This window comes from Chiloscyllium punctatum, chromosome 36 (genome assembly GCF_047496795.1).
Source record: "Chiloscyllium punctatum isolate Juve2018m chromosome 36, sChiPun1.3, whole genome shotgun sequence".
NCBI classification, from domain to species: Eukaryota; Metazoa; Chordata; class Chondrichthyes; order Orectolobiformes; family Hemiscylliidae; genus Chiloscyllium; species Chiloscyllium punctatum.
Window position 1 is genome coordinate 14713403 of NC_092774.1, and position 271409 is coordinate 14984811.

Genomic DNA, 271409 nt, shown 5'->3' on the forward strand with positions numbered 1-271409 from the left:
TGAATGGAATGAGCAGACCTGGTGGTCTAATTTCTGCTCCTGTGTCTTGTGGTCTCTTGCTGTCCTAGACACCGTGAGAGAGAATTGGGACCAGCATTGAACCGATCATGACTGGATATGGATCTACCTGCATCTCGGTGGATGGGCTGGGACTTTCACTGGAGCAGAGGAGGAGATGTGACCTTATCAAGGTTTATAAAATCATGAGGAGAGAGATGAGGTGAATGACGGGTGTCCTTCCTCTAGGGTTGGGGTTTCAAGATTAGGGAGCAAATTTTGATGGTGACAGGAGAAAGAGATTTTAAAAAGACTTGAAGGGCACAATTTTTTTTATAGAGTGGTTCACGTGTGGACTAAATGTCTAGAGGAAGTGGTGGATGCAGATACAGTAACGATGTTTAAAAGACATTTGGATAAGTTCATGAATAGGAAAGGTTTGGAGAGATATGAGCCAAAACACTGGCAGGTGGGACTGGTTTAGTTTGAGAACATAGTCAGCATGGACTAGTTGGACTGAAGGATCTGTTTCTGTGCGGTATGGCTCTGTAACTTGGTTCTATACTGGTCTTAAAACCATTTTCTTGCCTTCCCCATAAACATCCACATAAGAATCAGATGAACTCAGCCTTGAATATATTCAATGACCCCCTAACTGCAGGAAGACATCCCCACTTCTGAACTCAATTCCTCTTGTTAATACACCACTTGCCTTGCTCATTGCCTGCTGCACCTGTCTGACAACTGGCACAGAAGGACACTGATGCCCCTCTAAACATCCACACATCATTCCTGATGAAGAGCTCGTGCCCCAAACTACGACTGTCCTACTGCTCAGATGCTGCTTGACCTGCTGTGCTTTGTCAATTGTAGTCTTCTCTACATCGGGGAAACCGAGCGTAAACTTGGGGAACGGTTTGCTGAGCATCACAGCCGGGTCCGCAGAGGCTGAGCGGACTTCCCAGTCTCCACCCATTTTAATGCCCCTTCCCACTCCCCTTCTGACATGACTATCTTTGGCTTCCTCCATTACCACAACAAACCAAACCACAAATTGGAGAAACAAAACCTCATCTTGTCTGAGCAGTGCACAGCCCAGAGGACTCAACACAGAGTTCTCCAATTTCAAATAATCTCCCATCCCATCCCCCAACTCACTTCCCAGCCCCTTCCACTCTTCCCTGCCAACTAGATTCCTTCCTCCCATTCACCAACTAGGTCGTACCAGGTTATGATGATAAGGCAGGAACAGGATACTGATTGAGGATGATCAGCCATTATCACAATGAATGGTGGTGCTGGCTCGAAGGGCAGAAGAGCCTACTCCTGCACCTATTGTCTATTGTACCCTCTACCTGTCTCCACCTATCCCCACTTCAATACCCTGCCCCCAGCACACGCTTGTTCCACAGTTCTCCCTATACCCACCCCCAGTCCTGAACAAGGGTTATACCAGATACCTCGACTTCTCCACCTCCTGATACTGCCTGGCTTGCTCTTCCAGTCTCCTGTCTGTCTATTTTGCCAATTGAGACACAGGCCTGGACTAACTTTTCCAGAGTCTGTCCCCTCACCGGATTCACTCCCATTCCTTTCAGTTGCTCCAAGTCAACACTTGAACCCCAGAATGAAACGTAAATGGAAAAGGGGGTGAGAAAAGAGAGTGCTGTACTCACATGTTGGACGGAGGAAAGAAGTTGCAGTCTGAGGTGAAGCTCAATCTTCCTTCAGAGAGAGGAGGAGCAGGACCTTAAGAAGCTCATGGTCCAACTTCCACATTCACCAATAGGGGAGCTCCGAATGGCAGAAGGACAAGTCTCCCCCTGGTCCTCCAGTGCTCCTTATTCGTCCATCAAAAGTAGGTTTCGCAACGTTTCTGCCGACAGTGAGGAACATGCCCAATGTTTTGGTGACATTGGCAAACACGTGCCCTGCTTGTTGACACTGAGGAGTGTACACAACGTGCTCTGGAGCAATGCTGATGTTATTGACAGATTTTAAGTTTCCAAATACCTATCGGAGAACAAAAAGGGCAGAGCCATAATTCCCCCCCCAATGTGGCTCGATATTTGGCAATGTTTTTAAGTCTTTTCCTCAGTGTTGGGGTGAGACTCACAACTAGAGGGAATAGGTTTAGGGTGAGGCCACAAAGATATAAAAGGTTCCTGAAGGGGCAACGTTTCCATGTGGAGGGTGGTGCAGGTATGGAATGAGCTGCCAGAGGAAGTGGAGGAGGCTGGTATAATTACAGCCTTTAAAAGGTATCTGGATGGGTATATGAATAGGAAGGGTTTAGAGGGATATAGCGCTGGCAAAGGGGACTAGATTAATTCAGGATATCTGGATTTTCCTAACGGCCGCCCTCCCGCCGCTTCCTCGCTCGAGCGACTTCTCCTCCCAACCGCCTTCACCCCCGCGTGACGTCTGCACGTGGGAGATGGGCGGGGGCCGGGGGAGGGATGGGCGGGGCCGGGGGAGGGATGGGCGGGGCCGGGGGTGGGGAGATGGGCGGGGCCGGGGGTGGGGAGATGGGCGGGGCCGGGGGATGGGCGATGGGTGGGGCCGGGGGATGGGCGGGGCCCGGGAGCCTCACCGTCACCAAGTCACAGCCACCTCGCGCTACAACTGTTCATTCACAAAAACAAACTCTCCTGTCTCACTCTGCAGCTGCGGGGGGCGGGGACACTGCCACGTTTCGAGGAGCCCTGTCTACATTGGGAAAGCTCACGGCTCAAGTTAAACAGATATTCCGACATCGAACGGAACGGCGTCATATCTAAAGGGGGAAATCTGCATTTTAAAGGGACGTGCACATTTTAACGGGTATTTCTGCAAATAAAGAGGTTTAAATGGACAAGATTATATTTCAAAGGGATGTGGGCACATTCAAAGGGATATCTTCATATGTAAAGTGACGCAGTTATATCTAAATGAATCTACATTTCAAAGGGACGTTGCCCTATTTATAAGTAGAGACAATCTGTGTCCCAATGTTGAGTCTTAGAAAAGCTCTGCATTTAAATTACATTCTTGAGAAGGTAATTTATAGATTAGGGTGTAGAGGTTAGGGAGAATTGGCCGTGCTAAATTACCCAAAGTGACCAGGGATGTACAGGTTAAGGTGGCTTGGCCCTGGGAAATACAAAGTAAGGGGTTGGGTTATGGGTGGGATACTGTTCAGAGGGCCAGAGGGAAATAGATGGGCTGAATGGCCCGCTTCCACCTTGTCGGAATTCGATGACCCTCCCCACAAAGGAGCATTTTATCTGCATCTATCCTGTCAAGCCCCTTTCAGAAATCTACTGGTTTCAGTAAAGGTATACAGCACAGAAACAGACACTTCGGTCCAATTCGTCCATGTTGACCAGGATTCCCAATCTAAACCAGTCCCACTTGCCTGCATTTGGCCCATATCCCTCTAAACCTTTCTACTCATGTATCCATCCGAATGCTGTTTCAATGTTGTAACCGTACCTGCATCTACCACATCCTCAGCAAGTTCATTCCACATGCAAATCACCCTCTTTCAAAATGTTGCCCCTCCGGTTCCTTTTAAATCTCTCTCCTCACATTAAAAAAAGCCCCCTAGTTTTGATTTCCCCTACGCTAAGCAAGAGCCATTTGCTATTCACCTTCCCTCCACTCCTCAGGATTTTATCAATCTCAATGAGGTCACCCCCAACTTCCTGTGCTCCAGTGAATAAAGTCCCAGCCTCTCCTTATAACTCAAACCCTCCAGTCCTTCCAACATCCTGGTAAATCTTTACCGAACCCTCTCTGATTGTAATTGGAAGAATACTGGGCCATCAGAACTGTACTCAGTCCTCTGCAAGTGGCCTCACCAACATCCTGTACAACCTCAACATGATGTCCCAACCCCTGTACTCAATGGTGTGAACAATGAATGCTATGCTGCTAAATGCCTTCTTAACTGCCCTGGCTACCTGTGATGCAACTTCCAAAGAACCATGTACCTGAACACCACCCCCCCCCCCCATGTCTGTCTGTTCTATAACATGACCCAGGGCCCTATCATTATCTGGACAAGTGCTGCCCTTCCTTGTTTTAGCAAAATGCAACCCCTTGCTTGTATTAATACCTCTCACACATATGCTCCCCCTCAGACTCAGACACACACATACACACGTTCCTCCTCCCCCCAATACTCTCACAGGCTTATACACCATCACACTCACACTTTACCAAGCATGTACACACTCTCACGCACAAACTCACATGCACGCGCACACAATTCTTTGGGGTGAATTTGTATTGGCAGAATTATATTTGCAGATACATTCAATTTTGGTCAAAAAGCACACAATGTCCAGGCAGTCAATCCATGTAATATTTTATGAATTCCTCCTTTGGAAATAGAACCAGTCTGATTCAAGATTGGAATACTGACAGACTCTGACCTCACACCTTTAATGCATGGTCTGAGCTGAGATGTTATCTTTTTTATAAAACCTTAAGTCATCTCAAGAATGTGACTTAAAAGATGTTCTGGCAGTTACACATTAATGAACCAAAACCTGCACCCATTCTAAGAGATGAAAGGCTTAACAGCAATCTAGGCTTGTTCAATATATTCTATCAGTTGCATGATCTTTTGATATACGTTCTGTGTCTTACGATGCTGCTCCACAGCTACCCGATAAAGGAGCAGCACTCAGAAAGCTAGTGCTTCCAAATAAACCTGTTGAACAATAACCTGGTATTGTGATTTTTTAAACTTTATCACCCCAGTCTAATACCAACCCCTCCATATCATTTCGACTGAACACAGCCCCCACCTCCTGGTGCTGCCAGGAAACTTGACAATGCTGATGAAACAACGCAGTACCTGAAAGATGTACAATTTCTAATGATACAAGCTACTCATTCACTGCTCCATCTGATACACGACATTGGAAACTCTGCAGAGGCTGAAAGACAGGAGCAGCTTTAAAACAAAAAACCTCTCGGAGCTCAAAGCTTTCAATGAGAGTCTGAGCCCGGCGGTAAGTTCAGGTAACCTTGATTGTGACCCGACTTTGTTACAGCTTCAGATTCCCCCAGCAAAAAGGCATAGACAAAGTAGCAGCTTTTTAAACAGTTCAAGATCAAAGCCCACACACACCCCACTGTCTTTACTATTGGTCAGCAGCAAGTTGTCCCTTTGTAATTGGATCCTTGGTACAGCCGTAATCCGGAGGAAGTATTGCCTCACTCAGCAATTTTAACCCATACCCTGTCTCCAAGTAAGTGTCTCCCTGCTCATTTGCCAGGAAGGGGCAGTGTAGAGTCAACCAGAGTGCTGTGGGTCTGGAGTCAGGTGTAGGCCAGACCGGGTAAAGGATGCAGCTGGAACGACTGAGTGAATCCTTTCCCACAATGGTGGTTCCCTTCCCTAACAAGGGAGAGAGGGAATCAGATGGGGGCTTTCTCCCCCGCACCACCCCCTCCCTGAAACGGTCTCATGGTTAGATTCCGAACTCCACATTTCTGACCAAATACCAATTCCACCATCTGCCACAGTGGGATTCAAACCCAGGAGTCCCCGGAACCGGGTTGATAGTCCAATCGATAATGGCACTTGGCCGTCACTCCTTCAATCCCCCTGCGATGGCACGTGAACTCGCTGGTGCTTCCGCAGGTGGGAGGAGTAGGTGAAGGCCTTCCCGCACTGAGAGCAGGTGAATGGCCTCTCCCCGGTGTGGATCCGTTGGTGCCTCAGCAGGGAGGAGGATGTGCTGAAGGCCTTCCCACACTCGGGGCAGCTGAAGGGCCTCTCCCCCGTGTGGACACGCTGGTGGCTCCGCAGGTTGGAGGAGCACGTGAAGCCCTTCCCGCACTGAGAGCAGGTGAATGGCCTCTCCCCCGTGTGGACCCGCTGGTGGGTCAGCAGGGTGGAGGAACTGCTGAAGGCCTTCCCGCACTTGGGGCAGCTGAAGGGCCTCTCCCCCGTGTGGACCCGCTGGTGGGTCAGCAGGGTGGTGGCCTGGGTAAAGGCCTTCCCACACTCGGGGCAGCTGAAGGGCCTCTCCCCCGTGTGGATCTGCTGGTGCCTCATCAGGGAGGAGACGTGGGTAAAGGCCTTCCCGCACTCGGGGCAGCTGAAGGGCCTCTGCCCCGTGTGGACACGACGGTGACTTCGCAGGGTGGAGGAATCGCTGAAGGCCTTCCCACACTCGGGGCAGCTGAAGGGCCTTTCCCCCGTGTGGACCCGCCGGTGGCTCAACAGGGTGGAGGAATACCTGAAGGCCTTCCCGCACTCGGGGCAGCTGAAGGGCCTCTCTCCTGTGTGGACCCGCTGGTGGGCCAACAGGGCAGAGAAAAACACGAAGGCCTTCCCACAATCTGGACAGCTGAAGGGCCTCTCCCCCGTGTGGTCCTGCTGGTGGGCCAGCAGGTGGGAGGAATGTCTGAAGGCCTTCCCGCAGTCGGTGCAGGGGAATGGCCTCTCCCCGGTGTGACTGCGCCGATGAGTCTCCAGGGCAGACGGGAAACGGAAGCCTTTCCCACAGTCACCACACTTCCACGGTTTCTCCACAGGGCGGGATTCCTCTGATTTCTCCATGGCCACAGCTTCGGCTGCACACAACCACGTGTAGATCCTCTCCCTGCCGTGAAGTCCCCTTCCCAGGCCGTATAACTGTTTCAGTCTCCACGCACAGTTCGCTGTAACAGTGGGGTCTCTCGTCCAGTCCCACTGATGTTGAAAACATACTCAGACAGGAACCAAAAAGCTTTGATCCCTCTCCCAGAAATCACGGTCGAAAATGTTTGCTGGCCCCAGTGGATTGAGTGACTGTCAGACATTAACATCAAAGTGAGGGTCGGAGATGCTGGAGAGTCAGTGGAAAAATGTGGCACTGGAAAAGCACAGGGGAGTCAGGCAGCATCCAAGGAGCAGGAGGGTCAATGTTTCGGGCATAAGCCCTTCATCCGTTGATTTTGAAACTTCCCTCTTCAAATCTTCAAAAACTCTGTCAGAATAGATTACAAAGCTCATCACTGCCAGTGCAGGGTAGAAATTTTGAACAAGCATTTCTACTGTCTGTGGAATATTCTTTTCTTTTGGTATTCCACAAAATTGAAAGCACCATCCCACTCTCCCTTCCCTTCTGTTCTCACTCCGCTCTAACTAATTCCCCTGAAGATGCTGATTCAGGATCTTACAGGGGCAGAAAAGCAAAAATGTCAAGACATGATATGATATCTCTCTGAATTTTGGATACCTCCACCTGAAAAGCTAATATCTTTCACAACACTGGGATCCTGCTGAGAGTGAGCAGGTCTGATTTTGGGAAGCAAAAAGAAAGTGTCAATTCAGGGTTAACCTGCAATGCAGCTTCTTGAGGAACAACCAGACACAAAATGGTTAACGTCCCCAGGAAGGTGGGAGCAAAATGAGACATCAAGACATTAACACCGACATTAGAGAGAAAGTGGACATATTGATGTGGCAAAAGTTAGTAGAAAGCCAGAGTCATGGAGATATATAGCACAGCAACAGACCCTTCTGTCCAACACGACTGTACTGACCAGATATCCTAAATCAATCTAGTCCCATTTGCTGGTATGTGGCCCATAGCTGGGGTCATCCCCATCCCCTGTCCTGAGACCTTGATGCCTCCAAGCTGACCCTCAAAGGTTCGGTTTGTCCCTCCATTCTTTCCCGGTTGTCTTTTGTAGGTTTTGAAAACATTCCCGACCTCCTCCCTGCCACCAACCAGATTCATTCCTCCCACTGACCAAGCAGGTCGTACCCTCTAACTGTCTCGACCTATCCCCACTTCTCCACCACCCCCTTTTATCTGCAGTTTCTGCACCCAGCCCCAGCCCTGAAGAAGGGTTACACCTGATATATCGACTTCTCCACCATCTGATGACTCCTGCCTAACTATTTTGCCAATTGAGACACAGACCTGGATCAACGTTTCCGGAGTCTGTCCCCGCCGAATTCACTCTCTTTCCTTTCAGTTGCTGAAAGTCAACAATTGAATCACAGAATGGTTAAAAAAAAGTGGAAAAGGGGGCGAGATAAGAGAGTGCCGTCCTCACAGACCTGAGACAGAGGAAGGAATTTGCAGTCTGGGTAAAGCTCAATCTTTATTCAGAGAGAGAGAGAGGATCAGGACTCGCAGCTTGAGAAGTTCATGGTCCAACTTCCGCATTCAGACAATGGGCTGGCTCTGTTTGGCAGGAGGACCAGTCTCCTTCCAGTCCTCCAATGCTGCCTATTGGTCAATCAAAAGAAGGCCTCGCGCCGTTTTTTTCGCGTACAGCGATGAGCATGCCCAGTGTTTTGCCCAGTCTGCTCTCCGGGGATGTTGGTGTTACTGACAGATTGTAAGGGTCCAAATACCAATGAGGGAAAACAGATAGAGACACAATATTTTTCCCTTATGGCTCGATATTTTATTCCTTTTGCATTTTGTCTGGCTGCTCAATTTTTGTATGTTTTTTTTCCCTTATTGTGGGGGCAAGACCCCCAAGACCAGAACTGGAGGGCATAGGTTTAGGGTGAGAGGGGAAAGATTTCTGGGGGTCCTTAGGGGCGATCTTTTCGCACAGAGGATGAGGTATGTACATGGAATGAGCTGCCAGAGGAAGTGGTGGAGGCTGGAACAATTACATTATTTAAAATGCATCTGGATGCGGATATGAATAGGAAAGATTCAGAGGGGTAGGGGGCAAATGCTGGCAAATGGGTCACTAGATTAATTTAGGACATCTGGTCGGTGTGGACCGAAGGGTTTGTTTCTGTGCTGTACAACCCTGAGTCTATTTTTAGATAGTATGGAAAATAAAGAGCATGGAGGCATGGGAAGGGTTAGAGCATGGAGACCACTGCCAGTTTGTTGCAAAGGATAGTGGAAAGCTCTTACACCAATTAGCAGAGTAAGGTTGAGGCTGAAAGGTCACTATGGCAAGATGAGATAACAGTCAGTAAAGTTAGCCTCACCTGCTAAATATGATTGACAGGATTGGGACAATAAATATTTGGGACATGACATTAAATATCTAATTAATGATTGGTAGAGTCAGTCTGCTTGAGACTATTGATAATAAATATCTAATCATGACATTAGGAAAATATTAAGTAGGGTCTGGAATGCTGACACTAAATCTCTAACCGTGACATTAGAATAATATTAAGTAGAATGTAGGAAAAACTGTAAGGGTGCAACTAAAGAGATAATGGGAACTAACATCACTGGTTTATTGTGTAGGTAGCGTGAGGTACTTTTGATTAATATAGTTGGACATGCTGATAAGCTAACAAACACACTGCTCAGCTGGAGACAATGCTGTCCCCTCTGTCCAGGAGTAAATGCTGGAAAGGTGGGATTGTTCATAGGGAGGAGGATGGTCTCCGGCTACACTCTGATATCTATCAGCTCGTAAATGGGGCAGAACTGTGGAATTTAATCTCCAGGCAATTTGGGAAATTTAATAAGGGAAGGAAGTAAGCAATAAATAGTAGATCCCTACAGAGTGCAGAGGAACAAAGGGTCCTTGCTGTCCAAGTTCAGAGATCCCCGAAGGTATCAGTACAGGTAAAACGGGGGATGAGGAAGGCATCGATTTATACTTTTTCACACAGAGGGTGGTGCATGTGTGCAACGAGCTGCTAGAGGAAGTGGTGGAGGCTGGCACAAACACAATTTTTAAAAGGCAGCTGGATGGGTATGTGAATAGGGAGGGTTTAGAGGAATATGGGCCAAGTGCTGGTAAATAGGATAGATTAATTTCGGATATCTAGTCAGCATGGACGAGATGGACTGTTTCTGTGCTGTACAGCTCTATGGCCATCCCCTTCATTTTGAAATATTTTGGAACACCCTGTCAGGGTTCAGAGTGTGCCAGGTCCTGACACCTCCCTCCTCACGTCTCCTGTGTATTTTAAATCAATAATACCGTTTGTATGTTACTGGGTTAGTACTTTAAACACACAGACACATACATTATAATCAGAATTTCTATTTGGTACAGACAGTGATGACTTGTTTCAACTTTGCTAACGGGGTATCAGAAGGGGAAGATCTGCAGACAGAAATCTTGGAAGAAATTCCATAACAAGATCTGACAGGGTCACTCAATATCGTTGGGGGGGTTGAGTCTGGAAAGAGAAATCCATTTGACCTGCTTCAAAAGGTACTGGACATCAGTGTGAGCAGAGGAGCATTCGGAGAGGAACATACCAGTGAACTGAGCTTTAACTGGTTACACAGAATGAGTGTATGTGTCCCAGTGAACTGACTTTGGAACAGACTGAGAGAGGGGCTGGGGCATTTATTTTACCCTGGAGCATCAGAGCCTGAGGGGTGACCTTAGAGAGGTTTATAAAATTGTGAAGGGCATAGATAGGGCAAATAGCCTAGGTCTTTTCCCCCCAGGCTGTGGGAGTCAAAAACTAGAAGGCATAGGTTTAAGGTGAGAAGGGAAAGATTGAAAAGGAGCCTAAGGGACAACTTTTCATGCAGAGGGTTATGCATGTATGGAATGAACTGCCAGAGGAAGTGGTGGAGGTGGGTACAATTGCAACGTTTAAGAGGCATTTGGATGGGTATATGAATAGGAAGGGTTTGGAGGGATATGGGCCGGGTACTGGCAGGTGGGATTAGATTGGGTTGGGATATCTGGTCGGCGTGGGCGGGTTGGACCGAAGGGTTTGTTTCCATGCTGTACATCTCTATGACTAGCACTTGGAGCGTGGCTCCTTCATCAGGTAATTGTGGAGAATAAAATCATAAGGCACAGAATGGATGGAAAAACATTACTGTGCACTGAAATCATATGTTGAAAAATCCTGGATTGTTAAGTCTTTCATCTTTTAGTATGGGCTGCTCGTATCATTCATTTGTAAATCCCGGAAGTTCCTGAGAGACATTTTCTTGAGATAACTCAAAGTTTTATAAGAAAAGGTGACATCTCAGCTCTGACAATGCATTAAAGGTGTGAGGTCCGAGTCTGTCTGTATCACAACCTTGAGTCAGACTGGTTAAATTTCCAAAGGGGAATTTACAAAATATTACATGGATCAATCTGCAGATTGTGCATTTTTTGAGAAAAATCGAATAATTCTGCAAATATAAATTCACCCCCATGGATGTATATGTGTATATATGTGTGAATGAGACAGAGAAAAGTCTATTTCGTGCTGTATATCGCAATATCTACTTGATAACAGATGCTTTAATTCTGCTGGTGTAAATATTGTTGTAAATCATAGCTGGGTATGAATAGTTAGATGTTAGGGTGAGAGAGTGCCTCAAGAGGGGCACTATAAGAATCATGGGAGAGCCCTATTTCTGGTTTACTTCCTCATGAACAAACATTAAGCACGAGCATTTATTTATTTCTAATTTTGTTCTGTTTTTCTTGTTTGATTCCTGGCTAGGACTACACTCGGTGTCTGGATGGTTGACAGGCTGGGAGACTGTGGCTTGGGTCTTGGTTGACTGAATGCTTTATTGCTCCAGAAGGTGTGGGGGTGGGGGGGGTGGTTTCAAAGCTTCAGCAGAAATCCAGCAGAGCAGAGAACAGACCAATATCTTACTCTGTGAGAACAGGGACATCAGAGGACAGAGAAATCAGGACCTGAATCCAAGCTGACACCAGACTTCCCTGTGATTAGTGCTTTGATGACCAGCGTCAACCCTCTACCTTCACCTAGCTTCCCATTTGACTACCAGCTCGATATTCAGGATCCAATCCTTGTCATCCTGAAGCCATGCCTCTGTAAGGAGTCTCAGATCATAATTATTCTCTTCAATGTGTGCACTCAATTTTGTTACAATACACCACACATTCAGAAACATCGTTTTTAGTTTCAAGTTTTTGTGATCTTCAGAATCCAGTTTTGATTGCTGGTACATTTACTCACCTTGTCCCTTTCTATCATTCTCGGATGGTCATTTTCCACATCACTACACTGCTCACCGGCCTTGATTTGGATTGGCCATGCTAAATTGCCCATAATGTCCAGGCAAGTGAAGGTTAGGTGGGTTAGCCTTGGGAAATGCAGTGTTATAGTTTCATAGTAAAAGAAGTAGGAGTTGGCCATTTGGCCCATCGAACCTGCTCCACCATTCATTTTGATCATGGCTGATATATCCGTCGTCTGAGATCCTCCTCACTGCATTGTCCCGACGACCCTTAAGTCCCATACCATGCAAATACCCAACTATGTTTTGAATATACTTAATAAAGATGCCTCCACTGCTTCCTTGGGCAGAGAATTCCATAGATTGACTACTCTCCGGGAAAAGCAGTTCCTCCTCATTTCTGTCCTAAATCTACTCCCCTCAACTTGAGGCCTGGTCTCATCCAACAGCAGAAATGACTGGATAGGGTAGGACTTCATCCCCACAGTGCAATGAATTCCCACTTTCCACCGAACTCTCAAATGCACTCACTCACTCGGTTGCTGTCTCACAAACGAAAGACTTCGTTGTAACTTCTTTTGCTCCCAGTAAGGGAACAACATCTTGGAAAGCTGCTCTGAAAGTCCAACCACACTTCTGCATTCACCGGAGACAAATACAGCCCGGAAACAGACCCTCTGGCCCCAATTCGACCGTGCTGACCAAATATCCTAAATTAACCTGGTCTCATTTGCCCACATATGGCCCATATCCCTCTAAGCTCTTCCTATTCATGGACCCATCAAAATGGGTTTTAAATGTTGTACCTGTTCCAGCCTCCACCACTTCCTCTAGCAGTTCGTTCCATCCATGCACCATCGTGTGTTTGAAAAGGTTGCCCCTCATGTCCCTTTCCCCACTCACCTACCCTGAGGAAAAGACCTTGGGTATTGACTCTCCATGCACCTTATAAAGGTTAACGCTCAGCGTCTGATGTACAGAAAGTGAGACCTGCAGATGCTGGAATCAGAGTCTAAAAGTGTGGGGCTGAAAAAGCACAGCAGGACAGGCAGCACCTGAAGACGAGGAGAGTTGACATTTCAGGCCCGAGCCCTTCATCAGGAATGATGCATGGGTGTACAAAGGGGCCTCAGTGTTCTTCTCCACCAGTCCTCAGACAGACGCAGCAAGCAATCAGCAAGGCAAAGTGGTGTATTTGGAAGATGAACTGGGATTAGAAGTGGGGATGTCTTCCTGAATATAAGGGCCCATTGAATATATTCAAATTGAGTTCATCTGTTTTTTGAACACAGTGCGGATGTTTATGTTGTGTGGATGAAGTGGTTTCTTTTGTTCAGAATGGTTTATGCATTGGATGCAGGTACAGTAACTGTGAGAGGCCCTTGTGAAAATCGCAAGGCAGAATCATGAGGGTATATTCCAAGAAATAACTCACTGAAAAGGGAGGTGGTCGACTGGTAGAAGCAGATGTATTGACATGACAGTAGCAATGGTCACGCACATAGGGAGTTAGTATGAACAAGATAAGCAAATAAGATCCTGTCTTGCATCAGCAAAAGTAATAAGACCCAGCTATCGATGGGGGGAGGGTTGCACGCCACAGACAGATGTGGTAAAACGATTAGATTAGCAGAAGTAAGAAGGGAGTCTGGAACAAACTCAATCTCCATTCAGAGACACAGAGCAGCAGCTTCTGCATTCAGACAATAGGAAGGCTCTGATTGGCAGGAGGACCAGTCACCTTCCGGTCCTCCAGCGCTCCTGATTGGCCCACCAAAAGAAAGTCGCGAGGCGTGTGCCTTGTGTGCAGTGAGGAGCATGCGCAGTCTGCTCTCTGGCGATGAGGCTGTTACTGACAGGATTGAAGTGTCTGAATGTCAAGAGAAGGAAAAAAGGGGAGATGCATCACTAGCTTTTGGAGCGCTGCTCCTTCATCAGGTGGTTGTGTCTTATGATCCTGTTCCACAAACATCCCATGAAGGAGCAGTGCTCCAAAAGCTTGTGTTTCCAAATAAACCAGTTGGACAATGACCTGGTGTTGAGAGATTTTTAACTTTATGTCCCTGAACCCCTCCACGCGCCCCCCCCCCCATGAATCTGTTCTAGAACACATTGCAGGGCCCTACCATTAACTGTACAAGTCCTGCCCGTCCTCTTTTTAGCAAAATGCAACCCCTTGCCTTTATCTCTCGCTCTCTCAGACACACACACACCCTAACACTCACCCCATCTCACAGGCTGATACTCCAACTCACACACACTTCATTTGCATATATGCACACACTCTCATGCACACACAGTCACACAAGTCTCTGGGGTGAATTTGCAATTGCAGAATTATATTTGCAGATATATTCAATTTTGCTCAAAAAGCACACAAACTGCATGTAATATTTTATAAATTCCTACTTTGGTTAATAGAACCAATCTGATTCAAGATTGGGATACAGACTCGAACCTCACAACTTTTATGCAGTATCGGAGCTGAGATGCCACCTATTTTTATAAAACCTTAAACCATCTCAAGAAGTTGAATTAAAACTAGTTCTGGGGTTTACTGAACTGAAACCTGCAACCCATGGTAAAAGATGAAAGACTAATCCGCAATCTAGATTTGTTCAATATCTTATCAGTTGCATGACACCGTCAGCTTTTGCTATAAATTTTGTGTCTTATGATCCTGCTCCACAGCTACCTGATGAAGGAGCTGCACTCCAAAAGCCAGTGCTTCCAAATAAACCAGAAGGAAGATAACCTGGTGTTGTGTGATTTGTAACTTTATCCACCCCAGTCCAACACTGGCACCTCCACATCGTTTCCAGTGGACACAGCCCACACCTCCCAGTGCTGCCAGGAAACTGTACAATGACAATGGGATGATGGAGTACCTGCACTCCTGAAAAATTCACAATTTCTAACAATACTGGCTACTCATTCACTGCTGCAACCGATACACAACATTGGAAACATAGTACAGGAGACTGTCAGAAATGAGCACAGAAGGTCAGGCAGCATCTGAGGAGCAGGAAAATCAATATTGCCCAAAAAATGTCGATTTTCCTGCTCCTTGGATGCTGCTTGACCTGCTGTGCGTTGCCAGCACCACTCTAAGCTCGATTCTGATCTCCAGCATCAGCAGTTCTCACTTTCACCTGTAAGAAATGAGCAGTTTTAGAACAAAATGCAATTCAAAGCTCTCAATGAGAGTCTGAGCTCGGCGTGAAGTTCAGGTAATCTTTATTGTGACCCAACTTTGTTACAGCTTCAGAATCTCCCAGCAGAAAGGTGTAGAAAAAGTAGCAATGTTTTAAAAACAGCTCACAGTCAAAGTGCACACACCCCCTCCAACCCCTCACTTTCTTCATTATTGGTCATTACCCAGTTGCCCCTTTGTAATTGGATCCTTGGTACAGCCTTAACCCGGAGAAAGTACTGCCTCACTCAGCATTTTCAACTCGTATCCTGTATCCAAGTAAGTTGGATGGGCAGTGTAGAGTCAATCATACTGCTTTGGGTCTGGAGTCACGTGTAGGCCAGACCGGGTAAAGGATGCAGCTGGGACGATTGAGTGAATCCTCTCCCACAACGACAGTTTCTTTCCCTAAAAAAGAACGGAGTGAATCAGGGTGGGGGTTTTCTTCCATCCCCACCCCACCGACAATGGTTTCACCGTTAGATTCTGAACTCCAGATTTCTGACTAAATTCCAATTCCCCCATCTGCTGTGGTGGGAATCGAACCCGGGAGTCCCTGGAACCGGGTTGATAGTCCAGTCAATAAATGGCACTCGGCCGTCATTCCTTCAATCGCCCTGCGATGGTACATGAACTCGCTGGTGGCTCCGCAGGTAGGAGGAGCGGGTGAAGGCCTTCCCACACTCGGGGCAGCTGAAGGGCCTCTCCCCCGTGTGGACCCGCTGGTGCCTCAGCAGGTTAGAGGAATTGCTGAAGGCCTTCCCGCACTCGTTGCACGGGAACGGCCTCTCCCCGGTGTGGACCCGCCGGTGGGTCAGCAGGTTAGTGGAATGCCTGAAGGCCTTCCCACACTCGGGGCAGCTGAAGGGCCTCTCCCCCGTGTGGACCCGCCAGTGGGTCAGCAAGTGAGAAGAATACCTGAAGGCCTTCCCACACTCTGTGCAAGGGAACAGCCTCTCCCCAGTGTGGACCTGCTGGTGGCTTAGCAGGTTAGAAGAATTGGTGAAGGCCTTCCCGCACTCAGGGCAGCTGAAGGGCCTCTCCCCCGTGTGGACCCGCTGGTGGGTCAGCAGGGTGGAGGAATTACTGAAGGCCTTCCTGCACTCAGGGCAGCTGAAGGGCCTCTCCCCCGTGTGGACCCGCTGGTGCCTCAGTAGGTGGGAGGAATTGCTGAAGGCCTTCCCGCACTCGGAGCAGCTGAAGGGCCTGTCCCCCGTGTGGACCCACTGGTGGCTCCGCAGGTGGGAGGAATTGCTGAAGGCCTTCCCACATTCAGGGCAGCCGAAGGGCTTCTCCCCCGTGTGGACCCGCTGGTGGGTCAGCAAGTGGGAGGAATTCCTGAAGTCCTTCCCGCACTTGAGGCAGCTGAAGGGCCTCTCCCCCGTGTGGACCCGCTGGTGGGTCAGCAGGTGGGAGGAATTGCTGAAGGCCTGCCCACACTCGGGGCAGCTGAAGGGCCTCTCCCCCGTGTGGACACGTTGGTGGGTCTGGAGGTTGGAGGCCTGGGAAAAGGCCTTCCCGCACTCTGGGCAGCTGAAGGGCCTCTCCCCTGTGTGGACTCGCCGGTGGGTTTGGAGGTTGGAGGCCTGGGTAAAGGCCTTCCCACACTCGTGGCACCTGAAGGGCCTTTCCCCCATGTGGACCCGCTGGTGGGTGTGGAGGTTGGTGGAATCGCTGAAGCCCTTCCCACAGACAGGGCAGGGGAATCGCCTCTCCCCAGTGTGGCTGTGCCGATGAGTCTCCAGGGCAGACGGGAAATGGAAGCCTTTTTTGCAGTTGCCACACTTCCACGGTTTCTCCACGGAGCGGGATTCCTCTGGTTTCTCCATGGCCGGAGCTTCAGCCACACACAAACGTGTGCAGAGCCTATCCCCACCGTGAATTCCTCTTCCCAGGCCGTATAACTGTTTCAGGCTGCACACTCAGTGCGCTGCGACAGTAGAGTCTCTCATCCAGTCCCACTGATGCTGAAAACGTACTCAAACAGGAACCAAAACGCTTTGCTCCTTCTCACAGAAATCACAGTCAAAAACCGTTGCGGTCCCAATGGATTGAGTGACTGTCAGACATTGACGTCAAAGTGAGGACTGCAGACACTGGAGAGTCAGAGTCAGAAAGTGTGGCGCTGGAAAAGCACAGCAGGTCAGGCAGATCTGAGGAGCAGGAGAGTCAACGTTTTGGGCATAAGGCTTTCACCTGTTGATTTTGAAACTTCTGTCTTCAGATCTTCAAATACTCTGTAAAAAGAGATGACAAAAGGCATCATTGTCAGTGCAGGGTAGAAATTCTGAACAAGGAATTCTACTTTCTGCGAAATATTCTTTTCTTTTGTTATTCCACAAAATTGAAAGCACCATCCCACTTTCTCTCCCCCTCTGTTCTCACTCCACTCTAATTCCCTGAAGGTGCTGATTCAGGATCTTAAAGGGGCAGAAAAGCAGAAACGTCAAGACTGACACCTCTCTGCATTTTGGATAACCCCACAACACTGGCTACAGTTGACAGTGAGCAGGTCTGATTCTGAGAAGCAAACATAAGTGTGTCAATTCATGGGGTAACCTGCAATGCAGCTATTTGTGGAATAAAATGGTTAAGGTCCCCAGGAAGGTGGAAGCAAAATGAGACATCAAGGTATTAACACCGACACACTTCAGTCAAACTCTTCTGCTCCCAGTCAGGGCAAAACATCTTTGAAAGCTGCTCTGAAAGTCCAGTCTTCACAACCACACTTCTGCTTTCACCAAAGACAATTAGACTCATACAGCACGGAAGAAGACCCTTTAGCCCAACTTGTCCGAGCTGACCAGATATCCTAAATTAATCTAGCCACATTTGCCATCACTTGGCAATAGATCCACACACATCATCTATTGCATCCGCTGCACCCGATGTGGCCTCCTCTATATTGGGGAGACAGGCCGCCTACTTGCAGAACGTTTCAGAGAACACCTCTGGGACACCCAGACCAACCAACCCAACCACCCTGTAGCCCAACACTTCAACTCCCCCTCCCACTCCACCAAGGACATGCAGGTCCTTAGACTCCTCCATCGCCAGACCATGGCAACATGACGGTTGGAGGAAGAGCGTCTCATCTTCCGCCTGGGAACCCTCCAACCACAAGGGATGAACTCAGATTTCTCCAGTTTCCTCATTTCCCCTCCCCCCACCTTGCCTCAGTCAAATCCCTCGAACTCAGCACCGCCTTCCTAACCTGCAATCTTCTTCCTGACCTCTCTGCCCCCACCCCACTCCGGCCTATCACCCTCACCTTGACCTCCCTCCACCTATCGCATTCCCAACGCCCCTCCCCCAAGTCCCTCCTCCCTACTTTTATCTTAGCCTGCTGGACACACTTTCCTCATTCCTGAAGAAGGTCTTGTGCCCGAAACGTCGATTCTCCTGCTCCTTGGATGCTGCCTGACCTGCTGCGCTTTTCCAGCAACACATTTTCAGCTCTGATCTCCAGCATCTGCAGTCCTCACTTTCTCCACCAATTAAGACACATACCTGAGTTTGCAGAATCTGCTCCCTCCCTGGATTCACTCCGGCTGCTACAAGTGAACAGATTTCCACCCCTCCCCTCTCTCGCCTCCCCAGGATGAACAGTTGTCCAGAGGGAGGGAGTTTCACTCTGAACCTGACAGGGCCACTTCCGCGCATTGTGACACCATCGATGGGTCGGGGGTGGGGGAGGGCCTGCGCTGCCCTGCACAGTTTGCAGAAATTCCTTCCCTTCAGAGAATCCCCAGTGTAGAAGCAGGCCACTCGGCCCAACGAGTCCACACCGACCCTCCAAAGGGTAACTCACCCTCAACCATTCCCCTAGCCGTATTGCTCAATACTGTTACAAATGGGGTAAAGTGTTGTTTTTGCAGATATAGAAAAAGCATAAAGAAAAGGGGTACAGCAAGAGAACTATTCACCCTGCAGGTATTTAGGGACTTTTCAGTGTTTAATTGTGGTTAATTAAATACTAACGTTGGTGTGTAATTACTATAACAAAAAATTCTTTTTGTAAAATTATGCTTTCAGCAAAAAGCTGAGATAACCGAAATACTTGAGTGATACAAAACGATACAAGTTAATGAAATGTCCGAGGATGGAATGTACCAGCAGAACTGATACAAAATGTTCAACCAGATCTTGACAAAATAAATGTATGTGTCAGCATTTACAGAGAGGAAGGTTGCCAACCTGGGGAAGGGGGAAGTAATAAGGGTGGAGTGCAGCTGGGCAGTGGTCTGGTACAGTCAGAGAGATTGGGTCATTAGGAGTCTAGAGAGATGACCTCACTCAGCTCAAAGGGTATAACTATACACTAACCTGATTCTAATTTGCTCATTTGCTTCTGCATTTGATGCCCTTTCTTGCAAGATCGTAGAATAAATTGTCTTGTTTCCAGTTTCGGTGGTCTCCTCTAAATTTTATTAAACTTGTTTCTAAAAGATTTGGGGGCTCGTTCCTGGATCCCAAGCTCCGGTCGCTCGATGTTCTTGGAGAAACGGAGAAGGTGCACCTCGCTGATTTCGGCAATCTCTAGTTTCCCCTCGTTGCCGAGGCAGCTCTGGGTGAGGATGATCCGGACTGGGAGACCCTGGAGACAGGACGGGCAGAGGCGACGCAGCGGGTCCGGTCGGGTAACTCTTGTGCACAAGACCCGGGTAAGAAAAAGGTCTTAAATAAGTATTGTCCGGACGACTGGGGTAGGCAGCGGGTTTTGTTTTGTTGTCAGTCTTTGCCACGAGCGAGGTGCACTAAGACCTGGCGGGTTGGTCAGGTAACACTTATGGACTTAAGACCCGCATTCGCGGGCGGCCAGGATTTGCAGCAGTACTTGCTGTTTCGCCGCGGTGCGAAGGACACTAAGATGTGGTGGTTCGGTCGGGTTACTCTTGTGTACATAAGACCCAGGTAAAGGTAAATTTCAGGCGACCTAGATGGACAACGTATTTTGCTGTCTGGTATTGCCGTGGGAAGGGGCGCGCATTCGACCAGGTAACTTTTGTGCACAGACCAAGGTATGAAAATTGACCTTTAGGTATTACCTTGGTGGTCGGTTCCGTACGAGAAGTACGGGGGAATTGGCAACTTAAAAAATAGAGAATAAAGGTCTTTAATTGGCTAGATTAATCTAACAAGTAATGTGTCTAACTGATTCGATCACCCAGCCTTAGACCGGTTATTAAGAAGGGAAACCCCCACGCGGAGATTAGGACCCTGAAGGGGGTGTGGAAGAAGGTAACACCGAACTTCAGAGAGGTTAATTGAAATTATAGAAAGAAAACGGCCGAGTATTAAAATGGGAAATAAGAATAGCAATTTAGATGTAGAAGGGGACATGAGAGGGACGTTCGAGGACCACATCCCAACGGACAGTCCTTTAGGAAAAATGTTAAGAGATTGGAAGGACAATCCTCGGACACGAGGAAAGGATAAAAAACAAATGATAAAATGTCAAAGAAAAACAGCCTTATAGTCAGGAGGAATCAGATTATGCTTCATGTCAGAAGGGGTAGTAGCTGAAGGGCTACTGGGGGTGCACTTTGGAACTAACTTATGGCCAGACGCCCAGAAAAATATTCAAAAGCTTGAGGAGTCATTGTGGGAAACGTGTGTGTGTGTGTGTGTGTGTGTGTGTGTGTGTGTGTGTGTGTGTGTGTGTGTGTGTGTGTGTGTGTGTGTGTGTGTGTGTGTGTGTGTGTGAGAGAGAGAGAGAGAAAAGAGCCGTACAGTTAGTAGAAAGTTTATCCCTGTGTGATTCAGTCTGAATGCACATTTGTTTGTTGGTGATCGAATGTTCCCTGGAGCTTGAGATCCAGGACTGTTTTGAATCTGATTTCTACTATGGAAATTTTAACATGATTTCTTTTAAGGTTAAGGATTTTGCAAGATTATGAAATAAAATGTTCTTTTTACAGGTCATGACTGCCTTACTATCAGTTACGAATTAATCTCTTTTATCCTTACATAAAAGCGATTTATGGAGGACAGTTGAAGTTTTAACTTGAATAGACAAATCCTTTTAAGGCAGCTCTGGTTATTTCACGACCTATAGCATTGTAATTGAGCAATGACTGGTCAGGACTAGTTGGGAGGACTAGTTTTGGATTTGAATCAGGGGACTGGAACCGGGTGATTGTGGTAGATTTCAGAGTTGGGAACTGTGTGCATTGTGCATTTTGAATATTAAACACTGAATAAATGAATTTATAATAGATAAATATATATTTACAAGTAAGATTCCAAAATATATAGTTAGGAACAGGCTTTAAAGAAAAGCAAGCATCAATTGATGAATTGTATTTGAGATTACAGGGAGCAAGAAAAATTGCAATATTTCTTGAAAAGAATCAAGGTCTAAACAAAACATTGGGTGACGAGGAATGGCCATGAGGTGGCCCTAAAGCTGTTCAGTTGGTTCAATCGGCTCAGCCATTGATCTGGCAACGTAACATGAGGAGCAGAAACAGAAAGCAAAAATAATGATAAGCCACGGTTAATGAGGTAATAAAGAAAAGGACAAAACTAAAAGGAGAAGGAAACCGGAATGGTGGCAGGCAGCATGTTGAAAATAAAGGGAGGAGAAAGGATCGGGGAGGAGATGTGAAGGGGTCTGGGAGACAGGAACAAGGATCAAAGTGGAAATCCCCACAGGCGGGATGTTATTACTGTGGAAAGACAGGTCACTTTAAGAGAGAGTGTCCTGATCCGACAAAGGAAGTAAAGGCAGTGCCATTTATGAGCCTTGATGAAAACTAGGGGTGTCAGGAGTTCCTGCCCCCGGGGACCCACCAGGAACCCTCAATAAATTTAAAGGTGGGACCTTACAAAGAGGACGTAGTTTTCCGAGTCGATACGGGGGCAGCAAGGTCATCCTTCAATTTTAAGCCCAAGGGAGTGGGAACCAAAACAAAAGTTAATTGGATTATGGCAACAACTTTGTGATGAGAGGCAGGAAGAATCAGTCTTGCGTTCATGACGAAGTATTGCCACCAAATTGGGGATTTAATTAACTGCAAAAGGTGCTATGGAATCTGTCGAGGTTCTTAAACATGAATGTGCTTGAGCAAAAATATATAACCAATAATTAATACTTATAATAATTCAAATGCGTTAGCCTGAATCAATATTAATTGGCAGGATTCCTTCATACATTCTCAGTGACCTGTCATTATTGATTCATGGTTAATTCAAAACGTGACTGCATTCATTCATTGTTAATTAAAGAATGGAAAGCTACATTACTGGCCAGAGTGTGTGCAGGCAGTGGCAGCAACAGCCTGATTGGTAGAGGAGAGTCAGAAACTTACTGTTAGGGGAGCCTTCGCAGTCAGCAGCCGCCATCAGGTACGGTCAGGAGACGAAAGGGGCACGATGGGAAGAGCTACTCTGAGGGAACGGAAAAGGGACATCCGGTGGGTGAGGGAGTGATACCAGCCAAAAACAAATTCCCCAATGTGGACCCACATTGGAAGGGGATGGATGAACACGATAGAGGAAAAATGAGGGACTTACAAGAAACGGTCATTTTGGGTATTAAAGAAGCAGCACCTAAATCTCAAGAATTTTTTTAAAGCTTTTGAAGGTAGACAGGAAAAGGAGGAAGCCCCGTCAGCCTTTCGTACAGGGATTAAAAGAAGCCACTAGAAAATATTCGGGAATGAATCCCGATGATCCGGTAGCACAGGGACTTTTAAAGGTCCAATTTGTGACGAAATCATGGCCGGACGTACAAAAGAAGTTACAGAAGTTAGAAGGCCGGAGTGAAAAACAGATAGAAGTTCTGTTATATGAGGCACAGAAAGTGTGTGTGAGAAGGGAAGAGGAGAAACAAAAACAAAAAGCTAAAATAATGGTTGCAGCAGTTGAAGAAATTACGATAGACGATGTCCAAGGTTAGGACGACAAAGAGAAGCGGTATCATTGATGATTTTTGATGAAGATTAGGGGAGTCAGGGGTTCCCTCCTCCTGAGACCCACCGGGAACCCTTGATAAAGTTAAAGGTGGCACCTGAAGGAGAGGAAACAGTATTTTTAGTGGATACGGGAGCAGCACGATCATCCCTAAGCTTTAGACCTAGCGGTGTTAAATTAACTAACAAAGATCTCAAGGTTTCTGGAGTAAAAGGCAAAGAATTCTTAAATCAGAATGCAGGACAATGGCTCACAGACTCTAGGATCTTGAAATATGAGACAATCTTAATAGAACAGGATGACCTTGTGTTAGTCACAGACAGTTGCTTGAATCCAGCTGCATTTCTGTGGCGGAGAGAGGGGGGTGACCCCGGTCAATCCAGAACATGACTGCCTTGATATTACCGAATATCAGACTAAAGTGCGAATGAACTTAAGAGACGTACCGTTGCATGCGAGAGCTCGGTTGTTTATCGACGGGTCCTCCCGGATGATTGAGGGTAAAAAGCACAATGAATATACTGTAGTAGACAGGATCGAGGGAAGCATTATCGAGGCTGAAAAACTGCCGAACGGCTGGTCAGAGTTCAATGATAAGTTTTTAACGAACTATATAGTGGCACTCAGCTCTTCTTTGTCTATTCTTAGGAATAAAGGCCTGTTGGTACAGACACTGCCACTCGAGTTTACAGTACATCGAATACAACCGGGTGATTGGGTCCTGAACAAGACCTGGAAAGAGACCAAACTATACCCGAGCTGGGAGGGACCATTCCTAACCCTCCTAACTAGTGAAACAGCTATTCGGACTGCTGAGGAAGGGTGGAGTCATCACACTCCCGTTAAAGGTCCTGTGAACGCCCCAAAGGTGGAGTGGCACGCTCATCCTACAGACAACCCTCTGAAAGTTAAGAAAGAAAGAATGAACTGAGACAAAAGACTCTTTTAACGTTTGCTGATATATATATATATATATTGTTATTGATTGTAAGGGCTGTGTGACATCTAAAATGTTAAGACAGGATGGTGGGCAGAGTTCAGAGATGGGTAGATACTGGTATCGTATTGTAATTTTAGTAGTACTAACTATTCAAGGAAGTGGGAAAAATCACTTCACTACGCTGTGCCAGAATTATGCTAAACAAGAGGGACTTACCGACTGTTGGGTCTGTGCAGAGGTCCCACACCATAGCGAATCTTGGAATCCCCACCTCAGTAATTCCGCTCACTAAAAAAAAATACGATGTACAATAATTTGATGTGGGTTCAAATAATACAAAGTGGAGATCTGAAAGGAGCAAATATAACTTTGCGGGATGGTTCCCAAGGCCAGATCCGAAAGATCAGGGCGCTATTGACAGTCTTCGAATTGCCCCACTGAAAGGAGCAGTGAATACCACCTGTTTCTGTCATCAGAATGATGCTGCACCTTTCCAACTCGGAAAATCATCTTGTGTCCACACCAGTCAGGCCACTGCCACGACCACTCCCCGAATATTAAACAGAACGTGTTGGGGATGCGGTCTGAAGGCCTATCCATTTATTCCCGGGGAAAAAGATGTTCGTGTGATCGAATGGGTCACGTTATGAAGTTGACGAAACACTTCCTCAAAACCAGAAAGGTTGGAGTGGCTGCTGTTCCCTCGCTTATATAGTCCCTCACCTCCGAATAGAAAAGCATGAGCCCAACCTGAGAAAGGAGGGAGGGGGGGGGATAAGACGTAAGACCCGAGAGGTCTCTGAAGGAGACCGTCTACTGTGGACACTGCTCCCAAACTACGGCACCACAAGGGCAGGGGTGGAAATACAGAAATGGCGGCCGCCCTTGAAAATTTAATTAATGATAACACCGGCACGATGGGGAATCTCAATCCCAAATATCGGCCATAACCACTGAAATGATTGCCACGAGACCGACAGCTTTACAGAATCGAATGGCTTTAGACTATCTTTTGGCCGGAAAAGGGGGAACTTGTGCTCTGATTGGTAAAGAATGCTGCACCTTCATCCCAGACACCTCTTCCATAGTGGAAGATAAGGTGGAAATAGTAAAGAAAAAGATAAACGATATAAGACAAATTGGAGATGAACTCCGAAAAGATGAAGGATGGGGATGGGGTAACTGGAGATTGACCGAGTGGGGAAAATGGTTCGTGAATTTAGACATTTATGTGCGACTAATAATTGTAGGTTTACTGATAGGGTTTAATGTGTTAAAGTGGATAATGACTAAGCTGGTAATGTCTTTGGGAGGACAACAACCAATAACGGTCATGACAATAGCACAAGCGCAAGAAAGAGAGAGTAACAGATTACTCCTAGAGTTAAAAAAAGACAAACTTAGAAGGACAGAAATTACTAGATTGTGAACCTCGACACCACAGGGTGAAAAGAGGGCAGAAAATAAGATTGCAAAAACAACAAATGGTTAAAGAAAAGAAATGGGGGAATCGTGAGAAATGGGGTAAAGTGTTGTTTTTGCAGATATAGAAAAAGCATACAGAAAAGGGGTACAGCAAGAGAACTATTCACCCTGCAGGTATTTAGAGAAGAGTATCTTTACTTTTCAGTGTATAATTGTGGTTAAGTAAACACCAACTTTGGTGTGTAATTATTATAACAAAAAGTCCTTTTTGAAAAATTATGCTTTCACCAAAAAAGCTGAGATAACCAAAATGCTTGAGCGATACAAAACGATACAAGTTAATGAAATGTCCGAGGATGGAATGTACCAGCAGAATTGATACAAAATGTTAAACCGGATCTTGACAAAATAGTGTTGAGTTCAGCACTGACAGAGAGGAAGGTTACCAACCTGGGGAAGGGGGAAGTAATAAGAGTGGAGTGCAGCTGGGCAGTGGTCTGGTACAGTGAGAGAGATTGGGTCATTAGGAGTCTGGAGACATTACCTCACTCAGCTCAAAGGGTATAACTGTACACTAACCTGATTCTAATTTGCTCATGTGCTTCTGCATTTGAAGCCCTTACTTACAAGTTCGTAATAAATTGTCTTGTTTCCAGTTGTGGTGGTCTCGTCTAAATTTTATTAAGTTTGTTTCTAACAATTGGGACGCAGACAGAATTCACACCTATTGTCTCGACTGATAAATAGGGCAACGTCCCTTTGAAATGTAGATTCATTTAGAAATAACTGCGTCACTTTACATATGAAGATATCCCTTTGAATGTGCCCACATCCCTTTGAAATATAATCTTGACCATTTAAACCTCTTTATTTGCAGAAATACCCGCTAAAATGTCCACGTCCCTTTAAAATGCAGATTTCCCCCTTTAGATATGACGCCGTTCCGTTCGATGTCGGAATATCTGTTTAAATTGAGCCGTGAGCTTTCCCAATGTAGACAGGGCTCCTCGAAACGTGGCAGTGTCCCCGCCCCCCGCAGCTGCAGAGTGAGACAGGAGAGTTTGTTTTTGTGAATGAACAGTTGTAGCGCGAGGTGGCTGTGACTTGGTGACGGGGAGGCTCCCCCGGCCCCGCCCATCCCACCCCCGGCCCCGCCCATCCCTCCCCGGGCCCCGCCCATCCCTCCCCCGGGCCCCGCCTATCCCTCCCCCGGGCCCCGCCTATCTCTCCCCCCGGCCCCGCCCATCCCCCACGTGCAGACGTCACGCGGGGGTGAAGGCGGTTGGGAGGAGAAGTCGCTCGAGCGAGGAAGCGGCGGGAGGGCGGCCGTTAGAAAAATCCCTGTTTAATCCTCGGGCTGTTTACCCCCCTCACTGTCTGTTTAATCCTCGGGCTGTTTACCCCCCTCACTGTCTGTTTAATCCTCGGGCTGTTTACCCCCCTCACTGTCTGTTTAATCCTCGGGCTGTTTACCCCCCTCACTGTCTGTTTAATCCTCGGGCTGTTTACCCCCCTCACTGTCTGTTTAATCCTCGGGCTGTTTACCCCCCTCACTGTCTGTTTACCCCCCTCACTGTCTGTTTAATCCTCGGGCTGTTTACCCCCCTCACTGTCTGTTTACCCCCCTCACTGTCTGTTTAATCCTTGGGCTGTTTCCCCCCCTCACTGTTACTTGTGCAATTGCTGAGGGTAGTGTGTAAATCCTAGTGAAGGAGATTATACACCAGCATGTATATGTTCCTCAGTTATTGAAGGGGCAGGACCTGTTGAGAATGGTTAGTAAATGTGGTGCACTAAGCCTTGTTAACATGGTTATAGTTTATTATTTGGAAAAGTAGACTTTATTATTTAGAGTCGTAGAGATGGAAACAGACCCATTCGGTCCAACCTGTCCATGCCAACCGGATATCCTGAATTAATCTAGTCCCCATTTGCCAGCACTTGGCTCCTATCCCTCTAATCCCTTCCTATTCATATATCCATTCAGATGTGTTTTAAATGCTGTAATTATACCGGCCTCCACTACTTCCTCTGGCAGTTCATTCCATACATGCACCACCCTCTGCATGGAAAGGTTGCCCCTTAGGTACCTTTTAATATCTTTCTGCTCTCACCCTAAACCTATGCCCTCTAGTTGTGAACCTCACCCCTACACTGACGAAAAGACATTTTCTAAAAAAAAGTTGAGCAGCCATACAAAATGCAAAAGCTATAAAATGTTGAGCCACTTGGGGAAAAAAGAACTGTGGCTCTACCCTTTGTTTCTCCCATTGGCATTTGAACACTTAATATCTGTCAATAACACCAGCATCGCCACAGAGCATATTGTGTCTGCTCCTTGGTGTGAACAACAACGCACCTGCTCGCTGGTGTCACCAACACATTGTCCATGCTCCTCGCTGTCGGCAGAAAAGGCGACACCGCTTATCTCTGTTCCTAAAGTTCTTCCCTTTATTCTTAAAGCTGTGCCCTCTGGTCCTAGTCTCTCCTACCAATGGAAACAGCTTCCAAATGTCATTGTACTGTGGGGATGCTGCCTCACAGCGCCAGAGACCTGGGTTCAATTCCCACCTCAGGCAACTGACTGTGTGGAGTTTGCACGTTCTCCCCGTGTCTGCGTGGGTTTCCTCCGGGTGCTCCGGTTTCCTCCCACAGTCCAAAGATGTGCAGGTTAGGTGAATTGGCCATTCTAAATTACCCCTAGTGTTAGATAAGGGGTAAATGTAGGGGTATGGGTGGGTTGCGCTTCGGCCGGGCGGTGTGGACTTGTTGGGCCGAAGGGCCTGTTTCCACACTGTAAGTAATCTAATCTAATCTAATCTAAAAGCCCTACCCTATCCGGTAATTTCTGCTGGTGGGTGAGACTCGGCCTCAAGGTTAGAGGGAGGAGCTTTCAGACAGAGATGAGGAGGAACTGCTTTTCCCAGAGGGTCGTGAATCTATGGAATAGTCTAGATTAGAGTGGTGCTGGAAAAGCACAGCTAGTCAGGCAACATCCGGAGAGCAGGAAGATCGATGTTTCAGGCAATAGCCCTTCATCAAAATCTATGGAATACTCTGGCCAAGGAAGCAATAGAGGCAGCTTCATTAAGTATATTCAAGACACAGTTGGATGGGTTTTTGCCTGGTAGTGGAATTAAGGGGTTCCTTGTGACAGTGCAGGGAGGAGGAGATGAGTCTATGGATAGATCAGCCATGATCTTAATGATTGCGGAGCAGGCTCACTTGTAGCAACTGGAGTGAATCCAGAGAGGGAGCAGACTTTGCGACCTCAGGTATGTGTCTTGGTTACCTGGGTGAGGAGAGACAGAAGGACAGGCTGGGACTGTTTTCCGTAGCTTGCCAGAATCTGAGGAGTGACCTTATATGCTTTTATATCGTCATGAGGGACATGGATAGGGTAAATAGACATGGTATTTTCCTTTGGATGGGGGAGCCCAGAAATAGCGGGTAATAAGTTTAGGATCGAGAGTGTGGTGTTGCAGCAAGTCAGGCAGCATCCCAGGAGCAGGAAAATCAATGTTTCGGGGAAAAGCCTTTCATCAGGAAAGTGTGTATGTGAGTTTGTGTATAAGACTGTGCGTCGGTGAGTGTGTATTTGCTTGATCAAGTGTGATTTGTGATGGAGAATGAGAATGTTGAGAGGATGGTGTATGTGTATGTCTGAGCGAGAGTGCGTATGAGAGAGGTATGGATATAAGTGAGGGTTTGCATTTTACTAAAATAAAGGAGGGCAAGACTTGTACAGGTAATGTTAGGGCCTGGGTCGTGTTGTAGAACAGAGACCAGGGGGTGTTCGGGTTCATTGTTGTTGAAAGTTACATCACTGGTAGATGGGGGTGAAGAAGGTGTTTCGCACACTTGCCTTCATTGTTCACATAGGTAAAACCTACCTCTTGCAAAAATGCCATCCCGTATTCCCAATTCCTCCGCCTCCGCCGTATCTGCTCCCAGGAGGACCAGTTCCACCACAGAACACACCAGATGGCCTCCTCCTTTCGAGACCGCAATTTCCCTTCCCACGTGGTTAAAGATGCCCTCCAACGCATTTCGTCCACATCCCGCACCTCTGCCCTCAGACCCCACCCGTCCAACCGTAACAAGGACAGAACGCCCCTGGTGCTCACCTTCCATCCTATCAACCTTTGCATAAACCAAATCATCTGCCGACATTTCCGCCACCTCCCAAAAGACCCCACCACCAGGGAGATATTTCCCTCCCCACCCCTTTCCACCTTCCGTTTCCTCTGTGACTACCTGGTCAGGTCCACGTACCCCTACAACTCACCCTCCCATCCTGGCACCTTCCCCTGCCACTGCTAGAACTGCAAAACCTGCGCCCACACCACCCCCCTCACCTCCATCCAAGGCCCCAAAGGAGCCCTCCACATCCATCAAAGTTTTACCTACACATCCACTAATATCATTTATTGTATCCGTTGCTCCCGCTGCGGTCTCCTCTACATTTTGTAGACTGGACGCCTCATAGTACAGCGCTTTAGAGAACATCTCCGGGATACCTGCACCAATCAACCACACTGCCCCGTGGCCCAACATTTCAACTCCCCCTCCCACTCTGCTGAGGACATGAAGGTCCTGGGCCTCCTTCATCGCCGCTCCCTCACCACCAGACGCCTGGAGGAAGAACGCCTCATCTTCTGCCTCGGAACACTTCAACCCCAGGGCATCAATGTGGACTTCAACAGTTTCCTCATTTCCCCCGCGCCACGCCACCACCCCCCCCCCCCCCCCCCCCCCCTCCCCCTAGTTCCAAACTTCCAGCTCAGCACTGTCTCCATGACTAGACCTACCTGCCTATCATCTTTTCCACCTCTCCACTCCACTACCCCCTCCCCGACCTATCACCTTCAGCCCCTCCCCCACTCACCCATTGTACTCTATGCTACTTTCTCCCCACCCCCACCTTCCTCTAGCTTATCTCTCCAAGTTTCAGGCTCTTTGCCTTTATTCCCGATGAAGGGCTTTTGCCCGAAACGTCGATTTTACTGCTCCTCGGATGCTGTCGGAACTGCTTTGCTCTTCCAGCACCACTAATCCAGAATTCATTGTTCACATGCTGAGTACAGGAGTTGGGACATCATGTTGAGATGCACACAGAAAGTACTTTACTCAGAGGGTGATAGACGTTTGGAATGCATTGCCAGCAGCAGTAGAGACAGGGACGGTAGATTCATTTAAGGTGCATCTGGGCGGGGGAGATCCAAGATGGCGGCGACCCAGCAAGTCTGAGTCTGTAGTGCTCTGTCCAAGACTCAGGCAAAGTGGGCTGCCTGCCTGCCTCCACCACACCTGTCAAATCATTTAAATAGCTTTTATTTAAATACAGCTAGTTATTTTGCAACAAACATGAGCAGTTTAGTGCCCCGTTAAAATGACTAAAGGAAAGAATGCCCGCGGCTCGCAGCACATAGGAACCCCTCCCCAGCTGCAGCAGAGGCGTCCGCAGCTGCCCCAGGGGAATTAACTATGGTAGCGAGCCTTGTTGCAGTGATTTCTAAGCTGGAAGAGAAGATCGACACCTTCATAGAAGAGTCCAGGAACAGGTGGGAGTCGTTCTCGGTCGCTCTGCAGACGCACAACCGAGATATTGAAAGAATCGAACATCGGGTCGGAGGGGCGGAGCTAAAGGCCGCGACCTCAGAGGCTGCTGCAGAATCAGCCGTGGGTCGGGTCTGGACTCTCGAACAGCGAGTCCGGGCCTTGGACGATCACATCAACCTCGAAAATCGAGGTCGTCAAGAAAATATTCGTTTGCTGGGCCTTCCCGAACGGGAAGAGGAAGGCCAGCTTACAACATTTCTGGAGCAGTGGCTTCCGCAGTTATTGAATCTGGAGGCTGGATCAGGCCGGGTCAGGGTAGAATGGGCCCACCGGGTTGCAATACACAGGCCTGGCTTGGGCCAGCGCCCCCACCCGGTCCTGGTCGGGCTGCAGTGCTTTTAGGAGAAGCAGATGCTCCTGGAAGCTTCCAGTAATCTTGGGAAAGATCCCCAAGCCATGATTTACAAAGGATCCAAGATTATGCTGTTTCAGGACCTTTCTCCAGCACTGGTCCAAAAGAGGAGTGCGTTTAAGGGATTTAAACATTCAGTACTCCCTGCGCTACCCTGCGGCGCTACATTTTAGCCACGAAGGGTCAATGTATAACTTCGGATCGCTGGAGAAGGTAAAGGAATTTTTGGACTCTCTTAGATAAATTGTAAGAGTGAACTCGTGTGGTGAATGATGTTGTTCTGCCCTCCCCCTTCTCCTGTTCACCGTTTTTTCTTTTTTATTACTTTATTGCTTAATATTATCTCCGGGGAGTAGGGAGGGGGGACACTCTGCAATTTTTTTTCCCCTCCCTTTTTTTGTAAATATATATAGGCCGAGTGGTCTAGTAGATTTAGGTGAGGAGGGGTCTCTGCTTTGTCTTATTTTTTCTCTTTCTTTTAAAGCGGGGTTGTTTTCCCCCTGTTTATTTTGTATTACCATAATTATTACCTGCTGAGAGTGTAGTTTTATAGTTTTAAGTTTATACGTGGTATTAACATCACCAAATATATCTAGGGGAGGAGGAAGAGGAGGGTAGGGTACTCACTGTTAATTTTAGCTTGGTCGTACACTTGAATTTTCTTCACTTTATTATGGGGTGCCTGGGTCGAGGGTGGGGCACTGGTCGGGAGAGGATATGATGGATTTTCGGAAAGGAAGGGGTTCCCCCGGAAACGTGGGGGAAATCTCCGTTTAAATATGTTTTTGTTTTTTTTAAATTTAGAAATAGTTTTTTATTATATTAGTGTGAGTATATTAAAGAATCTCTATTTTTGTGAATTTTCTATGGTCTATGCTCGTGGTGTTTTGGATGGTGTTTCTCCTCCCAGGGGGTCTCTGACTTGTCTGGATGATTATGGTTAGTCATTCAATTAAATGGTCCACCTGGAATGTCAAGGGGAGTCATTCACCAATCAAAAGGAAGAAAATATTACCAAACCTCAAAAAAGAAAGGGTTGATATAGGAGACCCATTTATTGGTTAAAGGACGTTTGAAATTACAACAGGGTGGATTTGATCAGGCCTTCTTTTCTTCCTTCAGCTCAAAATGTAGGGGAGTAGTCATTCTTATTTGGAAGAATCTCCCTTTCAAAATCCTAAGTCAGATAAAAGATGAATCTGGACGATATATATATTAATTAAAGCCCTTATAAATGGAGAGGAATATGGGATTTTAAACCAGTATTGTCCCCCGGCGCATCCTTTCAAACTTATAACGGAAGCCTTCTCCAAACTGATGGCTCTCGGTGCTCGTCATACAATTATGGGGGGAGACTCTAATTGCACTATGGAGCTGGAAATAGACAGGATACCCAAGAGTACTGCGGGTGGATGCCCCAGATCTAGACAATTGGCGGATTTGAATCAAGAATTAGGATTAATAGATGCGTGGAGGTACCTCCACCTGCACGGCAGAGATTTCTCTTTTTACTCTAAACCACATAAATGTCACACTAGAATTAACATGTTTTTTGCCCCCTCAACTTTTTAAAATTCCATACCATCCTGTAAAATAGGTGATATAATAATTTCTGATCACGCTGTTGTGTACATGGAAATCAAGGCTAGGAACAATGAGGCATTCCCCTGACATTGGCGTATGGATTCCTTCTTAATGAAGGATAGTAAATTCGCAAAATATTTTTCTCAAGAATTTAAAGCTTTCTTGGAAATTAATTCAGGTCCGGCTAGTAACCCGTCAATGATGTGGGAGACTATTGATGCTGATGCGTGAGGTCTGATCATTTCATACTCGGTGACCCAGAAAACATTAAAGGGAGAGCAACAGCGTCTACTTGAGACTCGCTTAAAAGCAGCTGACAGACCTTCTATTACCAAATTACAAAGGATTACGGCCCTTAGGACAGCTCTGAATACCGCCTTCACCCAAACAGCAAAGAGGGAAATATTATTTGCAAACCAAAGATTATATGAATTTGGCGATAAACCTGGTAGATGCGTAGCATTTCTCGCGAGGAGAAAAAGGGCCCCTCAGGCTATCACGGCTATCGGGGAAAGTGCTGGTACTCTGACTCACGATCCTAAAAGGATCAACACAATCTTCAGAAAGTTTAATCCTGATCGCAGGGTTGTGAAGATAGAGTCAGGAGGATGCAGTCCTTTTTTAAAAGCCTGGCCTTTCCGGACTTAATCCCGGAACAGGTATCAGTCCTGAATGCTCCCCCAACAACCCAGGAAATACTTGACGTAATCAGGCAACTTCAGAGCGGTAAGGCACCTGGCCAAGAGGGCTTTCAGGTTGAACTTTACAAAGAGTTCACTGGAGTATTAGCTGGCCCCACTTATGGACATATATAACTACACAAATAGTCAGGGCTGCCTCCCACCTTCACTGAAAGAGGTGAATATCTCCCCTATTCTCAAAAAAGGAAAGGATCCAGAGGATTATGCATCTTGCTAACTGTAGATTTTAAAATTCTTTCTAAAACATTCGCATTGAGGCTCGAGAGGGTGCTGCCATATATCATAAAAGAGGAGCAGACTGGGTTTATTAAGGGCCGTAGACCATCTGATAATATTAGAAGGGTCTTGAATGTGAATCAAGTCTGTCATCAGGAAAAAATACCGGGAATAGTAGTCTCATTGGACACGGAGAAGGCATTCGACAGGGTTGAATGGTCATACCTGTTCTATACATTGGAAAGGTTTGGCGTTGGAAACGTATTTGCTAAATGGCTCTCAACACTGTATAATGATCCCAAAGCAGTTGTGATCACCAATGGATTAGGCTCAGATCGAGTGGGGAGAGGCTGCCGTCAGGGATGTCCTCTCTCACTGTTGCTATTCACGCTAATAATTGAGCCACTGGTGGTAGCGATACGGGCTGACTCTAATATAACGGCCCCGAGGGTTGGTACAGGTAAACATAAAATTACCCGATATGCTGATGATGATGTCCTTTTTCTTAGTAATCCTCTGATGTCCTTGCCTCACTTAATCCAAGTTATTAATACATTTAGTGCATTTTCAGGCTACAAAATGAATTTTTCAAAATCGGAGGCCATGCCTCACTGGTATGTCCCACTTATTGGACGGATCCCACTTCCCCTTTCAGTGGTCTCTGGAGGGTTTCTTATACTTTGGCATTTTTATCACCCCAGTATTTGGCCAGCGATACAAGCTCAATTTTGTGCATCTATTGGAAAGGGTAAGACAGGGCCTTCAACGTTCGGGAGACCTTCCAATTTCCTGGCTAGGTAGAATAGCCCTAATTAAAATGAATGTCTTGCTCCGATCTCTTATACCTGATGAGAACGCTGCCGAGTACGGCACTGCGCAGATTGTATGGTTGGCTGGGTTCTTTCATCTGGAATCCTAGACGGCCCCTTATTAAGTTAAGGAAGCTACAGCTTCCACAGGCAAGGGGGGGGGGAGGGCTGGATTTTCCAGACTTTAGGAAGTATCAGTTAAGTTCCTTGTTAAGCTACATAGCCGATTGGGTCACGTCTGACCCGCAATCAATCTGGATGGACATCGAGGCTTCTCAAGTACAGTGCCCTCTTATTCACCTCTTATTTTTAGATCAGATGAAAATCATTACGGACCACTGTAGAAACCCTACAGTACTAAACACAATTAAAGCTTGGAATATAATGTGGCAAAACGAGGGTAATTCACATAAAACATCCCCCTATACTCCTATAGTGGGGGCATGGGGTTTTCAACCAGGGCTTACAGATGCTGCATTCAAATCCTGGAGATCCAGGGGTATCTCCTGTTTAGGGGATCTGTTCGAGAAGGGGGTCCTGATGTCTTTTGAACAGCTGCATCAGAAATTTGGATTACCTAATGGAGACCTCTTTCGATACTTCTACATTCGAGACTACATGCTGGAGACTACTGCGTTATTAGATGTTCTCTATAAATCAGATAGAGAACGTAGTGTGTTGTGGCCAATGGGTGTACCCTCGGTCAGCACTCTTTATCATTTATTACGTGATGAAGTGTCGGAAGATATGGACCATCTGCTTAGAACATGGGATCAGGATTTGGGGCTGGAAATTTCTACAGAACAGTGGAATGACATCTGGGAAAGTCCCAAAAAAAATCTCCATTTGTAACAGAACCCAGACCATTCAGTTAAAGATGCTTCATAGGGCCCATATGGCACTGGAAAGATTGGCAAAATTTAGGGCAGGAGCATCTCCAATGTGTCCCAAATGTAAAACAGAGGTGGGCATTCTTACACCGCTAATGGACATGCCATAAGATCCTCAAATACTGGACCAAAGTAGTAAAGGCCCTGACAGAAATCTTGGGAACGGAAATTACTGTAGATCCAGTATCTCCTCTTCTGGGCTTCTCGAGCTTACCTTCTTTGGATGTGCGCTGGAGGAAATTATTTTCCATTCTCTCCTTCTACGCAAGGAAAGGTATCTTAGTAAACTGGGTGGCTGAGGGCCCTCTAGGATTTAGGAATTGGCACAGATTAATCAAGGAATGTATTCCCCTTGACTTCCTTACAAATATGGTGCACGAAAAAACTGAATTATTCGATAAAATATGGCAGCCCTTTTTTGAATTACATAGATACAGATATTTTGGCCATTCTTTCAAGGGCTTTCATCTCGTTGAGGTAACAGTTCTGGCTGATCCGGGGTCCCTTGGGAGAGGAATCCCGCGTGAATACGGGTTTTATTACGAATTATGTTAACTCATTCCGAGCATGTACTTCACTACTTAATTACTATGTTATCCTTTTTTCTTTTGAATAATGTAAGATATTTGATCATACACTCTGATTAGTTATAGGTTAGATTAGTAGTTAGTTGAGTTTATCTTTATCTTCTCTGTATCTCTTCTCTTTGTTTGACAGGTTTTGGCTATTTATTTAAGATTTAATTGTATATTAGTGTTTGTACGTGTCTTTTTTTATTTGCAAACTTGTAAAATCGTTAAATTTTCAATAAAAATATCTGTAAAAAGAAAAAGTGCATCTGTACAGATGCATGAGTAGGTGGAGAGCAGAGGGATACAGATTCAGGAATTGCGCGATAGGTTTAGACAGATGATTTGGATCGGCTGAGGCTTGAAGGGCCGAAGGGCCTGTTCCTTCGTTATAAATTTTTTTTTGTTCTATGTTGAGGTTGTACAGGATGTTGGTGAGGCCGTTTTGTTTAGAGTACTGAGTACACTTCTGGTCACCCTGTAATAGGAAGAATATTATCAGAGGGGGTTCGGTAAAGATTTACTTGGACGTTGCCAGGAATGGAGGGTTTGAGTTAGAGGGAGAGACTGGGACTTTTTCACTGGATTGGAGGAGGTTGAGGGATGACCTTATTGAGATTTGAAAAATCACGAGGGGTGAGGGTAAGGAGAAAAGCAAGGAACATGCACGGTTATGTCGAGCCGTGGGGTGGGAAGCTGAAACAAAATTGTGGCTCTACCCTTTTTTCTTCCTCCTTGACATTTGGCCAGTTGAATCGGCCAGTTACACCAGCATATCTATAGAGCCTACTGCGCATGCTCCTCGGTGTCAGCAAGCACTGCACGTGTTCATCGGTGTCTGCAAAAACCTGCACATGCTCCCATCTGTCTGTAAAAATGGTGCATGAACTTCATTTGCCGGCCCAATGAGGTGCAGTGGAATACCAGAAAGAGCCTGGTCCTCCTACCATTCAGAACAGCCCTATTGTCTGAATCGGAGACGTCGATTTTCCTGCTCCTCGGATGCTGCCTGACCTGTGCTTTTCTAGCACCACTCCAATCTTGACCCATGAGCTTCTGAAGCTGCTACTGCTCTTTTCTCTCTCTCTCTCTCTCACACTCACTCACTCACTCACTCACTCACTCACTCACTCACTCAATGAAGATTGAGATTCATCCAAGACTGTAATTTCCTTCCTCTGTCCAACAGCACACTCTCTTCTCTCACTCCCTTTTCTATTTCTTTTATTTTCATGCTGGGATCCAATTGTTGACTTGCAGCAACTGAAAAGAAAGGGAGTGAATCCAGAAAGAGGACAGACTCTGGAAAAGCTGATCCAGGTCTGTGCCTCAAACACCTGGCAAGTGCAGTACCACAGGGTGAAGTTATAGCCTTTGCTGTGGGGGAACAAAAAAGCAGAAATGAGGTGTATTATTTAAATGGTGATATATTGGGAAGTGGAGAAAGTGAGGATTGCAAATGCTGGAGATCAGAGTAAATATGTGTGGTGCTGGAAAAGCACAGCAGGTCAGACAGCATCCAAGGGGTAGGAAAGTTGACGTTTCGGGTAAGAGCCCTTCATCAGGAATGATGTATGGATGTGCAAAGGGGCCTCAGCGTCCTCCTACACCAGTCGCTGCCGGTTGTCAGACAGGTGCAGCAAGCAATCAGCAAGGCAAGTGGTATATTAGCAAGAGGAATTGAGTTTAGAAGAGGGGATGCCTTCCTGCAGTTAGGGGGTCATGGAATATTTTCAAGGCTGAGTTCATATAATCTTTGAACAGCGAAGTGGATGTTTATTGGGGAAGGCAAGAAAATAGTTTTAACACCAGTACAGAACAGTGACATACAGCATAGAAACACACCCTTCAGGTCAACTAATCCATGCTGCCTATATTCACAAATTAAACTAATCCCACCTGCCTGTGTTTGGCCCATATCCCTCCGAACCTTTCCTGTTCATGTACTTATCCAAATGTATTTTAAACATTGTAACTGTACCTGCATCCAACATTTCCTCTAGACATTCATTCCACACACCAACCACTCTTTTTTTTTAAACAGAAAGTGCTCCTTATTTCTTTAGACTCGTTCTACTCTCACTTTAAAAGTTTGCTCCCTAATCTTGAAATGACACCTGCCATTCACCTCACCGATACCCCTCATGATTTTTTAAACCTCTATCAGGACACCTCTTAACCTCCGATGCTCCAGTGAAAAGAGTCCCAGCCTCTGCATCTCGATGTAGGGAGATCCATATCCATTTGTGATCTGTTCAATGCTGGGGCAGGCTTAAAAGACCAAATGGCTGACTCCTGCTCCCAATTCTCAGTGTCCTGGACAGCAAGAGACTATAAGACATAGGAGCAGAAAGTAGGCTAATCAGCCCATCAGGTCTGTACATACCATTCAATCGTGGCTGATCACTTTCTGAGCACCATTCTGCTGCTTTCTCCCTGTCACCTTCGATCACCTCAATACTCAAGACCCTAGCTATCTCAGTCTGAATATCCTCAGTGACCTGGCCTCTGCAGTCTTCTATGCCAATGAATTCCACAGATTCGCCACTCTGACTGAAGACGTTTCTCCTTATCTCCATTCTAAAAGGTCATCCCTTTACTCTAAAGCTGTGCCCTCGGGTCTTAGTTTCTCCTATCAATGGAAACATCTTCCCAACATCCACTCTGTCCAGACTGTTCAGTATTCTGTATGTTTCAATTAGATCTCCCCTGAGTAGGGCCCTGTTAATCAGCATGAACCAGACCCTTCAGAATGAGGTACAGCAGGGATTAGGTTCAGCAAACTGAGAATGGAGAGTGTGTGGGATGGAGATCTTCAGCTTCGAAGGAATAAGAGAGGAAAGAGAGTTCACTTTAAATTAGAATTGATTGGATGGGCTGATAGGCTAACGAAGGGCAGATGGAGTTGAACTTGGAGAAATGTGATGTGTTGCATTTTGGTCAAGCAATGCAGGCAGGACTTACACAGGGGAGGTGTTGCAGAAGAAAGAGACCTTGGAATGCATGTTCATACTTCCTTGTAAGTGGAGTCGCAGGTAGACAGGATAGTGAAGATGATGTTTGGTATGCTTTCCTCTATTCGTCAGAGTATTGAGTGAAGGAGTTGGGAGCTCACGTTGCGGCTGCACTGGACAGTGGTTAGGCCACTTTTGGAACATTGTGTGTAATTCTGGTCTCCATCCTATGGAAGGATGTTGTGAAACTTGAAAGGGTTTGGAAAAGGTTTATAAGGCTGATGTCAGAGTTGGAGGGTTTGAGTGAGAGGGAGAGACTGAATAGGCTGGGTCTGTTTTCCCTCAGTGTTGGAGGCTGAGGGGTGACATTTATAGAAGGTTATAAGGGGCATGGATCGGGTGAATAACTAAGGTCTTTTCCTCCGGGTAGGGGAGCCCAAAATTAGAAGGCCGAGGTTTGAGCTGAGAGGACAAAGATTTAAAAGGAACCTGAGGGGCCACTTTCTCAGAGGGTTTTGCATGTATGGAACGAGCTGACAGGAAGTGGTGGAGGCTGGTACAATTACAACATTTAAGCAGCATCTGGATGAGTACATGAAGGGGAAGGGTTTTGAGGAATATGGGCCACATGCCGGCAAATGGAATAGATTGATTTCGGATATATGGTTGGCATAGACGAGTTGAGCTGAAGGATCTGTTTGTGTGGTGTATGACTCTAACTGTCTTCGGTGAAAGCAGAAGTGTGGTTGTGAAGACAGGGCTTTCAGAGCAGCTTTCAAAGATGTTTTGCCCTTCTTAGGACCGGAAGAAGTTAGAATGAAATCTTTCATTTGTGAGACAGCAACCACTAAGTGAGTACATCCGGGAATTTGGGAGAAAGTGGGAATTCATTGCACTGAGAGGATGAAGCCCTACCCTATCCAGTCATTTCTGCTGGTAGCTGAGACTAGGCCTCAAGCTTTGGGGGGAGTAGGTTTAGGACCGAGATGAGGAGGAGGAAGTGAGGGCTGCTGGTTTTCCCAGAGAGTAGTGTATCTGCAGAATTCTCTGCCCGAGGAAGCAGGCTCCAAAATGCCCCGGTCCTAATTCTTCAGCTTGACGTACCCGTGACTGTAAACTTTGAAGTGCTTTGGTTAACTGATGCAAATATTTCCCACTTGTCCAACAATCCAATGTCAGCTGTTTCAGTCATTTGAGATGGTTTTGATTCATCTACTAAATACATCTACTCTTATTAGACAATATTCATAACAATATATGGGAGGTGATATTATATATGCAAGTTGTAGACAAGTAAAAAAGACCGACCAGGCAAGGAAGTGGTTAACAAACACAGGGCATCCCTCTTAGAGTATGCACCTTGTTTGTTCACAAATTAAACACGCTTCAGATCTTTTCCTAGCTGCTTTCCAAAAATCTGGGTGCCACCAGGTTTGTGAGCGTGTACAATAATGTACATCATCAACTGAAATAGGCAGCAGCAAAGAGTGAACACAAACCAGTCCAGCAGGGGGCACCCATGTTTTGGTTTGAGTATTGAGGGAGTGCCCTTTTTGAGGCCCCTGTGATATCAGTATCATACCCAGGCTAATGTGCATTGAAACCAGATTATGAAGTGTTAACTTTCCTGCAAACTTCTGCCTGTGTGTGTGTCTCTGTAACATTTTCCAACCTTCTTCATATCTCAGTTTGTCAGCTCTTGTTTATTTCTTCCAAGGCTAATGAAGCACTCACATTCCAGAATAGTCCAAATTAGGGAGTTGAGCCTCCTAAATCCTGGCTATGACCCATAGCTGCTTAACCAAGTGTGCAAACTCTCAATATCGGTCAGCCGTTCCATTTGCAAATCGAATACTGTTATCAAAGTTGTTCTTGTCTCTGCATGAGTCCACAACCCGGAGAAATGCAACGGATTCTTTAATGGTTGCCAATGTGTCCTGTGCCAAATTCATTCAAGTCTGGATGTCCTGAAGCGAGCAATTCTACTTCAGATTTCTACTACCCAATTAAAACTAATGTTGGGCCCTCTAATGGATCGGGGGCATGTTATATAAATAATTATTCCCTCCGGAGTGGAAACGGGCCCTTCAGCCCAAAAACTCCACATCGACACTCCGAAGAGCAACCCACCCAGATCCATTCCCCTACATTCACCCCTGACGAATGCACCTACACTACAGGGCAATTAAGCATGGCAAATTCACCTAACCTGCAATTCTTTGGACTGTGGGAGGAAACCCGCTCAGACACTGGGAGAACGTGCAAATGCCACACAGTTGCCAAAATCACTCCAAAAGTTACTGCTTCCAATAATAGATTAAGTCTTTTCCCTGGGGTCGGGGAGTCCAGAACTAGAGGGCGTAGGTTTAGGGTGAGAGGGGAAAGATATAAAAGAGACCTAAGGGGCAATGTTTTCATACAGAGGGTGGTATGTGGATGGAATGAGCGACCAGAGGAAGTGGTGGAGGCTGGTACAATTGCAACATTTAAGAGGCATATGGATAAGTATATGAATAGGAAGGGTTTGGAGGGATATAGGCCAGGTGCTGGCAGATGAGATTGTGTTGGGATATCTGGTCGGCATGGACAGGTTGGACCGAAGGGTCTGTTTCCATGCTTATGTCTCATGACACTCCAAAGGTTACTGCTTCCAGAGGAGCCTGTTGGACTACAACCTGGAGTTGTAATTTTAACCTTTATCCAAGTTAAGGTGGATTGGCTATGCTAAATTACCCATAGTGCCCAGGGATGTGCAGGTTAGGGTGGATTGGCTATGCCAAATTCCCCATCCTGCCCAGTGATGTGCAGGTTAGGGTGGATTGGCCATGCTAAATTACATATAGTGCCCAAGGATGTGCAGGTTAGGGTTGATTGGCCGTGCTAAATTCCCCATAGTGCCCAGGGATGTGCAGCTTAGGGTGGATTGGCCGTGCTAAATTACCCATAGTGCCCAGGGATGTGCAGGTTAGGGTGGATTGGCCGTGCTAAATTCCCCATAGTGCCCAGGAATGTGCAGGTTAGGGTGGATTGGCCGTGCTAAATTCCCCATAGTGCCCAGGGATGTGCAGGTTAGGGTGGATTGGCCATGCTAAATTTCCCATAGTGCCCAAGGATGTGCAGGTTAGGGTGGATTGGCCATGCTAAATTAGGCATAATGTACAGGTAAGATGCATGACTCAGGGTTAAATGTAGAGCAATGGGGATAGGGATGTGGGTGTGGGAGGGTGGGTGTGGGAGGGTGGGTGAGGCTCTGAAGGGAGGGGGGTTTTGGAAAGTGTGTTCTCCTGCCCTTCTGCTGCTGGGGCAGCGCAGGCGCGGTGCGGTAACCCGCTGTCGGTTCCGTCCCGCCTCCATGCCGTCACTATTCTCGCCCCGCCCCTCGGTCCTTTGGTGACGTCACAACGCGGAAGTGGCCCTGTCAAAGTGAATGTCCCTCCCTCTGGGCAACTCTTCATCCTGGGAGGGAGACCGAGATGGGAGATGGGGAAATTGGTCACTTGTAGCAACTGGAGTGAATCCAGGGAGGGAGCAGACTCCGCAAACTCAGGTATGTGTCTTAGTTACCCGGGTGAGGAGGGACTGAAGGATAGAGATTGGGAAGAGGGAGGGCTGGATATCTTTTCTGTTTTGATGTTTAAAATGCACCCGATTCCCACCAGTAACTGCAACAGGTACAAGTACAGCACATGCAATATTCCTCATTGCAGCTTCAAGCCGGTTTTAGATTAGATTACTTACAGTGTGGAAACAGGCCCTTCGGCCCAACAAGTCCACACCGCCCCGCCGAAGCGCAACCCACCCATACCCCTACATCTACCCCTTACCTAACACTATGGGCAATTTAGCATGGCCAATTCACCTGACCTGCACATCTTTGGACTGTGGGAGGAAACCGGAGCACCCGGAGGAAACCCACGCAGACACTGGGAGAACGTGCAAACTCCACACAGTCACTCACCTGAGGCGGGAATTGAACCTGGGTCTCTGGCGCTGTGAGGCAGCAGTGCTAACCACTGTGCCACCATGCCGCCCCATTTTGCATCCTCTGTTCTTCCTCCACCTTGGCTCCAGCATATTCAGCTTCCTTCCCTCATTCCCATCCCCCCGCCCTGATGTTCCAAGCTGACCCTCAAAAGATCGGTTTGTCCCTCCATTCTTTTTTGTGGGTTTTGAAAACTTTCCCAATGCTCTGATTATAAGAGTTGTGAAGTTATGTTGTAGCTGCACCAGACATTGGTTAGGCCACTTTTGGAATGTTGTGTGCAGTTCTGGTCTCCATGCGAGAGGATGGATGTTGTGAAACTTGAAAGGATTCAGCGAATAAGGTCATTGAATATATCCAAGGCTGGTTTCATCTGATTTTTGAACAACAAAGAAGTGGAAGTTTGTGGGGGAAGGCAAGAACACATCTGTCGTCTGCAAGGTGTTAGAAAGGATTCTGAGGGATAGGATTTATGACCATCTTGTGATTGTGAAGGCTGGACTTTCAGAGCATGTTTTGCCCTGACTGGGAGCAGAAGAGTTTGACTGAAGTGTGTCGGTGTTAATGCCTTGATGTCTCATTTTGCTCCCACCTTCTCGGGGTCATTAACCATTTTGTGTCTGGTCCTTCCTCAAGAAGCTGCATTGCAGGTTCACCCTGAATTGACACTTTTTTTTATGCTTCCCAAAATCAGACCTGCTCACTCTCAGCAGGATCCCAGTGGTGTGAAAGATATTAATTTTCAGGTGGTATTATCCAAAATTCGGAGAGATGTCAGTCTTGATGTTTTTGCTTTTTCTGCCCCTGTAAGATCCTGAATCAGCACCTTCAGGGGAATTAGTTATATTGGAGTGAGAACAGAGAGTGGGATGGTGCTTTCAATTTTGTGGAGTAACAAAAGACCAGAATATTCCACAGAAAGTAGAATTGCTTGTTCTGAATTTTTACCCTGCCCTGGCAGTGATGACTTTTGTAATCTCTTTTTAAACAGTGTACTTGAAGATTTGAAGATAGAAGCTTCAAAATCAACGCATGAAGTCCTTACACCCGAAACATTGACTCTCCTGCTCCTCGGATGCTGCCTTACCTGCGCTTTTTCAGTACCACACATTTTGACACTGACTCTCCAGCGTCTGCAGACCTCACTTTGACGTCAATGTCTGACAGTCGCTCAATCCATCGGGACAGGAAACAATTTTCAACTGAGTCTGTGAGAAGCAGCAAAGCGTTTTGGTTCCTGTTTGAGTATGTTTTCAGCATCAGTGGGACTGGATGAGAGACCCTACTGTTGCAGTGCATTGAGTGTGGGGTGTGTAGAAGCATCTACAGCCTGGAAAGAGGAATTGACGACAGGGAGGGGCTGGAAACGTGTGTGTGCGCGCAGCTGAAGCTTCGGCCATGGAGAAACCTGAGGAATCCCGCCCCGTGGAGAAACGGTGGAAGTGTGCTGATGGCGGAAAAAGCTTCCATTTCCCGTCTGCCCCGGAGATTCATCAGCGCATCCACACAGGGGAGAGGCCGTTCTCCTGCCCCGAGTGTGGGAAGGCCTTCAGCAAATGCTCCAATCTGCTGAGGCACCAGCGCTCCCACACGGGAGAGAGGCCCTTCAACTGCCCCAAATGCGGGAAGAGATTTGCCCGGGCCTCCAACCTGCTGACCCACCGGAGGGTCCACACCGGGGAGAGGCCCTTCAGCTGCCCCGAGTGCGGGAAGGCCTTCAACAATTCCTCCAACCTGCTGACCCACCAGCGGATCCACACGGGGGAGAGGCCCTTCAGCTGCCCCGAGTGCGGGAAGGCCTTCAGCGATTCCTCTTCTCTGCTGACCCACCAGCGGATCCACACGGGGAAGAGGCCCTTCAGCTGCCCCGAGTGCGGGAAGGCCTTCAACAATTCCTCTTCTCTGCTGAACCACCAGCGGATCCACACGGGGGAGAGGCCCTTCAGCTGCCCCGAGTGCAGGAAGGCCTTCAGCGATTCCTCTTCTCTGCTGACCCACCAGCGGATCCACACGGGGGAGAGGCCCTTCAGCTGCCCCGAGTGCGGGAAGGCCTTCAACAATTCCTCTTCTCTGCTGAGACACCAACGTGTCCACACAGGGGAGAGGCCCTTCAGCTGCCCCGAGTGCGGGAAGGCCTTCAGCGATTCCTCTTCTCTGCTGACCCACCAGCAGATCCACACGGGGGAGAGGCCCTTCAGCTGCACCGACTGCGGGAAGGGCTTCACCTGCTCCTCCGCCCTGCTGAGACACCAACGTGTCCACACGGGGGAGAGGCCCTTCAGCTGCCCCGACTGCGGGAAGGCCTTCAGCAATTCCTCCACCCTGCTGACCCACCAGCGGGTCCACACGGGGGAGAGGCCCTTCAGCTGCCCCGAGTGTGGGAAGGCCTTCAGGCATTCCCCCAACCTGCTGAGACACCAGCGGGTCCACATGGGGGTGAGGCCGTTCCCCTGCACATGGGGGAGAGGCCCTTCAGCTGCCCCGAGTGTGGGAAGGCCTTCAGCAATTCCTCCAACCCGCTGACCCACCCGCTCCTCCCTCCTCCAGAGGCACCAGCGAGTTCACATACCACCGCAGGGGGGATTGAAGGAATGATGGCTGAGTGCCATTATCGACTGGACTATTAACCCAGTTCCAGGGGCTCCCGGGTTTAAATCCCGCTGCGGCAGATGGCGCTATACAGGGTATGGGTTGAAATTGCTGAGTGAGGCAATAATTCCTCCAGGTTAAGGCTGTACCAAGGATCCAATTACAAAGGGACATCTTGGTGGTGACCAATAGTAAAGAAAGTGATGGGGGGTGGGGGGGGAATGGGGGTGGGGGGGTGTGTGCGCTTTGACTTTGAGCTGTTTAAAAAGCAACTACTTTTTCTCTGCCATTTTGCTGAGGGGGTTTGAAGCTGTAACAAAGTTGGGTCACAATAAAGGTTACCTGAACTTGCTGCTGTGCTCAGACTCTCATTGAAAGCTTTGAGCTCCAAGAGTTTTTATTTTAAAGCTGCTCATTTCTTTCAGCCTCCTGCACTAAGCTTCCAATGTCGCATATCAGTTGGAGTCGTGAATGAGGAGCCAGTATCGTGAGAACTTGACAATTTTTCAGGAGTGCAGAGTGTGCCATTTCATCGGCGTTGTAAAGTTTCCTGGCAGCATCAGGAGGTGTGGGCAGTGTTCGCGAGAAATTATGTGGAGAGGCCGATGTTGGACTGGGCTGGATAAAGTTAAAAATCACACAACACCAGGTTATAGTCCAACAGGTTTATTTGGAAGGATGAGCTGTAACTGTGGAGCAGGATCATAAGACCCAGATTTTATAGCAAAAGATCACAGTGTCATGTAACTGAAATGACATATTGAACACACCAAGATTGCTGTTAAGTCTTTCATCTTTTAGACTGAGTTGCAGGTTTCAGTTCATTAACCTGTAAATCCCAGAATTACTATTAATTCACATTCTCGAGATGACTTAAGGTTTTTTTTTAAAAAACAGTGACATCTCAGCCCAGACAATGCATTAAAGGTGTGAGGTTCGAGTCTGTCAGTATCCCAAATTTGGAACTAGAACCAGTCTGATTCAAACTGGGAATTTATAAAATATTACACTGATTGACTGCCTGCAGTTTCTGCACATTTTTGAGCAAAGTAGAATGTGTCTGCAAACATATTTCTGCCAATACAAGTTTGCCCAAAAAGTGATGAGTTTGTGCATGAGAGTGCACGTAAGTGTCTGCGCATGTTTGGTAAAGTGAGTGCGTGATGGAGTATACGCTGAGAGAGTGTTGGGGGCGTGTATGTGTGGGTGTCTGGAGAGAAAGCGTGTGTATGAGTGAGCTATCAAAAGCGAGGGCTTGCGTTTGGCTAAAACAAGGAAGGGAAGCCCATGAACAATTTAAGGGTCCAACCCTTTGTCGTGCTGTAAAAGAGAGACAGGGTGGGGTTCAGGTACACAGTTCTTTGAAAGTTGCATCGCTGCTCGACAGGGTGGTCAAGAAGACATTTAGCACACTTGCCTTCATTGTTCACCCCACTGAGTATAGGAGTTGGGACATCATGTTGAGGTTGTACAGGATGTTGGTGAGGCCACTTGGAGAGTACGGAGTACGATTCTGGTGACCCTGTAAGAGAAGTCTTCCTATGAGAGAGGGTTCGGTAAAGATTTACCAGGAGGTTGCCAAGACTAGATGGTTTGAGTTATAAGAAGAGATTTGGACTTTATTTATTGGAGCACAGGAGGTTGAGGAGTGACATTATTGAGGTTGATAAAATCATGAGGAATGGAGGTAAGGTGAATAGCGAAGGGCTCTTCCTTAGTGTAGGGGAAGTCAAGGCTCAGGGGCATATATCTTTAAAGTGAGAGGAGAGAGATTTAAAAGGAACCTGAGGGACAACGTTTTGACAGAGGGTGTTTTGCATGTGGAATTTGGAGGAGTATATGCATAGAAAGGTTTAGAGGGATATGGGCCAAACACAGGCAAGTGGGACTAGTTTAGTTTGGGAATCCTGATCGGCATGGATGAATTGAACCGAAGGGTCTGTTTCTGTGCTGTCGACCTCTCTGAACCAGAAGTGATCTTATTGAAACCAGTAGAATTCTGAAAGGGGCTTGATGGGATAGATGCCGATAAAATTGTTGGGATTCTATGACACCCCCGACAATGTGGATGCAGGCCATTCAGCCCATTTATTTTACTCTGGCCCTCCGAAGAGTTTCACCCATATCCATTCCCATCCTCCGTATTTCCCATGGACAATCCACCCTAAATTGCACATCCCTGGTCATTATGGGTAATTCAGCACAGCCAATCCACCCAAACCTCTACACCCTAATCTAGAAATTACCTCCTCAAAAATGAAATTTAAATGCAGAGCTTTTCTCTAAGATAAATGTCACTCTGAATCAATATTCAGACGCAGACTGAATTCACACCTATTGTTAGAAAAGCTCTACATTTGAATGATATTCTTGAGAAGGTAATTAAAATCAAATTCTGGGATTAACATAGCAATGAACAGAAACCCATTCGAAAGGTGAAAGATTTAATCTACAATTGTTTGATGTGTCACATTTCCGTCACGCTAGACTCCTTTGGATATAAATTGTGATCATGATCTCATTCTCCACAACTACCTGATGAAGGAGCAGCGCTCCGAAAGCTAGTGCTTCCAACCAAACCTGTTGGACTATAACCTGGTGTTGGGTGATGTTTAACTTTGTCCTTGGGAAACACATGAGTTATGGGACTGGTAACAGTTCTTATTTTGTGATCTATTCCAAGTGAAATTTCTCCTCTGTGCAGGCACGGGTCAACAGTTTGTTTTTTGTACTTTGTGCGAGATCGGGCGAGCAGCTTTTAAATCCTTACGTTAAGCAGTTCAAGTAAACTGTCAATCAGCAATTGTATTCAGAGAGTGGTACTTCCAGCTCTGGTAATCCTGTTGCATCAACACAGAGAGGGAGAGGATGTCACATCTAAAGAGCAGACAGAAAAGTTATTTCGCTTGTTCAGTCAGTTCCTCACTCAGATGAGACTGGATACTGCTTTTAATGGATCATAATTAAATGCTACAATGGAACACCTTAAATTCGAGGAATTTTGAAAGGGCAAACGAACAGTAACTTTGAAGAGAGATGTTCTTCCATTTTTAACCTTGGGTGACCCATATGAGGCATTTTTATTGATAGCTCCATAATCGTCTTCCTGCTGGATTTTTTTCAGGGCAAACAACTTCTGGTGGGAGAAATTCTGCATCCTGGGGAGGCAGGGAAATGAAAATAAAAACAGGTTGTTAAAAGCATTTGAACTATGGGCCCACGAGCTCTCGTGGGAGCGGTGCATTTGCCAAAAACATTTCTGAGGAATTCTGTCTAAATGTTGGACTGAAAGTAGTTTCCCCACTGAACATTAAACAGGTATTGAGAACATTATGCATTATAGAGTGTGTTCCTGAGGACCGGAGGAGGATTGAACTTGCCAACGTGAACCACACTTTGCAGAGAGAGGAAATTTCTCCGGATGGAATAGGTTGATGGAAGTCAACAATTGTCAGATTATTCCATGAAAATAACAGCTGGTATGGGGATCCCAGAAGAGGGGCGTCTGTAATGACACACAGAAACAAACCCTTCAGTCCAGGCCAACCAGATATCCTAAATTAATCTAGTGACCCATTTGCCAGCATTTGGTCCATATCCCTCCTGAATGCTTCCTATTCATGTCCCCATCCAGATGTATGTTTTTCTTCGGAGAATACTTAGGTGAGAGCCTAGATATGCTATTACTCAGCCTTTCCCCATTGAGCTTCACCTTTCCTTCATGCTAATTGTAGCTGGAGAAGGCTGAAAGCTGAAAAGGATTTCCTGGGGGGAAAAAAACTTTTATTCCAGATTGGGCTCAGTGATGGATTTTCTAAAGCTTGGTTATTGTAGATTTCAATCAGACAAAAAAAAACTTTCAGTTGTCCTTGTCCAAGGCAGAGTAGATATTGTTTTAAGGTACAATTGAGATATCTACATTCTTTACAATGTTTTTTCCATCATTACCAGTGATTGTCCATCATTTGGTTTATTGAGCATCATCTTCTTGTGATTCACCAGAGATGATTTGAAGTGAATTCTGTAAGATGCTTTTCTATTTTATTTAACTTTACTTGGTTCTTTAAGGCAAAGATTTCCTTTTCATGTGATTGGTATTAAAATATCTCAATGTATAATAATGAAGCAGCTCATTTATTCTGAAATTATTTCAATTAGTTGGTCAATTGCCAAATAATAGCTGCACAACTGTTGTCAATATTGATACCCCGGAAAGCTATTTTGTTTAATATATTTCCTTTGTAAAGATCTTATAATAATTTGGATATGAAATAAAGTTTGCAGTGTCTTATTAAATAGTTGAAAGTAACTTTGTACTTAATTGCTCCGTTTGGGATTCAACATTGTGACTTTGATAAAAGTGATCTTTCACAATTTATGGTGAGTCTATTAACAAACAAATGTTGCCATTTGCTCTTGAATTACCACAAATTCAATTTGAAATTCTTGAATGAGTTGAATAAGGGGTTAAAAAGTGAATATTTATTGCACTTTTTCTGAAATTCTCTGTACTGCCATTGTATTTGGTTAAGTGTATGTAACCCTCTTCATAACTTTGTATTTCTTTGATATTTCATTTGTCACTGCTACTGCCCGAATAGCCTAAAAAAAATGTTTTGGCAGTTGGTGAAGTTGTGAATTTTTAGTCTAGTAACATTATTCAATTGTGAAACAATCTGAAGATTAATTTAGGCACATACAAGAACGTCAAAGAGATTGTGATGATAGAAAGTCAACATGTAGAATTGCCAAAGAAATGTCAACTGTGGCTGCTCTTAATTTGGTACAGACTAAGTAGAGATAATGGCATTGTACACAAACTGTGTGTAGTGTGAGTTCAGAATTTTTCTCATCCTTTTAATTCTGGCACATGCAGTGATAGCAGCACCATAATCTGTTTTATTTGTTCGTGGAATGTAAGCATCACTGGCAGAGCCAGGATTTGACTGCTAAGAACACAGATATGAATATTCAGTGAGGTTGAGTTGCAAGGTCTACTATGGCAAAACAAATGGTACTGGCTTGCACTGTACTCTGACAAGACAGAGACTTTGGGAGGAGAACAAAAATAGGAATTTCTACTTCAATATTGATGCTCCTATTTATATCTCTCAAAAGGAGAGTGTTTGGTCCCAAAAAATTAATAATGGCTGTTTTGTTGAATTATTTCCCTGCATCCGCATATATCTGGAATTGTTTTCTTTTCAAGAATTTTGCAATTACCTTTGCCATTTACTGGTTACATTACCCCTTCACGATCATTTCAAATCGTAATAACTTGCTTATTTTCTTTAAAATTAACTATCTCAAGGTCACCTCAAACCCCTTTTTCAAAGTGGCTGCACTATTTCCAATATGGTCATGCTTTGTAAATATTACCATATACCATTAATTATGTCCAAGTCTCCTTAGATTTCAATGTATCGTTTTAAATATAAAAATGCCCCGTTACTTGTAGCTCAGCCCTTTAAATGTGTTATGTGTTCTCCCCCCGCAGCTGCAGAGTGAGACAGGAGAGTTTGTTTTTGTGAATGAACAGTTGTAGCGCGAGGTGGCTGTTACTTGGTGAAGGTGAGGCTCCCCGGCCCCGCCCATCCCCAACCCCGGCCCCGCCCACCCCTCCCCCGGCCCCGCCCACACCCGTGTGGAGATCCTGTACAACCTGAACATGATGTCCCAACCCTTGTACTCAATGGTGTGAACAATGAAGGCAATGGTGCTAAATGCCTTCTTAACCACCCTGTCTACCAGTGATGCAACTTCCAAAGAACGATGTAACTGAACCCCCCCCCCCCCCCACACACACACACACACACACACACCTCTCTATTGCACAACATGAGCCGGGGCCCTATCATTCTGTGCAAGTCCTGCCCTTCCCTGTTTTAGCAGAATACAACCCCTCGCTTTGATTCATACCTTGCTCATACACATCTGCTCTCTCGAACCACACACACACACACACACACTCTCTCTCTGACACACACAGGCTCATACTCCATTACACACATTGTACCAAGCATACACTCAACACATGCACACACATGCTCTCTCATGCATGCATGTGCACAGACACAACTCAATGGGGTGAATTTGTATTGGCAGAATTGTATTTGCATATATATTCAACTTTGTCCACTTTTTGAGCAATCTGCAGAAAATCAATCCATGTAATGTTTTATATAAATTCCTACTTTGGAAATAGAACTGGTCTGATTGAAGATTGGGATACAGATTCAATGTTCACACCTTTAATGCAACATCTGAACCAGATGTCACCTATTTTTGAAGACCTTATGTCACCTTGAGAATGTGAATTAAAAAAAGCTCTGGGATTAAGTATTAATGTACCAAAACCCGCAACTGCCTCACTCAGCAATTTCAGCCCATACCCTATCTCCAAGTGTCTCCCTGCCCATCTGCCAGGAGGTGGGGGTTGGGGCATCTGTGTAGAGTCAACCACACTGATGTGGGTCTGGAGTCACACATAGGCCAGACTGGGATGACTGAGTGAATCTATTCACAAAATGGCAGTTTCCTTCCCTAAAAAAAGGGACGTGAGTGAATCAGATGGGGGTTTTCTCACCCCCCCCCACCAAAAAATGGTTTCACCGTTAGATTCTGAACTCCAGATTTCTGACCAAATTCCAATTCCACCATCTGCCACAGCCGGATTCAAATCCGGGATCCCCGGAACTTGGTTGATAGTCCAGTCGATATTGGTACTCGGCCGTCGCTCCTACAATCCCCCTGCAATAGCTCATGAACTTGCTGGTGGCTCTGCAGGTGGGGGGAGTGGGTGAAGGTCTTGCCGCACTTGGGGGCAGGGGAATGGTCCCTCCCTCATGTGGACCCGCCAGTGCCTCAACAGGTTGGACGAATTGTTGAAGGCCTTCCCGCACTCAGGGCAGCTGAAAGGCCTCTCCCCCGTGTGGACCCGCTGGTGCCTCAACAGGGACGGTGAACTGTTGAAGGCCTTCCCCCACTCGGGGCAGGGGTATGGTCCCTCCCCCGTGTGGACCCGCCGGTGCCTCAGCAGGGAAGAGGAATCGCTGAAGGCCTTCCCACATTCGGGGCAGCTGAAAGGCCTCTCCCCCATGTGGATCTTGCTGGTGGGTCAGCAGGGCAGAGGCCTGGGTAAAGCCTTTTCTGCACTTGGGGCAACTGAAGGGTCTTTCCCCCCCCCAGTGTGGCTACGCTGATGAGTCTCCAGGGCAGATGGGACACGAAAGCCTTTCCCACAGTTGGCACACTTCCATGGTTTCTCCAAAGAGTGGCATTCCTCTGGTTTCTCCATGGCCAAAACTTCAGTGACATACAAACGTGTGTACAGGCCCTCTCTGCCGTGAATTCCTCTTTCCAGGCCGTATAGTTGTTACACGCTCCACACACACACACACACACAAACTGCAATGGTAGGGTCTCTCATCCAGTTCCACTGATACTGAAAATATACTTAAATGGGACCCAAAAACCTTTGCTCCTTCTCACTCACAGAATCATAGTTGAAAATTGTTGCGGTTCCGATGGATTGAGTGACTGTCAGACATTGATGTCAAAGTGAGGACTGCAGACACTGGACAGTCAATGTTTCCGGTATAAGGCCTTCATCTGTTGGTTTTGAAGATTCCCCCGACATATCTTCAAATATTCTGCAAAAACAGATTACAAAAGTCATTACTGTCAGTGCAGGGTAGAAATTCTGAACAAGCAATTCGACTTTCTGCAGAATATGCTTTTCTTTTGTTATTCCACAAAATTGAAAGCACCATCCCACTCTCTCTCCCCCTCTGTTCTCAATCCGCTCTAACTAATCCTCCTGCATGTTCTGATTCAGGATTGTACAGAAGCAGAAGAGCATTTTGGATAACTCTGCCTGAAAGTTAATATCACAGAATCATAGCTGAAAATCGTTACAGTCCCAACGAATTGAGTGACCGTCAGGCAGTGACCACTACAGACATTGGAGAATCAGTGCTGAAAAGTGTAGCGCTGGAAAAGCACAGGAGGTCAGGCAGCATCCGAGGTGCAGAAGAGTCAACATTTTGGGCGTAGGCCTGTTGATTTTGAAACTTCAGTCTTCAGATCTTCAAGTACTCTGATAAAAAGAGATCACAAAAGTCCTCACTGTCAGTGCAGGGTAGAAATTCAGAACAAGCGATTCAGCGGAATGTTCTTTTGTTATTCCATGAAATTGAAAGCACCACTCCGCTCTCACTCATTCTCCTGAAGGTGTTGATTCGGGATCTTATAGGGACAGAAAAGCAAAAATATCACTACTCTGAATTTTGAATACCTCCATCTGAAAGTTAATATCTTTCACAGCATTCGGATACTGCCGAGAGAGTGAGCAGGTCAGATTTTGGGAAACAAAATAAACCGTCACTTCAGGGTGAGCCTGAAATGCAGCTTCTTGAGGAACAACTTTAGCATGAAATGGTTAACGTAGATGGGAAGTTGGGGGAAAGGCGCCATCAAGACATTACTTCCCTGGGCACGACGGGTAACTTAGCACGGTCAATCCATTCTCACCTGGACAAAGCCTGGTTGTTAAGTCTTTCATCGTTTAGTACAGGTTTCAGGTATCAATAATATGTAAATCCCAGAACTTGGTGTCAGCCATCTTCTCAAGATAAATTAAGGTTTTATAACAAAAAGTGACATCTCAGCTCAGAAAATGCATTAAAGGATGGAGGCCAGAGTTTGTCTGTAACCCAATCTTGAGTCAAACTGGTTCCACTTCCAAAGTGGAATTTACAAAATATTACGTGTACCGACTGCTTGCAGATTTTGCGCAAAAATGCACAATAAAATGTATCTGCAAACACGATTCTGCAAATACACATTCAACCCCTATTGGACATGTGTGCGCATGCGTGCGTGAGGGAGAGAAAATGTCTGTATCGGTGCTGTATATCTCTACGTCTATTTGATAACAGATGCTTCACTTCTGTTGGTGTAAATATTGTTGTAAATCATAGCTGGGTGCAAATGGTTAGATGTAAGGGAGAGATAATTCGTCAAGTAGAGCAGTATAAGAATCCTGGGAGACCTCTATTTCTGGTTTGCTTCCTAATGAACAAATATTAAGCCTGAGCACCGATATGTTTTTAATTTTGTTTCATTTTTCTTGTTTGATTCCATGCTATGATTACGGTCTGTGCCTGGTTGGTTGACAGGCTGGGGGATTGTGGGTTGGGGCTTGATTGACTGAATGTTTTATTGTTCCGGAAGGTGTAAAGGTGGGGGTCAAAGCTTCAGCAGAAATTCAGCAGAGCTGAGAACAGACCAACATCTTACTCTGTGGGAACAGGGAGATCAGAGGACAGAGAAATCAGGACCTGAAATCCGAGCTGACACCAGACTACCCTGTGATCAGTGCTTTGATTAGCAGTGCCAACTCTCTGCCTTTACGTAGCTTCCCATTTGACTATCCCCTCGATATTCAGGATCCAATCCTTGTCATCCTGAAACCATGTCTCTCTAAGGAGTCTCAGATCATAATTATTCACTTCAGTGTGTGCAGTCAATTCATTCACTTTAGTTACAATGCAGCACACAATCAGACAACGTTTTAGTTTCAACTTTTGTGCTCTTTAGAATCCAGTTTTGATCGCTGAAATATTTACTCTCCTCGTCCCTTTCTATCATTTTCTGATGCTCATCTTCCACATCACGACATTGCTCACTGGCCTCGATTTGGATTGGCCAGTCATTCAATATGATCATGGCTGATCTATTCATCATCTGAGATCCTCCTCCTTGCATTCAAAGCAGCTTTCAAAGATGTTTTGCCCTTACAGGAAGCAGAAGAAGTTACAATGAAAGCTTTCATTTGTGAGGCAGCAACTGAGTGAGTGAGTACGTCTTGGGAAGTGGGAATTCATTGCACTGTGGGGATGAAACCCTACCTTGTCCAGTAATTTCTGCTGGTGGATGAGACTAGGCCTTAAGATTAGGGGAAAGAGTAGATTTAGGACAGAGATGAGGAGGAACTACTTTTCCTGGAGAGTAGTGAATCGACAGAATTTTCTGCCTAAGGAAGCAGTAGAGACAGCTTCATTAAGTATATTCAAGACACAGTTGGATGGGTTTTTGCATGGTAGGGGAATGAAGGGTAGTTGGGACAATGCAGGGAGGAGGAGCTGAAACAATGGATAGATCAGCCATGACCTTAATGAATGGTGGAGCAGGCTGGATGGGCCAAATGGCCTCCTCCTGCTTTGATTACTATGAAACTATAACCCTGCATTTCCCATGGCTAACCCACCTAACCTGCACATCCCTGGACACTATGGGCAATTTAACATGGCCAATCCAAATCAAGGCCAGCGAGTAATTTAGAAAATGAGCATCAGAGAACGATAGAAAGGGACAAAGAGAGTAAATATTTCAGCGATCAAAACTGGATTCTAAAGATCACGAAAGTTGAAACTAAAAATGTTGTCTGATTGTGTGCTGCATTGTAACAAAAGTGAGCGAATTGACTGCACACATTGAAGAGAATAATTATGATCTGAGACTCCTGACAGAGACATGCTGGATTTCTGCAGAAGCTTTAACGCTGCCCCCCACCCCCTTTACACCTTCCAGAACAATAAAATATTCAGTCAATCAAGCCCCAACCCACAATCTCCCAGCCTGTCAACTGACCAGACACAGAGCGTAGACATAGCAGGGAATTAATCAAGAAAAATGAAACCAAATATTAAATTAATTGTTGCTCATGTTTAAATGTGAACGAGGAAGTAAACCAGAAATAGGGGTCTCCCAGAATTCTTATAGTGCCCAACTTGAGGAATTCTCTTTCCCTTACATCTAACTATTATTACCCAACTATGATTTACAACAATATTTACACCAACAGAAATAAAGCATCTGTTATCGAATAGACAGAGATATACAGCACGGAAATAATCGTTTTCGCTGTCTCATACATGTAAAGAACACACAAGTCCTTAGTGGTGAATTATATTTTCAGATGCATTCTATTTTGCTCAAAAACACACGATCTGCAAGCAGTCAGAACATGTAGTATTTTATAAATTCATACTTTGGAAATGGAACCAGTGTGATTCAAGATTGGGATACTGACAGACTCTGACCTCACACCTTTAACACATTGTCTGAGCTGAGACGAGATTAGATTCCCTCCAGTATGGAAACAGGTCCTTTGGCCCAACAAGTCCACACCGACTCTCCGAAGAGTAACCCACCCAGATCCATTTCCCATATTTACCCCTGATGAATGCACCTCACACTACGGGCAATATAGCATAGCCAATTCACCTAACTTGCACATTTTTGGATTGTGAGAGGAAACCGGAGCACGGGGAGGAAACCCTTGCAGACACAGGGAGAATGTGCAAACTCCACACAGGCATTCGTCCGAGACGGGACTCGAACCCAGGTTCCCTGACGCTGTGAGGCAGCAGTGCGAAACAATGAGCCACTATACTGCCCAGAGGTTACCTTTTGTGATAAAACCTTAAGTAATCTCAAGATTTCCATATGAATAATACCTGCAGCCCATTGTAAAAGATGAAAGAGGTAACAATCCAGGTTTGTTCAATATATCATTTCAGTGGCAGGGCTCTGTCATGTTTTTCCCTTTGGTCCAATTCATCTGATCAGATATCCTAAACTAATCTAGCCTCATTTGTCTGCATGTGCCCCATATCCCTCTGAACCCTTCCTATTCATATCCCCATCCAGATGCTTTTTAAATGTTGTAATTGTACCAGCCGTCACTACTCCCTCTGGCAGCTCGTTCCATACATGCACCACTCTCTGTGTGAAGTTGCCCCTCAGGTCCCTTTGAAATCATTCCCCTCTCACCTCAAACATATGGCCTCGAGCTTTGGACTCCCTTACCCTGGGGAAAAGACCTTGGGTATTCACCATATCCATGCCTCTTACAAACGTTTATCAGGTCACCCCTCAGACTCTGATGCTTCAGGTGAGGATCTAAAATTTGAATTTAGGGTATTGTCAGACTCAACAAGTATATGTAGGTTTTTACTAACCACAAAATGGCTTTTCAATTTAAAATAATACAACAAAATGGCTGAGAATAATGATTGAACTCTGTGAACTTGTCCTGCTGTTTTGCAGAATTAAGCTAAAATCCAAAGATAAAAGGACAATGGAGTTTGTTTAAAATGAACACTGACACATTAATTGACCATTTGAACTAACCTTGAGCTGCTACCATGGCATGATGATTTACGTAATTAAGACCCCTTCCCCAGGAAATATCATTGGATTAACCTGCTCTAAATCATGTCACCTTATTACATTTGATTGGTCTTTTCTTGTAATTAAGGCTGTACTGTCTCTTACAAAACCTAAATAAATAACGTGTCATTTTCAAATGTAATTGCACAACTTCGCCATGGAACACAGAAGCTTTAATCACTGTGTTGCTGGACAGAATTGGGTCAAGATGTCTTATTAAACTGATAACCTTGCTTTGTACAGACTGCATTTCATTGATTCTTTAGACCAATTGCGAACCAAAAGGGCCCTTAAGAGGGGTCTAGATCTTCACTCTGGATAGTTTGACCTGGCCAATTAACCCTAACCTGCACATTCCTGGGAACTATAGGTAATTTAGCATGGCCAATCCATTCTAAGCTGCGCATCCCTGGACACTATGTGTAATTTAGCACAGCCAATTCACACAAACCTGCACCTCCCTGAGCACTGTGAGTACTTTAGCATGATCAATCCAACCTAACGTGGACAAAGTTTAAAAAAAAATCACACACACCCAGGTTATTGTCCAACAGGTTTATTTGGAAGGACCAGCATTTGGAGTACTGCTCCTTCATCAGGTAGTTGTGGAGAATAAGATCATAAGGTACAGAATTTATAGAAAAACATTACGGTGTCCTGCCACTGAAATGATATATTGAACAAACCTGGATTGTTAAGCCTTTCATATTTCAGAATGGGTTGCAGGTATCATTAAGATGTAAATCCCAGAACTTCCTGTCAGACACTTTCTTGAAATAACTTCAGGTTTTATAACAAAAGGTGTCATCTCAGCTTAGACAATGCATTAAAGCTGTGAGGTCAGAGTCTGTCTGTATCCTAATCTTGAATCAGACTGGTTCTATTTCCAAAGTGGAATTTACAAAATATTACTGGATTGACTGCCTGTGTGAACTGCCAGCCAGATGCATTATAAATATAATTGTACCAGCGTCCACCAATTCCTCTGGCAGCTCGTTCCACGCATGTACAACTGTCCATGTGAAAAGGTTGTCCTTCACGTCTCTTTTAAATCATTCCCCTCTCACCTCAAACATATGTCCTCTAGCTTTGGACTCCCCAACCCTGGGGAAATTCCTGATGAAGGGCTTTTGCCCGAAGCATCGATTTTCCTGCTCCTCGGATGCTGCCTGACCTACTGTGCTTTTCCAGCACCACTCTGATCTAAACTCTGGTTTCCAGCATCTGCAGTCCTCCCTTTTGCCTAGATCGAACCCTCTACCTCACCAACCAGCACACCCTTTATCTGCATCGCCCCCTACACCCATCCCCAATCCTGAAGAAGGGTTACACCCGAAACATTGACTTCTCCACCTCCTGATACTGCCCGGCTTGTTGTGTTTTTCCAGCCTCCTACCTGTGTATCTTGCCAATTGAGACACAGACCTGGAGCAACGTTTCCAGAGTCTGTCCCCATCCCGACACACTCCCTTTCCTTTTAGCTGCTGCAAGTCAACAACTGAATCCCAGAATGAAAAAAATAAATGGAAAAGGTGGCAAGAGAAGAGAGTGCCGTACTCCCAGATAATGGACAGAGGGAGGAATCTGCAGTCTGGGATGAAGCTCAATGTTCATTCAGACACGAGCAGCAGCAGCTTCAGAACCTCATGGTCCAACTTCCGCATTCAGACAATGGGGTGACTCTGATTGGCAGGAGGACCAACGTCCTTCCGGTCCTCCTATGCTCCCTATTGGTCAATCAAAAGAAGGTCTCGCGTCTTATTTGCCGATAGCGATTAGCATGCGCACCAGTTTTTGCTGACACCGGCGAGCATGCGCAGTATGCTCTTTGATCCTGCTGCTGTTATTGACAGATTTGAAGTGTCCAAATGCCAACAGGGAAAAAAGGGGTAGAGCCACAATTTTTTTTCACCTGTGGTTCGACATTTTATTGCTTCTGCGTTTTGTCTGGTTACTCAACTTTTGTATGTCTTTTGTCCTTGTTGAGAGAGAGTGTGCCCCAGTGAGCTGTCTATGGGATGGAGCTGTAACCAGTTACACAGACTGAAGTAACATTATAGTATTCGCAGCAGAGAGTAACTGCACACATTTCCTGAGTGTGATCACAGTTTCAATTGTTCATCAGAAACAGGGAACCAAAAGGACACCAGAACGACAGAGAAGTCGTAGAAATGCGGGGACTGTGCTAACGGATTCCATTCCCTGTCGGTCCATGAGATTTATCAGCTCAGTCACAGGTGGGAGAGGCAGTTCTTCAAAACATTATTACAACATTATTTCCCATTGACAAAAACACATTCACGCTGCCTGATTACCTTGAACTTGTACAAGTGCCCTGTCATCACATCTTTAATCATAGCTTTGAACATTTTCCCAATGGCATATGTTAAGGTAAATGGTCTGCAGTGTCCTGTTCTCGGTCTCCCATTTTGAAGAAACGAGTTTTCCAATCTACAGAAACCTTCCCTGAAACTAATGACGTTTGGAAAATTAAAACCAATGCATTAACTATATCACCAGTTAGTTTTTCTTTAAGGATCTAGAATGAAATCCTTTGGACCCCTGGGACTTGTGAGCTTGTAGTTCCAACAGTTTACTCTGTACTACTTCCCTGGTATTGTAATTGTCTTCAGTTCCCCCTTCCCTTTCAATTCGGCATGGTGGCACAGTGATTAGCACTGCTGCCTCACAGCGCCAGAGACCTGGGTTCAATTCCCGCCTCAGGCGACTGACCGTGTGGAGTTTGCACGTTCTCCCAGTGTCTGCGTGGGTTTCTTCCGGGTGCTCCGGTTTCCTCCCACAGTCCAAAGATGTGTAGGTCAGGTGAATTGGCCATGCTAAATTGCCCGTAGTGTTTGGTAAGGATGTATGGGTGGGTTACGCTTCGGCGGGGCGGTGTGGACTTGTTGGGCCAAAGGGCCTGTTTCCACGCTGTAAGTAATCTAATCTAATCTAATTCCTGATTTCCAGCTAGTTCCAGGCTGTTACTTGTATCCTTTCTAGTGAAGACAGATTCAAGCTCTTTTTAATTCATCTGCCATCTCTTTATCCTCCGTTATTGAATCCCCAGACTCATTTTTTACAGAACCAACACTTAGCTTTTCTTAAAAAAGTTAACAAAGTGATGAAACTTTCCTTCCTGTTTTTATATTTTTGGCTAACTTTCTAACTCTAATTGCTGTGCTCCTGCCTCCATTATTTCTGATGTTTGCCCCAGCTCTCAACTCTCACATCAACCTGTCTGCATATTCTATAGAACTGACCTTGGTTAAGTGTTGCAAAACACACAAGGGCAAATTTTTCATCTCCAGAAAGTCTTAATAATGAACACGATAACATTCACTTTGAAATATTGTTCATTCAAACTTCACAAGCACACACTCCAGATTCAAAATCCCACAATGACACCCAGTTTTGTTATGATCTTTAATTTTGAAGAGAAATTTGAATATCCAGTGATTAACTGGAAGAACTGTTCACGAGGTTTTCACATTTTTAAACAGAAAAAAATCAACTGGATTAATTCAGCAGAATAGCACATATGGCCTTAAATTGTAAATTGAGTTTTGCTTTGAGTGACGGAGCAGGTCCACACCAGATGAGGATCTAATACCTAGATTTAGCCTCTTGTCAGGAGTTTTTATTCACCACAAAATGGCATCTCAATATAAAGTAGTAGAACAACATGGCTTCAGGATGCAAATTAACATTGTGTTTAAAATGGCTCAAAGCTGCATTTCTGCATTCCTGAGCTAACTGAATTACAGATTAAGCAAACAATGCCTTCTTCATTGTATGGACCTAATTAAGCTAGATAGGACATTACTGACCATCCTAGCTAACCTTGAAGCACAGGTATGAGGAGATAATACGTGTGAAACAACATTATTTCCCAGGAAATATCATTGGGTTAACCTGTTTCCATTATGTAATTTTATTACATTTTATTGGAGTATTCTGTAATTAAGGCTGTATGGTCTCTTAAGAAACATATGAAAATTGATATTTTATTCCACGTTAATCACACAGTTTCTTCAAGGAACACAGAATCTTTTAATATCTGTGATGCTGGACAAATCTTTGCCCGGCCATTACAAATTAAAGTGTGAAACCTTGCTGAAGCAGACCATAATCCTAGTGTTCATTTGACCGATCTCGGAACTGAGAGACCCCTCCCGGGGGTTGAGATCTTCAACTCTCACTGTGCTTTTGGTGTGACCCATGATTACAGAGACTTGTGGGAATGGAGAGGATTTTTAACCCCCATGGGGCAGACGAACAGTAATGCTGTTTTGTCCAATCAATCTGGCAGCTATCAAGATGTTCAGCTCATGCTGAGGCAATGGATACAGTCTCCAAAGGAATGAGCAGATGGATGCTGCTGCCAAGCAGGCAGCCTGACACCCCAAACCTCTGGTCCTATTGGGTCCCCAGCAAAACCCCGACAGAGACAATATGGGGATAGAAATGCCAGGCCTGGGTATGGGACTGAAATCACAGGGTGCGCCCCCTGCTGAGCAGCACAAACTATGGTCTCAAACAGGGTACTCCCTCGATACTCAAACCGAAATGTGGGTGACCCCTGATGGACTACTTTGTGTTCCTTCTTTGCTGCTGCCTTTTTCAATTGATTATGTGCAGTATTGTACACACGTGGGCAAGGAGGGAATGGTTAATACTGTATTACAAACCTGGTGTCACCCAGATTTCCAGAAAACAGATAGGAAAAGAGCTGAAGCATGTTTAATTTGTAAACAAACAAGATGCATGGTTTAAGAGGGATGCCCTAAGGTTGTTAACCACCTCCTTGCCTGGTGGGCCTTTTTACTTGTCTACAACTTGCTTTTAGAGTCATAGAGATGTACAGCATAGAAAACAGACCCTTTGGTCCAACCCGTCCATGCCGACCAGATATCCCAATCCAATCTAGTCCCACCTGCCAGCACCCGGCCCATATCCCTCCAAACCCTTCCTATTCATATACCCATCAAATGCTTGTTAAAATGTTGCAATTGTACCAGCCTCCACCACATCCTCTGGCAGCTCATTCCATACACGTACCACCCTCTGCATGAAAAAGTTGCCCCTTAGGTCTCTTTTATATCTTTCCCCTCTCACCCTAAACCTATGTCCTCTAGTTCTGGACTCCCCGACCCCAGGGAAGACTTAGTTTATTTATCCTATCCATTCCCCTCAATTTTGTAAACCTCTATAAGGTCACCCCTCAGCCTCCAACGCTCCAGGGAAAACAGCCCCAGCCTGTTCAGCCTCTCCCTGTAGCTTAGATCCTCCAACCCTGGCAACATCCTTGTAAATCTTTTCTGAACCCTTTCAAGTTTCACAACATCTTTCCGATAGGAAGGAGACCAGAATTGCATGCAATATTCCAACAGTGGCCAACCAATGTCCTGTTCGGCCGCAACATGACCTCCCAACTCCTGTACTCAATACTCTGACCAATAAAGGAAAGCATACCAAACGCTGCCTTCACTATCCTATCGACCTGCGACTCCACTTTTAAGGAGCTATGAACCTGCACTCCTAGGTCTCTTTGTTCAGCAATACTGTCTAGGAACTTATCATTATGTGTAACAGTCCTGCTAAGGTTTGCTTTCCCAAAATGCAGTACCTCGTATTTATCTGAATTAAACTCCATCTGCCACTTCTCAGCCCATTGGCCAATCTGGTCCAGATCCTGTTGTAATCTGAGGTAACCCTCTTCACTGTCCACTACACCTCCAATTTTGGTGTCATCTGCAAACTTACTAACTGTACCTCTTATGCTCGCATCCAAATCATTTATGTAAATGACAAAAAGTAGAGGGCCCAGCACCGATCCTTGTGACACTCCACTGGTCACAGGCCTCCAGTCTGAAAAACAACCCTCCACCACCACCTTCTGTCTTCTACCTTTGAGCCAGTTCTGTATCCAAATGGCTAGTTCTCCCTGTATTCCATGAGATCTAACCTTGCTAAACAGTCTCCCATAGGGAACCTTGTTGAATGCCTTATTGAAGTCCATATACATCACATCTACAGCTCTGCCCTCATCTATCCTCTTTGTTACTTGTTCAGAAAAACTCAATCAAGTTTGAGAGACACACAAACCCATGTTGACTATCCCTAATCAGTCCTTGCCTTTCCAAATACATGTACATCCTGTCCCTCAGGACTCCCTCCAACAACTTGCCCACCAATGACATCAGGCTTACTGGACTACCACCCTTCTTAAACAGTGGAACCATGTTAGCCAAGCTCCAGTCTTGTAGGTTAGGGTGGATTGGCAGTGCTAACTTACCCATAGTGTCCTGGGATGTGCAAGTTAGATAGATTGGCCATGGGAAATACGGAGAAAGGGGTTAGGAATGGGTGGGATGCTCTTCAGAGGGCCAGTGTGGAATAAATGGGCCGAATGGCCTGCTTCCACATTGTTGGGATTCTATGACTCCCACTACAAAGAAGCATTTTATCAGCATCTATCCTGTCAAGCCCCTTTCAGAATTCTACTGGTTTCAATAAGATCACTTCTGGTTCAGAGAGGTAGACAGCACAGAAACAGACCCTTCGGTTCAACTCGTCCATGCCGACCAGGATTCCCAAACTAAACTAGTCCCACTTACTTACATTTGGCCCATATCCCTCTAAACCTTTATATTCATGTACCCATCTGAATGTCGTTTCAATGTTGTAACTGTCCCTGCATCTACCACTTCCTCAGCAAGTTAATTCCATATGCAAACCACCCTGTACCAAAATGTTTGTCCCTCAGGCTCCTTTTAAATCTCTCTCCCCTCACTTTAAAAAAATATACCTCCTCGTTTTGAGCACCTCTACACTAAGGAAGAGCCCTTTGCTATTCACCTTACCTCCACTCTTCATGATTTTATAAATCTCAATGACATCACCACTCAACCTCCTGCACTTCAGTGAAAAGTGTCCCAGTCTCTCCTTATAACTCAAACCCTCCAGTCTTGGCAATGTCCTGGTAAATCTTTATTAAACCCTCTCTAATAGTATTCTTCCTATTACAGGGCCACCAGAACTGTACTCAGTACTCTCCAAGTGGCCTCACCAACATCCTGTAGAACCTCAACATGATGTCCCAACCCCGATACTCAATGGGGTGAACAATGAAGGCAAGTGTGCTAAACACCTTCTTGACCACCCTGTCTCCCAGTGATGCAGCTATGCACCTGAATCCTCCCATGTCTCTGTTCTCCAACAAGACTCAAGGCCCTACCACTACCTGTATAGGTCCACCCTTCCTTGTTTCAGCAAAATGCAACCCCTTGCTTTTATTCATACTTCTCTCATACATATACACACACACATACACCCCCCAACACTCTCACAGGCTTATACTCTTTACCAAGCATGCACACAAACTCACATGCACACACACAAATAACTCTAAGAAATGAATTTGAATCGGCAGAATTATGTTTGCAGATACATTCTACTTTGCTCAAAAAGTGCAGAAACTGCAGGCAGTCAATCTGTGTAATATTTTATAAATTCCTACTTTGGAACTGGAACCAGTCTGATCCAAGATTGGGGTATGACAGGCTCGAACCTTACACCTTTAATGCATTGTCTGAGCTGTCAGCCTTTTTAAAAATAAAACCTTAAGTCATCTCAAGAACGTAACTTAAAAGATGTTCTGGGATTTACATATTAATGAACCAAAACCTGCAATCCATTCTCAAAGATGGAAGACTTAACAGCAATCTAGGTTTGTTCAATATATCCGATCAGTTGCATGACACTGTGAGCTTTTGCTATCAATTCTGTGTCTTTTGATCGGGCTCCACAGTTACCCGGTGAAGGAGCAGTGCTCAGAAAGCTAGTGCTTCCAAATAAACCTGTTGGACTATAACCTGGTGTTGTGGGATTTTTAACTTCATCCAGGCCAGTCCCCCACCGGTTCCTCCACCTCGTTTCCATTGAACACAGCCCACACCTCCCGATGCTGCCAGGAAACTTTACAATGACGAGGAAATGATGCACTCTACAATCCTGAAAAACTTACAATTTCGAATGATACTGGCTCCTCATTCACTGCTCCATCTGATACACGACATTGGAAGCTTAGTGCAGGAGGCTGAAAGAACTGATCAGCTTTAAAACAAAAACCGCTTGGAGCTCAAAGCTTTCAATGAGAGTCTGAGCCAGGGGGTAAATTCAGGTAACCTTTATTGCGACCCAACTTTGTTACAGCTTCAGACCCCCTCCTGCAAAAAGGCAGAGAAAAAGTAGCTGCTTTTTAAACAGCTCAAGGTCAAAGTACACACACTCCACCCCCCACCCCCACGTTCTTTACTATTGGTTAGCACCCAGTCGTCCCTTTGTAATTGGATCCTTGGTACAGCTGTAACCAGGAGGATGTGTTGCCTCCTCACTCAGCAATTTCAATCCATACTCTGTCTCCAAGTAAGTTTCTCCCCTCTCATTTGCCGAGCGAGGAGGGGTGGGGCAGTGTAGATTCAACCACACTGCTGTAGACCTGGAGTCATGTGTAGGTCAGACCGGGTAAAGGATGCAACTTGGCCATCACAGTTTCAATTCCCCTCCAGGTGAACTCGCTGGTGCCTCCGCAGGGCGGAGGAGCAGGTGTAAGCCTTCTTGCACTGACAGCAGGTGAACGGCCTCTCCCCTGTGTGGACCCGCCGGTGGGTCAGCAGGGTGGAGACCTGGGTAAAGCACTTCCCGCACTCTGGGCAGCGGAAGGGCCTCTCCCCTGTGTGGACCCGTCGGTGGGTCAGCAGGGCAGAGGAATTACTGAAGGCCTTCCTGCACTTGGGGCAGCTGAAGGGCCTCTCCCCCGTGTGGACCTGCTGATGCCTCAGCAGGTTGGAGGAATTGCTGAAGGCCTTTCCGCACTCGGGGCAGGGAAACGGCCTCTCCCCGGTGTGGCTGCGCCAATGAGAGTCCAGGGTAGATGGGAAACAGAAGCTTTTCCCGCAGTCATCACACTTCCATCGTTTCTCCAAAAGGTGGGATTCCTCGGGTTTCTCCATGGCCAACGCTTCAGTTACACACAAACACGCATACAGCCCCACCCTGCCGTCAATTCCTCTTCCCAGGCCGTATAACTTTTTCAGGCTCCACACTCAGTGCGCTGCAACAGTAGGGTCTCTCATCCAGTCCCACTGACGCTGAAAATGTACCCAAACAGGAACCAAAAAGCTTTGCTCCTCACAGATTCATAGTTGAAAATTGTTGCGGTCCGACTGCACTGAGTGACTGTCAGACATTGACTCAAAGTGAGGACTGCAGACGCTGGAGAGTCAGGGCCGAAATGTGTGGCATTGGAAAAATCACAGCAGGTCAGGCAGCATCCGAGGAACAGGAGAGTCAACGTTTCGGGCATAAGCCCTTCATTTGTTGATTTTGAATCTTCTGACTTCAGATTTTCAAATACTCTGCAAAAAGAGATTACAAAAGTCATTACTATCAGTGTAGGATAGAAATTCAGAACAAGCAATTCTACTTTCTGTGGAATATTCTATTGTTGTTCCACAAAATTGAAAGCACCATCCCACTCTCCCTTCCCCTCTGTTCTCACTCCACTCTAACTAATTCCCCTGAAGGTGCTGATTCAGGATCTTACAGGGGCAGAAAAAGCAAAAACATCAAGACTGACATCTCTGAATTTTGGATACCTCCACCTGAAAGTTAATATCTTTCACAACACTGGGATACTGCTGAGAGTGAGCAGGTCTGATTTTGGGAAGCAAAAATAAAGTGTCAATTCAGGGTGAACCTGCAATGCAGCTTCTTGAGGAAGGACCAGACACAAAATGGTTAATGACCCCGAGAAGGTGGGAGCAAAATGAGACATCAACGCATTAACACCAACACACTTCAGTCAAACTCTTCTGCTCCCAGTCAGGGCAAAACATGCTCTGAAAGTCCAGCCTTCACAACCACACTTCTGCTTTCACTGAAGACAATTAGAGTCACACAGCACGGAAACAGACCCTTTGGCCCAACCTGCCCAGATATCCTAAATTAATCTAGTCACGTTTGCCATCACTTGGCCCCTATATGGGCCGGGTGCTGACAGCTGGGACTAAATTGGGTTGGCTCTCTTGTCAGCAAAGACGAGTTGGATCGAAGGGTCTGTTTCTGTGCTGTACATCTCTATGACTCCAGTCACATTTACCATCACTTGGCCCTGACCCATCTGAACCCTTTGTATTCATACACCTATCCAGATGCCTTTTAACTGTTGGAATTCTACCAGCCCCCACCACTTCCTCTGGCGGCTCATTCCATAAAAGCACCACCCTCTTCATGATAAAGCTGCCCCTGAGGTCTCTTTTCCATCTCCCCCCGCCCTCACCCTGAACCTATGACCCTCCAGTTTGGGACTCTCCCATCCCAAGGGAAAGACCTTGTCCATTTACCCTATCCATACCCCTCATGATTTTATAAAAATCTCAGACTCTGGCGCGATGGGGAAAACAGCTCCACCCCATCCTTCTGTCCCTCCTCACCCGGGTAATTAAGACACATACCTGAGTTTGCAGAGTCTGCTGCCTCCTTGGATTCACTCCAGTTGCCACAAGTGAACAGATTCCCCCCACACACTCCCAGGATGAAGAATTGCCGAGAGGGAGGGAGTTTCATGCAAACTGACAGGGCCACTACCACGTTGTGACGCCTTCAATGGGTCAGGGGTGGGGTAGGGAATGGGAAAAGGGGAGAGAGGAAGGGGTCGGGCGCGGCCGGCCGGCTGGCTAGCCTGCACTGCCCTGCACAGTTTGCAGGAATTCCTTCCCTTCACAGAATCCCCACAGTGTGGAAGTAGGCCACTCGGCCCGACGAGTCCACACTGACCCTCCAAAGGGTAACCCACCCACATCCATTCCCCTTCACCTGTTGCTCTACTCCCTGACTATCACACCTAACCTGCACATCCCTGGGCACTATGGGTAATTTAGCATAGCAATTTCTCCCCCTAAACTGGACAAAGTTAAAAATCACAACACCGCGTTATACTCCAACAGGTTTATTTAGAAGCACTAGCTTTTGAAGCACTGTTCCTTCATCAAGTGGTTCTGGAGAATAAAATAATAAGACAAAGAATTTATAGAAAAACATGACAGTGTCCTGTCACTGAAATGATCCATTGAACAAACCTGGATTGTTAAGGCTTTCATCTTTACAAATGGGTTGTAGGTATCATTAATATGCAAATCCCAGAACTTCCTGGAAAGCACTTTATCAAGCGAACTTGAAGTTTTATAACAAAAAGTAACATTTGAGCTCAGCTCTGCAAATGTGCATTCACTCCCGTGAACTTGTGTGTGTGTGTGTGTGTGTGTGTGTGTGTGTATGAGAGATCTTGTATGTGCGCATCTTGTATATCCCTCTGTCTATTTGAGAACATGTGCCTTACTTCTGTTGGTAGAAATATTGTTGTAAATCATAGCTGGGTTCTCAGAGTTAGATATAAGGGAGAGAGAATTGCTCAAGTAGGATAGTATAAGAATCCTGGGAGAGCCCCATTTGTGGTTTACTTTCTCACGAACAAACATTAAACACGAGCACCTCGTCATTTCGAATTTGGTTTCCTTTTTCTTGTGAGATCCCCTGCTGTGATTACACTGTGCCTGGGTGGCTGACAGACTGGGAGATGGTGGGTTGGGGCTTGATTGACTGAATGCTTTATTGTTCCAGAAGGTGAGAAAGGGGACAAAGCTTCAGCAGAAATCCAGCAGAGCTGAGCACAGACCGACATCATACTCCTTGGGGACAGGGAGATCAACAGAGGACAGAGAAACCAGGCCCTAAAACCCGAGCTGACATCAGACTACCATGTGATCAGAGCTTTGATGAGCAGTGCCAACCCTCTACCTTTACCAAGCTTCCCATTAGAGAACACCCTCAATATACAGAATCTAATCCTTGCCATCCTAAAGCCATGTCTCTGTAAGGAGTCTCAGACCATAATTATTCACTTCAATGTGTGCAGTTAATTCATTCAATTTTGTTACAATGCAGCACACATTCAGACTCACTGTTTCAGTTTTTGTGATCTTTAGAATCCAGTTTTGATTGCTGGTACATTTACTCTCCTTGTCCCTTTCTCTAATATTCATTTCCCACATCACCTCACTGCTCACCGGCCTTGATTTGGATTGGCCATGCTAAATTCCCTATAATGATGACAGATGTGCAGGTTAGGCGGGTTAGCCGTGGGAAATGCAGGGTTACAGTTACATTGTAATAGAAGCAGGAGAAGGCCATTTGGCCCATCCAACCAGCTCCGCCATTCATTAAGATCATGGCTGATCTATTCATCATCTGAGATCCTCCTCCTTGCATTGTCCCAACTACCTTTAATTCCCCTACCATGCAAAAACCCATCCAACTGTGTCTTGAATATACTTAATGAAGCTGCCTCCACTGCTTCCTGGGGCAGAGAATTCCATAGATTCACTCGACTCCAGGAAAAGCAGTTCCTCCTCATCCCTGTCCTAAATTTACTCCTCCTAATCTTCAGCCTGGTTTCATTCACCAGTAGAAATGACTCAATAGGTAGGGCTTCATCCTCACAGTGCAATTAATTCCCACTTTGCACCAAAACCTCGGATTTACTCACTCACTCAGTTGCTGTCTCACAAATGCAAGATTTCATTGTAACTTCTTCTGCTCCCATGAAGGGCAAACATCTTTGAAAGCTCCTCTTAAACTCCAACCTTCACAATCACCCTTCTGCTCTCCCCGAAGATGATTAGAGTCATACAGCACAGAATAAGACCCTTTGTCCATTCACACATCATTCCTGATGAAGTGCTCGGGACTAAAATGTCAACTCTCAAGGTCCTCAGATGTTGCCTGACCTACTGCCTTTTTCTAGCACCACACTTTGCCTCTGATCTCCAGCATCTGCAGTTCTCACTTTCTCCACATCCCAAAGTATCACCATTTAAATAATACACTGTCTTTCTGCTTTTTTTTTCCATAGCAAAGGCTATAAGTTCACATTGAGATACTGCATTTGCCACGTGTTTGTAAATTGTGGTCTTCTCTACTTCGGGGAGACTGAGCGTAAACTTGGGGAACGGATTGGCGAGCATCACAGCCGGGTCCGAGAGGCTGACCAGACCTCCCAGTCACCATCGATTTTAATTCCCCTTCCCACTCCCTTTCTGACAAGAACATCATAGGCTTCCTCTATTGCCACAACGAACCAAACAGCAAATTAGGGAACAAACCCCATCTTCCGCCCGGGCAGCCTACAGCCTGCAGGACCCAACATCGAGTTCTCCAATTTCAAATAACCTCCCTTTCCATCCCCCGACTCCCTTCTCAGCCCCGTGCCCCTCACTATCACTCCTTCCTGTCACCAACCTGATTTCTTCCACCCAACGATTAATCAGGCCGGACCCTCTCCCTATCTTCACCGATCCCCACTTTAGCCCCCTGATTTGCTGTGTCCTTCCAGCCTCCTGCCTGTCTCTTTTGCCAATTGAAACACAGACCTCGATCACTTTTCCACAGTCCATCCCCTCCCTGGGTTCAATCCCTTTCCTTTCAGTTGCTGTAAGTCAACAATTGAACTCCGGAAAGAAATAGAAATGGCAAAGGGGGCGAGAAAAGAGAGTGCCGTACTCACAGATCTGAGACAGAGGAAGGAATTTGCGGTCTGAGTGAAGCTCAATGTTGATTCAGAAAGAGAGGAGCAGGAGAAGCAGCTTCAGAAATTCATGGTCCAACTTCCGCATTCAGACAATGGGGTGGCTCTGATTGGCAGGAGGACCAGTTTTGTTCTGGTCCTCCACGGTTCCCTATTGGGCCATCAAAGGAAGGTCGCGCGCCTTTTTTTTGCGGAAAGCGATGAGCATGCCCAGTGTTTAGCTGACACCGGTGGGCATGTGCACTGCGTTACTGACACCGGGAAACATGCGCAGTATGCTCACTAGGGGTGCTGGTGTTCCTGTCAGATTTTAAGAGTCCAAATGCCAATAGGTCAAAAAAGGGGTCGAGCTACAATTTGTTTTTCCCTGTGATTCGACATTGTATTGTTTTTGCATTCTGTCTGGCTGCTCAACTTTTGTATGTCTTTTCCCCACGTTTCGCGAGTCCAGATATGGAGGGCACGGGTTTAGGGTGAGAGGGGAAAGATTTCTGAGAGGCAACCTTTTTGCACAGACGCTGGTTTCATCACCAGGTAATTAAACGTCTGGATATCAAACCTACAGCTCAGCGAGCAAACCTACACCTTAAACCTCAACCTGAGCTACAAACCTTGCAAAAATCATTTTAGGTATTCTCAATTTAGAAGATCAGCCATTTCTCACCCCTCCCGACTCCCAGGTAGAGTCATCACCATCCATTATCTCTCTCTCTCTCTCTGTCCTTTGAAGGGTTTGATACAGAGGTCAAAGATGGTTCGAGGCTCGAGAAAGGACGGTGTGGTGGGGGCTGGGGAGAAAAGAGACCGAAAGGATGGGGGACAGAGAGAGAAAATGGATGGTGGGCAGGGGGTGGGGGTAGAGAGAGACTAGGGGGTACAGAGAGAGAGAGAATGAGTGGGGTTGATGGAGAGATTGAGCGGGGGAGAGAGAGTGGGCGTGGTGGAGAAGTGGGAGATGGCACAGGGCAGGGTGACACTAGGCACACAGACACACAAGATGGCCACTGAGCCATCAGTTGGCCAACTTGACACACAACATGGCCACTGGATCACAATATGGAGAGAAACAGCAGAGCAGATACAGACACTGCCTGGGGCCACCAGAATGTTAGCACAATGGACTCACAACCCAGGTGATTAGTTTAAGGCGGGTGGGGGTGAGAATATTCATGAGTAATGAACACTGCCCACCGAAGTGTCTGGGTCCAGCCAACACCTCTTATAGAAGTGCCAACAGCATGATACAGACTCAATACCAAATGCTAACAGCCAGGGCTGCAGGAATCCTCCTTCTCAGGGAGAGCAATTAGCGCCCTTTACAACAACAATGGATTTCCATGCAGACATTGAAATGGACAATGTCTGCACTGAAACTGACAACGACTGTGCGGAAATTAACAAAGGTTGTGCTGGAACTGACAATGATTGTATCAACTATCAACGATTCTACAAGGATTACCATAAACAAATCATGTTACAAAGACAATATTCTCATCCCTGACCGATTGTATCATAAAATGTATAAAAGTTTCTTGACGTGTGCTCCAGGTCGAGAGAAGTCTCGCAGCTGACACTGTGCTGTTGGTGTCTTTCTCTCCCTGGAGCCCCGGTATTTCCTTGTGCAATAAACTCTGTCATTGAACCCCAATTCTGACTCCGAGCCTGTTGTTTTTCCCCACAACAGGGGAGAGAGAATGATGCGGGGGGTGGCAAATAGTGGGATGAGCGAGAGAGATTGGATGGTGGGGGCTGGAAGAATGGACATGGGACAGCGGGTGGGGTGAGAGAGAATAGATGGGGGCAGAGGGTGGGGTGGAGAGAGAATAGATGGGGGCAGGGGGTGGGGTGGAGAGAGAGAATAGATGGGGGCAGGGGGTGGGGTGGAGAGAGGAGAGATGGGGGCAGGGGGTGGGGTGAGAGAGGAGAGATGGGGGGGCAGGGGGTGGGGTGGAGAGAGGAGAGATGGGGGCAGGGGGTGGGGTGGAGAGAGAATAGATGGGGGCAGAGGGTGGGGTGGAGAGAGAATAGATGGGGCAGGGGGTGGGGTGGAGAGAGAATAGATGGGGGCAGGGGGTGGGGTGGAGAGAGAATAGATGGGGGCAGAGGGTGGGGTGGACAGAGAATAGATGGGGGGGCAGGGGGTGGGGTGGAGAGAGAATAGATGGGGGCAGGGGGTGGGGTGGAGAGAGAATAGATGGGGGCAGATGGTGGGGTGGAGAGAGAATAGATGGGGGGGCAGAGGGTGGGGTGGAGAGAGAATAGATGGGGGCAGGGGGTGGGGTGGAGAGAGAATAGATGGGGGCAGGGGGTGGGGTGGAGAGAGAATAGATTGGGGCATAGGGTGGGGTGGAGAGAGAATAGATGGGGGCAGGGGGTGGGGTGGAGAGAGAATAGATGGGGGCAGGGGGTGGGGTGGAGAGAGAATAGATGGGGGGGCAGGGGGTGGGGTGAGAGAGAGGAGAGATGGGGGCAGGGGGTGGGGTGGAGAGAGGAGAGTTGGGGGCAGAGGGTGGGGTGAGAGAGAATAGATGGGGGCAGGGGGTGGGGTGAGAGAGAGGAGAGATGCGGGCAGGGGGTGGGGTGGAGAGAGGAGAGTTGGGGGCAGGGGATGGGGTGGAGAGAGAATAGATGGGGGCAGGGGGTGGGGTGGAGAGAGAATAGATGGGGGCAGAGGTTTGATAGAAGGACTAGTCAGGAGGCAGAGGGTGGGGAAAGAAACGACAGGGGTGCAGAGGGTTGCGTGAGAGAGAACGGACAGAGTGTTCGGATTATAGAGGGAGAATGGAAAAGAAGCTGGTAGTGAAAAGAGAATGGACAGAGAGAGAGAATGTCGGGGGGAATGGACAGTGGGTGGAATGGACAGGGGGAGCTGTGGGTGTCAGGGGGAATGGACAAGGGGGAGCTACGTGGTTAGCATTGCTGCCCCACAGCATCAGGGTGCCAGTTTTGATTCCAGACTCGGGCGATTGCCTGTGTGGAGTTTGCACATTCTCCCTGTATCTGCATGGGTTTCCTCTGGGTGCTGCAGTTTCCACCCACAGTCCAAAGATGTGCAGGTCAGGTGAATTAGCCATGCTAAATTGCCCATGGTGTTAGGTGCATTAGCCAGGGGTAAATGGGTCTGGGTGGGTGACTTTTCAGAGGGTCGGTGTGGACTGGGTAGGCCGAAAAGCCTGTTTCCACACTATAGGGAATTGAATCAAAAAGAGGGGTGTCTCATATGTATTCCTTCAATTAGTTTTGAAATATTGTTTGTGTGTGATAATTGTTAAGGTATTCCTGGCATATAGAGAGATGGCTTTGATTGTTGGAGGTCAGTCATCTCAGTTCCAGGATGTCTCTGCAGGAGTCCCTCAGGATAGTGTCTGAGGCTTAACCATCTTCATCATAAGGTCAGAGGTGGTGATATTCACCAATAATTGCACAATGTTGAGCACGATTCACAACTCCTCACAAACTGATGCAGTTCAGTTTGAAATGCAACAAGATCTTAACAATATCCAATGGGCTCAGGAGTGGCAAGTAACATGTATGCTATGCCAATGACAAACAATGACTCATCCCCAAAAGAGATAATCTGACCACTGCCCCGTGATATTCAACAGTGTTACTGTCACTAAACACCCCACTATCAACATCCTTGGGGTTTACCATTGACCAGAAACTCAACTAGACTAATCACAGACACAATGGCAACAAGAGCAGGCAACAGGTCAGGAATACTATGGCGAGTAACTCGCCTCCTGACTCCCCAAACTCTGTCCATCTTCTACAAATCACAAGTCAGCAGTGTAATGGAATACTCTCCCACCAGCTTGGATGGATGCAGCTTCAACAGCATCCAAAAAGCTTGATACCATCCAGGACAAAGTCGCCTGCTTGATTGGCACCATCTCCACATACATCCATTCCCTCTGTCCCATTGTTCAGAAGCAGTAGTGTGTACGATCTACAAGATGCAACACAGAAATTCACCAAAGATATTTAGAAAATACCTTCCAAACCAACAACCACTTCCATCTAGAAGCACCAAGGCAACAGATGCTTGGGAACACAACCTGTTGACTTGGAAACACATTGCTGTTCCTTCAATGTTGCTGGGTCTAAATCCTGGAATTCTCTCCCTCAGGACATTGTGGGTCACCGTACAGCGTGTGGACCACAGAAGGTTACCATCACCTTCTCAAGGGGAACTAAATGCTGGCTAGCCAGCGAAGCCCATGTAACACGAATAACTTTTAATAAATGATTGAAACGGAGGGTTGGAACCTGCAAACTAAACACAAATCAACGTTCAGGTGGAACAGACGTCGCGCTTTGATTCGGTCCTTATTTGAGGACAGATAAAGAGCGATATACTGACACTGAACTGGAAATAGAGAGTTAAACACCTGTAGTGTTTCACTCAGTGTATCAATTGACAATCGATTCAAGATTAGCTCTTGACGTGTACGTCCTCAATACATGAAAAACGACGGTTAAGAAGGCATATGGGACTCTTGATTTCATCTCTTTAATGGCTGATGTAGTACCCACAATCCTATGCGGTCCAGACACCGCTCTATCGGCCGTGAGCAGTGTTCATGGTGCGCATGTGTGAGATCGACATAGGGCCCCTCCCCTCGTCGTTCTGATGGACGGGGAGACCAATCTTTGGGAAACCCTCTAGGACCGGAAGGGGCCTGGTCCTCCTGCCAATCAGAACCTCCGCCACTGTCTGAATGCGGAAGGTCGACCATGAGCTTCTGAAGTTGCTGTTGCTCCTCTCTCTCTGAATGAAGATTGAGCTTCAGTCCAGACTGTAACTTCCTTCCTCTGTTTAACATCTGGGAGGACCGCACTCTCTTTTCTCGCCCTCTTTCCCATTTCTTTTCTCATCCTTGGGTTCAGCTGTTGGTTTGTAGGAGCTGAGGGGAAAAAGAAAGTCAATCGAGGTGAAGGGACAGACTCTGGAAAAGGTTGGTCTAGATCTGTGTCTATTAATGTTTGACAGGCTTTGTTTCCTGAGCTTGAGACATTTACATGTCTGGCAAAAAGGGATGGCGTCTTGATCCATGTTGGGGATGGAAGTGGATTATGTTGTGGGTGACTTGCTCTTAGTAGTCCAATAAGTATTAGGTAAGTAATCATGACACACAAACCTTGGGTTATTGACTGTTTATTCGGAGCTCACGGGGAGAGCCAAGTCGACCTCATGGTCACAAGTCACTCCGACGAGAAACAGAGTTGTGTGATTCTATAAGTTACAATCATTTAACAATTAGCAAACTGTTAATTGCAGGAAATTGAGCAAACTGAGGCACTTTGCCCAGTCACGTAGTGTCTGGACAGTGTTGGTTAGTAGCTGATGTGTGCAATAGGTCCTTGCAAAGAGAAAGATAATCCCATGCACGGAAAGAATTTGTTTATCAGGTAACAGTACAGCTGCAAGACCGAGTGTCTCTGTTGAGTCTGGGAATTAAGGGTAGTTGGGACAATGCAGGGAGGAGGAGCTCAGACAGTGGATAGATCAGCCCTGATCGTAATGAATGGTGGAGCAGGCTGGATGGGCCAAATGGCCTACTCCTGCTTCTATTACTATGAAACTATAACCCTGCATTTCCCATGGCTAACCCACCTAACCTGCACATCCCTGGGCACTGTGGCCAATTTAGCATGGCCAATCCAAATCAAGGCCGGTGAGCAGTGTAGTGATGTGGAAAATGAACATCAGAGAATGATAGAAAGGGACAAGGAGAGTAACGATACCAGGAATCAAAACTGGATTCTAAAGATCACAAAAATTGAAACGATACATGGTGTGTCTGAATGTGTGCCGCATTGTAACAAAAGTGAATGAATTAACTGCACACACTGAAGTGAATAATTATGGTCTGAGACTCCTTACAGAGACATGGCTTCAGGATGGCAAGGATTGGATCCTGAATATTGAGGTGTAGTCAGATAGGAAGCGAGGTAAAGGCAGAGGATTGGCACTGCTAATCAAAGCACTGATCACAGGGTAGTCTGGTGTCAGCTTGGGTTTCAGGCCCTGATTTCTCTGTCCTCTGATCTCCCTGTTCCCACTGACTAAGATGTTGGTCTGTCCTCACCTTTGCTGGACTTCTGCTGAAGCTTTCACGCCTCTTTTACAGCTTCCAGAACAAGAAAACATTCAGTCAATCGAAAGCCAACCCACAATCGACCAGAAATAGGGCTCTTCCAGGATTCTGAGAGTGCCCTAATTGAAGAATTCTCTCTCCCTTCGATGTAACTATTAGTACTGTTGGAGCAAAGTAACTCGTGTGTCAAATCGTTTAAAGTAAAGTAGTCAGGAGAAGAGACCTTGAGCAATTAACTAGCTTTATTCGTTGCCATTGGGGAATACCTCTTAGTTCAAAATAAAGTCTGACGTAATCCAATAAAATACAGAATGTTACAAGTTTTATGTAAAACACAAGCCCCACTCTCCATTGATTATGCAACTGAGGGGCAGTCGTAAGGTTCACATACATTGTCCAGACCTACATTTCTTAATGTCTACAAAACTGAATGTTATCTTATACTGCAGGTTCAGCTAGGCTCTAATTACTGATAAGGGACAGAGAGAACGAATCTGTCATTCTATGAAGCAGCACATTATGATGGCCTGAGGAGGAGAGACAGCCTGCAGCTGCAAGGTCAGGCTTTCAAAACAGAATTCCTTACTCTTCAATACTCTTTGCTACCTTTCCCACCCTCCTCCCTGACCTATCCCCACCCCCATTCACCTATTGTACTCTATGCTACTTTCTCCCCACCCCCACCCTCCTCTCATTTATCTCACCACCCTGCAGGCTCTATTCCTGATGAAGGGCTTTTGCCCGAAACGTCCATTTTCCTGCTCCTCGGATGCTGCCTGAACTGCTGTGCTTTTCCAGCACCACTCTAATCAAAAGTGGAGTGGCCATGTTGAATTACCCATAGAGCCCAGGGATGTGCAGGTTAGGGTGGATTGGCCATGTTGAATTACCCATAGTGCCCAGGGATGTGTAGGTTAGGGTGCCCCCCCGCCCCTGCCCCCCCCCCGCCCCCCCGCCCCTGCCCCCATTCACATAGCTTTCATTCTTGTTAACTCCACTGTTGGCTGAAACAATTATACCCTGATGTTAGTTCATTTACTTTGCAGAAGCAATTATGGTTGCAGAAGTAACAGTGCTTTACCTATATCCCACAGGGGTGACCCTACAACCTTGTATAAATAATGTGGGGCATGGCGAGGGTAAACAGACAAGATCTTTGATCTGGGGTTGCTCATAGGTTTAGGGTGAGATTTAAAAGAAACCTAAGGAGCAACTCCTATATACAGAGGGTGGTGTGTGTAAAGAATGAGCTGCCAGAGGAAGTGGTGGCTACAATTATAACCTTTAAAAGGTATCTGGATGGGTATATGTTGGGAAACATTTAGAGGGACATGGGCCAAGTGCTGGCAAATGGGACTAGATTGATTTAGGATATCTGGTCAGCAAGGACTGAAGGGACTGTTTCTGTGCTGTACATCTGTGATTCTGGCTTGCCACTAATGTTTGTCACGTCTGTATGTTCAGGTTCTCCCTGGTGTTGGTGTTAACGCCTTGGTGTCTTATTTTGCTCCCCACATCCTGGGGACATTAACCATTTCCTATCTGGTTGTTCTGATCTGGACTGCTGTCCGGATCTTTGGATTTCTGGTATTGGTCAATAAACACACCTGGAAGTGACTTTGTCAATCATACAAGCAATAGTTTATTCTTTGATACGGCCGGGTCGGTAGACTCTGATCAGCCCAGAAGGATTAGATTAGATTCCCAACAGTGTGGAAACAGGCCCTTCAGCCCAACCAGTCCACACCGACTCTCTGAAGAGTAGCCCGCCCAGACCCATCTCCCTCTAACTAATTCACCTAACATTACGGGCAGTTTATCATGGCCAATTCACCAAACCTGCACATCTTTGGATTGTGGGAGGAAACCCACGCAGACATGGGGAGATTGTGCAAACTCCACACAGCCAGCCCCCCGAGGCTGGAATCGAACCTGGGACCCTGGTGTTGTGAGGCAGCAGTGCTAACCACTGAGCCACCGATGAGTACTCCTAGAGTGCCAAAAGAATCCGCCGACTTTTACAGAGTTTGGATAGAACTTATGTACATTGTTCAGAGTCAGACATTGAGCATGATCACATAGTAACAACCAATCAGATCCTGCAAGGTCCTCGTGCATTTTTGACTTAGCCTAGGGTGGCATGGTAGCTCAGTGGTTAGCTACTGCTGCCTCACAGCACCAGGGTCCCAGGTTCGATTCCAGCCTTGGGTGACCGTCTGTGTGGAGTTTGCACATTCTCCCCGTGTCTGCGTGGGTTTCCTCCGGGTGCTCCGGCTTTCTCCCAGTGTCCAAAGATGTACAGGTCAGGTGGATTGGCCATGCTAAATTGCCTATAGTGTTAGGTGCATTAGTCAGAGGGAAAATGGTTCTGGGTGGGTTACTCTTCAGAGGGTCAGTGTGGACTGGTTGGGCCGAAGGGCCTGTTTCAAACTGTAGGGAATCTAATCTAATCTATCATAATTTCTTGTAGACAACCTGTTCTTGGAATCGTATTTGTCCTGGCTAGTGGTTAGGATTAAACGTTACTTCTGCGATTGATGGTTAGGTTCAGATTTGTTACTTCTGCATTTGCAATTTTTTTCACTGGACTTACATCTGTCTGAGGTTTCTTGTTTGTTCTGAGTCGTATCTGCCTGACTCAGTCCCACCGAGTTAGCCAAGCAGAAGCCATTTTGTCCTACCTCCCATGTTAAAGTGGAGATTTGAGGTGGCCCAGGGAATCCTTTGAGAACTCAGACCTGTAAAGCCTCACTCTTCGTTTGTCCTGGAATTCATACTCTTTGGAAGCCTGGAATAAAAATCTCTCATCATAAAGCCCCAAAATGCAATTCAATTCAATCCATAGCAGATCTCTCTCGATCTCTCTCTAGATATCTCTCTCTCTCTCTCGATCTCTCTCTCTCTCTCTCGATCTCTCTCTCTCTCTCTCGATCTCTCTCTCTCTCTCTCTCGATCTCTCTCTCTCTCTCTCTCGATCTCTCTCTCTCTCTCTCTCGATCTCTCTCTCTCTCTCTCGATCTCTCTCTCTCTCTCGATCTCTCTCGATCTCTCTCGATCTCTCTCTCTCGATCTCTCTCTCTCTCTCGATCTCTCTCTCTCTCTCGATCTCTCTCTCTCTCTCTCGATCTCTCTCTCTCTCGATCTCTCTCTCTCGATCTCTCTCTCTCTCTCGATCTCTCTCTCTCTCTCGATCTCTCTCTCTCTCTCTCGATCTCTCTCTCTCTCGATCTCTCTCTCTCTCTTGTCCTTTTGAACGCTCAAGACAGCAAAGATGTATTTTGTGAATGCCCCGCTTGCAAGGGGTAGTAAGAATCCATTATAATGGACAAGATCCAACCATTAATTACAAAGCTATGGATAGTACCGAGTCTTGTTTCAGGGTCAGATTCAAAGACTATCATTAATTTCACAAGGGAACGGCTGTGAATGTTATCACTTGGTGTCCTGTTCACACAGATTCACCAATGCTAAGGTAAACATTCTTAATTGCCTTACAGCATCCTGTTATCACTGGGTGAGCCCACAACAACCCATGCCTCTGCAATGTCTCCAACAGCCTCCATATGGAACCTTATCAAAGGCTTTACTGAGGTCCATGTACACCACGTCAACTGCCCTACCCTCATCTCCATGCTTGGTCACCTTCTCAATAAACCCAATGAGGTTTGTGAGACATGATCTGCCCTTGATGAAACCATGTTGACTCTCTGAAATCAAATTGTTGCTTGCTCGATGATTATAAATCCTATCTCTAACATTCCTTTCCAAAAGCTTTCCTTCAACAGAAGTAAGGCTCACTGGTCTATAATTACCTGGGTCATCTCTGCTGCCCTTCTTGAACACGGGCACATTTGCAATCCTCCACTCTGGTACTAAACCTGTAGACAATAACGACTCAAATATCACAGCCAAAGGCTCTTCTATCTCCTCACTCGCTTCCCAAAGAATCCTCTGATAAATCCCATCCGGCCCAGGGTATTTGTCTACTTTCACCTCTTCTAGAATTGATAACACCTGTGTGCAACTAACCTCGATCCTTTCGAGTCTAATATCTCGTACCTCATTCTTCTCCTCTACAATATTCTCTTTTTTCTGAGTGAAGACCGATGAGAGATATTCATTAACACCTCTCCAATCTCCACAGGGCCCACACTCAACTTCCCACTTCTGTCTTTGACTGGCCCTATTCCTACCCTAATCATCCTCTATTCCTCACATACCTATAGAAAGCTTTAGGCTTCTCCTGTATTCTATTTGTTAAAGACTGCTCATGTCCTCTCTTTGCTCTTAACTCTCTCTTTAGATCCTTCCTCGCTGATCTATAATTCTCCATCGCCTCATCTGAACCATCTTGCCTCATCAACACATAAGCCGTCTCCTTCTTTGTAACAAGAGACGCAATTTCTATTGTAAACCACGCTTCCCTTACCCTATCACTTCCTCCCTGCCTGACAGGGACATACCTATCAAGGACACACAATATCTGTTCCTTAAACCAGCTCCACATTTCAATTGTCCCCATCCCCTGCATTTTGCTACCCTATTCTATGCATCCTAAGTCTTGCCTAATTGCATTATAATTGCCCTTGCCCCATCGATAACTCTTGACCTGTGGCATGTTCCTATCCCTTTACATCGCTAAATGAAACCTAATTGAATTATGGTCACTCTCTCCAAAGTGTTCACCTTCCACTAAATCAAACATCTGGCCTGGTTCATTACCAAGCACCAGATCCAGTGTGACCTCCCCTCTTGTTGGCCTTTCGACATACTGTGTCAGAAAACCCTCCTGCACACACTGGACAAAAACTGATCCATACGATGTACTAGAGTGAAAGCATTTCCTGTCAATGTTGGGGAAGGTAAAGTCCCCCCTAATGACCATCCTGTTCCTTTCACTCCTACCCAGAATAATTTTTGCTAATCCTCTCTTCCACCTCCCTGGAACTCTGCGGAGACCTATACAAAAACTCCAAGCAGTGTAACGTCTCCTCTCCTGTTTCTAACCTCAGCCCACATTACCTCAGTAGACGAGTCCTCATCAAAAGTTCTGTCAGCCACCGTTATACTAACCTTGACTAACAAGGCCACACCTCTCCCTCTTTTACCGCCTTGGCTGTTCTTAATGAAAGATCAAATCCCTGGAACCTGCAACATCCATTCCTCACCCTGCTCTATCCATGTCTCCGAAATGGCCACAACATCCAAGTCCCAGGTACCTATCCGTGCTGCAAGCTCACCTACCTTATTGTGGATACTCTGGCATTGATGTAGACACATTTCAAACCACTTCGCTGTCTGCCAGCACATTCCTGTGACCCTGAAATCCTGTCCCTGTCCTTCCTGCTCTCATCCTCCTGTGCATTGCAGCTACACCCCCGGTTCCCATCCCCCTGCTGAGTTAGTTTAAACCCACCCGAATAGCACCAGCAAATTTCCCACCCTGGTTCAAGTGAAGACTGTCCTGTTTGTACAAGTCCCACTTTCCCCAATTATCCAAAAACCTGAAACCCTCCCTCCTGCACCATCCTTACAGCCACGTGTTCAGATAATATCTCTCCCTGTTCCTTGCTTTGCTATCACGTGGCATGGGTAACAAACCAGAGATAACCACTCTGTTTGTTCTAGCCCTCAGCTTCCACCCTAGCTCCCTGAAATCCTGCCTTACATCCCTATCCCTCTTTCTACCTATGTCGTTGGTACCTACGTGGACCATGGTTTGGGGCAGGACACCCTCTCCCTTCAGGACCCCAAAGACACGATCCAAGACATCACGCACCCTGGCACCTGAGAGGCAACACACCAACCGCGAGTCTTGTTCGTTCCCAACAAACCTTCTATCTGACCCTCTAAGTATCGACTCCCCAATGTCTAATACTCTCCTGCTTTCCCTCCTTTCCTTCTGGTGCAAGAGACCTGGGCCCCAGTGCATACCCCTAGTAGGACGTTTTCCCCCCTCAACAGTACCCTCTGACTTATACAGCAGGAAGAAAATAAAAATAAGTCGTCCCTCCTCTCCCAGGAACCTCTGCTCTCCAACTTCAAATGTAAAACCTCAACTCAGTGACTCCCCACTCCTGGGTTGCTGCTGCCGCTGAAAAATAGAAAATGTCACCTGTTTTTTTTTGTGGTTAGCACTGCTTCCTCACAGCGCCAGAGCCCCGGGTTCAATTCCCCACCCACGTCTGCGCGGATATCCTCCCACAGTCCCAAGATGTGTGGGTTAGGGTGAATTGGCCACGCTAAATTGCACCATTGTATTAGGTGACGGGGAATGTGGTGGGTGTTTTGCTCTTCGGTGGGTCGGTGTGGACTTGTTGGGCCGAAGAGCCTGTTTCCACACTGTAGGGAATCTGATCTAAAGTTCTGGAATTTATATATTGATGAACTGAAACCTGCAACCCCTTCTAAAAGATGAAGGATTCAGCAGCGGTCCAGGTTTGTGCCAAATATTGCATCGGTTGCAAGACACTGTGATGTTTTGCTATTAATTCTGTGTCTTATGATCCTGCAGCACAGCCACCCGCAGAAGGAGCAGCGCTGCAGAAGCTACTGCTTCCAAATACACCTGGGTGGGCGGGGTTTACCAGGAGGGGCGGGGTTTAGTCTGGGGGACGGGTTTTAGCGGGAGGGCGGTGCTCATGGGCGGGGCGTTTCTCGTGAGGTTCGCGCGCTGGTAGGCGGGGCGAGGCTCAGCGGACGATGAGGCGCGTCCAGCCTGGACGCGCGCGGCCTTGTGGGCGGTTGCGCGTGAGGGAGGGGGGCGTCGTTTTGACTCGCGCGGGGATCGCGGCGAAGGGGTGGGGTTTAGTGCAGGAGGGGGAAAGAGGTTTGGTTCCCAGAGGCGGGGCCTTGTCCCGAAGCGGCGGGGCTTATGACCTGCTTCAGGAAGGGGCGGGGTTGACGTGTGACGTTGGCGGAGGAGGGGGCGGCACCAGTACCTGGATCAGTGGGCGTGGCCATCCAGAAGCCGGAAGTGTGCCCGCGGCCTGTTTCCTCCGCTGGAGCCTCGGCTGCAGCAAGTAAGGTAAAGCTTTATCAATATTTCCTTTTACAGAGTTTGTATTTAATAACCAGTAATGGATACTCAACATCATCATAAAGTCCCAAAATGCAATTCATTTCAATCCATTGCAGATAAGCACTAAGAGTTAATTTGCTCCAGGATTCAACAGTCTCAGCACTAAAATGGTCTCACAAGGGAACGGCTGTGAATGTTATCACTTGGTGTCCTGTTCACACAGATTCACCGATGCTGAGGCAAACGTTCTTCATTGCCTTACAGCATCCTGTTATCACTTGGTGAGCCCAGGTGTCCCTATCTTTAAGTTCTCTCCTCATTCTGAGCCTTCCTGCCTGTTTATTTTCTAGTGCAGTAAATGTATTCAATAATTCAGCATTACATTTTAGTCTGAATGTTTAAAGACAAGTTTTAAGGCTATAGACTTTCTCACCCAGATGCCCACACCCTCATTCCTCCCTTTGATTGCACCGCGATCACTGAAAGAGAAGGCTAGTCCAAACGAATGCCCTTCAAGGTGGTCCAGCCATCAACATCCTGTAGAGCAGCACCACCATCTTCACAGCTCATCTGGTCATATTTATCATCACCATCGACACGTGTGGGTGAGCCATCAGATCGCGAAAGGAACATCTTCTGGGGCAAATCTATATCGCTAAGGGACCTCATAAGCCTAGCAATTAAATAGCTAACAATACCAATACCAACAAACAGACATAGCTAAACCGATAAGCCAATTGTACCATCGGCCCAATCTGCAGTTTCCCCAACTGGTCCCTTCAGTCATTCTGTCATGGAATACCTGGATCACTTCTTGTATCTTAGTTAATATTGCCAGTGAGATTGGGAATGCCCATAGTGCGTTTATCTTGGACAATGGTGCTGACCTCACCCTCCCAGGCGAGTATATAGTCTAAGGCACACCGATTCTGCACAGAGTAAAGACACAGGTCTGATAATCCCAGTCTACTCTGATTCAGAGCCTCTTTACTCTTATTTCCTCAAATGGTCAGGCCACAAAAGAGGGAATTGAGGTTCTGTTGACTTGTCACCCCTGCCGATCCTTCCAACCTCAGGGTACTCTGGATTCCCCAGCCTATCGGGTGTCCTGTATTGTCACCCAGTTCCGTGGGATCCTTTCAGTTGGAGCAAGGTTGGCTGAGGTTCCATCGACTTGTCCACTGGCCTGGACAAGGTACTGTTGTGGGAACAAGGACTCCGATAGTGACCTTATGAGGGACATCTTTGCCATCCAGGACAAGGAAATTGGTAGCTTTACCTTAGCTGAAGAAATAATAGTCTGGTTTGGTGTATATTAGGGAGAGTTTGTCAAAATAGGTTACCGAAATGTTACAGCAGGGGGTCTGGTCAGGTCTACAGGAGTATAGGGTCAACGTTTTGGAAGAGGAGTCGCTTTAGCACTGTACAAAATGGGCCAAGTGACTCGAGCACTCGCACTGTATGGGAGACAATGGTCCTCAGAATGCTGTTCACATTGGGCTCTCCCTTAGCTCTATTGTTCATGGTCTTGGTGACAGTATCTGGTTCTGACAAGAGAAAAGGCCTATAAATGCACAAGGGAAGGGTTCCGTTCCAGGTCCATGTGCCACATAAGGCCTGCTGTACCCCAGGCAGTGTTACACCAGCTGTTTGTATACACAGACCGGAGGTATTGGAAAGTGATATTTCTCTTCAAAGGATCGGCAGTAGGAAGTCTGACAAATAGAATGGAATCGGGGACTGATTGGTGCGGCTATTCAATTGACAACGGTGCAGTTGGACGCAAGCTGAGCGCCCAGCGACTGTGACCGTCGTAGGGGTGGGAAGTAAAACCTGGAAGGTTTCTCCGTTCTCCGTTAATATTACATGCAAAGTGTGGTCCATTGTCTGAGCGAATGCACGCAGGTATACTGAAGCGGGGAATTATTTCCTTAAACAAAATCTTCATCACAGTCTCAGCAGTAGTGTTAGGAGGAGGGTAGGCTTCAATCCACTTCAAAAAAATATCAACAATAAGCAAAACATATTTATAGCAACTCAACTCAACTCATTTCTCCAACTCAATGAAGTCCAGTTGAAGTGTCTCCAAGGGACCCGCCAGCAAGGGAGTTCTCGTAGAGAGCATGTTCTGCCCTGACTGGGAGCAGAAGAGTTTGACTGAAGTGTGTCGGTGTTAATGCCTTGATGTCTCATTTTGCTTCCACCTTCCCGGGGTCATTAACCATTTTGTGTCTGGTCCTTCCTCAAGAAGCTGCATTGTAGCTGAATTGACACTTTTTTATTGCTTCCCAAAATCAGACCTGCTCACTCTCAGCAGGATCCCAGTGTTGTGAAAGATATTAACTTTCAGGTGGAGGTATCCAAAATTCAGAGAGATGTCAGTCTTGATGTTTTTGCTTTTTCTGCCCCTGTAAGATCCTGAATCAGCACCTTTCGGGGAATTAGTTACAGCGGGCTGAGAACAGAGGGGAAGGGAGAGTGGGATGGTGCTTTCAACATTGTGGAACAGCAAAAGAATATTCCACAGAAAGTAGAATTGCTTGTTCTGAATTTCTACCCTACACTGATAGTGATGACTTTTGTAATCTCTTTTTCCAGAGTATATGAAAATCTGAAGACTGAAGTTTCAAAATCAACGGACGAAGGGCTTATTCCCGAAACATTGACTCTCCTGTTCCTCGGATGCTGCCTGACCTGCTGTGCTTTTCCAGCGCCACATTTTTTGACTGACTCTCCAGTGTCTGCAGTCCTCACTTTGATGTCAATGTCTGACAGTCTCTGAATCCATCGGGACCACAACGATTTTTGACTGTGATTTCTGTGAGAGGGATCTACACTTTTTGGTTCCTGTTTGAGGACGTTTTCAGCATCAGTGGGACTGGACGAGAGATCCCACTGTTGCAGCGAACTGTGTGTGGAGCCTGAAACAGTTATACAGCCTGGGAAGGGGACTTCACGGCAGGGAGGGGCTCTACACGTGTTTGTGTGCAGCTGAAGCTGTGGCCATGGAGAAACCTGAGGAATCCCGCCCTGTGGAGGAACCGTGGAAGTGTGGTGACTGTGGGAAAGGCTACCATTTCCCGTCTGCCCTGGAGACTCATCGGCGCAGTCACACGGGGGAGAGGCCATTCCCCTGCACCGACTGCGGGAAGGCCTTCAGACATTCCTCTCACCTGTTGGCCCACCAGCAGGACCACACGGGGGAAAGGCCCTTCAGCTGCCCAGAGTGCGGGAAGGCCTTTACCCAGGCCTCCACACTGCAGAGTCACCGGCGTATCCACACAGGGGAGAGGCCCTTCAGATGCCCAGAGTGTGGGAAGGCCTTTACCCAGGTCTCCACCCTGCGGAGGCACCAGCGTGTCCACACAGGGGAGAGGCCCTTCAGCTGCCCCGAGTGTGGGAAGGCCTTCAGTAATTCCTCCACCCTGCTGACCCACCAGCGTATCCACACGGGGGAGAGGCCCTTCAGCTGCCCTGAATGCAGGAAGGCCTTCAGTAATTCCTCCGCCCTGTTGAGGCACCAACATGTCCACACGGGGGAGAGGCCATTCACCTGCTCTCTGTGCGGGAAGGGCTTCACCTGCTCCTCCACCCTGCAGAGTCACCAGCGTATCCACACAGGGGAGAGACCCTTCAGCTGCTCTCAGTGCGGGAAGGCCTTTACCCACGTCTCCTACCTGCTGACCCACCAGCGTATCCACACGGGGGAGAGGCCGTTCACCTGCTCTCAGTGTGGGAAGGCCTTCACCTGCTTCTTCAACCTGCAGACCCACCAGCGGGTCCACACGGGGGAGAGGCCCTTTAGCTGCCCAGAGTGTGGGAAGGCCTTTACCCAGGTTTCCACCCTGCTGAGGCACCAACGTGTCCACACGGGGGAGAGGCCCTTCAGCTGCCCCGAGTGCGGGAAGGCCTTCAGCAATTCATCCACCCTGCTGACCCACCAGCGGGTCCACACGGGGGAGAGGCCATTCACCTGCTCTCAGTGCAGGAAGGGCTTCAGGTATACCTCCCACCTGCTGACCCACCGGCGGGTCCACACGGGAGAGAGGCCCTTCAGCTGCCCCGAGTGTGGGAAGGCTTTCAGCACATCTTCCACGCTGCTGAGGCACCAGCGGATCCACACGGGGGAGAGGCCGTTCACCTGCTCTCAGTGCGGGAAGGGCTTCACCTACTCCTGCAACCTGTGGAAGCACCAGCGAGTTCACGTGCCATCGCAGGGGGATTTAAGGAGTGACGGCCGAGTGCCATTATCGATTGGACTATCAACCCGGTTCCGGGGTCTGCCGGGTTCAAATCCTGCCACGACAGATGGCTGAATCGGTATTCGGTCAGAAATGTGGAGTTCGGAATCTAACAATGAGACCGTTTCTGGGAGGGGGTGGTACGGGGGAGAAAGCCCCCATCTGATTCACTCTCTCCCTTGTTAGGGAAGGGAACCACCATTGGGGGAAAGGATTCACTCAATCGTTCCAGCTGCATCCTTTACCCGGTCTGGTCTACACGTGACTCCAGACCCACAGCAGTCTGGTTGACTCTACACTGACCCTTCCTGGCAAATGAGCAGGGAGCCACTTACTTGGAGACAGGGTATGGGTTAAAATTGCTGAGTGAGGCAATACTTCCTCCGGGTTACGGCTGTAACAAGGATCCAATTACAAAGGGACAACTTGGTGCTGACCAATAGTAAAGACAGTGAGGGGGAGGTGGGACAGGGGAGGTGTGGTGTGTGCACTTTGACCTTGAGCTGTTCAAAAAGCAACTTCTTTTTCTCTGCCTTTTTGCTGGGGGAATCTGAAGCTGTAACAAAGTTGGGTTGCAATAAAGGTTACCTGAACTTACTGCCGGGCTCAGACTCTCATTGAAAGCTTTGAGCTCCAAGAGGTTTTTGTTTTAAAGCTGCTCATTTCTTTCAGCCTCCTGCACTAAGTTTAGAACATGGAACATAGAACAGTACAGTGCAGAACAGGCCTTTCAGCCCTCGATGTTGCGCTGACCTGTGAACTATTCTCAGCTTGTCCCCCTACACTATCCCAAAATCAACCATGTGCTTATCTAAGGATTGTTTACATCTCCCTAATGTGGCTGAGTTGACTACCTTAGCAGGGAGGGCATTCCATGCCCTTACCACTCTCTGCATAAAGAACTTGCCTCTGACATCTGTCTTAAATCTATCACCCCTCAATTTGTAGTTATGCCCCCTCGTACAAGCTGACGTCACCATCCTAGGAAAGAGTCTTTCACTGTCTACCCTATCTATATCTTATATGTCTCTATCAAATCCCCCCTTATCCGCCTTCTTTCCAATGAGAACAGACCCTCTCTCAGCCTTTCCTCATAAGACCCTCCCTCCAGACCAGGCAACAACCTGGTAAATCTCCTCTGCACCGTTTCCAATGCTTCCCACATCCTTCCTGAAATATGGGGGCCAGAACTATACAGGATATTCCAAATGTGGCCGCACCCGTGTTTGGTTTTGTTGCAGTGTGATATTGCGGTTCCAGAACTCAATCCCTCTACGAATGAAACCTAACACACCGTATGCCTTCTTCACAGCACTATTTACCTGAGTGGCAACTTTCAGGGATCTGTGCACATGGACTCCAAGATCACTGCCTTCCTGTTATTCTTCCCAAAGTGAATCACCTCACATTTAGCTGCATTGAACTCCATTTGCCACCTCTCTGTCCAATTCTGCTAATCCATCCACCTATGCCTGTATCTAGGTCATTTATAAAAATGACAAACCGCAGTAGTCCCAAAACAGATCCTTGTGGCACACCACTAGTAACCAGACACCAGCCTGAATATTTTCCATAAACCACCACTCGCTCCTCTTAGTTCAAGTATCTGTAATAAGATTAACATTAGAACAACAGCAGGATTCAAAAACCCAACTGGACAGGGTACACTCCTTTTCATGAGATTCCAGGATTCTCTCCTCCTCTTTCCCCACTTTTGATTGGTGCGGTCAATCAATTCTCAATGGTGCAGTTGGACCCAAGCTGAGCGCCCAGTGACTGTGACCGCCGTAGGGGTGGGAAGTAAAACCTGGAAGGGGCCATCCCAACGAGGTTGGAGACCTTTGCCATACAGTTCTTGACGAGCACCAATGAACCAGGGTCTACCCGTGACGAGGCTGAAAGGGAGGGAACATCGCTGTAGGCCGCACGCTCCTGGGAGTGAAAGGCACACATAACATTGGTTAAAGCAAGAACATAACCAATCATTGCTTCGGTCATGTGGTGGACGTGGACTGAGAAGGGAGCCGAATCGTTCCAAGGGGTACGGAGGGGGTGACCAGAGAGACTCTCAGCTGGAGACAGTCGTGTCTTGCCCACAGACATGGATCACATCTGGAATAAGGCCACAGGGATTAGCATAACCAGGAGAGGCCAGACTCTGCCACTTATTTGGCAAGTTTAGTCTTGAGTCTGGTTAAAACATTCAACAAGGCCGGCCGCCTGCGGATGATAAGCACCGTGCAGTTGCCGACAAATACAAAGCTGGGAACAGAGTTCTCCGTTAATATTACCTACAAAGTGTGGTCCATTGTCTGAGCTAATGCACGCAGGTATACTGAAGGGGGGGAATTATTTCCTTAAACAAAATCTTCACCACAGTCTCAGCAGTAGCGTTAGGAGGAGGGTAGGCTTCAATCCACTTCGAAAAGACATCAGCAATAAGCAAAACATATTTATAGCAACTCAACTCATTTCTCCAACTCAATTAAGTCCAGTTGAAGTGTCTCCAAGGGACCCTCCAGCAAGGGAGTTCTCGTAGACAGCATGTTCTGCCCTGACTGGGAGCAGAAGAGTTTGACTGAAGTGTGTCGGTGTTAATGCCTTGATGTCTCATTTTGCTCCCACCTTCTCGGGGTCATTAACCATTTTGTGTCTGGTCCTTCCTCAAGAAACTGCATTGCAGGTTCGCCCTGAATTGACACTTTTTTTTTGCTTCCCAAAATCAGACCTGCTCATTCTCAGCAGGATCCCAGTATTGTGAAAGATATTAACTTTCAGGTGGAGGTATCCAAAATTCAGAGAGATGTCAGTCTTGATGGTTTTGCTTTTCAGCATCTTCAGGAGAGTTAGTTAGAGCGGAGTGAGAACAGAGGGGAAGGGACAGTGGGATGGTGCTTTTAATTTTGTGGAACAGCAAAAGAAAAGAATATTCCACAGAAAGTAGAATTGCTTGTTCTGAATTTCTACGCTGCATGGATAGTGATGACTTTTGTAATCTGTTTTTAACAGTGTATTTGAAGATCTGAAGACGGAAGCTTCAAAATCAACAGATGAAGGCCTTACGCCCGAAACATTGACTCTCCTTTGATTCGGATGCTGCCTGACCTGCTGTGCTTTTCCAGTACCACACATTTTGACACTGACTCTCCAGCGTCTGCAGACCTCACTTTAACGTCAATGTCTGACAGTCGCTCAATCCATTGGGACTGGAAACAATTTTCAACTGAGTCTGAGAGAAGGAGCAAAGTGTTTTGGTTCCTGTTGAAGATGTTTTCAGCATCAGTGGGACTGGATGAGAGACCCCACTGTTGCAGCGCACTGAGTGTGGAGCCTGAAACAGTTATACAGCCTGGGAAGGGGAATTCAGGGTGGGGAGGGCTCCTCATACGTTTGTGTGTAACTGATGGTTCGGCCATGGAGTAACCCGAGGAATCCCACCCCATGGAGAAATGGTGGAAGTGTGGCGACTGCAGGAAAAGCTTCCGTGTCCCCTCTGTCCTGGAGACTCATCGGCGCAGCCACACCAGGGAGCGCCCGTTCCCCTGTCCCGTCTGCGGGAAGGGCTTCAGCACTTCCTCCACCCTGCTAACCCACCAGGGGATCCACACTGGGGAGACACCCTTCAGCTGGCCAGTGTGCAGGAAGGCCTTCAGTGATTCCTCCACCCTGCTGAGGCACCAGTGGGTCCACACGGGGGAAGAGGCCCTTCAGCTGCCCCAAGTGCAGGTAGAGATTTACCCAGGCCTCCAACCTGCTGACTCACCAGCAGATCCACACAGGAGAGAGGCCCTTCAGCTGCCCAGAGTGCGGGAAGGCTTTCACCAGCTCTACCAACCTCCGGAGGCACCAGGGAGTTCATGTACCATCGCAGGTGGATTGAAGGCACGATGGCTGACTGCCATTATCAACTGGACTATCAACCCAGTTCCAGAGGCTCCCGGGTTTGAATCCCACTGCAGCAGATGGTGCGATACAGGGTATGGGTTGAAATTGCCGAGTGAGGCAATACTTCCTCCAGGTTAAGGCTGTACCAAGGATCCAATTACAAAGGGACAACTTGGTGGTGACCAATAGTATAGAAGTGAGGTGGGTTGGAGGGGGGAGGGGTGGGCTTTGATCTTGAGCTGTTTAAAAAGCAGCTACTTTCTCTCTGCCTTTTTGCTGATGAAGATTGAACTTGCCAACGTGAACCACACTTTGCAGAGAGAGGAAATTTCTCTGGATGGAAGAGGTTGATGGAAGTCAACAATTGTCAGATTATTTCATGAAAATAACAGCTGGTATGGGGATCCCAGAAGAGGGGCGTCTGTACTGACACACAGAAACAAACCCTTCAGTCCAGGCCAACCAGATATCCTAAATTAATCAAGTGACCCATTTGCCAGCATTTGGCCCATATCCCTCTGAATGCTTCCTGTTCATGTCCCCATCCAGATACATTTTTTACTTCGGACAATACTTGGGTGAGAGCCAAGATATGCAATACCTCAATGTATAATAATGAAGCAGCTCATTTATTCTGAAACTGTTTCAATTAGTTGGTTAATTGCCAAATAATAGCTGCATAACTGTTGTCAATATTGATACCCAGGAAAGCTATTTTGTTTAATATATTTCCTTTGTAAAGATCTTATCCAAATTATAAAATGATTGTATTTTCATACAAAATAAAATTTGCAGGGTTTTATTAAATGGTTGAACGTAACTTTGCACTTAACTGCTCTGTTTGGGATTAAACATTGTGACTTAGCGAAAAGTGATCTTTCATAATATAGGGTGAGTCTATTAACAAACCAATGTTGCCATTTGCTCTCAAGTTAGCTCAGATTCAATTTGAAATTCTTGAATGAGTTGAATAAGGGGTAAAAAGCAAATATTTATTGCACTTTTCTGAAATTCTCTACACTGCCATTGTAGTTGGTAAAACAAAATATGTATCTCTCTTCATAACTTTGATTTCACCACAAATCCTAGGAACCCCATCCAGGACAAACATATAAATAGAAAGTAGGAGACAACAGCTTCGCTTCACTTGGAGGTCACCACTGATGATGTTACCTAGCCAGGTAATCAAATGTCTGGATATCAAACCTACAGCTCAGCGAGCAAACCTGCACCCTAAACATTCTACTTTGCTGAAAGACTGCACAATCTGCAGGCACTGGATTAGTGGTGCTGGAAGAGCACAGCAGTTCAGGCAGCATCCAACGAGCAGCGAAATCAACGTTTCGGGCAAAAGCCCTTCAGCAGGAATAAAGGCAGTGAGCCTGATTTTGGAAACCTCAAAAAAGAGAACAAAGAACCCTACAGCACAGGAACAGGCCCTTCAGCCCTCCAAGGCTATGCTGATCGAGATACTCTATCAAAACCTGCCGCCTATTTTCTAAGGATCTGTATCCCTCTGCTCCTTGCCCATTCATGTATCTGTCTAGATACATCTTAAATGACACTATCGATCCCACCCCTACTGCCTCCCCTGGCGATGCATTCGAGGCACCCACCACCTCTCTGTGTAAAGAACTTTCCATGTAGATCTCCCTCAAACCTTTCCCCTCTCACTTTGAACTCGTAACCCTGAGTAATTAAGTCTTCTCCTCTGGAAAAATAATTCTCCCTATCCACCCTGTTTACACCTCTCATGGTTTTTCGGCCTCAATCAGGAACCCCCCACCCCGCCTCGACCTCCTTATTTCCAGTGAAAATAATCCTAATCTACTCAACCTCTCCTCATAGCTAGCGCTCTCCATAACAGGCAACATCCTGGTGAACCCCCTCTGCACTCTCTCCAAACGTATCCACATCCTTTTGGAAATCTGGCAACCGGAATTGTACGCAGTATTCCAAATGCGCCAAACCAAAATCTTATATAACTTTAACATGACCTGCCAGCTCTTTTCCTCAATCCGTCCGATGATGGAACGTGTGTTGTATGCTGCCTTGACCACTCTACTGACATGCATTTGCCACCTTCAGAGAACAATAGACCTGAACACCCAGCTCTCTCTGTACATCAATTTCCCCCAGGACCTTTCCATTTACTGTATAGCTCGCTCTTGAATTGCATCTTCCAAAATGCATCACCTCACATTTGTCTGGGTTGAACTCCATCTGTCATTTCTCTTCCCAACTCTCCGGTCTATATTCTGCTGAAGCGTCTGACAGTCCCCTTCACTATCCGATTTTCCATCAATCTGAATGTCATCTGCAAACTTGCTAATGAGGCACTCGATACCTTCACCTTTCAACCTCCTGTGCTCCAGTGAAAAAAGTCCCAGCCTACCCACCAATAGGGTCGAATTCTGTCTTGGTCCCAATGTCGAGTCAGCCTGACATTTTTGATAGAAAAGCTATGCATTTAAATTACGTTCTTGAGAAAGTTACTGAAAACAGGTTCTGGGATTAACATACCAAAGAACAGAACTCCATTCTAAAAGATGGAAGATTTAATCTAAATTGTTTAATGTATCACATCTCCAGGACACTGGACTCCGTTGGCTATAAATAGTCTAATCATGACCTTATTGTCCACAACCACCTGAAGCAGCAGCTGCACTTCATAGCGCCAGAGATCCGGGTTCAATTCCCACCTCGGGCAACTGTCAGTGTGGAGTTTGCACATTCTCCCCGTGTCTGCGTGGGTTTCCTCCCACAGTCCAAAGATGTGCAGGTTAGGTGAAGTGTCCACGCTAATTTGCCTGTAGTGTTAGGTGAAGGGGTAAATGTTGGGGAATGGCTCTGGGTGGGTAGCTCTTCGAAGGGTCGGTTTGGGCTGAAGGACCTGTTTCCACACTGTAAGTAATAAAATCTAAAATAAATCTAATCACTCCGAAAGCTAGGGCTTCCAAACAAACCATGTTATGGCAGCAGCGGGAGGTGTGGATTATATTCACTAAAAACAGTTAAGCAGTTAGATAACACGTTCGAGTGGGAAGTGTGTATAACATGATCTCACAACTTCTATACTCAATGCTATTAGCAATGAAGGAAGGCAAACCAAACGCTGCCTTCACTACTCTATCCACCTGAGACTCTAGCACTCCAAGGTCTCTTTATTCTGCAACACTCCCCTTAACTGTGTCAGTCCTGCCTGGATTGCTTGACCTAAATACAAACCTCTGATTTCTCTAAATTAAACTCCAACTGACACTCCTCGGCTCATCAGCCGATCCCATAAATTCTAATTTATAGTGAACTCTTTCCTCTCTTATTCCCTGGAAACCGAAAATCTCCATCCCACACTCACTCCCTCCATTTTCACTTTGCTTATAGCGGAAGAATGTAACTGAGAAACATATCAGCCATGATTGAATGGAATGAGCAGACCTGGTGGCCTAATTTCTGCTCCTGTGTCTTGTGGTCTCTTGCTGTCCTGGACACCGAGAGAGAGAATTGGGACCAGCATTGAACCGATCATGACTGGATATGGATCTACCTGCATCTCGGTGGATGGGCTGGGACTTTCACTGGAGCAGAGGAGGAGGAGATGTGACCTTATCAAGGTTTATAAAATCATGAGGAGAGAGATGAGGTGAACGACGGGTGTCCTTCCCCTAGGGTTGGGGTTTCAAGATTAGGGAGCAAATTTTGACGGTGACAGGAGAAAGAGATTTTAAAAAGACTTGAAGGGCACAATTGTTTTTATACAGAGTGGTTCACGTGTGGACTAAATGTCTAGAGGAAGTGGTGGATGCAGGTACAGTAACGACGTTTAAAAGACATTTGGATAAGTTCATGAATAGGAAAGGATTGGAGGGATTTGGGCCAAAACACTGGCAGGTGGGACTGGTTTAGTTTGAGAACATAGTCAGCATGGACTAGTTGGACTGAAGGATCTGTTTCTGTGCGGTATGGCTCTGTAACTTGGTTCTATACTGGTCTTTAAACCATTTTCTTGCCTTCCCCATAAACATTCACATAAAAATCAGATGAACTCAGCCTTGAATGTATTCAATGACCCCCTAACTGCAAGAAGACATCCCCACTTCTGAACTCAATTCCTCTTGCTAATACACCACTTGCCTTGCTCATTGCCTGCTGCACCTGTCTGACAACTGGCACAGAAGGACACTGATGCCCCTCTGAACATCCACGCATCATTCCTGATGAAGGGCTCGTGCCCCAAACTTCGACTGTCCTACTGCTCAGATGCTGCTTGACCTACTGTGCTTTGTCAATTGTGGTCTTCTCTACATCGGGGAGACCAAGCGTAAACTTGAGAAACGGATTGCTGAGCATCACAGCCGGGTCCGCAGAGGCTGAGCGGACTTCCCAGTCTCCACCCATTTTAATGCCCCTTCCCACTCCCCTTCTGACATGACCATCTTTGGCTTCCTCCATTACCACAACAAACCAAACCACAAATTGGAGGAACAAAACCTCATCTTCTGTCTGAGCAGTCAACAGCCCGGAGGACTCAACACCGAGTTCTCCAATTTCAAATAATCCCCCATCCCATTCCCTTCCACTCTTCCCTGCCAACTAGGTTCCTTCCTCCCATTCACCAACCAGGTCGTACCAGGTTATGGGGATAAAGCAGCAACAGGATACTGATTGAGGATGATCAGCCATTATCACAATGAATGGTGGTGCTGGCTCGAAGGGCAGAACAGCCTACTTCTGCACCTATTGTCTATTGTACCCTCTACCTGTCTCCACCTATCCCCACTTCAATACCTTGCCCCCAGCACACCCTTGTTCCACAGTTCTCCCTATACCCACCCCCAGTCCTGAACTAGGGTTAGACCAGATACCTCGACTTCTCCACCTCCTGATACTGCCTGGCTTGCTCTTCCAGTCTCCTGTCCGTCTATTTTGCCAATTGAGACACAGGCCTGGACTAACTTTTCCAGAGTCTGTCCCCTCGCTGGATTCACTCCCATTCCTTTCAGTTGCTCCAAGTCAACACTTGAACCCCAGAATGAAACGTAAATGGAAAAGGGGGTGAGAAAAGAGAGTGCTGTACTCACATGTTGGACGGAGGAAAGAAGTTGCAGTCTGAGGTGAAGCTCAATCTTCATTCAGAGAGAGGAAGAGCAGGACCTTAAGAAGCTCATGCTCCAACTTCCACATTCACCAATAGGGGAGCTCCGAATGGCAGAAGGACAAGTCTCCCCCCCGGTCCTCCAGTGCTCCTTATTCGTCCATCAAAAGTAGGTTTCGCAACTTTTCTGCCGACAGCGAGGAACATGCCCAATGTTTTGGTGACATTGGCAAACACGTGCCCTGCTTGTTGACACTGAGGAGTGTACACAACGTGCTCTGTAGCAATGCTGATGTTATTGACAGATTTTAAGTTTCCAAATACCTATCGGAGAACAAAAAGGGCAGAGCCATAATTCCTCTCCCCTCCCCCCAATGTGGCTCGATATTTGATTGAGCAGCCAGAAAAATGCAAAAGCAATATTTTTAAGTCTTTTCCTTAATGTTGGGGTGAGACTCACAACTGGAGGGCATAGGTTTAGGGTGAGGCCACAAAGATATAAAAGGTACCTGAAGGGGCAACGTTTCCATGTAGAGGGTGGTGCAGGTATGGAATGAGCTGCCAGAGGAAGTGGAGGAGGCTGGTATAATTACAGCCTTTAAAAGGTATCTGGATGGGTATATGAATAGGAAGGGTTTAGAGGGATATAGTGCTGGCAAAGGGGACTAGATTAATTCAGGATATCTGGATTTTCCTAACGGCCGCCCTCCCGCCGCTTCCTCGCTCGAGCGACTTCTCCTCCCAACCGCCTTCACCCACGCGTGACGTCTGCACGTGGGGGATGGGCGGGACCGGGGGAGGGATGGGCGGGGCCGGGGGAGAGGATGGGTATGGGTGGGATACTGTTCAGAGGGCCAGAGTGAAATAGATGGGCTGAATGGCCTGCTTCCACCTTGTCGGAATTCGATGACCCTCCCCACAAAGGAGCATTTTATCTGCATCTATCCTGTCAAGCCCCTTTCAGAAATCTACTGGTTTCAATAAAGGTATACAGCACAGAAACAGACACTTCGGTCCAATTTGTCCATGTTGACCAGGATTCCCAATCTAAACCAGTCCCACTTGCCTGCATTTGGCCCATATCCCTCTAAACCTTTCTACTCATGTATCCATCCGAATGCTGTTTCAATGTTGTCACTGTACCTGCATCTACCACATCCTCAGCAAGTTCATTCCACATGCAAATCACCCTCTTTCAAAATATTGCCCCTCCGGTTTCTTTTAAATCTCTCTCCTTTTATTTAAATAAAAATGCCCCCCCTAGTTTTGAGTTCCCCAGCGCTGGATTGTTCCATGTTCTAAACTTAGTGCAGGAGGCTGAAAGAAACGAGCAGCTTTAAAACAAAAACCTCTCGGAGCTGAAAGCTCTCAATGAGAGTCTGAGCCCGGTGTTAAGTTCAGGTAACCTTTATTGCAAACCAACTTTGTTACAGCTTCAGATCCCCCCAGCAAAAAGGCAGAGAAAAAGCAGGTGCTTTTTGAACCCCACACCTCCCCCACCCTGTCTTTACTATTGGGTAAAAACAATGACTGCAGATGCTGGAAACCAGATTCGGGATTAGTGGTGCTGGAAGAGCACAGCAGTTCAGGCAGCATCCAAGTAGCTTCGAAATCGACGTTTCGGGCAAAGCCCTTCATCAGGAATAAAGGCAGAGAGCCTGAAGCGTGGAGAGACTAGTGAGAGGAGGGTGGGGGAGTGGAGAAAGTAGCATAGAGTACAATAGGCGAGTGGGGGAGGGGATGAAGGTGATAGGTCAAGGCGGAGGGTGGAATGGATAGGTGGAAAAGAAAATAGAAAGTTTGGACAAGTCAGGGGGACAGTGCTGAGCTGGAAGTTTGGAACTAGGGTGAGGTGGGGGAAGAGGAAATGAGGAAACTGTTGAAGTCCACATTGATGCCTTGGGGTTGAAGTGTTCCGAGGCGGAAGATGAGGCGTTCTTCCTCCAGGCGTCTGGTGGTGAGGGAGCGGCGGTTGAAATGTTGGGCCACCGGGCGGTGTGGTTGATTGGTGCAGGTGTCCCGGAGATGTTCCCTAAAGCGCTCTGCTAGGAGGCACCCAGTCTTCCTAATGGGTTTTGGGGGGGGGGGGGGGGGGGGGGGTGGTGGACCTAACCAAGTAGATATGCAAGGCGGAAAAGGGGTGGGGAGGGAAATATATCCCTGGTGGTGGGGTCTTTTTGGAGGTGGCGGAAATGTCGGCAGACGATTTGGTTTATGCGAAGGTTGGTAGGGTGGAAGGTGAGCACCAGGGGCGTTCTGTCCTTGTTACGGTTGGAGGGGTGGGGTCTGAGGGCAGGAGTGCGGGATGTGGACAAGATGCGTTGGAGGGCACCTTTAACCATGTGGGAAGGGAAATTGCGGTCTCTAAAGAAGGGGGGCATCTGGTGTGTTCTGTCGTGGAACTCATCCTCCTGGGAGCAGATCTGGCGGAGGCGGAGGAATTGGGAATACGGGATGGCATTTTTGCAAGAGGTAGGGTGGGAAGAGGTGTAATCCAGGTAGCTGTGGGAGTCGGTGGGTTTGTAGGAAATGTCGGTGTCAAGTCGGTCATCATTAATGGAGATGGAGAGGTCGAGGAAGGGGAGGGAGGTGTCAGAGATGGTCCAGTTAACTTTAAGGTCAGGGTGGAATGTGTTGGTGAAGTTGATGAATTGCTCAACCTCCTCGCGGGAGCACGAGGTGGCGCCAATGCAGTCATCAATGTAGCGGAAGAAGAGGTGGGGAGTGGTGCCGGTGTAATTACAGAAGATCAACTGTTCTACGTAGCCAACAAAGAGACAAACATAGCTGGGGCCCATACATGTGCCCATGGGCTACCCCTTTGGTCTGGAGGAAGTGGGAGGATTCGAAGGAGAAATTGTTAAGGGTGAGGACCAGTTCAGCCAAACGAATGAGAGTGTCAGTGGAAGGGTACTGTTAGGGACGTCTGGAGAGGAAAAAACGGAGGGCTTGGAGGCCCTGGACATTGCGGATGGAGGTGTAGAGGGATTGGATATCCATGGTGAAGATGAGGTGTTGGGGGCCGGGGAAACGGAAGTCTTGGAGGAGGTGGAGGGCGTGGGTGGTGTCTCAAACAGATGTGGGGAGTTCCTGGACTCGGGGGATAGGACAGTGTATAGGTAGGTAGAGATGAGTTCAGTGGGGCAGGAGCATGCTGAGACAATGGGTCGTCCAGGGTGGTCAGGCTTGTGGATCTTGGGAAGGAGGTTGAACCAGGCAGTGCGGGGTTCCCGGACTATGAGGTTGGAAGCTGTGGGTGGAAGATCTCCTGAGGTGATGAGGTTCTGTATGGTCTGGGAGATGATGGGTGGGGTCATGGTCGAGGGGGCAGTAGGAAAAGGTGTCTTCGAGTTGGCGTTTGGCTTCAGCGGCGTAGAGGTCAGTGCGCCAGACTCCCACTGCGCCCCCTTTATCCGCTGGCTTGATGGTGAGGTTGGGATTGGAGCAGAGGGATTGGAGGGCTGCGCGTTGTGAGGGTGAGAGGTTGGAGTGGGGGAGGGGGGGTAGACTGGTTGAGGCGGTTAATGTCCCGGCGGCAGTTGGAAATGAAGAGGTCGAGGGCAGGAAATAGGCCAGCGCGGGGTGTCCAGGTGGATGCAGTGTGTTGGAGGTGGGCGAAGGGGTCCTCGGAAGGTGGGCGGGAGTCCAGATTGTGAAAGTAAGCTCGGAGGCGGAGGAAGTGTTCGACATCACGGCGTGTATTAAATTCATTGATGCGTGGACGGAGGGGGATGAAGATGAGTCCTTTGCTGAGGACTAATCGTTCGTCCTCAGTGAGGGGGAGGTCTGGGGGGATGGTGAAAACGCGGCATGGCTGGGAGCTGGGATCTGGTGTGGGTGTGGAGCTGGGAGTGGGGGCGGAGCCGGTAACTGGAGTGGGTGTGATGGTGGGGGGGAATGGGGGGGTGGAGTCATGAGCTGGGGTGGTGTTCCCCTCAGGGTTCTGTAGGCCAGGAATGGCGACAGTGGGATCTGTGGGGGGCATGTCAGCAGAATGCAGGTGAGTGGCGTTGGTGGGGGCGGAAGTGGGGGTGACCACAGCAGTAAGGGTGGCGGAAGTCACTGAGCGTGTGACATCAGCGATGATGTGAGGGGCAGAAATGATGTCACATGTGATGCATGAGGAATTGTGAGGGGCGGAAGTGACTGTGGGAGTAGCCATGATGGGGGCGGAAGTGACATCAATCAGCGTGGGGGCGGCAGCTGCACCAGCCGCATGGCTAATGGCGTCCGAGCAATTTCAGAGGCCGGGGGAATCTTCTGGAATGTTTGAGGAGCGCTGGTTATGGAGGTGGGTGGATAAAGGTTTGTTATACTTACAGTTTTTGATGTTTAAGATGGAGTTGAAATACTGTTTGTTGAGAGTATGAATTCTCCTGAGGATGTAGTACAGAGTGGGTCCTTTGTAATTCTGAGAGAGTGTGGCCCTCAGCTGAGGCAGGGCTGACTGGAGAGAGGTTAGGTGACGGCGCATTGCTGCAAGCGTGGAGCGGAGGATCTTGAAGGAGAACCATTCCTGGTGTTTTTTGAATCTGTAGTCTGTACTGTTTGTCCTGTTCGGATCCGAACTCTGCTGGTTTAAAGGTGGTCCGAAGTCCGTGTGGGATGAGTTGGTTACGGAGGCAGGCACTGAGGAAGCGAATGGGGCTGTGGTAGCGAGTCTGTTTCAGGACATGGTTGAAGAGCCTCAGGGCAGAGGAAATGACCTGGGAGTTGCAGTCGGAGAGGGACTCCCTGAGATTCTTGTAGACAGAGGAGGAAAACCTCTTCAAGGCAGGCATCCTTGCAAGAGGATTCGCAGTAGGGTTAAAATCAACGAGGTAAAAACAAGGACTGCAGATGCTGGAGACCAGATTCTAGAATCACACAACTCCACGTTGTAGTCCAACAGGCTTCTTTGGAAGCAGTAACTTTTGGAGTGCTGCCTCATCATCAGGTGGTTGTGGAGGATAAGATCCTGAGACACAATTTAGAGCAAAACATTCCAGCGTCCTGCCACTGAAATGGTATATTCAACAAACCTGGATTGTTAAGTCTTCCACCTTTTCAAATAGGTTGCAGGTCTCATTACAATGTGAATCCCAGAACTTCTTGTTGTCACCTTCTCGAGATAACAAGGTTTGATAGCAAAAGCTCACATCTCAGCTCAGACAATGCATTAAAGGTGTGAGGTCAGAGTCTGCCTGCATCCCAATCTTGAGTCAGACTGGTTCTGTTTCCAAAATCAAAGTTACAAGCTATTACATGTATTGACTGCCTGCACACACCACACCTCCCCTGTCCCACACCCCCCTCACTGTTGTCTCTTTGTAATTGGATCCTTGGAACATCCGTAACCCGGAGGAAGTATTGCCTCACTCAGCAATTTTAACCCGTACCCCGTCTCCAAGTAAGTCTCTCCCTGCTCATTTGCCAGGAAGGGGCAGTGTAGAGTCAACCAGACTGCTGTGGGTCTGGAGTCAGGTGTAGGCCAGACCGGGTAAAGGATGCAGCTGGAACGACTGAGTGAATCCTTTCCCCCAATGGTGGTTCCCTTCCCTAACAAGGGCGAGAGGGAATCAGATGGGGGCTTTCTCCCCCCCCACCCCCGACCTCCCCCTCCCTGAAACGGTCTCACCATTAGATTCCGAACTCCACATTTCTGACCGAATACCAATTCTGACATCTGTCGTGGCGGGATTCAAACCCGGGAGTCCCCGGAAACAGGTCGACAGTCCAACTGATATTGGCACTCGGCCGTCACTCCTTCAATCCCCCTGCGATGGCACGTGAACTCGCTGGTGCTTCCGCAGGTGGGAGGAGCGGGTGAAGCCCTTCCCGCACTGAGAGCAGGTGAATGGTCTCTCCCCGGTGTGGATCCGCTGGTGTCTCAGCAGGGAGGAAGATGTGCTGAAGGCCTTCCCACACTCGGGGCAGCTGAAGGGTCTCTCCCCCGTGTGGACGCGTCAGTGGTTACGCAGGGTGGAGGAGCAGGTGAAGCCCTTTCTGCACTGAGAGCAGGTGAAGGGCCTCTCCCCCGTGTGGACCCGCTGGTGGGTCAGCAGGTTGGAGGAGCAGGTGAAGCCCTTTCCGCACTGAGAGCAGGTGAATGGCCTCTCCCCCGTGTGGACCCGCTGGTGGGTCAGCAGGGAGGAGGAATCACTGAAGGCCTTCCCGCACTCGGGGCAGCTGAAGGGTCTCTCCCCTGTGTGGACACGCTGGTGCCTCAACAGGTTGGAGGAATCGTTGAAGACCTTCCCGCACTCGGGGCAGCTGAAGGGCCTCTCCCCCGTGTGGTCCTGCTGGTGGGCCTGCAGGTTAGAGGAATGTCTGAAGGCCTTCCCGCAGACAGGGCAGGGGAATGGCTTCTCCCCGGTGTGACTGCGCCGATGAGTCTCCAGGGCAGACGGGAAACGGAAGCCTTTCCCACAGTCACCACACTTCCACGGTTTCTCCACAGGGTGGGATTCCTCTGCTTTCTCCATGGCCACAGCTTCGGCTGCACACAAACACGTGTAGAGCCCCTCCCTGCCGTGAAGTCCCCTTCCCAGGCCGTATAACTGTTTCAGACTCCACACACAGTGCGCTGTAACGGTGGGGTCTCTGGTCCAGTCCCACTGATGCTGAAAACGTCCTCAAACAGGAACCAAAAAGTGTGGATCCCTCTCACAGAAATCACAGTCAAAAATCGTTGCTGTCCCGATGGATTCAGAGACTGTCAGACATTGACATCAAAGTGAGGACTGCAGACACTGGAGAGTCAGTCAAAAAATGTGGCGCTGGAAAAGCACAGCAGGTCAGGCAGCATCCGATGAACAGGAGAGTCAATGTTTCGGGAATAAGCCCTTCATCCGTTGATTTTGATACTTCAGTCTTCAGATTTTCATATACTCTGCAAAAAGAGATTACAAAAGTCATCGCTATCAGTGCAGGGTAGAAATTCAGAACAAGCAATTCTACTTTCTGTGGAATAATCTTTTGTTGTTCCACAAAACTGAAAGTACCATCCCACTCTCCCTTCCCCTCTGTTCTCACTCCGCTCTAACTAATTCCCCTGAAGGTGCTGATTCAGGATCTTACAGGGGCAGAAAAAGCAAAAACATCAAGACTGACATCTCTCGGAATTTTGAATACCTCCACCTGAAAGTTAATATCTTTCACAACACTGGGATCCTGCTGAGAGTGAGCAGGTCTGATTTTGGGAAGCAAAAATAAAGTGTCAATTCAGGGTGAACCTGCAATGCAGCTTCTTGATGAAGGACCAGACACAAAATGGTTAATGACCCCGAGAAGGTGGAGCAAAACGAGACATCAAGGCATTAACACCGACACACTTCAGTCAAACTCTTCTGCTTCCAGTCAGGGCAGAACATGCTCTGAAAGTCCAGCCTTCACAACCACACTTCTGCTTTCACTGCAGACAATTAGAGTCACACAGCGCAGAAACAGAACCTTTGGCCCAACCTGCCCAGATATCCTAAATTAATCTAGTCACGTTTGCCATCACTTGGCCCCTATATGGGCTGGGTGCTGGCAGCTGGGACTAAATTGGGTTGGCTCTCTTGTCAGCAAGGACGAGTTGCACCGAAGGGTCTGTTTCTGTGCTGTACATCTCTATACACCAGTTGCATTTGCCATCACTTGGCCCTGACCCATCTGAACCCTTCATATTCAGATGCCCATCCAGGAGCCTTTTAACTTGTCATCGTACCAGCACCCACCACTTCCTCTGGCAGCTCACTCCATCACTCAAGCGACTCCACCTTGAAAGCGTCAGGTCTGCTGCAGAACTCCCTTGCTGGAGGGTCCCTTGGAGACACTTCAACTGGACTTCATTGAGTTGGAGAAATGAGTTGAGTTGCTATAAATATGTTTTGCTTATTGCTGATGTCTTTTCGAAGTGGATTGAAGTCTACCCTCCTCGTAATGCTACTGCTGAGACTGTGGTGAAGATTTTGTTTAAGGAAATAATTCCCCGCTTCAGTATACCTGCGTGCATTAGCTCAGACAATGGACCACACTTTGCATGTAATATTAACGGAGAACTCTGTTCCCAGCTTTGTATTTGTCGGCAACTGCACGGTGCTTATCATCCGCAGGCGGCCGGCCTTGTTGAATGTTTTAACCAGACTCAAGACTAAATTTACCAAATTAATGGCCGAATCTGGCCTCTCCTGGTTATGTTAATCCCTGTGGCCTTATTCCAGATGCGATCCATGTCTGCGGGCAAGACACGACTGTCTCCAGCTGAGAGTCTCTCTGGTCACCCCCTCCGTCCCCCTTGGAACGATTCGGCTCCCTTCTCAGTCCACGTCCGCCACATGACCGAAGCAATGATTGGTTATGTTCTTGCTCTAACCAATGTTATGTGTGCCTTTCACTCTCAGGAGCGTGTGACCTACAGCGATGTTCCCTCCCTTTCAGCCTCGTCACGGGTAGAGCCTGGTTCATTGGTGCTCGACAAGAACTGGACTGGCAAAGGTCTCCAACCTCGTTGGGATGGCCCCTTCCAGGTTTTACTTCCCACCTGTTGAATCCTGTAGAAAATTAACTCTTAGTGCTTATCTGCAATGGATTGAAATGAATTGCATTTTGGGACTTTATGATGATATTGAGTATCCATTACTGGTTATTAAATACAAACTCTGTAAAAGGAAATATTGATAAAGCTTTACCTTACTTGCTGCAGCCGAGGCTCCAGCGGAGGAAACAGACCGCGGGCACACTTCCGGCTTCCGGATGGCCACGCCCACTGATCCAGGTCCTGGTCCCGCCCCCTCCTCCGCCAACTTCACACGTCAACGCCGCCCCTTCCGAACGCAGCTCGTAAACCCCGCCCCTTCCTGATTCAGGTCATAAGCCCCGCCGCTTCGGGACAAAGCCCCGCCTCTGGGAACCAAACCTCTTTCCCCCTCCTGCACCAAACCCCACCCCTTCGCCGCGATCCCCGCGCGAGTCAAAACCACGCCCCCCTCCCTCACGCACAACCGCCCACAAAGCCGCGCGCCTCCAGCCTCGCCCCGCCTGCCAGCGCGCGGACCTCACGATACACGTCCATGAGCCCCGCCCACCCGCTAAACCCCGCCCCTTCTGGTAAACCCCGCCCACCCAGGTGTATTTGGAAGCACTAGCTTCTGCAGCGCTGCTCCTTCTGCGGGTGGCTGTGCTGCAGGATCATAAGACACAGAATTAATAGCAAAACATCACAGTGTCTTGCAACCGATGCAATATTTGGCACAAACCTGGACCGCTGCTGATTCCTTCATCTTTTAGAAGGGGTTGCAGGTTTCAGTTCATCAATATATAAATTCCAGAACTTTAGATCAGATTCCCTACATTGTGGAAACAGGCCCTTTGGCCCAACAAGTCCATACCGACCCACCGAAGAGCAAAACACCCAGCCCCATTCCCCGTCACCGAACAATACAGGGCAATTTAGCGTGGCCAATTCACCGAACCCACACGTCTTTGGACTGTGGGAGGATATCCGCGCAGATGTGGGGGGGGGGGGGGTGGAATTGACCCCGGGGCTCTGGCGCTGTGAGGCAGCAGTGCTAACCACAAAAAAGCAGGTGACATTTTCTGTTTTTCAGCGGCAGCAGCAATCCAGGAGTGGGGAGTTACTGATTTGAGGTTTTAAATTTGAAGTTGGAGAGCAGAGGTTCCTGGGAGAGGAGGGACGACTTATTTGTGTTTCCTTCTGTATAAGTCAGTGGGTACTGCATAACTCAGGGGTATGCACTGGGGCCCAAGTCTCTGGCACAGAGCCTGTCCCTGTTCCACCAGAAGGGAAGGAGGGAAAGGAGGAGAGTGTTAGACATTGGGGACTCGATAGTTAGAGGGTCAGATAGAAGTTTTGTTGGGAATTAACAAGACTCGCGGTTAGTGTGTTGCCTCCCAGGTGCCAGGGTGCGTGATGTCTCGGATCGTATCTTTGGAGTCCTGAAGGGAGAGGGTTTCCAACCCCAAGTCATGGTCCATGTAGGTACCAATGACATAGGTAGAAATGTGAGAAACAGAACTCAATCACAAATCAATCAGCCTGAGACAAAGCCTTGGAAACAAGAACAATTTATTACAGTCTTACAAGTACCGGACGCTTCTGCAATTGAGCAGAAATGTGTGCCAAAACAGAGCATGTTCGCTTTCTTATTCAGTTTACAAGTTGCTGAATCGCACCTCCCTTTTCCCATCCTCTCATAAGCCGATTACCTCACTTATTAGTAATTTTCTGATCTGGCCATCCTGCTGTGCTTGTCTGCATTCTTTGTTCCTTGTTTGTTACAGCTTGTTCTTTTATCCAGTTTCTCTTATCATACTAAAAGCTTTATTGTGAAATGTCCCTGCTGCTTCTTTTTGTGGTCAACTACAACACTTTAAAGTTATTTCCTAGCTTAAAACTATTTTCTTTAAAAGACCCTCGATATTCATTACGTACGCTACATGCTACAAGAATTCCGCTTCCCTTCCCCCCACTTCGCCTCCTCTGCAAAAAACAACATTTCTAATCTCCCACAGCAAGAGGGATAGGGATGTAAGGCAGGATTTCAGGGAGCTCGGGTGGAAGCTGAGGGCTAGAACACACAGAGTGGTTATCTCTGCTTTGTTACCCGTGCCACGTGATAGCAAGGCAAGGAATAGGGAGAGATATCAGCTGAACATGCGGCAGCAAGGATAGTGCAGGAGGGAGGGTTTCAGGTTTTTGGATAATTGGGGCTCATTCTGGGGAAGGTGGGACTTGTACAAACAGGACAGTCTTCACTTGAACCAGAGGGGTACTAATATCCTGGGTGGGAAATTTGCTGGTGCTATTCGGGTGGGTTTAAACTAACTCAGCAGGGGGATGGGAACCAGGGGTGTAGGTGCAATGCACAGGAGGATGAGAATAGGAAGGACAGGGACAGGATTTCAGGGTCACAGGAATGTGCTGGCAGACAGCGAAGTGGTTTGAAGTGTGTCTACATCAATGCCAGAGTATCCACAATAAGGTAGGTGAGCTTGCAGCACAGATAGGTACCTGGGACTTGGATGTTGTGGCCATTTCGGAGACATGGAGAGAGCAGGGTGAGGAATGGATGTTGCAGGTTCCAGGGTTTTGATCTTTCATTGAGAACAGCCAAGGCTGTAAAAGAGGGAGAGGCGTGGCCTTGTTAGTCAAGGATAGTATAACGGTGGCTGACGGAACTTTTGATGAGGACTCGACAACTGAGGTAATGTGGGCTGAGGTTAGAAACAGTTGAGAAGAGGTCACACTGCTTGGAGTTTTTTTATAGACCTCTGCAGAATTCCAGGGAGGTGGAAGAGAAGATTAGCAAAATTATTCTGGGTAGGAGTGAAAGGAACAGGGTGGTCATTATGGGGGACTTTAACTTCCCCAACATTGACTGTAAATGCTTTCATTCTAGTACATTGTATGGATCAGTTTTTGTCCAGTGTGGGCAAGTGGGTTTTCTGACACAGTATGTTGAAGGGCCAACAAGAGGGGAGGTCACACTGGAGCTTGGTGCTTGGTAATGAACCAGGCCAGATGTTTGATTTAGTGGAAGGTGAACACTTTGGAGAGCGTGACCATAATTCAGTTAGGTTTCATTTAGCGATGTAAAGGGATAGGAACATGCCACAGGTCAAGAGTTATCGATGGGGCAAGGGCAATTATAATGCAATTAGGCAAGACTTAGGATGCATAGAATAGGGTAGCAAAATGCAGGGGATGGACACAATTGAAATGTGGAACTGGTTTAAGGAACAGATATTGTGTATCCTTGATAGGTATGTCCCTGTCAGGCAGGGAGGAAGTGATAAGGTCAGGGAACCATGGTCTACAATAGAAATTGCGTCTCTTGTTACAAAGAAGGAGGAGGCTTATGTGTTGATGAGGCAAGATGGTTCAGATGAGGCGATGGAGAGTTACAGATCAGCTAGGAAGGATTTAAAGAGAGAGTTAAGAGCAAAGAGAGGACATGAGCAGTCTTTAACACATAAAGGAGAACCCTAAAGCTTTCTATAGGTATGTGAGGAATAAAAGGATGATTAGGGTAGGAATAGGGCCAGTCAAAGACAGAAGTGGGAAGTTGAGTGTGGGCCCTGTGGAGATTGGAGAGGTGTTAATGAATATCTCTCATCGGTCTTCACTCAGGAAAAAGAGAATATTGTAGAGGAGAAGAATGAGGTACGAGATATTAGACTCGAAAGGATCGAGGTTAGTTGCATACAGGTGTTATCAATTCTAGAAGGAGTGAAAGTAGACAAATTTGCAGACGACACTAAAGTTGGTGCAGTACTGGACAGTTTGGAAGAATGTTACAGGTTGCAGGGGGACTTGGATAAACTGCAGAATTGGGCTGAGAGGTGGCAAATGAAGTTCAATACAGCTAAATGTGAGGTGATTCACTTTGGGAAGAATAACAGGAAGGCAGTGATCTTGGAGTCCATGTACATAGATCCCTGAAATTTGCCACCCTGGTGGATAGTGCTGTGAAGAAGGCACACGGTGTGTTGGGTTTCATTGGTAGGGGGATCGAGTTCCGGAACCGCAATATCATGCTGCAACTATACAAACGCTGGTGCGGCCACACTTGGAATATTGTGTATAGTTCTGGTCCCCATATTTCAGGAAGGATGTGGGAAGTATTGGAAACGGTGCAGAAGAGATTTACCAGGTTGTTGCCTGGTCTGGAGGGAGGGTCTTATGAGGAAAGGCTGAGAGACTTGGGTCTTTTCTCATTGGAAAGAAGAAGGCTAAGAGGGGATTTGATAGAGACATACAAGGTAATCAGAGGATTAGATAGGGTAGACAGTGAAAGACTCTTTCCTAGCATGGTGACGTCAGCTTGTACGAGGGGACATAACTACAAATTGAGGGATGATAGATCTAAGACAGATGTCAGAGGCAAGTTCTTTATGCAGAGAGTGGTAAGGGGGTGGAATGCCCTACCTGCTAAGGTAGTCAACTCAGCCACATTAGGGAGATTTAAACAATCCTTAGATAAGCACATGGTTGATTTTGGGATAGTGTAGGGGGACAAGCTGAGAATAGTTCACAGGTCGGCGCAAAATCGAGGGCAGAAGGGCCTGTTCTGCACTGTACTGTTCTATGTTCCATGTTCTAAACTTAGTGCAGGAGGCTGAAAGAAATGAGCAGCTTTAAAACAAAAACCTCTTGGAGCTCAAAGCTTTCAATGAGAGTCTGAGGCCGGTGTTAAGTTCAGGTAACCTTTATTGCAACCCAACTTTGTTACAGCTTCAGATCCCACCAGCAAAAAGGCAGAGAAACAGCAGGTGCTTTTTGAACAGCTCAAGGTCAAAGTGCACACACCACACCTCCCCTGTCCCACCCCCCTCACTGTTTTTACTATTGGCCAGCATCAAGTTGTCCCTTTGTAATTGGATCCTTGGTACAGCTGTAACACGGAGGAAGTATTGCCTCACTCAGCAATTTTAACCCATACCCTGTCTCCAAGTAAGTGTCTCCCTGCTCATTTGCCAGGAAGGGGCAGTGTAGAGTCAACCAGACTGCTGTGGGTCTGGAGTCAGGTATAGGCCAGACCGGGTAAAGGATGCAGCTGGAATGACTGAGTGAATCCTTTCCCACAATGGTGGTTCCCTTCCCTAACAAGGGAGAGAGGGAATCAGATGGGGGCTTTCTCCCCCGCACCACCCCCTCCCTGAAACGGTCTCATTGTTAGATTCCGAACTCCACATTTCTGACCGAATACCGATTCTGCCATCTGTCGTGGCAGGATTTGAATCCGGCAGACCCCGGAACCGGGTTGATAGTCCAATCGATAATGGCACTCGGCCGTCACTCCTTCAATCCCCCTGCGATGGCACGTGAACTCGCTGGTGCTTCCACAGGTTGCAGGAGTAGGTGAAGCCCTTCCCGCACTGAGAGCAGGTGAACGGTCTCTCCCCGGTGTGGATCCGCTGGTGTCTCAGCAGGGTGGAAGATGTGCTGAAGGCCTTCCCACACTCGGGGCAGCTGAAGGGCCTCTCCCCCGTGTGGACCCGCCAGTGGGTCAGCAGGTGGGAGGTATACCTGAAGCCCTTCCTGCACTGAGAGCAGGTGAATGGCCTCTCCCCCGTGTGGACCCGCTGGTGCCTCAGCAGGGTGGAAACCTGGGTAAAGGCCTTCCCACACTCTGGGCAGCTAAAGGGCCTCTCCCCCGTGTGGATACGCTGGTGGGTCAGCAGGGAGGAGACGTGGGTAAAGGCCTTCCCGCACTGAGAGCAGCTGAAGGGTCTCTCCCCTGTGTGGATACGCTGGTGACTCTGCAGGGTGGAGGAGCAGGTGAAGCCCTTTCCGCACTGAGAGCAGGTGAATGGCCTCTCCCCCGTGTGGACATGTTGGTGCCTCAACAGGGCGGAGGAATTACTGAAGGCCTTCCTGCATTCAGGGCAGCTGAAGGGCCTCTCCCCCGTGTGGATACGCTGGTGGCTCCGCAGGTTGGAGGAGCAGGTGAAGCCCTTTCCGCACTGAGAGCAGGTGAACGGCCTCTCCCCATTGTGGACACGCTGGTGACTCCGCAGGGTGGAGGAATTACTGAAGGCCTTCCCACACTCGGGGCAGCTGAAGGGCCTCTCCCCTGTGTGGACCCGCTGGTGCCTCAGCAGGGTGGAGACTTGGGTAAAGGCCTTCCCACACTCTGGGCATCTGAAGGGCCTCTCCCCCGTGTGGATACGCCGGTGACTCTGCAGTGTGGAGGCCTGGGTAAAGGCCTTCCCACACTCTGGGCAGCTGAAGGGCCTTTCCCCCGTTTGGTCCTGCTGGTGGGCCAACAGGTGAGAGGAATATCTGAAGGCCTTCCCGCAGTCGGTGCAGAGGAATGGCCTCTCCCCCGTGTAACTGCGTCGATGAGTCTCCAGGGTAGGTGGGACAAGAAAGCCTTTCCCACAGTCACCACACTTCCACGGTTCCTCCACAGGGTGGGATTCCTCAGGTTCCTCCATGGCCACAGCTTCAGCTGCACACAAACACGTGTAGAGCCCCTCCCTGCCGTGAAGTCCCCTTCCCAGGCCGTATCACTGTTTCAGGCTCCACACACAGTGCGCTGCAACAGTGGGATCTCTCGTCCAGTCCCACTGATGCTGAAAACGTCCTCAAACAGGAACCAAAAAGTGTAGATCCCTCTCACAGAAATCACAGTCAAAAATCGTTGTGGTCCCGATGGATTCAGAGACTGTCAGACATTGACGTCAAAGTGAGGACTGCAGACACTAGAGAGTCAGTCAAAAAATGTGGTGCTGGAAAAGCACAGCAGGTCAGGCAGCATCCGAGGAACAGGAGAGTCAATGTTTCGGGAATAAGCCCTTCATCCGTTGATTTTGAAACTTCAGTCTTCAGATTTTCATATACTCTGCAAAAAGAGATTACAAAAGTCATCACTATCAGTACAGGGTAGAAATTCAGAACAAGCAATTCTACTTTCTGTGGAATAATCTTTTGTTGTTCCACAAAACTGAAAGTACCATCCCACTCTCCCATCCCCTCTGTTCTCACTGCGCTCTAACTAATTCCCCTGAAGGTGCTGATTCAGGATCTTACAGGGGCAGAAAAAGCAAAAACATCAAGACTGACATCTCTCTGAATTTTGGATACCTCCACCTGAAAGTTAATATCTTTCACAACACTGGGATCCTGCTGAGAGTGAGCAGGTCTAATTTTGGGAAGCAATAAAAAAGTGTCAATTCAGCTACAATGCAGCTTCTTGAGGAAGGACCAGACACAAAATGGTTAATGACACCGGGAAGGTGGGAGCAAAATGAGACATCAAGGCATTAACACAGACACACTTCAGTCAAACCCTTCTGCTCCCAGTCAGGGCAGAACATGCTCTCTACGAGAACTCCCTTGCTGGAGGGTCCCTTGGAGACACTGCAACTGGACTTCATTGAGTTGGAGAAATGAGTTGAGTTGCTATAAATATGTTTTGCTTATTGTTGATGTCTTTTTGAAGTGGATTGAAGCCTACCCTCCTCCTAACACTACTGCTGAGACTGTGATGAAGATTTTGTTTAAGGAAATAATTCCCCGCTTCAGTATACCTGCGTGCATTCGCTCAGACAATGGACGACACTTTGCATGTAATATTAACGGAGAACGGAGAAACCTTCCAGGTTTTACTTCCCAACCCTATGACGGTCACAGTCGCTGGGCGCTCAGCTTGCGTCCAACTGCACCGTTGTCAATTGAATGGCCGCACCAATCAGTCCCCGATTCCATTCTATTTGTCAGACTTCCTACTGCCAATCCTTTGAAGAGAAATATCACTTTCCAATACCTCCGGTCTGTGTATACAAACAGCCGGTGTAACACTGCCTGGGGTACAGCAGGCCTTATGTGGCACATGGACCTGGAACGGAACCCTTCCCTTGTGCATTTATAGGCCTTTTCTCTTTTCAGAACCTGATACTGTCACCAAGACCATGAATAATAGAGCGAAGGGAGAGCCCAACGGGAACAGCATTCTGAGGACCATTGTCTCCCATACACTGCGAGTGCTCGAGTCACTTGGCCCATTTTGTACAGTGCTAAAGCGACTCCTCTTGCAAAACGTTGACCCTATACTCCTGTAGACCTGACCAGACCCCCTGCTGTAACATTTCAGTAACCTATTTTGACAAACTCTCCCTAATATACACCAAACCAGACTATTATTTCTTCAGCTAAGGTAAAGCTACCAATTTCCTTGTCCTGGATGGCAAAGATGTCCCTCATAAGGTCACTATCGGAGCCCTTGTTCCCACAACAGTACCTTGTCCAGGCCAGTGGACAAGTCGATGGAACCTCAGCCAACCTTGCTCCAACTGAAAGGATCCCAAGGGACTGGGTGACAATACAGGACACCCGATAGGCTGGGGAATCCAGAGTACCCTGAGGTTGGAAGGATCGGCAGGGGTGACAAGTCAACAGAACCTCAATTCCCTCTTTTGTGGCCTGACCATTTAAGGAAATAAGAGTAAAGAGGCTCTGGAACAGAGTAAACTGGGATTATCAGACCTGTGTCTTTACTCTATGCAGAATCGGTGTGCCTTAGGCTATATACTCGCCCGGGAGGGTGAGGTCTGCACCATTGTCCAAGATAAACGCACTATGGGCATTCCCAATCTCACTGGCAATATTACAAAGATACAAGAAGTGATCCAGGTATTCCGTGACAGAATGACTGAAGGGACCAGTTGGGGAAACTGCAGATTGGGCCGATGGTACAATTGGCTTATCAGTTTAGCTATGTCTGTTTGTCGGTATTGGTATTGTTAGCTATTTAATTGCTAGGCTTATGAGGTCCCTTAGTGATATAGATTTGCCCCAGAAGATGTTCCTTTCGCGATCTGATGGCTCACCCACACGTGTCGATGGTGATGATAAATATGACCAGATGAGCTGTGAAGATGGTGGTGCCTCTCTACAGGATGTTGATGGCTGGACCACCTTGAAGGGCATTCGTTTGGACTAGCCTTCTCTTTCAGTGATCGCGGTGCAATCAAAGGGAGGAATGAGAGTGTGGGCATCTGGGTGATAAAGTCTATAGCCTTAAAACATGTCTTTAAACATTCAGACTAAAATGTAATGATGAATTATTGAATACATTTACTGCACTAGAAAATAAACAGGCAGGAAGGCTCAGAATGAGGAGAGAACTTAAAGATAGGGACACCTGGTCTCACCAAGTGAGAACAGGATGCTGTAAGGCAATTAAGAACGTTTGCCTCAGCATCAGTGAATCTGTGTGAACAGGACACCAAGTGATAACATTCACAGCCGTTCCCTTGTGAGACCATTTTAGTGCTGAGACTGTTGAATCCTGTAGAAAATTAACTCTTAGTGCTTATCTGCAATGGATTGAAATGAATTGCATTTTGGGACTTTATGATGATATTGAGTATCCATTACTGGTTATTAAATACAAACTCTGTAAAAGGAAATATTGATAAAGCTTTACCTTACTTGCTGCAGGCGAGGCTCCAGCGGAGGAAACAGACCGCGGGCACACTTCCGGCTTCGGGATGGCCACGCCCACTGATCCAGGTCCAGGTCCAGGTCCCGCCCCCTCCTCCGCCAACGTCACACTTCAACCCCGCCCCTTCCGAACGCAGCTCGTAGACCCCGCCCCTTCCTGAAGCAGGTCATAAGCCCCGCCGCTTCGGGACAAAGCCCCGCCTCTGGGAACCAAACCTCTTTCCCCTCCTGCACTAAACCCCACCCCTTCGCCGCGATCCCCGCGCGAGTCAAAACCACGCCCCCCTTTCTCACGCGCAACCGCCCACAAAGCCGCGCGCGTCCACGCTGGACGCGCCGCATCGTCCGCTGAGCCTAGCCCCGCCTACAAGCGCGCGAACCTCACGAGACACGCCCCGCCCATGAGCACCGCCCTTCCGCTAAAACCCGTCCCCCAGGCTAAACCCCGCCCCTCTCTGGTAAACCCCGCCCACCCAGGTGTATTTGGAAGCACTAGCTTCTGCAGCGCTGCTCCTTCTGCGGGTCGCTGTGCTGCAGGATCATAAGACACAGAATTAATAGCAAAATATCACAGTGTCTTGCAACCGATGCAATGTTTGGCACAAACCTGGACCGCTGCTGAATCCTTCATCTTTTAGAAGGGGTTGCAGGTTTCAGTTCATCAATATATAAATTCCAGAACTTTAGATCAGATTCCCTACAGTGTGGAAACAGGCTCTTCGGCCCAACAAGTCCACACCGACCCGCCGAAGAGCAAAACACCCAGCCCCATTCCCCGTCACCTAATACAATGGTGCAATTTAGCGTGGCCAATTCACCCTAACCCACACATCTTGGGACTGTGGGAGGATATCCGCGCAGACATGGGAGGGGAATTGAACCCGGGGCTCTGGTGCTGTGAGGCAGCAGTGCTAACCTCAAAAAAAAACAGGTGACATTTTCTATTTTTCAGCGGCAGCAGCAACCCAGGAGTGGGGAGTCACTGAGTTGAGGTTTTACATTTGAAGTTGGAGAGCAGAGGTTCCTGGGTGAGGAGGGACGACTTATTTTTATTTTCTTCCTGCTGTATAAGTCAGAGGGTACTGTTGAGGGGGGAAAACGTCCTACTAGGGGTATGCACTGGGGCCCAGGTCTCTTGCACCAGAAGGAAAGGAGGGAAAGCAGGAGAGTATTAGTCATTGGGGAGTCGATACTTAGAGGGTCAGATAGAAGGTTTGTTGGGAACGAACAAGACTCGCGGTTGGTGTGTTGCCTCTCAGGTGCTAGGGTGCGTGATGTCTTGGATCATGTCTTTGGGGTCCTGAAGGGAGAGGGTGTCCTGCCCCAAACCATGGTCCACATAGGTACCAACGACATAGGTAGAAAGAGGGATAGGGATGTAAGGCAGGATTTCAGGGAGCTAGGGTGGAAGCTGAGGGCTAGAACAAACAGAGTGGTTATCTCTGGTTTGTTACCCATGCCACGTGATAGCAAAGCAAGGAATAGGGAGAGATATTATCTGAACACGTGGCTGTAAGGATGGTGCAGGAGGGAGGGTTTCAGGTTTTTGGATAATTGGGGAAAGTGGGACTTGTACAAACAGGACAGTCTTCACTTGAACCAGGGTGGGAAATTTGCTGGTGCGATTCGGGTGGGTTTAAACTAGCTCAGCAAGGGGATGGGAACCAGGGGTGTAGCTGCAATGCACAGGAGGATGAGAATAGGGAGGACAGGGACAGGATTTCAGGGTCACAGGAATGTGCTGGCAGACAGCGAAGTGGTTTGAAGTGTGTCTACATCAATGCCAGAGTATCCACAATAAGGTAGGTGAGCTTGCAGCACGGATAGGTACCTGGGACTTGGATGTTGTGGCCATTTTGGAGACATGGATAGAGCAGGGTGAGGAATGGATGTTGCAGGTTCCAGGGTTTTGATCTTTCATTAAGAACAGCCAAGACGGTAAAAGAGGGAGAGGTGTGGCCTTGTTAGTCAAGGATACTATAACGGTGGCTGACAGAACTTTTGATGAGGACTCGTCTACTGAGGTAATGTGGGCTGAGGTTAGAAACAGGAGAGGAGACGTTACACTGCTTGGAGTTTTTATATAGGCCTCCGCAGAGTTCCAGGGAGGTGGAAGAGAGGATTAGCAAAAATTATTCTGGGTAGGAGTGAAAGGAACAGGATGGTCATTCGGGGGGACATTACCTTCCCCAACATTGACAGGAAATGCTTTCACTCTAGTACATCGTATGGATCAGTTTTTGTCCAGTGTGTTCAGGAGGGTTTTCTGACACAGTATGTCGAAAGGCCAACAAGAGGGGAGATCACACTGGATCTGGTGCTTGGTAATGAACCAGGCCAGATGTTTGATTTAGTGGAAGGTGAACACTTTGGAGAGAGTGACCATAATTCAATTAGGTTTCATTTAGCGATGTAAAGGGATAGGAACATGCCACAGTCAAGAGTTATCGATGGGGCAAGGGCAATTATAATGCAATTAGGCAAGACTTAGGATGCATAGAATAGGGTAGCAAAATGCAGGGGATAAGGACAATTGAAATGTGGAGCTGGTTTAAGGAACAGATATTGTGTGTCCTTGATAGGTATGTCCCTGTCAGGCAGGGAGGAAGTCATAGGGTAAGGGAAGCGTGGTTTACAATAGAAATTGCGTCTCTTGTTACAAAGAAGGAGACGGCTTATGTGTTGATGAGCCAAGATGGTTCAGATGAGGCGATGGAGAATTATAGATCAGCGAGGAAGGATCTAAAGAGAGAGTTAAGAGCAAAGAGAGGACATGAGCAGTCTTTAACAAATACAATACAGGAGAAGCCTAAAGCTTTCTATAGGTATGTGAGGAATAGAGGATGATTAGGGTAGGAATAGGGCCAGTCAAAGACAGAAGTGGGAAGTTGAGTGTGGGCCCTGTGGAGATTGGAGAGGTGTTAATGAATATCTCTCATCGGTCTTCACTCAGGAAAAAGAGAATATTGTAGAGGAGAAGAATGAGGTACGAGATATTAGACTCGAAAGGATCGAGGTTAGTTGCACACAGGTGTTATCAATTCTAGAAGAGGTGAAAGTAGACAAATGCCCTGGGCCGGATGGGATTTATCAGAGGATTCTTTGGGAAGCGAGTGAGGAGATAGAAGAGCCTTTGGCTTTGATATTTGAGTTGTCATTGTCTACAGGTTTAGTACCAGAGTGGAGGATTGCAAATGTTGTGCCCTTGTTCAAGAAAGGCAGCAGAGATGACCCAGGTAATTATAGACCAGTGAGCCTTACTTCTGTTGAAGGAAAGCTTTTGGAAAGGAATGTTAGAGATAGGATTTATAATCATCTAGCAAGCAACAATTTGATTTCAGATAGTCAACATGGTTTCATCAAGGGCAGATCGTGTCTCACAAACCTCATTGGGTTTATTGAGAAGGTGACCAAGCATGGAGATGAGGGTAGGGCAGTTGACGTGGTGTACATGGACCACAGTAAAGCCTTTGATAAGGTTCTATATGGAGGCTGTTGGAGACATTGCAGAGGCATGGGTTGTTGTGGGCTCACCCAGTAATAACAGAATGCTGTAATGCAATTAAGAATGTTTACCTTAGTGTCGGTGAATCTGTGTGAACAGGACACCAAGTGATAACATTCACAGCCGTTCCCTTGTGAAATTAATGATAGTCTTTGAATCTGACCCTGAAACAAGACTCGGTACTATCCATAGCTTTGTAATTAATGGTTGGATCTTATCCATTATAATGGATTCTTACTACCCCTTGCAAGCGGGGCATTCACAAAATAAATCTTTGCTGTCTTCAGCATTCAAAAGGACGAGAGTGAGAGAGACAGAGAGAGACAGAGACAGAGACAGAGAGAGAGACAGAAAGTCAGAGACAGAGAGAGAGAGACAGAGAGAGAGAGACAGAGACAGATCGAGATCTGCTATGGATTGAATTGAATTGCATTTTGGGGCTTTATGATGAGAGATTTTTATTCCACGCTTCCAAAGAGTATGATTTCCAGGACAAACCAAGAGTGAGGCTTTACAGGTCTGAGTTCTCAAAGGATTCCCTGGGCCACCTCAAATCTCCACTTTAACATGGGAGGTAGGACAAAATGGCTTCTGCTTGGCTAACTCGGTGGGACTGAGTCAGGCAGATACGACTCAGAACAAACAAGAATCCACAGACGGATGTAAGTCCAGTGAAAAAAATTGCAAATGCAGAAGTAACAAATCTGAACCTAACCATCAATCGCACAAGTAACGTTTAATCCTAACCACCAGACAGGACAAATACGATCCCAAGAACAGGTTGTCTACAAGAGATTATGCTAGATTAGATTAGATTCCCTACAGTTTGAAACAGGCCCTTCGGCCCAACCAGTCCACACTGACCCTCTGAAGAGTAACCCGCCCAGAACCATTTTCCCTCTGACTAATGCACCTAACACTATGGGCAATTTAGCATGGCCAATCCACCTGACCTGCACATCCCTGAGCACTATGGGTAATTTAGCATGGCCAATCCACCACAACCTGCACATCCCTGGGCACTATGGGTAATCTAGCATGGCCAATCCACCACAACCTGCGCATCCCTGGGCACTATGGGTAATTTAGCATGGCCAATCCACTCTAACATGCACATCCCTGGGCACTATGGGTGATCTAGCATGGCCAATCCACCACAACCTGCGCATCCCTGGGCACTATGGGTAATTTAGCATGGCCAATCCACCCTAACCTACACATCCCTGGGCACTATGGGTAATCTAGCATGGCCAATCCATCACAACCTGCACATCCCTGGGCACTATGGGTAATTCAACATGGCCACTCCACTTTTGATTAGAGTGGTGCTGGAAAAGCACAGCAGTTCAGGCAACATCCGAGGAGCAGGAAAATGGACGTTTCAGGCAAAAACCCTTCATCAGGAATAGAGCCTGCAGGGTGGTGAGATAAATGAGAGGAGGGTGGGGGTGGGGAGAAAGTAGCATAGAGTACAATAGGTGAATGGGGGTGGGGATAGGTCAGGGAGGAGGGTGGGGAAGGTAGCAAAGAGTATTGAAGAGTAAGGAATTCTGTTTTGAAAGCCTGACCTTGCAGCTGCAGGCTGTCTCTGCTCCTCAGGCCATCATACTGTGCTGCTTCATAGAATGACAGATTGGTTCTCTCTGTCCCTTATCAGTAATTAGAGCCTAGCTGAACCTGCAGTATAAGATAACATTCAGTTTTGTAGACATGAAGAAATGTAGGTCTGGACAATGTATGTGAACCTTACGACTGCCCCTCAGTTGCATAATTAATGGAGAGTGGGGCTTGTGTTTTACATAAAACATGTAACATTCTGTATTTTATCGGATTACGTCAGACTTTATTTTGAACTAACGTATTCCCCATGGCAACGAATAAAGCTAGTTAATTGCTCAAGGTCTCCTCTCCTGACTACTTTACTTTAAACGATTTGACACACGAGTTACTTTGCTCCAACAGTACTAATAGAAGGGAGAGAGAATTCCTCAACTAGGGCACTCTCAGAATCCTGGGACAGCCCTATTTCTGGTTTACTTCCTAATGAACAAACATTAGGCATTTATTTATTTCTGATTTTGTTTCATTTTTCTTGTTTGATTCCCTGCTGTGACTACACTCTGTATCTGGAATGGTGACAGGCTGAGATTGTGGGTTGGCTTTCGATTGACTGAATGTTTTCTTGTTCTGGAAGCTGTAAAAGAGGCGTGAAAGCTTCAGCAGAAGTCCAGCAAAGGTGAGGACAGACCGACATCTTACTCTGTGGGAACAGGGAGATCAGAGGACAGAGAAATCAGGCCCTGAAACCCAAGCTGACACCAGACTACCATGTGATCAGTGCTTTGATTAGCAGTGCCAACCCTCTCTGCCTTTACCTCGCTTCCTATCTGACTCCCCCCCCTCAATATTCAGGATCCAATTCTTGCCATCCTGAAGCCATGTCTCTGTAAGGACTCTCAGACCATAATTATTCATTTCAATGAGTGCAGTTAATTCATTCACTTTTGTTACAATGTGGCAAACATTCAGATTCACCATGTATCATTTCAATTTTTGTGATCTTTAGTATCCAGTTTTGATTGCTGGTATATTTACTCTCCTTGTCCCTTTCTATTGTTCTCTGATGTTCATTTTCCACATCACTACACTGCTCACCGGCCTTGATTTGGATTGGCCATGCTAAATTGGCCACAGTGCCCAGGGATGTGCAGGTTAGGTGGGTTAGCCATGGGAAATGCGGGGTTATAGTTTCATAGTAATAGAAGCAGGAGTAGGCCATTTGGCCCTTCCAGCCTACATTAAGATCATGGCTGATGTATCCATTGTCTGAGCTCCTCTTCCCTGCATTGTCCCAACTACCCTTCATTCCCAGACTCAACAGAGACACTCGGTCTTGCAGCTGTACTGTTACCTGACAAACATTCTTTTCTTGCATGGGAGTATCCTTCTCTTTGTAAGGACCTATTGTACACATCAGCTACAAACCAACACTATCCAGACACTACGTGACTGGGTAAAGTGCCTCAGTTTGCTCAATTTCCTGCAATTAACAGTTTGCTAATTGTTAAATGATTGTAACCTATATAATCACACAACTCTCTGTTTCTCGTCAGAGTGACTTGTGACCATGAGGTCGACTTGGCTCTCCCCGTGAGCTCCGAATAAACAGTCAATAACCCAAGGTTTGTGTGTCATGATTACTTATCTAATACTTATTGGACTACTACGAGCAAGTCACTCACAGCATAATCCACTTCCATCCCCAACATGGATCAAGACACCATCCTTTTTTGCCAGACAAGTAAATGTCTCAAGCTCAGGAAACAAAGCCTGTCAAACATTAATAGACACAGATCCAGACCAACCTTTTCCAGAGTCTGTCCCTTCACCTCGATTGACTTTCTTTTTCCCCTCAGCTCCTACAAACCAACAGCTGAACCCAAGGATGAGAAAAGAAATGGGAAAGAGGGCGAGAAAAGAGAGTGCGGTCCTCCCAGATGTTAAACAGAGGAAGGAAGTTACAGTCTGGACTGAAGCTCAATCTTCATTCAGAGAGAGAGGAGCAACAGCAACTTCAGAAGCTCATGGTCGACCTTCCGCATTCAGACAGTGGCGGAGGTTCTGATTGGCAGGAGGACCAGGCCCCTTCCGGTCCGAGAGGGTTTCCCAAAGATTGGTCTCCCCGTCCATCAGAACGACAAGGGGAGGGGTCCCATTCCAATCTCACACATGCGCACTATGAACACTGCTCACGGCCAATAGAGCGGTGTCTGGACCGCATGGGATTGTGGGTACTACATCAGCCAGCGATGCCCATGTCACACGAATAACTTTTAATAAATGATTGAAACGGAGGGTTGGAACCTGCAAACTAAAAAAAAATCGATGTTCAGGTGGAACAGACGTCGGGCTTTAATTCGGTCCTTATTTGAGGGCAGATAAAGAGCGATATACTGACACTGAACTGGAAATAGAGAGTTAAACACCTGTAGTGTTTCACTCAGTCTATCAATTGACAATCGATTAAAGATTAGCTCTTGACGTGTACGTCCCCAATACATGAAAAGGACGGTTAAGAAGGTATATGGGACACTGGCTTTCATCTCTTTAATGCAAAAGTAATACAATGTCGAATCACAGGGAAAAACAAATTGTGGCTCTCCCCCTTTTTTTCCTATTACCATTTGGATTCTTAACATCTGACAGAAACACCAGCATTGAAAAGTGTGGTGCTGGAAAAAACACAACACGCCAGGCAGCGTCCGAGGAGCAGGAGAATCGACGTTTCGGGCATAAGCCCTTCTTCAGGAATCTTATGCCCGAAACGTCGCTTCTCCTGCTCCTCGGATCCTGCCTGACCTGCTGTCTTTTTCCAGCACCACACTTTTCAACTCTGGTCTCCAGCATCTGCAGTCCTCACTTTCTCCAAGAAACACCACCATCCCCCAGTGAGCATACTGCGCATGTTTCCCGGTGTCAGTAACGCAGTGCACATGCCCACGGTGTCAGCAAAACTCTGGGCAGCTCATTGCTTTCCGCAAAAAAAGGCGCGCGACCTTGCTTTGATGGCCCAATAGGGAACCGTGGAGGACCAGAACACAACTGGTCCTCCTGCCAATCAGAGCCACCCCATTGTCTGAATGCGGAAGTTGGACCATGAGTTTCTGAAGCTGCTCCTCCTGCTCCTCTCTTTCTGAATCAACATTGAGCTTCACTCAGACCGCAAATTCCTTCCTCTGTCTCAGATCTGTGAGTACGGCACTCTCTTTTCTCGCCCCCTTTGCCATTTCTGTTTCTTTCCGGAGTCCAATTGTTGACTTACACCAACTGAAAGGAAAGGGATTGAACCCAGGGAGGGGACGGACTATGGAAAAATGATCGAGGTCTGTGTCTCAATTGGCAAAATAGACAGGCAGGAGGCTGGAAGGACACAGCAAATCAGGCAGCATCAAGAGGTGTAGAAGTCGATATTTCGGGTGTAACCCTTCTTCAGGACTGGGGATGGGGGCTGGGGGCTAAAGTGGGGATAGGTGAAGATAGGGAGAGGGTCCGGCCTGATTAATCGTTGGGTGGAAGAAATCAGGTTGGTGACAGGAAGGAGTGATAGTGAGGGGCACGGGGCTGAGAAGGGAGTCGGGGGATGGAAAGGGAGGTTATTTGAAATTGGACAACTCGATGTTGGGTCCTGCAGGCTGTAGGCTGCCCGGGCGGAAGATGGGGTTTGTTCCCTAATTTGCAGTTTGGTTCGTTGTGGCAATAGAGGAAGGCTAAGATGTTCTTGTCAGAAAGGGAGTGGGAAGGGGAATTAAAATCGATGGTGACTGGGAGGTCCGGACGGCATCTACGGACCCGGCTGTGATGCTCACCAATCCGTTCCCCAAGTTTCGGTCTCCCCGAAGTAGAGAAGACCACAATTTACAAACACGTGGCAAATGCAGTATCTCAATGTGAAGTTATAGTCTTTGCTATGGAAAAAAAAAAGCAGAAAGACAGTGTATTATTTAAATGGTGATACTTTGGGATGTGGAGAAAGTGAGAACTGCAGATGCTGGAGATCAGAGGCAATGTGTGGTGCTAGAAAAAAGGCAGTAGGTCAGGCAACATCTGAGTCCCGAGCACTTCATCAGGAATGATGTGTGGATGGACAAAGGGTCTGATTCTATGCTGGATGACTCTAATCATCTTCGGGGAGAGCAGAAGGGTGATTGTGAAGGTTGGAGTTGAAGAGGAGCTTTCAAAGATTAGATTAGATTAGATTACTTACAGTGTGGAAACAGACCCTTCGGCCCAACAAGTCCACACCGCCCCGCCGAAGCGAAACCCACCCATACCCCTACATCTACATCTGCCCCTTACCTAACACTACGGGCAATTTAGCATGGCCAATTCACCTGACCTGCACATCTTTGGACTGTGGGAGGAAACCGGAGCACCCGGAGGAAACCCACGCAGACACGGGGAGAACGTGCAAACTCCACACAGTCAGTCGCCTGAGGCGGGAATTGAACCCGGGTCTCCAGCGCTGTGAGGCAGCAGTGCTAACCACTGTGCCACCGTGCCGCCCCTAATGTTTGCCCTTAATGGGAGCAGAAGAAGTTACAATGAAATCTTGCATTTGTGAGACAGCAACTGAGTGAGTAAATCCGAGGTTTTGGTGCAAAGTGGGAATTCATTGCACTGTGAGGATGAAGCCCTACCTATTGAGTCATTTCTGCTGGTGAATGAAACCAGGCTGAAGATTAGGAGGAGTAAATTTAGGACAGGGATGAGGAGGAACTGCTTTTCCTGGAGGCTAGTGAATCTATGGAATTCTCTGCCCCAGGAAGCAGTGGAGGCAGCTTCATTAAGTATATTCAAGACACAGTTGGATGAGTTTTTGCATGGTATGGGAATTTAAAGGTAGTTGGGACAATGCAAGGAGGAGGATCCCAGATGATGAATAGATCAGCCATGATCTTAATGAATGGCGGAGCAGGTTGGATGGGCCAAATGGCCTTCTCCTGCTTCTATTACAATGTAACTGTAACCCTGCATTTCCCACGGCTAACCCACCTAACCTGCACATCCGTCATCATTATAGGCAATTTAGCATGGCCAATCCAAATCAAGGCTGGTGAGCAGTGAGGTGATGTGGGAAATGAATATTAGAGAAAGGGACAAGGAGAGTAAATGTACCAGCAATCAAAACTGGATTCTAAAGATCACAAAAACTGAAACGGTGAGTCTGAATGTGTGCTGCATTGTAACAAAATTGAATGAATTAACTGCACACATTGAAGTGAATAATTATGGTCTGAGACTCCTTACAGAGACATGGCTTCAGGATGACAAGGATTGGATCCTGAATATTGAGGGTGTTGTCTCTGGGAAGCTTGGTAAAAGTAAAGGGTTGGCACTGCTAACCTGCAACCCATTTGAAAAGATGAAAGACTTAACAATCCAGGTTTGTTCAATGGATCATTTCAGTGACAGGACACTGTCATGTTTTTCTATATATTCTGTGTCTTATGATCTTATTCTCCATAATCACTTGATGAAGGAACAGTGCTCCAAAAGCTAGTGCTTCTAAATAAACCTGTTGGACTATAATGTGGTGTTGTGATTTTTAAATTTGTCCAGGTTAGGGGGGGAAATTGCTATGCTAAATTACCCATAGTGCCCAGGGATGTGCAGGTTAGGGTGGGATAGTCAGGGAGTCGAGCAACAGGTGTAGGGGAATAGATGTGGGTGGGTTACCCTTTGGAGGGTCAGTGTGGACTCGTCGGGCCGAGTGGCCTGCTTCCACACTGTGGGGATCCTGTGAAGGGAAGGAATTCCTGCAAACTGTGCAGGGCAGTGCAGGCTAGCCAGCCGGCCGGCCGCGCCCCACCCCTTCCTCTCGCCCCTTTTCCCATTCCCTACCCCACCCCTGACCCATTGAAGGCGTCACAACGCGGAAGTGGCCCTGTCAGTTTGCATGAAACTCCCTCCCTCTGGGCAATTCTTCGTCCTGGGAGTGTGTGGGGGGAATCTGTTCACTTGTGCCAACTGGAGTGAATCCAAGGAGGCAGCAGACTCTGCAAACTCAGGTATGTGTCTTAATTACCCGGGAGAGGAGGGACAGAAGGATGGGGTGGAGCTGTTTTCCCCATCGCGCCAGAGTCTGAGACTTTTATAAAATCATGAGGATGGGAGAGTCCCGAACTGGAGGGTCATAGATTCAGGGTGAGGGCGGGGGGGAGATGTAAAAGAGACCTCGGGCAACTTTTTCATGAAGAGGGTGGTGCGTTTATGGAATGAGCTGCCAGAGGAAGTGGTGGGGGGTGGTACAATTCCAACAGTTGAAAGACAACTGGATGGGTGGATGAACACAAAGGGTTCAGAAGGAGAGGGGCCAAGTGGTGGTAAATGCAACTGGAGTCATAGAGATGTACAGCACAGAAACAGACCCTGACTGGGAGCAGAAGAGTTTGACTGAAGTGTATTGGTGTTAATGCCTTGATGTCTCATTTTGCTCCCACCTTCCCGGGGACTTTAACCATTTTGTGTCTGGTCCTTCCTCAAGAAGCTGCATTGCAGGTTCACCCTGAATTGACATACTATTTTTTTTTGCTTCCCAAAATCAGACCTGCTCACTCTCAGCAGGATCCCAGTGTTGTGAAAGATATTAACTTTCAGGTGGAGGTATCCAAAATTCAGAGAGATGTCAGTCTTGATGTTTTTGCTTTTTCTGCCCCTGTAAGATCCTGAATCAGCACCTTCAGGAGAATTAGTTAGAGCGGAGTGAGAACAGAGGGGAAAGGAGAGTGGGATGATGCTTTCAATTTTTTGGAACAACAAAAGAACAGAATATTCTGCAGAAAGTAGAATTGCTTGTTCAGAATTTCTACCCGACACTGATAGTGATAATTTTTGTAATCCCTTTTTACAGAGTATTTGAAGATCTGAAGTTGGAAGATTCAAAATCAACAGATGAAGGGCTTATGCCCAAAACATTGACTCTCCTGCTCCTCGGATGCTGCCTGACCTGCTGTGATTTTCCAGCGCCACACTTTTAGACTCTGACTCTCCAGTGTCTGCAGTCCTCACTTTGACATCAATGTCTGACAGTCTCTCAATCCATCGGGACCGCAACGGTTTTCAACTCTGATTCTGTGAGAAGGAGCAAAGCTTTTTGGTTCCTGTTTGCGTATGTTTTCAGCATCAGTGGGACTGGATGAGAGACCCTACTGTTGCAGTGCACTGAGTGTGGAGCCTGAAACAGTTATACGGCCGGGAAAGAGGAATTGACGGCAGGGAGGGGCTGTATGCGTGTTTGTGTGTAACTGAAGCTTTAGTCATGGATAAACCGGAGAAATCCCACCTTTTGGAGAAACGATGGAAGTGTGATGACTGCGGGAAAAGCTTCTGTTTCCCATCTACCCTGGACTCTCATCGGCGCAGCCACACCGGGGAGAGGCCGTTCCCCTGCCCCGAGTGCGGGAAGGCCTTCAGCAATTCCTCCAACCTGCTGAGGCATCAGCAGGTCCACACGGGGGAGAGGCCCTTCAGCTGCCCCAAGTGCGGGAAGGCCTTCAGTAATTCCTCCGCCCTGCTGACCCACCAACGGGTTCACACAGGGGAGAGGCCCTTCAGCTGCTGTTAGTGCAAGAAGGCTTACACCTGCTCCTCCGCCCTGCGGAGGCACCAGCGAGTTCTCCTGGAGGGGAATTGAAACTGTGATGGCCAAGTTGCATCCTTTACCCGGTCTGGCCTACACATGACTCCAGGTCCTCAGCAGTGTGGTTGACTCTACACTGCCACAACCCTCCTCACTCGGCAAATGAGAGGGGAGAAACTTACTTGGAGACAGAGTATGGATTGAAATTGCTGAGTGAGGAGGCAACACATCCTCCTGGTTACAGCTGTACCAAGGATCCAATCACAAAGGGATGACTGGGTGCTAACCAATAGTAAAGAACGTGGGGGTGGGGGGTGGAGTGTATGTACTTTCACCTTGAGCTGTTTAAAAAGCAGCTACAGTTTCTCTGCCTTTTTGCAGGGGGATCTGAGGATGGAACAAAGTTGGGTTGCAATAAAGGTTACCTGAATTTACCCCCTGGCTCAGATTCTCATTGAAAGCTTTGAGCTCCAAGCGGTTTTTGTTTTAAAGCTGATCAGTTGTTTCAGCCTCCTGCACTAAGCTTCCAATGTTGTCTGTCAGATGGAGCAGTGAATGAGGAGCCAGTATCATTAGAAATTGTATGTTTTTCAGGATTGTAGAGTGCATCATCCCATCGTCATTGTAAAGTTTCCTGGCAGCATCGGGAGGTGTGGGCTGTGTTCAATGGAAACGAGGTGGAGGAGCCAGTGGGGGACTGGCCTGGATGAAGTTAAAAATCACACAACACCAGGTTATAGTCCAACAGGTTTATTTGGAAGCACTAGCTTTCGGAGCGCTGCTCCTTCACCGGGTAGCTGTGGAGCCCGATCAAAAGACACAGAATTGATAGCAAAAGCTCACAGTGTCATGCAACTGAAAGGATATATTGAACAAGCCTAGATTACTGTTAAGTCTTCCATCTTTGAGAATGGATTGCAGGTTTTGGTTCATTTATATGTAAATCCCAGAACATCTTTTAAGCTACGTGCTTGAGATGACTTAAGGTTTTATTTTTAAAAAGGCTGACAGCTCAGACAATGCATTAAAGGTGTGAGGTTCGAGCCTGTCATACCCCAATCTTGGATCAGACTGGTTCTATTTCCAAAGTAGGAATTTATAAAATATTACACAGATTGACTGCCTGCAGTTTCCGCACTTTTTGAGCAAAGTAGAATGTATCTGCAAACATAATTCTGCCAATTCAAATTCACTTCTTAGAGTTATTTGTGTGTGTGCATGTGAGTTTGTGTGCATGCTTGGTGAAGTGTATAAGCCTGTGAGAGTGTTGGGGGGTGTATGTGTGTGTGTATATGTATGAGAGAGGTATGAATAAAAGCAAGGGGTTGCATTTTGCTGAAACAAGGAAGGGTGGACCTATACAGGTAATGGTAGGGCCTTGAGTCTTGTTGGAGAACAGAGACATGGGAGGATTCAGGTGTATAGCTGCATCACTGGGAGACAGGGTGGTCAAGAAGGTGTTTAGCACACTTGCCTTCACTGTTGACCCCATTGAGTATTGGAGTTGGGACATCATGTTGAGCTTGTACAGGATGTTGGTGAGGCCACTTGGAGAGTACTGAGTACAGTTCTGGTGGCCCTGTAATAGGAAGAATACTATTAGAGAGGGTTTAATAAAGATTTACCAGGACATTGCCAGGACTGGAGGGTTTGAGTTATAAGGAGAGACTGGGACACTTTTCACTGAAGTGCAGGAGGTTGAGTGGTGATGTCATTGAGATTGATAAAATCATGAAGAGTGGAGGTAAGGTGAATAGCAAAGGGCTCTTCCTTAGTGTAGAGGTGCTCAAAACTAGGAGGTATATTTTTTTAAAGTGAGGGGAGAGAGATTTAAAAGGAGCCTGAGGGACAACATTTTGGTACAGGGTGGTTTGCATATGGAATTAACTTGCTGAGGAAGTGGTAGATGCGGGGACAGTTACAACATTGAAATGACATTCGGATGGGTACATGAATAGAAAGGTTTAGAGGGTTATGGGCTAAATGTAAATAAGTGGGACTAGTTTAGTTTGGGAATCCTGGTCGGCATGGACGAGTTGGACCGAAGGGTCTGTTTCTGTGCTGTCTACCTCTCTGAACCAGAAGTGATCTTATTGAAACCAGTAGAATTCTGAAAGGGGCTTGACAGGATAGATGCCGATAAAATGCTTCTTTGTGGTGGGAGTCAGAGAATCCCAACAATGTGGAAGCAGGCCATTCGGCCCATCTATTCCACACTGGCCCTCTGAAGAGCATCCCACCCATTCCTAACCCCTTTCCCCGTATTTCCCATGGCTAATCTATCCTAACTTGCACATCCCAGGGCACTATGGGTAATTTAGCACTGCCAATCCACCCTAAGCTACACCCTAAAATACAGAAGAGGAAGTGTTGGATGTCTTGAAACATAAAGGTGGATGAATCCCCAGGACCTGATCCGGTGTAGCCTAGAGCTCCATGGGAAGCTGGAGAAGTGATTGCTGGGCCTCTTGCTGAGATATTATCATCAATAGTCACAGGTGAGGTGCCGGAAGACTGGAGCTTGGCCAACATGGTTCCACTGTTTAAGAAGGGTGGGAGTCCAGTAAGTCTGATGTCATTGGTGGGCAAGTTGTTGGAGGGAGTCCTGAGGGACAGGATGTACATGTATTTGGAAAGGCAAGGACTGATTAGGGATAGTCAACATGACACTGTGCGTGGGATATCATGTCTCACAAACTTGATTGAGTTTTTCTGAAGAAGGAACAAAGAGGATAGATGAGGGCAGAACTGTAGATGTGATCTATATGGACTTCAGTAAGGCATTCAACAAGGTTCTCCATGGGAGACTGATTAGCAAGGTTAGATCTCACGGAATACAGGGAGAACTAGCCATTTGGATACAGAACTGGCTCAAAGGTAGAAGACAGAGGGTGGTGGTGGAGGGTTGTTTTTCAGACTGGAGGCCTGTGACCAGTGGAGTGTCTCAAGGATCGGTGCTGGGCCCTCTACTTTTTGTCATTTATAAATGATTTGGATGCGAGCATTAAGAGGTACGGTTAGTAAATTTGCAGATGACACCAAAATTGGAGGTGTAGTGGACAGCGAAGAGGGTTACCTCAGATTACAACAGGATCTGGACCAGATTGGCCAATGGGCTGAGAAGTGGCAAATGGAGGTTAATTCAGATAAATGTGAGATGCTGCATTTTGGGAAAACAAATCTGAGCAGGACTTATGCACTTAATGGCAAGGTCCTAGGGAGTGTTGCTGAACAAAGAGACCTTGGAGTGCAGGTTCATAGCTCCTTGAAAGTGGAGTCGCAGGTAGATAGGATAGTGAAAAAGGCGTTTGGTATGCTTTCCTTTATTGGTCAGAGTATTGAATACAGGAGTTGGGAGGTCATGTTGTGGCTGTACAGGACATTGGTAGGCCACTGTTGGAATATTGCGTGCAATTCTGGTCTCCTTCCTATCGGAAAGATGTTGTGAAACTTGAAAGGGTACAGAAAAGATTTACAAGGATGGTGCCAGGGTTGGAGGATTTGAGCTACAGGGAGAGGCTGAACAGGCTGGGGCTGTTTTCCCTGCAGCTTTGGAGGCTGAGGGGTGACCTTATAGAGGTTTACAAAATTACAAGGGGCATGGATACGATAAATAGACTAGGTCTTTTCCCTGGGGTCAGGGAGTCCAGAACTAGAGGGCATAGGTTTAGGATGAGAGGGGAAAGATATAAAAGAGACCTAAGGGGCAATTTTTTCATGCAGAGGGTGGTACGTGTATGGAATGAGCTGCCAGAGGATGTGGTGGAGGCTGGTACAATTGCAACATTTAAGCGGCATTTGGATGGGTATATGAATAGGAAGGGTTTGGAAGGATATGGGCCGGGTGCTGGCAGGTGGGACTAGATTCGATTGGGATATCTGGTCGGCATGGACGGGTTGGACCAAAGGGTCTGTTTCTATGCTGTACATCTCTATGACTCTAAAAGCAAGTTGTAGACAAGTAAAAAGGCCCACCAGGCAAGGAGGTGGTTAACAACCTTAGGGCATCCCTCTTAAACCATGCATCTTGTTTGCTTACAAATTAAACATGCTTCAGCTCTTTTCCTATCTCCTTTCTGGAAATCTGGGTGACACCAGGTTTGTAATACAGTATTAACCATTCCCTCCCTACCCACGTGTGTACAATACTGCACATAATCAATTGAAAAAGGCAGCAGCAAAGAAGGAATACAAAGTAGTCCATCGGGGGTCATCCACATTTCGGTTTGAGTATCGAGGGAGTACCCTGTTTGAGGCCATAGTTTGTGCTGCTCAGCAGGGGGCGCACCCTGTGATTTCAGGCCTGGCATTTCTATCCCCATATTGTCTCTGTCGGGGTTTTGCTGGGGACCCAATGGGACCAGAGGTTTGGGGTGTCAGGCTGCCTGCTTGGCAGCAGCATCCATCTGCTCATTCCTTTGGAGACTGTATCCATTGCCTCAGCATGAGCTGAACATCTTGATAGCTGCCAGATTGATTGGACAAAACAGCATTACTGTTCGTCTGCCCCATGGGGGTTAAAAATCCTCTCCGTTCCCACAAGTCTCTGTAATCATGGGTCACACCAAAAGCACAGTGAGAGTTGAAGATCTCAACCCCCGGGAGGGGTCTCTCAGTTCCGCGATCGGTCAAATGAACACTAGGATTATGGTCTGCTTCAGCAAGGTTTCACACTTTAATTTGTAATGGCCGGGCAAAGATTTGTCCAGCAACACAGATATTAAAAGATTCTGTGTTCCTTGGAGAAACTGTATGATTAACTTAGAATAAAAAATCAATTTTCGTATGTTTCTTAAGAGACAGTACAGCCTTAATTCCAGAATAATCCAATAAAATGTAATAAAATTATACAATGGAAACAGGTTAATCCAATGATACTTCCTGGGAAATAATGTTGTTTCACGCGTATGATCTCCTCATACCTGTGCTTCAAGGTTAGCTAGGATGGTCAGTAATGTCTTATCTAGCTTAATTAGATCCATACAATGAAGAAGGCATCGTTTGCTTAATCTGTAATTCAGTTCGCTCAGGAATGCAGAAATGCAGCTTTGAGCCATTTTAAACACAATGTTAATTTGCAGCCTGAAGCCATGTTGTTCTATTACTTTATATTGAGATGCCATTTTGTGATGAATAAAAGCTCCTGACAACAGCCTAAATCTAGGTATTAGATCCTCATCTGGTGTGGACCTGCTCCGTCACTCAAAACAAAACTCAATTTACAATTTCAGGCCATACGTGGTATTCTGCTAAATTAATCCAGTTGATTTTTTTCTGTTTAAAAATGTGAAATCCTCGTGAACAGTTCTTCCAGTTAATCACTGGATATTCAAATTTCTCTTCACAATTAAAGATCATAACGAAACTGGGTGTCATTGTGGGATTTTGAATCTGAAGGGTGTGCTTGTGAAGTTTGAATGAACAATATTTCAAAGTGAATGTTATCGTGTTCAGTATTAAGACTTTCTGGAGATGAAAAATTTGTCCTTGTGTGTTTTGCAACACTTAACCAAGGTCAGTTCTATAGAATATGCAGACAGGTTGATGCGAGAGTTGAGAGCTGGGGCAAACATCAGAAATAATGGAGGCAGGAGCACAGCAATTAGAGTTAGAAAGTTAGCCAAAAATATAAAAACAGGAAGGAAAGTTTCATCACTTTGTTAGCTTTTCTTAAAAAAGTTAAGTGTTGGTTCTGTAAAAAATGAGTCTGGGGATTCAATAACGGAGGACAAAGAGATGGCAGATGAATTAAAAAGAGCTTGAGTCTGTCTTCACTAGAGAGGATACAAGTAACAGCCTGGAACTAGCTGGAAATCAGGAATTGAAAGGGAAGGAGGAACTGAAGACAATTACAATTACCAGGGAAGTAGTACTGAGTAAACTGTTGGAACTACAAGCTCACAAGTCCCAGGGGTCCAAAGGATTTCATTCTAGACCCTTAAAAGAAAAATTAGCTGGTGATATAGTTAATGCATTGGTTTTAATTTTCCAAACGTCATTAGTTTCAGGGAAGGTTTCTGTAGATTGGAAAACTCCTTTCTTCAAAAAGGGAGACCGAGAACAGGACACTGCAGACCATTTACCTTAACATATGTCATAGGGAAAATGTTCAAAGCTATGATTAAAGATGTGATGACAGGGCACTTGTACAAGTTCAAGGTAATCAGGCAGCGTGAATGTGTTTTTGTCAATGGGAAATAATGTTGTAATAATGTTTTGAAGAACTGCCTCTCCCACCTGTGACTGAGCTGATAAATCTCATGTACCGACAGGGAATGGAATCCGTTAGCACAGTCCCCGCATTTCTACGACTTCTCTGTCGTTCTGGTGTCCTTTTGGCTCCCTGTTTCTGATGAACAATTGAAACTGTGATCACACTCAGGAAATGTGTGCAGTTACTCCCTGCTGCGAATACTATAATGTTACTTCAGTCTGTGTAACTGGTTACAGCTCGATCCCACAGACAGCTCACTGGGGCACACTCTCTCCCAACAAGGGGAAAAGACATACAAAAGTGGAGTAACCAGACAAAACGCAGAAGCAATAAAATGTCGAACCACAGGGGAAAAAAAAATTGTGGCTCTACCCCTTTTTTCCCTGTTGGCATTTGGACACTTCAAATCTGTCAATAACAGCAGCAGCCTCAAAGAGCATACTGCGCATGTTTGCCGGTGTCAGCAACGCAGTACGCATGCTCGCTGGTGTCAGCAAAAACTGGTGCGCATGCTAATCGCTATCGGCAAATAAGGCGCGGGACCTTCTTTTGATTGACCAATAGGGAGCACAGGAGGACCGGAAGGACGTTGGTCCTCCTGCCAATCAGAGTCACCCCATTGTCTGAATGCGGAAGTTGGACCATGCGGTTCTGAAGCTGCTGCTGCTCGTGTCTGAATGAATATTGAGCTTCATCCCAGACTGCAAATTCCTCCCTCTGTCCATTATCTGGGAGTACGGCGCTCTCTTCTCTTGTCACCTTTTCCATTTATTTTTTTCATTCTGGGATTCAGTTGTTGCCTTGCAGCAACTAAAAGGAAAGGGAGTGTGTCGGGATGGGGACAGACTCTGGAAACGTTGCTCCAGGTCTGTGTCTCAATTGGCAAGATACACAGGTAGGAGGCTGGAAGAACACAACAAGTCAGGCAGTATCAGGAGGTGGAGAAGTCAACGTTTCGGGTGTAACCCTTCTTCAGGATTGGGGTTGGGTGTAGGGGGCGATGCAGATAAAGGGTGTGCTGGTTGGTGAAGTGGGCACAGGTGTAGACAGGTAGAGGGTTCGACCGAGGCAAAAGGGAAGACTGCAGATGCTGGAAACCAGAGTTTAGATCAGAGTGGTGCTGGAAAAGCATAGCAGATCAGGCAGCATCCGAGGAGCAGGAAAATCGATGCTTCGGGCAAAAGCCCTTCATCAGGAATTTCCCCAGGGTTGGGGAGTCCAAAGCTAGAGGACATTTGTTTGAGGTGAGAGGGAAATGATTTAAAAGGGACGTGAAGGACAACTTTTTCACATAGACAGTTGTGCATATATGAAACGAACTGCTAGCGCGGCACGGTGGCACAGTGGTTAGCACTGCTGCTTCACAGCGCCAGAGACCCCAGAGACCTCAGGCGACTGACTGTGTGGAGTTCGCACATTCTCCCCGTGTCTGCGTGGGTTTCCTCCGGGTGCTCCGGTTTCCTCCCACAGTCGAAAGATGTGCAGGTCCAGTGAATTGGCCATGCTAAATTGCCTGTAGTGTTAGGTAAGGGGTAGATGTAGGGGTATGAGTGGGTTGTGCTTCGGCGGGGCAGTATGGGCTTGTTGGGCCGAAGGGCCTGTTTCCACATTGTAAGTAATCTAATCTAATCTAAAAAGAGTTGGTGGAGGCTGGTACGATTACATTTAAAATGCATCGGGATGGTTTGGAGTCGTGTGGATTACGTGCTGGCAAATGGGACTAGATTAATTTCAGATATGTGGTCGGCACAGACAAGTTGGGCCGTAAGGTCTGCTTCCATGCTGTGAAAGCAGAAGTGTGGTTGTGAAGACTGGACTTTCTGAGCAGCTTTCAAAGATGTAAAAACAATGACTGCAGATGCTGGAAACCAGATTCTGGATTAGTGGTGCTGGAAGAGCACAGCAGTTCAGGCAGCATCCAAGGAGCAGCGAAATCGACGTTTCGGGCAAAAGCACTCCTTTAGGAATAAAGGTAGAGAGCCTGAAGCGTGGAGAGATAAGCTAGAGAAGGGTGGGGGTGGGGAGAAAGTAGCATAGAGTACAATAGGTGAGTGGGGAAGGGGATGAAGGTGATAGGTCAGGGAGGAGAGGGTGGAGTGGCTCGGTGGAAAAAGAGATAGGCAGGTAGGACAAGTCCGGAGAAGTCATGGGGACAGTGCTGAGCTGGAAATTTTGAACTAGGGTGAGGTGGGGGAAGGGGAAATGAGGAAACTATTGAAGTTCAGATTGATGCCCTGGGATTGAAGTGTTCCGAGGCGGAAGATGAGGCGTTCTTCCTCCAGGCGTCTGGTGGTGAGGGAGCGGCCCAGGGTCTCCATGTCCTCGGCAGAGTGGGAGGGGGAGTTGAACTGTTGGGCCACGGGGCGGTGTGGTTGATTGGTGCGGGTGTCCCGGAGATGTTCCCTAAAGCGCTCTGCTAGGAGGCACCCAGTGTTTTGCCCTTACTGGGAGCAGAAGAATGTAATCAAGTCTTGCATTTGTGAGAGAGCAACTGAGTAAAGGAAGTACATCTGGGATTTTGGTGGAAAATGGGAATTCTTTGCACTGTGGGATGAAGCCCAACCCTATCCAGTTATTTCAGCTCGTGGGTGAGACTCGGCAGTTCATGCAGGCAGTCAATCCAGGTAATATTTTATAAATTCCTGCTTTGGAAACAGAACCAGTCTGATTCAAGACTGGGATATAGACAGACTCTGATCTCACACCTTTAATGCATTGTCTAAGCTGAGATGACACCTTTTGTTATAAAACCTGAAGTTATTTCAAGAAAGTGTCTTACAGGAAGTTCTGGGATTTACATATTAATGATACCTGCAACCCATTCTGAAATATGAAAGGCTTAACAATCCAGGTTTGTTCAATATATCATTTCAGTGGCAGGACACCGTAATGTTTTTCTATAAATTCTGTACCTTATGATCTTATTCTCCACAACCACCTGATGAAGGAGCAGCACTCCAAATGCTGGTCCTTCCAAATAAACCTGTTGGACAATAACCTGGGTGTGTGTGATTTTTTTTAAACTTTGTCCAGGTTAGGTTGGATTGATCATGCTAAAGTACTCTCAGTGCCCAGGGAGGTGCAGGATTGTGTGAATTAGCTGTGCTAAGTTACACAGTGTCCAGGGATGCGCAGCTTAGAATGGATTGGCCATGCTAAATTACCTATAGTTCCCAGGAATGTGCAGGTTAGGGTTAATTGGCCAGGTCAAACTATCCAGAGTGAAGATCTAGACCCCTCTTAAGGGCCCTTTCGGTTCACAATTGGTCTAAAGAATCAATGAAATGCAGTCTGTACAAAGCAAGGTTATCAGTTTAATAAGACATCTTGACCCAATTCTGTCCAGCAACACAGTGATTAAAGCTTCTGTGTTCCATGGCGAAGTTGTGCAATTACATTTGAAAATGACACGTTATTTATTTAGGTTTTTTAAGAGACAGTACAGCCTTAATTACAAGAAAAGACCAATCAAATGTAATAAGGTGACATGCTTTAGAGCAGGTTAATCCAATGATATTTCCTGGGAAAGGGGTCTTAATTACGTAAATCATCATGCCATGGTAGCAGCTCAAGGTTAGTTCAAATGGTCAATTAATGTGTCCGTGTTCATTTTAAACAAACTCCATTGTCCTCTTATCTTTGGATTGTAGCTTAATTCTGCAAAACAGCAGGACAAGTTCACAGAGTTCAATCATTATTCTCAGCCATTTTGTGTATTATTTTAAATTGAAAAGCCATTTTGTGGTTTGTAAAAACCTACATATACTTGTTGAGTCTGACAATACCCTAAATTCAAATTTTAGATCCTCACCTGAAGCATCAGAGTCTGAGGGGTGACCTGATAAACGTTTGTAAGAGGCATGGATATGGTGAATACCCAAGGTCTTTTCCCCAGGGTAAGGGAGTCCAAAGCTCGAGGCCATATGTTTGAGGTGAGAGGGGAATGATTTCAAAGGGACCTGAGGGGCAACTTCACACAGAGTGGTGCATGTATGGAACGAGCTGCCAGAGGGAGTGGTGACGGCTGGTACAATTACAACATTTAAAAAGCATCTGGATGGGGATATGAATAGGAAGGGTTCGGAGGGATATGGGGCACATGCAAACAAATTAGACTAGATTAATCAAATGTTGTCTGATTGTGTGCTGCATTGTAACTAAAGTCAATGAATTGACTGCACCCACTGAAGTGAATAATTGTGATCAAAGACTCCTTACAGAGACATGGCTTCATGATGACAAGGATTGGATCCTGAATATCGAGGGGATGGTCAAATGGGAAGCGAGGTAAAGGCAGAGGGTTGGCACTGCTAATCAAAGCACTGATCACAGGGTAGTCTGGTGTCAGCTCGGGTTTCAGGTCCTGGTTTCTCTATCCTCTGATCTCCCTGTTCCCACAGAGTGAGATATTGGTCTGTTTCAGCTCTGCTGAATTTCTGCTGAAGCTTTGACCCCACCTTTACACCTTCATGAACAATAAAACATTCAGTCAATCAAGCCCCAACCCACAATCCCCCAGCCTGTCAACCGACCAGGCACAGACCGTAATCATAGCATGGAATCAAACAAGAAAAATGAAACAAAATTAAAAACATATCGGTGCTCAGGCTTCATGTTTGTTCATTAGGAAGCAAAGCAGAAATAGGGATCTCCCAGGATTTTTATACTGCTCTACTTGATGAATTATCTATCCCTTACATCTAACCATTTGCACCCAGCTATGATTTAAAACAATATTTACACCAACAGAAGTGAAGCATCTGTTATCAAATAGACGTAGAGATATACAGCACCGATAGACATTTTCTCTCCCTCACGCACGCATGCGCACACATGTCCAATGGGGGTTGAATGTGTATTTGCAGAATCGTGTTTGCAGATACATTTTATTGTGCATTTTTGCGCAAAATCTGTAAGCAGTCGGTACACGTAATATTTTTTAAATTCCACTTTGGAAGTGGAACCAGTTTGACTCAAGATTGGGATACAGACAGACTCTGGCCTCAATCCTTTTAATGCATTTTCTGAGCTGAGATGTCACTTTTTGTTATAAAACCTTAATTTATCTTGAGAAGATGGCTGACACCAAGTTCTGGGATTTACATATTATTGATACCTGAAACCTGTACTAAACGATGAAAGACTTAACAACCAGGCTTGTTCAACTTTGTCCAGGTGAGAATGGACTGACCGTGCTAAGTTACCCATCGTGCCCAGGGAAGTAATGTCTTGATGGTGCCTTTCCCCCAACTTCCCATGTACGTTAACCATTTCATGCTAAAGTTGTTCCTCAAGAAGCTGCATTGCAGGCTCACCCTGAAGTGACAGTTTATTTTGTTTCCCAAAATCTGACCTGCTCACTCTCTCGGCAGTATCCAAATGCTGTGAAAGATATTAACTTTCAGATGGAGGTATTCAACATTCAGAGTAGTGATATTTTTGCTTTTCTGTCCCTATAAGATCCCGAATCAACACCTTCAGGAGAATGAGTGAGAGCGGAGTGGTGCTTTCAATTTCATGGAATAACAAAAGAACATTCCGCTGAATCGCTTGTTCTGAATTTCTACCCTGCACTGACAGTGAGGACTTTTGTGATCTCTTTTTATCAGAATCCTTGAAGATCTGAAGACTGAAGTTTCAAAATCAACAGATGAAAGGCCTACGCCCAAAACGTTGACTCTTCTGCACCTCGGATGCTGCCTGACCTCCTATGCTTTTCCAGCGCTACACTTTTCAGCACTGACTCTCCAATGTCTGTAGTGGTCACTGCCTGAGTCACTGAATTCATTGGGACTGTAACGATTTTCAGCTATGATTCTGTGATATTAACTTTCAGGCAGAGTTATCCAAAATGCTCTTCTGCTTCTGTACAATCCTGAATCAGAACATGCAGGAGGATTAGTTAGAGCGGATTGAGAACAGAGGGGGAGAGAGAGTGGGATGGTGCTTTTAATTTTGTGGAATAACAAAAGAAAAGCATATTCTGCAGAAAGTCGAATTGCTTGTTCAGAATTTCTACCCTGCGCTGACAGTGAGGACTTTTGTAATCTGTTTTTGCAGAATATTTGAAGATCTGTAGGGGGAATCTTCGAAACCAACAGATGAAGGCCTTATACCGGAAACATTGACTCTCCAGTGTCTGCAGTCCTCACTTTGACATCAATGTCTGACAGTCACTCAATCCATCGGGACAGGCAACAATTTCCAACTATGATTCTGTGAGAAGGAGCAAAGGTTTTTGGGTCCCATTTAAGTATATTTTCAGTATCAGTGGAACTGGATGAGAGACCCTACCATTGCAGTGCAGTGTGTGTGTGTGTGGAGCGTGTAACAACTATACGGCCTGGAAAGAGGAATTCACGGCAGAGAGGGCCTGTACACACGTTTGTATGTCACTGAAGTTTTGGCCATGGAGAAACCAGAGGAATGCCACTCTTTGGAGAAACCGTGGAAGTGTGCCAACTGTGGGAAAGGCTTTCGTGTTCCATCTGCCCTGGAGACTCATCAGCGTAGCCATACTGGGGGGGGGGTGGGGGAAAGACCCTTCAGTTGCCCCAAGTGCAGAAAAAGCTTAACCCAGGCCTCTGCCCTGCTGACCCACCAGCAAGATCCACATGGGGGAAAGGCCTTTCAGCTGCCCCGAATGTGGGAAGGCCTTCAGCGATTCCTCTTCCCTGCTGAGGCACTGACGGGTCCACACGAGGGAGGGACCATTCCCCTGCCCCAAGTGGGGGAAGGCCTTCAACAGTTCACCGTCCCTGTTGAGGCACCAGCGGGTCCACACGGGGGAGAGGCCTTTCAGCTGCCCTGAGTGCGGGAAGGCCTTCAACAATTCGCCCAACCTGTTGAGGCACTGGCGGGTCCACACGGGGGAGGGACCATTCCCCTGCCCCCAAGTGCGGCCAAACCTTCACCCACTCCCCCCACCTGCAGAGCCACCAGCAAGTTCAGGAGCTATCGCAGGGGGATTGTAGGAGCGACGGCCGAGTACCAATATCGACTGGACTATCAACCAAGTTCCGGGGATCCCGGATTTGAATCCCGCTGTGGCAGATGGTGGAATTGGAATTTGGTCAGAAATCTGGAGTTTGGAATCTAACAGTGAAACCGTTTTTTGGTTGGGGGGGGGTGAGAAAACCCCCATCTGATTCACTCATGTCCCTTTTTTTAGGGAAGGAAACTGCCATTTTGTGAATAGATTCACTCAGTCATCCCAGTCTGGCCTGTACGTGACTCCAGACCCACATCAGTGTGGTTGACTCTACACAGATGCCCCAACCCCCACCTCCTGGCAGATGGGCAGGGAGACACTTACTTGGAGACAGGGTGTGGGCTGAAATTGCTGAGTGAGGCAGTTGCAGGTTTTGGTACATTAATACTTAATCCCAGAGCTTTTTTAAATTCACATTCTCAAGGTGACATAAGGTCTTCTAAAATAGGTGACAGCTGGGTTCAGATATTGCATTAAAGGTGTGAACATTGAATCTGTATCCCAATCTTCAATCAGACCAGTTCTATTTCCAAAGTAGGAATTTATATAAAACATTACATGGATTGATTTTCTGCAGATTGCTCAAAAAGTGCACAAAGTTGAATATATATGCAAATACAATTCTGCCAATACAAATTCACCCCATTGAGTTGTGTATGTGCACATGCATGCATGAGAGAGCATGTGTGTGCATGTGTTGAGTGTATGCTTGGTACAATGAGTGTAATGGAGTATGAGCCTGTGTGTGTCAGAGAGAGTGTGTGTGTGTGTGGGTGGTTCGAGAGAGCAGATGTGTATGAGCAAGGTATGAATCAAAGCGAGGGGTTGTATTCTGCTAAAACAGGGAAGGGCAGGACTTGCACAGAATGATAGGGCCCCAGCTCATGTTGTGCAATAGAGAGGTGTGTGTGTGTGTGTGTTTGTGTGTGGGGGGGGGGGGGGAGGGGTTCAGGTACATCGTTCTTTGGAAGTTGCATCACTGGTAGACAGGGTGGTTAAGAAGGCATTTAGCACCATTGCCTTCATTGTTCACACCATTGAGTACAAGGGTTGGGACATCATGTTCAGGTTGTACAGGATCTCCACACGGGTGTGGGCGGGGCCGGGGGAGGGGTGGGCGGGGCCGGGGTTGGGGATGGGCGGGGCCGGGGAGCCTCACCTTCACCAAGTCACAGCCACCTCGCGCTACAACTGTTCATTCACAAAAACAAACTCTCCTGTCTCACTCTGCAGCTGCGGGGGGAGAACACATAACACATTTAAAGGGCTGAGCTACAAGTAACGGGGCATTTTTATATATAAAACGATACATTGAAATCTAAGGAGACTTGGACATAATTAATGGTATATGGTAATATTTACAAAGCATGACCATATTGGAAATAGTGCAGCCACTTTGAAAAAGGGGTTTGAGGTGACCTTGAGATAGTTAATTTTAAAGAAAATAAGCAAGTTATTACGATTTGAAATGATCGTGAAGGGGTAATGTAACCAGTAAATGGCAAAGGTAATTGCAAAATTCTTGAAAAGAAAACGATTCCAGATATATGCGGATGCAGGGAAATAATTCAACAAAAGAGCCATTATTAATTTTTTAGGACCAAACACTCTCCTTTTGAGAGATATAAATAGGAGCATCAATATTGAAGTAGAAATTCCTATTTTTGTTCTCCTCCCAAAGTCTCTGTCTTGTCAGAGTACAGTGCAAGCCAGTACCATTTGTTTTGCCATAGTAGACCTTGCAACTCAAGCTCACCGAATATTCATATCTGTGTTCTTAGCAGTCAAATCCTGGCTCTGCCAGTGATGCTTACATTCCACGAACAAATAAAACAGATTATGGTGCTGCTATCACTGCATGTGCCAGAATTAAAAGGAAGAGAAAAATTCTGAACTCACACTACACACAGTTTGTGTACAATGCCATTATCTCTACTTATTCTGTACCAAATTAAGAGCAGCCACAGTTGACATTTCTTTGGCAATTCTACATGTTGACTTTCTATCATCACAATCTCTTTGACGTTCTTGTATGTGCCTAAATTAATCTTCAGATTGTTTCACAATTGAATAATGTTACTAGACTAAAAATTCACAACTTCACCAACTGCCAAAACATTTTTTTTAGGCTATTTGGGCAGTAGCAGTGACAAATGAAATATCAAAGAAATACAAAGTTATGAAGAGGGTTACATACACTTAACCAAATACAATGGCAGTACAGAGAATTTCAGAAAAAGTGCAATAAATATTCACTTTTTAACCCCTTATTCAACTCATTCAAGAATTTCAAATTGAATTTGTGGTAATTCAAGAGCAAATGGCGACATTTGTTTGTTAATAGACTCACCATAAATTGTGAAAGATCACTTTTATCAAAGTCACAATGTTGAATCCCAAACGGAGCAATTAAGTACAAAGTTACTTTCAACTATTTAATAAGACACTGCAAACTTTATTTCATATCCAAATTATTATAAGATCTTTACAAAGGAAATATATTAAACAAAATAGCTTTCCGGGGTATCAATATTGACAACAGTTGTGCAGCTATTATTTGGCAATTGACCAACTAATTGAAATAATTTCAGAATAAATGAGCTGCTTCATTATTATACATTGAGATATTTTAATACCAATCACATGAAAAGGAAATCTTTGCCTTAAAGAACCAAGTAAAGTTAAATAAAATAGAAAAGCATCTTACAGAATTCACTTCAAATCATCTCTGGTGAATCACAAGAAGATGATGCTCAATAAACCAAATGATGGACAATCACTGGTAATGATGGAAAAAACATTGTAAAGAATGTCGATATCTCAATTGTACCTTAAAAGAATATCTACTCTGCCTTGGACAAGGACAACTGAAAGGTTTTTTTTGTCTGATTGAAATCTACAATAACCAAGCTTTAGAAAATCCATCACTGAGCCCAATCTGGAATAAAAGTTTTTTTCCCCCCAGGAAATCCTTTTCAGCTTTCAGCCTTCTCCAGCTACAATTAGCATGAAGGAAAGGTGAAGCTCAGTGGGGAAAGGCTGAGTAATAGCATATCTAGGCTCTCACCTAAGTATTCTCCGAAGAAAAACGTACATCTGGATGGGGACATGAATCGGAAGCATTCAGGAGGGATATGGACCAAATGGGTCACTAGATTAATTTAGGATATCTGGTTGGCCTGGACTGAAGGGTTTGTTTCTGTGTGTCATTACAGACTCCCCTCTTCTGGGATCCCCATACCAGCTGTTATTTTCATGGAATAATCTGACAATTGTTGACTTCCATCAACCTCTTCCATCCGGAGAAATTTCCTCTCTCTGCAAAGTGTGGTTCACGTTGGCAAGTTCAATCCTCCTCCGGTCCTCAGGAACACACTCTATAATGCACAACGTTCTCAATACCTGTTTAATGTTCGGTGGGGAAACTACTTTCAGTCCAACATTTAGACAGAATTCCTCAGAAATGTTTTTGGCAAATGCACTGCTCCCACGAAAGCTCGTGGGCCCATAGTTCAAATGCTTTTAACAACCTGTTTTTATTTTCATTTCCCTGCCTCCACAGGATGCAGAATTTCTCCCACCAGAAATTGTTTGCCCTGAAAAAAATCCAGCAGGAAGACGATTATGGAGCTATCAATAAAAATGCCTCATATGGGTCACCCAAGGTTAAAAATGGAAGAACATCTCTCTTCAAAGTTACTGTTCCGTTTGCCCTTTCAAAATTCCTCGAATTTAAGGTGTTCCATTGTAGCATTTAATTATGATCCATTAAAAGCAGTATCCAGTCTCATCTGAGTGAGGAACTGACTGAACAAGCGAAATAACTTTTCTGTCTGCTCTTTAGATGTGACATCCTCCCCCTCTCTGTGTTGATGCAACAGGATTACCAGAGCTGGAAGTACCACTCTCTGAATACAATTGCTGATTGACAGTTTACTTGAACTGCTTAACGTAAGGATTTAAAAGCTGCTCGCCCGATCTCGCACAAAGTACAAAAAACAAACTGTTGACCCGTGCCTGCACAGAGGAGAAATTTCACTTGGAATAGATCACAAAATAAGAACTGTTACCAGTCCCATAACTCATGTGTTTCCCATGGACAAAGTTAAACATCACCCAACACCAGGTTATAGTCCAACAGGTTTGTTTGGAAGCACTAGCTTTCGGAGCACCGCTCCTTCATCAGGTAGTTGTGGAGAATGAGATCATGATCACAATTTATATCCAAAGGAGTCTAGCGTCACGGAAATATGACACATCAACCAATTTTAGATTAAATCTTTCACCTTTCGAATGGGTTTCTGTTCTTTGCTATGTTAATCCCAGAATTTGATTTTAATTACCTTCTCAAGAATATCATTCAAATGTAGAGCTTTTCTAACAATAGGTGTGAATTCAGTCTGCGTCTGAATATTGATTCAGAGTGACATTTTTCTTAGAGAAAAGCTCTGCATTTAAATTTCATTTTTGAGGAGGTAATTTCTAGATTAGGGTGTAGAGGTTTGGGTGGATTGGCTGTGCTGAATTACCCATAATGACCAGGGATGTGCAATTTAGGGTGGATTGTCCATGGGAAATACGGAGGATGGGAATGGATATGGGTGAAACTCTTCAGAGGGCCAGAATAAAATAAATGGGCTGAATGGCCTGCTTCCACATTGTCGGGGGAGTCATAGAATCCCAACAAAGGAGCATTTTATCGGCATCTATCCTGTCAAGCCCCTTTCAGAATTCTACTGGTTTCAATACGATCACTTCTAGTTCAGAGAGGTAGACAGCACAGAAACAGACCCTTCGGTTCAATTCATCCATGCCGATCAGGATTCCCAAACTAAACTAGTCCCACTTGCCTGTGTTTGGCCCATATCCCTCTAAACCTTTCTATGCATGTACTCATCCAAATTCCACATGCAAACCACCCTCTGTCAAAACGTTGTCCCTCAGGTTCCTTTTAAATCTCTCTCCTCTCACTTTAAAGATATATGCCCCTGAGCCTTGACTTCCCCTACACTAAGGAAGAGCCCTTCGCTATTCACCTTCCCTCCACTCCACATGATTTTATCAACCTCAATAATGTCACTCCTCAACCTCCTGTGCTCCAATAAATAAAGTCCAAATCTCTTCTTATAACTCAAACCATCTAGTCTTGGCAACCTCCTGGTAAATCTTTACCGAACCCTCTCTCATAGGAAGACTTCTCTTACAGGGTCACCAGAATCGTACTCCGTACTCTCCAAGTGGCCTCACCAACATCCTGTACAACCTCAACATGATGTCCCAACTCCGAGACTCAGTGGGGTGAACAATGAAGGCAAGTATGCTTAATGTCTTCTTGACCACCCTGTCGAGCAGCGATGCAACTTTCAAAGAACTGTGTACCTGAACCCCACCCTGTCTCTCTTTTACAGCACGACAAAGGGTTGGACCCTTAATTGTTCATGGGCTTCCCTTCCTTGTTTTAGCCAAACGCAAGCCCTCGCTTTTAATAGCTCACTCATACACACGCTTTCTCTCCAGACACCCACACATACACGCCCCCAACACTCTCTCAGCGTATACTCCATCACGCACTCACTTTACCAAACATGCGCAGACACTTACGTGCACTCTCATGCACAAACTCACATCACTTTTTGGGCAAACTTGTATTGGCAGAAATATGTTTGCAGACACATTCTACTTTGCTCAAAAATGTGCAGAAACTGCAGGCAGTCAATCAGTGTAATATTTTATAAATTCCCAGTTTGAATCAGACTGGTTCTAGTTCCAAATTTGGGATACTGACAGACTCGAACCTCACACCTTTAATGCATTGTCTAGGCTGAGATGTCACTTTTTTAAAAAAAAACCTTAAGTCATCTCGAGAATGTGAATTAATAGTAATTCTGGGATTTACAGGTTAATGAACTGAAACCTGAAACTCAGTCTAAAAGGTGAAAGACTGAACAGCAATCTTGGTGTGTTCAATATGTCATTTCAGTTACATGACACTGATCTTTTGCTATAAAATTTGGGTCTTATGATCCTGCTCCACAGTTACATGATGAAGGAGCAGCGTTCCAAAAGCTCATCCTTCCAAATAAACCTGTCGGACTATAACCTGGTGTTGTGTGATTTTTAACTTTATCCAGCCCAGTCCAACATCAGCCTCTCCACATAATTTCTCGCGAACACTGCCCACACCTCCTGATGCTGCCAGGAAACTTTACAACGCCGATGAAATGACACACTCTGCACTCCTGAAAAATTGACAAGTTCTCACGATACTGGCTGCTCATTCACGACTCCAACTGATATGCGACATTGGAAGCTTAGTGCAGGAGGCTGAAAGAAATGAGCAGCTTTAAAATAAAAACTCTTGGAGCTCAAAGCTTTCAATGAGAGTCTGAGCACAGCAGCAAGTTCAGGTAACCTTTATTGCAACCCAACTTTGTTACAGCTTCAAACCCCCTCAGCAAAATGGCAGAGAAAAAGTAGTTGCTTTTTAAACAGCTCAAAGTCAAAGCGCACACACCCCCCCACCCCCATTCTCCCCCACCCCCACCCCATCCCCCATCACTTTCTTTACTATTGGTCACCACCAAGATGTCCCTTTGTAATTGGATCCTTGGTACAGCCTTAACCTGGAGGAATTATTGCCTCACTCAGCAATTTCAACCCATACCCTGTATAGCGCCATCTGCCGCAGCGGGATTCAAACCTGGGATCCCTGGAACTGGGTTAATAGTCCAGTCGATAATGGCACTCAGCCATCATTCCTTCAATCCCCCCTGCGGTGGTATGTGAACGCGCTGGTGCCTCTGGAGGAGGGAGGAGCGAGTGAAGTCCTTTCCGCACAGGGGGCAGCTGAAGGGCCTCTCCCCCGTGTGGACCCGCCGATGGGTCAGCAGGTTGAAGGAATTGCTGAAGGCCTTCCCACACTCGGGGCAGCTGAAGGGCCTCTCTCCCGTGTGGACCCGCTGGTGGGTCAGCAGGTTGGAGGAATTGCTGAAGGCCTTCCCGCAGTCGGTGCAGCTGAAGGGCCTCTCCCCCGTGTGGACCCGCCGATGTCTCAGCAGGTTGGGGGAATGCCTGAAGGCCTTCCCACACTCGGGGCAGCTGAAGGGCCTCTCCCCGGTGTGGATCCGCTGGTGGGTCAGCAGAGAAGAGGAATTGTTGAAGGCCTTCCCGCACTCGGGGCAGCTGAAGGGCCTCTCCCCCGTGTGGACCCGCCGATGGGTCAGCAGGGAAGCGAAATCGCTGAAGGCCTGCCCACACTCGGGGCAGCTGAAGGGCCTCTCCCCCGTGTGGACCCGCTGGTGTCTCAGCAGGTTGGGGGAACTGCTGAAGGCCTTCCCACACTTGGGGCAGCTGAAGGGCCTCTCCCCGGTGTGGACCCTCCGGTGGGTCAGCAGGTTGGAGGCCTGGGCAAATCTCTTCCCACAGTCAGGGCAGGAGAACGGCCTCTCCCCCGTGTGGGCCAGCTGGTGTCTCAGCAGGTGGGAGGCCCGGGTAAATCTCTTCCCGCACTTGGGGCAGTTGAAGGGCCTCTCTCCCGTGTGGGAGCGCTGGTGCCTCAGCAGGTCGGAGCATTTGCTGAAGGCCTTCCCACACTCGGGGCAGGAGAACGGCCTCTCCCCTGTGTGGAGGCGCTGATGAATCTCCGGGGCAGACGGGAAATGGAAGCTTTTTCCGCCATCAGCACACTTCCACCGTTTCTCCTCGGGGCGGGATTCCTCAGGTTTCGCCATGGCCGAAGCTTCAGCTGCGCGCACACACACGTTTCCAGCCCCTCCCTGCCGTCAATTCCTCTTTCCAGGCTGTAGATGCTTCTCCATGCCCCACACTCAATGCGCTGCAACAGTAGGGTCTCTCATCCAGTCCCACTGATGCTGAAAACATACTCAAACAGGAACCAAAACGCTTTGCTGCTTCTCACAGACTCAATTGAAAATTGTTTCCTGTCCCAATGGATTGAGCGACTGTCAGACATTGAGGTCTGCAAAGTGAGGTCTGCAGACGCTGGAGAGTCAGTGTCAAAATGTGTGGTACTGGAAAAGCGCAGGTCAGGCAGCATCCGAAGAGCAGGAGAGTCAATGTTTCGGGTGTAAGGACTTCATGCGTTGATTTTGAAGCTTCTATCTTCAAATCTTCAAGTACACTGTTTAAAAAGAGATTACAAAAGTCATCACTGCCAGGGCAGGGTAAAAATTCAGAACAAGCAATTCTACTTTCTGTGGAATATTCTGGTCTTTTGTTACTCCACAAAATTGAAAGCACCATCCCACTCTCTGTTCTCACTCCGATATAACTAATTCCCCTGAAGGTGCTGATTCAGGATCTTACAGGGGCAGAAAAAGCAAAAACATCAAGACTGACATCTCTCCGAATTTTGGATAATACCACCTGAAAATTAATATCTTTCACAACACTGGGATCCTGCTGAGAGTGAGCAGGTCTGATTTTGGGAAGCATAAAAAAAAGTGTCAATTCAGGGTGAACCTGCAATGCAGCTTCTTGAGGAAGGACCAGACACAAAATGGTTATTGACCCTGAGAAGGTGGGAGCAAAATGAGACATCAAGGCATTAACACCGACGCACTTCAGTCAAACTCTTCTGCTCCCAGTCAGGGCAAAACATGCTCTGAAAGTCCAGCCTTCACAATCACAAGATGGTCATAAATCCTATCCCTCAGAATCCTTTCTAACACCTTGCAGACGACAGATGTGTTCTTGCCTTCCCCCACAAACATCCACTTCTTTGTTGTTCAAAAATCAGATGAAACCAGCCTTGGATATATTCAATGACCTTATTCCCTGAATCCTTTCAAGTTTCACAACATCCATCCTCTCGCATGGACACCAGAACTGCACACAACATTCCAAAAGTGGCCTAACCAATGTCTGGTGCAGCTACAACATAACTTCACAACTCTTATAATCAGAGCATTGGGAAAGTTTGCAAAACCCACAAAAAACAATGGAGGGATAAACCGATCTTTTGCGGGTCAGCTTGGAACATCAGGGCGGGGGGATGGGAATGAGGGAAGGAAGCTGAATGTGCTGGAGCCAAGGTGGAGCAAGAACAGAGGATGCAAAACCGGCTTGAAGCTGCAATGAGGAATATTGCATGTGCTGTACTTGTACCTGTTGCAGTTACTGGTGGGAATCGGGTGCATTTTAAACATCAAAACAGAAAAGATATCCAGCCCTCCCCCTTCCCAATCTCTATCTTTCAGTCCCTCCTCACCCGGGTAACTAAGACACATACCTGAGTTTGTGGAGTCTGCTCCCTCCCTGGATTCACTCCAGTTGCTCCAAGTGACCAATTTCCCCTCCTCCCATCTCTGTCTCCCTCCCAGGATGAAGAGTCGCCCAGAGGGAGGGAGATTCACTTTGAAACGGACAGGGCCACTTCCGCGTTGTGACGTCACAAAGGAACTAGGGGCGGGGCGAGGAAACGTGACGGTGCAGGAGGCGGGGCGAGGCCTTCAGCGGGCCGCCGCACCGCGCATGCGCAGCACCTGCAGCAGACGGGGAGGACAACTCACTTTCCAAACCCCCTCCCTTCAGAGAATCCCCACAGTGTGGAAGCAGGTCACTCGGCCTCACCGACCCTCCCAAGGGTCACCCACCCACACCCATTCCCCCTGTCCCCACTGCTCTACATTTAACCCTGAGTCATGCACCTTACCTGCACATTATGCCTAATTTAGCATGGCCCATTCAAACTAACCTGCACATCCCTGGGCACTATGGGTAATTTAGCATGGCCCATCCACCCCAACCTGCACATCCCTGGGCACTATGGTTAATTTAGCATGGCCAATCCACCCTAACCTGCACATCCCTGGGCACGATGGGTAATTTAGCATGGCCAATCCACCCCAACCTGCACATCCTTAGACACTATGGGTAATTTAGCATGGCCAATCCACCCTAACCTGCACATCCCTGGGCACTATGGGTAATTTAGCATAGCCAATCCACCCCAACCTGCACATCCCTGGGCACTATTTTATAAACCTCTCTAAGGTCACCCCTCAGGCTCTGATGCTCCAGGGTGAAATAAATGCCCCAGCCCCCCTCTCAGTCTGTTCCAAAGTCAGCTCACTGGGACACATACACTCATTCTGTGTAACCAGTTAAAGCTCAGTTCACTGGTGTGTTCCTCTCTGAATGCTCCTCTGCTCACACTGATGTCCAGTACCTTTTGAAGCAGGTCAAATGGATTTCTCTTTCCAGACTCAACCCCCCCAACGATATTCAGTGACCCTGTCAGATCTTGTTATGGAATTTCTTCCAAGATTTCTGTCTGCAGATCTTCCCCTTCTGATACCCTGTTAGCAAAGTTGAAACAAGTCATCACTTTCCGTACCGAATAGAAATTCTGATTATATTGTATGTGTCTGTGTGTTTAAAGTACTAACCCAGTAACATACAAACGGTATTATTGATTTAAAATGCACAGGAGACATGAGGAGGGAGGTGTCAGGACCTGGCACACTCTGAACCCTGACAGGGTGTTCCAAAATATTTCAAAATGAAGGGGATGGCCATAGAGCTGTACAGCACAGAAACAGTCCATCTCATCCCTGCTGACTAGATATCCGAAATTAATCTATCCTATTTACCAGCACTTGGCCCATATTCCTCTAAACCCTCCCTATTCACATACCCATCCAGCTACCTTTTAAAAATTGTATTTGTGCCAGCCTACACCACTTCCTCTCGCAGCTCATTGCACACACGCACCACCCTCTGTGTGAAAAAGTACAAATCGATGCCTTCCTCATCCCCCGTTTTACCTGTACTGATACCTTCGGGGATCTCTGAACTTGGACAGCAAGGACCCTTTGTTCCTCTGCACTCTGTAGGGATCTACTATTTATTGCTTACTTCCTTCCCTTATTAAATTTCCCAAACTGCCTGGAGATTAAATTCCACAGTTCTGCCCCATTTACGAGCTGATAGATACCAGAGTGTAGCCGGAGACCATCCTCCTCCCTATGAACAATCCCACCTTTCCAGCATTTACTCCTGGACAGAGGGGACAGCATTGTCTCCAGCTCAGCAGTGTGTTTGTTAGCTTATCAGCATGTCCAACTATATTAATCAAAAGTACCTCACGTTAGCTACACAATAAACCAGTGATGTTAGTTCCCATTATCTCTTTAGTTGCACCCTTATAGTTTTTCCTACATTCTACTTAATGTTATTCTAATGTCACGGTTAGAGGTTTAGTGTCAGCATTCCAGACCCTACTTAATATTTTCCTAATGTCATGATTAGATATTTATTATCAATAGTCTCAAGCAGACTGACTCTACTAATCATTAATTAGATATTTAATGTCATGTCCCAAATATTTATTGTCCCAATCCTGTCAATCATATTTAGCAGGTGAGGCTAACTTTACTGACTGTTATCACATCTTGCCATAGTGACCTTTCAGCCTCAACCTTACTCTGCTAATTGGTGTAAGAGCTTTCCACTATCCTTTGCAACAAACTGGCAGTGGTCTCCATGCTCTAACCCTTCCCATGCCTTCATGCTCTTTATTTTCCATACTATCTAAAAATAGACTCAGGGTTGTAGAGCACAGAAACAAACCCTTCGGTCCACACCGACCAGATGTCCTAAATTAATCTAGTGACCCATTTGCCAGCATTTGCCCCCTACCCCTCTGAATCTTTCCTATTCATATCCGCATCCAGATGCATTTTAAATAATGTAATTGTTCCAGCCTCCACCACTTCCTCTGGCAGCTCATTCCATGTACATACCTCATCCTCTGTGCGAAAAGATCGCCCCTAAAGACCCCCAGAAATCTTTCCCCTCTCACCCTAAACCTATGCCCTCCAGTTCTGGTCTTTGGTTCTTGCCCCCACAACAAGGGGGAAAAAAACATACAAAAATTGAGCAGCCAGACAAAATGCAAAAGGAATAAAATATCGAGCCATAAGGGGAAAAAAAATTGTGTCTCTATCTTTTTTCCCCCATTGGTATTTGGACCCTTACAATCTGTCAGTAACACCAACATCCCCGGAGAGCAGACTGGGCAAAACACTGGGCATGCTCATCACTGTCCGCAAAAACGGCGCGAGTCCTTCTTTTGATTGACCAATAGGCAGCATTGGAGGACTGGAAGGAGACTGGTCCTCCTGCCAATCAGAGCCAGCCCATTGTCTGAATGCGGAAGTTGGACCATGATCTTCTCAAGCTGCGAGTCCTGATCCTCTCTCTCTCTCTGAATAAAGATTGAGCTTTACCCCGACTGCAAATTCCTTCCTCTGTCTCAGGTCTGTGAGGACGGCACTCTCTTATCTCGCCCCCTTTTCCACTTTTTTTTACCATTCTGTGATTCAATTGCTGACTTTCAGCAACTGAAAGGAAAGAGAGTGAATTCGGCGGGGACAGACTCCGGAAACGTTGATCCAGGTCTGTATCTCAATTGGCAAAATAGTTAGGCAGGAGTCATCAGATGGTGGAGAAGTCGATATATCAGGTGTAACCCTTCTTCAGGGCTGGGGCTGGGTGCAGAAACTGCAGATAAAAAGGGGGTGGTGGGGAAGTGGGGATAGGTCGAGACAGTTAGAGGGTACGACCTGGTTGGTCAGTGGGAGGAATGAATCTGGTTGGTGGCAGGGAGGAGGTCGGGGATGGGAATGGAGTCAGGGAATGGAGTCAGGGAATGGAGGGGTGGAGGGCTTGAAATTGGAAAACTCAACGTTGAGTCCTTCGGGCTGCAGGCTGCCCGGATGATGAGGTGTTGTTCCTCCAATTTGCTGTTAGATTCGTTGTGGCAATGGAGGAGGCCAAAGATGGTCATGTCAGAAAGGGGTTGGGAAGGGAAATTGGAATGGGTGGTTACTGAGAGGTCTGGTCGCCCTCTGCAGACACAGCTGCGATGCTTGGCGAATCGTTCCCCAAGTTTGCACTCGCTCTCCGATATAGAGAAGACCACAATTGGTAAACACATGGCAAATGCAGTACCACAATATGAAGTTATAGCCTTGGCTGTGGAAAAAAAAACGCAGAAAGGAGGTGTATTGTTTAACTGGAGATGTATTTGAATGTGGAGAAAGTGAGAACTGCAGATGCTGGAGATCAGAGTCAAAAAGTGGGGTTACTGGAAGAGCACAGTAGGTTAGGCAGCATCCGAAGAGCAGGGAGAAAGTGAGGACCGCAGATGCTGGAGATCAGAGCTTAAAAATGTGTTGCTGGAAAAGCGCAGCAGGTCAGGCAGCATCAAAGGAGAAGGAGAATCATTCCTGAAGAAGGGCTTATGCCCAAAAAGTCGATTCTCCTCCTTTGCTGCCTGACCTGCTGCGCTTTTCCAGCAACACATTTTTAAGCATCTGAGGAGCAGGAGAGTTGACGTTTTGGACACAAGCCCTTTGTCAGGAATGATGTGTGGATGGACAAAGAGGCCTCAGCGTCCTTCTACACCAGTCACTGTCATTTGTCAGACAGGTGTAGCAAACAATCAGCAAGGCAAGTGTATATTAGCAAGAGGAATTGAGTTTAGAAAGGGGGATGTCTTCCTGCAGTTAGGGGGTCATTGAATATGTTCAAGGCTGAGTTCATCTGATTTTTGAGCAACACAGCGGTGGATTTTGTGGGGGAAGGCAAGAAAGTGGTTTTAAGGCCAGTTCCAAAGTCATACTGCACAGAAACAGACCCTTTAGTCCAACTAGTCCTAGAGATATACAGCATAGAAACAGACCCTTCGGTTCAACCCGTTTATGCCAACCAGATATCCCAACCCAATCTAGTCCCACCTGCCAGCATTTGGCCCATATCCCTCCAAACCCTTCCTATTCATATACCTGTCCAGCTGTCTTTTTAAATGTTGCAATTGTACTAGCCTCCACCATTTCCTCTGGCAGCTCATTCCATACACATAATACCCTCTGTGTGAAAAAGTTGCCCCTCAGATCTCCTTTGTATCTTTTCCCCTCACCCCAAACATATGCCCTCTAGTTTTGGACTCTTTCCCCCTGATCCCCTTCCACAGATAAGGCTTTGTCTATTTATCCTATCCATGCCCTTCATGATTTTATAGGTTACTCCTTGGCCTCCAATGCTCAGGGCAAACAGCCCTAGCCTCCCTATAGATCAAATCCCCCAACCCTGGCAACATCCTTGTAAATCTTTTCTGAACACTTTGAAGTTTCACAACATCTTACGGATGGTAAGGAAACCAGAATTGCACACAATATTCCAAATGTGGCCTAACCAATGTCCTGTACGGCTACAACATAACTTTCCAAATCCTATACTCAGAGGATTGGGAAAGTTTTCAAAACCTACAAAAGACAACCGGGAAAGAATGGAGGGACAAACCGAACCTTTGAGGGTCAGCTTGGAGGCATCAAGGTCTCAGGACAGGGGGTGGGGATGACCCCAGCTATGGGCCACATACCAGCAAATGGGACTAGATTGATTTAGGATATCTGGTCAGTACAGTCGATATGGACAGAAGGGTCTGTTTCTGTGCTATATGTCTCGATGACTCTGGCTTTCTACTAACTTTTGCCATGTCAGTAGGTTCACTTTCTCTCTAATGTCGGTGTTAATGCCTTGATGTTCTCACTTTCCTCCCACCTTCCCGGGGACGTTAACCATTTTGTGTATGGGTGTTCCTCAAGAAGCTGCGTGGCAGGTTCACCCTGAATTGACACACTTTTTTTTTGCTTCCCAAAATCAGACCTGCTCACTCTCAGCAGGATCCCAATGTTGTGAAAGATATTAGCTTTTCAGGTGGAGGTATCCAAAATTCAGAGAGATATCATATCATGTCTTGACATTTTTGCTTTTCTGCCCCTGTAAGATCCTGAAGCAGCATCTTCAGGGGAATTAGTCAGAGCGGAGTGAGAACAGAGGGGGAGAGAGAGTGGGATGGTGCTTTCAATTTTGTGGAATAACAAAAGAAAAGAATATTCCACAGACAGTAGAATTGCTTGTTCAAAATTTCTACCCTGCACTGGCAGTGATGAGCTTTGTAATCTATTCTGACAGAGTTTTTGAAGATTTGAAGAGGGAAGTTTCAAAATCAACGGATGAAGGGCTTATGCCCGAAACATTGACCCTCCTGCTCCTCTGATGCTGCCTGACTCCCCTGTGCTTTTCCAGTGCCACATTTTTCCACTGACTCTCCAGCATCTCCGATCCTCACTTTGATGTCAATGTCTGACAGTCACTCAATCCACTGGGGCCAGCAAACATTTTCGACCGTGATTTCTGGGAGAGGGATCAAAGCTTTTTGGCTCCTGTCTGAGTATGTTTTCAGCATCAGTGGGACTGGACGGGAGACCCCACTGTTGCAGCGCACTGTGCGTGGAGACTGAAACAGTTATACGGCCTGGAAAAGGGATTTCACGGCAGGGAGGGGCTCTACACGTGTTTGTGTGCAGCCGAAGCTTTGGCCATGGAGAAACCTGAGGAATCCCGCCCTGTGGAGAAACCGTGGAAGTGTGGTGACTGTGGGAAAGGCTTCCGTTTCCCGTCTGCCCTGGAGACTCATCGGCGCAGTCACACCGGGGAGAGGCCGTTCCCCTGCACCGACTGCGGGAAGGCCTTCAGACATTCCTCCCACCTGCTGGCCCACCAGCAGGACCACACGGGGGAGAGGCCCTTCAGCTGTCCAGATTGTGGGAAGGCCTTCGTGTTTTTCTCTGCCCTGTTGGCCCACCAGCGGGTCCACACGGGGGAGAGGCCGTTCAGCTGCCCCGAGTGCGGGAAGGCCTTCAGGTATTCCTCCACCCTGTTGAGCCACCGGCGGGTCCACACGGGGGAAAGGCCCTTCAGCTGCCCCGAGTGTGGGAAGGCCTTCAGTGATTCCTCCACCCTGCGGAGTCACCGTCGTGTCCACACGGGGCAGAGGCCCTTCAGCTGCCCCGAGTGTGGGAAGGCCTTTACCCAGGCCACCACCCTGCTGACTCACCAGCGGGTCCACACGGGGGAGAGGCCCTTCAGCTGCCCCAAGTGTGGGAAGGCCTTCAGCAGTTCCTCCACCCTGCTGACCCACCAGCATGTCCACACGGGGGAGAGACCGTTCACCTGCTCTCAGTGCGGGAAGGGCTTCACGTGCTCCTCCAACCTGCGGAGCCACCAGCGTATCCACACGGGGGAGAGGCCCTTCAGCTGCCCAGAGTGTGGGAAGGCCTTCAGCACATCTTCCACCCTGCTGAGACACCAACGGATCCACACGGGGGAGAGGCCGTTCACCTGCTCTCAGTGCGGGAAGGGCTTCACCTACTCCTCCCACCTGCGGAAGCACCAGCGAGTTCACTTGCCATCGCAGGGGGAATGAAGGAGTCACGGCCGAGTGCCATTATCGATTGGACTATCAACCAGGTTCTGGGGACTCCTGGGTTTGAATCCCACTGTGGCAGATGGTGGAATTGGTATTCGGTCAGAAATCTGGAGTTCGGAATCTAACCATGAGACCGTTTCAGGGAGGGGGTGGTGTGGGAGAGAAAGCCCCCATGTGATTCCCTCTCTCCCTTGTTAGGGAAGGGAACCACCATTGTGGGAAAGGATTCACTCAGTCGTTCCAGCTGCATCCTTTACCCGGTCTGGCCTACACCTGACTCCAGACCCACAGCAGTCTGGTTGACTCTCCACTGCCCCTTCCTGGCAAATGAGCAGGGAGAAACTTACTTGGAGACAGGGTATGGGTTAAAATTGCTGAGTGAGGCAATACTTCCTCCGGATTACGGCTGTGCCAAGGATCCAATTACAAAGGGACAACTTGGTGCTGACCAATAGTAAAGACAGTGGGGTGTGTGTGGGCTTTGATCTTGAACTGTTTAAAAAGCTGCGACTTTGTCTATGCCTTTTTGCTGGGGGAATCTGAAGCTGTAACAAAGTCGGGTCACAATAAAGGTTACCTGACCTTACCGCCGGGCTCAGACTCTCATTGAAAGCTTTGAACTCTGAGAGGTTTTTGTTTTAAAGCTGCTCCTGTCTTTCAGCCTCCTGCAGAGTTTCCAATGTCGTGTATCAGATGGAGCAGTGAATGAGTAGCTTGTATCATTAGAAATTGTACATCTTTCAGGTACTGCGTTGTTTCATCAGCATTGTCAAGTTTCCTGGCAGCACCAGGAGGTGGGGGCTGTGTTCAGTCGAAATGATATGGAGGGGTTGGTATTAGACTGGGGTGATAAAGTTAAAAAAAATCACAATACCAGGTTATTGTTCAACAGGTTTATTTGGAAGCACTAGCTTTCTGAGTGCTGCTCCTTTATCGGGTAGCTGTGGAGCAGACACAGAACGTATATCAAAAGATCATGCAACTGATAGAATATATTGAACAAGCCTAGATTGCTGTTAAGCCTTTCATCTCTTAGAATGGGTGCAGGTTTTGGTTCATTAATGTGTCACTGCCAGAACATCTTTTAAGTCACATTCTTGAGATGACTTAAGGTTTTATGAAAAAGATAACATCTCAGCTCAGACCATGCATTAAAGGTGTGAGGTCAGAGTCTGTCTGTACCCCAATCTTGAATCAGACTGGTTCTATTTCCAAAGGAGGAATTCATAAAATATTACATGGATTGACTGCCTGGACATTGTGTGCTTTTTGACCAAAATTGAATGTATCTGCAAATATAATTCTGCCAATACAAATTCACCCCACAAAGAATTGTGTGTGCGTGCATGTGAGTTTGTGCGTGAGAGTGTGTACATGCTTGGTAAAGTGTGAGTGTGATGGTGTATAAGCCTGTGAGAGTATTGAGGGGAGGAGGAACGTGTGTGTGTGTGTGTGTGATGGAGCATATGTGTGAGAGGTATTAATACAAGCAAGGGGTTGCATTTTGCTAAAACAAGGAAGGGCAGCACTTGTCCAGATAACAATAGGGCCCTGGGTCATGTTATAGAACAGACAGACATGGGGGGGGTGGTGTTCAGGTACATGGTTCTTTGGAAGTTGCATCACAGGTAGCCAGGGCAGTTAAGAAGGCATTTAGCAGCATAGCATTCATTGTTCACACCATTGAGTATCGGGGATGGGACATCATGTTGAGGTTGTACAGGATGTTGGTGAGGCCACTTGCAGAGTACTGAGTACAGTTCTGGTGGCCCTGTAATAGGAAGAATACTATCAGAGAGGGTTTAATAAAGATTTACCAGGATGTTGTAAGGACTGGAGGGTTTGAGTTATAAGGAGAGAGGCTGGGACTTTATTCACTGGAGCACAAGAATGTAGTTTAAATGCAGAGCTTTTCTAAGAAAAATGTCAGTCTGACTCAACATTGGGACACAGACAGAATTCACACCGATTGTCTCTACTTATAAATAGGGCAACGTCTCTTTGAAATGTAGATTCATTTGGATATAACTGTGTGACTTTACATATGAAGATATCCCTTTGAATGTGCTCACATCCCTTTGAAATATAACCTTGTCCATTTAGACCTCTTTATTTGCAGATTCGTGCACTTTGTGTCTTTCACTGTGTCTTACATTTGCACACACACACACCATGGGTGCTGGGGGAAAAATAAGCACTACCATAGTGGGGGGGGAGGTTAAGAAAAAAAATAATAAGCAATGGATTCCAGCATAAAAAAATGCAGAAATGACGCCGTTCCGTTCGATGTCGGAATATCTGTTTAAATTGAGCCGTGAGCTTTCCCAATGTAGACAGGGCTCCTCGAAACGTGGCAGTGTCCCCGCCCCCCGCAGCTGCAGAGTGAGACAGGAGAGTTTGTTTTTGTGAATGAACAGTTGGAGCGCGAGGTGGCTGTGACTTGGTGACGGTGAGGCCCCACGGCCCCGCCCATCCCCTCGGCCCCGGCCCCGCCCATCCCCCACGTGCAGACGTCACGCGGGGGTGAAGGCGGTTGGGAGGAGAAGTCGCTCGAGCGAGGAAGCGGCGGGAGGGCGGCCGTTAGGAAAATGGGGCCGTGCGGCCCCCCCCCCTCCCCCCCCCGGGGGTCAGACACCCGTCACTGGGCACCGCCGCCTTCCCGGGGCAGCTGCTGGGTCACGGGCCACACCGCCCCCCCCCCCCCCCCCCCGGGCTGTACAGCAGGTAGGAGCCGGTGATCATTGTGGAGGAGGATGGGGGTTAAGGGTCTGTTTGGGAACATGGTCGGCCGCCTGGGGGGTGGAGTTCACCTGGTCGGGGGGCGGGGCCTGTGACAACGATGGGGCCACGTGGGAGGGACTGGGCCCCGGGGGGGGGGGGGGGGAGGGGAGAGGGAAGAGGGAGGGACTGGGACTGGGGGGAGGGGGGGGGGACTGGGCCCGGGGGGGGGGGGAGAGGGAAGAGGGAGGGACTGGGACTGGGGGGAGGGGGGGGGACTGGGACTGGGGGGAGGGGGGGGGGACTGGGCCCGGGGGGAGGGGGAGGGACTGGGCCCGGGGGGAGGGGGGGGGGGGAGGAGACTGGGACTGGGGGGAGGGGGGGGGGGGGGAGGAGACTGGGGGGGGGGGGGGGAGAGACTGGGACTGGGGGGGGGGGGGGGGGGAGAGACTGGGACTGGGGGGAGGGGGGGGGGAGACTGGGACTGGGGGGAGGGGGGGGGAAGACTGGGACTGGGGGGGGGGAGACTGGGACTGGGGGGGGGGGGGGGAAGAGACTGGGACTGGGGGGGGGGGGAAGAGACTGGGACTGGGGGGAGGGGGGGGGGAGTCTGGGACTGGGGGGAGGGGGGGGGGAGACTGGGACTGGGGGGAGGGGGGGGGGGGAGACTGGGACTGGGGGGAGGGGGGGGGAGACTGGGACTGGGGGGAGGGGGGGGGGGACTGGGACTGGGACTGGGCCTCCTTCACCGCCGCTCCCTCACCACCAGACGCCTGGAGGAAGAACGCCTCATCTTCCGCTTCGGAACACTTCAACCCCAGGGCATCAATGTGGACTTCAACAGTTTCCTCATTTCCCCTTCCCCCACCTCATCCTAGTTTCAAACTTCCAGCTCAGTTACTGTCTCTCAGATTCTGTTCAGAGGGCCAGAGTGAAATAGATGGGCTGAATGGCCTGCTTCCACCTTGTCGGAATTCGATGACCCTCCCCACAAAGGAGCATTTTATCTGCATCTATCCTGTCAAGCCCCTTTCAGAAATCTACTGGTTTCGATAAAGGTATACAGCACAGAAACAGACACTTCGGTCCAATTTGTCCATGTTGACCAGGATTCCCAATCTAAACCAGTCCCACTTGCCTGCATTTGGCCCATATCCCTCTAAACCTTTCTACTCATGTATCCATCCGAATGCTGTTTCAATGTTGTCACTGTACCTGCATCTACCACATCCTCAGCAAGTTCATTCCACATGCAATTCACCCTCTTTCAAAATATTGCCCCGCCGGTTTCTTTTTAATCTCTCTCCTTATATTTAAATAAAAATGCCCCCCCCCTCCCCCTCCCCCTCCCTAGTTTTGAGTTCCCCAGCGCGGGATTGTTCTATGTTCTAAACTTAGTGCAGGAGGCTGAAAGAAATGAGCAGCTTTAAAACAAAAACCTCTTGGAGCTCAAAGCTTTCAATGAGAGTCTGAGCCCGGCAGTAAGTTCAGGTAACCTTTTATTGCAAACCAACTTTGTTACAGCTTCAGATCCCCCCAGCAAAAAGGCAGAGAAAAAGCAGTTGCTTTTTGAACCCCACACCTCCCCTCCTCCTCACCACCCCCACCCTGTCTTTACTATTGGGTAAAAACAATGACTGCAGATGCTGGAAACCAGATTCGGGATTAGTGGTGCTGGAAGAGCACAGCAGTTCAGGCAGCATCCAAGGAGCTTCGAAATCGACGTTTCAGGCAAAAGCCCTTCATCAGGAATAAAGGCAGAGAGCCTGAAGCGTGGAGAGACTAGTGAGAGGAGGGTGGGGGAGTGGAGAAAGTAGCATAGAGTACAATAGGCGAGTGGGGGAGGGGATGAAGGTGATAGGTCAAGGCGGAGGGTGGAGTGGATAGGTGGAAAAGAAAATAGAAAGTTAGGACAAGTCAGGGGGACAGTGCTGAGCTGGAAGTTTGGAACTAGGGTGAGGTGGGGGGAAGAGGAAATGAGGAAACTGTTGAAGTCCACATCGATGCCTTGGGGTTGAAGTGTTCCGAGGCAGAAGATGAGGCGTTCTTCCTCCAGGCGTCTGGTGGTGAGGGAGCGGCGGTTGAAATGTTGGGCCACCGGGCAGTGTGGTTGATTGGTGCGGGTGTCCTGGAGATGTTCCCTAAAGCGCTCTGGTAGGAGGCACCCAGTCTTCCTAATGGGTTGTGGGGGGGTGGGGGTGGACCTAACCAAGTAGATACGGAAGGCGGAAAAGGGGTGGGGAGGGAAATATATCCCTGGTGGTGGGGTCTTTTTGGAGGTGGCGGAAATGTCGGCAGACGATTTGGTTTATGCGAAGGTTGGTCGGGTGGAAGGTGAGCACCAGGGGCGTTCTGTCCTTGTTACAGTTGGAGGGGTGGGGTCTGAGGGCAGGAGTGCAGGATGTGGACGAGATGCCTTGGAGGGCACCTTTAACCACGTGGGAAGGGAAATTGCGGTCTCTAAAGAAGGGGGGCATCTGGTGTGTTCTGTGATGGAACTGGTCCTCCTGGGAGCAGATCCGGCGGGAGCGGAGGAATTGGGAATACGGGATGGCATTTTTGCAAGAGGTAGTGTGGGAAGAGGTGTAATCCAGGTAGCTGTGGGAGTCGGTGGGTTTGTAGAAAATGTCGGTGTCAAGTCGGTCATCATTAATGGAGATGGAGAGGTTGAGGAAGGGGAGGGAGGTGTCAGAGATGGTCCAGTTAACTTTAAGGTCATGGTGGAATGTGTTGGTGAAGTTGCTGAATTGCTCAACCTCCTCGCGGGAGCACGAGGTGGTGCCAATGCAGTCATCAATGTAGCGGAAGAAGAGGTGGGGAGTGGTGCCGGTGTAATTACAGAAGATCAACTGTTCTACGTAGCCAACAAAGACACAAACATAGCTGGGGCCCACACGTGTGCCCATGGGCTACCCCTTTGGTCTGGAGGAAGTGGGAGGATTCGAAGGAGAAATTGTTAAGGGTGAGGACCAGTTTAGCCAAATGAATGAGAGTGTCGGTGGAAGGGTACTGTTAGGGACGTCTGGAGAGGAAAAAACGGAGGGCTTTGAGGCCCTGGACATTGCGGATGGAGGTGTAGAGGGATTGGATATCCATGGTGAAGATAAGGCGTTGGGGGCCGGGGAAACGGAAGTCTTGGAGGAGGTGGAGGGCGTGGGTGGTGTCTCGAATGTATGTGGGGAGTTTCTGGACTAGGGGGAATAGGACAGTGTCGAGGTAGGTAGAGATGAGTTCAGTGGGGCAGGAGCATGCTGAGACAATGGGTCAGCCAGGGTGGTCAGGCTTGTGGATCTTGGGAAGGAGGTAGAACCGGGCAGTGCGGGGTTCCCGGACTATCAGGTTGGAAGCTGTGGTTGGGAGATCTCCTGAGGTGATGAGGTTCTGTATGGTCTGGGAGATGATGGGGGTTGGGTCATGGTCGAGGGGGCAGTAGGAAGAGGTGTCTTCGAGTTGGCGTTTGGCTTCAGCGGCGTAGAGGTCAGTGCGCCAGACTCCCACTGCGCCCCCTTTATCCGCTGGCTTGATGGTGAGGTTGGGATTGGAGCAGAGGGATTGGAGGGCTGCGCGTTGTGAGGGTGAGAGGTTGGAGTGGGGGAGGGGGGGTAGACTGGTTGAGGCGGTTAATGTCCCGGCGGCAGTTGGAAATGAAGAGGTCGAGGGCAGGTAATAGGCCAGCGCGGGGTGTCCAGGTGGATGCAGTGTGTTGGAGGTGGGCGAAGGGGTCCTCGGAAGGTGGGCGGGAGTCCAGATTGTGAAAGTAAGCTCGGAGGCGGAGGAAGTGTTCGACATCACGGCGTGTATTAAATTCATTGATGCATGGACGGAGGGGGATGAAGATGAGTCCTTTGCTGAGGACTAATCGTTCGTCCTCAGTGAGGGGGAGGTCTGGGGGGATGGTGAAAACGCGGCAGGGCTGGGAGCTGGGATCTGGTGTGGGTGTGGAGCTGGGAGTGGGGGCGGAGCCGGTAACTGGAGTGGGTGTGATGGTGGGGGGGAATGGGGGGTGGAGTCATGAGCTGGGGTGGTGTTCCCCTCAGGGTTCTGTAGGCCAGGAATGGCGACAGTAGGATCTGTGGGGGGCATGTCAGCAGAATGCAGGTGAGTGGCGTTGGTGGGGGCGGAAGTGGGGGTGACCACGGCAGTAGAGGTGGCGGAAGTCACTGAGCGTGTGACATCAGCGATGATGTGAGGGGCAGAAATGATGTCACATGTGACGCATGAGGAATTGTGAGGGGCGGAAGTGGCTGTGGGAGTAGCCATGATGGGGGCGGAAGTGACATCAATCAGCGTGGGGGTGGCAGCTGCACCAGCCGCATGGCTAATGGCGTCCGAGCAATTTCAGAGGCCGGGGGAATCTTTTGGAATGTTTGAGGAGCGCTGGTTATGGAGGTGGGTGGATAAAGGTTTGTTGTACTTACAGTTTTTGATGTTTAAGATGGAGTTGAAATACTGTTTGTTGAGAGTATGAATTCTCCTGAGGATGTAGTACAGAGGGGGTCCTTTGTAATTCTGAGAGTGTGGCCCTCAGCTGAGGCAGGGCTGACTGTAGAAAGGTTAGTTGACGGCGCATTGCTGCAAGCGTGGAGCGGAGGATCCTGAAGGAGAACCGTTGCTGGTGTTTTTGAATCTGTAGTCTGTACTGTTTGTCCTGTTCGGATCCGAACTCTGCTGGTTTAAAGGTGGTCTGGAGTCCGTGTGGGATGAGTTGGTTACGGAGGCAGGCACTGAGGAAGCGAATGGGGCTGTGGTAGCGAGTCTGTTTCAGGACATGGTTGAAGAGCCTCAGGGCAGAGGAAATGACCTGGGAGTTGCAGTGGGAGAGGGACTCCCTGAGATTCTTGTAGACAGAGGAGGACAACTTCTTCAAGGCAGGCATCCTTGCAAGAGGATTCGCAGTAGGGTTAAAATCAACGAAGTAAAAACAAGGACTGCAGATGCTGGAGACCAGATTCTAGAATCACACAACTCCAGGTTGTAGTCCAACAGGCTTCTTTGGAAGCAGTAACTTTTGGAGTGCTGCCTCATCATCAGGTGGTTGTGGAGGATAAGATCCTGAGACACAATTTAGAGCAAAACATTCCAGCGTCCTGCCACTGAAATGGTATATTCAACAAACCTGGATTGTTAAGTCTTCCACCTTTTCAAATAGGTTGCAGGTCTCATTACAATGTGAATCCCAGAACTTCTTGTCGTCACCTTCTCGAGATAACAAGGTTTGATAGCAAAAGCTCACATCTCAGCTCAGACAATGCATTAAAGGTGTGAGGTCAGAGTCGGCCTGTATCCCAATCTTGAGTCAGACTGGTTCTGTTTCCAAAGTCAAAGTTACAAGCTATTACATGTATTGACTGCCTGCACACACCACACCTCCCCTGTCCCACCTCCCTCACTGTCTTCACTATTGGCGAGCACCAAGTTGTCCCTTTGTAATTGGATCCTTGGTACATCCGTAACCCGGAGGAAGTATTGCCTCACTCAGCAATTTTAACCCATACCCTGTCTCCAACTAAGTGTCTCCCTGCTCATTTGCCAGGAAGGGGGAGTGTAGAGTCAACCAGACTGCTGTGGGTCTGGAGTCAGGTGTAGGCCAGACCGGGTAAAGGATGCAGCTGGAACGACTGAGTGAATCCTTTCCCACAATGGTGGTTCCCTTCCCTAACAAGGGAGAGGGGGAAATCAGATGGGGGCTTTCTCCCCTGCACCACCCCCTCCCTGAAACGGTCTCATCGTCAGATTCTGAACTCCACATTTCTGACCGAATACCAATTCTGCCATCTGTCGTGGCGGGATTCAAACCCAGGACTCCCCAGAAACAGGTCCACAGTTCAATTGATATTGGCACTCGGCCGTCACTCCTTCAATCCCCCTGCGATGGCACGTGAACTCGCTGGTGCTTCCGCAGGTGGGAGGAGTAGGTGAAGGCCTTCCCACACTGAGAGCAGGTGAATGGCCTCTCCCCGGTGTGGATCCGTTGGTGGGCCAGCAGGGTGGAGGAGCTGGTGAAGCCCTTCCCGCACTGAGAGCAGGTAACTGGCTTCTCCCCGGTGTGGACCCACTGGTGGGTCAGCAGGGAGGAGACCTGGGTAAAGCCCTTCCCACACTCGGGGCAGCTAAAGGGCCTCTCCCCCGTGTGGACACGCTGGTGGTTCCGCAGGTTGGAGGAGCAGGTGAAGCCCTTCCCGCACTGAGAGCAGGTGAACGGCCTCTCCCCCGTGTGGATCCGCTGGTGGGTCAGCAGGTTACAGGAAGTGCTGAAGGCCTTCCCGCACTCGGGGCAGCTGAAGGGCCTCTCCCCCGTGTGGATACGCTGGTGGATCAGCAGGTGGGAGGTATACCTGAAGCCCTTCCCGCACTGAGAGCAGGTGAACGGCCTCTCCCCCGTGTGGATCCGCTGGTGGGTCAGCAGGTGGGAGGATGTGCCGAAGGCCTTCCCGCACTCGGGACAGCGGAAGGGCCTCTCCCCCGTGTGGATCCGCTGGTGGGCCTGCAGGTTGGAGGAATGTCTGAAGGCCTTTCCGCAGACAGGGCAGGGGAATGGCTTCTCCCCGGTGTGACTGCGCCGATGAGTCTCCAGGGCAGACGGGAAATGGTAGCTTTTCCCACAGTCACCACACTTCCACGGTTTCTCCACAGGGCGGGATTCCTCTGGTTTCTCCATGGCCACAGCTTCAGCTGCACACAAACACGTGGAGAGCCCCTCCCTGCCGTGAAGTCCCCTTCCCAGGCCGTATAACTGTTTCAGGCTCCACACACAGTTCGCTGTAACAGTGGGGTCTCTGGTCCAGTCCCACTGATGCTGAAAACATCCTCAAACAGGAACCAAAAAGTGTGGATCCCTCTCACAGAAATCACAGTCAAAAATCGTTGTGGTCCCGATGGATTCAGAGACTGTCAGACATTGACATCAAAGTGAGGACTGCAGACACTGGAGAGTCAATTGAAAAATGTGGCGCTGGAAAAGCACAGCAGGTCAGGCAGCATCCGAGGAACAGGAGAGTCAATGGTTCAGGAATAAGCCCTTCATCTGTTGATTTTGAAACTTCAGTCTTCAGATTTTCAAATACTCTGCAAAAACAGATTACAAAAGTCATCACTATCAGTGCAGGGTAGAAATTCAGATCAAGCAATTCTACTTTCTGTGGAATATTCTTTTGTTGTTCCACAAAATTGAAAGCACCATCCCAATCTCCCTTCCCCTCTGTTCTCACTCTGCTCTAACTAATTCCCCTGAAGGTGCTGATTCAGGATCTTACAGGGGCAGAAAAAGCAAAAACATCAAGACTGACATCTCTCTGAATTTTGGATACCTCCACCTGAAAGTTAATATCTTTCACAACACTGGGATCCTGCTGAGAGTGAGCAGGTCTGATTTTGGGAAGCAAAAACAAAGTGTGCCAATTCAGGGTGAACCTGCAATGCAGCTTCTTGAGGAAGGACCAGACACAAAATGGTTAATGACCCCGAGAAGGTGGGAGCAAAATGAGACATCAAGGCATTAACACCAACACACTTCAGTCAAACTCTTCTGCTTCCAGTCAGGGCAGAACATGCTCTGAAAGTCCAGCCTTCACAACCACACTTCTGCTTTCACTGAAGACAATTAGAGTCACACAGCGCAGAAACAGACCCTTTGGCCCAACCTGCCCAGATATCCTCAATTAACCGAGTCACGTTTGCCATCACTTGGCCCCTATATGAGCCGCGAGCTGGCAGCTGGGACTAAATTGGGTTGGCTCTCTTGTCAGCAAGGACGGAGTTGGACCGAAGGGTCTGTTTCTGTGCTGTACATCTCTATGACTCCAGTCACATTTGTAGGTAATATTAACAGAGAACTCTGTTCCCAGCTTTGTATTTGTCGGCAACTGCATGGTACTTATCATCCTCAGGTGACCGGCCTTGTTGAATGTTTTAACCAGACTCACGCCTAAACTTGCCAAATTAATGGCCGAGTCTGGCCTCTCCTGGTTATGCTAATCCCTGTGGCCTTATTCCAGATGTGATCCATGTCTGCGGGCAAGACACGACTGTCTCCAGCTGAGAGTCTCTCTGGTCACCCCCTCCGTACCCCTTGGAACGATTCAGCTCCCTTCTCAGTCCACGTCCGCCACATGACCGAAGCAATGATTGGTTATGTTCTTGCTCTATCTAATGTTATGTGTGCCTTTCACTCCCAGGAGCGTGTGACCTACAGCGATGTTCCCCCCCTTTCAGCCTCGTTACGGGTAGAGCCTGGTTCATTGGTGCTCGTCAAGAACTGGACTGGCAAAGGTCTCCAACCTCGTTGGGATGGCCCCTTCCAGGTTTTACTTCCCGCCCCTACGGCGGTCACAGTCGCTGGGCACTCAGCTTGGGTCCACCTGCACCATTGTAAATTGATTGACCGCACCAATCAAAAGGGGCGAAGACGAGGAGAGAATCCTGAAATCTGAACAAAAGGAGTGGACCCTGTCCATTTGGGTTTTTGAATCCTGCTGTTGTTCTAATGTTAATCTTATTACAGATACTTGAACTAAGAGGAGGGACATGTGGGGGATCGCTTATCTCCTCACCTCTCTGATCACGTACAACATCCTGATGGGGAAAGGCTCTAAGTATGGATGGGACCTGGAATGATCAGAGATTACCCCCCACCCATACTGAGGAGATGTCGTCCAGTGCACCGGACCAGACCCCTTTGACGTGTGGAACGTGATGAAGATTGATTGTTGTAATGGACTCTTCCATCAGAAAGACCAGATGGTCCATCTGGACAGTAGAAATCAGGGGGAGTTACCATGGCGTTACCGAACCTGTCTTTTTGATCTTACCTGCAGACGCAAGCCTAGTGAGGATAAAAATGATCAACCCCGTCATTATGGTAAATATTTTAAGGGCGCCCAGGAACACCATCCCTTTTTGTAGGACGGGCCGATTCGAGAAAAGGGAAGCCTGATAGGGGAAACTCCTCAATCCACAAGGAACTTATTTATACAGGCCCACAGAACGCTCTTCACCCCAGAGACAGTAGTATGTTACTCCTCTCTATCAGGAGATGACTTACTTGCCCTGTCCCCAGACCCCGATTCCATTCTATTCGTCAGACTTCCTACTGCCGATCCTGTGAAGAGAAATATCACTTTCCAATACCTCCGGTCTGTGTATACAAACAGCCGGTGTAACACTGCCTGGGGTACAGCAGGCCTTATGTGGCACATGGACCTGGAACGGAACCCTTCCCTTGTGCATTTATAGGCCTTTTCTCTTTTCAGAACCAGATACTGTCACCAAGACAATGAACAATAGAGCTAAGGGAGAGCCCAATGGGAACAGCATTCTGAGGACCATTGTCTCCCATACACTGCGAGTGCTCAAGTCACTTGGCCCATTTTGTACAGTGCTAAAGTGACTCCCCTTGCAAAACGTTGACCCTATACTCCTGTAGACCTGACCAGACCCCCTGCTGTAACATTTCAGTAACCTATTTTGACAAACTCTCCCTAATATACACCAAACCAGACCATTATTTCTTCAGCTAAGGTAAAGCTACCAATTTCCTTGTCCTGGATGGCAAAGATGTCCCTCATAAGGTCAGTATCGGAGCCCTTGTTCCCACAACAGTACCTTGTCCTGGCCAGTGGACAAGTCGATGGAACCTCCATCTGAGGAGGATGCAGCGGTTGGTCTCAGCCAACCTTGCTCCAACTGGAAGGATCCCAAGGGACTGGGTGACAATACAGGACACCCGATAGGCTGGGGAATCCAGAGTACCCTGAGGTTGGAAGGATCGGCAGGGTTGACAAGTCAACAGAACCGCAGTTCCCTCTTTTGCGGCCTGACCAATTGAGGAAATAAGAGTAAAGAGGCTCTGGAACAGAGTAAACTGGGATTATCAGACCTGTGTCTTTACTCTGTGCAGAATCGATATGCCTTAGACTATATACTCGCCCGGGAGGGTGAGGTCTGCACCATTGTCCAAGATAAATGCACTATGGGTATTCCTGATCTCACTGGCAATATTAACTAAGATACAAGAAGAGATTCAGGTATTCCGTGACAGAATGACTGAAGGGACCAGTTGGGGAAACTGCAGATCGGGCCGATGGTACAATTGGCTTATCAATTTAGCTATGTCTGTTTGTCGGTATTGGTATTGTTAGGTATTTAATTGCTAGGCTTATGAGGGCCCTTAGTGATATAGATTTGCCCCAGAAGATGTTCCTTTCACGATCTGATGGCTCATCCACACGTGTCGATGGCGATGATAAATATGACCAGATGAGCTGCGAAGATGGTGGTGCCTCTCTACAGGATGTTGATGGCTGGACCACTTTGAAGGGCATTCGTTTGGACTAGCCTTCTCTTTCAGTGATCGCGGTGCAATCAAAGGGAGGAATGAGGGTGTGGGCATCTGGGTAATAAAGTCTATAGCCTTAAAACTTGTCTTTAAACATTCAGACTAAAATGTAATGCTGAATTATTAAATACATTTACTGCACTAGAAAATAAACAGGCAGGAAGGCTCAGAATGAGGAGAGAACTTAAAGATAGGGATACCTGGGCTCACCAAGTGATAACAGGATGCTGTCAGGCAATTAAGAACATTTGCCTCAGCATCGGTGAATCTGTGAACAGGACACCAAGTGATAACATTCATAGCCGTTCCCTTGTGAAATTAATGATAGTCTTTAAACTGACCCTGAAACAAGACTGGGTACTATCCATAGCTTTGTAATTAATGGTTGGATCTTGTCCATTATAATGGATTCTTACTACCCCTTGCAAGCAGTGCATTCACAAAATAAATCTTTGCTGTCTTCAGCGTTCAAAAGGACGAGAGAGAGAGAGAGAGAGATGAATCCCGTAGAGAATTAACTCTTCGTGCTTATCTGCTATGGATTGAATTGAATTGCATTTTGGGGCTTTATGATGAGAGATTTTTATTCCAGGCTTCCAAAGAGTATGATTTCCAGGACAAACCAAGAGTGAGGCGTTACAGGTCTGAGTTCTCAAAGGATTCCCTGGGCCACCTCAAATCTCCACTTTAACATGGGAGGTAGGACAAAATGGCTTCTGCTTGGCTAACTCGGTGGGACTGAGTCAGGCAGATACCACTCAGAACAAACAAGAATCCACAGACGGATGTAAATCCAGTGAAAAAAATTGCAAATGCAGAAGTAACAAATCTGAACCTAACCATCAATCGCAGAAGTAACATTTAATCCTAACCACCAGACAGGACAAATACGATTCCAAGAACAGGTTGTCTACAAGAAATTATGATAGATTAGATTAGATTCCCTACAGTTTGGAAACAGGCCCTTCGGCCCAACCAGTCCACACTGACCCTCTGAAGAGTAACCCACCCAGGACCATTTTCCCTCTGACTAATGCACCTAACACTGTGGGCAATTTAGCATGGCCAATCCACCTGACCTGTACATCTTTGGAGTCTGGGAGGAAACTGGAGCACCCGGAGGAAACCCACGCAGACACGGGGAGAATGTGCAAACTCCACACAGACGGTCACCTGAGGCTGGAATCGAACCTGGGACCCTGGTGCTGTGAGGCAGCAGTAGCTAATCACTGAGCCACCGTGCCGCCCTAGGCTAAGTCAAAAATGCACGAGGACCTTGCGGGATCTGATTGGTTGTTACTATGTGATCATGCTCAATGTCTGACACTGAACAATGTACATAAGTTCTGTCCAAACTCTGTAAAAGTCGGCGGATTCTTTTGGCACTCTAGGAGTACTCATCGGTGGCCCAGTGGTTAGCACTGCTGCCTCACAACACCAGGGTCCCAGGTTCGATTCCAGCCTCGGGGGGCTGGCTGTGTGGAGTTTGCACATTCTCCCCGTGTCTGCGTGGGTTTCCTCCCACAATCCAAAGATGTGCAGGTTTGGTGAATTGGCCATGCTAAACTGCCCGTAATGTTAGGTGAATTAGTTAGACAGAGATGGGTCTGGGTGGGCTACTCTTCAGAGGGTCGGTGTGGACTGGTTGGGCCGAAGGGCCTGTTTCCACACTGTTGGGAATCTAATCTAATCCTTCTGGGCTGATCAGAGTCTACCGACCCGGTCGTATCAAAGAATAAACTATTGCTTGTATGATTGACAAAGTCACTTCCAGATGTGTTTATTGACCAATCCCAGAAATTCAAAGATCCAGACAGCAGTCCAGATCAGAACAACCAGATAGGAAATGGTTAATGTCCCCAGGATGTGGGGAGCAAAATAAGACACCAAGGCATTAACACCAACACCAGGGAGAACCTGAACATACAGACGTGACAAACATTAGTGGCAAGCCAGAATCACAGATGTACAGCACAGAAACAGTCCCTTCAGTCCATGCTGACCAGATATCCTAAATCAATCTAGTCCCATTTGCCAGCACTTGGCCCATGTCCCTCTAAATGTTTCCCAACATATACCCATCCAGATACCTTTTAAAGGTTATAATTGTAGCCACCACTTCCTCTGGCAGCTCATTCTTAACACACACCACCCTCTGTATATAGGAGTTTCTCCTTAGGTTTCTTTTAAATCTCACCCTAAACCTATGAGCAACCCCAGATCAAAGATCTTGTCTGTTTACCCTCGCCATGCCCCACATTATTTATACAAGGTTGTAGGGTCACCCCTGTGGGAAAAAGGTAAAGCGGTGTTACTTCTGCAACCATAATTGCTTCTGCAAAGTAAATGAACTAACATCAGGGTATAATTGTTTCAGCCAACAGTGGAGTTAACAAGAATGAAAGCTATGTGAAGGAAATATATAATTGCTTTTGTATTAGCTACAATGTGCATACATGAAATGTGCCTGCAAACAATGTTACAGACAAACAGATAAAGGTGCTGTGAGGGGAGGGGGTGTAGATTAAGCTAGATGTGCTCGTACGAACAGTTATAACCATCTATTTCCTGCTTCTGCAAAAACAAAAAAACACAATCAAGGAGGTTAGAGAGCTCAGTGTCGGCGAAAAATGGGAGGAAATGTTGCTTTCGCAAACAAGGAAGCAGCTGGCAGTGAAAGAGGATATACGTTAACACTTTGTTCACACACAAGGCCGGATAAGGCAAGAAATAGACAAGAGTAATGGGCGCCATCGGGAAAGAATGGAGGGACAAACCGATCTTTCACGGGTCAGCTTGGAACATCAGGACGAGGCGGGAGGGGGGAGGTGGGGAATGTGAATGAGGGAAAGAAGCTGAATGTGCTGGAGCCAAAGTGGAGGAAGAACAGAGAATGCAAAACCGGCTTGAAGCTGCAATGAGGAATATTGCATGTGCTGTACTTGTACCTGTTGCAGTTACTGGCGGGAATCAGGTTCATTTTAAACATCAAAACAGAAAAGATATCCAGCCCTCCCCCCTTCCCAATCTCTATCCTTCAGTCCCTGCTCACCCGGGTAACTAAGACACATACCTGAGTTTGTGGAGTCTGCTCCCTCCCTGGATTCACTCCAGTTGCTCCAAGTGACCAATTTCCCCTCCTCCCATCTCTGTCTCCCTCCCAGGATGAAGAGTTGCCCAGAGCGAGGGAGATTCACTTTGAAACTGACAGGGCCACTTCCGCGTTGTGACGTCACAAAGGAACTAGGGGCGGGGCGAGGAAACGTGACGGTACAGGAGGCGGGGCGAGTCCTTCAGCGGGCCGCCGCACCGCGCATGCGCGGCCCCAGCAGCAGACGGGGAGGACAACTCACTTTCCAAACCCCCTCCCTTCAGAGAATCCCCACAGTGTGGAAGCAGGTCACTCGGCCTCACCGACCCTCCCAAGGGTCACCCACCCACACCCATTCCCCCACATTGAACCCTGAGCAATTGTTAGAAACGAAAATCGCTTCCTAATAATCGCTCGAGACAAATTCAGGAAAACAAAGGTTTATTTCCAAGTCTGCAGAGTTGGGCACCCTTCTGAGAAAAAGGCGCCCCGAGGCTTACAAAGTTTCTCATTATATACAGCACAAGTCCCTCCCCTCCTTGGCTCTACCCAGCCACGAGGTTCACATTCTTAAACCGTCATTATTCTCCAATTTGCACCCTTATCACAAAGTCTGCAACAAATGTCTCCAGAGTTGTTGTTTTTTTACCCTGTAGTCTTATCAGTCAAAGACTTATTCTTCTCTGTCTGTGCTAGCGGTCTTATCAATCTGTAGCAGATGTTTCTGTGTCAATCTGTAGCAGATGTCTCTCGAGTCGTTTTTCTATCCTGCAGTCTTATCAGTCAAGGACTCATTCTTCCCTGTCTGTGTTAATGGTTTCATCAATCAAGGACTTGTTTTTACTCTGCTCACAAAATGTCAGCATTTGCTCAATTTAAATTATCCTACTTTTGAGTATACAAAATGTTTTAGAAAAGAAGTTACTCTGCTCACAAAATGTCAGCATTTGCACAATTTAAATTATCCTACTTTTGAGTATACAAAATGTTTTAGAAAAGAAGCAAAAGTCTTGTCTTTTATTATAGAGCAGCCTGTTGGTTCAGGCACATCTTAATTGTTTGAACCGAAATTGCCTCACAATTCCACCCTTTCTCTTTTTAAGATGTGCCTGACCAAGATAAGTGTGAGAGGTAATTTCGGTTCAAACTTTAAGATGTGCCTAGACCACAGACTGATCTATAATAAAAGACAAAACTTTTGCTTCTTTTCTAAAACATTTTGTATACTAAAAAGTAGAATAGTTTAAAATTGTGCATGCAGTTTGTGAGCAGAGTAAAAACAAACAGGCCCTTGATTGATGAAACCATAAACACAGGCAGGGAAGGATGAGTCCTTGACTGATAAAGACTGCAGGACAGGGAAACGACTCGAGAGACATCTGCTACAGATTGATAAGACCGCTAGCACAGACAGTCTTTGACTGATAAGACTACAGGGGGAGAAAGACAACACCTCTCGGAACATTGGAAACATTTATTGCAGACTTTGTGATAAGGATGCAAGTTGGAGAATAATGACGGTTTAAGAATGTGAACCTCATGGCTCGTTAAGAGCCAGGAAGGGGAGGGTCTGGAGACATTTGTTGCAGACTTTGTGATAAGGGTGCGAATTGGAGAATAATGATGTTTTTAAGAATGTGAACCTCATGGCTCATTAGAACCAAGGAGGGGAGGGACTTGTGCTGTATATAATGAGAAACTTTGTAAGCCTCAGCGCGCCTTTTACTCAGAAGGGTGCCCAACTCTGCAGACTTTCTAATAAAACTTTGTTTTCCTGAATTTGTCTAGAGCAATTATTAAGAAGCGATTTTCGTTTCTAAGTTTCATAGCAAAATGTGACATCTCAGCTCAGACAATGCAATAAAGGTGTGAGGTCAGAGTCTTCTGTGTCCCGATCTTGGGTCAGACTGATTGTATTTCCAAAGTGGAATTCACAAAATATTGCACGTATTGAGTGCCTGCAGATTTTGCATTTTTTGAGCAAATATAATTCTGCAGATACACATTCACTGGCATGGACTTCTATGTGTGCGTATGTGCATGAGGGAGAGAAAAAGTCTACATCAGTGCTGTCTATCTCTATGCGTATTTGATAACAGATGCTTTATTTCTAGTGATGTAAATCCAAGCTGCATACGAATAGTTAAATGTCAGCGAGAGAGAGAATTCCTCAAGTTGGGCATGAGGAGAAACCTGTGAGATCCCTCCTTCTGGTTTTCTTCCTCATAAACATACAGTAAACACAAACATGTGTTTATTTCTCATTGTGTTTCATTTTTCTTGTTTAATTCCCTGCGATGATGTGGGAGAATTATTAGATTTGGGTCAGCCATTTTGTCACATATTAAAGCCTGGAAACCATTTTGAATCTCAGCTTAGTGCCTGCTTGCTAAAGCTTGTGTTTCCCAGGCTCAGCGGAGACGGTTGGCCTTGCAGCTTTACTGCTTCCTGATAAACAAATTCTTTTCTGACATGGGACTTTATTTCCATCCCCCACAGTTGGCGAGTCAGGCAGGAGATACCCTGGTCCTCTCAGGTCACCGGCCGGTATCCTTTGAGAGATGAAATATAGAGGGTGGTTGCTGCTTTTGTTGTGTCCAAAATAAAGAGGAAAGCGACCAGGGACAAAAATGCTGTTAGAAATGTTGATACAATTCTCCCTACTCAGCCACAAGATACTAGTGAGAGAACTCAACAGGGTCCTAGCGTCTGGACGTAATGTTGCTGAGAGCACTTGTGCTTTACAAAGTTAGTAATAATGAATTTGCTTGCCCCAGGGTTTTGAGAGGTGAAACCCTATTTGATAAGCCCTAGACCCACACTGAGGTCCGTGCCATCCTTCAAGATGCCCCCGATCTGTTCGAGTGCCCAATATTAGTTTTAAATGGTGAGTAGAAATCTGCAGTAAGTATAATCGCTCGCTTCAGGATGTCCTGACTTGAATGAATTCGACATAGAGGACACATTGGGGCAACTATGAAAGACTCCGTTGTACTTCCCCCGAGTTGTGGACTCATGCAGAGACATGAACAACTTGCTTTGGAAATAGTGTTCAATTTACAAATGGAACAGCTGAGAGGGATTTAGAGTTTGCACACTTGGCTAAGCAGCAATGTGTCAGGATTTATGAGGCTCAACTCCTTAACTTGGGCTGTTCTGGAATGTGAGTGCCTCATTACCCTTGGAAGGAAGGAATAATCAAAGCTGACAAACTGAGACATGGAGAAAGTTGAAGAGTGTTACACAGAGAGAGAGAGAGAGGGAGAGAGAGAGGTGCAGGCAGAGAGAGTGTGTTTGTTAACCACCTCCTTGCCTGGTCAGCCTTTTTCCCTGTCGACAACTTGCTTTTATAGAATCACCTCACGTACATTGTTATGAATATTGTCTAATAAGAGTAGATGTATTTAGTAGATGAATCAAAACCATCCCAATGGCTGAAACAGCGGACACTCTCGTGTTGGACAAGTGGGAAATAATTGCATCAGTGAACCAAAACTCTTCAGAGTTTACATTCACGGGAACGCCAAGCCTCAGCATTAGGACCGGGGCATATTGGGGCTGAGATGGAAAGGCCCGTTCCTAGTCCCTGCTGGGGTTCCCCGGTCAGCAGTCAAGGTCATGGGGAGGCCGCATGGACACACACAACACAATGCAAACTCCAGGTGTGGTCTCACCAGGACCCTGTAGAGCTGCAGAAGCACCTCTTTGCTTCTATACTCAATTCCTCTTATTATGAAGGCCAGCATGCTATTAGCTTTCTTCACTACCTGCTGTACCTGCATGCTTGCCTTCATTGACTGGTGTACAAGAACACCCAGATCTCTCTGTACTGCCCCTTTACCTAAATTGATTCCATTGAGGTAGTAATCTGCCTTCATGTTCTTGCCACCAAAGTGGATAACCATACATTTATCCACATTAAACTGCATCTGCCATGCATCTACCCACTCACCTAACTTGTCCAGGTCACCCTGTAATCTCCTAACATCCTCATCACATTTCACCCTGTCACCTAGATTTGTATCATCAGCAAATTTGCTAATGTTATTGCTGATACCATCTTCTATATCATTTACATATATTGTAAAAAGCTGCGGTCCCAGCACGGATCCCTGCGGTACCCCACTGGTCACTACCTGCCATTCTGAAATAGAGCCGTTTATCACTACCCTTTGTTTCTTATCAGCCAACCAATTTTCAATCCAATCTAGGACTTTGCCCCCAATACCATGTGCCCTAATTTTACTCACTAATCTCCTGTGTGGGACTTTATCAAAAGCTTTCTGAAAGTCCAGGTACACTACATCTACTGGATCTCCCTCGTCCATCTTCAGAGTTACATCCTCAAAAAATTCAAAAAGATTAGTCAAGCATGATTTCCCCTCAATAAATCCATGCTGACTCTGTCCTATCCTGTTACTACTATCCAGATGTGTTGTAATTTCATCCTTTATAATAGACTCCAGCATCTTTCCCACCACTGAGGTCAGACTAACTGGTGTATAATTTCCTGCTTTCTCTCTCCCTCCTTTCTTAAAAAGTGGTATAACATTAGCCGCCCTCCAATCCTCAGGAACCGACCCCGATGAGGAGACTGCCAGGTATTGTTTCCCTCGGGTGGGTGGTTCAAGATTAGGCAGCAAATTTGAAGGTGAGAGGAGAAAGATTTCAAAAAGGCAGGAGGGGCACCTTTTTTTCAACACAGAGAGTGGTTTGTGTGTGGAATAAATGTCCAAAGGAAGTGGTGGATGCAGGTACAGTAACAATATTTAAAAGACATTTGGATAAGTATATGAATAGGAAAGGTTCAGAGGGAATTGGGCCAAACACAGGCAGGTGGGACTAGTTTAGTTTGTGAATATAGTCAGCATGGACTAGTTGGGCTGAAGGGTCTGTTTCGGTGCTGTATGACCCAGTAACTGTTCTGTACTGGTCTTAAAATCATTTTCTTGCCTTCCCCCATAAACATCCACTTCATGGTTGTTCTAAAATCAGATGAGCTCAGCCTCGAATATATTCAATGATCCCCTAACTGCAGAGAGACATTCTCACTTCTGAGCTCAATTCCTCTTGCTAATATAACACTTGCCTTGCTGACTGCTTGCTGCACCTGTCTGACAACTGGCAGTGACTGGTGTAGGAGGACGCCGAGGCCCCTTGGTATGTCCACACATCATTCCTAATAAAGGGCTGGTGCCCGAAATGTCGACTCTGCCGCTCCTTGGATGCTACCTGACCTACTGTGCTTTTCCAGCACCACACTTTGACTCTGATCTCCACCATCTGCAGTCCTCACTTTCTCCACATCCCAATCCATCACCATTTAAACAATACACCTCCTTTCAGCTTTTATTTCTACAGAAAGGCTCTCACTTCACATTGTGGTACTGCATTTGCCATGTGTTTGCCAATGGTGGTCTTCTCTACATCGGGGAGACCGAGCATAAACTTGGGGAACGGTTCGCCGAGCATCGCAGCCGGGTCCACAGAGGCCGACCGGACCTCCCAGTCACCACCCATTTTAATCCCCCTCCCCCACTCCATTCCTGGCATGACCACCTTTGGCCTCCTCCGTTACCACACCACACCAAACCACAACTTGGAGGAACAACACCTCATCTCCCGCCTGTGCAGCCTACAGCTCGGAGGACTCAGGATTGGGTTCTCCAATTTCAAATAAACCCTCACTTCCCATCCCCAACTCCCTCCCCAGCCCCGACCCCTCATTTCCAATCCTCCCTGCCTGTAGGACCGGGGCATATTGGGGCTGAGATGGAAAGGCCCGTTCCTAGTCCCTGCTGGGGTTCCCCGGTCAACAGTCAAGGTCATGGGGAGGCCGCATGGACACACACACAACACAATGAAAACGAGCGCCACCTCCTGGAGGAACACCAGAAGACCCCCGTCAGAGACACATCTTCAGTCTTCATCGTGAATGGTTCAGCCTGATCATTCTGCCTTTCACTGCACTCTTCCTTATCTTTCTTTCACTGACTATGTTTGATTGGGCCACAATGGATAGCCTGGTGATCTGTAGTAAATGGGAATGACAGTGTCATACTTTTCTTTACAGGACATACCTTTATGCAGAAAAGGACAGCCGCTCGAGCTGCTGGGTTTGTGCCCATATTCCCATCCACTCCAAGGGAGGGATTCCCCCTGAGATCCATACCTTTTAATGAATCTGACCCTGCTGAATGGGGGGCTGTATCAGGGTCGCTCTGCTGCTGTCACAACTTTTCACATCCCCCCGGTTTCCTAAGTGGGTGAGCGCCCCAAACTCTGACGGGGATAATACCCACCTCCGCTGGCAATCAGTGGGATATACAATGGATACATTCATGGGTTGGTTCCAGCCTCAATACTATCACTCCTGTCATGTTTGGGCACCCAGTGCGATGTGGGGAGGACAGGTCACAGGACCTCCTCTGCTCCTGGGCCTGGCCAAACTGGCCATAAACAGGTCCAGGCAGCAGGCCATAGAGGGGGTCGTTAGGGCGACTGCCTGCCCCTCCTCTGTGGGTATGTCAGAGCCGGGGTGTCTCTGGAGAAGGAGCACGCGTGCCCACCAACACCTTTGGGCTGTTCAGAGAGAGGTGGGTACCACAGGGAATGGAGTGTATTATTTCCCCCTCCAACTCTATTTTGATTTGATCCCTGCCCTCCCCCTCACTGTTTGATCATGCAGCATTGCCCTCTGAGAAGGGCACTGCTCGTCACTGGCCACTCAGGTGTTTCCTTTCTTCCTGGTGTTGGAAGTGGAATAAAGATTTGTGCACTTATTGTCTTTCACTGTGTCTCACACCTACACACGTCTCATGGGTGCGGGGGGAAATATAAGCACTCCTGCAGCAAGGTGGTAGTGGGGGGGTAGAGAAGAGAAAAAAAATACAACCCTGCCCGAATACCCCCCCCTCCCTGTTCCTCACCAATCTCACTGCCATGACTCCACATCTAGGAAGTACTTGCATCAAGAGCAAGCATCCCTCAGGATGACAGGCTGGTTTCAGTAAGTGTCTGCACTCCCTACTCCTTACTTCAACTGCTTACCAGCCCACTGCAGACAGGAGCATACTTAACCTCAGGGCTCCCAACAAGACCGCCATCAATTCCTCACTTCCCACCTTTTGGATTGAAACCCAATGCAATCATTTGTTGCCCTCCAATGGCACTGATTTCATTTGTGGCCATACGGCTTACCCCTGGCTGCCTACCTCCTGGACTGGCAGCTGGTATTTAGGTTATGTTGTACCTTTCCTTTACCACTCCCACACTTTGCCTTTTGAGACTTCCAAACCGCAAATCAAGAGAGCGCTGACAACTTTACAGCACCTTTTCTCTACCTTCTCCCCTCCCTATGCTACCCTCCACCTTGAGGGTGAAGGTTAGCGAATTGCTACCACTCTGGAAGAGATTGCCAATGCCACACCTTCAGCCTTTGACCTGCTCAGTGCAGGGATGGTCACTGTCTGCACCATTGCTCTCCAAAGTCACATGGCCCTCGACTCCCTGTTAGCTGAGAAAGGAGGCACTTGTGCCCTTATCGGCTCTGACTGCTGTATCTACATCCCCGACTCCAGTGAAAACATTACTAACATTGCCGCCCACATTGGCAAGGCGGCCTCCTCCCTCCATGACACTACTCCCCGTTGGGACCTTTGGTCATGGATGGGTGGTTGGCTTGGCTTTTGGGCTCCCGCTCTCTTCCAGGGCCTTGTGCTTCTCATTGCTGGTTTCGTTCTGCGAGCACTTAGCATTATTTTCCAGAAACAGTGCTGTGCCCATTTCAGCTGCCTTCTGATGCCGAATATCCCAGCATCTTCCCAACTTGTGCCGCTTCTCATTTCTGACATTTCCGCACCAATGGATGGATTCACTGACACTCTCTCTCCTGATCCTGGTGACCTGGACTATGACGGTTACCTTGGCGACTCTAAACCCCCATCGCCAACAAACCCCACTGGGTCCCTCCTTTTGCCGGTTCCTCTGAACTGACCTCCTGATTTGGTGAAAGAAAAGAAGGAAGGAATCGTGGGAGAATTATTATATTCTGGTCAGCCATTTAGTCGCATATTAAAAACCTGGAAACCACTTTCAATCTCAGCTTAGTGCCTGCTTGCCAAACCTTATGTTTCCCAGGCTAAGATTGTGTTTCCCAGGCTCAATAGAGACAGTCGGCCTTGCAGGTGTACTGCTACCTGATAAACAAATTCTTTGCTTGCATGGGAATATCTTTCTCTTTGCAAGGACCTATTGTATACTGATCAGATTCTAACCAAAACTGTCCAGACACTACGTGACTGGGCAAAGTGCCTCAGTTTGCTCAATATCCTGCAATTAACAGATTGCTAATTGTTAAATGATTGTAACCTATATAATCATACAACTCTCTGTTTCTCGTCATAGTGACTTGTGACCATGAGGTCGACTTGGCTCTCCCCGTGAGCTCCGAATAAACAGTCAATAACCCAAGGTTTGTGTGTCATGATTACTTATCTAATACTTATTGGACTACTACGAGCAAGTCACCCACAGCATAATCCATTTCCATCCCCAACATGGATCAAGACACCATCCTTTTTTGCCAGACAAGTAAATGTATCAAGCTCAGGAAACAAAGCCTGTCAAACATTAACAGGCACAGATCTAGACCAACCTTTTCCAGAGTCTGTCCCTTCACCTCGATTGACTTTCTTTTTCCCCTCAGCTCCTACAAACCAACAGCTGAACCCAAGGATGAGAAAAGAAATGGGAAAGAGGGCGAGAAAAGAGAGTACGGTCCTCCCAGATGTTAAACAGAGGAAGGAAGTTACAGTCTGGACTGAAGCTCAATCTTCATTCAGAGAGAGAGGAGCAACAGCAACTTCAGAAGCTCATGGTCGACCTTCCGCATTCAGACAGTGGCGGAGGTTCTGATTGGCAGGAGGACCAGGCCCCTTCCGGTCCGAGAGGGTTTCCCAAAGATTGGTCTCCCCGTCCATCAGAACGACGAGGGGTGGGGCCCTATGTCGATCTCACACATGCGCACCATGAACACTGCTCACGGCCGATAGAGCGGTGTCTGGATCGCATGGGATTGTGGGTACTACATCAGCCATTAAAGAGATGAAATGAAGAGTCCCATATGCCTTCTTAACCGTCCATTTTCATGTGTTAATGACGAACACGCCAAGAGCTAATCTTTAATCGATTGTCAATTGATAGACTGAGTGAATCACTACAGGTGTTTAACTCTCTATTTCCAGTTCAGTGTCAGTATATCGCTCTTTATCTGTCCTCAAATAAGGACCGAATCAAAGCCCGACGTCTGTTCCACCTGAACATCGATTTTTTTTTAGTTTGCAGGTTCCAACCCTCCGTTTCAATCATTTATTAAAAGTTATTCGTGTTACATGGGCATCACTGGCTGGTCAGCATTTAGTTCCCCTTGAGAAGGTGGTGGTGACCTGCCTTCTTCAACTGCTGTAATCCACACGCTGTACGGTGACCCACAATGTCCTGAGGGAGAGAATTCCAGGATTTAGACCCAGCAACACTGAAGGAACAGCAATGTGTTTCCAAATCAAGATGGTGAGTGGATTGGAGGGGTACTTGCAAGAGGTTGTGTTCCCAAGTATCTGTGGCCCTGGTCGTTCTAGAGGAAGTGGTTGTTGGTTTGGAAGGTATTTTCTAAGTATCTTTGGTGAATTTCTGTGTTGTATCTTGTAGATCGTACACATTCCTGCTTCTGAACAGTGGGGTAGAGGGAGTGGATGTATGTGGAGATGGTGCCAATCAAGCAGGCGACTTTGTCCTGGATGGTATCAAGCTTTTTGGATGCTGTTGAAGCTGCACCCATCCAAGCTGTTGGGAGAGTATTCCATTACACTGCTGACTTGTGATTTGTAGAAGATGGACAGGGTTTGGGGAGTCACAGTATGCCTGACCTGTTGCCTGCTCTTGTTGCCATTGTGTTTGTGATTAGTCTAGTTGAGTTTCTGGTCAATGATAAACCCCAAGAACGTTGATAGTGGGGTGTTTAGTGACAGTAACACTGTTGAATATCACGGGGCAGTGGTCAGATTATCTCTTTTGGGGATGAGTCATTGTTTGTCATTGGCATGGCATATATGTCACTTGCCACTCCTGAGCCCATTGGATATTGTTAAGATCTTGTTGCATTTCAAACTGAACTGCTTCAGTTTGTGAGGAGTTGTGAATCGTGCCGAACATTGTGCAATTATTGGTGAATATCTCCACCTCTGACCTTATGATGGAGGAAGGTCACTGATGAAGATGGTTGAGCCTAAGAAGTCACGACCCTATGAATTCCTGCAGAGACGTCCTGGAACTGAGATGACTGACCTCCAACAACCAAAGCCATCTCTCTCTGTCCCAGGTATCCCTGAACAATTCAGATACACAACAATATTTCAAAACTAATTGAAGGAATACAGATGAAACACCCCTCTTCTGGGAGTGTCCAGTGCAAGGTTTTCTGTTCGGGAAACCATCTGATAAGTGTTGACTGTCATCAACCTTTTTGATCTTGGCCACACACAGCGCCCCCTGTCCATTAGCCCCCGCCACTCCAGCGCTCCCTGTCCATTTCTACCCCGGCACTCCAGCGCCCCCTATCCATTCTCCCTCACCACTCACAGCACCCCCGTTCTTTCCTCCCACCACCCACAGCTCCCACTGTCCATTCCACCGCCAACCACAGCGCCCCTTGTCCATTCTCTCTCCATCCCCAGGTTCTTGCCCGTTCTCCCTCTATACTCCAAACACCCTGTCCACTCTCTCTCACGCCACCCTCTGTACCCCTGTCGTTTCATTCCTCAGGCCCTGTCCAGTCCGTCTCCCCACCTTCTACACCCATCTATTCTCTCTCATCCCACCCTCTGTCCCATGTCCATTCTTCCAGCCCCCACCATCCATTCTCTCTCTCTCTCCCCTCCCCCCACCATCTGCCACCCGCCCCATTCTCTCTCCCCTGAAATACACCAGGCTCGGAGTCAGAATTGGGGTTCAATGACAGAGTTTATTGCACAAGGAAATACCGGGGCTCCGGGGAGAGAAAGACACCAACAGCACAGTGTCAGCTCCGAGACTTCTCTCGACCTGGAGCACACGTCAAGAAACTTTTATACATCTTATGATCCAATCGGTCAGGGATGAGATTATTGTTTTTGTAACATGATTTGTTTATGGTAATACTTGCAGAATCGTTGATAGTTGATACAATCATTGTCAGTTCCAGCACAACCTTTGTTAATTTCCACACAGTCGTTGTCAGTTTCAGTGCAGACATTGTCCATTTCAATGTCTCCATGGAAATCCATTGTTGTTGTAATGGGCGCTAATTGCTCTCCCTGAGAAGGAGGTATCCTGCAGCCCTGGCTATTAGCATTTGGTATTGAGTCTGTATCATGCTGTTGGCACTTCTATAAGAGGTGTTGGCTGGACCCAGACACTTCGGCGGGCAGTGTTCATTACTCATGAATATTCTCTCCCCCACCCGCCTTAAACTAATCACCTGGGTTGTGAGTCCATTGTGCTAACATTCTGGTGGCCCCAGGCAGTGTCTGTATCTGCTCTGCTGTTTCTCTCCATATTGTGATCCAGCGGCCATCTCGTGTGTCAAGTTGGCCAACTGATGGCTCAGTGACCATCTTGTGTGTCTGTGTGCCTAGTATCACCCTGCCCTGTGCCATCTCCCACTTCTCCACCACGCCCACTCTCTCTCCCCCGCTCAATCTCTCCATCAACCCCACTCATTCTCTCTCTCTCTCTGTACCCCCTAGTCTCTCTCTACCCCCACACTCTGCCCCCTCGTCCATTTTCTCTCTCTCTGTCCCCCATCCAGTCTGTCTCTTTTCTCCCCAGCCCCCACCACACCGTCCTTTCTCGAGCCTCGAACCATCTTTGACCTCTGTATCAAACCCTTCAAAGGACAGAGAGAGAGAGAGAGAGAGATAATGGATGGTGTTGACTCTACCTGGGAGTCGGGAGGGGTGAGAAATGGCTGATCTTCAAAATTGAGAATACCTAAAATGATATCTTCAGAAACATCATTAAAGCCAGAAAGCGCGTTCAAGTTTTTTAAAAGAGCTGCTGAAATCTATCTGATTCTTTCACTGAAATAAACGCAGTCAGGCCACCGCTCAGGACAGGCTGGAAGGGGTGAATGGGCAAAAGTGAGCACTGCAGATGCAGGAGATTAGAGTGGTGCTGGAAAAGCACAGCTGGTCAGGCAGCATTCGAGACTTTTGTCTGAAACGTCAATGTTCCTGCTCCTTGGATGCTGCCTGACCTGCTGTCATTTCCAACACCACTCTGATCTTGAATGTAAGGGGTGAATGGCCTAGTCCTAGTCTTGTGAAGTTGGTTCCAACTATCTAGAAATAGCATCACAGAGCACAGAAACATACCCTTCGGTCTATGCCGACCGGATATCCGAAATTAATCTAGTGACCCATTTGCCAGTATTTTGCCCCTTATCCCTCTGAATCTGTCCTATTCATCTCCCCATCCAGATGCATTTTAAATATTATCATTGTACTAGCCTCCATCACTCCCTCTGGCTGACACACACCAGCGTCTGTGCAAAAAGGTTGCCCCTCAGAAACCTTTCCCCCCTCACCCTATACCCATGCCCTCCAGTTCTGGAATCGGGGAAAAGCTGGGGAAAAGACATACAAAAGTTGAGCAGCCATACAGAATGCAAAAGTAATACAATGTCGAATCACAGGGAAAAACAAATTGTGGTTCTACCCTTTTTTTCCTGTTGGCATTTGGACTCTTAACATATGACAGAAACACCAGCATTGAAAAGTGTGGTGCTGGAAAAACACAGCAGGCCAGGCAGCATCCGAGGAGCAGGAGAATCGACGTTTCGGGCATAAGCCCTTCTTCAGGAATTTTATGCCAGAATTTTCAACTCTGGTCTCCAGCATCTGCAGTCCTCACTTTCTCCAAGAAACACCAGCATCCCCCAATGAGCATACTGCGCATGTTTTCCGGTGTCATCAACGCAGTGCACATGCCCACCGGTGTCAGCAAAACACTGGGCATGCTCATTGCTTTCCGCAAAAAAAAGGCGCGCGACCTTGCTTTGATGGCCCAATAGGGAACCGTGGAGGACCAGAACAAAACTGGTCCTCCTGCCAATCAGAGCCACCCCATTGTCTGAATGCGGAAGTTGGACCATGAGTTTCTGAAGCTGCTCCTCCTGCTCCTCTCTTTCTGAATCAACATTGAGCTTCACTCAGACCGCAAATTCCTTCCTCTGTCTCAGATCTGTGAGTACGGCACTCTCTTTTCTCGCCCCCTTTGCCATTTCTATTTCTTTCCGGAGTTCAATTGTTGACTGAAAGGAAAGGGATTGAACCCAGGGAGGGGACGGACTATGGAAAAGTGATCGAGGTCTGTGTCTCAATTGGCAAAATAGACAGACAGGAGGCTGGAAGGACACAGCAAATCAGGCAGCATCAAGAGGTGTAGAAGTCGATAATTCGGGTGTAACCCTTCTTCAGGACTGGGGCTAAAGTGGGGATAGGTGAAGATAGGGAGAGGGTCCGGCCTGATTAATCATTGGGTGGAAGAAATCAGGTTGGTGGCAGGAAGGAGTGATAGTGAGGGGCACGGGGCTGAGAAGGGAGTCGGGGGATGGAAAGGGAGGTTATTTGAAATTGGAGAACTCGATGTTGGGTCCTGCAGGCTGTAGGCTGCCAGGGTGGAAGATGGGGTTTGTTCCCTAATTTGCAGTTTTGTTCGTTGTGGCAATAGAGGAAGGCTAAGATGTTCTTGTCAGAAAGGGAGTGGGAAGGGGAATTAAAATCGATGGTGACTGGGAGGTCTGGTCAGCCTCTCGGACCCGGCTGTGATGCTCACCAATCCGTTCCCCAAGTTTACGCTCAGTCTCCCCGAAGTCGAGAAGACCACAATTTGCAAACACGTGGCAAATGCAGTATCTCAATGTGAAGTTATAGTCTTTGCTATGGGAAAAAAAAGCAGAAAGACAGTGTATTATTTAAATGGTGATACTTTGGGATGTGGAGAAAGTGAGAACTGCAGATGCTGGAGATCAGAGGCAAAGTGTGGTGCTAGAAAAAGGCAGTAGGTCAGGCAACATCTGAGGACCTTGAGAGTCGACATTTAGGTCCCGAGCACTTCATCAGGAATGATGTGTGGATGGACAAAGGGTCTGATTCTGTGCTGTATGACTCTAATCATCTTCGGGGAGAGCAGAAGGGTGATTGTGAAGGTTGGAGTTTAAGAGGAGCTTTCAAAGATGTTTGCCCTTAATGGGAGCAGAAGAAGTTACAATGAAATCTTGCATTTGTGAGACAGCAACTGAGTGAGTGAGTAAATCCAAGGTTTTGGTGCAAAGTGGGAATTCATTGCACTGTGAGGATGAAGCCCTACCTATTGAGTCATTTCTGCTGCTGAATGAAACCAGGCTGAAGATTAGGAAGAGTAAATTTAGGACAGGGATGAGGGGGAACTGCTTTTCCTGGAGTGTAGTGAATCTATGGAATTCTCTGCCCCAGGAAGCAGTGGAGGCAGCTTCATTATGTATATTCAAGACACATTTGGATGAGTTTTTGCATGGTAGGGGAATTAAAGGTAGTTGGGACAATGCAGGGAGGAGGATCTCAGATGATGAATAGATCAGCCATGATCTTAATGAATGGCGGAGCAGGATGGATGGGCCAAATGGCCTTCTCCTGCTTCTATCACTGTGTAACTGTAACCCTGCATTTCCCACGGCTAACCCACCTAACCTGCACATCCGTCATCGTTATAGGCAATTTAGCATGGCCAATCCAAATCAAGGCCGGTGAGCAGTGAGGTGATGTGGGAAATGAATATTAGAGAAAGGGACAAGGAGAGTAAATGTACCAGCAATCAAAACTGGATTCTAAAGATCACAAAAACTGAAACGGTGAGTCTGAATGTGTGCTGCATTGTAACAAAATTGAATGAATTAACTGCACACATTGAAGTGAATAATTATGGTCTGAGACTCCTTACAGAGACATGGCTTTAGGATGGCAAGGATTAGATTCTGTATATTGAGGGTGTTGTCTAATGGGAAGCTTGGTAAAGGTAGAGGGTTGGCACTGCTCATCAAAGCTCTGATCACATGGTAGTCTGATGTCAGCTCGGGTTTTAGGGCCTGGTTTCTCTGTCCTCTGCTGATCTCCCTGTCCCCAAGGAGTATGATGTCGGTCTGTGCTCAGCTCTGCTGGATGTCTGTTGAAGCTTTGTCCCCTTTTTCACCTTCTGGAACAATAAAGCATTCAGTCAATCAAGCCCCAACCCACCATCTCCCAGTCTGTCAGCCACCCAGGCACAGTGTAATCACAGCAGGGGATCTCACAAGAAAAAGGAAACCAAATTCGAAATGACGAGGTGCTCGTGTTTAATGTTTGTTCATGAGAAAGTAAACCACAAATGGGGCTCTCCCAGGATTCTTATACTATCCTACTTGAGGAATTCTCTCTCCCTTACATCTAACTCTGAGAACCCAGCTATGATTTACAACAATATTTACACCAACAGAAGTAAGGCACCTGTTCTCAAATAGACAGAGATATACAAGATGCGCACATACAAGATCTCTCATGCACACACACACACACACGTGTTCACGGGAGTGAATGCACATTTTCAGAGCTGAGCTCAAGTGTCACTTTTTGTTATAAAACTTTAAGTTCGCTTGATAAGGTGCTTTCCAGGGATTTCTGGGATTTGCATATTAATGACACCTACAACCCATTTGTAAAGATGAAAGACTTAACAATCCAGGTTTGTTCAATGGATCATTTCAGTGACAGGACACTGTCATGTTTTTCTTTCAATTCTGTGTCTTATTATTTTATTCTCCAGAATCACTTGATGAAGGAACAGTGCTCCAAAAACTAGTGCTTCTAAATAAACCTGTTGGACTATAATGTGGTGTTGTGATTTTTAAATTTGTCCAGTTTAGGGGGAGAAATTGCTATGCTAAATTACCCATAGTGCCCAGGGATGTGCAGGTTAGGTGTGATAGTCAGGGAGTAGAGCAACAGGTGTAGGGGAATGGATGTGGGTGGGTTACCCTTTGGAGGGTCAGTGTGGACTCGTCGGGCCGAGTGGCCTGCTACCACACTGTGGGGATTCTGTGAAGGGAAGGAATTCCTGCAAACTGTGCAGGGCAGTGCAGGCTAGCCAGCCGGCCGGCCGCGCCCCACCCCTTCCTCTCGCCCCTTTTCCCATTCCCTACCCCACCCCTGACCCATTGAAGGCGTCACAACGCGGTAGTGGCCCTGTCAGTTTGCATGAAACTCCCTCCCTCTCAGCAATTCTTCATCCTGGGAGTGTGTGGGGGGAGTCTGTTCACTTGTGGCAACTGGAGTGAATCCAGGGAGGCAGCAGACTCTGCAAACACAGGTATGTGTCTTAATTACCCGGGTGAGGAGGGACAGAAGGATGGGGTGGAGCTGTTTTCCCCATCGCGCCAGAGTCTGAGACTTTTATAAAATCATGAGGGGTATGGATAGGGAAAATAGACGAGGTCTTTCCATTGGGATGGGAGAGTCCCAAACGAGAGGGTCATAGGTTCAGGGTGAGGGCACTGGGGAGATGTAAAAGAGACCTCGGGGGCAACTTTATCATGAAGAGGGTGGTGCTTTTATGGAATGAGCTGCCAGAGGAAGTTGTGGGGCTGGTAGAATTCCAACAGTTAAAAGGCATCTGGAGAGGTGTATGAATACAAAGGGTTCAGATGGGTCAGGGCCAAGTGATGGTAAATGCGACTGGTGTCATAGAGATGTGCAGCACAGATACAGACCCTTCGGTCCAACTTGTCCTTGCTGACAAGAGAGACAACCCAATTTAGTCCCAGCTGTCAGCACCCGGCCCATATAGGGGCCAAGTGATGGCAAATGTGACCAGATTAATTTAGGATATCTGGGCATCTTGGGCAGGTTGGACCAAAGGGTCTGTTTCTGCGCTGTGTGACCCTAATCGTCTTCAGTGAAAGCAGAAGTGTGGTTGTGAAGGCTGGACTTTCAGAGCATGTTTTGCCCTGACTGGAGGCAGAAGAGTTTGACTGAAGTGTGTCGGTGTTAATGCCTTGATGTCTCATTTTGCTCCCACCTTCTCGGGGTCATTAACCATTTTGTGTCTGGTCCTTCCTCAAGAAGCTGCATTGCAGGTTCACCCTGAATTGACACACTTTTTTTTTTTGCTTCCCAAAATCAGACCTGCTCACTCTCAGCAGGATCCCACTGTTGTGAAAGATATTAACTTTCAGGTGGAGGTATCCAAAATTCAGAGAGATGTCAGTCTTGATGTTTTTGCTTTTTCTGCCCCTGTAAGATCCTGAATCAGCAACTTCAGGAGAATTAGTTAGATCAGAGTGAGAACAGAGGGAAAGGGAGAGTGGGATGGTGCTTTCAATTTTGTGGAACAACAAAAGAATATTGTGCAGAAAGTAGAATTGCCTGTTTTGAATTTCTACCCTACACTGATAGTGATGACTTTTGTAATCTCTTTTTGCAGAGTATTTGAAAATCTGAAGTCAGAAGATTCAAAATCAACAAATGAAGGCCTTATTCCCGACACATTGACTCTCCCGTTCCTCGGATGCTGCCTGACCTGCTGTGATTTTTCCAATGCCACACATTTCGACACTGACTCTCCAGCGTCTGCAGTCCTCACTTTGAGTCAATGTCTGACAGTCACTCAGTGCATTCGGACCGCAACAATTTTCAACTATGAGCCTGTGAGAAGGAGCAAAGCTTTTTGGTTCCTGTTTAGGTACGTTTTCAGCGTCAGTGGGACTGGATGAGAGACCCTACTGTTGCAGCGCACTGAGTGTGGAGCATGTAACCGCTATACAGCCTGGAAAGAGGAATTGACGGCAGGGTGGGGCTGTATGCGTGTTTGTGTGTAACTGAAGCGTTGGCCATGGAGAAACCCGAGGAATCCCACCTTTTGGAGAAACGATGGAAGTGTGATGACTGCGGGAAAAACTTCTGTTTCCCATCTACCCTGGAGACTCATCGGCGCAGCCACACCGGGGAGAGGCCCTTCAGCTGCCCTGAGTGCGGGAAGTGCTTTACCCAGGTCTCCACCCTGCTGACCCACCGGCGGGTCCACACAGGGGAGAGGCCGTTCACCTGCTGTCAGTGCAAGAAGGCTTCCACCTGCTCCTCCGGCCTGCGGAGGCACCAGCGAGTTCACCTGGAGGGGAATTGAAACTGTGATGGCCAAGTTGCATCCTTTACCCGGTCTGGCCTACACATGACTCCAGGTCTACAGCAGTGTGGTTGAATCTACACTGCCCCACCCCTCCTCGCTCGGCAAATGAGAGGGGAGAAACTTACTTGGAGACAGAGTATGGATTGAAATTGCTGAGTGAGGAGGCAACACATCCTCCTGGTTACAGCTGTACCAAGGATCCAATTACAAAGGGACGACTGGGTGCTAACCAATAGTAAAGAACGTGGGGGGGGTGTTGGAGTGTATGTACTTTGACCTTGAGCTGTTTAAAAAGCAGCTCCTTTTTCTCTGCCTTTTTGCAGGAGGGGGTCTGAAGATGTAACAAAGTTGGGTCGCAATAAAGGTTACCTGAATTTACCCCCTGGCTCAGACTCTCATTGAAAGCTTTGAGCTCCAAGAGGTTTTTGTTTTAAAGCTGATCAGTTCTTTCAGCCTCCTGCACTAAGCTTCCAATGTTGTCTGTCAGATGGAGCAGTGAATGCGGAGCCTGTATCATTAGAAATTGTAAGTTTTTCAGGATTGTAGAGTGCATCATTTCATCGTCATTGTAAAGTTTCCTGGCAGCATCGGGAGGTGTGGGCTGTGTTCAATGGAAACGAGGTGGAGGAGCCGGTGGGGGACTGGCGTGGATGAAGTTAAAAATCCCACAACACCAGGTTATAGTCCAACAGGTTTATTTGGAAGCACTAGCTTTTGGAGCGCTGCTCCTTCACCGCGTAGCTGTGGAGCCGGATCAAAAGACACAGAATTGATAGCAAAAGCTCACAGTGTCATGCAACTGAAAGGATATATTGAACAAACCTAGATTGCTGTTAAGTCTTCTATCTTTGAGAATGGATTGCAGGTTTTGGTTCATTAATATGTAAATCCCAGAACATCTTTTAAGCTACGTTCTTGAGATGACTTAAGGTTTTATTTTTAAAAAGGCTGACAGCTCAGACAATGCATTAAAGGTGTGAGGTTCGAGCCTGTCATACCCCAATCTTGGATCAGACTGGTTCTATTTCCAAAGTAGGAATTTATAAAATATTACACAGATTGACTGCCTGCAGTTTCTGCACATTTTGAGCAAAGTAGAATGTATCTGCAGATAATTCAGCCAATTCAAATTCACTTCTTAGAGTTATTTGTTTGTGTGCATGCTTGGTAAAGAGTATAAGCCTGTGAGAGTGTTGGGGGGTGTATGTGTGTGTGTGTATATGTATGAGAGAGGTATGAATAAAAGCAAGGGGTTGCATTTTGCTGAAACAAGGAAGGGTGGACCTATACAGGTAGTGGTAGGGCCTTGAGTCTTGTTGGAGAACAGAGACATGGGAGGATTCAGGTGCATAGCTGCATCACTGGGAGACAGGGTGGTCAAGAAGGTGTTTAGCACACTTGCCTTCACTGTTCACCCCATTGAGTATCGGGGATGGGACATCATGTTGAGGTTATACAGGATGTTGGTGAGGCCACTTGGAGAGGACTGAGTACAGTTCTGGTGGCCCTGTAATAGGAAGAATACTATTAGAGAGGGTTTAATAAAGATTTACCAGGACATTGCCAGGACTGGAGGGCTTGAGTTATAAGGAGAGACTGGGACACTTTTCACTGAAGTGCAGGAGGTTGAGTGGTGATGTCATTGAGATTTATAAAATCATGAAGAGTGGAGGTAAGGTGAATAGCAAAGGGCTCTTCCTTAGTGTAGAGGTGCTCAAAACTAGGAGGTATATTTTTTTAAAGTGAGGGGAGAGAGATTTAAAAGGAGCCTGAGGGACAATGTTTTGGTACAGGGTGGTTTGCATATGGAATTAACTTGCTGAGGAAGTGGTAGATACGGGGACAGTTACAACATTGAAACGACATTCGGATGGGTCCATGAATAGAAAGGTTTAGAGGGATATGGGCCAAATGTAAGTAAGTGGGACTAGTTTAGTTTGGGAATCCTGGTCGGCATGGACGAGTTGGACCGAAGGGTCTGTTTCTGTGCTGTCTACCTCTCTGAACCAGAAGTGATCTTAGTGAAACCAGTAGAATTCTGAAAGGGGCTTGACAGGATAGATGCTGATAAAATGCTCCTTTGTGGGGAGGGTCATAGAATCCCAACAATGTGGAAGGAGGCTATTCGGCCCATCTATTCCACATTGGCCTTCTGAAGAGCATCCCACCCATTCCTAACCCTTTTCTCTGTATTTCCCATGGCTAATCTATCCTAACTTGCACATCCCAGGGCACTATGGGTAAGTTAGCACTGCCAATCCACCCTAACCTACACCCTAAAATACAGAAGAGGAAGTGTTGGATGTCTTGAAACATAAAGGTGGATAAATCCCCAGGACCTGATCCGGTGTAGCCTAGAGCTCCATGGGAAGCTAGAGAAGTGATTGCTGGGCCTCTTGCTGAGATATTATCATCAATAGTCACAGGTGAGGTGCCGGAAGACTGGAGCTTGGCTAACATGGTTCCACTGTTTAAGAAGGGTGGTAGTCCAGTAAGCCTGATGTCATTGATGGGCAAGTTGTTGGAGGGAGTCCTGAGGGACAGGATGTACATGTATTTGGAAAGGCAAGGACTGATTAGGGATAGTCAACATTACACTGTGTGTCTCTCAAACTTGATTGAATTTTTCTGAAGAAGTAACAAAGAGGATAGATGAGGGCAGAACTGTAGATGTGATCTATATGGACTTCAGTAAGGCATTCAACAAGGTTCCCCATGGGAGACTGATTAGCAAGGTTAGATCTCACGGAATACAGGGAGAACTAGCCATTTGGATACAGAACCGGCTCAAAGGTAGAAGACAGAGGGTGGTGGTGGAGGGTTGTTTTTCAGACTGGAGGCCTGTGACCAGTGGAGTGCCACAAGGATCGGTGCTGGGTCCTCTACTTTTTGTCATTTACGTGAATGATTTGGATGCGAGCATAAGAGGTACGGTTAGTAAATTTGCAGATGACACCAAAATTGGAGGTGTAGTGGACAGTGAAGAGGGTTACCTCAGATTACAACAGGACCTGGACCAGATTGGCCAATGGGTTGAGAAGTGGCAGATGGAGTTTAATTCCGATAAATGCGAGGTGCTGCATTTTGGGAAAGCAAATCTTAGCAGGACTTATACACTTAATGGTAAGGTCCTCGGGAGTGTTGCTGAACAAAGAGACCTTAGAGTGCAGGTTCCTTGCTCCTTGAAAGTGGAGTCGCAGGTAGATAGGATTGTGAAGGCAGCGTTTGGTATTGTCTCCTTTATTGGTCAGAGTATTGAGTACAGGGAGTTGAAAGGTCATGTTGCGGCTGTACAGGACATTGGTAGGCTACTTTTGGAATATTGCATGCAATTCTGGCCTCCTTCCTATCGGAAAGATGTTGTGAAACTTGAAAGGGTTCAGAAAAGATTTACAAGGATGTTGCCAGGGTTGGAGGTTCTGAGCTACAGGGAGAGGCTGAACAGGCTGGGGCTGTTTTCCCTGGAGCGTTGGAGGCTGAGGGGTGACCTTAGAGGTTTACAAAATTATGAGGGGCATGGATAGGATAAATAGACCAAGTCTTTTCCCTGGGGTCAGGGAGTCCAGAACTAGAGGGCATAGGTTTAGGGTGAGAGGGGAAAGATATAAAAGAGACCTAAGGGGCAACCTTTTCATGCAGAGGGTGGTACGTGTATGGAATGAGCTGCCAGAGGATGTGGTGGAGGCTGGTACAATTGCAACATTTCAGAGGCATTTGGATGGGTATATGAATAGGAAGGGTTTGGAAGGATATGGGCCGGGTGCTGGCAGGTAGGACTAGATTCGATTGGGATATCTGGTCGGCACGGACGGGTTGGACCAAAGGGTCTGTTTCTATGCTGTACATCTCTATGACTCTAAAAGCAAGTTGGAGACAAGTAAAAAGGCCCAACCAGGCAAGGAGGTGGTTAACAACCTTTGGGCATCCCTCTTAAACCATGCATCTTGTTTGTTTACAAATTAAACATGCTTCAGCTCTTTTCCTATCTGCTTTCTGGAAATCTGGGTGACACCAGGTTTGTAATACAGTATTAACCATTCCCTCCTTGCCCACGTGTGTACAATACTGCACATAATCAATTGAAAAAGGCAGCAGCAAAGAAGGAACACAAAGTAGTCCATCAGGGGTCACCCACATTTCGGTTTGAGTATCGAGGGAGTACCCTGTTTGAAGCCATAGTTCGTGCTGCTCAGCAGGGGGCGCACCCTGTGACTTCAGTCCCATACCCAGGCCTGGCATTTCTATCCCCATATTGTCTCTGTCGGGGTTTTGCTGGGGACCCAATGGGACCAGAGGTTTGGGGTGTCAGGCTGCCTGCTTGGCAGCAGCATCCATCTGCTCATTCCTTTGGAGACTGTATCCATTGCCTCAGCATGAGCTGAACATCTTGATAGCTGCCAGATTGATTGGACAAAACAGCATTACTGTTCGTCTGCCCCATGGGGGTTAAAAATCCTCTCCGTTCCCACAAGTCTCTGTAATCATGGGTCACACCAAAAGCACAGTGAGAGTTGAAGATCTCAACCCCGGGAGGGGTCTCTCAGTTCCGCGATCGGTCAAATGAACACTAGGATTATGGTCTGCTTCAGCAAGGTTTCACACTTTAATTTGTAATGGCCGGGCAAAGATTTGTCCAGCAACACAGATATTAAAAGATTCTGTGTTCCTTGGAGAAACTGTGTGATTAACTTAGAATAAAAAATCAATTTTCGTATGTTTCTTAAGAGACAGTACAGCCTTAATTCCAGAATAATCCAATAAAATGTAATAAAATTACACAATGGAAACAGGTTAATCCAATGATACTTCCTGGGAAATAATGTTGTTTCACGCGTATTATCTCCTCATACCTGTGCTTCAAGGTTAGCTAGGATGGTCAGTAATGTCTTATCTAGCTTAATTAGATCCATACAATGAAGAAGGCATCGTTTGCTTAATCTGTAATTCAGTTCGCTCAGGAATGCAGAAATGCAGCTTTGAGCCATTTTAAACACAATGTTAATTTGCAGCCTAAAGCCATGTTGTTCTATTACTTTATATTGAGATGCCATTTTGTGATGAATAAAAGCTCCTGACAACAGCCTAAATCTAGGTATTAGATCCTCATCTGGTGTGGACCTGCTCCGTCACTCAAAACAAAACTCAATTTACAATTTCAGGCCATACGTGGTATTCTGCTAAATTAATCCAGTTGATTTTTTTCTGTTTAAAAATGTGAAATCCTCGTGAACAGTTCTTCCAGTTAATCACTGGATATTCAAATTTCTCTTCACAATTAAAGATCATAACGAAACTGGGTGTCATTGTGGGATTTTGAATCTGAAGGGTGTGCTTGTGAAGTTTGAATGAACAATATTTCAAAGTGAATGTTATCGTGTTCAGTATTAAGACTTTCTGGAGATGAAAAATTTGCCCTTGTGTGTTTTGCAACACTTAACCAAGGTCAGTTCTATAGAATATGCAGACAGGTTGATGCGAGAGTTGAGAGCTGGGGCAAACATCAGAAATAATGGAGGCAGGAGCACAGCAATTAGAGTTAGAAAGTTAGCCAAAAATATAAAAACAGGAAGGAAAGTTTCATCACTTTGTTAACTTTTTTAAGAAAAGCTAAGTGTTGGTTCTGTAAAAAATGAGTCTGGGGATTCAATAACGGAGGACAAAGAGATGGCAGATGAATTAAAAAGAGCTTGAATCTGTCTTCACTAGAGAGGATACAAGTAACAGCCTGGAACTAGCTGGAAATCAGGAATTGAAAGGGAAGGAGGAACTGAAGACAATTACAATTACCAGGGAAGTAGTACTGAGTAAACTGTTGGAACTACAAGCTCACAAGTCCCAGGGGTCCAAAGGATTTCATTCTAGACCCTTAAAAGAAAAATTAGCTGGTGATATAGTTAATGCATTGGTTTTAATTTTCCAAACGTCATTAGTTTCAGGGAAGGTTTCTGTAGATTGGAAAACTCCTTTCTTCAAAAAGGGAGACCGAGAACAGGACACTGTAGACCATTTACCTTAACATATGTCATAGGGAAAATGTTCAAAGCTATGATTAAAGATGTGATGACAGGGCACTTGTACAAGTTCAAGGTAATCAGGCAGCGTGAATGTGTTTTTGTCAATGGGAAATAATGTTGTAATAATGTTTTGAAGAACTGCCTCTCCGCACTGTGACTGAGCTGATAAATCTCATGAACCGACAGGGAATGGAATCCGTCAGCACAGTCCCCGCATTTCTACGACTTCTCTGTCGTTCTGGTGTTCTTTTGGCTCCCTGTTTCTGATGAACAATTGAAACTGTGATCACACTCAGGAAATGTGTGCAGTTACTCCCTGCTGCGACGACTATAATGTTACTTCAGTCTGTGTAACTGGTTACAGCTCCATCCCATAGACAGCTCACTGGGGCACACTCTCTCTCCACAAGGACAAAAGACATACAAAAGTGGAGTAACCAGACAAAACGCAGAAGCAATAAAATGTCGAACCACAGGGGGAAAAAAAATTGTGGCTCTACCCCTTTTTTTTCCCTGGCATTTGGACACTTCAAATCTGTCAATAACAGCAACAACCTCAAAGAGCATACTGCGCATGTTTGTCGGTGTCAGCAACGCAGTACGCATGCTCGCCGGTGTCAGCAAAAACTGGTGCGCATGCTAATCGCTATCGGCAAATAAGGCGCGAGACCTTCTTTTGATTGACCAATAGGGAGCACAGGAGAACAGGAAGGACATTGGTCCTCCTGCCAATCAGAGTCACCCCGTTGTCTGAACGCGGAAGTTGGACCATGAGGTTCTGAAGCTGCTGCTGCTCGTGTCTGAGTGAACATTGAGCTTCATCCCAGACTGCAAATTCCTCCCTCTGTCCATTATCTGGGAGTACGGCACTCTCTTCTCTTGTCACCTTTTCCATTTATTTTTTTCATTCTGGGATTCAGTTGTTGACTTGCAGCAACTAAAAGGAAAGGGAGTGTGTCGGGATGGGGACAGACTCTGGAAACGTTGCGCCAGGTCTGTGTCTCAATTGGCAAGATACACAGGTAGGAGGCTGGAAGAACACAACAAGTCAGGCAGTATCAGGAGGTGGAGAAGTCAATGTTTCGGGTGTAACCCTTCTTCAAGATTGGGGATGGGTGTAGGGGGCGATGCAGATAAAGGGTGTGCTGGTTGGTGAAGTGGGCACAGATGTAGATAGGTAGAGGGTTCGACCTAGGCAAAAGGGAGGACTGCAGGTGCTGGAAACCAGAGTTTAGATCAGAGTGGTGCTGGAAAAGCACAGCAGGTCAGGTAGCATCCGAGGAGCAGGAAAATCGACGTTTCGGGCAAAAGCCCTTCATCAGAAATTTCCCCAGGGTCGGGGAGTCCAAAGCTAGAGGACATTTGTTTGAGGTGAGAGGGGAATGATTTAAAAGGGACGTGAAGGACAACTTTTTCACATAGACAGTTGTACATATATGAAACGAACTGCTAGCGCGGCACGGTGGCACAGTGGTTAGCACTGCTGCCTCACAGTGCCAGAGACCCCGGTTCAATTCCTGCCTCAGGCGACTGACTGTGTGGAGTTTGCACATTCTCCCCGTGTCTGCATGGGTTTCCTCCGGGTGCTCCGGTTTCCTCCCACAGTCCAAAGATGTGCAGGGTAGGTGAATTGGCCATGCTAAATTCCCCGTAGTGTTAGGTAAGGGGTCGATGTAGGGGTATGGGTGGGTTGCGCTTCGGCGGGGCAGTATGGACTTGTTGGGCCGAAGGGCCTGTTTCCACACTGTAAGTAATCTAATCTAATCTAATCTAAAAAGAGTTGGTCGAGGCTGGTACGATTACATTTAAAATGCATCGGGATGGTTTGGAGTCGTGTGGGTTACGTGCTGGCAAACGGGACTAGATTAATTTCAGATATGTGGTCGGCACAGACAAGTTGGGCCGTAAGGTCTGCTTCCATGCTGTGAAAGCAGAAGTGTGGTTGTGAAGACTGGACTTTCTGAGCACCTTTCAAAGATGTAAAAACAATGACTGCAGATGCTGGAAACCAGATTCTGGATTAGTGGTTCTGGAAGAGCACAGCAGTTCAGGCAGCATCCAAGGAGCAGCGAAATCGACGTTTCGGGCAAAATCGCTTCATCAGGAATGAAGGCAGAGAGCCTGAAGTGTGGAGAGATAAGCTAGAGGGGGGTGGGGGTGGGGAGAAAGTAGCACAGAGTACAATAGGTGAGTGGGGAAGGGGATGAAGGTGATAGGTCAGGGAGGGGAGGGTGGAGTGGATAGGTGGAAAAAGAGATAGGCAGGTAGGACAAGTCATGGGGACAGTGCTGAGCTGGAAATTTTAAACTAGGGTGAGGTGGGGGAAGGGGAAATGAGGAAACTGTTGAAGTTCAGATTGATGCCCTGGGGTTGAAGTGTTCCGAGGCGGAAGATGAGGCGTTCTTCCTCCAGGCATCTGGTGGTGAGGGAGTGGCGGTGAAGGAGGCCCAGGACCTCCATGTCCTCAGCAGAGTGGGAGGGGGAGTTGAAATGTTGGGCCACGGGGCGGTGTGGTTGATTGGTGCGGGTGTCCCGGATATGTTCCCTAAAGCGCTCTGCTAGGAGGCACCCAGTGTTTTGCCCTTATTGGGAGCAGAAGAATGCAATGAAGTCTTGCATTTGTGAGAGAGCAACTGAGTAAGGAGGTACAACTGGGATTTTGGTGGAAAATGGGAATTCTTTGCACTGTGGGATGAAGCCCAACCCTATCCAGTTATTTCAGCTCGTGGGTGAGACTCAATCCAGGTAATATTTTATAAATTCCTGCTTTGGAAATAGAACCAGTCTGATTCAAGACTGGGATATAGACAGACTCTGATCTCACACCTTTAATGCATGGTCTGAGCTGGGATGACACCTTTTGTTATAAAGACTAGGACCCGTGGACACAGCCTTAGAATTAGAGGGGGTCATTTCAGAACGGAAATGCGGAGACATTTCTTCAGCCAGAGAGTGGTGGGCCTGTGGAATTCATTGCCACGGAGTGCAGTGGAAGCCGGGACGCTAAATGTCTTCAAGGCCGAGATTGATAGGTTCTTGTTGTCTAGAGGAATTAAGGGCTACGGGGAGAATGCTGGCAAGTGGAGCTGAAATGCGCATCAGCCATGATTGAATGGCGGAGTGGACTCGATGGGCCGAATGGCCTTACTTCCACTCCTATGTCTTATGGTCTTATGGTCTTATAAAACCTTAACTTATTTCAAGAAAGTGTCTTTCAGGATGTTCTGGGATTTACATATTAATGATACCTGCAGACCATTCTGAAAGCTGAAAGGCTTAACAATCCCAAGTTTGTTCAATATATCATTTCAGTGGCAGGACACCGTAATGTTTTTCTATAAATTCTGTACCTTATTATCATCTTCTCCACAACCACCTGATGAAGGAGCAGCACTCCAAATGCTGGTCCTTCCAAATAAACCTGTTGGACAATAACCCGGGTGTGTGTGATTTTTTTTAAACTTTGTCCAGGTTAGGTTGGATTGATCATGCTAAAGTGCTCACAGTGCCCAGGGAGGTGCAGGTTTGTGTGAATTGGCTGTGCTAAATTACACATAGTGTCCAGGGATGCGCAACTTAGAATGGATTGGCCGTGCTAAATTACCTATAGTTCCCAGGAATGTGCAGGTTAGGGTTAATTGACCAGGTCAAACTATCCAGAGTGAAGATCTAGACCCCTCTTAAGGGGCCTTTTGGTTCGCGATTGGTCTAAAGAATCAATGGAATGCAGTCTGTACAAAGCAAGGTTATCAGTTTAATAAGGCATCTTGACCCAATTCTGTCCAGCAACACAGTGATTAAAGCTTCTGTGTTCCATGGTGAAGTTGTGCAATTACATTTGAAAATGACACGTTATTTATTTAGGTTTTTTAAGAGACAGTACAGCCTTAATTACAAGAAAAGACCAATCAAATGTAATAAGGTGACATGCTTTAGAGCAGGTTAATCCAATGATATTTCCTGGGGAAGGGGTCTTAATTACGTAAATCATCATGCCATGGTAGCAGCTCAAGGTTAGTTCAAATGGTCAATTAATGTGTCAGTGTTCATTTTAAACAAACTCCATTGTCCTCTTATCTTTGGATTGTAGCTTAATTCTGCAAAACAGCAGGACAAGTTCACAGAGTTCAATCATTATTCTCAGCCATTTTGTGTATTATTTTAAATTGAAAAGCCATTTTGTGGTTAGTAAAAACCTACATATACTTGTTGAGTCTGACAATAATCTAAATTCAAATTTTAGATCCTCACCTGAAGCATCAGAGTCTGAGGGGTGACCTGATAAACGTTTGTAAGAGGCATGGATATGGTGAATACCCAAGGTCTTTTCCCCAGGGTAAGGGAGTCCAAAGCTCGAGGGCATATGTTTGAGGTGAGAGGGGAATGATTTCAAAGGGACCTGAGGGGCAACTTCACACAGAGAGTGGTGCATGTATGGAACGAGCTGCCAGAGGGAGTGGTGGTGGTTGGTGCAATTACTACATTTAAAAAGCATCCGGATGGGGATATGAATAGGAAGGGTTCGGAGGGATTATGGGGCACATGCAGACAAATGAGGCTAGATTAGTTTAGGATATCTGATCAGATGAATTGGACCAAAGGGTCTCTTTCTGTACTGTACGACACTAATCGTCTTTGGCGAAAGCAGAAGTGTGGTTGTGAAGACTGGACTTTCAGAGTAGCTTTCAAAGATGTTTTGTCCTTACTGGGAGCAGAAGAAGTTACAATGAAATCTTGCATTTGTGAGACAGCGACTAAGTGAGTGAGTACATCCCAGATTTTGGTGGTAAGTGGGAATTCATTACACTGTGGGGATGAAGCTGTACCCTATCCAGTCATTTCTGTGGTGGGTAAGACCAGACTTCAAGACTGGGGCGAGTAGATTTAGGACAGAGATGAGGAGGAGAAAGTGAGGACTACTGCTCTTCCTGGACTATAGTGAATCTATGGAATTGTCTTCATTAAGTATATTCAAAATGGGTTTTTGCATGGTTGGGGAATTAAGGGTAGTTGGGGCAATGCTGCTAGGAGGAGCTGAGACGATGGATAGATCGGCCATGATCACAATGAAGAACGGGGCAGGTTGGATGGGCCAAATGGCTGACTCCTGCTTTTATTACTGTGAAACTATTTCCCATGGCTAGCCCACCTAATCTGCACATTACTGGGCACTATGGGTAATTTAGCACAGCCAATCCAACCGAAGCCATTGAACACTGGGTAACTGAACATGGTCAATCCACCTGAACCTGGACAAAGTTAAACATCACATAACACCAGGTTATAGCCCAACAGGTTTATTTGGAAGTAGCACTAGCTTTCGGAGCACTGCTCTATCATCAGGTGGTTGCGGTGTATAAGATCAGAACGCACAGAATTTATGGAAAAACATGACAATGTCCTGCTAGTGAAATGATATATTGAACAAATCTGGATTGTTAGCCCTCTCATCTTTTACAGTGGGTTACAACTACCATTCATATGTAAATCTCAATAACATAAGGTTTTATAACAAAAGGTAACAACATTTGGGCGGCACGGTGGCTCAGTGGTTCTTAATTCTGCCTCACAGCGCTTGGGACCCAGGTTCAATTCCAGCCACTGGCCACAGTCTGTGTGGAGTTTGCACATTCTCCCCGTGTCTGCATGAGATTTCTCCAGGTGCTCCGGTTTCCTCCCACAATCCAAAAATATGCAGGTGAGGTGAATTGGCCATGCTTAAATTGCCCAGTGTGTTACATGCATTGGTCAGGGGGTAAATATGGGGAATGGGGCCTGGTGGGTTACTCTTTGGAAGGTTAATGTAGACCTGTTGGGCCAAAGGGCCTGTTTCCGTACTCTAGGGAATCTAATCCAATCTCAGCTCAGACAATGCGTTAAAAGTCAGAGTCTGTCTTTATCCCCACCTTGAATCTGACTAGTTCTGTTTCTAAAGTAGGAATTTATAAAATACAATATGTTCTGACAGCTTGCAGATTGCGCATTTTTGAGCAAAATAGAATTTATCTGAAAATATAATTCTGCCAGGAAGGGGCAGTGTAGAGTCAACCAGACTGCTGTGGGTCTGGAGTCAGGTGTAGGCCAGACCGGGTAACAGATGCTTTATTTCTGTTGGTGTAAATATTGTTGTAAATCATAGCTACGTACTAACAGTTACATGTAAGGGAAAGAGAATTCCTCAAGTAGGGCACTATCAGAATCCTGGGAGACCCCTATTTCTGGTTTACTTCCTATTGACAAACATTAAGCATGAGCACGTATTTATTTCTATTTTTTTTTGTTTCACTTTTCTTGTTTGATTCCCTGGTACGACTACACTCTGTGACTGGTCGGTTGTCAGGCTGGGAGGTAGTGGATTGGGTTTCGATTGACTGAATGTTGTATTGTTCTGGAAGGTGTAAAGGGGCTGAGGGGTGGGGTTTCGGGGAATCAAAACTTCAGCAGAGCTGAACATCTTGCTGTGTGAGAACAGGGAGATCGACAGAGGACGGAGAAGCCAGGACCTGAAATCCGACCTGACACCGGATTACTGTGATCAGTGTTTTGATTTGCAATGCCAACCCTCTACCTTCACCTAGCTTCCCGTTTGACTACCCCCTCGACGTTCAAGGACTAATCCTTGTCGTCCTGAAGCCACGTCTCTGTAAGGAGTCTCAGACCATAATTATTCTCTTCAATGTGTGCAGTCAATTCATTCACTTTTGTAACAGTGCAGCACACATGCAGACACACTGTTTTCGGTTTAGATCTTTGCAATCCAGATTTAATTGCAGGTACATTTACTCTCCTTGTCTCCATCATTCTGTGATGTTCATTTCCCACATCACTACATTGCTCACTGGCCTTGATTGGGATTGGCCGTGCGAAATTACCCATAGTGCCCAGGGATGTGCAGGTTAGGTGTATTTGTCAGGGTAATGTAGAGCAGTAGGGGTGGGCTCCCCTTCAGAGGGTTAGGTGTGGACTCGTTGGGCCGAGTGGCCTGCTCCCACACTGTGGGGATTCTCTGAAGTGAAGGGATGCTTGCAAACGGTGCAGGGCAGGACAGCGCAGGCGCAATGCGTGCGCCCGGCTTGGCCCCGCCCACCCGCTCCTATTGTGGCGTCACAACGCGGAAGTGACACTGAATGAATGAAAATCCCTCCCTCTGGGCAAATGGTGGGGCGGGAAAATCTGTTCACTTGGAGCAATGGGAGTGAATCCAGGGCGGGAGCAGACCCTGTCAGCTCAGGGATGGGAGTTCATTACCGCGGAGGGTCGGCAGGAGGGAGTCTGACGAATAGATTGGAATCGGGGACTGGGGACGGGGCAAGTCAGTCATCTCCCGATAGAGAGGAGTAACATACTACTGCCTCTGGGGTGAAAGGTGTTCTGTGGGCCTGTATAAATAAGTTCCTTGTGGATTGAGGAGTTTCCCCTATCAGGCTTCCCTTTTCTCGAGTCGGCCCGTCCTACAAAAAGGGATGGTGTTCCTGGGCATCCTTAAAATATTTACCATAATGACGGGGTTGATCATTTTTATCCTCACGAGGCTTGCGACTGCAGGTAAAATAAAAACATGGTAACTCCCCCTGATTTCTACTGTCCAGATGGACCATCTGGTCTTTCTGATGGAAGAGTCCATTACAATAATCAATCTTCATCACGTTCCACACGTCAAAGGCGTCTGGTCCGGTGCACTGGACGACATCTCCTCAGTATGGGTGGTGGATAATCTCTGATCATTCCTGGTCCCATCAATACTTGATTCCTGATGAAGGGCTTTTGCCCGAAACGTCGATTTCGCTACTCGTTGGATGCTGCCTGAACTGCTGTGCTCTTCCAGCACCACTAATCCATACTTAGTTGCTTTCCCCATCAGGATGTCGTACGTAATCAGAAAGGTGAGGAGATAAGTGATCCTCCACATGTCCCTCCTCTTAGTTCAAGTATCTGTAATAAGATTAACATTAGAACAACAGCAGGATTCAAAAAGCCAACTGGACAGGGTCCACTCCTTTTGTTGGGATTCCAGGATTCTCTCCTCCTCTCCCCCCCACTTTTGATTGGTGCGATCAATCAATTTACATTGGAGCAGTTGGACCCAAGCTGAGCGCCCAGTGACTGTGACCGCCGTAGGGGTGGGAAGTAAAACCTGGAAGGGGCCATCCCAACGAGGTTGGAGACCTTTGCCAGTCCAGTTCTTGACGAGCACCAATGAACCAGGCTCTACCCGTGTCGAGGCTGAAAGGGGGGGAACATCGCTGTAGGTCACACGCTCCTGGGAGTGAAAGGCACACATAACATTGGTTAGAGCAAGAACATAACCAATGATTGCTTCGGTCATGTGGTGGACGTGGACTGAGAAGGGAGCCGAACCGTTCCAAGGGGTACGGAGGGGGTGACCAGAGAGACTCTCAGCTGGAGACAGTCGTGTCTTGCCTGCAGACATGGATCACATCTGGAATAAGGCCACAGGGATTAACATAACCAGGAGAGGCCAGACTCTGCCATTAATTTGGCAAGTTTAGTCTTGAGTCTGGTTAAAATATTCAACAAGGCCGGTCACCTGAGGATGATAAGTACCATGCAGTTGCCGACAAATTCAAAGCTGGGAACAGAGTTCTCTGTTAATATTACCCACAAAGTGTGGTCCATTGTCCGAGGTAATGCATGGAGGTATACTGAAGGGGGGAATTATTTCCTTAAACAAAATCTTCACCACAGTCTCAGCAGTAGCGTTAGGGGGAGGGTAGGCTTCAATCCACTTCAAAAAGACATCAACAATAAGCAAAACATATTTATAGCAACTCAACTCATTTCTCCAACTCAATGAAGTCCAGTTGAAGTGTCTCCAAGGGACCCTCCAACAAGGGAGTTCTTGTAGAGATACTTGAACTAAGAGGTGGGGGATCGCCTACCCACTGACCTGTTTGATCATGTACAACATCCTGATCGGGAAAGTCACTGACTGAGTATCGATGCGATCTGAAAATGATCTGAGATTATCCTGATGTCATCTGGTGCACCAGACCAGACGCTTTCAACGTGGAGTCGCTTGAGCGATGGAGTGAGCTGCCAGAGGAAGTGGTGGGGGTGCTGGTATGATGACAAGTTAAAAGGCTCCTGGACGGGCATCTGAATATGAAGGGTTCAGATGGGTCAAGGCCAAGTGATGGCAAATGCGACTGGAGTCATAGAGATGTACAGCACAGAAACAGACCCTTCGGTCCAACTCGTCATTGCTGACAAGAGAGCCAACCCAATTTAGTCCCAGCTGTCAGCACCCAACCCATATAGGGGCCAAGTGATGGCAAACGTGACTAGATTAATTTAGGATATCTGGGCAGGTTGGACCAAAGGGTCTGTTTCCGTGCTGTGTGACTCTAATTGTCTTCAGTGAAAGCAGAAGTGTGGTTGTGAAGGCTGGACTTTCAGAGCATGTTGTGCCCTGACTCTAAGCAGCTGAAAATGTGTCGTTGGAAAAGTGCAGCAGGTCAAGCAGCATCCAAGGATCAGGAGAATTGACAATTCGAGCATGAGCCCTGAAGAAAGGTTTTTCCAGCAACATATTTTCAGCTCTGATCTCTACCATCCGCAGTCCTCACTTTCTCCTGACTGGAAGCAGAAGAGTTTGTCTGAAGTGTGTTGGTGTTAATGCCTTGATGTCTCATTTTGCTCCCACCTTCCCGGGGTCATTAACCATTTTGTGTCTGGTCCTTCCTCAAGAAGCTGCATTGCAGGTTCACCCTGAATTGACACTTTTTTATTGCTTCCCAAAATCAGACCTGCTCACTCTCAGCAGTATCCCAGTGTTGTGAAAGATATTAACTTTCAGGTGGAGGTATCCAAAATTCAGAGAGATGTTAGTCTTGATGTTTTTGCTTTTTCTGCCCCTGTAAGATCCTGAATCTTCAGGGGAATTAGTTAGAGCAGAGTGAGAACAGAGGGGAAGGGAGAGTGGGATGGTGCTTTCAATTTTGTGGAATAACAAAAGGAAAGGATATTCCACAGAAAGGAGAATTGAGTGTTCAGAATTTCTACCCTGCACTGATCATCCCTTTTGTAATCCCTTTTTGCAGAGTATTTAAAAATCTGAAGACTGAAGTTTCAAAATCAACGAATGAAGGGCTTACACCCTTCATTCTCCTGCTCTCCAAATGCTGCCTGACCTGCTGTGCTTTTTGACTGACTGTCCAGTGTCTGCAGTCCTCACTTTGATGTCAATGTCTGACAGTCTCTGAATCCATTGGGACCGCAACTATTTTTGACTGTGATTTCTGTGAGAGGGATCTACACTTTTTGGTTCCTGTTTGACGACGTTTTCAGCATCAGTGGGACTGGACAAGAGACCCCACTGTTTCAGCGCACTGTGCGTGGAGCCTGGAACAGTTATATGGCCTGGGAAGGGGACTTCACGGCAGGGAAAGGCTCTACACGTGTTTGTGTGCAGCTGAAGCTTTGGCTATGGAGAAACCTGAGGAATCCTGCCCTGTGGAGAAACCGTGGAAGTGTGGTGACTGTGGGAAAGGCTTCCGTGTCCCGTCTGCCCTGGAGACTCATTGGCGCAGTCACACCGGGGAGAGGCCATTCCCCTGCACCGACTGCGGGATGGCCTTCAGACATTCCTCCCACCTGATGGCCCACCAGCGGGACCACACGGGGGAGAGGCCCTTCAGCTGTCCACTTTGTGGGAAGGCCTTCAGATATTCCTCCTCCCTGATGAGGCATCAGCGTGTCCACACGGGGGAGAGGCCCTTCAGCTGCCCCGAGTGCGGGAAGGCGTATACCGACATCTCCTCCCTGATGAGGCACCAGCGGGCCCACACTGGGGAGAGGCCCTTCAGCTGCCCCGAGTGTGGGAAGGCCTTTACTGACATCTCCTCCCTGATGAGGCACCAGCAGATCCACACGGGGGAGAGGCCCTTCAGCTGCCCCGAGTGTGGGAAGGCCTTCAGTTATTCCTCTGCCCTGCGGAGTCACCGGCGCATCCACACGGGGGAGAAGCCCTTCAGCTGCCCTGAATGTGGGAAGGCCTTCACAGACGTCTCCACCCTGCAGAAGCACCAGCGTATCCACACGGGGGAGAGGCCCTTCAGCTGCCCCGAGTGTGGGAAGGCCTTTACCCACGGCTCCGCCCTGCGGAGACACCAGCGTGTCCACACCGGGGAGAGGCCCTTCAGCTGCCCCGAGTGTGGGAAGGCCTATACTGACATCTCCTCCCTGATGAGGCACCAGCGGGCCCACACGGGGGAGAGGCCCTTCAGCTGCCCCGAGTGCGGGAAGGCCTTTACCGAAGTCTCCTCCCTGATGAGGCACCAGCGGATCCACACGGGGGAGAGGCCCTTTACCTGCTCTCAGTGCCGGAAGGCCTTCAGCAGTTCCTCCACCCTGCTGACCCACCAGCGGGTCCACACGGGGGAGAGGCCGTTCACCTGCTCTCAGTGCGGGAAGGGCTTCACCTGCTCCTCCAACCTGCGGAGCCACCGACGCGTCCACACGGGGGAGAGACCCTTCAGCTGCCCCGAGTGTGGGAAGGCCTTTAGCGATTCCTCGAACCTGCTGGCCCACCAGCGGATCCACACCGGGGAGAGGCCATTCACCTGCTCTCAGTGCGGGAAGGGCTTCACCCGCTCCTCCCACCTGCTGACCCACCAGCGAATTCACGTGCCAACACGGGGATTGAAGGAGTGACGGCCGAGTGCCATTATCGATTGGACTATCAACGCGGTTCCGAGGACTCCCAGGTTTGAATCCCGCCAAGACAGACGGCAGAATTAGTATTCGGTCAGAAATGTGGAGTTCGGAATCCAACGATGAGACCGTTTCAGGGAGGGGGTGGTGCAGGGGAGAAAGCCCCCATCTGATTCCCTCTCTCCCTTGTTAGGGAAGGGAACCACCATTGGGGGAAAGGATTCACTCAGTCGTTCCAGCTGCATCCTTTAACCGGTCTGGTCTACACGTGACTCCAGACCCACAGCAGTCTGGTTGACTCTACACTGCCCCTTCCTGGCAAATGAGCAGGGAGAAACTTACTTGGAGACAGGGTATGGGTTAAAATTGCTGAGTGAGGCAATAATTCCTTCAGGTTACGGCTGTAACAAGGATCCAATTACAAAGGGACAACTTGGTGCTGACCAATAGTAAAGACAGTGAGGGGGGTGGAACAGGGGAGGTGTGGTGTGTGCACTTTGACCTTGAGCTGTTCAAACAGCAACTGCATTTTTTCTCTGCCTTTTTGCTGGGGGGATCTGATGCTGTAACAAAGTTGGGTCACAATAAAGGTTACCTGAACTTAACACCGGGCTCAGACTCTCATTGAAAGCTTTGAGCTCCAAGAGGTTTTTGTTTTAAAGCTGCTCATTTCTTTCAGCCTCCTGCACTAAGTTTAGAACATAGAACAGTACAGTGCAGAACAGGCCCTTCAGCCCTCGATTTTGCGCCAACCTGTGAACTATTCTCAGCTCGTTCCCTGATCCTATCCCAAAATCAACCATGTGCTTATCTAAGGATTGTTTAAATCTCCCTAATGTGGCTGAGTTGACTACCTTAGCAGGTAGGGCATTCCACCCCCTTACCACTCTCTGCATAAAGAACTTGCCTCTGACATCTGTCTTAAATCTATCACCCCTCAATTTGTAGTTATGCCCCCTCGTACAAGCTGACGTCACCATGCTAGGAAAGAGTCTTTCACTGTCTACCCTATCTAATCCTCTGATCATCTTATATGTCTCTATCAAATCCCCTCTTAGCCTTCTTCTTTCCAATGAGAACAGACCCAAGTGTCTCAGCCTTTCCTCATAAGACCCTCCCTCCAGACCAGGCAACATCCTGGTAAATCTCCTCTGCACCTTTTCCAATGCTTCCACATCCTTCCTGAAATATGGGGACCAGAACTATACACAATATTCCAAGTGTGGCCGCACCAGCATTTTGTATAGTTGCAGCATGATATTGCGGTTCCGGAACTCAATCCCTCTACGACTGAAACCTAACACACCGTGTGCCTTCTTCACAGCACTATCCACCTGGGTGGCAACTTTCAGGGATCTATGTACATGGACTCCAAGATCACTGCCTTCCTGTTATTCTTCCCAAAGTGCATCACCTCACATTTAGCTGCATTGAACTCCATTTGCCACCTCTCAGCCCAATTCTGCAGTTTATCCAAGTCCCCCTGCAACCTGTAACATTCTTCCAAACTGTCCAGCACTCCATTGACTTTAGTGTCATCTGCAAATTTACTAATCCATCCACCTATGCCTGTGTCTAAGTCAGTTATAAAAATGACAAACAGCAGTGGTCCCAAAACATCCTTGTGGAACACCACTAGTAACTGGACTCCAGGCTGAATATTTTCCATCAACCACCACTCGCTGCCTTCTTCCAGTTTCTAATCCAAGCTGTTAAAACACCCTCAATTCCATGCCTCTGCATTTTCTCCATCAGCCTACCATGTGGAACCTCATCAAAGGCTTTACTGAGGTCCATGTACACCACGTCAACTGTCCTACCCTCATCTACATGCTTGGTCACCTTCTCAATAAACCCAATGAGGTTTGTGATACACGACCTGCCCTTGATGAAACCATGTTGACTATCTGAAATCAAATTGTTGCTTACTCGATGATTTTAAATCTTCTCTTCTAATCCTTTCCAAAATCTTTTCTACAATAGATGTAAGACTCACTGGTCTATAATTACCTGGGTCATCTCTGCTGCCCTTCTTGAACAAGGGCACAACATTAGTCCTCAGGTACTAAACCCATAGACAATGACGACTCAAATATCAAAGCCAAAGGCTCTGCTATCTCCTCCCTCGCTTCCCAGAGAATCCTTGTATAAATCCCATCTAGCCCAGGGGACTTGTCCACTTTCACTCCTCCTTGAATTGATAACACCTGTGTGTAACCAACCTCGATCCTTTCGAGTCTAATATCTCGTACCTCATTCTTTTCCTGAGTGAACACTGATGAGAAATGTTCATTTAGCCTCTCTCCGAACTCTACAGGGCCCACACTCCACTTCCCACTTCTGACTTTGACTGGCCCTATTCCTACCCTAATCATCCTTTTATTCCTCACATACCTATCGAAAGCTTTAGGGTTCTCCTTTATTCTGTTTGCTAAAGACTGCTCGTGTCCTCTCTTTGCTCTTCTTAACTCTCTCTTTCAATCCTTCCTCGGTGATCTGTAATTCTCAATCGCCTCATCTGTACCATCCTGCCTCATCGACACATAAGCCTCATAGAACAGCATCATAAGACACAGAACTTACATCAAAAGATCAGTGTCATGCAACTGATAGAATATATTGAACAAACTTAGATAGTCTTCATCTCTTAGAATGGGTGTGGGCTTTGGTTCATTAATGTGTAACAATGTTCTTGAGATGACTTCAGGTTTTATAAAAAAAAAGACATGTCTGCTCAGACAATGCATTAAAGGTGAGATTTCAGTCTGTTGGTATTCCAATCTTGAATCAGACTGGTTCTGTTTCCAAAGTCTGAATTTGTAAAATATTACATGCATTGACTGCCTGCAGATTGTGTGCTTTTTGAACAAACTTGAATGTATCTGCAAATATAATTCTGCCAATACAATTTCACCCCACAGAGTAGTGTGTGTGTATCTGTGTGCATGTGAGTTTGTGTGTGTGTGTGTGGGGGGGGGGGTGTTCGGGTACATAGACAGGGTGGTTCAGGTGGCATTTCGCAACATTGCCTTCATTGTTCACACCATTGAGTATCGGGGTTGGGACATCATGTTGTGGTTGTACAGGATGTTGGTGAGGGCACTTTCAGAGTACGGAGTACAGTTCTGGTGGCCCTGTAATAGGAAGAACACTATTAGAGAGGGTTTAATAAAGATTTACCAGGATGTTGGAAGGACTGGAGGGTTTGAGTTATGAGGAGAGGCTGGGACTTTATTCACAGGAGCACAGGAAGTTGGGGGTGACCTCATTGAGATTGATAAAATCATGAAGAGTGGAGGTAAGGTGAATAGCAAATGGCTCTTCCTTAGCGTAGGGGAAATCAAAACTAGGGGGCTTTTTTTAATGTGAGGAGAGAGATTTAAAAGGAACCAGAGGGGCAACATTTTGAAAGAGGGTGATTTGCATGTGGAATGAACTTGCTGAGGATGTGGTAGATGCAGGCACAGAGACAACATTGAAACAGCATTCGGATGGATACATGAGTAGAAAGGTTTAGAGGGATATGGGCCAAATGCAGGCAAGTGGGACTGGTTTAGTTTGGAATCCTGGTCAACATGGACGAATTGGACCGAAGTGTCTGTTTCTGTGCTGTATACCTCTATTGAAACCAGTAGAATTCTGAAAGGGGCTTGACAGGATAGATGCAGATAAAATGCTCCTTTGTGGGGAGGGTCATCGAATTCCGACAAGGTGGAAGCGGGCCATTCAGCCCATCTATTTCCCTCTGGCCCTCTGAACAGTATCCCACCCATAACCCAACCCCTGACTCCGTATTTCCCATGGCCAAGCCACCCTAACCTGTACATCCCTGGTCACTAGGGGTAACTTAGCACGGCCAATTCTCCCTAACCTCTACACCCTAATCTATAAATTACCTTCTCAAGAATGTAATTTAAATGCAGAGCTTTTCTAAGACTCAACATTGGGACACAGACAGAATTCACACCTATTGTCTCTACTTATAAATAGGGCAACGTCCCTTTGAAATGTAGATTCATTTAGATATAACTGCGTCACTTTACATATGAAGATATCCCTTTGAATGTGCCCACATCCCTTTGAAATATAATCTTGTCCATTTAAACCTCTTTATTTGCAGAAATACCCGCTAAAATGTCCACGTCCCTTTAAAATGCAGATTTCCCCCTTTAGATATGACGCCGTTCCGTTCGATGTCGGAATATCTGTTTAAATTGAGCCGTGAGCTTTCCCAATGTAGACAGGGCTCCTCGAAACGTGGCAGTGTCCCCTCCCCCCGCAGCTGCAGAGTGAGACAGGAGAGTTTGTTTTTGTGAATGAACAGTTGGAGCGCGAGGGGGCTGTGACTTGGTGACGGTGAGGCTCCACGGCCCCGCCCATCCCCCCCCCGGCCCCGCCCATCCCTCCCCCGGCCCCGCCCATCCCCTCCCCGGGCCCCGCCCATCCCCTCCCCGGGCCCCGCCCATCCCCCACGTGCAGACGTCACGCGGGGGTGATGGCGGTTGGGAGGAGAAGTCGCTCGAGCGAGGAAGCGGCGGGAGGGCGGCCGTTAGGAAAATCCAGATATCCTGAATTAATCTAGTCCCCTTTGCCAGCGCTATATCCCTCTAAACCCTTCCTATTCATATACACATCCAGATACCTTTTAAAGGCTGTAATTATACCAGCCTCCTCCACTTCCTCTGGCAGCTCATTCCATACCTGCACCACCCTCCACATGGAAACGTTGCCCCTTCAGGAACCTTTTATATCTTTGTGGCCTCACCCTAAACCTATTCCCTCTAGTTGTGAGTCTCACCCCAACACTGAGGAAAAGACTTAAAAAACATTGAGCAGCCAGAAGAATGCAAAAAACAATCAAATATCGAGCCACATTGGGGGGGAATTATGGCTCTGCCCTTTTTGTTCTCCGATAGGTATTTGGAAACTTAAAATCTGTCAATAACATCAGCATTGCTACAGAGCACGTTGTGTACACTCCTCAGTGTCAACAAGCAGGGCACGTGTTTGCCAATGTCACCAAAACATTGGGCATGTTCCTCGCTGTCGGCAGAAAAGTTGCGAAACCTACTTTTGATGGACGAATAAGGAGCACTGGAGGACCAGGGGGAGACTTGTCCTTCTGCCATTCGGAGCTCCCCTATTGGTGAATGTGGAAGTTGGACCATGAGCTTCTTAAGGTCCTGCTCCTCCTCTCTCTGAATGAAGATTGAGCTTCACCTCAGACTGCAACTTCTTTCCTCCGTCCAACATGTGAGTACAGCACTCTCTTTTCTCACCCCCTTTTCCATTTACGTTTCATTCTGGGGTTCAAGTGTTGACTTGGAGCAACTGAAAGGAATGGGAGTGAATCCAGCGAGGGGACAGACTCTGGAAAAGTTAGTCCAGGCCTGTGTCTCAATTGGCAAAATAGACGGACAGGAGACTGGAAGAGCAAGCCAGGCATCATCAGGAGGTGGAGAAGTCGAGGTATCTGGTGTAACCCTTGTTCAGGACTTGGGGTGGGTATAGGGAGAGCTGTGGAACAAGGGTGTGCTGGGGGCAGGGTATTGAAGTGGGGATAGGTGGAGACAGGTAGACGGTACAATAGACAATAGGTGCAGGAGTAGGCTGTTCTGCCCTTCGAGTCAGCACCACCATTCATTGTGATAATGGCTGATCATCCTCAATCTGTATCCTGTTCCTGCCTTATCATAACCTGGTACGACCTGGTTGGTGAATGGGAGGAAGGAATCTAGTTGGCAGGGAAGAGTGGAAGGGGCTGGGAAGTGAGTTGGGGGATGGGATGGGAGATTATTTGAAATTGGAGAACTCTGTGTTGAGTCCTCCGGGCTGTTGACTGCTCAGACAAGATGAGGTTTTGTTCCTCCAATTTGTGGTTTGGTTTGTTGTGGTAATGGAGGAAGCTAAAGATGGTCATGTCAGAAGGGGAGTGGGAAGGGGCATTAAAATGGGTGGAGACTGGGAAGTCCGCTCAGCCTCTGCGGACCCGGCTGTGATGCTCAGCAAACCGTTCCCCAAGTTTACGCTTGGTTTCCCCGATGTAGAGAAGACCACAATTGACAAAGCACAGCAGGTCAAGCAGCATCTGAGCAGTAGGACAGTCGAAGTTTGGGGCACGAGCCCTTCATCAGGAATGATGCGTGGATGTTCCGAGGGGCATCAGTGTCCTTCTGTGCCATTGTCAGACAGGTGCAGCAGGCAATGAGCAAGGCAAGTGGTGTATTAGCAAGAGGAATTGAGTTCAGAAGTGGGGATGTCTTCCTGCAGTTAGGGGGTCATTGAATATATTCAAGGCTGAGTTCATCTGATTCTTATGTGGATGTTTATGGGGAAGGCAAGAAAATGGTTGAAAGACTAGTATAGAACCAAGTTACAGAGCCATACCGCACAGAAACAGATCCTTCAGTCCAACTAGTCCATGCTGACTATGTTCTCAAACTAAACCAGTCCCACCTGCCAGTGTTTTGGCCCAAATCCCTCCAAACCTTTCCTATTCATGAACTTATCCAAATGTCTTTTAAACGTCGTTACTGTATCTGCATCCACCACTTCCTCTAGACATTTAGTCCACACGTGAACCACTCTATAAAAAAAATTGTGCCCTTCAAGTCTTTTTAAAATCTCTTTCTCCTGTCACCATCAAAATTTGCTCCCTAATCTTGAAACCCCAACCCTAGGGGAAGGACACCCGTCGTTCACCTCGTCTCTCTCCTCATGATTTTATAAACCTTGATAAGGTCACATCTCCTCCTCCTCTGCTCCAGTGAAAAAGTCCCAGCCCATCCACCGAGATGCAGGTAGATCCATATCCAGTCATGATCGGTTCAATGCTGGTCCCAATTCTCTCTCACGGTGTCCAGGACAGCAAGAGACCACAAGACACAGGAGCAGAAATTAGACCAGCAGGTCTGCTCATTCCATTCAATCATGGCTGATATGTTTCTCAGTTACATTCTTCCGCTATAAGCAAAGTGAAAATGGAGGGAGTGAGTGTGGGATGGAGATTTTCGGTTTCCAGGGAATAAGAGAGGAAAGAGTTCACCATAAATTAGAATTTATGGGATCGGCTGATGAGCCGAGGAGTGTCAGCTGGAGTTTAATTTAGAGAAATCAGAGGTTTGTATTTTGGTCAAGTAATCCAGGCAGGACTGACACAGTTAAGGGGAGTGTTGCAGAATAAAGAGACCTTGGAGTGCGAGAGTCTCAGGTGGATAGAGTAGTGAAGGCGGCGTTTGGTTTGCTTTCCTTCATTGGTCATAGCATTGAGGATAGAAGTTGTGAGATTATGTTATACACACTTCCCACTCGAACGTGTTATCTAACTGCTTAACTGTTTTTAGTGAATATAATCCACACCTCCCGCTGCTGCCATAACATGGTTTGTTTGGAAGCCCTAGCTTTCGGAGTGATTAGATTTATTTTAGACTTTATTACTTACAGTGTGGAAACAGGCCCTTCAGCCCAAACCGACCCTTCGAAGAGCTACCCACCCAGACCCTTTACCCAACATTTACCCCTTCACCTAACACTACAGGCAAATTAGCGTGGCCACTTCACCTAACCTGCACATCTTTGGACTGTGGGAGGAAACCCATGCAGACACGGGGAGAATTTGCAAACTCCACACTGACAGTTGCCCGAGGTGGGAATTGAACCCGGATCTCTGGCACTCTGAAGTGCTGCTGCTGCTTCAGGTGGTTGTGGAGAATAAGGTCATGATTAGACTATTTATAGCCAACGGAGTCCAGTTCATGGAGATGTGATACATTAAACAATTTAGATTAAATCTTCCATCTTTTAGAATGGAGTTCTGTTCTTTGGTATGTTAATTCCAGAACCTGTTTTCAGTAACTTTCTCAAGAACGTAATTTAAATGCATAGCTTTTCTATCAAAAATGTCAGGCTGACTCGACAGAATTCGCACCTATTGGTGGGTAGGCTAGGACTTTTTTCACTGGAGCACAGGAGGTTGAAAGGTGAAGGTATCGAGTGCCTCATTAGCAAGTTTGCAGATGACATTCAGATTGATGGAAAGTCAGATAGTGAAGGGGACTGTCAGACGCTTCAGCAGAATATAGACCGGAGAGTTGGGAAGAGAAATGACAGATGGAGTTCAACCCAGACAAATGTGAGGTGATGCATTTTGGAAGATGCAATTCAAGAGCGAGCTATACAGTAAATGGAAAGGTCCTGGGGGAAATTGATGTACAGAGAGAGCTGGGTGTTCAGGTCTATTGTTCTCTGAAGGTGGCAAATGCATGTCAGTAGAGTGGTCAAGGCAGCATACAACACACGTTCCATCATCGGACGGATTGAGGAAAAGAGCTGGCAGGTCATGTTAAAGTTATATAAGATTTTGGTTTGGCGCATTTGGAATACTGCGTACAATTCCGGTCACCAGATTTCCAAAAGGATGTGGATACGTTTGGAGAGAGTTCAGAGGGGGTTCACCAGGATGTTGTCTGTTATGGAGAGCGCTAGCTATGAGGAGAGGTTGAGTAAATTAGGATTATTTTCACTGGAAATAAGGAGGTTGCGGCGGGGTGGGGGGGGTTCCTGATCGAGGCCGAAAAACCATGAGGGGTGTAAACGGGGTGGATAGGAAGAATTATTTTCCCAGAGGAGAAGACTTAATTACTCAGGGTTACGAGTTCAAAGTGAGAGGGGAAAGGTTTGAGGGAGATCTACATGGAAAGTTCTTTACAGAGAGGGTGGTGGGCACCTCGAATGCATCACTAGCGGAGGCAGTAGGGTGGGATCCATAGTGTCATTTAATATGTATCTAGACAGATACATGAATGGGCAAGGAGCAGAGGGATACAGATCCTTAGAAAATAGGCGGCAGGTTTAGATAGAGTATCTCGATCAGCATTGCCTTGGAGGGCTGAAGGGCCTGTTCCTGTGCTGTAGGGTTCTTTGTTCTCTTTATAGAGGTTTCGAAAATCAGGCTCACTGCCTTTATTCCTGATGAAGGGCTTTTGCCCGAAACGTTGATTTCGCTGCTCGTTGGATGCTGCCTGAACTGCTGTGCTCTGCCAGTGCCTGCAGATTGTGCAGTCTTTCAGCAAAGTAGAATGTTTAGGGTGCAGGTTTGCTCGCTGAGCTGTAGGTTTGATATCCAGACATTTCATTACCTGGCTAGGTAACATCATCAGTGGTGACCTCCAAGTGAAGTGAAGCTGTTGTCTCCTACTTTTTATTTATATGTTTGTCCTGGATGGGGTTCCTAGGATTTGTGGTGAAATCAAAGTTATGAAGAGAGATACATATTTTGTTTAACCAACTACAATGGCAGTGCAGAGAATTTCAGAAAAGCGCAATAAATATTTACTTTTTACCCCTTATTCAACTCATTCAAGAATTTCAAATTGAATCTGAGCTAACTTGAGAGCAAATGGCAACATTCGTTTGTTAATAGACTCACCATATATTATGAAAGATCACTTTTAGCTAAGTCACAATGTTTAATCCCAAACGGAGCAATTAAGTGCAAAGTTACGTTCAACCATTTAATAAAACACTGCAAATTTCATTTCATATGAAAATACAATCATTTTATAATTTGGATAAGATCTTTCCAAAGGAAATATATTAAACACAAAGGAAATATATTAAACAAAATAGCTTTCCTGGGTATCAATATTGATAACAGTTATGCAGCTATTATTTGGCAATTGACCAACTAATTGAAATAGTTTCAGAATAAATGAGCTGCTTCATTATTATACATTGAGGTATTGCATATCTTGGCTCTCACCCAAGTATTCTCCGAAGAAAAAAATGTATCTGGATGGGGACATGAACAGGAAGCATTCAGAGGGATATGGGCCAAATGCTGGCAAATGGGTCACTAGATTAATTTAGGATATCTGGTTGGCCTGGACTGAAGGGTTTGTTTCTGTGTGTCATTACAGACGCCCCTCTTCTGGGATCCCCATAACAGCTGTTATTTTCATGAAATAATCTGACAATTGTTGACTTCCATCAACCTATTCCATCCGGAGAGAAATTTCCTCTCTCTGCAAAGCGTGGTTCACGTTGGCAAGTTCAATCCTCCTCAGCAAAAAGGCAGAGAGAAAGTAGCTGCTTTTTAAACAGCTCAAGATCAAAGCCCACCCCACCTCCCCTCCCCCTCCCCCTCCAACCCACCTCACTTCTATACTATTGGTCACCACCAAGTTGTCCCTTTGTAATTGGATCCTTGGTACAGCCTTAACCTGGAGGAAGTATTGCCTCACTCGGCAATTTCAACCCATACCCTGTATCGCACCATCTGCTGCAGTGGGATTCAAACCCGGGAGCCCCTGGAACTGGGTTGATAGTCCAGTCGATAATGGCACTCAGCCATCGCGCCTTCAATCCACCTGCGATGGTACATGAACTCCCTGGTGCCTCCGGAGGTTGGTAGAGCTGGTGAAAGCCTTCCCGCACTCTGGGCAGCTGAAGGGCCTCTCTCCTGTGTGGATCTGCTGGTGAGTCAGCAGGTTGGAGGCCTGGGTAAATCTCTACCTGCACTTGGGGCAGCTGAAGGGCCTCTTCCCCCGTGTGGACCCACTGGTGCCTCAGCAGGGTGGAGGAATCACTGAAGGCCTTCCTGCACACTGGCCAGCTGAAGGGTGTCTCCCCAGTGTGGATCCGCTGGTGGGTTAGCAGGGTGGAGGAAGTGCTGAAGCCCTTCCCGCAGACGGGACAGGGGAACGGGCGCTCCCTGGTGTGGCTGCGCCGATGAGTCTCCAGGACAGAGGGGACACGGAAGCTTTTCCTGCAGTCGCCACACTTCCACCATTTCTCCATGGGGTGGGATTCCTCTGGTTACTCCATGGCCGAACCTTCAGTTACACACAAACGTGTGAGGAGCCCCTCCCCACCCTGAATTCCCCTTCCCAGGCTGTAGACCTGTTTCAGGCTCCACACTCAGTGCACTGCAACAGTGGGGTCTCTCATCCAGTCCCACTGATGCTGAAAACATCCTCAAACAGGAACGAAAACACTTTGCTCCTTCTCTCACACTCAGTTGAAAATTGTTTCCGGTCCCGATGGATTGAGCGACTGTCAGACATTGACGTTAAAGTGAGGTCTGCAGACGCTGGAGAGTCAGTGTCAAAATGTGTGGTACTGGAAAAGCACAGCCGGTCAGGCAGCATCCGAATCAAAGGAGAGTCAATGTTTCGGGCGTAAGGCCTTCATCTGTTGGTTTTGAAGCTTCCGTCTTCAGATCTTCAAACACACTGTTAAAAACAGATTACAAAAGTCATCACTATCCGTGCAGGGTAGAAATTCAGAACAAGCAATTCTACTTTCTGTGGAATATTCTTTTCTTTTGCTGTTCCACAAAATTAAAAGCACCATCCCACTGTCCCTTCCCCTCTGTTCTCACTCCGCTCTAACTAACTCTCCTGAAGATGCTGAAAAGCAAAAACATCAAGACTGACATCTCTCTGAATTTTGGATACCTCCACCTGAAAGTTAATATCTTTCACAACACTGGGATCCTGCTGAGAGTGAGCAGGTCTGATTTTGGGAAGCAAAAAAAAAGTGTCAATTCAGGGCGAACCTGCAATGCAGTTTCTTGAGGAAGGACCAGACACAAAATGGTTAATGACCCCGAGAAGGTGGGAGCAAAATGAGACATCAAGGCATTAACACCGACACACTTCAGACAAACTCTTCTGCTTCCAGTCAGGGCAGAACATGCTCTGAAAGTCCAGCCTTCACAACAACACTTCTGCTTTCACTGAAGACAGTTAGAGTCACACAGCGCAGAAACAGAACCTTTGGACCAATCTGCCCAGATATCCGAAATTAATCTAGTCAGATTTGCCATCACTTGCCCCCTATATGGGTCGGGTGCTGACAGCTGGGACTAAATTGGGTTGGCTATCTTGTCAGCAAGGACGAGTTGGACCGAAGGGTCTGTTTCTGTGCTGTACATCTCTATGACTCCAGTCACATTTGCCATCACTTGGCCCTGACCCATCTGAACCCTTCATATTCAGATGCCCGTCCAGGAGCCTTTTAACTTGTCATCGTACCAGCACCCACCACTTCCTCTGGCATCTCACTCCATCGCTCAAGCGACTCCACGTTGAAAGCGTCTGGTCTGGTGCACCAGATGACATCAGGATAATCTCAGATCGTTCCAAATCGCATCGATACTCAGTCAGTGGCTTTCCCGATCAGGATGTTGTACGTGATCAAACAGGTCAGTGGGTAGGCGATCCCCCACCTCTTAGTTCAAGTATCTCTACGAGAACTCCCTTGCTGGAGGGTCCCTTGAAGACACTTCAACTGGACTTCATTGAGTTGGAGAAATGAGTTGAGTTGCTATAAATATGTTTTGCTTATTGCTGATGTCTTTTCAAAGTGGATTGAAGCCTACCCTCCTCCTAACGCTACTGCTGAGACTGTGGTGAAGATTTTGTTTAAGGAAATAATTCCCCGCTTCAGTATACCTGCGTGCATTAGCTCGGACAATGGACCACACTTTGTGGGTAATATTAACGGAGCACTCTGTTCCCAGCTTTGTATTTGTCGGCAACTGCATGGTGCTTATCATCTTCAGGTGACCGGCCTTGGTGAATGTTTTAACCAGACTCAAGACTAAACTTGCCAAATAAGTGGCAGAGTCTGGCCTCTCCTGGTTATGCTAATCCCTGTGGCCTTATTCCAGATGTGATCCATGTCTGTGGGCAAGACACGACTGTCTCCAGCTGAGAGTCTCTCTGGTCACCCCCTCTGTACCCCTTGGAACGATTCGGCTCCCTTCTCAGTCCACGTCCATCACATGACCGAAGCAATGATTGGTTATGTTCTTGCTTTAACCAATGTTATGTGTGCCTTTCACTCCCAGGAGCGTGCGGCCTACAGCGATGTTCCCTCCCTTTCAGCCTCGTCACGGGTAGACCCTGGTTCATTGGTGCTCGTCAAGAACTGGACTGGCAAAGGTCTCCAACCTCGTTGGGATGCCCCTTCCAGGTTTTACTTCCCACCCCTACAGCAGTCACAGTCACTGGGCGCTCAGCTTGGGTCCAACTGCACCATGGTAAATTAATTGACCGCACCAATCAAAAGGGGCGAAGAGGAGGAGAGAATCCTGGAATCTCATGAAAAGGATTGGACGCTGTCCAGTTGGGTTTTTGAATCCTGCTGTTGTTCTAATGTTAATCTTATTACAGATACTTGAACTAGGAGGAGCGAGTGGTGGTTTATGGAAAATATTCAGGCTGGTGTCTGGTTACTAGTGGTGTGCCACAAGGATCTGTTTTGGGACTACTGTGGTTTGTCATTTTTATAAATGACTTAGATACAGGCATAGGTGGATGGATTAGCAGAATTGGACAGAGAGGTGGCAAATGGAGTTCAATGCAGCTAAATGTGAGGTGATTCACTTTGGGAAGAATAACAGGAAGGCAGTGATCTTGGAGTCCATGTGCACAGATCCCTGAAAGTTGCCACTCAGGTAGATAGTGCTGTGAAGAAGGCATACGGTGTGTTAGGTTTCATTCGTAGAGGGATTGAGTTCTGGAACCGCAATATCACACTGCAACAAAACCAAACACGGGTGCAGCCACATTTGGAATATCCTGTATAGTTCTGGCCCCCATATTTCAGGAAGGATGTGGGAAGCATTGGAAACGGTGCAGAGGAGATTTACCAGGTTGTTGCCTGGTCTGGAGGGAGGGTCTTATGAGGAAAGGCTGAGAGAGGGTCTGTTCTCATTGGAAAGAAGGCGGCTAAGGGGGGATTTGATAGAGACATATAAGATATAGATAGGGTAGACAGTGAAAGACTCTTTCCTAGGATGGTGACGTCAGCTTGTACGAGGGGGCATAACTACAAATTGAGGGGTGATAGATTTAAGACAGATGTCAGAGGCAAGTTCTTTATGCAGAGAGTGGTAAGGGCATGGAATGCCCTCCCTGCTAAGGTAGTCAACTCAGCCACATTAGGGAGATGTAAACAATCCTTAGATAAGCACATGGTTGATTTTGGGATAGTGGAGGGGGACAAGCTGAGAATAGTTCACAGGTCAGCGCAACATCGAGGGCTGAAGGGCCTGTTCTGCACTGTACTGTTCTATGTTCCATGTTCTAAACTTAGTGCAGGAGGCTGAAAGAAATGAGCAGCTTTAAAACAAAAACCTCTTGGAGCTCAAAGCTTTCAATGAGAGTCTGAGCCCGGCAGTAAGTTCAGGTAACCTTTATTGCAACCCAACTTTGTTACAGCTTCAGATTCCCCCAGCAAAAAGGCAGAGAAAAAGAAGTTGCTTTTTGAACAGCTCAAGGTCAAAGTGCACACACCACACCTCCCCTGTCCCACCTCCCCCTCACTGTCTTTACTATTGGTCAGCACCAAGTTGTCCCTTTGTAATTGGATCCTTGTTACAGCCGTAACCCGGAGGAAGTATTGCCTCACTCAGCAATTTTAACCCATACCCTGTCTCCAAGTAAGTGTCTCCCTGCTCATTTGCCAGGAAGGGGCAGTGTAGAGTCAACCAGACTGCTGTGGGTCTGGAGTCAGGTGTAGACCAGACCGGGTAAAGGATGCAGCTGGAACGACTGAGTGAATCCTTTCCCCCAATGGTGGTTCCCTTCCCTAACAAGGGAGAGAGGGAATCAGATGGGGGCTTTCTCCCCCGCACCACCCCCTCCCTGAAACGGTCTCATTGTTAGATTCCGAACTCCACATTTCTGACCGAATACCGATTCTGCCATCTGTCGTGGCAGGATTTGAACCCGGCGGACCCCGGCACCTGGTTGATAGTCCAATCGATAATGGCACTCGGCCGTCACTCCTTCAATCCCCCTGCGATGGCACGTGAACTCGCTGGTGCTTCCACAGGTTGCAGGAGTAGGTGAAGCCCTTCCCGCACTGAGAGCAGGTGAACGGCCTCTCCCCCGTGTGGATCCGCTGGTGCCTCAGCAGGGTGGAAGATGTGCTGAAAGCCTTCCCACACTCGGGGCAGCTGAAGGGCCTCTCCCCCGTGTGGACCCGCCGGTGGGTCAGCAGGTGGGAGGTATACCTGAAGCCCTTCCTGCACTGAGAGCAGGTGAATGGCCTCTCCCCGGTGTGGACCCGCTGGTGGGTCAGCAGGGTGGAGGAATTGCTGAAGGCCTTCCCGCACTCGGGGCAGCTGAAGGGCCTCTCCCCCCTGTGGACACGTTGGTGCCTCAGTAGGGTGGAAACCTGGGTAAAGCCCTTCCCACACTCTGGGCAGCTAAAGGGCCTCTCCCCCGTGTGGACCCGCTGGTGGGTCTGCAGGTTGAAGGAGCAGGTGAAGCCCTTCCCACACTGAGAGCAGGTGAATGGCCTCTCCCCGGTGTGGATACGCTGGTGGGTCATCAGGGAGGAGACGTGGGTAAAGGCCTTCCCGCACTGAGAGCAGCTGAAGGGTCTCTCCCCCGTGTGGATACGCTGGTGATTCTGCAGGGTGGAGGAGCAGGTGAAGCCCTTCCTGCACAGAGAGCAGGTGAATGGCCTCTCCCCCGTGTGGACATGTTGGTGCCTCAACAGGGCGGAGGAATTACTGAAGGCCTTCCTGCATTCAGGACAGCTGAAGGGCCTCTCCCCCGTGTGGATACGCTGGTGGCTCCGCAGGTTGGAGGAGCAGGTGAAGCCCTTTCCGCACTGAGAGCAGGTGAACGGCCTCTCCCCATTGTGGACACGCTGGTGACTCCGCAGGGTGGAGGAATCGCTGAAGGCCTTCCCGCACTCAGGACAGCTGAAGGGCCTCTCCCCCGTGTGGACACGCTGGTGCCTCAGTAGGGTGGAGACCTGGGTAAAGGCCTTCCCACACTCTGGGCAGCTGAATGGCCTCTCCCCCGTGTGGACCCGCTGGTGGGTCAGCAGGGTGGAGGAATTACTGAAGGCCTTCCCACACTCGGGGCAGCTGAAGGGCCTCTCCCCTGTGTGGACACGCTGGTGCCTCAGCAGGGTGGAGACCTGGGTAAAGGCCTTCCCACACTCTGGGCATCTGAACGGCCTCTCCCCCGTGTGGATACGCCGGTGACTCTGCAGTGTGGAGGCCTGGGTAAAGGCCTTCCCGCACTCTGGGCAGCTGAAGGGCCTTTCCCCCGTTTGGTCCTGCTGGTGGGCCAACAGGTGAGAGGAATGTCTGAAGGCCTTCCCGCAGTCGGTGCAGGGGAATGGCCTCTCCCCGGTGTAACTGCGTCGATGAGTCTCCAGGGTAGGCGGGACAAGGAAGCCTTTCCCACAGTCACCACACTTCCACGGTTCCTCCACAGGGCGGGATTCCTCAGGTTTCTCCATGGCCACAGCTTCAGCTGCACACAAACACGTGTAGAGCCCCTCCCTGCCGTGAAGTCCCCTTCCCAGGCTGTATAACTGTTTCAGGCTCCACACACAGTTCGCTGCAACAGTGGGATCTCTCGTCCAGTCCCACTGATGCTGAAAACGTCCTCAAACAGGAACCAAAAAGTGGAGATCCCTCTCACAGAAATCACAGTCAAAAATCGTTGTGGTCCCGATGGATTCAGAGACTGTCAGACATTGACATCAAAGTGAGGACTGCAGACACTGGAGAGTCAGTCAAAAAATGTGGCGCTGGAAAAGCACAGCAGGTCAGGCAGCATCCGAGGAACAGGAGAGTCAATGTTTCGGGAATAAGCCCTTCGTCCGTTGATTTTGAAACTTCAGTCTTCAGATTCTCCTCTACTCTGCAAAAAGAGATTACAAAAGTCATCACTATCAGTGTAGGGTAGAAATTCAGAATAAGCAATTCTACTTTCTGTGGAATATTCTTTTGCTGTTCCACAATGTTGAAAGCACCATCCCACTCTCCCTTCCCCTCTGTTCTCAGCCCGCTGTAACTAATTCCCCTGAAGGTGCTGATTCAGGATCTTACAGGGGCAGAAAAAGCAAAAACATCAAGACTGACATCTCTCTGAATTTTGGATACCTCCACCTGAAAGTTAATATCTTTCACAACACTGGGATCCTGCTGAGAGTGAGCAGGTCTGATTTTGGGAAGCAATAAAAAAGTGTCAATTCAGCTACAATGCAGCTTCTTGAGGAAGGACCAGACACAAAATGGTTAATGACCCCGGGAAGGTGGAAGCAAAATGAGACATCAAGTCATTAACACCGACACACTTCAGTCAAACTCTTCTGCTCCCAGTCAGGGCAGAACATGCTCTCTACGAGAACTCCCTTGCTGGCGGGTCCCTTGGAGACACTTCAACTGGACTTCATTGAGTTGGAGAAATGAGTTGAGTTGCTATAAATACGTTTTGCATATTGTTGATATCTTTTTGAAGTGGATTGAAGCCTACCCTCCTCCTAACACTACTGCTGAGACTGTGATGAAGATTTTGTTTAAGGAAATAATTCCCCGCTTCAGTATACCTGCGTGCATTCGCTCAGACAATGGACCACACTTTGCATGTAATATTAACGGAGAACGGAGAAACCTTCCAGGTTTTACTTCCCACCCCTACGACGGTCACAGTCGCTGGGCGCTCAGCTTGCGTCCAACTGCACCGTTGTCAATTGAATAGCCGCACCAATCAGTCCCCGATTCCATTCTATTTGTCAGACTTCCTACTGCCGATCCTTTGAAGAGAAATATCACTTTCCAATACCTCCGGTCTGTGTATACAAACAGCCGGTGTAACACTGCCTGGGGTACAGCAGGCCTTATGTGGCACATGGACCTGGAACGGAACCCTTCCCTTGTGCATTTATAGGCCTTTTCTCTTTTCAGAACCAGATACTGTCACCAAGACCATGAACAATAGAGCTAAGGGAGAGCCCAATGGGAACAGCATTCTGAGGACCATTGTCTCCCATACAGTGCGAGTGCTCGAGTCACTTGGCCCATTTTGTACAGTGCTAAAGCGACTCCTCTTCCAAAACGTTGACCCTATACTCCTGTAGACCTGACCAGACCCCCTGCTGTAACATTTCGGTAACCTCTTTTGACAAACTCTCCCTAATATACACCAAACCAGACTATTATTTCTTCAGCTAAGGTAAAGCTACCAATTTCCTTGTCCTGGATGGCAAAGATGTCCCTCATAAGGTCACTATCGGAGCCCTTGTTCCCACAACAGTACCTTGTCCAGGCCAGTGGACAAGTCGATGGAACCTCAGCCAACCTTGCTCCAACTGAAAGGATCCCAAGGGACTGGGTGACAATACAGGACACCCGATAGGCTGGGGAATCCAGAGTACCCTGAGGTTGGAAGGATCGGCAGGGGTGACAAGTCAACAAACCGCAGTTCCCTCTTTTGTGGCCTGACCATTTGAGGAAATAAGAGTAAAGAGGCTCTGAATCAGAGTAGACTGGGATTATCAGACCTGTGTCTTTACTCTGTGCAGAATCGATATGCCTTAGACTATATACTCGCCTGGGAGGGTGAGGTCAGCACCATTGTCCAAGATAAACGCACTATGGGCATTCCCAATCTCACTGGAAATATTAACTAAGATACAAGAAGTGATCCAGGTATTCCGTGACAGAATGACTGAAGGGACCAGTTGGGGAAACTGCAGATTGGGCCGATGGTACAATTGGCTTATCGGTTTAGCTATGTCTGTTTGTTGGTATTGGTATTGTTAGCTATTTAATTGCTAGGCTTATGAGGTCCCTTAGTGATATAGATTTGCCCCAGAAGATGTTCCTTTCGCGATCTGATGGCTCACCCACACGTGTCGATGGTGATGATAAATATGACCAGATGAGCTGTGAAGATGGTGGTGCTGCTCTACAGAATGTTGATGGCTGGACCACCTTGAAGGGCATTCGTTTGGACTAGCCTTCTCTTTCAGTGATCGCGGTGCAATCAAAGGGAGGAATGAGAGTGTGGGCATCTGGGTGAGAAAGTCTATAGCCTTAAAACTTGTCTTTAAACATTCAGACTAAAATGTAATGCTGAATTATTGAATACATTTACTGCACTAGAAAATAAACGGGCAGGAAGGCTCAGAATGAGGAGAGAACTTAAAGATAGGGACACCTGGGCTCACCAAGTGAGAACAGGATGCTGTAAGGCAATGAAGAACGTTTGCCTCAGCATCAGTGAATCTGTGTGAACAGGACACCAAGTGATAACATTCACAGCCGTTCCCTTGTGAGACCATTTTAGTGCTGAGACTGTTGAATCCTGTAGAAAATTAACTCTTAGTGCTTATCTGCAATGGATTGAAATGAATTGCATTTTGGGACTTTATGATGATATTGAGTATCCATTACTGGTTATTAAATACAAACTCTGTAAAAGGAAATATTGATAAAGCTTTACCTTACTTGCTGCAGGCGAGGCTCCAGCGGAGGAAACAGGCCGCGGGCACACTTCCGGCTTCCGGATGGCCACGCCCACTGATCCAGTTCCTGGTCCCGCCCCCGCCTCCGCCCACGGGACACGTCAACGCCGCCCCTTCCGAACGCAGCTCGTAGACCCCGCCCCTTCCTGAAGCAGGTCATAAGCCCCGCCTCTGGGAACCAAACCTCTTTCCCCCTCCTGCACCAAACCCCACCCCTTCGATGCGAACCCCGCGCGAGTCAAAACCACGCCCCCCTCCCTCACACGCAACCGCCCACAAAGCCGCGTGCGTCCAGGCTGGACGCGCCGCATCGTCCGCTGAGCCTCGCCCCACCTACCAGCGCGCGAACTTCACGAGACACGCCCCGCCCATGAGCACCGCCCTTCCGCTAAAACCCGTCCCCCAGTCTAAACCCCGCCCCTCATGGTACACCCCGCCCACCCAGGTGTATTTGGAAGCACTAGCTTCTGCAGCGCTGCTCCTTCTGCGGGTGGCTGTGCTGCAGGATCATAAGACACAGAATTAATAGCAAAACATCACAGTGTCTTGCAACCGATGCAATGTTTGGCACAAACCTGGACCGCTGCTGAATCCTTCATCTTTTAGAAGGGGTTGCAGGTTTCAGTTCATCAATATATAAATTCCAGAACTTTAGATCAGATTCCCTACAGTGTGGAAACAGGCCCTTCGGCCCAACAAGTCCACACCGACCCATCGAAGAGCAAAACACCCAGCCCCATTCCCCGTCACCTAATACAATGGTGCAATTTAGCGTGGCCAATTCACCCTAACCCACACATCTTGGGACTGTGGGAGGATATCCGCGCAGACGTGGGAGGGGAATTGAACCCGGGGCTCTGGTGCTGTGAGGCAGCAGTGCTAACCACAAAAAAAACAGGTGACATTTTCTATTTTTCAGCGGCAGCAGCAACCCAGGAGTGGGGAGTCACTGAGTTGAGGTTTTACATTTGAAGTTGGAGAGCAGAGGTTCCTGGTAGAGGAGGGACGACTTATTTTTATTTTCTTCCTGCTGTATAAGTCAGAGGGTACTGTTGAGGGGGGAAAACGTCTTACTAGGGGTATGCACTGGGGCCCAGGTCTCTTGCACCAGAAGGAAAGGAGGGAAAGCTGGAGAGTATTAGTCATTGGGGAGTCGATACTTGTGTTTCCAAATAAACCAGTTGGACAATAACCTGGTGTTGAGAGATTTTTAACTTTATGTACCTGAACCCCTCCACGACCCCCCCCCCCCCCCATGAATCTGTTCTACGTGACAATGCAGGGCCCTACCATTAATTGTACAAGTCCTGCCCTTACTTGGGGTTTAGCAAAATGCAACCCCTTGCCTTTACCTGTCGCTCTCTCAGACACACACACACCCTAACACTCTCACCATCTCACAGGCTTATACTCCACCTCACACACACTTGATTAGCACGCACACACACACACTCGTGCAGATACAATCACACATAAGTCAATGGGGTGAATTTCCATTTGCAGATATATTCAATTTTGCTCAAAAAGCACACAAACTGCAGGCCGTCAATCCATGTAATATTTTATAAATTCCTACTTTGATTAATAGAACCAGTCTGATTCAAGATTGGGACACAGACACCTTTGTGCAGTATCTGAGCTGAGATGTCACCCATTTTTATAAAACCTTACATCATCTCGAGAAGGTGAATTAAAAGTAGTTCTGGGGTTTACTGAACTGAAACCTGCAACCCATGGTAAAAGATGAAAGACTAATCCGCAATCTAGATTTGTTCAATATGTCCTGTCTGTTGCATGACAGTGTGATCTTTTGCTATAAATTCTGTGTCTTATGACCTTGCTTCACAGCTACCTGATGAAGGGGCACCGCTCCGAAAGCTAATGCTTACAAATAAGCCTGTTGGACTATAACCTGGTGTTGTGTGATTTGTAACTTTATCCACCCCAGTCCAACACCGACACCTCCACATCGTTTCCAATGGACACAGCCCACACCTCCCAGTGCTGCCAGGAAACTGTACAATGACAATGGGATGATGTAGTACCTGCACTCCTGAAAAATTCACAATTTCTAACAATACTGGCTACTCATTCACTGCTGCAACCGATACACAACATTGGAAACATAGTACAGGAGACTGTCAGAAATCAGCACAGCAGGTCAGGCAGCATCCGAGGAGCAGGAAAATCAATATTGCCCGAAAAATGTCGATTTTCCTGGTCCTCGGCCGCTGCCTGACCTGCTGTACTTTGCCAGCACCACACTAATCTTGACTCTGATCTCCAGCATCAGCAGTTTTCACTTTCGCCTGCAAGAAATGAGCAGTTTTAAAACAAAAACTGGAGTTCAAAGCTCTCATTGAGAGTCTGAGCTTGGTGTGAAGTTCAGGTAATCTTTATTGTGACCCAACTTTGTTACAGCTTCAGAATCTCGCAACAGAAAGGCATAGAAAAAGTAGCAATTTTTTAAAAAAAACAACACTCCCTCCAACCCCTCACTTTCTTCATTATTGGTCACCACCAAGCTGTCCCTTTGTAATTGGATCCTTGCTAGAGCCTTCACCCGGAAAAAGTATTGTCTCACTCAGGAACTTCAACCTGTATCCTGTATCCAAGTAAGTTGGATGGGCAGTGTAGAGTCAGCTGCACTGCTGTGGGTCTGGAGTCACAGGTCGACCAGACTAGGTAAAGGAGACAGCTGGGATGTCTGAGTGAATCCTCTCCCACAACGACAGTTTCCTTCCCTAAAAAGGAGCTGCGTGAATCAGATGGGGATTTCTTCCACCCCAACCCTTTAAGGCACTGTCTGAGCTGAGATGTGACTTTTTTAAAAAATTAAAAACCTTAAATCATCTCAAGAACATGACTTGAAAGATGTTCAATGATTTACATTCGAACAAACTGAAACCTGCAACCCGTTCTAAAAGATGAAAGACTTAACAGCAATTTAGGTTTGTTCAATATATCTAAGACAGTGATCTTTTGCTATAAAATGTAATGTCTTTCGATCCTGCTCCACAGCTACCCAATGAAGGAGCAGCACTCCAAAAGCTGGTGCTTTCAAATAAACTTGGTGTTGTGAGAGTTTTAAATTTTATCCATCCCAGTCCAAAACCGGCACCTCCACATCTGGTGAACACAGCCCAAACGTCCCAGTGCTGCCAGGAAACTTGACAATGCTGATGAAATGATGCAGTACTTGCACTCTTGAAAAATTTACAATTTCTAATGATACTAGCTCCTCATTCACTGCTCTATCTGATACACGACATTGGAAACTCAGCGCAGGAGGCTGAAAGAAATGAGCAGCTTTAAAACAAAAAAACCCCTTGGAGCTCAAAGCTTTCAATGAGAGTCTGAGCCCGGTGGTAAGTTCAGGTAACCTTTATTGCGATCCAGCTTTGTTACAGCTTCAGATCCCCCCCAGCAAAAAGGCAGAGAAAAAGTAGCTACTTTTCAAACAGCTCAAGACCAAAGCACGCACACCTCCCCCCAAGAACCACACTTTCCTTAGTATTGGTCACCACCAAGTTGTCCCTTTGTAATTGGATCCTTGGTACAGCCTTAACCTGTGGGAAGTATTGCCTCACTCAGTAATTTCAACCCGTATCCTGTATTCCAAGTAAGTTGGATGGGCAGTGTCGAGTCAACCACACCGCTGTGGGTCTGGAGTCACGTGTAGGCCAGCCTGGGTAAAGGATGCAGCTGGAACGACTGAGTGAATCCTTTCCCACAACAGCAGTTTCCTCCCCTAAAAAGGATGTGAGTGAATCAGATAGGGGTTTTTGCTCCACCCACCCCCCCCCCCACAAAAAATGGTTTCATCGTTAGATTCTGAACTGCAGTTTCTGAACAAATTCCAATTCCACCATCTGCCGCGGCCGGATTCGAACCCAGCAGCCCCGAAACTGGGTCGATAGTCCAGTTGATAATGGCACTCGGCTGTGGCTGCTTCAGTGCGTCCACAGTTGGGAGGAGCAGGTGAAGCCCTTCCTGCACTGAGAGAGTAGGTGAACGGCCTCTCCCCGGTGTGGAGCCACTGGTGGGTCAGCAGCTTAATCGAGCAGGTGAACGCCTTCCTGCACCAGGGGGCCCCTGAAGGGCCTCTCCCCCTAGTGGAGCTGCTCGTGCCTCCGCAGGCAGCTCACCTGACTGAACCCCTCCCCACATTCGGGGCAGCTGAAGGGCCTCTCCCCCCCATGTGGACCTGGTGGTGCCTCAGCAGGTTGGAGGCCTGGGTAAAGGTCTTCCTGCACTTGGGGCAGCTGAAGGGCCTCTCCCCCGTGTGGACCCGCTGGTGGGTCAGCAGGTTGGAGGAACTGCTGAAGGCCTTCCTGCAGACAGGACAGGGGAATGGCCTCTCCCCCGTGTGGACCCGCCGGTGGGTCAGCAGGTTGGAGGAATTGCTGAAGGCCTTCCCACACTCGGTGCAGGGGAACGGCCTCTCCCCCATATGGACCCACTGGTGCCTCAGCAGGGCAGAGGCCTGGGTAAAGGCCTTCCCGCACTTGGAACATCTGAACAGCCTCTGCCCCGCGTGGACCCGCCGGTGGGTCAGCAGGGCAGAGGAATCGCTGAAGGCCTTCTCGCACTCGGGGCAGCTGAAGGGCCTCTCCCTGGTGTGAATCCGCTGGTGCCTCAGCAGGGTGGAGGAATCGCTGAAGGCCTTCCCGCAGACATAGCAGGAGAACGGCTTCTCCCCGGTGTGGCTGCGCCGATGAGTCTCCAGGACAGACGGGACATGGAAACCTTTCCCGCAGTCGCCACACTTCCACGGTTTCTCCACGGGGCAGGATTCCTCGGGTCTCTCCATGGCCGAAGCTTCAGTTACACACAACCGCGTGTGGAGCCCCTCCCCACCGTGAATTCCTCTTCCCAGGCCGTATAACTGTTTCAGGCTCCACACTCAGTGCACTGCAACAGTGGGGTCTCTCATCCAGTCCCACTGATGCTGAAAACATCCTCAAACAGGAACCAAAAAGCTTTGCTCCTTCTCACACAATCACAGTTGGAAAATTGTTGTCGTCCCGATGGATTGAGTGACTGTCAGACATTGATGTCAAAGTGAGGACTGCAGACAATGCAGAGCCCTTCAATCTGTTGATTTTGAAACTTCTGTCTTCAGATCGTCCAATACTCTTAAAAAGAGATTACAAAAGTGATCATTGTCAGTGCAGGGTAGAAATTCAGAACTAGGAATTCAACTTTCTGCGGAATATTCTTTTCTTTTCTAATTCCACAAAATTGAAAGCACCATCCCCCTCTGTTCTCACTCCGCTCTAACTAATTCCCCTGAAGATGCTGATTCAGGATCTTACAGGGGCAGAAAAGCAAAAACTGTCAAGACTAACATCAAGAAAAATCCACCTGAAAGTGAATATCTTTCACAACACTGGGATACTGTGGAGAGTGAGCAGGTCTGCCCCTCAGGTCCCTTTTAAATCATTCCCCTCTCAGCTCAAACATATGCCCTCTAGTTCTGGACTCCCATACCCAGGGGAAAAGACCTTGGATATTCACCCAATCCATGCCCCTTATGAACATCCATCAGACAATAGACAATCGGTGCATGAGTAGGCCATTCTGCCCTTCGAGCCAGCGCCACCATGGCTGATCATCCACAATCAGTATCCTGTTCCTGCCTTATCCCCATAACCCTTGATCCCACTATCCTTAAGAGCTCCATCCAACTCTTTCTTGAAAGTATCCAGAGTCTTGGCCTCCACTGCCCTCTGGGACAGAGCATTCCACACACCCACCACTCTCTGGGTGAAGAAGTTTCTCTTCAACTCTGTTCTAAATGGCCTACCCCTTATTTTTAAGCTGTGTTCTCTGGTTCGGCACTCCCCCATCAGCAGAAACATGCTTCCTGCCTCCAGAGTGTCCAATCCTTTAATAATCTTATACGTCTCAATCAGATCCCCTCTCAGCCTTCCAAACTCAAGGGTACACAAGCCCAGTCGCTCCAATCTTTCAGCGTAAGATAGTCCCGCCATTCTGGGAATTGACTTTGTGAACCTATGCTGCACTCCCTCAATAGCCAGATTGTCTTTCCTCAAAATTTGGAGACCAAAACTGCACACAGTACTCCAGGTGCAGTCTCACCAGGTCCCTGTACAGCTGCAGAAGGACCTCTTTGCTTCTATCCTCAATTCCTCTTGTTATGAAAGCCAGCATGCTATTAGCTTTCTTCACTGCCTGCTGTACCTGCATGCTTACTTTCATTGACTGATGTACAAGAACACCTAGATCCCATTTACCTAACTTGACTCCATTTAGGTAGCAATCTGCCTTCCTGTTCTTGCCACCAAAATGGATAACCACACATTTATCCACATTAAACAGCATCTGCCATGCATCTATCCACTCACCGAGCCTATCCAGGTCACCCTGTATTCTCCTAACATCCTCCTCACATTTCACCCTGCCACCCAGCTTTGTGTCATCAGCAAATTTGCTAATATTACTTTTAATACCTTCATCTATATCGTTAATGTACATTGTAAAAAGCTGCGGTCCCAGCACTGATCCCTGCGGTACCCCACTGGTCACCGCCTGCCATTTCGTAAGGGAGCCGTTTATCACTACTCTTTGTTTCCTGTCAGCCAACCAATTTTTAATCCATGTCAGTATTTTGCCCTCAATACCATGTGCCCTAATTTTGCTCACTAACCTCCTAAGTGGGACTTTATCAAAGGCTTTCTGAAAGTCCAGGTATACTACATCCACTGGATCTCCCTTGTCCACCTTCAGAGTTACATCCTCAAAAAATTCCAGAAGATTAGTCAAGCATGATTTCCCCTTCATAATTCCATGCTGACTCTGACCTATCCTGTTACTGCTATCCAGATGTGTCGTAATTTCGTCCTTTATAATTGACTTCAGCATTTTTCCCACCACTAACTGGTCTATAATCCTCTGTTTTCTCTCTCCCTCCTTTCTTAAAAAGTGGGACAACATTAGCCACCCTCCAATCTGCAGGAACTGATCCTGAATTTATAGAACATTGGAAAATGATCACCAATGCATCCACGATTTCTAGAGCCACCTCCTTCAGTACCCTGGGATGCAGACTATCAGGTCCCGGGGTCATATCGGCCTTCAGACCGAACAGTCTCTCCAGTACCATTTCCTGCCTAATTCAAATTCCCTTCAGTTCAGGTCCTTCAGCCACTATTACATCTGGGAGATTAGATCTGTCTTCACTGGGGAAGACACGAGCAAAGTACCAATTCAACTCTTCTGCCATTTCTTTGTCCCTCGTAATAAATTCACTCGTTTCTGTCTTCAAGGGCCCAATTTTAGTCTTAATCATTTTTTTTTCTTTTCACACACCTAAAAAAAGCCTTTACTATCCTCCTTTACAATTTTGGCCAGTTTACCTTCGTACCTGATTTGTTCTTTGCATATTTCCTTTTTAGTTATCCTCTGTTGTTCTTTAAAAGCTTCCCAGTCCTCCGATTTCCCACTCATCTTTGCTATGTTATACTTTTGTCCTTTTGTCTTTATATGGTCCTTAACTTCCCTCGTCAGCCACAGCCACCCCTGCCTGTCCTTCGGATCTTTCTTCCTTTCTGGAATGAACTGGTCCTGCATCTTCTGCATTATACCCAGAGATACCTGCCATTGTTCCTCCACTGCCATCCCTGTGAGGGGATTGCACCATTGAACATTGGCCAGCTCCTCCCTCATACCTCCATAGTTTCCCTTATTCAACTGAAATATTGTCACTTCCGATTCTACCCTCTCCCTTTCAAACTGCAGATTAAAGTTTATTGTATTGTGGTCACTACTTCCTAATGCCTCCTTTACTTCGGGGTTCCTGATCAAATCCGGTTTGATGCACAACATCTGGTAGGCTCCAGCACAAGCTGTTCTAAGAATCTATCTCGGAGACACTCCACAAACTCCCTTTCTTGGGGTCCAGTACCATCCTGATTCTCCCAGTCTACCTGCATGTTGAAATCCCCCCATAACAATGTACTAATATCTTTGCGACAGGCCAATTTCAGCTCCTTATTCAATTTACACACTACATCCAGGCTACTGTTTGGGGGCCTGTAGATAACTCCCATTATGGTCTTTCTACCTTTAGAATTTCTCAGTTCGAGCCATACTGACTCTCCAACCCCTGATTCTAGGTCCCCCCGTGCAAGGGACTGAATATCATTCCTTACCAACAGGGCCACCCTACCCCCCTCTGCCAGTTAGTCTGTCCTTACAATAGCACGTATACCTTTGGAATATTCATTTCCCAGGCTCTGTCCACTTGAAGCCACATCTCAGTTATCCCCACATCATCATAACTGCCAATTTCCAAATGAGCCTCAAGTTCCTCCACCTTATTGCTAATGCTTGGTGCATTCATATTTTTAATTTGTTACTCCCCTCACCCTTCCCATCAATCCCTATTTCACTTGACCTTACGGCATGATCCTTTTCTTTTGAGTTTTCTGCTCCATTGATTCCGTTGTCTTTCTTGACTTCTCTTGTTCTAACTTTCTTCTTAAACTTCCAGTTTGTCCCCTCCCCCCCCACTATTTCGTTTAAATGCAGCAGTGTTGCAGTGGACAACCTGCCTGCCAGAATGCTGGTCCCCCACCTATTAAGGTGCAATCCGCCCCTCTTGTATAATTTATCCTTCCCGCTAAACGTCAGCCTCTCATGTGCCAGGGAAAATATCCCTGGCCTATTCAGCCTCCCCCTGTAGCTTAAACCCTCCAACCCTGGCAACAGCCTTGTAAATCTTTTCCAACTCCTTTCAAAGTTTCACAACATCTTTCCTCTAGCAGGGAGACCACAACTGAATGCAGTATTCCAAAAGTGGCCTCACCAATGTCCTGTACAGCTGCAATATGACCTCCCAACCCCTTTACTCAATGTTCTGACCAATAAAGGGAAGCATCCCAAACACTTTCTTCACTATCTTCCCAAGACTCCGCTCTCGAGGAACAATGAACCTGCACTCCAAGGTCTCTTCGTTCTCCAACTTAACATTTGGATAAGTACATGAATAGGAAAGGTTCGGAGGGATATGGACCAATCTAGGTGGGACTAGCTTAGTTTCTGAATATAGTCAGCATGGACTAGTTGGGCTGAAGGGTCTGTTTCTGTGCTGTCTGACTAACTATTCTGTACTGGTCTTGAAATCATTTCCTTGCCTTCCCCCACAAACATCCACTTCTTTGTTGTTCAAAAATCAGATGAACTCAGCCTTGAATATATTCAATGACCCCCTAACTGCAGGGAGACATCCCCACTTCCGATCTGAATTCCTCTTGCTAATACACCACTTGCCTTGCTGACTGCTTGCTGCACCTGTCTGACAACTGGCAGTGACTGGTGTAGGAGGACGCTGAGGCCCCTTTGCACATCCACACATCATTCCTGATGAAGGCCTGGTGCCGGAAACATCAACTCTCCTGCTCCTCGGATGCTGTCTGACCTGCTGTGCTTTTCCAGCACCACACTTTTCGACTCTGATCTCCAGCATCGGAAATTCACCTCCTTTCTGCTTTTCTTTTCCCCCCACAGTAAAGGCTGTAACTTTACATTGTGGCACTCCATTTGCCATGTGTTTGCCAATGGTGGTCTTCTCGACATGGGGGACTCTGAGCATAAACTTGGGGAACGGTTCGCCGAGCATCGCAGCTGGGTCCACAGAAGCCGACCGGGCCTCCCAGTCACCACCCATTTTAATTCCCCTTCCCAATATGACCATCTTTGGCCCCTTCCATTGTCACAACAAAGCACACTGCAAATTGGAGGAACAACCCACCTTCTGCCCGGGCAGCCTGCAGCCCTGAGGATCAACACTGAGTTCTCCAATTTCAAATCACCTCCCTTCACCACTCTGGAAAAAGGGGGTGAGAAAAGAGAGTACCGGGCTCAGAGATGTTGGACAGGGGAAGGGCATTGTAGTCTGGGGTGAAGCTTAATCTTCATTCAGAGAGAGAGAGAGGAGCAGGAGCTTCAGAAGCTCATGGTCCAACTTCTGTATTTAGACAATGGGGGGGCTCTGATAGGCAGGAGGACAATTCCAACTCTGGATTCCTCCCGTGGGTTAAACTTGTATGTCTGATGATCTTGCTCTATGGGTTATTGACTGTGTACATTATGCAACTTACGGTGGTGCCCGTTCGGTCGCCGACTTTCTCCTGACGGCTTGGTGGCGTCCCCCGCCTCCAACAACGAGCTCAAAGGGTTAGCGGCCGGTGTCTTATTTGTCAGGAACATAACCCCGGAAAAGGCTTGCCTTGTACTCCGGGTAGAACTCCCTTGGCGGAGGGTCCCTTTGAGACACTTCAACTGGACTTCATTGAGTTGCAGAAATGTCAGTGCTATAAAAATGTTTCGCTTATTGTTGATGTCTTTTCTAAGTGGATTGAAGTCTACCCTCCTCCTAACGCTACTGCTGAGACTGTGGTGAAGATTTTGCTGAAGGAAATGATTCCCCCGCTTCGGTATACCTGCGTGCATTCGCTCGGACAATGGACCGCACTTTGTTGGTAATAGTAATGAAGAACTCTCGATAAAGTACAGATTTGAGAAGGCCTAAGGAATTCCTTATGAACTTGTCAGCCTCTCTCGGCTCATCCCGGAGATCGTACCTTTGGTAGTCTGGAATTTTAAAAAAAGCTCTTGCAGACAGTTTTAGTTTAATTTTAATCATCCCCTTCATGTAACAGTGATGCTATTAGTACAACCTAACACTGATACCTATAAGCCAGGCTAACTGGATTCTAATAAGCCAGGAGCGTAGGACATTGTTCTCCCTTCAAGAGCCCTGGCAGGCTACTCTGTTGTACTATCACAAACAGACTATCTTTATCCACAAGTTTACAAAGGCTATACTGTCACAAACACAAAAAAGTTAACAAAAGCACTGCATGTTCTGAACTAGACAGATAATAGTGAAGGACAATAATTCAAGGGAGAAGTCAATTGATAGCGAGTTTCATTTTGAGGTCAGAATCAAACATTGTTATTAATTTCACAAAGGGACAGCCGTGAATGTTATCACTCGGTGTCCTGTTTATACAGGTTCACTGATGTTCAGGCAAACGTTCTTAATTGTCTTACTCTCCCTGCCTATTTTCTATTGTGCAGCAAATGTGTTATATTATTCAAAATTAAACATTTTAGTCAAAATGTTTAAGGATAGGTTTTCCTCCTGCCACCTGTTTGCTGAAATCTTTTAACTCTACTGCCAGGTCGTATGAGAATTGCTTTAATGGTACCAGCTATGGGTGTGCAATTGTTCATGTTCTACATAACATCTCCTGCCTATTTGAGACTTGTCTCACCCACTCGTGTAAGACAAAGGGGCCATTTACCTCCTGCCCGTATAGACAAACAGCTTGTGTTCCACTGGCTGGGATACAGCAGGCCTTATGCGGCATGAGTAACTATACCCATCTCCATGTACGGACCCGGGACGGAATCCTTCCCTTGCGCATTTATGGGGTCCTTTTTCTTTTCAGAATCTCATACTGTCACCAAGACCACTTGCAATTCAGTTAAGGGAGAGCTTAATGGGAACAGAATTCTGAGGACCACTGTCTATCAGATGTACAGCACAGAAACAGGCCCTTTGGTCCAACGCGTCTATGCTGGCAAGATATCCTAAATCTATCTGGTCCCATTTGCCAACACTTGGCCCATATCCCTGTAAACCCTTCCTAGTCATATATACATCCAGATGCCTTTTAAATGTTGTAATTGTACCAGCCTCCACCACTTCCTCTGGCAGCTCATTCCTTAGATGCACTGCCCCCAATATAAGAATTACCCCAAAGGTCCCTTTTAAATCTTCCCCCCACCCTCACCCTAAACCTGTAGTTCTGGACTCCCCCATCCCAGGCAAAACACCTTCTCTTTTTATCCTATAAAAATCTGTAGGGTCACCCCTCAGCCTCTAGCACTCCAAGGAAAACAGCCCAACCCTGTTCAGCTCAAACCCTGACAACATCCTTGTCAATGTTTTCTGAATCCTTTCAGGTTTCACAACATCCTTCCTCTAGCAGAGAGACCAGAACTGCACACAACATTCCAAAAGTGGCCTAACCAGTGTCTGGTGCAGCTACAACATAACTTCCCAACTCATCTACTCAATTAAAAGGATTGAGAAAGTTCTCAAAACCCACAAAAGACACTGGAGGAACTTTTGCGGGTCAGCTTGGAACATCAGGGCGGGGGGATGGGAATGAGGGAAAGAAGCTGAATGTGCTAGAGCCAAGGTGGAGGAAGAACAGAGGATGCAAAACCGGCTTGAAGCTGCAATGAGGAATATTGCATGTGCTGTACTTGTACCTGTTGCAGTTACTGGTGGGAATCGGGTGCATTTTAAACATCTGCTCCCTCCCTGGATTCACTCCAGTTGCAACAAGGGAACAGACTTCCCCGCCTCCCGTCTCTCCGGCCCTCCCAGGATGAGGAGATGCCCAGAGGGAGGGAGTGTCACTCAAACTGACAGGGCCACTTCCGCGTTCTGACGTCTATAAAGGGGCGGGGAAAGGTGGCAGTAAAGGGGGCGGGGCGAGGTGGACAGCGGGGCCCCCTCACTGCACCTGCGCGGCCCTGCAGCAGAAGGGGAGGAGAATCCCTTTCCCTTCAGGGAATCCCCACAGTGTGGAAGCAGGCCACACTGCCCCTCCCAAGGGTAACCCATTCCCCCACCCCCACTGCTCTACATTTAACCCTGAATAATACACCTAACCTGCACACCCCTGGATATTATGCGGAATTTGGCATAGCCAATCCACCCGAACCTGTACATCCCTGGGCACTATGGGTAATTTAGCACGGCCAATCCACCCTAATGTGCACATCCCTGGGCACTATGGGTAATTTAGCATGACCAATCCACCCTAATGTGCACATCCCTGGTCACTATGGGTAATTTAGCATGACCAATCCACCCTAATGTGCACATCCCTGGTCACTATGGGTAATTTAGCAGGACCGATCCACCCTAATGTGCACATCTCTGGGCACTATGGGTAATTTAACATGGTCAATCCACCCTAATCTGGACAAAGTTAAAAACCACACAACGCCAGGTTTTGTCCAACAGGCTTCTTTGGAACCAGTAGCTTTCGGAGTGCTGCTCCTCCATCAGGTGGTTGTGGAGAATAATATCATAAGACACAGAATTTATAGCAAAACATTCCCGTGTCCTGCCACTGAAATGATATATTGAACAAACCTGGGATTGTTAAGCTTTTATCTTTTCGAATGGGTTGCGGGTATCATGACATCTTCTAGTCTGTCACCTTCTCAAGATAACTCAAGGTTTCATAGCAAAATGTGACATCTCAGCTCAGACAATGCAATAAAGGTGTGAGGTCAGAGTCTTCTGTGTCCCGATCTTGGGTCAGACTGATTCTATTTCCAAAGTGGAATTCACAAAATATTGCATGTATTGAGTGCCTGCAGATTTTGCATTTTTTGAGCAAAATAGAACATATCTGCAAATATAATTCTGCAGATACACATTCACTGGCATGGACTTCTATGTGTGCGTATGTGCATGAGGGAGAGAAAAAGTCTACATCAGTGCTGTCTATCTCTATGCGTATTTGATAACAGATGCTTTATTTCTAGTGATGTAAATCCAAGCTGCATACGAATAGTTAAATGTAAACGAGAGAGAGAATTCTTCAAGTTGGGCATGAGGAGAAACCTGTGAGATCCCTCCTTCTGGTTTTCTTCCTCATAAACATACAGTAAACACAAACATGTGTTTATTTCTCATTTTGTTTCATTTCTCTTGTTTAATTCCCTGCGATGATGTGGGAGAATTATTAGATTTGGGTCAGCCATTTTGTCACATATTAAAGCCTGGAAACCATTTTGAATCTCAGCTTAGTGCCTGCTTGCTAAAGCTTGTGTTTCCCAGGCTCAGCGGAGACGGTTGGCCTTGCAGCTTTACTGCTTCCTGATAAACAAATTCTTTCCTGACATGGGACTTTATTTCCATCCCCACAGTTGGCGAGTCAGGCAGGAGATACCCTGGTCCTCTCAGGTCACCGGCCGATATCCTTTGAGAGATGAAATATAGAGGGTGGTTGCTGCTTTTGTTGTGTCCAAAATAAAGAGGAAAGCTGGCCAGGGACAAAAATGCTGTTAGAAATGTTGATACAATTCTCCCTACTCAGCCACAAGATACTAGTGAGAGAACTCAACAGGGTCCTAGCGTCTGGACGTAATGTTGCTGAGAGCACTTGTGCTTTACAAAGTTAGTAATAATGAATTTGCTTGCCCCAGGGTTTTGTGAGGTGAACCCCTATTTGATAAGCCCTGGACCCACACTGAGGTCCGTGCCATCCTTCAAGATGCCCCCGATCTGTTCGAGTGCCCAACATTACTTTTAAATGGCGAGTAGAAATCTGAAGTATAATTGCTCACTTCAGGATGTCCAGATTTGAATGAATTCAACATACAGGACACATTGGGCAACTATTAAAGACTCCGTTGTACTTCCCCCAAGTTGTGGCCTCATGCAGAGACATGAACAACTTGCTTTGGAAATAGTGTTCAATTTACAAATGGAACAGCTGAGAGGGATTGAGAGTTTGCACACTTGGCTAAGCAGCAATGTGTCAGGATTTATGAGGCTCAACTCCCTAACTTGGGCTGTTCTGGAATGTGAGTGCCTCATTAGCCTTGGAAGGAAGGAATAATCAAAGTTGACAAACTGAGACATGTAGAAAGTTGAAGAGTGTTACACAGAGAGAGAGAGAGAGGGAGAGGGAGAGAGGGAGAGAGAGGGGTGCAGGCAGAGAGAGTGTGTTTGTTAACCACCTCCTTGCCTGGTCAGCCTTTTTCCCTGTCGACAACTTGCTTTTATAGAATCACCTCACGTACATTGTTATGAATATTGTCTAATAAGAGTAGATGTATTTAGTAGATGAATCAAAACCATCCCAATGGCTGAAACAGCGGACACTCTCGTGTTGGACAAGTGGGAAATAATTGCATCAGTGAACCAAAACTCTTCAGAGTTTACATTCACGGGAAGGCCAAGCCTCAGCATTAGGACCGGGGCATATTGGGGCTGAGATGGAAAGGCCCGTTCCTAGTCCCTGCTGGGGTTCCCCGGTCAACAGTCAAGGTCATGGGGAGGCCGCATGGACACACACACAACACAATGAAAACGAGCGCCACCTCCTGGAGGAACACCAGAAGACCCCCGTCAGAGACACATCTTCAGTCTTCATCGTGAATGGTTCAGCCTGATCATTCTGCCTTTCACTGCACTCTTCCTTATCTTTCTTTCACTGACTATGTTTGATTGGGCCACAATGGATAGCCTGGTGATCTGTAGTAAATGGGAATTACAGTGTCATACTTTTCTTTACAGGACATACCTTTATGCAGAAAAGGACAGCCGCTCGAGCTGCTGGGTTTGTGCCCATATTCCCATCCACTCCAAGGGAGGGATTCCCCCTGAGATCCATACCTTTTAATGAATCTGACCCTGCTGAATGGGGGGCTGCCATCAGGCTCGCTCTGCTGCTGTCACAACTTTTCACATCCCCCCGGTTTCCTAAGTGGGTGAGCGCCCCAAACTCTGACGGGGATAATACCCACCTCCGCTGGCAATCAGTGGGATATACAATGGATACATTCAAGGGTTGGTTCCAGCCTCAATACTATCACTCCTGTCATGTTTGGGCACCCAGTGCGATGTGGGGAGGACAGGTCACAGGACCTCCTCTGCTCCTGGGCCTGGCCAAACTGGCCATAGACAGGTCCAGGCAGCAGGCCATGGAGGGGGTCGTTAGGGTGACTGCCTGCCCCTCCTCTGTGGGTATGTCAGAGCCAGGGTGTCTCTGGAGAAGGAGCACGCGGTGCCCACCAACACCTTTGGGCTGTTCAGAGAGAGGTGGGCACCGCAGGGAATGGAGTGTATTATTTCCCCCTCCAACTCTATTTTGATTTGATCCCTGCCCTCCCCCTCACTGTTTGATCATGCAGCATTGCCCTCTGAGAAGGGCACTGCTCGTCACTGGCCACTCAGATGTTTCCTTTCTTCCTGGTGTTGGAAGTGGAATAAAGATTTGTGCACTTATTGTCTTTCACTGTGTCTCACACCTACACACGCAACATGGGTGCGGGGGGAAATATAAGCACTCCTGCAGCAAGGTGGTAGTGTGGGGGTAGAGAAGAGAAAAAAAATACAACCCTGCCCGAACACCCCCCTCCCTGTTCCTCACCAATCTCACTGCCATGACTCCACATCTAGGAAGTACTTGCATCAAGAGCAAGCATCCCTCAGGATGGCAGGCTGGTTTCAGTAAGTGTCTGCACTCCCTACTCCTTACTTCAACTGCTTACCAGCCCACTGCAGACAGGAGCATACTTAACCTCAGGGGTCCCAACAAGACCGCCATCAATTCCTCACTTCCCACCTTTTGGATTGGAACCCAATGCAATCATTTGTTGCCCTCCAATGGCACTGATTTCATTTGTGGCCATACGGCTTACCCCTGGCTGCCTACCTCCTGGACTGGCAGCTGGTATTTAGGATATGTTGTCCCTTTCCTTTACCACTCCCACACTTTGCCTTTTGAGACTTCCAAACCGCAAATCAAGAGAGCGCTGACAACTTTACAGCACCTTTTCTCTACCTTGTCCCCTCCCTATGCTACCCTCCACCTTGAGGGTGAAGGTTAGCGAATTGCTACCACTCTGGAAGAGATTGCCAATGCCACACCTTCAGCCTTTGACCTGCTCAGTGCAGGGATGGTCACTGTCTGCACCATTGCTCTCCAAAGTCACATGGCCCTCGACGCCCTGTTAGCTGAGAAAGGAGGCACTTGTGCCCTTATCGGCTCTGACTGCTGTATCTACATCCCCGACTCCAGTGACAACATTACTAACATTGCCGCCCACATTGGCGAGGCGGCCTCCTCCCTCCATGACACTACTCCCCGTTGGGACCTTTGGTCATGGATGGGTGGTTGGCTTGGCTTTTGGGCTCCCGCTCTCTTCCAGGGCCTTGTGCTTCTCATTGCTGGTTTCGTTCTGCGAGCACTTAGTATTATTTTCCAGAAACAGTGCTGTGCCCATTTCAGCTGCCTTCTGATGCCGAATATCCCAGCATCTTCCCAACTTGTGCCGCTTCTCATTTCTGACATTTCTGCACCAATGGATGGTTTCACTGACACTCTCTCTCCTGATCCTGGTGACCTGGACTATGACGGTTACCTTGCCGACTCTAAACCCCCATCGCCAACAAGCCCCACTGGGTCCCTCCTTTTGCCGGTTCCTCTGAACTGACCTCCTGATTTGGTGAAAGGAAAGAAGGAAGGAATTGTGGGAGAATTATTATATTCTGGTCAGCCATTTAGTCGCATATTAAAAACCTGGAAACCACTTTCAATCTCAGCTTAGTGCCTGCTTGCCAAACCTTATGTTTCCCAGGCTAAGATTGTGTTTCCCAGGCTCAATAGAGACAGTCGGCCTTGCAGCTGTACTGCTACCTGATAAACAAATTCTTTCCTTGCGTGGGAATATCCTTCTCTTTGCAAGGACCTATTGTATACTGATCAGATTCTAACCAAAACTGTCCAGGCACTACGTGACTGGGCAAAGTGCCTCAGTTTGCTCAATATCCTGCAATTAACAGTTTGCTAATTGTTAAATGATTGTAACCTATATAATCATACAACTCTCTGTTTCTCGTCAGAGTGACTTGTGACCATGAGGTCGACTTGGCTCTCCCCGTGAGCTCCGAATAAACAGTCAATAACCCAAGGTTTGTGTGTCATGATTACTTATCTAATACTTATTGGACTACTACGAGCAAGTCACCCACAGCATAATCCACTTCCATCCCCAACATGGATCAAGACACCATCCTTTTTTGGCCAGACAAGTAAATGTCTCAAGCTCAGGAAACAAAGCCGGTCAAACATTAATAGACACAGATCTAGACCAACCTTTTCCAGAGTCTGTCCCTTCACCTCGATTGACTTTCTTTTTCCCCTCAGCTCCTACAAACCAACAGCTGAACCCAAGGATGAGAAAAGAAATGGGAAAGAGGGTGAGAAAAGAGAGTGTGGTCCTCCCAGATGTTAAACAGAGGAAGGAAGTTACAGTCTGGACTGAAGCTCAATCTTCATTCAGAGAGAGAGAGGAGCAACAGCAACTTCAGAAGCTCATGGTCGACCTTCCGCATTCAGACAGTGGCGGAGGTTCTGATTGGCAGGAGGACCAGGCCCCTTCCGGTCCGAGAGGGTTTCCCAAAGATTGGTCTCCCCGTCCATCAGAACGACGAGGGGCGGGGTCCCATTCCATGCGCACCATGAACACTGCTCACGGCCAATAGAGTGGTGTCTGGATCGCATGGGATTGTGGGTACTAACCTAGCCATTAAAGAGATGAACTCAGGAGACCCATATGCCCGCTTAACCGTCCTTTTTCATGTGTTAATGACAAACACGCGAAGAGCTAATCTTTAATCGATTTTCAATTGATAGACTGAGTGAATCACTACAGGTGTTTAACTCTCTATTTCCTGTTCAGTGTCAGTATATCACTCTTTATCTGTCCTCAAATAAGGACCGAATCAAAGCGCGACGTCTGTTGCACCTGAACGCCGATTTTTTTTTTAGTTTCCAGGTTCCAACCCTCCGTTTCAATCATTTATTAAAAGTTATTCGTGTTACATGGGCATCGCTGGTTGGCCAGCATTTAGTTCCCCTTGAGAAGGTGGTGGTGACCTTCTGTAGTCCACACGCTGTACGGTGACCCACAATGTCCTGAGGGAGAGAATTCCAGGATTTAGACCCAGCAACACTGAAGGAACAGCAATGTGTTTCCAAGTCAAGATGGTGAGTGGATTGGAGGGGTACTTGCAAGAGGTTGTGTTCCCAAGAATCTGTTGCCCTGGTCCTTGTAGATGGAAGTGGTTGTTGGTTTGGAAGGTATTATCTAAGGATATTTGGAGAATTTCTGTGTTGTGTCTTGTAGATCATACACATTCCTGCTTCTGAACAGTGGGGCAGAGGGAATGGATGTATGTGGAGATGGTGCCAATCAAGCAGGCGACTTTGTCCTGGATGGTATCAAGCTTTTTGCATGCTGTTGAAGCTGCACCCATCCAAGCTGGTGGGAGAGTATTCCATTACACTGCTGACTTGTGCCTTGTAGAAGATGGACAGGGTTTGGGGAGTCACAGTATGCCTGACCTGTTGCCTGCTCTTGTTGCCATTGTGTCTGTGATTAGTCTAGTTGAGTTTCTGGTCAATGGTAAACCCCAAGGATGTTGATAGTGGGGTGTTTAGTGACCGTAACACTGTTGAATATCACGGGGCAGTGGTCAGATTATCTCTTTTGGGGATGAGTCATTGTTTGTCATTGGCATGGCATATATGTTACTTGCCACTCCTGAGCCCATTGGATATTGTTAAGATCTTGTTGCATTTCAAACTGAACTGCTTCAGTTTGTGAGGAGTTGTGAATCGTGCCGAACATTGTCCAATTATTGGCGAATATCACCACCTCTGACCTTATGATGGAGGAAGGTCACTGATGAAGATGGTTGAGCCTCAGAAGACACGACCCTATGAATTCCTGCAGAGACGTCCTGGAACTGAGATGACTGACCTCCAACAACCAAAGCCATCTCTCTCTGTCCCAGGTATCCCTGAACAATTCAGATACACAACATTATTTCAAAACTAATTGAAGGAATACAGATGAAACACCCCTCTTCTGGGAGTCTCCAGTGCAAGGTTTTCTGTTCGGGGAACCATCTGATAAGTGTTGACTGTCATCAACCTTTTTGATCTTGGCCACACACAGCGCCCCCTGTCCATTAGCCCCCGCCACTCCAGCGCTCCCTGTCCATTTCTACCCCGGCACTCCAGCGCCCCCTATCCATTCTCCCTCACCACTCACAGCACCCCCGTCCTTTCCTCCCACCACCCACAGCTCCCACTGTCCATTCCACCGCCAACCACAGCGCCCCTTGTCCATTCTCTCTCCATCCCCAGGTTCTTGCCCATTCTCCCTCTATACTCAAAATACCCTGTCCATTCTCTCTCACGCCACCCTCTGTACCCCTGTCGTTTCATTCCTCAGGCCCTGTCCAGTCCGTCTCCCCACCTTCTACACCCATCTATTCTCTCTCATCCCACCTTCTGTCCCATGTCCATTCTTCCAGCCCCCACCATCCATATTCTCTCTCTCTCCCCTCCCCCCACCATCTGCCACCCGCCCCATTCTCTCTCCCCTGAAATACACCACGCTCGGAGTCAGAATTGGGGTTCAATGACAGTTTTTAGATTAGATTAGATTAGATTAGATTAGATTAGATTACTTACAGTGTGGAAACAGGCCCTTCGGCCCAACAAGTCCACACCGCTCCGCCGAAGCGTAACCCACCCATATCCCTACATCAACATCTACCCCTTACCTAACACTACGGGCAATTTAGCATGGCCAATTCACCTGACCTGCATATCTTTGGACTGTGGGAGGAAACCGGAGCACCCGGAGGAAACCCACGCAGACACGGGGAGAACGTGCAAACTCCACACAGTCAGTCGCCTGAGGCGGGAATTGAACCCGGGTCTCAAGGAAATACCGGGGCTCCGGGGAGAGAAAGACACCAACAGCACAGTGTCAGCTGCGAGACCTCTCTCGACCCGAAGCACACGTCAAGAAACTTTTATACATTTTGTGATACAATCGGTCAGGGATGAGATTATTGTCTTTGTAACATGATTTGTTTATGGTAATCCTTGCAGAATCGTTGATAGTTGATACAATCATTGTCAGTTCCAACACAACCTTTGTTAATTTCCACACAGTCGTTGTCAGTTTCAGTGCAGACATTGTCCATTTCAATGTCTGCATGGAAATCCATTGTTGTTGTAATGGGCGCTAATTGCTCTCCCTGAGAAGGAGGATTCCTGCAGCCCTGGCTATTAGCATTTGGTATTGAGTCTGTATCATGCTGTTGGCACTTCTATAAGAGGTGTTGGCTGGACCCAGACACTTCGGCGGGCAGTGTTCATTACTCATGAATATTCTCTTCCCCCACCCGCCTTAAACTAGTCACCTGGGTTGTGAGTCCATTGTGCTAACATTCTGGTGGCCCCAGGCAATGTCTGTATCTGCTCTGCTGTTTCTCTCCATATTGTGATCCAGCGGCCATCTTGTGTGTCAAGTTGGCCAACTGATGGCTCAGTGACCATCTTGTGTGTCTGTGTGCCTAGTATCACCCTGCCCTGTGCCATCTCCCACTTCTCCGCCACGCCCACTCTCTCCCCCGCCCAATTTCTCTATCAACCCCATTCATTCTCTCTCTCTCTGTACCCCCTAGTCTCTCTCTACCCCCACACTCTGCCCCCTCGTCCATTTTCTCTCTCTCTCTGTCCCCCATCCAGTCTGTCTCTTTTCTCCCCAGCCCCCACCACACCGTCCTTTCTCGAGCCTTGAACCATCTTTGACCGCTGTATCAAACCCTTCAAAGGACAGAGAGAGAGAGGGAGATAATGGATGGTGATGACTCTACCTGGGAGTCGGGAGGGGTGAGAAATGGCTGATCTTCTAAATTGAGAATACCTAAAATAATATCGTCAGAAACATCGTTAAAGCCAGAAAAGCGCTTTCAAGTTTTTTAAAAGAGCTGCTGAAATCTATCTGATTCTTTCGCTGAAATAAACGCAGTCAGGCCACCGCTCAGCACAGGCTGGAAGGGGTGAATGGGCGAAAGTGAGCACTGCAGATGCAGGAGATTAGAGTCAAGATTAGAGTGGTGCTGGAAAAGCACAGCTGGTCAGGCAGCATTCGAGACTTTTGTCTGAAACGTCAATGTTCCTGCTCCTTGGATGCTGCCTGACCTGCTGTCATTTCCAACACCACTCTGATCTTGAATGTAAGGGGTGAATGGCCTAGTCGTAGTCTTGTGAAGTTGGTTCCAACTATCTAGAAATAGCATCACAGAGCACAGAAACATACCCTTCGGTCTGTGCCGACCAGATATCCTAAATTAATCTGGTGACCCATTTGCCAGTATTTGGCCCCTTATCCCTCTGAATCTGTCCTATTCATATCCCCATCCAGATGCATTTTAAATATTATCATCCTACTAGCCTCCACCACTTCCTCTGGCTGACACGCACCAGCGTCTGTGCAAAAACGTTGCCCCTCAGAAATCTTTCCCCTCTCACCCTAAACCCATGCCCTCCAGTTCTGGACTCGCCCCCCAACGTGGGGAAAAGACATCCAAAAGTTGAGCAGCCAGACAGAATGCAAAAGTAATACAATGTCGAATCACAGGGAAAAACAAATTGTGGCTTTTTTTCCTATTGGCATTTGGACTCTTAACATCTGACAGAAACACCAGCATTGAAAAGTGTGGTGCTGGAAAAACACAGCAGGCCAGGCAGCATCCGAGGAGCAGGAGAATCGACGTTTCGCGCATAAGCCCTTCTTCAGGAATTTTATGCCCGAAACGTCGATTCTCCTGCTCCTCGGATGCTGCCTGACCTGCTGTCTTTTTCCAGCACCACACTTTTCAACTCTGGTCTCCAGCATCTGCAGTCCTCACTTTCTCCAAGAAACACCAGCACCCCTAGTGAGCATACTGCGCATGTTTTCCGGTGTCATCAACGCAGTGCACATGCCCACCGGTGTCAGCAAAACTCTGGGCATGCTCATTGCTTTCTGCAAAAAAAAGGCGCGCGACCTTCCTTTGATGGCCCAATAGGGAACCGTGGAGGACCAGAACGAAACTGGTCCTCCTGCCAATCAGAGCCACCCCATTGTCTGAATGCGGAAGTTGGACCATGAGTTTCTGAAGCTGCTCCTCCTGTTCCTCTCTTTCTGAATCAACATTGAGCTTCACTCAGACCGCAAATTCCTTCCTCTGTCTCAGATCTGTGAGTACGGCACTCTCTTTTCTCGCCCCCTTTGCCATTTCTACTTCTTTCCGGAGTTCAATTGTTGACTTACACCAACTGAAAGGAAAGGGATTGAACCCAGGGAGGGGACGGACTATGGAAAAGTGATCGAGGTCTGTGTCTCAATTGGCAAAATAGACAGGCAGGAGGCTGGGAAGGACACAGCAAATCAGGCAGCATCAAGAGGTGTAACCCTTCTTCAGAACTGGGGATGGGTGCTGGGCTGGAGCTAAAGTGGGGATAGCTGAAGATAGGGAGAGGGTCCGGCCTGATTAATCGTTGGGTGTAAGAAATCAGGTTGGTGACAGGAAGGAGTGGTAGTGAGGGGCACGGGGCTGAGAAGGGAGTTGGGGGATGGAAAGGGAGGTTATTTGAAATTGGAGAACTCGATGTTGGGTCCTGCAGGCTGTAGGCTGCCCGGGTGGAAGATGGGGTTTGTTCCCTAATTTGCAGTTTGGTTCGTTGTGGCAATAGAGGAAGCCTATGATGTTCTTGTCAGAAAGGGAGTGGGAAGGGGAATTAAAATCGATGGTGACTGGGAGGTCTGGTCAGCTTCTCGGACCCAGCTGTGATGCTCACCAATCCGTTCCCCAAGTTTACGCTCAGTCTCCCCGAAGTCGAGAAGACCACAATTTACAAACACGTGGCAAATGCAGTATCTCAATGTGAAGTTATAGTCTTTGCTGTGAAAAAAAGCAGAAAGTAGATGTATTGTTTAAATGGTGATACTTTGGGATGTGGAGAAAGTGAGAACTGCAGATGTTGGAGATTAGAATCAAAGTGTGGCGGTGAAAAAGGTGGTAGATCGGGCAGCATCTGAGGATCAGGAGAGTTGACATTTCGGTCCCGAGCACTTCATCAGGAATGATGTGTGGATGGACAAAGGGTCTGATTCTGTGCTGTATGACTCTAATCATCTTCGGGGAGAGCAGAAGTGTGATTGTGAAGGTTGGAGTTTAAGAGGAGCTTTCAAAGATGTTTGCCCTTAATGGGAGCAGAAGAAGTTACAATGAAATCTTGCATTTGTGAGACAGCAACTGAGTGAGTGAGTAAATCCGAGGTTTTGGTGCAAAGTGGGAATTCATTGCACTGTGAGGATGAAGCCCTACCTATTGAGTCATTTCTGCTGGTGAATGAAACCAGGCTGAAGATTAGGAGGAGTAAATTTAGGACAGAGATGAGGAAGAACTGCTTTTCCTGGAGTCGAGTGAATCTATGGAATTCTCTGCCCCAGGAAGCAGTGGAGACAGCTTCATTAAGTATATTCAAGACACAGTTGGATGGGTTTTTGCATGGTAGGGGAATTTAAAGGTAGTTGGGACAATGCAAGGAGGAGGATCTCAGATGATGAATAGATTAGCCATGATCTTAATGAATGGTGGATCAGGTTGGATGGGCCAAATGGCCTTCTCCTGCTTCTATTACAATGTAACTGTAACCCTGCATTTCCCACGTCTAACCCACCTAACCTGCACATCCGTCATCATTATAGGCAATTTAGCATGGCCAATCCAAATCAAGGCCGGTGAGCAGTGAGGTGATGTGGGAAATGAATATTAGAGAAAGGGACAAGGAGAGTAAATGTACCAGCAATCAAAACTGGATTCTAAAGATCACAAAAACTGAAACGGTGAGTGTGAATGTGTGCTGCATTGTAACAAAATTGAATGAATTAACTGCACACATTGAAGTGAATAATTATGGTCTGAGACATGTCTTTAGGATGGCAAGGATTAGATTCTGTATATTGAGGGTGTTGTCTAATGGGAAGCTTGGTAAAGGTAGAGGGTTGGCACTGCTCATCAAAGCTCTGATCACATGGTAGTCTGATGTCAGCTCGGGTTTTAGGGCCTGGTTTCTCTGTCCTCTGTTGATCTCCCTGTCCCCAAGGAGTATGATGTCGGTCTGTGCTCAGCTCTGCTGGATTTCTGCTGAAGCTTTGTCCCCTTTTTCACCTTCTGGAACAATAAAGCATTCAGTCAATCAAGCCCCAACCCACCATCTCCCAGTCTGTCAGCCACCCAGGCACAGTGTAATCACAGCAGGGGATCTTACAAGAAAAAGGAAACCAAATTCGAAATGACGAGGTGCTCGTGTTTAATGTTTGTTCATGAGAAAGTAAACCACAAATGGGGCTCTCCCAGGATTCTTATACTATCCTACTTGAGGAATTCTCTCTCCCTTACATCTAACTCTGAGAACCCAGCTATGATTTACAACAATATTTACACCAACAGAAGTAAGGCACCTGTTCTCAAATAGACAGAGATATACAAGATGCGCACATACAAGATCTCTCATGCACACACACACACACACACACACACACACACACACACACACACACACACGTGTTCACGGGAGTGAATGCACATTTTCAGAGCTGAGCTCAAGTGTCACTTTTTGTTATAAAACTTTAAGTTCGCTTGATAAGGTGCTTTCCAGGGATTTCTGGGATTTGCATATTAATGACACCTACAACCCATTTGTAAAGATGAAAGACTTAACAATCCAGGTTTGTTCAATGGATCATTTCAGTGACAGGACACTGTCATGTTTTTCTTTCAATTCTGTGTCTTATTATTTTATTCTCCAGAATCACTTGATGAAGGAACAGTGCTCCAAAAACTAGTGCTTCTAAATAAACCTGTTGGACTATAATGTGGTGTTGTGATTTTTAACTTTGTCCAGGTTAGGGGGGGAAATTGCTATGCTAAATTACCCATCGTGCCCAGGGATGTGCAGGTTAGGTGTGATAGTCAGGGAGTAGAGCAACAGGTGTAGGGGAATGGATGTGGGTGGGTTACCCTTTGGAGGGTCAGTGTGGACTCGTCGGGCCGAGTGGCCTGCTTCCACACTGTGGGGATTCTGTGAAGGGAAGGAATTCCTGCAAACTGTAGGGCAGTGCAGGCTAGCCAGCCGGCCGGCCGCGCCCCACCCCTTCCTCTCTCCCCTTTTCCCATTCCCTACCCCACCCCTGACCCATTGAAGGCGTCACAACGTGGTAGTGGCCCTGTCAGTTTGCATGAAACTCCCTCCCTCTCAGCAATTCTTCATCCTGGGAGTGTGTGGGGGGAGTCTGTTCACTTGTGGCAACTGGAGTGAATCCAGGGAGGCAGCAGACTCTGCAAACTCAGGTATGTGTCTTAATTACCCGGGTGAGGAGGGACAGAAGGATGGGGTGGAGCTGTTTTCCCCATCGCGCCAGAGTCTGAGACTTTTATAAAATCATGAGGGGTATGGATAGGGAAAATAGACGAGGTCTTTCCATTGGGATGGGAGAGTCCCAAACGAGAGGGTCATAGGTTCAGGGTGAGGGCAGTGGGGGGATGTAAAACAGACCTCAGGGGCAACTTTATCATGAAGAGGGTGGTACTTTTATGGAATGAGCTGCCAGAGGAAGTTGTGGGGCTGGTAGAATTCCAACAGTTAAAAGGCATCTGGAGAGGTGTATGAATACAAAGGGTTCAGATGGGTCAGGGCCAAGTGATGGTAAATGCGACTGGTGTCATAGAGATGTGCAGCACAGATACAGACCCTTCGGTCCAACTTGTCCTTGCTGACAAGAGAGACAACCCAATTTAGTCCCAGCTGTCAGCACCCGGCCCATATAGGGGCCAAGTGATGGCAAATGTGACCAGATTAATTTAGGATATCTGGGCATCTTGGGCAGGTTGGACCAAAGGGTCTGTTTCTGCGCTGTGTGACCCTAATCGTCTTCAGTGAAAGCAGAAGTGTGGTTGTGAAGGCTGGACTTTCAGAGCATGTTTTGCCCTGACTGGAGGCAGAAGAGTTTGACTGAAGTGTATTGGTGTTAATGCCTTGATGTCTCATTTTGCTCCCACCTTCTCGGGGTCATTAACCATTTTGTGTCTGGTCCTTCCTCAAGAAGCTGCATTGCAGGTTCACCCTGAATTGACACACTTTTTTTTTTTGCTTCCCAAAATCAGACCTGCTCACTCTCAGCAGGATCCCAGTGTTGTGAAAGATATTAACTTTCAGGTGGAGGTATCCAAAATTCAGAGAGATGTCAGTCTTGATGTTTTTGCTTTTTCTGCCCCTGTAAGATCCTGAATCAGCAACTTCAGGAGAATTAGTTAGATCAGAGTGAGAACAGAGGGAAAGGGAGAGTGGGATGGTGCTTTCAATTTTGTGGAACAACAAAAGAATATTGTGCAGAATGTAGAATTGCCTGTTTTGAATTTCTACCCTACACTGATAGTGATGACTTTTGTAATCTCTTTTTGCAGAGTATTTGAAAATCTGAAGTCAGAAGATTCAAAATCAACAAATGAAGGCCTTATTCCCGACACATTGACTCTCCCGTTCCTCGGATGCTGCCTGACCTGCTGTGATTTTTCCAATGCCACACATTTCGACACTGACTCTCCAGCGTCTGCAGTCCTCACTTTGAGTCAATGTCTGACAGTCACTCAGTGCATTCGGACCGCAACAATTTTCAACTATGAGCCTGTGAGAAGGAGCAAAGCTTTTTGGTTCCTGTTTAGGTACGTTTTCAGCGTCAGTGGGACTGGATGAGAGACCCTACTGTTGCAGCGCACTGAGTGTGGAGCATGTAACCGCTATACAGCCTGGAAAGAGGAATTGACGGCAGGGTGGGGCTGTATGCATGTTTGTGTGTAACTGAAGCGTTGGCCATGGAGAAACCCGAGGAATCCCACCTTTTGGAGAAACGATGGAAGTGTGATGACTGCGGGAAAAACTTCTGTTTCCCATCTACCCTGGAGACTCATCGGCGCAGCCACACCGGGGAGAGGCCCTTCAGCTGCCCTGAGTGCGGGAAGTGCTTTACCCAGGTCTCCACCCTGCTGACCCACCGGCGGGTCCACACAGGGGAGAGGCCGTTCACCTGCTGTCAGTGCAAGAAGGCTTCCACCTGCTCCTCCGGCCTGCGGAGGCACCAGCGAGTTCACCTGGAGGGGAATTGAAACTGTGATGGCCAAGTTGCATCCTTTACCCGGTCTGGCCTACACATGACTCCAGGTCTACAGCAGTGTGGTTGAATCTACACTGCCCCACCCCTCCTCGCTCGGCAAATGAGAGGGGAGAAACTTACTTGGAGACAGAGTATGGATTGAAATTGCTGAGTGAGGAGGCAACACATCCTCCTGGTTACAGCTGTACCAAGGATCCAATTACAAAGGGACGACTGGGTGCTAACCAATAGTAAAGAACGTGGGGGGGGTGTTGGAGTGTATGTACTTTGACCTTGAGCTGTTTAAAAAGCAGCTCCTTTTTCTCTGCCTTTTTGCAGGAGGGGGTCTGAAGATGTAACAAAGTTGGGTCGCAATAAAGGTTACCTGAATTTACCCCCTGGCTCAGACTCTCATTGAAAGCTTTGAGCTCCAAGAGGTTTTTGTTTTAAAGCTGATCAGTTCTTTCAGCCTCCTGCACTAAGCTTCCAATGTTGTCTGTCAGATGGAGCAGTGAATGAGGAGCCAGTATCATTCGAAATTGTAAGTTTTTCAGGATTGTAGAGTGCATCATTTCATCGTCATTGTAAAGTTTCCTGGCAGCATCGGGAGGTGTGGGCTGTGTTCAATGGAAACGAGGTGGAGGAGCCAGTGGGGGACTGGCCTGGATGAAGTTAAAAATCACACAACACCAGGTTATAGTCCAACAGGTTTATTTGGAAGCACTAGCTTTTGGAGTGCTGCTCCTTCACCGGGTAGCTGTGGAGCCGGATCAAAAGACACAGAATTGATAGCAAAAGCTCACAGTGTCATGCAACTGAAAGGATATATTGAACAAACCTAGATTGCTGTTAAGTCTTCCATCTTTGAGAATGGATTGCAGGTTTTGGTTCATTAATATGTAAATCCCAGAACATCTTTTAAGTTATGTTCTTGAGATGACTTAAGGTTTTATTTTAGAAAAGGCTGACAGCTCAGACAATGCATTAAAGGTGTGAGGTTCGAGCCTGTCATACCCCAATCTTGGATCAGACTGGTTCTATTTCCAAAGTAGGAATTTATAAAATATTACACAGATTGACTGCCTGCAGTTTCTGCACATTTTGAGCAAAGTAGAATGTATCTGCAAACATAATTCTGCCAATTCAAATTCACTTCTTAGAGTTACTTGTGTGTGTGCATGTGAGTTTGTGTGCATGCTTGGTAAAGAGTATAAGCCTGTGAGAGTGTTGGGGGGTGTATGTGTGTGTATATGTATGAGAGAGGTATGAATAAAAGCAAGGGGTTGCATTTTGCTGAAACAAGGAAGGGTGGACCTATACAGGTAATGGTAGGGCCTTGAGTCTTGTTGGAGAACAGAGACATGGGAGGATTCAGGTGTATAGCTGCATCACTGGGAGACAGGGTGGTCAAGAAGGTGTTTAACACACTTGCCTTCACTGTTCACCCCCCATTGAGTATCGGGGTTGGGACATCATGTTGAGGTTGTACAGGATGTTGGTGAGGGCACTTGGAGAGGACTGAGTACAGTTCTGGTGGCCCTGTAATAGGAAGAATACTATTAGAGAGGGTTTAATAAAGATTTACCAGGACATTGCCAGGACTGGAGGGTTTGAGTTATAAGGAGAGACTGGGACACTTTTCACTGAAGTGCAGGAGGTTGAGTGGTGATGTCATTGAGATTTATAAAATCATGAAGAGTGGAGGTAAGGTGAATAGCAAAGGGCTCTTCCTTAGTGTAGAGGTGCTCAAAACTAGGAGGTATATTTTTTTAAAGTGAGGGGAGAGAGATTTAAAAGGAGTCTGAGGGACAACGTTTTGGTACAGGGTGGTTTGCATATGGAATTAACTTGCTGAGGAAGTGGTAGATGCGGGGACAGTTACAACATTGAAACGACATTTGGATGGGTACATGAATAGAAAGGTTTAGAGGGATATGGGCCAAATGTAAGTAAGTGGGACTAGTTTAGTTTGGGAATCCTGGTCGGCATGGACGAGTTGAACCGAAGGGTCTGTTTCTGTGCTGTCTACCTCTCTGAACCAGAAGTGATCTTATTGAAACCAATAGATTTCTGAAAGGGGCTTGACAGGATAGATGCAGATAAAATGCTCCTTTGTGGGGAGGGTCATAGAATCTCAACAATGTGGAAGCAGGCCATTCGGCCCATCTATTCCACACTGGCCCTCTGAAGAGCATCCCACCCATTCCCACCCCTTTCCCTGTATTTCCCATGGCTAATCTATCCTAACTTGCACATCCCAGGGCACTATGGGTAAGTTAGCACTGCCAATCCACCCTGAGCTACACCCTAAAATACAGAAGAGGAAGTGTTGGATGTCTTGAAACATGAAGGTGGATAAATCCCCAGGACCTGATCCGGTGTAGCCTAGAGCTCCGTGTGAAGCTGGAGAAGTGATTGCTGGGCCTCTTGCTGAGATATTATCATCAATAGTCACAGGTGAGGTGCCGGAAGACTGGAGCTTGGCCAACATGGTTCCACTGTTTAAGAAGGGTGGGAGTCCAGTAAGCCTGATGTCATTGGTGGGCAAGTTGTTGGAGGGAGTCCTGAGGGACAGGATGTACATGTATTTGGAAAGGCAAGGACTGATTAGGGATAGTCAACATGACACTGTGCGTGGGATATCATGTCTCACAAACTTGATTGAGTTTTTCTGAAGAAGGAACAAAGAGGATAGATGAGGGCAGAACTGTAGATGTGATCTATATGGACTTCAGTAAGGCATTCAACAGGGTTCCCCATGGGAGACTGATTAGCAAGGTTAGATCTCATGGAATACAGGGAGAACTAGCCATTTGGATACAGAACTGGCTCAAAGGTAGAAGACAGAGGGTGGTGGTGGAGGGTTGTTTTTTCAGACTGGAGGCCTGTGACCAGTGGAGTGCCACAAGGATCGGTGCTGGGCCCTCTACATTTTGTCATTTACATTAATGATTTGGATGTGAGCACAAGAGGTAAGGTTAGTAAATTTGCAGATGACACCAAAATTGGAGGTGCAGTAGACAACGAAGAGGGTTCCCTCAGATTACAACAGGACCTGGACCAGATTGGCCAATGGGCTGAGAAGTGGCAGATGGAGTTTAATTCCGATAAATGCGAGGTCCTGCATTTTGGGAAAGCAAATCTTAGCAGGACTTATACACTTAATGGTAAGGTCCTAGGGAGTATTGCTGAACAAAGAGACTGAGGAGTGCAGGTTCATAGCTCCTTGAAAGTGGAGTCGCAGGTAGATAGGATTGTGAAGGCAGCGTTTGGTATACTTTCCTTTATTGGTCAGAGTATTGAGTACAGGAGTTGGGAGGTCATGTTGCGCCTGTACAGGACATTGGTAGGCCACTGTTGGAATGTTGGATGCAATTCTGGTCTCCTTCCTATCGGAAAGATGTTGTGAAACCTGAAAGGGTTCAGAAAAGATTTACAAGGATGTTGCCAGGGTTGGAGGTTCTGAGCTACGGGGAGAGGCTGAACAGGCTGGGGCTGTTTTCCCTGGAGCGTTGGAGGCTGAGGGGTGACCTTATAGAGGTTTACAAAATTATGAGGGGCATGGATAGGATAAATAAACTAAGTCTTTTCCCTGGGGTCGGGGAGTCCAGAACTAGAGGGCATAGGTTTAGGGTGAGAGGGGAAAGATATAAAAGAGACCTAAGGGGCAACATTTTCATGCAGAGGGTAGTACGTGTATGGAATGAGCTGCCAGAGGATGTGGTGGAGGCTGGTACAATTGCAACATTTAAGCGGCATTTGAATGGGTATATGAATAGGAAGGGTTTGGAAGGATATGGGCCGGGTGCTGGCAGGTGGGACTAGATTGGATTGGGATATCTGGTCAGCATGGACAGGTTGGACCAAAGGGTCTGTTTCTATGCTGTACTTCTCTATGACTCTAAAAGCAAGTTGTAGACAAGTAAAAAGGCCCACCAGGCAAGGAGGTGGTTAACAACCTTAGGGCATCCCTCTTAAACCATGCATCTTGTTTGTTTACAAATTAAACATGCTTCAGCTCTTTTCCTATCTGCTTTCTGGAAATCTGGGTGACACCAGGTTTGTAATACAGTATTAACCATTCCCTCCTTGCCCACGTGTGTACAATAATGCACATAATCAATTGAAAAAGGCAGAGGCAAAGAAGGAACACAAAGTAGTCCATCAGGGGTCACCCACATTTCGGTTTGAGTATCGAGGGAGTACCCTGTTTGAGGCCATAGTTTGTGCTGCTCAGCAGGGGGCGCACCCTGTGATTTCAGTCCTATACCCAGGCCTGGCATTTCTCTCCCCATATTGTCTCTGTCGGGGTTTTGCTGGGGACCCAATGGGACCAGAGGTTTGGGGTGTCAGGCTGCCTGCTTGGCAGCAGCATCCATCTGCTCATTCCTTTGGAGACTGTATCCATTGCCTCAGCATGAGCTGAACATCTTGATAGCTGCCAGATTGATTGGACAAAACAGCATTACTGTTCGTCTGCCCAATGGGGGTTAAAAATCCTCTCCGTTCCCACAAGTCTCTGTAATCATGGGTCACACCAAAAGCACAGTGAGAGTTGAAGATCTCAACCCCCGGCAGGGGTCTCTCAGTTCCGAGATCGGTCAAATGAACACTAGGATTATGGTCTGCTTCAGCAAGGTTTCACACTTTAATTTGTAACGGCCGGGCAAAGATTTGTCCAGCAACACAGATATTAAAAGATTCTGTGTTCCTTGGAGAAACTGTGTGATTAACGTGGAATAAAATATCAATTTTCATATGTTTCTTAAGAGACAGTACAGCCTTAATTACAGAATACTCCAATAAAATGTAATAAAATTACAGGTTAACCCAATGATATTTCCTGGGAAATAATGTTGTTTCACACGCATTATCTCCTCATACCTGTGCTTCAAGGTTAGCTAGGATGGTCAGTAATGTCCTATCTAGCTTAATTAGGTCCATACAATGAAGAAGGCATTGTTTGCTTAATCTGTAATTCAGTTCACTCAGGAATGCAGAAATGCAGCTTTTAGCCATTTTAAACACAATGTTAATTTTTAGCCTGAAGCCATGTTGTTCTATTACTTTATATTGAGATGCCATTTTGTGATGAATAAAAGCTCTTGACAACAGCCTAAATCTCGGTATTAGATCCTCATCTGGTGTGGACCTGGTCTGTCACTCAAAGCAAAACTAAATTTACAATTTAAAGCCATACGTGCTATTCTGCTAAATTAATCCAGTTGATTTGTTTTTGTTTAAAAATGTGAAAACCTCGTGAACAGTTCTTCCAGTTAATCACTGGATATTCAAATTTCTCTCCAAAATTAAAGATCATAACAAAACTGGGTGTCATTGTGGGATTTTGAATCTGGAGGGTGTGCTTGTGAAGTTTGAATGAACAATATTTCAAAGTGAATGTTATCGTGTTCAGTATTAAGACTTTCTAGAGATGAAAAATTTGCCCTTGTGTGTTTTGCAACATTTAACCAAGGTCAGTTCTATAGAACATGCAGACAGGTTGATGTGAGAGCTGGGGCAAACATCAGAAATAATGGAGGCAGGAGCACAGCAATTAGAGTTAGAAAGTTAGCCAAAAATATAAAAACAGGAAGAAAGTTTCATCACTTTGTTAACTTTTTTAAGAAAAGCTAAGTGTTGGTTCTGTAAAAAATGAGTCTGGGGATTCAATAACGGAGGATAAAGAGATGGCAGATGAATTAAAAAGAGCTTGAATCTGTCTTCACTAGAGAGGATACAAGTAACACCCTAGGACTAGCTGGAAATCAGGAATTGAAAGGGAAGGAGGAACTGAAGACAATTACAATTACCAGGGAAGTAGTACTGAGTAAACTGTTGGAACTACAAGCTCACAAGTCCCAGGGGTCCAAAGGATTTCATTCTAGACCCTTAAAGAAAAATTAGCTGGTGATATAGTTAATGCATTGGTTTTAATTTTCCAAACGTCATTAGTTTCAGGGAAGGTTTCTGTAGATTGGAAAACTCCTTTCTTCAAAATGGGAGACCGAGAACAGGAAACTGCAGACCATTTACCTTAACATATACCATTGGGAAAATGTTCAAAGCTATGATTAAAGATGTGATGACAGGGCACTTGTACAAGTTCAAGGGAATCAGGCAGCGTGAATGTGTTTTTGTCAATGGGAAATAATGTTGTAATAATGTTTTGAAGAACTGCCTCTCCCACCTGTGACTGAGCTGATAAATCTCATGGACCGACAGAGAATGGAATCCGTTAGCACAGTCCCCGCATTTCTACGACTTCTCTGTCGTTCTGGTGTCCTTTTAGCTCCCTGTTTCTGATGAACAATTGAAACTGTGATCACACTCAGGAAACGTGTACAGTCACCCTCTACTGCGAACAGTGTAAAGTTTCTTCAGTCTGTGTAACTGGTGACAGCTCACTGGGGCACACTCTCTCCCAACAAGGACAAAAGACATACAAAAGTTGAGGAGTCAGATGCAATGCGGAAGCAATAAAATGTCGATACACAAGGGAAAAAAAATTGTGGCTCCCTGTTGGCATTTGGACACTTAAAATCTGTCAGAAACACCAACATCCCAAAGAGCACACTGCGCATGTTCGTCGGTGTCAGCAAACTCGTGGGCATGCTCGTCACTCTGCGTGAAAAAAGGCGCGCGATCTTTTTCTTTTGATTGACCAATAGGAAGCCCTGGAGGACCGGAAGGACGTTGGTCCTCCTGCCAATCAGAGTCACTCCGTTGTCTGAATGCGGAAGTTGGACCATGCGTTTCTGAAGCTGCTGCTGCTCGTGTCTGAATGAACATTGAGCTTCATCCCAGACTGAAAGTTCCTCCCTCTGTCCATTATCTGTGAGTACGGCGCTCTCTTCTCTTGCCACCTTTTCCATTTATTTTTTCATTCTGGGATTCAGTTGTTGTCTTGCAGCAACTAAAAGGAAAGGGAGTGTGTCGGGATGGGGACAGACTCTGGAAACGTTGCTCCAGGTCTGTGTCTCAATTGGCAAGATACACAGGTAGGAGGCTGGAAGAACACAACAAGCCGGGCAGTATCAGGAGGTGGAGAAGTCAACGTTTCGGGTGTAACCCTTATTCAGGATTGGGGATGGGTGCAGGGGGCGATGCAGATAAAGGGTGTGCTGGTTGGTGAAGTGGGGATAGATGTAGACAGGTAGAGGGTTCAACCTAGGCAAAAGGGAGGACTGCAGATGCTGGAAACCAGAATTTAGATCAGAGTGGTGCTGGAAAAGCACAGTAGGTCAGGCAGCATCCGAGGGGCAGGAAAATCGACGTTTTGGGCAAAAGCCCTTCATCAGGAATTTCCCCAGGGTTGGGGAGTCCAAAGCTAGAGGACATATGTTTGAGGTGAGAGGGGAATGATTTAAAAGAGACATGAAGGACAACTTTTTCACATAGACAGTTGTACATGCGTGGAACGAGCTGCCAGAGGAATTGGTGGAGGCTGGTACGATTATATTTAAAATGCATCTGGCTGGGTACATGAATCGGGATGGTTTGGAGCCGTGTGGGTCACATGCTGGCAAACGGGATTAGATTAATTTTGGATATCTGGTCATCACGGACAAGTTGGACCAAAGGGTCTGTTTCCATGCTGTATGACTCTTAATCGTCTTTGGTGAAAGCAGAAGTGTGGTTGTGAAGACTAGAGTTTCAGAGCAGCTTTCGAAGATGTTTTGCCCTTACTGGGAGCAGAAGAATACAATGAAATCTTGCATTTGTGAGAGAGCAACTGAGTAAAGGGAGTACATCTGCGATTTTGGTGGAAAATGGGAATTCATTGCACTGTGGGGATGAAGCCCTACCCTATCCAGTTATTTCAGCTGGTGGATGAGACTCGGCAGTTCACACAGGCAGTCAATCCAGTAATATTTTGTAAATTCCACTTGGGAAATAGAACCAGTCTGATTCAAGATTGGGGTACAGACAGACTCTGACCTCACACCTTTAATGCATTGTCTAAGCTGAGATGACACCTTTTGTTATAAAACCTGAAGTTATTTCAAGAAAGTGTCTGACAGGAAGTTCTGGGATTTACATATTAATGATACCTGCAACCCATTCTGAAATATGAAAGGCTTAACAATCCAGGTTTGTTCAATATATCATTTCAGTGGCAGGACACCGTAATGTTTTTCTATAAATTCTGTGCCTTATGATCTTATTCTCCACAACCACCTGATGAAGGAGCAGCACTCCAAATGCTGGTCCTTCCAAATAAACCTGTTGGACAATAACCTGGGTGTGTGTGATTTTTTTTAAACTTTGTCCAGGTTAGGTTGGATTGACCATGCTAAAGTCCTCACAGTGCCCAGGGAGGTGCAAGTTTGTGTGAATTGGCTGTGCTAAATTACACATAGTGTCCAGGGATGCGCAGCTTAGCATGGATTGGCCATGCTAAATTACCTATAGTTCCCAGGAATGTGCAGGTTAGGGTTAATTGGCCAGGTCAAACTATCCAGAGTGAAGATCTAGACCCCTCTTAAGGGTCCTTTCGGTTCGCAATTGGTCTAAAGAATCAATGAAATGCAGTCTGTACAAAGCAAGGTTATCAGTTTAATAAGGCAGCTTGACCCAATTCTGTCCAGCAACACAGTGATTAAAGCTTCTGTGTTCCATGGTGAAGTTGTGCAATTACATTTGAAAATGACACGTTATTTATTTAGGTTTTTTTAAGAGACAGTACAGCCTTAATTACAAGAAAAGACCAATCAAATGTAATAAGGTGACATGATTTAGAGCAGGTTAATCCAATGATATTTCCTGGGGAAGGGGTCTTAATTACATAAATCATCATGCCATGGTAGCAGCTCAAGGTTAGTTCAAATGGTCAATTAATGTGTCCGTGTTCATTTTAAACAAACTCCATTGTCCTCTTATCTTTGGATTGTAGCTTAATTCTGCAAAACAGCAGGACAAGTTCACAGAGTTCAATCATTATTCTCAGCCATTTTGTTGTATTATTTTAAATTGAAAAGCCATTTTGTGGTTAGTAAAAACCTACATATACTTGTTGAGTCTGACAATACCCTAAATTCAAATTTTAGATCCTCACCTGAAGCATCAGAGTCTGAGGGGTGACCTGATAAACGTTTGGAAGAGGCATGGATATGGTGAATACCCAAGGTCTTTTCCCCAGGGTAAGGGAGTCCAAAGCTCGAGGGCATATGTTTGAGGTGAAAGGGGAATGATTTCAAAGGGACCTGAGGGGCAACTTCACACAGAGAGTGGTGCATGTATGGAACGAGCTGCCAGAGGGAGTGGTGGTGGTTGGTACAATTACAACATTTAAAAAGCATCTGGATGGGGATATGAATAGGAAGGGTTCGGAGGGATATGGGGCACATGCAGACAAATGAGACTAAATTAGTTTAGGATATCTGATCAGATGAATTGGACCAAAGGGAAAGACATGACCGTGTCCTGCCACTGAAATGACATATTGAACAAACCTGGATTGTTACCTCTCTCATCTTTTACAATGGGCTGCAGGTATTATTCATATGGAAATCTTGAGATTACTTAAGGTTTTATCACAAAAGGTAACCTCTGGGCAGGATACTGGCTCGTTGTTTCGCACTGCTGCCTCACAGCGTCAGGGACCTGGGTTCGAGTCCCGTCTCGGACGAATGCCTGTGTGGAGTTTGCACATTCTCCCTGTGTCTGCAAGGGTTTCCTCCCCGTGCTCCAGTTTCCCCTCTCAATCCAAAAATGTGCAAGTTAGGTGAATTGGCTATGCTATATTGTCCGTAGTGTGAGGTGCATTCATCAGGGGTAAATATGGGGAATGGATCTGGGTGGGTTGCTCTTCGGAGAGTCGGTGTGGACTTGTTGGGCCAAAGGAGCTGTTTCCATACTGGAGGGAATCTAATCTTGTCTCAGCTCAGACAATGTGTTAAAGGTGTGAGGTCAGAGTCTGTCAGTATCCCAATCTTGAATCACACTGGTTCCATTTCCAAAGTATGAATTTATAAAATACTACATGTTCTGACTGCTTGCAGATTGTGTGTTTTTGAGCAAAATAGAATGCATCTGAAAATATAATTCTGCAAATGCAAATTCACCCCCAAGGACTTGTGTGTGCTTACATGCATGAGACAGTGAAAACGATTATTTCCGTGCTGTATATCTCTGTCTATTTGATAACAGATGCTTTATTTCTGTTGGTGTAAATATTGTTGTAAATCATAGCTGGGTAATAATAGTTAGATGTAAGGGAAAGAGAATTCCTCAAGTTGGGCACTATAAGAATCCTGGGAGACCCCTATTTCTGGTTTACTTCCTCGTTCACATTTAAACATGAGCAACAATTAATTTAATATTTGGTTTCATTTTTCTTGATTAATTCCCTGCTATGTCTACGCTCTGTGTCTGGTCAGTTGACAGGCTGGGAGATTGTGGGTTGGGGCTTGATTGACTGAATATTTTATTGTTCTGGAAGGTGTAAAGGGGGGGGGGGGTGTTAAAGCTTCAGCAGAAATCCAGCATGTCTCTGTAAGGAGTCTCAGATCATAATTATTCTCTTCAATGTGTGCAGTCAATTCGCTCACTTTTGTTACAATGCAGCACACAATCAGACAACATTTTTCGTTTCAACTTTCGTGCTCTTTAGAATCCAGTTTTGATCGCTGAAATATTTACTCTCCTTGCCCCTTTCTATCGTTCTCTAATGCTCATTTTCTACATTGCTCGCTGGCCTTGATTTGGATTGGCCATGTTAAATTGCCCATAGTGTCCAGGGATGTGCAGGTTAGGTGGGTTAGCCATGGGAAATGCAGGGTTATAGTTTCATAGTAATAGAAGCAGGAGGAGGCCATTTGGCCCATCCAGCCTGCTCCACCATGCCTTAAGATCATGGCTGATCTATCCATTGTCTCAGCTCCTCCTCGCTGCATTGTCCCAACTACCCTTCATTCCCCTACCATGCAAAAACCCATCCAACTGTGTCTTGAATATACTTAATGAAGCTGTATCTACTGCTTCCTTAGGCAGAAAATTCTGTAGATTCACTACTCTCCAGGAAAAGTAGTTCCTCCTCATCTCTGTCCTAAATCTACTCTTCCCCTAATCTTAAGGCCTAGTCTCATCCACCAGCAGAAATGACTGGACAAGGTAGGGTTTCATCCCCACAGTGCAATGAATTCCCACTTCCCAAGACGTACTCACTCACTCAGTTGCTGCCTCACAAATGAAAGCTTTCATTGTAACTTCTTCTGCTTCCTGTAAGGGCAAAACATCTTTGAAAGCTGCTTTGAATGCAAGGAGGAGGATCTCAGATGATGAATAGATCAGCCATGATCATAGTGAATGACTGGCCAATCCAAATCGAGGCCAGTGAGCAATGTCGTGATGTGGAAGATGAGCATCAGAGAATGATAGAAAGGGACGAGGAGAGTAAATATTTCAGCGATCAAAACTGGATTCTAAAGAGCACAAAAGTTGAAACTAAAAACGTTGTCTGATTGTGTGCTGCATTGTAACTAAAGTGAATGAATTGACTGCACACACTGAAGTGAATAATTATGATCTGAGACTCCTTACAGAGACATGGTTTCAGGATGACAAGGATTGGATCCTGAATATCGAGGGGATAGTCAAATGGGAAGCTCGGTAAAGGCAGAGAGTTGGCACTGCTAATCAAAGCACTGATCACAGGGTAGTCTGGAGTCAGCTCGGGTTTCAGATCCTGATTTCTCTGTCCTCTGATCTGCCTGTTCCCACAGAGTAAGATGTTGGTCTGTTCTCAGCTCTGCTGAATTTCTGCTGAAGCTTTGACCCCACCTTTACACCTTCTGGAACAATAAAACGTTCAGTCAATCAAGCCCCAACCCACAATCCCCCAGCCTGTCAACCGACCAGGCACAGACCGTAATCATAGCATGGAATCAAACAAGAAAAATGAAACAAAATTAAAAACATATCAGTGCTCAGGCTTAATGTTTGTTCATTAGGAAGCAAAGCAGAAATAGGGGTCTCCCAGGATTTTAAGACTGCTCTACTTGACGAATTATCTCTCCCTTACATCTAACCATTTGCACCCAGCTATGATTTACAACAATATTTACACCAACAGAAGTGAAGCATCTGTTACCAAATAGACGTAGATATATACAGCACCAATACAGACATTTTCTCTCCCTCACGCACGCATGCGCACACATGTCCAATAGGGGTTGAATGTGTATTTGCAGAATCGTGTTTGCAGATACATTTTGTTGTGCATTTTTGCGCAAAATCTGCAAGCAGTCGGTACACATAATATTTTGTAAATTCCACTTTGGAAGTGGAACCAGTTTGACTCAAGATTGGGATACAGACAGACTCTGGCCTCAATCCTTTAATGCATTTTCTGAGCTGAGATGTCACTTTTTGTTATAAAACCTTAATTTATCTTGAGAAGATGGCTGACACCAAGTTCTGGGATTTACATATTATTAATACCTGAAACCTGTACTAAACGATGAAAGACTTAACAACCAGGCTTGTTCAACTTTGTCCAGGTGAGAATGGATTGACCGTGCTAAGTTACCCATCGTGCCCAGGGAAGTAATGTCTTGATGGTGCCTTTCCCCCAACTTCCCATGTACGTTAACCATTTCATGCTAAAGTTGTTCCTCAAGAAGCTGCATTGCAGGCTCACCCTGAAGTGACAGTTTATTTTGTTTCCCAAAATCTGACCTGCTCACTCTCTCGGCAGTATCCGAATGCTGTGAAAGATATTAACTTTCAGATGGAGGTATTCAAAATTCAGAGTAGTGATATTTTTGCTTTTCTGTCCCTATAAGATCCTGAATCAACACCTTCAGGAGAATGAGTGAGAGCGGAGTGGTGCTTTCAATTTCATGGAATAACAAAAGAACATTCCGCTGAATCGCTTGTTCTGAATTTCTACCCTGCACTGACAGGGAGGACTTTTGTGATCTCTTTTTATCAGAGTACTTGAAGATCTGAAGACTGAAGTTTCAAAATCAACAGATGAAAGGCCTACGCCCAAAACGTTGACTCTTCTGCACCTCGGATGCTGCCTGACCTCCTGTGCTTTTCCAGCGCTACACTTTTCAGCACTGACTCTCCAATGTCTGTAGTGGTCACTGCCTGAGTCACTCAATTCGTTGGGACTGCAACGATTTTCAGCTATGATTCTGTGATATTAACTTTCAGGCAGAGTTATCCAAAATGCTCTTCTGTTTCTGTACAATCCTGAATCAGAACATGCAGGAGGATTAGTTAGAGTGGAGTGAGAACAGAGGGGGAGAGAGAGTGGGATGGTGCTTTCAATTTTGTGGAACAACAAAAGAAAAGCATATTCCGCAGAAAGTTGAATTGCTTGTTCAGAATTTCTACCCTGCGCTGACAGTGAGGACTTTTGTAATCTGTTTTTGCAGAATATTTGAAGATCTGAAGGAGGAAGCTTTGAAACCAACAGATGAAAGCCTTATACCGGAAACATTGACTCTCCAGCGTCTGCAGTTCTCACTTTGACATCAATGTCTTGACAGTCACTCAATCCATCGGGACAGGCAACAATTTTCAACTATGATTCTGTGAGAAGGAGCAAAGGTTTTTGGGTCCCATTTAAGTATATTTTCAGTATCAGTGGGACTGGGATGAGAGACCCTACCATTGCAGTGCAGTGTGTGTGTGTGTGTGTGTGGAGCGTGTAACAACTATACGGCCTGGAAAGAGGAATTCACGGCAGAGAGGGCCTGTACACACGTTTGTATGTCACTGAAGTTTTGGCCATGGAGAAACCAGAGGAATGCCACTCTTTGGAGAAACCGTGGAAGTGTGCCAACTGTGGGAAAGGCTTTCGTGTCCCATTTGCCCTGGAGACTCATCAGCGTAGCCACACTGGGGGGGGGGGGAAAGACCCTTCAGTTGCCCCAAGTGCAGAAAAGGCTTTACCCAGGCCTCTGCACTGCTGACCCACCAGCAAGATCCACACGGGGGAGAGGCCTTTCAGCTGCCCCGAATGTGGGAAGGCCTTCAGCGATTCCTCTTCCCTGCTGAGGCACCGATGGGTCCACACGGGGGAGGGACCATTCCCCTGCCCCGAGTGGGGGAAGGCCTTCAACAGTTCACCGTCCCTGCTGAGGCACCGACGGGTCCACACGGGGGAGAGGCCTTTCAGCTGCCCTGAGTGCGGGAAGGCCTTCAACAATTCGTCCAACCTGTTGAGGCACTGGCGGGTCCACACGGGGGAAGAGGCCATTCCCCTGCCCCCAAGTGCGGCAAGACCTTCACCCACTCCCTCCACCTGCAAAGCCACC

General features: G+C 47.2%; 4 protein-coding genes, 6 long non-coding RNA genes and 1 pseudogene across 10 annotated transcripts in view; 7 read left to right on the forward strand and 4 right to left on the reverse strand.

The window, feature by feature from the left end:
- The window catches only part of LOC140460734 (uncharacterized), a 99530-nt gene extending 9967 nt beyond the window's left edge, over window positions 1–89563 (forward strand). The window contains exons 1-3 of the mRNA XM_072555360.1: window positions 42538–42595; window positions 44022–45454; window positions 87818–89563. Coding sequence (XP_072411461.1) covers window positions 44429–45454; window positions 87818–88942 — 2151 coding nt within the window. The 5' untranslated portion in view covers window positions 42538–42595; window positions 44022–44428 and the 3' untranslated portion in view covers window positions 88943–89563. Of the gene's footprint in view, window positions 42596–44021; window positions 45455–87817 lie in introns of the transcript that reaches the window.
- On the reverse strand, window positions 48517–59506 carry LOC140460795 (uncharacterized). Its single transcript, XR_011954327.1, has 3 exons — window positions 59253–59506; window positions 53115–53271; window positions 48517–48777 (listed from the first exon to the last, which is right to left on the reverse strand). It is a non-coding gene; the product is annotated as an uncharacterized lncRNA (long non-coding RNA).
- Window positions 89564–99950: 10387 nt separating the features above from the next.
- On the reverse strand, window positions 99951–106573 carry LOC140460775 (uncharacterized; annotated as a pseudogene).
- A 4451-nt stretch (window positions 106574–111024) lies between these two features.
- LOC140460792 (uncharacterized) lies at window positions 111025–149943 on the reverse strand. Its single transcript, XM_072555477.1, has 2 exons — window positions 148487–149943; window positions 111025–112569 (listed from the first exon to the last, which is right to left on the reverse strand). The coding sequence occupies exons 1-2, from the start codon at window positions 149359–149361 to the stop codon at window positions 111636–111638; spliced, it is 1809 nt and encodes a 602-aa protein (XP_072411578.1). The 5' UTR covers window positions 149362–149943; the 3' UTR covers window positions 111025–111635.
- Window positions 135300–138566, forward strand: LOC140460801 (uncharacterized). Its single transcript, XR_011954338.1, has 3 exons — window positions 135300–135374; window positions 137222–137264; window positions 138444–138566. It is a non-coding gene; the product is annotated as an uncharacterized lncRNA (long non-coding RNA).
- LOC140460826 (uncharacterized) lies at window positions 144466–147730 on the forward strand. The gene is made up of 2 exons (XR_011954367.1): window positions 144466–145047; window positions 145194–147730. It is a non-coding gene; the product is annotated as an uncharacterized lncRNA (long non-coding RNA).
- A 3853-nt stretch (window positions 149944–153796) lies between the features above and the next one.
- LOC140460789 (uncharacterized) lies at window positions 153797–210596 on the forward strand. The gene is made up of 3 exons (XM_072555473.1): window positions 153797–154051; window positions 156635–157834; window positions 208884–210596. Exons 2-3 carry the CDS (start codon window positions 157044–157046, stop codon window positions 209989–209991), a joined length of 1899 nt encoding a protein of 632 aa, XP_072411574.1. The 5' UTR covers window positions 153797–154051; window positions 156635–157043; the 3' UTR covers window positions 209992–210596.
- On the reverse strand, window positions 162232–229290 carry LOC140460786 (uncharacterized). Its single transcript, XM_072555470.1, has 3 exons — window positions 229257–229290; window positions 224834–226670; window positions 162232–167242 (listed from the first exon to the last, which is right to left on the reverse strand). Exons 2-3 carry the CDS (start codon window positions 226261–226263, stop codon window positions 166507–166509), a joined length of 2166 nt encoding a protein of 721 aa, XP_072411571.1. The 5' UTR covers window positions 226264–226670; window positions 229257–229290; the 3' UTR covers window positions 162232–166506.
- On the forward strand, window positions 187181–192709 carry LOC140460809 (uncharacterized). The gene is made up of 3 exons (XR_011954348.1): window positions 187181–187353; window positions 188862–188999; window positions 191603–192709. It is a non-coding gene; the product is annotated as an uncharacterized lncRNA (long non-coding RNA).
- A 22830-nt stretch (window positions 229291–252120) lies between the features above and the next one.
- LOC140460810 (uncharacterized) lies at window positions 252121–257558 on the forward strand. The gene is made up of 3 exons (XR_011954349.1): window positions 252121–252179; window positions 253693–253830; window positions 256451–257558. It is a non-coding gene; the product is annotated as an uncharacterized lncRNA (long non-coding RNA).
- Window positions 257559–263990: 6432 nt separating this feature from the next.
- On the forward strand, window positions 263991–271403 carry LOC140460803 (uncharacterized). Its single transcript, XR_011954340.1, has 3 exons — window positions 263991–264137; window positions 266187–266315; window positions 270525–271403. It is a non-coding gene; the product is annotated as an uncharacterized lncRNA (long non-coding RNA).
- The last annotated feature ends 6 nt before the right edge of the window (window positions 271404–271409 follow it).

What these genes read in the sequence shown, in the direction of transcription:
- LOC140460789 (XM_072555473.1), top strand. Translation starts at nt 157,044, where the DNA reads ATGGAGAAACCTGAGGAATCCCGCCCTGTGGAGAAACCGTGGAAGTGT. An exon ending in CGGATCCACACGGGGGAGAG is followed by an intron (nt 157,835 to 208,883) that starts GCCGTTCACCTG and finishes CACCGGGGAGAG; the next exon opens with GCCATTCCCCTGCACCGACT.
- LOC140460792 (XM_072555477.1), bottom strand. Translation starts at nt 149,361, where the DNA reads ATGGCGAAACCTGAGGAATCCCGCCCCGAGGAGAAACGGTGGAAGTGT. An exon ending in CGGGTCCACACGGGGGAGAG is followed by an intron (nt 112,570 to 148,486) that starts GCCCTTCAGCTG and finishes AACGGGGGAAAG; the next exon opens with GCCCTTCAGCTGCCCAGAGT.
- LOC140460786 (XM_072555470.1), bottom strand. Translation starts at nt 226,263, where the DNA reads ATGGAGAAACCTGAGGAATCCCGCCCTGTGGAGGAACCGTGGAAGTGT. An exon ending in TTCACCTACTCCTGCAACCT is followed by an intron (nt 167,243 to 224,833) that starts GTGGAAGCACCA and finishes CTGTGGGAAAAG; the next exon opens with CTACCATTTCCCGTCTGCCC.